This window comes from Anticarsia gemmatalis, chromosome 8 (genome assembly GCF_050436995.1).
Source record: "Anticarsia gemmatalis isolate Benzon Research Colony breed Stoneville strain chromosome 8, ilAntGemm2 primary, whole genome shotgun sequence".
Classification (NCBI taxonomy): Eukaryota; Metazoa; Arthropoda; class Insecta; order Lepidoptera; family Erebidae; genus Anticarsia; species Anticarsia gemmatalis.
In genome coordinates this window covers 5,928,321-6,216,678 of record NC_134752.1, presented here as the reverse complement: position 1 = coordinate 6,216,678, position 288,358 = coordinate 5,928,321, and the positions used below count along the sequence as shown (strand labels likewise).

The 288,358-nt window shown below is 34.5% G+C and overlaps 13 protein-coding genes and 1 non-coding gene across 22 annotated transcripts; 5 read left to right on the top strand and 9 right to left on the bottom strand.

Moving 5' to 3' along the window:
• Positions 1-21,178: 21,178 nt before the first annotated feature.
• On the bottom strand, positions 21,179-21,250 carry TRNAM-CAU (transfer RNA methionine (anticodon CAU)). Its single transcript has one exon. It is a non-coding gene; the product is annotated as a tRNA-Met (tRNA).
• Positions 21,251-52,128: 30,878 nt separating this feature from the next.
• Positions 52,129-63,639, bottom strand: LOC142974547 (aldo-keto reductase AKR2E4-like). The gene is made up of 7 exons (XM_076116951.1): positions 63,537-63,639; positions 61,489-61,581; positions 59,120-59,299; positions 56,793-56,909; positions 53,742-53,909; positions 53,253-53,450; positions 52,129-52,439 (listed from the first exon to the last, which is right to left on the bottom strand). Exons 1-7 carry the CDS (start codon positions 63,582-63,584, stop codon positions 52,200-52,202), a joined length of 1,044 nt encoding a protein of 347 aa, XP_075973066.1. The 5' UTR covers positions 63,585-63,639; the 3' UTR covers positions 52,129-52,199.
• A 15,190-nt stretch (positions 63,640-78,829) lies between these two features.
• Positions 78,830-140,509, bottom strand: LOC142974800 (uncharacterized). Of its 2 annotated transcripts, none has more exons than XM_076117323.1 (8): positions 140,188-140,509; positions 128,716-128,819; positions 87,279-87,432; positions 85,256-85,441; positions 84,261-84,484; positions 83,692-83,908; positions 83,182-83,385; positions 78,830-82,983 (listed from the first exon to the last, which is right to left on the bottom strand). In XM_076117323.1, exons 1-8 carry the CDS (start codon positions 140,362-140,364, stop codon positions 82,846-82,848), a joined length of 1,404 nt encoding a protein of 467 aa, XP_075973438.1. In that variant the 5' UTR covers positions 140,365-140,509; the 3' UTR covers positions 78,830-82,845. The 2 variants fall into 2 exon arrangements, with proteins under 2 accessions (XP_075973438.1, XP_075973439.1); XM_076117324.1 differs by lacking the exon at positions 140,188-140,509 and adding an exon at positions 131,614-131,731.
• Positions 140,510-142,674: 2,165 nt separating this feature from the next.
• Positions 142,675-144,468, top strand: ND-PDSW (NADH dehydrogenase (ubiquinone) PDSW subunit). Its single transcript, XM_076117322.1, has 4 exons — positions 142,675-142,857; positions 142,935-143,070; positions 143,356-143,495; positions 144,282-144,468. Exons 1-4 carry the CDS (start codon positions 142,755-142,757, stop codon positions 144,386-144,388), a joined length of 486 nt encoding a protein of 161 aa, XP_075973437.1. The 5' UTR covers positions 142,675-142,754; the 3' UTR covers positions 144,389-144,468.
• Positions 144,469-144,871: 403 nt separating this feature from the next.
• On the bottom strand, positions 144,872-163,630 carry Marf1 (meiosis regulator and mRNA stability factor 1-like protein). 3 transcript variants are annotated; one of them, XM_076117319.1, is made up of 19 exons: positions 163,231-163,630; positions 161,428-161,585; positions 160,539-160,685; positions 159,895-160,055; positions 158,787-158,898; positions 157,054-157,244; positions 154,069-154,237; positions 152,565-152,727; positions 152,038-152,225; positions 150,644-151,227; positions 150,325-150,494; positions 149,845-149,980; positions 149,614-149,719; positions 149,216-149,530; positions 148,732-149,037; positions 148,254-148,659; positions 147,998-148,167; positions 147,624-147,723; positions 144,872-147,528 (listed from the first exon to the last, which is right to left on the bottom strand). In XM_076117319.1, exons 1-19 carry the CDS (start codon positions 163,424-163,426, stop codon positions 147,491-147,493), a joined length of 3,816 nt encoding a protein of 1,271 aa, XP_075973434.1. In that variant the 5' UTR covers positions 163,427-163,630; the 3' UTR covers positions 144,872-147,490. The 3 variants fall into 3 exon arrangements, with proteins under 3 accessions (XP_075973434.1, XP_075973435.1, XP_075973436.1); XM_076117320.1 differs by having other exon boundaries at positions 157,054-157,241; XM_076117321.1 differs by lacking the exon at positions 148,732-149,037.
• Positions 163,631-163,941: 311 nt separating this feature from the next.
• Positions 163,942-168,131, top strand: Rpn5 (regulatory particle non-ATPase 5). Its single transcript, XM_076117318.1, has 9 exons — positions 163,942-164,064; positions 164,143-164,212; positions 164,442-164,558; positions 164,841-164,953; positions 165,128-165,506; positions 165,848-166,071; positions 166,379-166,535; positions 166,898-167,061; positions 167,482-168,131. The coding sequence occupies exons 2-9, from the start codon at positions 164,153-164,155 to the stop codon at positions 167,618-167,620; spliced, it is 1,353 nt and encodes a 450-aa protein (XP_075973433.1). The 5' UTR covers positions 163,942-164,064; positions 164,143-164,152; the 3' UTR covers positions 167,621-168,131.
• Positions 168,132-169,375: 1,244 nt separating this feature from the next.
• On the top strand, positions 169,376-174,435 carry LOC142974794 (uncharacterized). Its single transcript, XM_076117316.1, has 9 exons — positions 169,376-169,592; positions 169,873-169,995; positions 170,591-170,698; positions 170,985-171,139; positions 171,351-171,512; positions 171,660-171,766; positions 172,000-172,111; positions 172,242-172,372; positions 172,663-174,435. Exons 1-9 carry the CDS (start codon positions 169,428-169,430, stop codon positions 172,827-172,829), a joined length of 1,230 nt encoding a protein of 409 aa, XP_075973431.1. The 5' UTR covers positions 169,376-169,427; the 3' UTR covers positions 172,830-174,435.
• Positions 174,429-183,442, bottom strand: INPP5E (Inositol-3-phosphate synthase). 2 transcript variants are annotated; one of them, XM_076117313.1, is made up of 10 exons: positions 182,702-183,442; positions 182,486-182,605; positions 182,217-182,345; positions 181,828-181,985; positions 180,718-180,990; positions 179,783-179,883; positions 179,346-179,471; positions 178,871-178,985; positions 178,443-178,581; positions 174,429-178,056 (listed from the first exon to the last, which is right to left on the bottom strand). In XM_076117313.1, the coding sequence occupies exons 1-10, from the start codon at positions 183,352-183,354 to the stop codon at positions 177,942-177,944; spliced, it is 1,929 nt and encodes a 642-aa protein (XP_075973428.1). In that variant the 5' UTR covers positions 183,355-183,442; the 3' UTR covers positions 174,429-177,941. The 2 variants fall into 2 exon arrangements, with proteins under 2 accessions (XP_075973428.1, XP_075973430.1); XM_076117315.1 differs by lacking the exon at positions 182,486-182,605.
• Positions 183,443-183,819: 377 nt separating this feature from the next.
• On the bottom strand, positions 183,820-185,749 carry LOC142974795 (uncharacterized). Its single transcript, XM_076117317.1, has 4 exons — positions 185,597-185,749; positions 185,079-185,209; positions 184,704-184,833; positions 183,820-184,318 (listed from the first exon to the last, which is right to left on the bottom strand). The coding sequence occupies exons 1-4, from the start codon at positions 185,649-185,651 to the stop codon at positions 184,161-184,163; spliced, it is 474 nt and encodes a 157-aa protein (XP_075973432.1). The 5' UTR covers positions 185,652-185,749; the 3' UTR covers positions 183,820-184,160.
• Positions 185,750-188,048: 2,299 nt separating this feature from the next.
• On the bottom strand, positions 188,049-197,748 carry LOC142974531 (uncharacterized). The gene is made up of 18 exons (XM_076116930.1): positions 197,616-197,748; positions 197,170-197,330; positions 196,388-196,553; positions 195,884-196,076; positions 194,915-195,087; positions 194,303-194,544; positions 193,759-193,858; positions 193,288-193,475; positions 193,100-193,207; positions 192,793-192,968; positions 190,832-191,008; positions 190,383-190,555; positions 189,811-190,052; positions 189,470-189,569; positions 189,199-189,386; positions 188,889-189,002; positions 188,640-188,806; positions 188,049-188,296 (listed from the first exon to the last, which is right to left on the bottom strand). Exons 1-18 carry the CDS (start codon positions 197,746-197,748, stop codon positions 188,059-188,061), a joined length of 3,039 nt encoding a protein of 1,012 aa, XP_075973045.1. The 3' UTR covers positions 188,049-188,058.
• Positions 197,749-224,313: 26,565 nt separating this feature from the next.
• Positions 224,314-250,869, top strand: LOC142974791 (putative inorganic phosphate cotransporter). The gene is made up of 8 exons (XM_076117311.1): positions 224,314-224,563; positions 241,569-241,753; positions 244,119-244,358; positions 244,598-244,807; positions 245,352-245,516; positions 248,160-248,376; positions 248,594-248,832; positions 249,196-250,869. Exons 1-8 carry the CDS (start codon positions 224,530-224,532, stop codon positions 249,385-249,387), a joined length of 1,482 nt encoding a protein of 493 aa, XP_075973426.1. The 5' UTR covers positions 224,314-224,529; the 3' UTR covers positions 249,388-250,869.
• A 136-nt stretch (positions 250,870-251,005) lies between these two features.
• Rint1 (RAD50 interactor 1) lies at positions 251,006-263,419 on the bottom strand. The gene is made up of 14 exons (XM_076117310.1): positions 263,170-263,419; positions 262,650-262,891; positions 262,109-262,264; positions 261,673-261,845; positions 261,141-261,355; positions 260,479-260,725; positions 259,836-260,013; positions 259,318-259,513; positions 258,684-258,825; positions 258,207-258,334; positions 257,543-257,727; positions 256,964-257,138; positions 256,529-256,656; positions 251,006-256,249 (listed from the first exon to the last, which is right to left on the bottom strand). Exons 1-14 carry the CDS (start codon positions 263,323-263,325, stop codon positions 256,039-256,041), a joined length of 2,532 nt encoding a protein of 843 aa, XP_075973425.1. The 5' UTR covers positions 263,326-263,419; the 3' UTR covers positions 251,006-256,038.
• A 2,023-nt stretch (positions 263,420-265,442) lies between these two features.
• On the top strand, positions 265,443-271,265 carry LOC142974788 (membrane-bound acylglycerophosphatidylinositol O-acyltransferase frj-like). The gene is made up of 7 exons (XM_076117303.1): positions 265,443-265,760; positions 266,188-266,495; positions 267,500-267,651; positions 267,944-268,155; positions 268,768-268,941; positions 269,169-269,307; positions 269,394-271,265. The coding sequence occupies exons 1-7, from the start codon at positions 265,531-265,533 to the stop codon at positions 269,682-269,684; spliced, it is 1,506 nt and encodes a 501-aa protein (XP_075973418.1). The 5' UTR covers positions 265,443-265,530; the 3' UTR covers positions 269,685-271,265.
• Mnr (Membrane-bound Notch regulator) lies at positions 269,724-287,766 on the bottom strand. 5 transcript variants are annotated; one of them, XM_076117307.1, is made up of 6 exons: positions 287,609-287,766; positions 278,877-279,002; positions 277,792-277,859; positions 273,457-273,591; positions 272,368-273,184; positions 269,724-271,510 (listed from the first exon to the last, which is right to left on the bottom strand). In XM_076117307.1, exons 3-6 carry the CDS (start codon positions 277,850-277,852, stop codon positions 271,465-271,467), a joined length of 1,059 nt encoding a protein of 352 aa, XP_075973422.1. In that variant the 5' UTR covers positions 277,853-277,859; positions 278,877-279,002; positions 287,609-287,766; the 3' UTR covers positions 269,724-271,464. The 5 variants fall into 5 exon arrangements, with proteins under 5 accessions (XP_075973422.1, XP_075973423.1, XP_075973424.1 ...); XM_076117308.1 differs by lacking the exon at positions 287,609-287,766 and adding an exon at positions 280,266-280,350; XM_076117309.1 differs by lacking the exons at positions 278,877-279,002; positions 287,609-287,766 and adding an exon at positions 280,266-280,350 and having other exon boundaries at positions 272,368-272,470; positions 272,573-273,184.
• Between the last annotated feature and the right edge of the window lie 592 nt (positions 287,767-288,358).

The following is a 288,358-nucleotide window of genomic DNA, read 5'->3' as shown; positions in this document are numbered from 1 at the left end:
CGCCACCAATTCAGCGCAAATGGCGATATTTTTTGCAAAGCTATTACGATCGTTATTAAAAACTTGTTCGCGATTCGTGATTTTAATTTTTCGACTAAACTTTCGCAATATTTCTTGTTGGAGGTCGCGGCAAAACGAAATTTGCATATTCAGCAGTAAAATTTACGTCACAAACAATGCCCTATTACGGTACAATGGAAATGTCTTTACATTGTTGCGGGGAGCGTGCGTCGCGCGGCGGCAGGCAGGCGCGGACGGCCGGACCGCGCGGCGCGGCGGTGCACGGTGGTCTCGCCCATAGGTCATAAATGTGAAAAGTCAGTTGCCACGTCACCACTATTTATGTACACGTCATCATACACCGATAAACAAACAATCGAAAACTATAAACAGACCGACTATTTTACTTAATTATCATTACTTTGTGATCTTCCGAAGTGAGCGCATCATTAACGCAACTCACACCCTTATCAGTGACTCACGCGCACGTGTTTGTGTAATTGTGATTTATCGGAATTGTTTTGTTGTTGAGTGGTGTTTATGGTATGGATTTCCAAGAACAAGGTATGTTTTTATTATTTTAATGTATTTTTTACCTGTATTTACTTATTATGTGTTTATTTTTAAATGCTACGCCACACAAGATTTTAGAGAAAAATTTACACTAGAGTAGATTTCATGTAGACTTTTAGTATATTTCGATATATTTCGAAAGATTGAGACTCACTTTAAAATAATTATCGAAATAGCTAATTTGAAAATATTTAGCTTTTATTTGCACAAATTTGCATCTCTCCGTACTACACCGCTTCTACGACTTTGCAGGCCCGCTCGTAGCCTCTCGTAGCACGATCTACGAAACATAAATCAATACTATTTTCTTTTTTTTCAGGTTCTTTGATTAAATGTACCTTTTCGAGGTTGCATTTATTTGAAGTTTGGTCATCTGTTAGTGGAAAAGTGGACTAAAATGTAAACACGTAATAGAAACAATACTACCTCCACTGTTGGATGAAGAAAATATTGACATTAAGTGTTTACAACAAAAGATATCAAACATATGTAGAAGTTTTGATATAAATTGGATATATGTGCATAGAAGTGAATTAAAATAGGAAATTGTTTATACAGAACCAATTTAGACTTAGAGTAGGTTTAATAATAGACAAACCGCGAAGTGGCAGAAGCGGGACATCGAACGATGGAAATACTGCTAGAGAGTTTTTTAATAACTCTGCAATCTCAGTTGAATTAACAGGTGGAAATAAATATTTAATTGATCGTTGCTCTATAATTTTGCATGCTATGTCATCAGGATTTCATATTAATTCAGAAAAATTTAGTGAATATACTTTGGAAACCGCGTGACTTCTAGTTCAAGAATATCCATGGTACAATCTCCCAGCTTCCGTCCACAAAGTCCTTATTCATGGTGGTGAAGTTGCACAGTATTGTCTAATATATATTGGGGAAAAAAAGTTATATGGCCTTTAGACGAGATCATACTCGCAAATGTCAAGAAAACTTACAAATACCGACTTATTAAATAGACTTTTACTTAGTTCAGATCCATTTATTACTGGTCTTCGGAAACTTCCCCGTAAGAAAATGGGCATTATGTTAAAGCAGGTTATAGATTTATTAAATATAAGTTTACTTTTGTTATAGTAAGTTGTTTTTTGTTATTATGGTGGTAAATATATTCATATATTGTGATTATGATTTTTATTTCAAATAAGGCTCATATATAGATACATATAATATGTATATATTTATGTATGTATAAAATCTCCACTATATAGTAGAGATTTTATTCAATTATTATTATATACACTTACATTATAACCCCATACTGAAAAGCTATGATTTTTTAGTCACAAGCATTTCTAACCAGGGAACATTTGATTTAAAATATTATTTTATTAATTTATTTCTGTTACAACTTTTATCGAATTGTTTTTTATTATAATTATGTGTAACTATATAGACTTAAAATCCATTTTTAATGGAAATAAACCTTAATTTAAGAAGTTACGGATTTATGACCGCCTTTGTTCAGCGGGGCGACCACCGTGCGGTGGCGGCGGCGGCGGCGGTGCAGGCACATACTCAAAGGGCGACCGTCGGAGCTGATTTACGGCGAGGACCTGTGGCTGCTCGTGTTTAAATGAAAATTATACACGGGACCGGCGCTATGGGGGCGCGACCTTTCCCTCGTAAAGTAACTAATTTATGAACTCGTGATACTTCAGCGGAGCCGCCCGCGCTCCGCTCTTGAAATTTTAAACACCGCCGCTGCTGTGCAACTGCTGAATTTTTGACGCTACGTTACACATCTTGACTTTTCACAAAATCAATGCTCCTACATATAACCGATATGATGTACTACATACATACCGGTGATTTCTTATGTGACTTGCTGAACGTCTTGGCTGCCTCCGTGGCGCAGTGGTTAAGGTCACCACACCGCTATCATTGCGTCGGGAGGTCGTGGGTTCGATTCCCACACGGAACAATTATTTGTGCGATCCCCAAATAATTGTTTCGGGTCTGTTTGTGCCTTGTGTCCGTTGTTTGTATATTTGTAAAACTCTTCGCGACACAAGAGCAAATCTTAGTGCGTGAGTTGTCCTAAAAAAAACTGAAAGTATAAATATTACCTATTTTATTTTTACCTAGTAAGAATGCTTTTTATTGTCCATAATCAATATATTCCAAACATAAACGCTCCGTTACTTTTTTGACTTAGCCAGATGACCACAAACCTCAGCCGTATACATACATTTCATTTTAAGTACACACTATACAGAGTGACATAAATCTAAGTAAAAATTATCCCAAACATAAATTACAAAGATTCGTGAAATGAATTCATATTTAAACCAATTATTGCAATTTCATTTATCCACCTCGAATTATAAATACAAAACTGTTAGCGAATGAAAATTATAACCACAATCGTTAATTACAACATCCATGTAAATGAGTAATACATTTGTTTTGAACATAATTTTCATGGAATCTAATTATCTACTATCGTTCGTTCATAATATTAGTTAAAACCACCGCCTAAACACTTGATCACGTTTCGGTTAATATAAACAGTTAGATTTTAAACACGTACAGTAATTATCTAACCATACACCTATTATCATTTTCTAGGCGGATTTTAGAGAGACAAATCAGTATAGATTTAGGCTACGTTTAATGAACATATGACTAACGAGCAGTTGTTTAATATTGGGAATATACACGATTTTAGGATGCTGCGGTATCTATATTAGAATTAAATTTAATTAATTTTGAATTAAAGTTCAATCTGAAAACAAAAGGATTTCAAAAAATAAAACAAATACGAGAAGAATAGAACCAAAATCGGGAGAACATTGTCAAAGCCCTCATGCGGTCCCGTTAAAATACATAATAAAATTGTCTGATTTAACAATAGCGAATGTAATTTATCGGTATTGGCAAACAATGCATTCGTCATCGTTACGCGGTTGTACGAGTTTCATGGTGCGGGAGGGGCAAACGTGTTGGACCATTGGACTGCAACCGCAATAACCGCACCGATTTTTGCCAAAATTGACTATCGCGCCACAATGAATATTGAGTTCTAGAAAATCCTTTTTTTACCCTTTTCATGCTATCTGAATCAATTCAAACGTATCGAAAGAATAAGCAGGAACATTCATCGAAGCGCTAAGAAAGGTATGTTTGAATTTGCAATTAGAAAAGGACACATTTGCAGATACTATTTCGAAAACCTAAATATTGTTGGAGAACACGGTTTTGTCGAATAAGCAGTAGATTGGATACATGTTCAATAGTAGCTTCGAAGCAGACGCTTCAGTTGAGACTAACACTTCTGCAGCCGACGCATAAATTGATACTCACATAATAATATTATGAACACAGGCTGTCGGCCTGACGTATTGAGAAACCAACCTCTTCAATAAATTGTTCCATGCGACAGGAATTCTATTTTGAAGTGTTAACAGTATTCGTGGAAAATACTCCTCTTTGCGTAGGAGTAAGTAAATTTTATTTAAGTCGATCCTAAATATACATTCGTTGGTTGAAGGCTAGCGTCCTAATTAATGTAAGTCGACATTTTAACACGTTATTGACATAAAGGTAAAATTATGAAAAGGTAGCGTTTTTCTTTCTGCCCCAGTATTCGTATCAGTAAAAATGTGTCTATGTTAAAGAATAATTCTTAAGGTAAGTAAAATAGAATCGTCAATTGAAAAACCTGTTCCAATGGTTTGGTCACGAACTCGATAAACGAATGGATTTCGACGCAGAGATTTACAGCGTACTCGTATCTGTAAATGAAAATGCCGAACGGATGTAGTAGAAAACTAATAGTACTGCCACGGACGCACATGAATGACTGAATTTGAGACTTGCAAAAGAATTGTGTTAAGTTTGTTGAGCTAGATCTTTTGACTACCTAATGGAAGTCAGGAATATTTTAGTTTCATATATATTTTTTAGAAGTTCTCATCTCTCGTCATTTTTCCTTTTTTGTTACTTAACTATAAACTTTGCTGTAAGGTAACACAGATAAATATAAGATTAAATTGTACTTAATTGGAACATAGTTGTAATTTCAATTGGAACATACCTAGCACTCACTGAACTCTCCAAAAACAACGATTTAAACGTTCAACGCGTTAAGTACTTTCCACAAACATGCATTACAGTTGTGACTTACATTAACCAAATCACGTTACATCTACATATTCAACACAATATTACCAAAAAGCACTAAATACAGCAGATTTGTATCGTAATTTGCATAGTAGAGAGCAACTTGCTGGAGGTAACACATACCGAAGTTGCGTCATAACTCCCAAACGATGTCGGCGAGCAAATAAGTAACTGGCAAGTTTCAGCCAAACGCTATTAACTGTTTAGTAGTTTAAGAAACGGTCTCAATTTACCCTTAGGATGCGTTGACGCTTATCAAACAGATTGTTGCTAACTTTTTGTCCAATGGGAACATGGAATATTAGTATTTCGAAACCATTACAAAACAATGAGTAATTTTAACGTATCAACAGTACGTACGTCGATGGTTATCAGTCAATGACTTACTCTGACTCTCTTCTTAATATGTTTTAAATACAGTTTTAATTGGCATCCAAAAGCAAACCTCACCGCAGTGTATATTACACGAATATTGCTGGTTGATTGTGCTGACGCTCTTTTGCCACTGAATTATTTTGATTCGGCTAGTAACTTAAATTACTTACATTAAAAAAAAATAGTCAGAGTTATTCGATATCGAGTTGAATCTTTCTCACATAAACAAGACCAATCCACGGCGCTCATAGTACGTATAGGCTAACACGCTCCTACATCCAACTACAAAATATTTGCTTAATGCAAACTCACCCCAAGTCTCATAATCTAGTTTGTGCTTAATCAAAATTCCGGGTCGCGCTCAATAAGGATACGGGTTAGAGTATAATGGCTTGTACCTAAGCATAAATTACTGCCTACTTATGTAACTTGTGTAGTTGTTACATTAATTAGCTCGGCAGACAACTAATTGAAACAATTTGTTCTGGCGGTTCGATGTGATAGTGAGAAGTGGCTTTACGGGTTTACATTTTGCTCCGTAATTGGTACTTAGAACGTTTAAAATACCTCGTACTTGCTAGTATATTTTTTGTCATAGGATTAACTTCCACAATGTAGCAAACCAAACCATTTATAAAACGCTACTGAAGTTTAGCCTTTGTATACATTGATCAAAGAACCCAGATCAGTGAAGTATATGAATACAGAAATGAGTGCGATGTGAAAAATTTTAACGTTTGATTCAAACCTATTCCGATTTATTAGCGTCAAAGAGAGCTATTCAGCTCAGTAGAAAAGCAATCAAATAGTAACATTTCATAAAATTTTACCGCTTCCCGGCCCTCTAGCTATGAAAATAGATGGGTGATACAATTACTACGAGTAATTTCCTTCTGTCATGAATGCAAATACCGGATCAAGTGCTTAAGTGGCTCAGTTTGAGCGTTTCCCGTCTTTGACAGCAATAATGGACATACCGCTAGATCTCTTCCTACAATCACGTTCAGAGCAGTTAAGTTCCAACACAGCTGGAATGCCGGGATTGAGCACAGCACGATAAATGGTGTCACTCGCGCGGAGTAATGCGATATATTTGTCATTGGTGAAGGATATAATGTGAACAACAAAATATTAGCTTTTTTATTGTTCCTTCTGTTTTGGTTCTTTAGGTCAGGTTTGATGTTTTGAACATACGTACCATCTCTGAAATAAATATATGTGTATCGTCTGTAAAAACTGATTTAACCTACTGTATTTGTAGTAGTGTCAGTATTTTTCAAACTTATTTCATTTTGTATAGGCTGAATATTCTATTGATACGATACCTATAAATTTTAATCTAAAGTGCGCGAACATATACACAGACATAATAATTTCTATGGCATAAACTTCCTTGATCACTCGTGTTCTAAGATCCGGGAACATACCAATCAAAGTAGTGAATTACGGAGGTACTTTCCTGGTTTCCTTTATAGAAATCAAACGATGTATTAAATCTGGATCTGTCCTAATTAAGAACCATTAAATCAATACCATAATAGACGTTTAAATTAGTTTTATCGATCACATTGCCTCAACAAACCCGATTGGTGCAAATCCCTTCAGTTTCTCTATTGACCGATAATCTCAAGTTAAGTAATTAAATATCTCAAAGCTAAGACTTAAAGCACCTTTGCAAATGTTCCGCAGTGGTACTTTGTCACTTGTAAAGCAATTGTAACGACTGACTCAAAACTCAATTACGTAAAAAGTTGCTCCAACGGAATTCGCAGAACAAAATTGAATTCCGCATTGATTGCCTATTTCGTAAATACGAAAATCACATATCTCCGGTTGTTGCCACTCTAACGTCGTTTGTACGGGCACTTTTGATCATGGCGGGCTATCAAAGAGACCAACTCGGTTAATCATAGATATATCCTACGCCTGAAACCACCGTGCCGTTTACAGACTGCTCTTAGATATATCGCTGTTCGGTACTCATGTTACCACTGGTTCATATAACTAGTAAGCCAAGTATGTATATACGCAAATGCTCGTCTATTTGTGTGAACATGAAATATCGTCGTTGTTAACTTTATCGCCAAGATTAAGCTATAAAATCCAGACTTCATTAAGCTACAGTCTCGGCGAGTCTAGTTCAGTGTAAATCAGCGCATCTATAAGGTGGTCGAGTGTCCGTAAACTGAATATTTATGGGGTGGCATCACGGCGCTCTCTACCTCCTAAACGCGCCACTGAGACTTGCGTCAAAATCATTTTGCATAATTTATGCACTAAAATATGCTGCAATTTATGAAAATAAGGTTGGTAAAGGACTGAGATATCAAAAGGTTGAAACGTATTTAAAACTTAATTAACGCGAAATGAATTCAAAACGCTTTTGTAGCTGGCGTTAAGGTAGGAATAATGGAAATTTTAACAGACTAAAACGAGGGACTTACCTTTGATGAGAATAGGTACAAGTATTGCGGGCGGAGTGTGTATAAGTATGGCATTAGTAGTATTAGTAAATCCAGCATCAGACGTTTTCATGATACGGTTGCAATTTGCAAAGCCGCTAAATCGTAACGGTGGTTATCCTCGGCGAGATGAGAATATCTCCAGTGGGCAGGCAACGCGCTCACCATTAAATCCTGACTGCCCCCTGCCGCTGGGCTCGCCCCGCGCTGCCCCACGCCGCCGCCTAAATCCCCACAAGCGGCGGTTCGAGCGCGCCCGCGCCCTCTCGCCACGCTCATGCAAATTATTCACAAAGTACGCGTGTAAAGCGCCCCGCACGCCTAACTGGCCACCAGAGTACCCTCCCATATATACTAAATGTTAAACAAATGAAATGAGCTTCACTAAAAACTGAACCGCTTTCCAACTAAATCACTTTATAGCGAAACTTTTATGAGCCCTCTAATATTATAACAAGCTCTCTTAGTAAGTTGATAGAAAAAATATCAATTTGTTCTGTGTAACTTTCTGATCTCTTTGCTTTATAGCGGTAAACAGTTTAAGCTTTAAAGATGCGGGTACCGGGAGTATCGAAGTTTTATCGTAATAATAAAACTAGTACGTTGGAGCTAAACTATGTTTGATGAGCTTTGCTATGTTAACGGGCTAAATATAGGGGTAGATAAATTTAATTATCGGGTGCTACGAAGAAAATAATTAGATTTGCTTCTTAGAAAATGAATGTTAGAGTAGCGTGTCTGGAAGTTTCACTAATGGGTACACGTGTACGTACACACTTCAATTATACGTACAATGTTAGCATTTATAAGCAAACTTGAGCAGCCCTCAAATTCACTCGCAAGCTTGTGATGTAGCCATTATACCAATGTGATTGGAGCGACAAAGTTAAGCTTGGCAGTTAAGACTTCATATTAACTGCTTAGGACGTTATGCAACAGTTTATATGTTTAACTCCTTTAATGTGCGTAAAAAGTAGAGTAGCTATATAAAATGATATGGTATTTTGCAGTTACTTATTTAGTTTATCACACAGAAAATAAAACATCCTCGAGTAAATCCCACAACATTGGATCAATGAAGCATATAATATATCGAAATCATAATTAATATGGCCTTTCCAAGGGCAAATTGCGATGTTGTCATTAACATTATGTGACATACGACGAAATATATGGATACGCTGGCTCTTCGTCAACATAACAGAACACGTGGAAACAATATACAAATATGCTCTGTAATTAATTGAATGAGCCTCTGCTCCGCGTAACAGAGTGAATGATGAGTTTTCTCCTCAATCAGAATTTTATATAACAATTATAATTATGCTTCTATTACACCAGTTTTAGAATACAATGTTTTTAATCGACTGACGAACGTCCGTGGCGGTTCGTGGACGTTGTAGGTCTGCTTATCACACGAATCAAAAGGTTGTGAGATCCATAATTTTTTGTTTCGAGCTTTGTTTTTTCTTTTTGCGATGTTATCTTCAAGCAAACTACAAATGTCCGAGCTTTCTTCGTCTGTTATATACATTTTGCAAGCCTGTATCATCAAATATATAACGGCTCAGGAAAACTAAGCATCGATTCTAAATAGACAAAATACATTTTCAATTTATCGAAAGTAGCTAGTAAAACAATATTGTATTCTGCTAAAACATCAAAGGGAAGCATATTACGTCAAACCCTTGAGATAAAGGCAAGGAAGATAATGATGATGACCGTTTGAAGAGCTTAATAATAAGCAAAAGTTTTGACACTAACATTATACCGACAAACTCATAGAATAATGGGTGTATAAGACAATCAAGTATTCAGTCTGACTACCAAAATGTGTCGGTTTCAATTGAATTCTATCAAGAAATGTCACTGCTAGACATGGGTTTACAAACTTTACTAAGTTTAGTCTAAGGAGATACTCGCATGAGACGACTAAAAAGACAGTATCGAACTGCAATGAGACTAGTTGCGTAACCACAAAAAAATCTGTGGTGGATTTAAACGTATGTATACATAATTAATTTTTTTATGTATATAGTTAAAATGTAATTTGTTGTTTTCATTCAAAATATTTATATTATAAATATCTCTCGTACAAAATAATTATACTTTGACTGAAAACAACAAATAACATTTCAACTACACACTCTACATAAACATGTAGAGGCTGTTTCCACCGAATCCCAAAATCCGATTATATTCCTGTCCATACCGCAGTACCTAAATATTAAACCAGCCGTTTAACTAGCAACACAATGCTCGCAATTCATAAAGAATATTTTTATGAAAATTTTAATACTCGCCCATATACGACCTACTCTCATAAATCAAGTACTTCCGGACGCCCTTTGAATTTCCGCGCGCCGATGATATACCGCGTCTGTGACAATGCCTGCCTTCACCATTTATACACCAATATTCCTTTTGACAGAGAACGACACTAATTGAACGGAGCTGTCCTACTTTATTTTTTATTTGCTTAGAAACAACGCAATATAGTTGAGCTTAGCCTGTACTGTGCTGCGTGAGCCGTCTTTGTTCCTCCTCCAAACAATGAGGCAGGTCAGCGTTTGAACTTAAATACTGCACGTCAATAGTTTGTATAATTCAAACTACGAGTTTGCCACAGATCACTATGCCCTAAATATATATTACTAGCTGACCCGCGCAACTTCGCTTGCGTCACCTAAGAGAATGGGTCAAAATTTTCCCCGTTTTTGTAACATCTTTCGTTGCTACTCCGCTCCTAATGACCGTAGCGTGATTTTATATAGCCTATAGCCTTCCTCAATAAATGGGCTATCTAACACTGAAAGAATTTTTCAAATCGGACCAGTAGTTCCAGAGATTAGCGCGTTCAAACAAACAAACAAACAAACAAACAATCAAACAAACAAACAAACTCTTCAGCTTTATTATATTAGTATAGATGTGTACATTTCTAATATCATAACTTTTAAACTCTCGCGTTGCATGTTTAATGTATAATAGAATACGGGAATTAACGCGAACACGCATTTTACCTTCAAATGCCGTGGTCCCAGGCAGACCTGCCTGGGACCACGGCGAGTGCAACCTGCGCCGAAACGTTAGGCATTTGAAGGTAAAATGCGTGTTCGCGTTAATTCCCGTATTCTATTATACATTATACATTTCTAATAGTAAAAATGTTTACTGCTGTAGCAATGCCGTAGCACTTACCTACGAGTGCTACGAACCTGTAGCCGTAGGCGGCAGTATACAAATAATGTTCTCGCAAACTTCATTGGTAGTTTTGTACTCTCTTAAATGGATATTAACATGAAATCAACGTAATACATTAGTGATGTTATTTGATTCTGTGTTAACATGAGGGTTATGGGATCATGAGTCCGATTCTCAGATTTTACAAATATTTGTTTGCCCTACAGATATTTATCCAGATGCCGAACGCGAATACAGGGTATGGAGGATGAATATAAAATACATAATATTAGATTACCGGTTCAATCCAAAATAAGGATACCTATAATTTGATAAACAGAGATTTTTCTTCAAGAATAAGGAAATATTTCGACAGTTAAGACGAACTATTATAGTTGACATCCAAAATTATCAAGTTTTGAAGCCCAGCAGGGATAAAGAAAAATTTCTCTCAAAAGTAGCCATTTTAGGTTGCGATGTGTCTCGATGCGGCTGATCACTATATTTACACGTAGACTGTGACCTCCGTAACCCAACTAGAGGAAATACGGGTGACCTAGTTTAGACCGGTTGTCAGGATTTTACAGGCTTCTGCCTCTTCGTAATCGCTGTCATAGATGTTCGAACGACATCCAAGATTGAATGCAAGCGCATTCATAAATCTGCCACTGTACACTAGTTTGACTTTGACCACTTTGTTATTTTCATAATAATATGCATTAAAATGTAATGTCTTCCTTTAAAAAAACGTCTCTACATTTAATCTGCTCCAAAAGTAAACAAAAATCCGGCTTAAAATTAGCAATGTCCAGTGGGCTAATATTTTAATACGAAAAAATATCAGTACACATTTTGCAGCACGTTTTTAAAAATCCACTTTGATATAGTTGGGCAGGCTGTACCGCAGTTAGTGGGATGCGCTCGCCGACCGCCCAGCGCTCGTACAGATATTCGTTCAGATCTCTCGGTTTTCCTACAGATGGGGAGTGCAGATATATATTTCTGGTAGGTCGCGGCCGACGTGCCGGCACCGGCCGATATTTCGTGCTCCCAGGGCGACAATAATTTGTTGGTCCGTCGTGCCACGGTTCGTGTATTGCCGACGATTTATCTCCTTCAAGCGTACACTCTAATCGTACTCGATATGAACGATCGTCACTGCTGTTTTGGGATTTTGCGGCATAATGGAAATTACTACCTCTCATCTTTTTCATTACAAACGGTGCACTTATAAATTTTACTAGAGGAGAAAAGGAGAAAGTCATGTTTTTTTAGGAGTTTTACGATACTGGGAGCAGACGCTTACAGACATTTTATTGACACAAACCGCCGGAGACTGAGGCTTATTGTCGGAGACGTTTGAAAATTTCTTTCCATGCAATATTTCATGAAGTGTCAGCCGCGGAAGACTTTACGACATGATACTTAAAATTTGCCTTCACTTCAGTTATGATCCATATTTCTAATGCAGTGCGAAGTAAATCTGTGTCGGTGTCCCTGAGACCACGTTCAACCAATATTTGAGTACGCTCATGTTCGTAAAGCTATTTGGTTTACGAGTATGGCTAGGTACATTCAAACACAACTCGGATTCCGTATTAAAGTAACGATTATTTTGAGTGTGTAATTTAATACTAGTTGTTTGTGTAGGATTGACTTATCGATATATTGGATATCGGGTCACAAAAGCGGTACTCGGAGACACTAAACTTGAGGGTTAGAGCTAAATCTCAAATCTACTCGTAAGTTTATTGACTCAGTAGGCTTGTTATAGGAGTAGGTATGAAATTTTAGTCAACTCATACGTAATTATTAGATGTAATGTATTACTATAAAAGTTTTTAGTAATTAATATACATATATTAGAGGAAATGCGTCTAATTCTCAATGAGAAATGTACTAATATTCTTAAGTTCCAAAGTATAAAGGTTAAAGCATCAAACATTAATCGAGTTTCTGGGCCACTGCTTATTATTAACATTTACCGGGTACAAAATAAATTGTTGTCTTATAGGTTAACGGTAAACGGTACACTTGTTTTTGGTTTTTCCGAACCAAAAACGGCGAAATTAATAGTGAGAGAGTCCATTATCCCGCATTAAGCACTCGGTGGCGCGAATGGAACATAATGGGGCGTCGCGCTGTAGGCCCTTTTACGTCGCCTAATAAAAACGTCACTACTGACCAATATACATTATCTACTTACTTTTTTATAACACTACGTCTGTTCTTGCAGCAAAAGATAGGCAAAGTACATTTCTAATCCAACAATGCGACTGTCTTTCTAGTAAAACATGCAACTGCTGAGCAGAGTATGAGTATGAACCCGGATCGTGGCACAAAATTCTGTATGCGTTTTTTGTTTAAATAAATTTCCATTCATTTCCTAGGGCAAGGAAAGCATGTAAAGTTATTAGTCCAGCTTTAAAACCGGTTAATGATCATCAGTAGTCAAATCCATAACCACAGAACCGGTAGAATCTCTATTATCTACTTAGCGTACAAATATTGCGGTTTGTTGCAGCACTCATTTGAATGACCACGATTGGAAGCCATTTAATGATGTGGGATTTTTGATACCATGATGTGTTATATTTTGGTATTGAAATTACATCGTTTTGGTAGGGTTTTTTCATACGTATTACCATGTTTCTGAGTGCCTTGCGATCGAGCATGATTGGTATATGGTCTGCACCATGCGGAAAAATGAACTGTCTTTGTGAATTTTATTCACATCTCTTCAGGAAAAGTTAGAAAACCGTAGCAGATTCTCACAAAACGCCAAAATTAAAAGATCATAAGATAAATATTTCTTACAAGATACTTGATTTTACACATAATTTTTCAATTCTACACTTCTCTATATTTCATAATTTAATATAAGTATCTCACCTTTATCAGTCTAAGGTTTGCTTAACTTCTTGCGTGGGAAGGTTGGCAGAAAATCCCTCACTTAATGAAATGTGGGTGTATTCATGTCTTAGGTAAAGGTGAAGAGAACGGGCGGGCCGTTATATAAAAATATGATACACTGCTGAGAAAGCTTAAAGTTTGTTATCTGCAATCTAAACATTGACATCTGTATTCAGCAAAAGTTCTTGGTACATTAAATTGTACAATACTTTGGCACTCTCTCGCCTATCTGACAGCCATAAATAAATGTAGATACGCATGTATATCACAGGGCGCGGCTGAGTGAGTTTGTGAGCCCTTTGAAGTGTAGATTAAGGTAGTGTGTCACTAAGCAGCCCCGTCGTGTAAACACACTGTATTAAGTGTTACTTGTTTTGTTTTATGTATGAAATATGCTTCACGACATTGTTACTTCTGACCTACAAACATTATGTCTCTACTTTGTGACGTCACTAGCCGGTAACACGATTCCGATGTTTTTGTTTCTTGCAAATATTGTTATTGTTATTGATACTAAGAAGTGTCATAAAGAAAATTTTGTTTTTCCGACGAGTCCCCAAAGGGAGTATCATACTTTTTTCCAATTTTATAAATTACACCATTTGAAAAGGGGGTCTGTCAATTTATATTTATAGACAGCGTTTTACGGGTCCCTTGTGTAATTTTAAAAGTTACTAAATAGAATATGTATAGTACACCATCACTTTAAGTAATATAAAAGTGTGTTTTCGTATTCCTAGTTTGTTTTTGTTCTATTTTGATGTTATTTATAATGATTACGCTGTTGTTTTCGATGATCGATGGCACAAAAGAAAGAAGATAAAGAAAACTTTGTCTCTGCAATAACAATTATAGCCGTCTGAGATCTAACTCGGAGAGGCGAAGTTCCCAAAGTAGTGAGCATGATATATTTCAAACTTTATTCAATCAATAGACTATAATGATATTGTTTTAGGTAAGAAATGATAATAACAATTCATCGCTACCTGTTAACTTTCGATTTTACAGCAATACTTTAGTTTGATGTCTACTGACTGGGGCGCTTGATATAATCATATCAGTCTCCGATGTTATAAACAGCATTCTTCAACAAACTTGTTTTGCTTCCTACCTTTCCGTCGGATCAGTGAATTATCCTTCTCCAAAAATAGTTGTATAACACATTACGTATTCAATTCCTCATGGAGCAAACAGAAAGTGAAGGAAAACGCCGCTAGGAAACCTTACCGTGAATAATTAATCCCAACAGTGTATAGTGCGCGAACAAGTTTCGCGATTTGTTGCGTCAGGTCCCAGCTAATGAAGGGCGGATAGATTGAGTGCCACGCATTCGCTACAATGACTTACTATCGATTAAACGGTACCGCTTACCTTTTTATGAGAGCCTAGTACTCCCGAGGGAGATTGACTTTTCTACTCGAACAGATGAATGTATTTGTAACTGTACCAATTACATATTGAAGGTTTAGTTTGTTAGTTAGACTCTAGACTGCTATTATAAATTATTTGTTTGAATTAGAAACAAAACAGGTCATCTTGCACCGATAAGCTAAAATAATTTAAAACTATTTCACGTTTAAATTTATTTGACTATGTATAAAACGTCCATAAAATGATTATTATTACATTTGAATCTGTACGAGCATTTGTTAATCTATACTAATATTATAAAGCTGAAGAGTTTGTTTGTTTGTTTGTTTGTTTGAACGCGCTAATCTCGGGAACTACTGGTCCGATTTGAAAAATTCTTTCAGTGTTAGATAGCCCATTTATCGAGGAAGGCTATAGGCTATATATCATCACGCTACGACTAATCGGAGCAGAGTACCAGTGAAAAATGTTACAAAAACGGGGAAAATTATGATTCTCTTATGTGACGCAAGCGAAGTTGCGCGGGTCAGCTAGTATTTGTATATTTTATAGGTATTTGTTTCACAAATGGTCAGTTAAAACATGATCCGTTAACATTATTCAATCCAAATATGAGATTGGCATTGTCCAATATTTTAGGTAATAAATCATTGCAAAACTGAACAACAAAAAATCCCCAGTTTATACCTAGTCGCATTTTGCGAACATTTTTGGTGTATTTTTATTTTTGTACCTGCTGTCGTTAAAACTTGAAACCAGATCACAGCATGGATTGGTGAGGTTTAGAATTTACAATAGTGGTCGTCGCACAATAGCTGGAATTTTTCTATGGAAATAAAAAATACAGGTATCAGTTACGGCTAAATCCTTTGTAATAGTTGAAACGGCGTAGAACTATCGTAAACTGACGACTGTCATGCTGTTTCGACTCCAAGTCTGGTGCAGTGTTCGGAATTTCTAACAGGATATTCTTAGTAAGAGCTCGATGCTTGGAATATTTCTCTTGGTAAAGCATTCCATACTCATATAGAATCGAGACCTATATACCAATACCAAGGAACGTGGTACAAAATATTGAAAATGTTTTTACTTCAATTTATAATAATATTGCGCAAATGATTAATTACCGCAATTATCATATGCAATTACACCGCGCAACATCATATAACGTAGATAGTTTAGATAAATTAAAATTTATTTAAAAGTGATTACGATCTATGTATTAGTAATTTATGAACAAATACAAAACATGAAGTATAGAAATAAAAACAACTTACTTAAACATAAACCAAGCATTTAAGAACTCGATAGTAATATTTTATTTCACTTGTTGTATTTCAAGAAGAACTAACAAAAATTCTATCACTTCAACAAAAGCTCTTAAAAGCAAAACTCTTCTGTACAAAATACCATAAATCATAGAGTACATCACCAGCGAGCTCGCTGGCTGGCTGCAAGTGTCAGTAATCCGTAGAGCAAACTAATCCATCAGCATGATATTCAAATCGCTTCGGCTCTGTGCTGGCCGGGGCGAGGCGAAATCGGTACACAATTGACGGAGCTTAGATAACCTGAAACTTTATAGGGATCGGGTCGAGTCCAACAGGTCATCATAATTCGGGACTTATGAATATTCTGTACCTACAACTAATAGTCGGCACGAGCGGACGCTCGATAACATTAATTTAATATTCTGAATGTTTTGAGTTGAAATATAGTGTTTATTCCTTTAGATATAATGAAGTGATAGATATCCACATATAAGTAAGATCACGTAAGTTTTATCGTTTACGGCATCCTCCATACTTTTGTTGAGCTCGACAAAAACACTCACCTGTCAAATAAATATTGGACTATTAAAGCCCCCTTTTGTTATTAAGAAAGTAATTGCGTGTAACAAAGGATTTTCCCTATTTTCAGTTACTACCTAAAAAGATCAAATGTATTGGCATAAAAATAAAACAATAATATCCCACGCAGTTCATTGGTAACGTCGTTCATAAATCGGCATTATATAAAAAGATGCCCCGAACCACAGAATATACGAACGTAGATCATTGTAGAAGAGCACAATCAGCCAAAAGTACGCATTGTTTCAGTCTGTATATTTACCCCACGGGTAAAAAGTTTAATATTAAATTCAAAACCTTTGAATAATGTATTTTAGTTGAAAATGTATTGTACAAAAGAACTAAGTAAAATGAAACAAGTCCACAAAAAGATTCGTGTTTTATATTTCATGAAGAGCCATTAGTTTACGTTTATCTATCTCCATAATGTTTATTTGATTTCATCTTTTTTGTTTGCGCGCGCTTTCTTGTCCCAGTCTCATCATTCCACGCTGTTCTATTTCATATCACGATTTTCTGAGACGTTTTCCTCATTGCCTTTCTTAGGACGTAATGATATAAATTTGCTGGAATTCTAGTACATATTTTTCTTTTTGTTAGAAGTATCCAGTGACATTCGCAGTTGTAAAATTGTTGCGACAACGTTCTGCGATTGTTATAAGTTTAGGACTCGAGGCGGAATTTATAATAGTCTCTGCATTGGAAACTTTTTAAAGATGGCGTTGGTGTATTGGTCGCAAAAAGTGAAGCTTAACGACGCTCGACCTGCTTGCAACGCAAAGTTTTTAAAGCAAGGATTCAGATAACAACTGGCCAAGTACGAGACGGAACGTAACGCAACTTTAATATTTTTCAACGCGCACTAATGATAATCTAATTGCTCTAGCAATATTTAAAAACGGAAAATATAGATTTAATTTAATATTACTATTTCTTCATACGTATCGTTTGTACTGAAACTCTTCAAATAAACGTGATGAAAAAAAATAAATGATCAACTCCTTTAAGATGTCTCCCCGTCAAACGGTTTCTTATTAAAATGGCCGTGACTGACAGCAGGAAAAGTATGTTTATTTAAGTAAATTCGGTATTTTTCTTTTAGGATTCGAAATGCTACGTTATAAACATTGCTCATATTGCATGTTCTTATGATAGCTATAGTTAATCATTTGTAAACGCTGTAAATCTATGCTGTTTATGTGTAATAATAACATTTTAACGCAATATAATTCTACATTAGCTCGCCACTTGTGAATGTGTAAAGGCCATTGACTCTCGTACTAAAACCTACAAACTATGACACCTGGCATTTCCCAATTAAGGGTGTAGAAAGTTATGGGCGCCGGAGCAATTAGTGCGAACAGATATAAAACTAGGCCAGACGAAGCGAAACTAAATTAGGCACGGACTAGGTCTTCATAAAATAAATAAACTTTCAGCCGTACATTTATTTACAGCGACACGATGAGTTCACAACTTTTCAAAGCTAATATTGCTTTAATGTGCAATTTTATTTAAAGACAACTTCTTTGTGTCATTAATACCCTGCAGTTTTTCTAGAAATAAAATAGTAGCATTGCTATTATGATTACAGTTGTGAAATTCAGTAACTATACAGCTTTTAAAGCTCGATTAATACAAATCGGCACAGTTCATCATTCTATCAGCACTGAATCCACAACGCAACATCCGCTTCATTCAAATGAATGACAGCACTTTATTTAGCAACACGAATAAACAGTTTTTAATCGATACTATAATTCATGTGTGATAACAAACGAGCGGGCAGCGCGGACGAGCGGACCCTCCCGTCCCCAAAGATAATTTTCATAATAAAACATCCCTTTTCTCAGGCACTTTGCTGTAAATCAAGTTTTCCGGCCACCCTTTCAATTTCCTGACCGCAACACAGTTCCGTTCAAACGAGATTTTCATTAGACGTTCAAACAACCTACTACGTTCGGCGCGAGATAATATTTTTACTGGACGATTAAGAATTCCCCATTCCGTTGCGCCCAATTTATACACTCGAGTAGATAATTCAATATTCCCAAATCTAATTCCTAAACTTAGATACAGCGCGGGCGCGGCGCAGCTCCGTAATGACGTATGAGTGTTTAGTTGTTAAACACCAACAGTACGTCTCACAAACAAGCGGCCACTGGGAATCGAACACTAAATTACCATAACTTGGTTTAAACATGAACAGACAAACTCATTACAAATGTTACCATTAATTTCACGCACATTTTCCGAGAGATTGCCATTAAACTGGCGCAGTCGTCCGTCTTGCAATTTGTTTGGCAAACGTAAATGAATAAATTGAGCTTATTTGTGTGTGAGCGGTTGTTAGGAAACATAATAATATTTTTAATTTTAAATGAGAGTTTTGTGGTTCAGATGGAGAATGAAATTTGTGAACGTCGGGCCTGGGCGTTATCAAAGGCTATGCAGGCCCGTGTGATCCCCGGGGATTCCATTATTCGAAATTAAGAGTTGTTTGTTTTTATTATTTTTTAAACAGCACTTTTATGCTAATGTCTCCGAGTATTTCCTAGTGATATTCAAAAGGTAAATAACAATCGTCGCGTTTTATTTACAAAGTAAACGTTGTTAAACCCTTTCGTCGTAGAATAACATTAAGTGGAAGCGAAAACCGTGCTTGGCTTCTTTCCTGAATTGGAAATTGAATTGAGAAAGTCAATGATTTCAATAATTTTGACAAACAGAGCCGAAGCGTTCAAATATTTCTGAATCTTGATGATGTACCTCCCTTGTTAGGGTGCGTAGGTGAACAATTCGCTCTCTGTTCTGCCTGTTCAGTATAACACATCTCAGCGTAACACAATGAACGTGAAAATTGTTGGAAATTCGTTAGTCAAACACGAACATTTTTCTCTATAATGGAAAGTAAATATGTCCCGCATTAATTTTAATGCCGGAATAATTTTGTGTTAACTTCTCAATTTTATTTTTATCGCTATATTATAATGAAAGAATAATATGACGTGTTACGAAAATAGATTCGTTTAGTCCTTTGTTTTTGTGTGTTGTCAATTACCAAGCTTTATGTTATTATGAAACCTTTAAATAATTTAGGCTTGTGTTTAAATCGGACATTTTTCCCATTTCATTTGTTTCATGTTCATTATTCCCGTGCGTTCTATTCACAATTAGTATACCAGGATAAAGATATAAAAATATCTCAATTAAACAAAGGAATGTTGATTAAAAAACAATAGAAATGATTCACAGTTGTGAAACTGTGTCAATTGCCGTCGATCGTTTGATATCGGCTCGCCTATGCATATTTATTATAACGCATGCGGGCCTGTAACGGATTTCGTGTGCATTTTACATTTTTAAATTCCTAGTAAACCTTCGACAAGTTTAAATGAAATTTGAAAAAGGTCGGACAAGTTTTAAACGAATCGAAAACTAGTTCCTCCTTGGCCTAGCTTTTATTTTTGAGTTGTCGAACTTTCAGTAAAACTATAAGTTGGATTTTGAAGGTGTAATTAGTCTGTAACTGAACTGAGAAGATCGAATTATGTCAGAGACGAAATAAGTACTACATATACATATACATATTACATATTTTACCGAAAATCGATACGGAAATCATAAGTTATCTTGTAAAAAAAAATGACATGTTGTGGTTAAGCTAAAAAATTGAAGATACAATTTTGAGGTTCAAATGTATAAATAACCGTAAATATACAATAATAATTTTATACATACTTTATATAATATATAATTTATAATAATGTTTTAATAAAGTCCATTGAATCAATAAAACGAGACACTTTAGTGGGAGACAAATATCTTACCTAACAATCAAATATGTCGAGTTACTTACATAATATTGTTCACGGTTATTTGATCACAATTAGCCGCACACAATTGATTATCATAATGCGCAATTCAACAAATTAATTACGTTTGGCTACTCGCTGATCGAGAGGAGAGAAGCTCGGCTAAACGATTATTGCTTTGATTGGACTAAGTGGGTAAACGACAGTGCATTCAGGAAATGATTTGATCGCTGAACAAGAAATAGCCCAGCACTTTTCTCGGAAAATCTTGTTGCCGTTTTATAGTTCGTCATTATTCTAAGAGCTTTTGAATTTTCGAACACTCATTTAATAGTTAAGAATAAAATATTATGACTTATATCGTTGCGCTGTTTTTTTAAGATAACATTAGTACAGTCTGGGAATTTACATCAAGAAATATCTAAAAGATTGTTTAAAAGTTATTCATTTACAATCGAAAATAATTAAAAAGCATATAACAAAAAGTTATATCTAGCAGAGCGTGGTTTCGATCCACGGACCTCTGGGTTATGGGCCCAGCACGCTTCCACTGCGCCACTCTGCTCATGTTTAGCGTGGTTGAAACACCCAATCAATTATAATGCTAATGTAATTACCTCTACTGTAAAGGAGACACATAATATTGTATAGGGATGGTCACTCATCATGCTGTAGCACCGCTAAAGCAGTAAAAAGGTTTAAACTACGAACGTTATAGAAATGAACACTTCAATGTCCTCTATCCGTCGCGGACCCAAAAAAATTGTAGCAAAGTAGCTTAAAAACTTAACTTAATTCAAATCTAAGCTGACAAGATAGCAAATCAGTAAATGGAATCCCAGTTTATTGGGCACATAACATATACTACTCAAGAATATTTTTTGTGCGTTCCAGATAAACTAAAAATTTTCTTCTTTTGTTACAGAAGTTAGAGAAAACCCAGGCCGACAGTTATAGTAAACCTTTAAATACGATAAAAAAGACTAAAAATCATCCCACAACATTTTACCCGAAAAACTTGAACACTGGAACAAAAAACGACGACAAAAAACAAATATACAAGGTCCAGGACAGGTGAAGTGACAGCTCATGTGTTCGTCTTAATATTACAGAACAGCTACATTGAGAGAAAAACAGTACGCCAGATGCGATCTCCCACGGCGGTTGTAAAAATTAATCGTCTGAGAAGGGTCACTTTAGTCCTTGCGAGGGTACTTACAACATATCATTGTATGCAATGCTGATAAATATTGTTTTTGCGCGTAATATAGAATAAGTTATGATGTGGCTGGTTTTTCGGACTGCTAACCGTTTGAAGAACATTACTCGAATGCCGTGAATTTCGATATCCCATGTTCACTAAACAGGTCTATTCAGAAGTAACTAATTTGTTGGTTAACTGCACGCACGTCACTGCGTTGTGGCCGACTGCACGTAAGTCTATGTGTGATTCGTAAACGTATCGCCGAGTGCCCAAGAATTGTACCAATTACTGTTCCATAACTAACTCTATAAATTTGGTATAATAATATGATAAAATGAAGTGATGTGGAATCGAAGGATTCTGTTATTACAATCCTCCCTTTTGTCAGTGGACTCACTGGCTTAAATGCTTTCCTAGAATACAACATACAAACAGAATTTTTCTTCTAGGAATATGACAAATATATCTACCGCACGCTGTTACAATTCTCAAAAAACCCCACAACAAAAACACACCTCGTACCTAATAGCATTACTTAGAGCTCTATTTACCCTTGTAAACGGAAAATTGTGGGCCACCGTACCCACTGATATAAGGTAAATAACATACACACACAGTGCCAAATATTGGCAACCCAAATGAAATGAAGACCCCATAAAAACTGGCACAAAACAATTGCTATTATTCTCCGTTATTACTGTTCAGGTGTGTTCGCGTGATATATCGGTCTATCGTAACGTTTTTGTGGCAACACCGCTTCGAGCGTTTAGATTTTTAGATATTCCCGCGCTAAACTATATACGAGCTTCAGTTCAATGGTTTTTCATTAAGGCCATTCTTTAATACCAGAGACAGGCGACTGGCATTAGCCCAAATAAAAGTTTTATTTTGTAGCCGTTTCAACATTAGCTTTGTGTATAGAAATTCTTTTCATAATAAACTCCGTATACTCGTTTCTATCTTACACATTTTTATGGGCGCACCTTTTCATAAAAATATGACTATATTTTCTTTCCGCGTAAAGGGATAAAGATGATCTTTTTCTATTAGCACTTGTAAATGTTCAAAGCAATATGTTGGTAGGCGTGAGAAGTTTTGGAGTCGCCGTAGGGCGGATTACACGTCGCTGAGACACCGGTTTTTACGACGTGTTGCTTATTGCCTTTCGAGTTACGAGAGGGACGTTTTTCACCTTCCTGTAGTGTTGATATAGAGTGTGGTCTCACGCACATTCCACGCAGCCGGCGCCGCGCCAATACAAACAATTTATTGTATTGTTATAGATCTGGGGTCCGTCTTCGGGAACATATTGGGCCCGGAACTGCCACGGCCAAGGGACAACGCTTACTCACTCGATTCCATCCACTTGTGTGAAGGCTGTTTTAAACATAACTCATACCACTTATGTGATTGTGCTGCAGTGGCAGATAATATCGAGTAAGAAAGTGTCTATTTTCTTCTTGGCTATTTGATTAAAATATTTTTGATTTTTGTATACACTCGTGTAATAGTAATATCATTATTTAGGCTTTTTTTTAACACACAAAATAATAATTTATAAAAACAATATTTAAACTTAGATTTTAATTTGAATGTTAGTTTTTACATTATTATTTGTGTAAAGGTACTATACACAGTGTGTTAACAGTGTGTTAGTTTAAAAAACAGCTCTTACTATCTAATTCAAAACATTTGCGTTTAATAGAATCATAATAATTTACACAAACACCATCCCTACATCGTTAAGTACACGCGTATTTATGTCAGTTTCCCATTAAAATATACACCAGTAAATGGTACAAACAACGATGCATAGTAATCGATGTGGAAGTACTATGAACTTACGGAACGAGCAAGAGCGCTTGCAGCGCTACGAAAAGCCTTCCGTCGGCCGGAAGGTTGTGATATATAGTGCTAAATCCGATTAATTTGCGAAACCTGTTAGTGGGACAATAACGTTTAAACACATTCCCGTGTCGGCACTGTCTCCTTGTCACCCTATACTGAGGAGCAATTAATTCTGCCGACGTGAGACCGACTCATAATTGAAAACAATGCGGAGGTTATAAGAACGTAACTATATTGGTAACGCGATTAACTTACGCTCTTCCAGTTTTGGTTTGTAGGTGAGTGAAGAGTGAATTTGTGCGTTGATTACTTCCTATAATATATGTAACGGTTGCTCAAAGCGTTGTTTCAACTTGCAAATACGTTTACTAAACAAAATTGATGGTATGAGATCAGCGATACAAATTTGTATGTGAGTAAATATTATTTTTAGTCATAGTTAGCAGCATCGTAGCATCTAAAAATTATATTTTTTTAAAAGAATCTTGATTCAACTGCGTAATAAAAACCAATGGTTGGTTAGGATTGTTCAAGCTCTAGGCAAGCTTCTAGAGTAAAATCACATTATTATAGCGCGGAGTATGTGGTTTTATGTAGCGTTAAAGTGGGCTACAATCTAGGTTAATAAAACCGTAAAGATAATCTAAGTAAACCTAAAAGTGGCTGAATGTTATAAAAAATGGAAATTACTCTACCGAGGTTTTGCTTAATGCTTACCTATTTATTTATTTGTTCACCTGAAAGTTATCGAGGCGATATACCCGCTCTTACTACTATTTACATTTTGAAAAGCAAATTATCTTAAGTTTCTTTGCGCTGAATAATTTATACCAACAAATGGGGGAAAATAAAACAACCACCTTTTGTTAGAGAACTAACTATACTTTTAACAAAGTTGAGCATTGTTCAGAGTTCACAAAATTATTTTATAAATTGTGATCACAAAAAGAATTACTAGGTTTATTATAAAGCAAAAATTTGTTATTTATCGTATCTTTATAAAAAAATGATTACTCTTTAGAACTATACGTTAATTAGCGACAAAATGGGCTACATAAAAGCAATATTATAACAAGAAATATGTACTAATGAATAACGTTTATAGCCACTTCAATCGGGGCAACATTTTACAAGTACTTCAGTATAATGTAAAAATGATGTACTCATCACCTCAACCATTTATACACCCCTTTATTATTCGCTTTTGTTAGTAATTTACATACAAAAAGTATTTACTCAGTACACAACGAGGTCAATTTCAACACGAATTAACCTTCACCAAAAATATCTGATTTATGTGAAATCCTTGTAATGTTTGTACCGAAATATTTTTTTCAGTTTACCCTAATCAGTGAGTTGTGAATGTGCGGAGGTTGTAAAGGCGATTGTTGAGCCGTGACGGGCGCGGCCCGACCAGCGCTGATTGCGCCGTCCGCGCCGTTTGCACCATTTGCGCCGTGATTACCGCATACACACCGTGACCACTGCTCGCTGCGGTTCCATACGCACAATAACTTTGAATTTGAGATGCTTCTGCTAATCACTGAGGCTAAATTAAAGCCAATTCAGGTAGCAGGATGCGGTTTCCAACTAAAATGAACTGAGAGATATTGTCCACAGAACTAAGTTGCCGCAATAGAGATACTATTGTTAGTTTAGTTCTGTGAGTAAACAAAACGTCTAAAGTAGATCTGTATAAACATCAACGTGAAAACTAGTACGAAACAAGTAAAACAACATCAAAGTTTGTTAGATCAGCTCTAAACAGCGAAAAGGGAAACTTTATTGTTTTGACCGTTTCAAAAAATCGTTGGAGTGTAAATTTCTACTCGAGGTTGAGAAGTGGTCGCTGGGGCGTGAGGACCGCGGCCGATGGCCTGATTGCTCCGTTTACGCAATGATTAAGTACTGCATACTACTGCAGATTTTTCTACGTAGGCAAGTAATTAAAAAGCTAAAGTAAAAAGTCTATTTCGAGGCAAAGTGGAAAGACGGTGAAAAGAAAAGTTGGATAATAATAAATAATCTTTTACTTCGAGTGTTATCTGTTAATAAAAGTAATTGAGAACATTCCAACATTTATAGGACGGAAACTAGGAAAAATGTTATACAGTGGTGTAAGTGTTTGACTGCCTCCGTGGCGCAGTGGTTTAGGTCGCCACGCCGATACCACGGCAACGGGAGGTCGTGGGTTCGATTCCCACACGGGACAATTATTTGTGCGATCCACAAATAATTGTTTCGGGTCTGGTTGTGCTTTGTGTCCGTTGTTTGTATGTTTGTAAAAGTCCCCGTTGGTAAATAGCTAAACTCTACATTATTGTAGGCTCAAGAACACTCACTACTACAGCCTCTTTTTGTTCTATTAAAATAACAAAATTTAATCACGAAATAGAATGTCAATCACCCTCACTGATGCAAGCTATTATTGTTCGAGATTGTTCTACGAAACCTAACGACTTACGTTCTATAAATTGATACTAAGAACTGCAAATAGAGAGATTATTGGGACTTCGTTGAATTTATGTTAATGAATTCCTGTAATAACAAGTCGTTTAGTGAGAAATAAATTGTAGACGAGAAATTTATATTTTAAGTACCTATGCGGAAAATTTAATAGGAAGTATCAGATTATTTTATTACTAGAGGGAAACATTTTTACTAGATACTAACGACTATCAAAAACAGGCAAGCTATCGAACTATTTTTTACGACAGGCTAATTAGCGCCTCTAGCAGACGCTTTAAAAACTATTTTTACAAGATATTGTAAATGTCAAACTCTCGATACTTGATTACACCGAGTGTACAAAATAGCCTGACTGTAGGGTATTGCTCATGTTAAATGGCATTTAACAAAGTTATGATTGACGTTTAAATAAGATGTGTTGAGTTTTTAATTAAAGTAAAACCGGTCGAATATGAACTGTATAAATCGGGATCCACCCACTGCGGCCACGTCGAGGTAGGTGGACCTCGATTTATTTCAGGTCAAACTATAGATGGAAACCAACCAGATATCCCACGTGCACGTAGGTATACACAAAAGAAAAATCTTACAAAGAAATATACATTTTATTTTCGCTGTAAAAACTAAAATCAATTCTGCGAGTGATGAAAGGGACCTTTTGTGTTTTTTGCACTATGGTATAAATCTATAGAAAAAATGTAACAGCTTTATGGAAATACTGTTTTTTGGGTTCAATATCATCCGCGTTGAAACATTTCCTGGGATAAAAATCATCCTTATTTGGTCATCCGTGTTATCAATAAACTATCCGCAACAAATTCATAGGTTCTCAACTAAGACGTTTCGATAGATGTTTGTTATACAATCACGACAATACTATTTAACAGATTTTGGTTAAACTTGGCAACTTGGTTTATTACGAGAAAAATGCATAAAATACTAACGCATAAAGGTCTATAGAAATACGTACTTTTGGTCCAGGACGTAACATATAGTATAGTATACTATAGTCCACGTGGACCGTGACACGAGCAAAAGCTAGTAAGAAATATATATCATCAAAAAATTAGTTTCTCACTGTGGGCTACAAAATATATCCTTGACAAATTTCTTTTAGTAGTCGTAATAGGATTTCTTACCGCGGAAGTAACGGTGTACATACAATTACAGAATGAGATGAGTGAGTGACTGTCTGTTCACAAACAAGCTGTTAGCACAGCTGTACAGTACAGGCTAACCTACTTACTACATGTGCCTGTAAGAAGCTTAAGTACCAAGGCAAACTCTGTGGAGTCAGAGGCAACTGAAGCCACATTCCCTGATATATAGCACAAGCTCTACTATGTATCTTAGTTGACTAAGGCGCAATATTTCACCATGGGCTTACGTTGCTCAAATTAATTTGGCTCTAAAAACTTTGTCTTGTGGGTACCAGTTACTCAGAAATATATACCTCCGGCATACTCTCTTATCATCTATTGTTTTATTTTAAAGATGTACAAAGCAAAAAAAGTTTATGGGGTTCGTAGCAAGGGGCGTCTCTGCGAACCCCCTATGAAATAGGCGTAATTTTAGGTAGGTGTAGGTATGTGCAATTTTATTCTCGGAAATCATTTCATTTATGAAGTATATCGGCTAAAGTTTAATCGATTCTAACAATAATTTTGGTGTGCCTTGTGTGCTCTGTACCTTTGTAATTTTCTTATAAGAGCTTTTCTAGTGCGAGCCTAGGTAGGAGTCAAGAAACGTTCAGTAAACTGTCCCGTGCACTTTTCTGATTGCATAAGAATACATTCAATGTCGGTAAAATATTGAAAATGTAAGTCCAACCAAAGTTTTCAAGTAATATTAGATAAACACGAAAAAAGTCTGACTGATGTCAAAATACATTTGATTTTGTTTAATCTAATACTTACCAAATTCTAAAACAAAACTAAAACTAACTTACCAACAATGTGGTAATTGAAATCCTATATTTAAAGAGCTTATCGGGCTTGTATCACGCTTCATTGCAGAAGTGAGAGAATGCCCGCCTAAAATGCATTTACTATAGTTCGGTGCACAGCCAAACAACAAAGCTGCACTGTACCCACCGACCGAAATGATTCGGACCAAAGTAAAATCGAACTGCTTTGTTCCAAATACGTGTATCGGAATGACTTACCTTTAATTGTTAAACCCGCAGCCCGAAACCTAAAATAGAACGTTGAATTTATAATTGCGACTCTACGGAAGTATCTGTTTTAAACTGTTGCCAATTCTTTTTTTTTGTCTTTTGTTGTTCACCCCTTTCAGGTAAAATTGTATTTTTTTCCTAAATCCAGTGGCGACAAAGCAACGGAGAATAATGGTTTTACTGTGGTTTGGGAATAATAAACACTGTGTTTGGCGCTTATTATCTCCGGCTGCTTTATAAGGTTTACTGAATATATTTAATTTTGATGAATAAGTTACCTGAGTGTTATTAACCGGGAAAAGTATTTTAAGCAGAAAATATAAATGTAATATAACGCTAAATTAGCTTTATCTTATAAATTAATGTTGTATATTTATCAGTGTAGTAGATTTCTATAGATTCATAGATCTTTTTTAATGATATGAGCGATGTAAAGGAATAAAAAGATAGTGCAAATTTCCAGTTTGTATAAATAATATAGTCAACACTAAGGAAAGGATCAACGCGAGTGTTTCAACCAAAACTATATATCGCGTTTCAAAATAAATCGCTCAGAGTTTGTTTATCCTCGGACGACACTAGGAAGGAACCGGGATATTTGTTTTATGTAATAAAATGTTACCTGCGTACAATAGTCCGGTCGGAAAAGTAAACAGAGATGATAGAGATCAAGTTGGCCGTTTCCTCAGAATATTGAAGGGAATAAAGGACGGGATTACACATATATTCGATCAAATATGGACAGATACAATGACCTCCATTTCCTTACTGATAATACTATATTTTTTCTTACGTACAATAGTAAATAAAATATATCAAGAGTATTACAGTTATTGATACAATATGATGTGTACTTTGTGTTTATTTCTATTCTTATCAGCGTTAGAAAAACATCTATCAAACAAAGATATCTCATCCCACACACTTTTACTTCGTTGAACAAGTTTGAATTGATGCCAAAGTTTCTTTTCACAGATAACTCAATTCGATTATTGATTTCTACATTTCACATATTATTCTAAACATTAAGAGTCTGTCAAATACTCTACAAGTCAAATTGTGCAGAGTAAGATATAACGCAGAAATCCAGCTTTATTCCACATAACAGAATTTAAAACGGTTCCGCAACTACATGTTCCCAGGGATACAAACGTATAGGTCGGTATAGTTAGTGGCATTAGCTAACACCTTCGGTGTGAAAAAACGAACGAGACCCAATAACAACGTACGTAACAACGTGAGTGCTGTTGTTTGCACAGTTTTATTCGCCTGTCTGACTTTTAGAGCACTCTGTTTTACCTGTGTTATCCACAGGCTTAATATTAGGGTCTAGTTTACGCAACGACAGTTGTACTGTTACCTATTACACGACATGTTCCAAATAATGTGACCTATCTGTCTCCGACCCCACAGTGTGTGCTAATATGAAACGTGATTATATTACTCTTCACTCAGACACTTATTAAAATTGAACCACTGAAATCCTTGGATATATTATTTCGGGACAAGATTGTTGAACACATTTGCATTTGACATAGTTGAACTCAAGATAGTCAGGTGTTGATGAGCGCAAATGAATTGTTAATTTATTCCAATCCGATTGAACTGCTGTGAATCTATTTCTAGTTCAAACATATTTAGCTCAACAAACAGACATCCAACGTGTAGAGAGGTTCTTTGCTGTATACTGATTTAAAATTGAAACATCATAAAGCAAGCTCATCTCAACTCAAACATGAATTTTGCTCTAGGAAACTTGTGTGCCATAGTCTTTAAAATACGACGAGGGCACAACTTTATTATATTATTTTTTAAATATAAAAAGCTGAAGAATTTTCTTGTAGTTTCACCCACGTGGAATTCAGTCTTCCGAGAGCAAAAATATATTCTACAATATTCTTTAACTCAAAGGGTAAGTCGTACAAGAATATGTGTTGAAGATGAAAATAGATGTGCAGATTTGTAAAAGCAAGCATAACGGAGAAAGAAGGAATCTGGTTTCTATCATCGGGGCAAGTTAATGTAAGTATTTGCGTTTTTGCTGGTAGTTTAGTGAAATAAAACATGTTCAATAATATGATAATTATTTTGTCGTATGTTTATTTTTTGCAGACAATACTGGCGTGAGACTTCCCGACTTAAAGCAACTCTATCTGCAAACAAAATTATTTTTAGCGTATGTACCGAGGGGGAGGTTTATCAACACTGGGTAGAAATGGGCTCTATAGATTAATACATTTATTTATTATATTTTTTATAATAACGTTCCCTTTTTTCAGAAAGAGTAAGCAGAGCATCGTTAGCATAATTATAAAGCTACACAAAGCCACGTTTGACATAACTTTAAAGTTAATAAAACGATCAAAACATTAGTGATAGATAGATTTTTTTGAGAAAGAATCGACACACGCACATAGTGTCATTCAACCACAATGCCACAGACATCGTAAAATATGTTGATCCAACCTTTAAGTAAACAGCACGAATATAAAACAAATTAACCCCCGTATAAGTGTATTCAATTTGCAGGAAACTAAAGATGAATATTGACAGGTAAACATTGATGCACGTCGAACGCCAACTTTAATAATAATGGGTGTACTACTATCAATCATTTGCCAAAGGTGGTTCAGCTAATTACTCTCCGTGCTACGTTAAAAGCGGTTGTGTCTATACAAGCTCGTTGTGCGAGACGAACGGCTGAACATCAATCAATGTTAGTAACATATTACCTACACAAACCTTTATTGTCACCTTGTGACGGATAAGCGTGTCGATTTTGTTGACATTACTTACGATTATTTTAATTTTATAGTGTCTTTATGTGTGTAAAGTTAAACTGTCAGAAATAGAACTACTTGAATATTTGTTTCTTGTAAATAATATATAAGAAGAAGTATTTCTGTACCGGGAGATTTCATATTATTTATATTTTGTTAATGAAAATTGGAAAATGCAATGTGCATTTTATTTGGTTAATGATGGAATAGTTGTGGCAAGTTTATTACTTAAATATTATTTACTATGTATCAAAACAAAGAGAAACCTTAAAAATGTTTGAACATAATTAATAATTTAACGAAAACATCTGTTTACAAAATACCTTAAATATTTGGGAAGTTTGTTGAGGAAAACCAATAAATGTTTTCGTATTTTAACCAAAAATATTTGAAAACATTTTCATAAATTACGGACAAATTGTTGCCGAGTATCACAAATAACCTCCACACAATTTAAAGCGTCTCAATAGAATTGTTACACGCGTTGCACAGAATATCGAATATTTTTAACAATACGCTTAATGGTTCGACAAACAAGCGTATTCCGAGTACAGAAACAGGCTTTGCTGATTGCGAATTGTGCTTACTGTCGAATACAAATTGTAAGCGTATTTCCTCCAGGTTAATTTACCAAAGACGAATTGACCTTAAGTAGACAATTTTTCTCACAAATTTTAAGCTCTTTTTTATTAAAATATTCAGATATTTAAGCAAAAACCTTATGCTAGGAACGTGGGGGTAAATAACTGTTTCGACGCGGTGCGACACTTTTATATCGCGCTATTCTCGCACAAAATTGCAAATATGCCGTTAACCTTTAATAAAATATTATATTGAAGTCTTAAAATAGACGTTTGAATATCCGGAAATAATGTAATCAATGTTCCTGGAAAAAGTTTGGCTTTTGTGTTAAAAATATATTCTCTAGGCGTTTTCAAAGTGAATAAGTTTACCAATTTACATTTGTTTATTAAGTTTTCGTAGGTAATGACTGTATTCAAGAGCACAGAAGTAGAAATAAGAGTGTTGATTTCTAAGAACCATATTCGTCAGAGAGATTTATCGAATATCGATATTAAAATTTAATTTCATGTACAAAGAAATTAACATTTGTGTTGGAGATAACTGATACAATTATTATTACATAAACATATTATGTACATGCAAAACAATTGATTTTATGATGAAATATAGACCTGTATAAAAAAACGTGGGTTATGCCATTAGTTTTGTTAAGCTCGGCTGAAGTATGTGTAACAAAATGTATACATAATATATGAAGAGCTTTCAAAAAGATCGGAATAATCTTCAAAAACCTCTTCTAAACTTCGAATTCAAAGTGTCTGCTCCAACCAAAAAATACCCCTCTGAAAAGTCTGAATGATTCGCAACAAAGCATTTTGTTTCTAAAATCTTACGCAAGTCCAATCCAGATGCTGAACATTAAACACAACACCGTATTATTTAACTCTCTATAATGAGGGCTCTCGAGTAACGAGGCCATTATTCAATGAATCCACAAAAAAGAACCAACTCCCGCCAAATTCTTTTGTGACTCCTTTGAGACGCAGAAGCTAAGGTGAAAGACGTATAAATTACTGACAATATAATTGTTTTATCTTACTCGATGCAGCGAAAGCTGTGCGAGACAAACTCTGTTTATTTTACTTGAATTTAACAGCCAGACATATTTAACACGAAAAAATAAAAATGTTATTGCTCTATTCGTGCTATGCATAGTTATATGTTCAAGTATTCTGAGTAGTGTTTATTTTTTGCTTTCTTTATAAGAGAGACATAAATGCTAGAGAGCTATGTTATTAGAAATTATGAATACTTAGAAAGAATATGCTTTCATAAAATCTGAACATGGCTGAAAATAAAAGTAAAAATTTCCCAAAGAAAATCTTTTGTCAGTATCGTACTACTATTAACGCAACAATTACATCAAAACGATACAGTCTCATCTCATTTTTCATGTAAAGAAAAACCAGTACAACCATCAGAGCTTCCTAGAATTATACCTACTCTCGCGGGAACAAAGCAAAACCTACTATTATCGAAAGCTTCATTCTCTTTTCTTTTTAATAGCGCACACTGCATCCAATTCTGAAAATTGATGGTTTCACTGAATAGGTTTTTGCTCGAGCACAACACAATATGAACCGGTCATTTAATAGGAATGAAGGGCCGAGGGATCGGATCCCAATTGACGCCCCGATATGATCAAATTGGGCATAAAATTAGTTATGAATATTTTATCAATTTATTATTCGCTCGTATGGACCTACTGATTTTAATCAAAATTTTAATTTTGATTTGTTCGTGGTGAATTTTATAAGGTCTTTCGAATGGATTCGGATTTCGCTAATGGATTTTAATGTGCTGGCAAGATTTATACTCTCACACAGACACTTTTCCTTATTTTATATTCATAAGTATATTATGAATAATAATTATTTTAAAAGTAGCTAGATCAGTCGTACAGGGAACGTAATATATCGGGTATCGTCTAACATGAAGAGAAAATTTGTTGCCAGGTAAAGCATGTAATTGCATTAATTATTAACTTTTTATTCGATATTTTTTATCGTGTAATTACATTCATATCAGCAGACTCAGTCGATAAACTATCAACATATTCGGGCAGTGTTTCGGCCATCTGACTATGTACTCCGGTTACTTATTAACACTCATAACGAATGGTAATACAATGGATTGCAGACACGAATTGCATATCATAATAATAATAATTAATGAATCGTTAATTGTCATTAATAATTTTTGGATTTACAACGTGAGGTTGCATTAAAATGTTCGTTGCCGATGGATGTTTAATTAAATTTTAATGTTTTTATCGTCAAAATCAGTTGAAAAAATATTGACATTTATAATTGTCAGCATAAATTTTAATAACGAAATGGTACTAAGTACTTACAGTTTACAGTTTTCAGCTATAGAGAGAGATAATTGTCATTTTAATACTTAACTCACGACCAAAGGTTTTAATATGTAGGTACCTAGTCAGTAGTAAGCGTTGAGTTACAAAGTAAATGATATTATGTATATTGACCGCACTTTACTTGGGAATGAAGCCTTAATTCTAGGTATCCATATGTACAGACTATATCATTTCTCATTTAATATCCCGGCATAATAGTATTTGCGACTCAAAGCGAAGTAATACGTGTCAAATGTCAAACACATACATTATATTTTCTTTCCTTTGAAGCTTGTCCACAGAGATATAAACATATCTTTGAGTATTTTTCTTTATAACTGAAAGATTTATTTATTTTACGCATATTATGTACAACACGAGTATAACGACATAATTTTATTCAGATTTTCCCGAATTCTTTTTGAAGATTGTTTGAAGGTATTTTTTATACAAATGAGTGTGGAGTATATTTATATGGCTTTTGTACCTTCGGGCTTTAAATGGGAACCCACTTCTATGATACTTATTCATTATTGTGTGGGAGGTTTAAACGTGTAGCTGAGTTCGAGGGCTGAATGCAAACAGGACAACTTGAACAAAAGAAACTCGAACGAAAGATCGACACGCGTTAGGGAAAACAATGTATAATTTCTTAAAACCAAAACAAGTAACTGATGATAAAAACATATTTATCTTTATTTTATTTCATAAGTTGTTTTTGAACAACAATATTTTCATCGGCTTATTGTGCCCACATGTTAACAAATTATATTTTGCAATACGATTAAAATACGTGAAAAATATATACCGAGAGGCCAACAAAATAACTTACTAATTAATTACAAGACGCAAAGTTTGCTTCTTTTTACCACACCTTCTAATACTTTCAAATGTATTTAGATAAATTTAAAAAGACAAATATTGTATTAAAAATGAACAACAAAAGCGTCAGCTCAACACAAAGAAACCTTTACAATCCACACGAGCCACGTACAGAATTGAATCCACATTATTATACGCAATACGACGCATAATATTCGGGACCACATTAAAATCGTATGGAAAATAATAACCAGCACGGTTACAAAGAAGGGTCAGACGGAAAGCAAAGTCCATTGATTTCAGTTTACAAATCGACTTTTTGTGGTAATAGTGTGGTGTTAATGTGGTGTGCACAGAGCGGAAAAGTGCGAGCTTGGAAGTCGAGCGGGACGTTCAATATTCATGAGGCAACTTAAACGATTAGGCCACCAAGTAAGCGGTTGTGGAGGACTCTTTTTTGTTAACCGTCCGTTGAAGTATTAGCTCCGGGAGAATATTAAAAAGAATGAGTTGAAAACTTTACATTTTTATACAAAATTAAGATACAAAATTACTGGTATATTAAAAGTTTTGGCCTTTACGCACGTTTTTAATAAACCAGGCTTGTTGAAAAATTGTCTGTCGTAATTAATGTCCTTTAAATTTTATGAATATTTAAGGTTTGGTCAACAAGAACTACGAAGACGATGTTTTTACTTCACTTAGTATTTTGTGGTAAGATTTAAGTACTTGCCTAGAACATGATCCCCAAGGTCAATTATTCTAAAACCATTATTATTTTATATAAACCCGCTTCCAAGAATCCCAACTAAACAAAACTTGAAATCCTATACCTAGTATAACGCCACTACAGTACCGAAGTAGTGAATTTCGTCAAACGAGGTTACAACATAGGGTGATTTCGGTTATGAATACACCGTCCTTCAGTTTTGTGAGGGTTGTACTTATAAGAAACGATTATAGCCATGGGTATACAACATTTGCACCTGTGCACTTCTGATAGCAGCCATCTTAGTTACGATCGTTAACACGCCTACAGGAAATAAGAAAAATCTATAACATTATAAAAAGGTAAACTCTTTGAAATACCAAAGCAATTTTCTTAATTCTTTCATCAATAAAAAACAGATTTATCCTTAGTAAAATGGGATAATTATTACAGGAAATAATTAAAAGATCACTTGGCTACGTTGAAGGTGAAAAGGATATAAAAAAAGTGATTGATTAAAAAAAATAGTTATAAAAAAACCAGACCAAAAATCATACACGTTTTGTGCCGAACTTTGGCACACGGCTGTTTTGTAAATTGCAATAGAGTCACCCTCTATTGCATGGGATAAACATTATATGTATACGACGAAGGCTTGTTCACCTCAGACTATCTACTCTACCTCTAACCTCCGGTTTTGAGGTACGAGTAAATTTAGCGGCAGTTTATCTATTCAATAGCCTTAAAACTCATACAAAAAAAACGCTATTAAATAGATAAACGACCGCTAAATGTACTCAGAAACCGGAGGTTATTGTAACAAAATGCTACAATCAAGTACGGAACTTCGTGATCGCTGCCTCGATGGCCTAAAGTTAACAGCTACGTTCGAACCATTGAACTAGGCGATTAAAATAACCATTGGTGTAATAGCGTCTGTATTTGCTTACTGCATTGCACTTATAATTGAATACGACTAAGCTACCCTTTTCCGCGTCGTTGAGACGGAGCACACGTAAGAGCATTAAGAGGAGAAGGCTCTGTTCACAATAAAAGGGGCTTAGTGGGGATTTGAAAGTCATAACAGATATTTTTATTGTCTGTCGCAGCTTTATATTTTAGCAACAGTATATCTTCTGACATAAGTGAAGGAGTTCAAAGACTGATAGACAGCTGACTTAAACAGAATCACTGCTATCGTGTAGCTACAGACTTGAAATTTTGACAGTATACGCTTTGTAAAGTCCTCTATGGAAATATTTCTGGAAAATAAACCCATATGTGGATGAAATATGAGGTTAAAGATTTTTTATTAAAAAGGCTTTGCGCGAACAAAACCACGAGATATATGGGGAATTTTATTGCGCGGAAAAAGTTAAACTGTAGTGAAACATTGACTTAACTTTATTTTAGTTAACTAAAAGAAAAACACATTGTAAAATATATCAACATTTCTCGGAATCACAAACTAGCGAATCGTAAGTCCTTCTAAACAAACTTGGATTCGAGTTTAAAATTCTAATGATCGTGTCGATCGGAACGGAGATAATCGGCGAGATAAGAAAACAGATTTGTATTGAAACTTGAAACTGCCGCAATAAAAATCAGGTTGGTTTGAATTAATGGCGTGCTATTAGCCTTTACTGCATACTGTTTGAAAACAATGTGTACACTGATAGCGATCAATGCTCATAACAAATTGATTTATGTGCATTTGTACCACCATAATGATTATAGATTTTATATCTAACCTGCTGAGTCATTTACACTTAAAAAAAATACAATTTATATGAGACTTTTCTACAATTACAAGCATTACTAACTTCAGAAAACAGTGTCGCCTACTAAGCCAAGTGAAATATCATAACAATTCACTGTCATTATTCACTGTGCTACTTACTCTAGTGCTTTAAATATCTAAGCATCTACTCCGACGAACACGTTTGCAAATGCCAGACCAATGACAAGTATGTGGAAATTGATAAAAGCCATGAAGAACTTTGCTATTGATTTGCTTGTTTGTGCCCTCTGTAAATCCTATTATACTTTTCTTGATAAAATCTTTGTATAACTTTCAAATCTCACCATCGGTAAGATAAAAAGATTTAAAATCCGGAAATCAAAACCGTCAATTAGAGATTTGGATAAGCCTCTTAGTTAAAAAGACCCTCATCTCCCGCCGCAGCCATTACCAAATCACTAAATTCGATTTACAATCTCAATTCTTGAACTTTGCCGACTGATCAGCTGTCAATCCCCTACTGACAGATTTCGACAACTTTCAAATATTAAATGACAATTTACAAAGGGATTCCTCGAATTATCCAAAGTGAGGATTCTCATTCTTTGAAGTTCTAAAGGCTTCATAAGATTAGATGAAGGTAAGGCTTCTCGTGGAAGATCTAATAACTACGCTTTTCTCAATCTAATTTTAGAATAGAAGGTTACATTTACTTATATTCATTATAACCAACGAAAATAATATTTATTGATAGATATTATTTCGTAAGCGGCCAAATACGTACTTTTGTTATAACTGAACTGTTTTTAAAATAATGACCTCCTGTTATTATGTTAATGTACGTTAAATAAATGAGGCTGTAAGTTTATCGATCAGTAATATTATAATTGATTGACAACAATCTTATATGGCTAGGTGCATAGCCAACACATATTGCATATGCTTTAGCTGCATACCAGGCGCGCCGAAGTCGAGAGCGGAAGCTAGTATTTTATAAAGCAAAAGCTCTACTATGCTAAAATATTACATATTTACATCGCTACCTGTATATAGGTGAACGAGTAACTTGACCCACTTTTCCGCTATAAATCGTGTCATAATGATGTGCTCGACATGCATTTTTCATTATTTTTAGGTTTCGCATACTGATGGACTGGATACAACTTTATTTTTGTTTTGAAACTTTAGTAAAATACTGCACTCCCGTAGGCCAGTAAAACATGATTGTTATGAAGTCATTATTTTCAACAAAGCTATTTCTGCTTTGTATTTAAAAATAGTTAGTAGTATGCGGCTGTAAAATTCCGAGAATTTCATTGAACTACTATTCGCAAACCCAGCTTTGCGATGCAAAATCCAGGAATAGAAAAGCAATACTCTGAACTTCACGTTTATTTTAGTATCCATATCCATCTACGTCGATGAAATTGAGAGAAAAAAAGGCTATTTGTAGAATACAATGCCGACTATATTCTTGGAATTGAGTCACTCCATAAAAGTAATGAATATCGTACATTCATGCATTCCCCTTTTTAAAACCTACCGGACTGACCAAACGAATAGACTACTAATGTTCAGTTGGTCATTACAGCGAACACAAGAAGAGAATAAGAAAAAGACTATCAAAGCAATTTTTGAATTGTACGCTCGACTGTCTTGCTACGAGATGTTTCTAACAAAATATATCGCTAGTACAGATTTGTTCATGCTCAGTTATGCTCTATTAAATAAAACGGTACATCATCATAAACAGAGTCGATCGAGTTATTAATTGGTTATCTATTTAATCGAACAACGGTATTGGATGTTGCGATTATTAATAATTTTCCCCATAGATTGGGTTCAAATTGTATTTAATGATGCTAAATATTTGTTTTAGTAGGGCTCAGTAGTTTTAGTATTGATAGGCGATGTTAATCGATTGGTTAATCATATCTTCTAGCTAGTTATAAGCCTAAATACATACTTAAGCAATATCTTATCTGAACTGCCATCCTTGTAAAAATACTATATATATAAAAGTGAGTTTCTTTTTTAAAAGTACATTGTGATATTCGAAATACAAGTAAAAATCCAATGTAAATAAAAACTACAATAGCAATTTATATTATTAACAACTTACGTATTCTAAACGGTCGAAAGTTAAAAAAATACCAGTTTTATCTGGAAATGTCTTGAAAACGTCCACATTGAACTTCAAATTAGTTCCATTCCGATGTACAAATTGAATAAAAAGTAGACTGTAACAACTTATTAATATTCTGATCAAATTGTCAGAGTCCACTGAAGGTCTTTCTTTGACAATTGTTAGACAAACTACGTAGGTACGTGTAGTACTAGTATTACAGCGTAAATTACTAGCGGAATTGTACATTTAAATATTTAAGGACTAGGAATTTGTTTCCTTCCAGACCTTCCTTATTGATTTTGCCAAAGAAATTTTATTATTGACCTCATTTTGTCACTGACTTGAGCCAAGAAAAATTTTAAGCACAAGTGAAATATGTGCGTGTACAACGATTACTGATATTGTATTCTACAAACAATTATCATAAAAAGATGTCTCATAAAACACTAGCGAACAAAACGCGTACAAGTAAATCTTGTAATTAGACACTCAATCAACTTGCAAAACAATTACTTGAACAGTAATCACATTTCCATAATTAATGTGTGCCCATAATGTGCCTATCCTTTAACGTTGAGGCACATTGCTCATTACACCTACACCATATGTTCCTTATTGAGTGCCATGAACGTATCATTCATCCACTTGACAAATGACACAGGTTTACTACAACACTGCGAGTGAAAGAGACGGAACGAGTATCGAATTCTGAAGAAAAGCTTCGCCACCAAAGTTCGACGCGAAGTGACATGGCGGAAATTCAAGCTATAATAGCGAACGGTTGAGTCTTGACTGGCGATTAAAGAGGAGAAATATTGTGGGGAGCTTACTTTTACATTTTGATCAAAAACGGACTCGACCAAATATTAGACGATTACTCTTGCGTTTTACCTTTGATACGCTGTGTTTTGAGTTTTTAACTATTTATTTGGAACACTTGTATTGGCTTCCGATATTATTATACTTAGTTGTGATATAGGAGGGATCTAGGTGGTATTATTACCTTACCTAATGTTCCCCTTGTAGGAAAACATACAAACAATTGTAATTCTCATTACTTATTAACTGAATTCTTAAAAAAGTTTAACGCCAGAAAATAAATGGCTTGAAGAAAATCATACTATCATAATGTTAGTGTGTATTATAATCTTCTTTTTTTACAGATTAAAGATAGAAACTAGGTTCGTGAAGCATCGTTGTGAACACGAATATGAGCGGTTGCCGAGTGAGTAATTACGGACGACGCCAATTGCTTGAAACGCGACCACGCGATTTAACAATGATCTATAGCGAAACTTGTACATTGTCTGACTAGTTTGCTAATTGACTAACAAAATGAACCCTAAGCGATACGGGATAGGATTAAAATTAGCTTAATGTGAGTATTTTTGTGTTTAAAAACAACAACTTATTTTTGTTTTAAAGTAACTACTTTTCCGCTTTACTAATCAGTGGTGTGGTGAACACATTTTTCTATTTAACGCCAACGTTTTGAACGAAATCTGAAGTCATTTATTTTCTTTAAACTGTAACAAAAACGACTTAAATTCAATTTTATATATAGTATTCATCTGATTTACTCACGGCAAATATATAATTATACTAAAACATATTAATTCCACACAAACACAAATTTAAACAACCAAATACATTCCGCATGACGCTCACAAAGTGTAGAGTCCAACAGATACAACACATCAATACATTCAGGAGTCACAAACGGTTAAAACAACAACTTTATTCATGCATAGATTGCTCAGACAAGACCCAGACATAGTTCGCTGTTTGTTCGGCGCGATTCTATTACGGAATCGAATATAAGTTAGGGCAACAATGTCCCGATGCGTCCCGTCCCTTGGGCCCGAGTTGCATGGTACAAGCTCTTGTTACATACGATTGCCAACGGTAGCGACACAACTTAGACGTATAGTAACTATATTTGTTTTATTGTCAACATATTTGTCCTGCTTTACTAATTATTACACAAAAAAGAGGTGTGATTTATTTTATTAATTGTGAAAATAACAATATTACTGTTTAGCTATAAAGTTGAAAAGTTAAGTGCGTAATCCCAATAACGAGCTGAATCCGATAAAAACGAACAATAAAAAAAGACATCGTAAGTTAAGCAATAACTTTTTAAGAAAGTATTTATCTTTAAGCTTGAGTTTTTGCGGCTTAACGTATTATTTTTATAAGTCACAGGCTATGAATCGTACACGTAATAAAAGTGTGAGAATCGTGGAAAAATAATCGCTTTTTTTTTTGGATCAACAAACTTAAATATGATATCGAATAAAATCCTTTAAAAATAGTAGAATCCTCATAAAAATATTTACATAAGCGGCTAGGGCGACAATGATACAGTATTTTCTCTTTTACACGATGATAATACGCCTTTTATAATTAAACCGGCTGTTATACCGACGAAAAGAAGATTAACTATTGCGGGCTTAGAGCCGTCGACTATTCAATATTCATGATCCGACGAGGTGGCCGCTAAGCTCTCGCCAAAATTCCTACTATGAGTACTTAATTGTATTTCAGTGGTAGCGCCTCTCTCAACATACTGTCGGCATTCTGCATGAACCGTAACTCTACGATATTTACTCACTTGTATTTTCGGGGTTAAAATAAGCTTTACATGTTATGAGACTTTTTGTGTTGTATTTGTTATTACATTAGCAAGTAACTTTACTTGATATGTATTTCTGTTATAAATTACTAATAGTATTTACAACTAAATCCTACTTTGTATAATGTGTTTATACACTTATTTTATAGTTGAAATACTCAAGTCGTTTCAGAAACGATAGATGCAATAAAAAAGCCAAATATTCAATATCGGTTCAATGCAGCTTGCAGAAGACGATGACAACGAAAATAGAGCAGGCACAATGTCGAAATGAAATATTTAACATTTTTATAATAAAAACTGAATAATAAATGTAGCGCAAACGATTTGAAGCCAGTCTTTTTACTGAATTTATTATTTTTATCCGTTTACCGATGTGTACGTGCACGGTAGTGATGTGATAAATTTTGCACTTTTTTGCTTTTTATATAAAATTCACGGTTACTGCGTAGCCGTGGTTAAAAAAATAGTTGTAGAGGTAAACCAATGGGCATACGGTGGCTAACACTGACGCACTGCCCCAGGTTTATGACTTCACAATCTAAATAAATGTATTACGTTTTTGAAATACCTAAAACTACAATAAAAAACCTGGTAGGTCCTGTATGGAGAACTAACCAAAAAAAATCTCATCGTCATTCACTTGCCCATTCGATATGTTAAAAATGAATATAATCATCTCAAAATAAAACCATTAGACTTAACAGCTATCCCAGGTATTTAAAACTAAACTCCTGCAGGAATTTAAATAACTCTCTATTTAATACATTTCTCTGAAAGCGTGGTTAGAATGTTGTTACGGAAAAAGCCAAAAATACTATCTCACAATGAATTGCAATAGTTCTGTCAGAATTAATTTATTTCACTTTTTAAACCTATGACTGTTCCAATGCTGGGCAAGGCTCCTCCGGAATAGGGGAGGGTGTGTCGAGGACTTTCTAGAAATGTATAAAAGGACTTACACTTTTAGTACTAGCGGGAATTTTATAAGAAATCAAACTGCACTGAATATTATTAATATAATATTTATGTCAGGATATTACCACAACCTTCACTTGGCAAGGGATTGGAGATGTTATCGCGTAAAAGGATGGGCAGCAGGAAATAGAAAGCTACTTGACACACGGAGTATTACTACAATCCGAACAATTTTATTACATACATAATATCACGCCTATCATATATGACCGCGGAACAGAGGCAGTCAACAGTTTTATTATGATGATATTTATTATGATTTGTTATATATGATGATATTATTTGGACTGCCTCAGAGGCGCAGTTGGTACTGCTTTCGAATGTCGATCATGAGGCCTCAGGTTCGTTTTGTGGATCGGGCAAAATATTATTGGTCCTCTTTTATTTATATTAAAATATTTGTCAATGGTTTTATTTGCCCAGGAGATTGGTAACGTGCAAGGTAAAGGCAACAGTCCCGCCACACGTTACATGGGACTAACATAGCTAATGGCGAAACGTGAGTGTATTTCAGTCAGCCTATGCCTTCAGATATACTCGTAGCAAGCTAATATTATTTATGCATGTAATATGATTTATAATTCTCGTTTATGAGAGTAGTTCATGTATCGTACACATGTTCAAACAATGTGCTATGAATAATAAACATTAATAACGTTCTAGGTATCAGGTATTTTATTGTTATGACCCGCGGACAATCAGCAATTTTCTATATCGTTTTACGTCCATGCCAGACTGTGTTTAATTTAGCAGATTAAATTACGTGCAATGGACTAGCTTTTACAATTTAATATTTTAAATACACTTTCTAATTAATACTGTTATAAAACTAACAAGTTTTAAATATCAAAGTGTTAGTTTCGCTAACTACCAAAGTTGCGTTGGCGATACTAAGTTTATTAAACAAAAAAATAAAATATTACATTTTAATGTTGGCAAATGTTAGGATAAACTTTTTATCGGTAAACATTGTCTATAGGCGGTTTGGTGGCGGCTAGGTCCGGCGTGGGCGTCGCTCGGAGCGAGTAAGCAAGCCTCATCGTCCTCGTGGACCCCTCCCCTCCCCTCCTCCCCCTCACTCACTCGCCCGCAGCTCTCCGCGTAATTAATGTTTGCTTCAATTATAATGGGACGGGAACATATAAAATTTTCCACATTTTTTCCAACTTCGGCCGTTAAACGGAAGCTGTGGTGCAGTTAATAATACCCGAAGATTCCTTAGGGAAAATAAAATCGTCGAGGTAATGTGTCCGTCAAAGAATTAAAGTTTCCCGCGGCGGCAGATGCTACGAGAATCGATAGAAATTTTGCACCGACAAAAACGTACCGCTTGCAAAAACGCCTGCAACGGCAGAGTTCGTTATTCTTGTGGGCTTTTCACTTTGAAACTTTACAACAAAATCTTGAACGCTATCCTAAGTAAAAAGTTGAGGTTCCTATATTTTAAATAAAAAAATGTAATAAGTTGGTATCAGCAGGGGCGAGCAGGCGCCCTCGGTTAACACTTCGCGTGAATGCTATTAATAAACTTTTAACAATGCATTTTCAATTAAGTACTTGACTGTTAAAGCTGTCTTAAGTTGGATATTGTTTAAAAAGTGAGTATGAAGTGGAAGTTAAGCGGTTATTATTAGGTCACGTTTTAAAACGCAAAGTTTATACTACCCAGTTTTCAATAAAAATACTGTACTTAACTGATACAAAATGTACAACATTAAACGTAAAACAGACCACGTTGTACACTTATTAAACGCCGACGAATTTAGAACAGCCCAAGCTAAAACTAAGCTAGTTAGTTGGGAACCGCTTTATTTTGCGTCGCACGCGACAGAGCAAAAACAGTAGATAGATAAGTGAACTAACTGGCCGGATAAACGACCTCCATCAGTGTTTCCGTGGAGTAGCAATTAATGGTGTACGTATACAGCCTTACAGAGGGTAATTACTGTTACAGCCGTGACCCGCGCCCTACACAATTACCTACCAGCTACTTTTGACACGTCGTCAACGATTCTAATTCTAAAAGTTTTCAACCAAAATGCGGTTTCAAGGTTTGTTATTTGTGTGGAAGTTTTTCATTAACGTGTGTTTGTTATCAAAATGTTTAAGGATTATTCAACATTTTCTTTATTGTACAGGAATGAGTATGAAGTACATTTTCAAATAAGGATTATTTATTTCGCAGTACGTGACTTTATTCTAAGCAGGAATACCGTTTTAAAAATAAAACTATGTTTTTCAGTGAATACATTTTTTTTCTAAGATGTCTGGGTGGCTACACGTTTGTGTAAACCACCTGCGTAAAAAACACATTTCCTGTTGTATTATCTCACCACCCTCGTTGAGGTAAACCGTACTTAGTATACCTACGAAACACCATGGTGCATTGAAACACGTCCATCCTTTTTAAAAGCTTATTCTTCACGACTTGTTTTGAAAGTAACGAATACTCCGCTTTAATTTACTTGATATTGTTTAATCACCTCTATTAAAGCTGTAGTGTTAATAGCCAATTACATATTTTATTCAATAGTTTGGTTACTTTGTATTCAAAATGGGATTAGGTATAATGAAAATGACTCACTCAACAACACGTAAATAGACAGTATTACTATTTAAATACAATACGTAAAGCTGTGTTAATTGGCATGAAATCCAAATAAAACGGATTTAGTCACTACATTGGACAAACAACAAAAAGCTTTTCAATTTTACTGAAGCGTTACAAACGTGTATTACTGAACGAGTATGCAAAACTCATAAACAAGGGACTTTTCGACAAGATCGGAACGTTCGAGTTGGTCAACCGTGAAGAATACATGCACCGTTCGGAATTCGAGCACAATGCTCGACTTCGACGGAACTTTGTTGCACGAAGCAACCGGCCTTCAATAAAACGGTATAGCCGCTGCCATATTTCGAAACGGACCGACTTCACTTACATTTTACACGTATAAATAAATTTCGACGCTGCAAGTTAAATTGGAAACTATTGAAGTACTTGAGACTGTGGACTACCGAACTTCTAACTTTGTAATGTTTGTACTGAAAATTTTCGGTAATTTGTATCTTCCTGGAAGACCAGTGCTCATTTAAGATTACATGTAAGATTTTGGCAAACTAAATCAACATGCAATCATAACTGTTATTTAATTTGGTAGAGTCTATCCAACGAGCCTTTAAAATAAATTCAGAGACATTATTACATAAAAATATATTTATACCTATTTTCTATATATAAACTTTACACAGGTATAACACATTCAGAATCAAAATGCGTGACAAGACAATTCCGACTTGATACAAGATTTGCGTGCACACGTTAACAGCATACGTTGGAATCGAGTTGTCGACGTCTTTGTCACGTGAGTGCAGCCAGTGCGATGTAGTGTGGTGTCCCAGGGGACTGAGGCCAGGCGCATTTCCCGTTCGCTACGTCGACAGTGAATCGACGCAACTGTACCCAACAGTCCACACTGATTATTTTATGTTTTTTTTCTTTATTTCCATGCATAAAAACGGTCAACACACCGTTATACTCTGGTTGGAATAAATGTGTGGCTCAATAAAGACTTGTTTTGTGTTTTAAAAAATCAAGATCAATAAGTTACAATGATTTCGTCACAATTTGTAAGAATACTTTAAGAGTGATTTAAATAATAAGGTATTTACCTAAAGTACATAAGTTAGAGCTCGTTCCCAATCTTTATCAACCTTTTAAAGGTCTCGAGAGAGTCAGACTTTGACTTTATTGCCTAAAATCAAGGTTTTGTAGGTATACTATAAACATAATTCAGTCGGTCTCAAGACACTAATCACTCTTAATTTCAGGAAGAAATGTAGGTTATTTCATTTTACAATATCTAATACACTCACTGATGAATTAGGTCTCACTAGTTTTCAGATAATTTGTCAAAAACATTAACAAAATCAACATAACTTCTCTTAAAAACAAAAGCTATAAAAATCGTTAGCAGTCTGTCTCAGTGGTTTCAGATTCCAGTGAAAGTGGTTCTCACACAAGTAGCAGTAGTTTTGATCCAGATAAGGGTTTTACTGCAATTTTCGGTCTTGAAGTTATCAAAGTTTTGGTTAGTTAATACATATATTTATACTAGCTGACCCGCGCAATTTCACTTGCGTCACATAAGAGAGAATGGGTCAAAATTTCTCCGTTTTGCAACATTTTTTATTGCTACTCTGCTCCTATTGGTCATAGCGTGATGATATATAGCCTACCTCGATAAATTGACTATCTAACACTGAAAGAATTTTTCAAATCGGAACAGTAGTTCCTGAGAATAGCGCGTTCAAACAAACAAACAAACTCTTAATATCTTTATAATATTAGTAAGTATAGATTTGTTGTTGTAAGCTATCGAAAAAACATCTTGATATAAATTCAACTAGAATCTAACAAGTTTTCTTTCCTTCCATTGTTTTATCTGTATTTAAATAAAACGACAGAGGACTATAAATCGAGAGTTGTAAAATGAATTAATTTGCGGTTCAATAATATTAAAAAAGTTGGGAGTATTCTTTCTGGATATTGTACCACGCAATGTCGCAGCAGATTGACGGAGTTCCTCGCTTCACTAGGTGCGCGACTGTATTTACACAACAAGATTCAACTCGTCCCAAAGCGTGCTCTCGATTCTCTTATTTTCAAGCCAAACGGTTCACAGCCATAGTCAGGTTTTGTGTCGTTTGTAGCCAATAGAATTTGAGGGGCATTAAGGGAACGCTCAGAGTTACATTCGAGGTTAACAGGCCATATGCAACATGCAGAACTCACCGTATTTAAAAAAATATTTAGAAAAATAATCGTTGGCGTGTAATTTTACCATGCCAATTGCTCGTCGTAAAATTAGTGGCCAATAGGTTTTATTAAAATATGGTAAATATATTATAAACAAAATAAATTTGATACGAATATTATGATAATTAACGTATAGCGCATTTGAGTTAATATTTAATCATGAAATCCTAATACGATAATTAAATCTGCTGCTGAAATTACAAAATTTATTTAACTCACGTATTTTATTATTATAACTTAAAAGGTTGTAGTTTTAAATAGTCTTATTTAATTTTAAACCGAAAATGTTTCATTTTAATTATTTGTACAACCTTTAATTTGAGTGCTGGATTTCATAAAAGAAATCTAATTTAACGCTCTTTACTGGTTGTATTATGTCTCTCCTCTACGAAGCATTTGAACCGGAGTTTAAAGGCAATTAAAGCCCCTTAAAAATGACAAGTAAGGGAGGGTTGTACCGACACCGAGTGACAGACAGACATTGGAAACTGTCCTACAGTTTAATCCCCGACCAAATTGAATGTCTCTACACTACATTGTATATGTATATAATATATGTAGATAGTGTAGTAGCTATTCACGTAGTTCTCAGGAATACCACTCATTAGTCATTTCAACCTGATATTATTAAAGCCTATTGAGGCGTTAAATGGTTATTGTGAATAAAGGAAAGTTTATTTATCGATCTATGGTAATTAAATGGAACAAATTTTAATGAATAACCATAAGATATGCTACAATTATTAATTTAATTGATAATTTTGACGTGGTTCTATAGAATATAGTCATTATTAATACCATCCTTCGAAATCTATTCAAATATTATGAAGGTTTATACCCTACCGAACATCGTCAGTATCGATATGCTATGGAATTAATTATAAAGTCAAAGTTCCGATTCGTTTGTCTTTCTATTATGTGCCCTCGTCGTGTGTTCGATTGGCAAACATTTGTCGAACGTGATTCAACTTAAAAGGATGGATTTATGTTACAATTGTGGCTTTTGGACTCGCGAGAACCAACTTTATTTACAAGTATCTTTGAAAACAAATAAGATGGATGTTACAAATTCATGAAGTTGCATGAGATAGCTTGATGCCGAGTCTCTAGACAACCTAGTCAGCGGTAGATATGAATACAAATATTCTCAAGTTTTGTACGCTGCTAGACAACCGGCATTAGATACTCTACCTACATTTCAGTTTTATTGGAATTTTAAACATCACTTGTTTAACTTCAAAACCAGATGTTGTAGAAACTTTTACATTGGTTCTACATTATTTTATAAGCGCACTGATACAAGTGTTTTCTTAGCATTATATGTTTTAATAATCTTAACGATGGCTTCACATCACGTACAATCCGTACCTACTTGAGCTCAATTATGCTAATAATATATCAATGCCTGAACATGACCATTAATCTTGGCGTTTCAACAAAGATTTGAACATTTTTTGTACGCAAAATGAGATTTTAAATCGAGTAATCGGTTAGGGATGACAACGGCCTTAGAATAATCGATAGATTGATATCACGGTTGACTGTTTAACATTGAAGATTGTATTTAAAGCATGCGAACACGTTGTCGATAGCAAGATAGGGTATTTGATGCGTACTGAGACATTATCGGTATCGGCATTCAAAAGATCAGTATTGACATCGTCGGGCAGTCGCCGTCCTCGGCAGGCGCCTCCACCGACGCGGCGGCGGCACTCTGGACGCTTAAAGGATCGCCAGGAGACACCGGCCGACGTCTCGTCCCTTGTTAATATTCCAACTGACATCACTGGGATCTACTGTCTTGCGAATCTTGAATAGAAGCCTCCACAACAACAAAAGGCTTCCTGAATTTTGAGTAGTTGACGTAAAGACAACGGCGAACGGGAAACAACCCCTCAGTATAATAAAAGTAACTCTATCTCTTTTGTGATTAAAACAACGGACTCCAGCGTCTCGCGACGTAACGACTTTGGAAAGTAATTTTGTTTTCGTCGCCCTTTGATTGATGCGACTTTTTTCGACTGTATTTGATTCAGCGTGTAATTAGTGGTACATAATATCTGTTTAGAGTTGCGGCGCGCGGCGGTCTCGCTGAGCTCGCACATTTATACACGCCGCCCACCATTAGTCCGGCTCACCATTGCTTACGTTCATTTATTTAGTCGAGAAATGCCGATAACGCCGACCACCGACGATTAGCCCCACAAGAAACTCCTAATTGACCGGCATAAAGAAGTCAACAGCGCTTTATGTTTCAATAACGGCAAAATTACGGGGGCATTCATAGGATTATGCGGTGGTTTATTCGAGAAGTTGACTAATGCCGACCTAATCATACGCTTTTGTAAGTTAAGCACGATAAATGAGTGTACCTTTGTTTAATTAAGCGTCGGCGATAGAGGAAGAAAAGCAAAATCTTCGGTGAAATAGGCGGCGGCGGACGGTGGCTTGACGCGCTGCCGACCGCCGCGCCGCGCCGGCCATCGGCGCGCATAATGACGTCAATTAGTCCGTGTCACCGCACTTAATTTATGTTAGGACCGACCAAACCTCACCCTAACTTTTCTCATAAATAAGCCACCCGCAAAAAACAGCAGCATGCAGTGATAAAGCACCGAATTGATATGAACACTAACATCGCATGATCATTAAGTTATAGAGCCACATTCATGTGCAGTCCCGAGCAATAACGCCAACATAATTATTTGTACTGTGCCAAATTTCACCTAAAACCGATGATAATTATGCAATAGATAACAACAATACGGGCAGAGCATCCGATGTTATCTCTGGTCATGTGCTGAAATAAAATACTTCATGTTAAATTCGCATGTTCTGTATATACCTAAGTGAGAGTATCTACGACTAGGTACGTGCGTATACGTGCTGCCAGAGTGGAAATAGCCTCTACAGAATGGCTCCTTGCACTAAGTGCCCATAATTTTAGGACATTTTCATTTAATGGCACTTAGAGCTACCAGTCTTCGTACCGTAATGATTTCTAATGACGTGCCGTAGCGTCGCTTAGCGCTTACTTTAGGAAATACCAAGAGCTTATAATGGGTCAAATTACTAACAAACCATTGACACAGAAAAACAATGAAAATACATTTCTTGGTAATGACTTCAAGTTTCTTTTGTTTTTATTGTAATTTTCGTAATGGGTAGTTCTTTCAAAATTACGTTAAAATAAAATTAGGAAAATTGCTCAGAGAATATTATAAAAACTATACTTACCTACTGAATTTATAGAGTCACGTAAATCACTAGAAATACACGGTGAGTATATGAATTAGTTTCAAAGCATTGAATACATCTAGTACTAACGGATATAATGGCAATGTCGAGTTATTTAATTACACTTCGGTAATGGCATAACAAACTATTGCTTACGCGGTGCGGCGGGGGCGGGGCGCAACAAATTAGTTTATTGGATTTATATTATTACACAAATAGCAACAAAGGCCGCTCACAAATCAATTAAGTGATCCGAAAGCCCGAGTTTCAGATAAAAGCGACGGTATTTCCTTTATACTCGCGGTTAAAAGAATTCAATTACATAATACTAAGGAGATTAAAAAGGCTAACACAACTCCTTTGAGATGAGATAAGGTGGGTAGCTATTTAATTATTGGAAACGTTTTCCGCTCCGCAACGCTCACTCGGTTAATTTCAAGTTTGAAGCTTAACCGATTCGACGACGCAGAATTAATTTCACTTCATAAATTCTTTGATCACTAAATCTCTGATAGATGTGCTTGCAAACGGTATATTTAAAGAATTTAACAAACTAATCAAGGAGTTTCTATTATAAATACCGGGATTTAGCAATGAAAAGCTTAATCTCACTCAGTCAAAGTAAACATTAAGAATAGGTCATAAAAAGCTGACAAAGTTTCAATTTGAAATGAATCAAATTAGATTATTATTGGACAACTTTTCCGCGGAAGTGGTTTTCCTGATAAAAAGGGCGAGTAATAAATTTTATGGCAGTTAAATAAAGGACTTTATAAAACAGAAATCATTGTTATACGTATTTTAGTACAAAAGATAACGATTTAAGAAATTTCCCATAAATCATTTGCGTTGCTTTTGTATTCATGTATATTTTACTTTCATGATAATAATTTATGGTGTCCAGCAAATAAAACAGTTTTTCATTTATATTGGATGTCGTGAAAAAAAGGCAGGTAGACCAGGTAGTATTTACTTTGTTTTATTGAAACACATAAATGGCAGCAATCAGGTAGTTTTTCAATCAACATCAGTCTTCTTTGCTATGTTCGATGATATATTGAATTTGTTCTTCAGTGAGGTTTTTCTTCTCAAAAGGAAAGTGTGGGTGGTTATACCATTTAGCCGGTGTCCTGAGCCTGTAGTTGCTATTAAAGGCTGACAATTTTTCGACCTCGTCGGACGTTAAGCTGAAGTCTAAAATGTCAATGTTCTGCTGAATACGCTCCTTGTTCATAGAACGTGGGATGGGCACCACTTTTCGATCCAACTAAAAATAAATGGTGGTTTGTTAAAATTAAAAATATAATGTGTTGAATTTCTTCTCATATTAACCTTAAATCATGTCATAGTCATTTGTTTATATAAAAATATTTTTCACAAAATGTAAGCACAAATTAATGTTTTAGGATTGAAATAAACTGCGATGAAACTGAATATACGTTATTTGCGTTGGTATGACGAAATTATCAGAAATATTGTGCTTGTATAATTAAAGTTTCCACGAATTTTAAATTAACATTTTCGACCTCGTGTAAATATTTTATCACAAATCAAATTGACATAACGTGTTGGCGTATCGTATTCCCTCGATTCTTCCCTAATCTGGGAGGAAAAATCCTTTTGGCCCATTTACTGACTATCCCTTACCTTTGACGAGGTGACAGGCCCAAATACGTGTCAACATCACTTTAAACTTGTGTAATTTAAACCCTAAAGTTGGATACATGGTCCCAATTCGCTTTGATTGCGTTCCTAAGTGGAAAATCGCTTATATTTATTCAAACGATTTGGATAAAGGGCGTGAAAGTTACGTATGTTTGTGTAAACGTGTTCGGAAAGTTTATTGTGTGGAAATAATACACTTATTTGTGAAATATATTCTCTCAGAATAAATTAATATGTCAAAATATATATGTGTTATGAGAATAACTTTGATTGTACAATTTCTAATTATAGAGTAGCCCTTGAAATATGTAAATCGAATGAAAAAAATACAGTATTTTTCTTTTACGTTTCTTTAAGGACTTTCAATACATTCAGTTCAACTCATATTTATAAAATGTCATTGTATTATACTAACCAAGTATCGGAGCAGTATTTGAGGTACAGTCTTGCCGTACTTCTGTGCAAGTTCCAGCAAGTAAGGGTCGTTAGCTTTCGGAGGCGGGGCGTCTTTCGCGCGTCCAAGGATCGCTCCGAATGGACTGTATGCCATCACTATAACACCGTGATCTTTGCACCAGTTGATCAACTCGTTTTGTGTTATAGATGGGTTCACCTGTTTAAAATACATGTTTTTCCTTTAAAAAATACTTGCATGATAATTTCCTAGTTTATATACTTAACCTTTTAAGTACGAATTTGCAAATGTATTATTATTCTGTAGCGCGAGTTTCTACAATATCTATTAAGTATCGAGTTTAAGTATCGTATTAGTTCCCGCGGCTCCCGTTAGTTTTTCATACAGAATCTGTTCTTAGTTAGCCGGTTGTCGATAGTAGTAGGAAGTCCCCCCTTGAGATCTTTTATTATTAAAAATTACGTTTACCATAACAATATAATAACTTACCTCAATTTGCAATACAGCTGGTTTAATGATGGAGTTATCCCAAAGCCTCTGCATTTGCGTGAGGTTAAAATTGGATACTCCGATGGATTTGGTTAAGTTCATCGTCTTAGCGTCCTCCATACCCTTCCACGTTGTTAAGTAATCTGTGTTGCTGATGCTGCCGTCTTTCTGTATACATATAAAAAATGTGAAACCAATTAAATATACCAGATAAAGATATTTCAAATAGCATTTCAATAACTTATTGTTAAATGTTTTATTATATAAATCTGTAATTTATACATTCTTAGGAATATTTAACGAAGTAAAAATATTTGTTCAATAAAATAGATTGTTGGGAAACATCTCCCATGATTGCGGAGAACTATAAGCACCACAGACGGACACAGAGTACAATTAAACTTGCAACAATTAACGAGGCATCATACAAACAAAAACATTATTTTCCATTGCTATGACAACTAACTACATACTAAAATCTACTACAATATTAATACTCGTATACAATGTATTTGGCTCGTGACTTGCCTTATCAACAAATACGACTTGAGTGACTTTTTGCTTTCAGTGCTTAATAAGACACTGACACCAATACCAGTCTTACTGTTACTTAAAGACAATATTGTTCAATAAAATAAGTTAAAAGTAAAGAGGTGTATTTGTTTTCAAAGGAGAAAATGACTGTTAAAACTTTCAAGCACTTTCAGGTTTCTTACCATCAACTAAAGGGATAGTTGAAAGCTAAATTTAACTAGACTATTGTAGTGTTCTGGGAAAGTTCCACAGGGTCGACTTTCTTAGTAACGATATTGTGTTAATTTCATTTCAAATGAAAATAAGCAAATTTTAAAAATCTGATTCTAGTTTAGGTTGAAGTTTTTACATATTCTAAGTAAAATGTTAACGTTATTGTTAGGAAACCTTGTTCTTGGAATTTGTTTTTAAAGAAACCAACTGGAAAATAGTAATTTTTTTGTGTTATTACTTTTAAAGCGCTATTAACAATAGTACTTATTTTGAAGCATACATTGTAAAACATCACTTTTACGAAGTGCTAAATAGAAAATTTTATAATGAGTTTCTTATTGTTGCTCAAATTTTCTTTTATATTTCTCTCCCCGATTATTTATTTTCTAAAAACTTCAATGATACTGCATTCCGATACTACGATTATATTGCACTCATATTAAAACAAAACAATAAAGTATATTGCATGAAGCGTGCTTAATAATACAAGTGCAGGCGGTCTTAAAACTAGTTCCAAGAGAAAGATTGTTGTACGGCGAAAGAGTTCTCCAACATTTTAAAACGAAAATATAACTACAAAGTTGGAAAAACTTCAAGTCCTGTGAACTTAGCTTAAATGCTCAAACGTTTCGAACAGAAATCACTTTATTTAAGTAATTCTTAAGACTTGGATTAACCGTTTCTGTTAAAAGATATTTGAGACACGAGTGCCGCCTCTGCCTACAGTCCGTTGGATTAAAGCGATGGTTTTGTGAATGGGAATTTTGTAAGCAAGTAAATAATATTATGCTGCTTAAATACGGTTGAAAATATTTCAGCAAAGTTAATATAATACTTTATATTAATAAGTTTCGGTATTTTTTGTTTGTTGCGCCGTTTTACGGTGATCTAGCACTTTTGAGCCTTAAGTTTCGGTAATGTAAAGGAGTGTTTCTAAAACAAAAAACTGCGATTTTTTTTCAAAAGAACATGATGTAGAAATCTATTTTTTAGGATTATAATATATCCAGTGGCGTTCTTTGGTGACGACGCCTATGGGAAAAAGGTGTGATTTTTAACGTACCTGTACCTACTATCAATAAGTAATTAAATCAGCTCAAATTACGTAGAGCATAATATCCGCGTTCTGTGAGTGAATAATAAAGACAAAAGCGATACCTCGATGCCAAAGAAATGAGAAGGTAGCTAACTAATTCCTAAGGATGCCCTTTCATTTATCCCACATTATGGTAATGGCGAAAATAGCTGTAATTTAGTTAAGCGTTTAAGTAAGTTGATGGCAATTATTGCAATTTGATGGCATGCCAAGTAGAGCACCGTGTTTAATATTGAGAGACAATGCTTCTCACTTTATTCAAATGAAGGGTGTTAGCGAGGAAATTAATAATGTTTAAAATTATATTAAAGATTTAAATGCTAATTTAAGGACTTTTTGAGTAAGTCGTGCGAAAAATGAAATAGTTCGTACTGATAATATTATTTAATGCTTAAGTATTTTCCTTACATAGAGAAACTAATAAGCTTGTTTAATTATGTCTTTAAATATCGAATCTTTTTCGATAATTAAACTAGCTGGTTTAACGGGAACAAAATTTAATTATTTAACTTAACTGCTTCATATAAAAATTAATAACTGTTGCAATCGTTTCTCGGGCTTTAATTATTGCAGAAATAAAAATGGGTATAAGCTTATGAGTGTAAATAATATCAATAAAGTATGCTTTTATAAATCCAATTATAAATAAAATTACCATAGTACGTACGATAACATTCATTCAAAATGTTTCTGGATTGCAGAATTTTTCCATTTCTGGGTATTTGAGCGGCTGCTTTGTGAACGTAACGGCTGCTACATTGAGCCGCAACAATGCGATTGAGCTCTTTATACCGTTATATTATTTTATTATTCACGATTATTGTTTTATTGATACCGAAAATTTGCGATCATTTTTTACCGTTTTTCTTTTTGTATTTTATATTTACACTAAAATCTTTTGTTGAATTTGCTACAGAAGATTAATTTTGAGTTGCTGAACAAAATTTTATAATAATGTTTAGGTTTAAGGGCAAAATCTAAAGCAAAATTTACGTCCACTGCATGAAACTTCATCCATCAAACTCAAACACTCAGTAGGTACATTATTATTAAAATGATTTTGTATAACTATACACAGAGGAGCGTGTGTTTGAACGTACTCAAATGGAGTCTTGTAAAGTTTAATGCGTTCCAGGGGATTGTTTACGTTGCGAAGCTGTGCAAACACGAAATTAGTTTTCCGGTTATATGAACAAGGTATTGCTCACCTTATATGCCATAGGGAAGTGTACTAAATATAAGTCCACGTAGTCCATCCGCAGCTCGGCCAGGGATTTCTTCAAAGCAGGAACAACTTCGTCCCGTTCGTGCGCGTCGTTCCACAACTTTCAACAAAGCAATTAATTTTATACACAAATAACTAAGCGAAAGGATTTCGTGAATTATGAATATCAAAGTTCGCCCCTTCAAGTTTCTAAATTCTCTTGCGGGGTCCGTTTTATTATTATAGTTCATTTGTATAAAAATAAGCAGTACTCAGGGAATTGTATAAATGTTAGGACATTATGGAAATTGGGTATCATAAATATTTAGTTTGCGGTAAATGTCGACTTGCTTTAATTAGTAAAGTTTCCAACAATTGTGTAGTAACTTTGTGACAAATAATATAACTGCCAATTTACTCTTGATAATGAAATTGAGAAACAACGGGGATATAATAATTATTGCTTAGCGACCAAATTGAGAATATTATGATTACGTTTCATTTTATAGTATAAAGTATTGTATAAAGTGTATTATTATAATTATGCAAATTGTATATAAATCTCGATTGACATATTGCACGCACGAATAACATTCTGGAGTTTTAATACAATTCTGCCAAACATAATCTCTTCAAATGCAAAATATATTAGTGTCATCACAAAAGCTATTTATTAAACAAAATATGTACAGTTCAGAAGTTAAAATAATACATCTTAAAACATTTCACCACCTCTAACTTCTTAATAAAGTCTGTGCAATATGTTCGCATAAAGTTTTCGTCTCATAAATAAAGGTTGTCAAAACTGTGTATGCGAGTACGTGTGTCGGCACGGCGGTGTCGTATAGTTTACGTACAATGCACTTCAGTCGCTAATGCATTTTGTACTGAAAATCATTACTGAAAGCCAACCTATTAAAGCACTTTGTTAAATTGCTGCAGTGACGTGATGAAATTTGGATTTTTTATTGAAATTCGTAATTGTGTTGATAAGTTCGTTTATGTCATAACAAAAGGATTATATGTAGGTAACGATAATGAGTATCGATGCATCAATGTAACACTTTTATCTTTAAATAAAATATAAATATTAAAGCATTTTTAATATGTGAAATCCATAAATGATTTCTATCTCATGTTGCTTAGAGTTGTCTAGTTTCAATAGTCTGTACATTTCTAAAAGCTTGAAAAAATTACAACATCGTAACGAATTCCTTCGAGCTGTGATGTTTGTTTTAGGTACCTCAATAATTAATTAATATGCTATTCTGAATTTTAATAATAAGCCTGATTTTATCACAACACTGCAGCATATTCACACAACACGAACTACCAATTACAATCTCATGTTTAAAATAAATAACATAATATATAAGTACGCCCTTTCTGTCATTGTCTTTTAGAAAATATCAAACTGAATTATTATTTGGAACTTATCGCCCCCAGGCATGTCTTTAAAGAGAAAGCTATAATAATATAATAATGTTGTATTAATATTTCTTTGTCTGAGTTACAAATTATGTGAGTATTTGAAACACAAAAATTGTTTGAACAATATTCGTAACCATTAATCGCAATGTAATAATTTACATTATAGTACTCTTGGGTATAATAAAATAGTGTACATAATTTGTTATTTCTTCAAATAAAAGTAAAATATTGAATACATGTGAACCAGTGGTTTAAATTATTTCACGATAATTGAAGGCGATAAAATAAACTATGCATAATAATTATATTCAATGAATTCTCTGATAACACTGATTGCAATTAAATAATTTGAAAGCTACTATTACTTTGCTCGTGAAACTAGAATACTCCATTAGAAATAACAATTAATTCTGGAGCCCACATAACAGATATATAGATTAATTACTAAAAAAATACTGCATGTCCCTACTTTCCGAACTGGTGGTAATTCAAATTAATTAACTATTTACGGTCAGTTACTAATCTAGTTACTGTATATTTTCTTGAAAAACTAAAAGTCCAGTTTACCAATAATGGTCAGACTACTCAATGCAAATGATAGCAAATGCGTGAAAAGAATTTCAAAAATTCTATGTTGTCCTCAAATCAGTCAATATAATTTTAGGTCGGGGAAAAAGTCTTTTCGCATTAAAGTATGTATGAACTTGTAATAAAATCTCTTTGGCTTCAAGAATTACAAATGAGTAAGTACACGGTTCATTAGGTTTCTTTCAGTGAGCTCGTGAGGTACCTAAATGTCGAGCTTTTTTGTGTAGAGAAAATATTTGATTACAAGTTCATACATACTATAATGCGAAAAGACTTTTTCCCCGACCTAATATATGCATGGCAGAGATTTACCTTAGTAGTAATATAAACACGTTGTCTATCCCCACCAGCGTTGAGGAAGTTGCTCACTCCGAGGCCGACTTCATCCTCCACCCGATAGAGGGGAGCTGTGTCGACATGTTGGTAGCCGGCTTCCAGCGCCCATTGTACAGCCGCCGCCAAAGAGTGATTCACTGGAAGCACTCGTGTTCCCTACAACATGAGCCATGTATGGAGTGGTGTTAGTACAGTTACTACATGTCCGACCTGTTATACAACACGTGAGATGGGCTACAATATTGTGCCAGTGTTTTAGGTGAAATATTCTCCGTCGCTTTTCTAACTCTAGCAGTCACTCAAAAGCGTATATGAATAAGCAAGAAAAGACTTGATTTCTTATTTTTCTATGTCGATTCTCTAGGCAGTTTTTAGTTATCTTGTGCGAAAAAAATAAAATCTACGGTAAAAAATGTAAATGAAAAAAAAATGGTTAAAGAAACTAAACTCGCCGATAATTATATTATTGTCTTAGAAAATGAATTACTGTAAAAAACTACTAAGAGAAAAAAAGGCACGGGTATGTTACCAAGATTTTATATTATTATATTTTAATTTCATAAAAATATTAAATTGCTGATATACATTTTTAACAAGGTTCAGCTAAGAAAGATAATTTAAAGGTTATAAAAATTATATGCGTTAAATGTTCACGTCTTATTAAGATTCTATTGTTTTTAAAATATGAAACGTATTTCTTTAATTATAACTGGTAGAAGAAAAATGTTTAAATCTCTTTTATTAATGTGCATAATACATTTTCGAATAATACATGTATAACATTATTTTCTCGTAAAAAATACATATTAAGCTTTAATTTACTTTATTTTACAAATAATATTAGTAATAGTAGATAGCAAGACGTAATACTGTATTTATACATAAATTTGAAGACGCATTTGACTAACGGCTTGGGTGGATAGGACAAAGCGCCATCTTAATCAGCTTTTCCAAATCCTGTTCTGAGTGCTCGCCTCCTACAACGCTATTAAATGTGTCTTTGTACCCTATCGCCTTACACTACAGCTATACATACTTATACAATACACGTGGTAGATTGGTAGCCGGATAGAAACGCTTAGAATATACATTACTAGCTGACCCGCGCAACTTCGTTTGCGTGTATCCCGCTACTTCGACAAATACAGTCAACGCACCAACACATATAATTGGATACTAATTTTCAATTCACAATAACTTCTCTTTCCCTTAACCGCGTTTAAAATATTAAAATGTTTTTTGGTTTCTGTGACTCTTCTTTGATCGCCCCCCCTATCAGTTTTTGGAAAAAATATTTAAGTAATGTACAGATTTTTTTTTGTCTTATATGTATAGATCAAAGTCGTAGTACCTACTTTTTAATATAATTTTTTTTTATGTACCGTTTTTTTATATTCTTTGTTTTTTTTTATTACCTACTTTTGTTATATACATCTAACTATTATTTTCTTGTTTACTTTTTAAATTATTTATAGGGACGCTGCCCCCGCCGCCGCGGCCGGCCCGTACCGTGCCGCAATACTAATATCGTGATATCTCCTAAACTATATGTCTAAATAACACACTGTAAACTGCAAAAATAATCTAAATTAAATGCTCGTGATGATGAACTTACTTATTTTGATAAGGATGTATGTATTATTGGTTATATCACCAGTTAAACATCACCCAAGGAATTAAATGTTTTTTTAATACAGAAAAGTAGTTTTTGTGACTTAAATAAAAAAGCTGGATATATGTCATCGCGGACTTTTTTGTAGAACTAATAAAGACCAATGTTTTTGCTATACATTGTTCTTACTTGTATCCAACGGTATAAGCGGCGCACGCACAAATGCAATCTTCAATTAGATTTTTTTTCTGACTTCTTGGACATAAATCGCTATAACTCAGCTAATATAGTTTCAATGTATTTCAATTATATATAAAAACCTGTCGGAGAAAATACTCTTTCTATTAGTGAAAACCGCATCAAAATCCGTTGCGTAGTTTTAAAGTTTTATGCATACGAAGGGACTACAGACAAAATGGGCGACTTTGTTTTATACTATGTAGTGATATACATAATACTACTATAAAACTTAATCAGTCGGTACCGTGTTGATTCTACAAAGTAATCTAAATTAAAGTTAACACGTTTGGACAGTTGCTTAAAATAAAAATAGCGTCTTTAATGACTTTCAAAATTAGGCACTAATTTATTTAACTCCTCTTAAATAGAAAGTCTCATTTTAGTACATTAAAAATAGAATACAATGGCCCCTTAACAGAAAAGCCTCCAAAACTCAATTATCACGAGTTTATGAACCAAAGGGTAAATTAAAACAAAAGTATGAATAACTTACTTCAGATGAATGCCCCAAGCTGGTCCCGAGCGCCACCGCAGGTATCTCGTTCCCATCGTTGAGTTTGTAAGACAACCCGCCCGACGAATCAACCTGTTGACAGTCCGCAACCAATCAACTATAAAGATTACATTCAAAGGAAACGAAAGAGAATGACTAAAAATAGACACCAACAAAACGTGTCAAATCTATTTAACGATCTACAATGGAGGACGGAATTCCACTTCAAGTAATAATGTTTGTATTGTACATAATAACAACATTCCGTACAATATGTTTAGAAGTTAAATTAGCGTTCGCGTGCGTGGGAACGTCAAACGTATACACGAGAACGTATCTCCGGTTCCATCCTACCCGTTTTCATGTAATCTTTCGTAATTACACCCTTCGTATTATCGTGTTCTTAAGCAATGGAAGCTTCGTCAAAATACATTCAGAATCTTTTGCGTGGCCGAAAATAAACGTGAAAACATTAAAGAAAGGGTTTTTTGGTTCGAATTCCGGGTACTATATGTAGACACTTAGACTAAAAGGGTGCCAGTGAGTTCAACGTCAGCCGACGGAAGTATCTGTGAACATGTCAAATGACGTCACGTAGCTGCCCTCTCATTCATTAGAGACAGAGATTCAGAGGGCGCGAGGATGAAATATGAGTAAGAGCAAGCGTGCGAGCGTGGTTAGAAAAATAACTACTCCGTTAGGCAATAATAGAATGGGATTTAATCTTCATCTGGATTTTATAACAATTCTCACACATCCATATAGTTAGGTACTGTATTGGAATAAATTTCAGGCGAAACGTTAGTCAAACTTGGCTAGTCGAAAAATATTGCACGAAAACAATTTTTGGCTCTTTATAATAACGATTCAACGGTCTGCGTCGAATTAATAGTTCTCTTTAATAGCTTTGGAAAGTACAAATATTTAAATAATATCTTAACTATTTAATATAGCTGTTATTCATTAAGGATTTGCGTAACAATGGGTATTAGTCAATTCAAACGCAAATCCGCATAATAGATCGTTATGTGCACTAGTATATAACAATGCCACCGATCCTGTATTATGTACGTTTAGAACATAATAAATACACGCCAAATTTAGCTAAATGTGCTTTATTTGTGGATCTGACATGTTAAAATAACCTGCAGCAATTTATATTTATGATATTATGATAACAACATTTGGTAAGCTCTAGGCCATGTCAGTTAAGTGCTAACTTTTAGCCAGCACACTGCCAAATGCAATTTGATTTTGTGTTGCTATTGATAATGGTTACTAAAATATGGTATTTTTGTATATTCCGATAGACTTACTTAAACACGAGTAACCGTTGTGTGAAAACCCACAACTTAAAGTCCCCCATCGTAAAGAAATTCACTTGATCAAACCATCACATCGAGTAAAACTCACTTGAAAGACCAATCATTAAGTATAATTGTACTTGAATCATAAAACGAAAGATTAATTGACAAAATATCGTTCAAAAGGAATATCGGCCGTAATAACCTAAGATACGATTACTAGATGTAGGGATAATATATTAATCCTAAGACTTAAATGAAGGCCACTAATAGTGAAGGGAACCTGTCCGTACAATTACCTAGATATCGGTGTCATTGACCTAAGATTCGTTTGATCTCATAAGTAGAACATTTTACATCAATACTTAATACATTACAAAAACAAAACGCAGTACAATGAAAACTTTGAATAATTTATGAGATGATAAGAATTAAAGCGGTTTAGTAAGAATGCAAGATACTTTAAACGAGTTCTATAATTTGTACGTCAACTAGCCGTGTGCGCATACCAAGGAATTCTATTTTGTTTCTTCTAGAATATTTAGCTCATAGGTGTAAACGAATCACGTCATTAAGGCATATTAAAACACTGCACAAAATATCATCATCGCCTGTACTACTAAACAATAAAAAAAACCATTGCAACAAGTTACAACCGTCACTGGCATAAACAAAGCACAGAAAAAAATATGCAGCAATATAATAACTATTCGAATAAAAAATAGAATGCGTTTAAATTCTCACCGTTGTACAGATGATAGCAAAAAACAGTAAAATTATACGCGCGTCCATTGTGTTAGATACTTCACCAAGCACTGAGACAGCTCTCAATGTTCAATGAATCGCGATACTTTACCGTAATTTATTATCTAACACACATGTTTATTGATGATCGTAGGTGCACAGGGGTCAAATGACAATAATTATCTTATCTTAATTGTTCCGTGTCAAACTAAAATTGTTTATGTACAATTTTACTAATTACATTAATTTAGGATTTAGTGTTTGCCCATCCATGCAATATTATGAGATTAGAACGGCCGTGACAATTCATGATATAGAAATTCCTTTGTAGATTTAATTAAGCTTATGACTGTGATTAGACTCGGAAAAAAGAAGTCTAAATAATAAAAGTAAACATTCATTATCTCGCAATGATGAGGTTCATAATAAATACGTTTAAGGTACACAAGGAAGTCCTAAATAATGTCTTTAAATAACTAAGTAATATAATCATACATTTTTTCGCGTGATGTAGCGAATGGAGCAAGGTATTATTTCCCATGGGCGCCGTATATTATGAAGACGGACAACGGCCCTACCTGTGTATTACATAATCTTACTGCGAACACTAATCCGTACGACAGTGTGGAGATTACATCTGTGACGGTAGGGCCCAGTGCTTTGATAACAAAGGAATTATTGAAGATCTAGAACTAATTACGGAAGATTATCGTCGGACGTGTTGCTTATCAAATTAAATCTAGCACTTATTGCTGAAATATCACCATTTATTAACACTCACGTGACTGGTTGCTTGTGTTATAAACTATCCGTTATTTAGCATGATCGCAACCCCACACTAAACAAGTATACGAACCCCTCAGATTAGATATTAGTTCCGGGTGTGTGTTGGTGTTTGTGATTTGCAAGTTTGTTAAGTCTCCAATGCAGAGACTACTAAGTGCGGAATTCCCATTCATCCCGTGAACTCCCTCAAGAGTATCGGGGACTGCTAATAGGTATTGAAACGCTCTAACCATAAAAGACGTTCCGTATAACCGTTCGTACCATTTCATTCACCGGTATTGAGTAATACAGCATCATACATCATCTCAAATTCAATCTACCTTTCTTAAGATCCCACTGTACAGAAACTATTAATTTTAAAAGAGAATCCCTATAAATAAAAGATGGAACAGCCGAACAGATAGTAGCGTCTCCGTTTAAAAAGTCCGTCTTTGTTGTCCGGAGATAAACTGTGGCCTCCCCTGGGATTCGTTCCGGCCGGGCCACGTGAACCTAAAGACATCTTTAATAAGAAAATACAAAGACTTACGAATTTTCAGAATAGACTTCAATGTGCCTCCAGACGCCTGTCGTAGTTATTACACGCTCAAACTTTGTTTTTCAATCTGTTGTTTTAAGAAGTTCGTAATTATTATTGCGTATTTCATAAACGTTGTACATGCTTAAAGCACTTAACTAAAGGTCGAAACAAAGACAAAGAATTTATGAAAGTCTCGTAATAAGTTAACGTTGACATCGAAAACAATAAGCATTTGTAATTTGTGGAAAATAGTTTTAGAACGAAATGAATGTACTGCTTCGGTATTCGCATTGTATGATTGGACGAGTGCTTTATACTATAATCCTATAAAGCGAAGCACAAAAATGCTACATTCGCATATTATTCGCTGCATTAGAAAACAGTTTCTCAAAGAATAGAACCTACAATATTATTCTTGTAGCAATTTCGCTATAAACGCATTTACTTGCGAATAGAAAACGCAAAATTGAATAGTTTTAAAATACTATACTAACTGAATAGTTTCATTTATTTTCAATAACGGTATTCTGTTGTGTTTACATACGACGTGATTCTACATATTTATTGAATTGATTTGTCTACAAAAGCCATTCAACCGATATTTTCTCAGGGACCTATACCTATACTTCACCAAAAACTTTTTATACAAAGATAACAAAGGCCGGAAGGTTATAAAGCAACAAATAATAAGATTTATCTTGACAAGAAAAGACCATATTCCAGCAATAGAATAATAACTTTTTGGTATCACAGTCGAGTTCATGGGACAGCAAAAAGTCGAAAGGTTAAGCAAATTCTAGTGCGAACAGTCAATAGATGGTAAGCCACTTAGTAGCAATGGAGCAAAGCGACTACTCTTATTAACTTAAAACTCACCCGCTCTAGTTGTCAATTAAGATAGCTGTTGTTGAGACATGACGAAGTATTCGGGCGATTCTAACAATTTAGTACTAGCTGGCTACTAGCCATTCGAAGAAAAAGTTATGACAAAATAGTTCATCTTATATGTAATTAATTTTAAAAGCTTTAGGCCGTACAAAATGTCACATATCCATGTATGAAAGTACCGTACAACGCATCGACGCAATCGCCGTGCACCCATAAATAACGCTACGCTGGCAATATTTTGTCATTTTTATCGCTCATCAGTCAACAGAACGCAGGAGTGACAACCTAATTCCTTTAAATACATTAAAATAAAACATGTATCCATGAAAGTAAGCAGAAATCATTTAATTCCATTTCATTCAATAAGAAATTCGAACAAAAGTTTTGTTTTATCACAAGGGATATTTTTCCCATTTTATTTTACGTCGTTTCCATTTATTTGTTCTTGATTTTTCCGCATCACGGTTGAGTTATCGACATGTGTAAGAACCGTAACAGGATAAAGAGATATCAAATTATGTAAAATTGGAAAGTTCAATAAATTGAGAACCAGTTTTTACTCATTACGAATAAGTAAAAATATATATACCTGATTGCTACTAGTGTAAATAACAAACGTATATGTATGTAAGATATTTAATATCAGGATACAGTTGATCAGCTCCAAAATTTAATCTAATCCAGGATAAATTTAGTTTCCGCCAAATACGAGTATCACATTCACCATCCTGCTGACAATGCTGACACAGAACGCAACACGCAAACATTTAAAATCAATATATCAGTGGAATAATCGTTCACAATATTAGTATTCTGTATAATTATGACGACTCATCAATAAACGCAGAGGCCATTCCGTGTATATCACAGCATGCACACCAACACCGCGTCTGAGCTTGCATTGAATACCGAATGATTTATGAACAGGCCATAACTCAAAAATTCACCCACTGGAATTATTATAATACGATTATTTTTATCTTTACACTCGTTAAACTGACTGAGCCCGATATTAAAATGAAGCATGATTTAGAACTACACTTTAGAAATTAATTGATACTTGAAATACGAGCGCTCTTCAAATATTAATGGAACATTTTCATGTTTTCCGTGGGTGTCGTATAACAATTTTAAACATTGAGAGATTGAGGACGAAATTTACCTATTTTGTTTTCTTATCTTGGCTACCAATAAATCAAGCTTTAATTCGGAATGATCTTGAACGTCGTTAGTGTCATCTTGAAAATTATATTATCTCCAGCCGCATTTTGATGTGATATTTGATTATGTAGAATCATATTTAGGATTTTATAAGTTATTCGGGTGGGATTATGGCCTAATAATTACTGTACTTTAGAAAATTGGTTTTTGTTGACGCATTTTGTATGAAAAAGCATGTTGTGTTTTTAAAAACGAAAGGTTTTTCCGGGACGTATTGTGGCAGATACGGATAATTTGTGAAGAAGGAAAAACATACGCCCAGAAACGTAGCCGCAAGTTAAATCAATAACTTACATAATTTCCTACATTAATGTTGGTTTTTCGAGTCGACCGTCGCATTTCGAGAATTGTGACTGAATAAATATTAGGGTTGTTATAATAATACTTAAAGGGCGCAGGTCACTTCCACTTAACCCGAATACAATACAGCAGGAGAAATGAAAGAAAACATGGTCGACCCCTCCTTATCGGCGAAGGAAGTTGTACGCGTCAAGACGAGGAAACGGCTTGCTTAATTATGCTTGTACGCGTTAGCCTGCGACGACTAAATATAGTAATGTTTACGTATTCGACCTGTCGTGATCCCGATGTTAGTTATATAAATACATTCGGTAGCGGTTTGTTTAGGTTTCCTCGTCGAAATACACTGGAACTATTTTCAATTTGTTTTAATTATTCTGTTTCACGTTTTTGCACGAAAACAACACTTCGTTGGCTCAACTGTTTTACCCTTTGTATTCGAGTTGTGTTTAGAAATAAACGGAATATTCATTTTTAATGTTAACCTTTCTAAATTTAGAAAAACCTACCTATTGTCTGCTGCTCCACCCATGTGAGATTTTTTCGAAATATCACTTAACAAAATTTCATCTATCAAATCTTGAAAAAGAGTATTAAAAATAGACTCACAGACTGATTGTCATTTTTGATATGGATAGCGTTTACTTTTTATCATTGTAAATACGGAATTGCCTCCAATATTATCCCTGATAGGCCATCGGTCCGGTTCATTGCGGAGGTCCAGTCAGTTGGTCAGCGCTGGACAGCTACGGGTAGCTGTGATTGATTTATTGGCTACATCTCTACCGACCCCTATGAGCTCCCCCTTCCACGGATTATTGATGCCATGGTTATTTATATGGTCACCAGTGCATCGACGATATTCGCGTTTTCAGCTATAAAATGTATTTATTTTACTGTTTTGTTTTATTATTCTTTAATCTTGTTTTGCCTCTAGGTCCAAAATAAACGTTAAAATCGGATCTGAAATATTACTATTATTACTGCCGGCAAAGTACGCAGCATTCGAAGGAACTGTCTTTACACGTATCTCCTGAAGCACGGAGACCCTTAACTTAGATACGTCTAAAAAGCTGAGATGACTTTAGAAGCTGTATGATATGTCTGCAAAAGAGCTCAGTTTCTTCGTGTCTCATTATACGAAATTGTTAATTAATATTCTTGTTTTTATGTACTAGTTCTAAAAATTGGCTTTGACATTATTCTCTTTTGTACATTATAATTTAGATTCTGATAGTATTCATACTAAATCTATTTAAAGATAAAAGATAATGAAGCTGATATTAATGCTGAGAACTTTAAATTCGTGTTTTCAACAGATAAAGGTTATCTGAAAAGTTTTTGCGTAGGTACGAGCCATGCATAGCATTAGTTAATCCGTGTGCTTGCTATTTTGGAACAATATGAAAATTCAACGGCAACAGAATTTAATGAGAAAAGTTCAATATTAGTTAAAGTAAAAATAGCAGAGAATGTATGATATTACTTGATAAGGATTTAATTTACGTATCTCATCACGAAAAATTTCATGGATAGACGGCAAATATTTAAAACACAGAGATTATACTAATTTTAGGTCTCCTAATTTTTACTTTAAATTAATCTGACCCTCGGTTTCTGAGGCTACATCTCTACGGACGATACGATTGGTGAAAGTTTATCTATTCAATAGAGTTTAATGTAAACATAACACTTTGAATAGGTAAAATACCCTGTGCCTCAGAAACCGGGCATTAGTCAAGAAGATTTTAATGTATAAAATAATGTAAGCAACGGACGAAGAACGGCCAGCTCCCATACAAATTTTCATGGCACATAAAAGTATTTGTTCAGTTGGGGAATCGAAGCCACGCACGATATGATAGGTAACAGCGTTACATTGTGTTGGTATCCAAAACAGAATCAGTTTTCATTTAGTATTTATTAACTTATTTTGTTATCTTAATCACCACCACGGATTTCGTCATAATTTAGCGAACGTAAAACTTTTGTATTATATTTTTTAGAATAAAACCGTACCTTTGTTGTTTGGTGTCGACTCAGTATATTTCTACATAACTGAGCTGTTAGCCGTTTATTACGAACATTAAGGCATTTAGATACTATCCCTCCTACATTTACAAGTACCTAGAACATAATATAAGATTTAATAAAAACAAATACCATTACTTGAACTGTTAAGGTCAATTTGGGTAACTTTGAATCATTTGGGTAATATTGACAGTGGAAATTTGAACTAGTTTCGATTATTTTTTCATATGAAACCAACACAATTGATATTAGTTTGCCAAACTCAAATAAACCTTTATCAATAATCAATAATATCTAAAATAAACCAACACATGGTTTCATATGAAAAAATAATCGAAACTAATTCAAATTCCCACTGTCAATGTTACCCAAATTTCCAAAATTCAAAGTTACCCAGGTTGACTGTACCATTAATCTTTCTTCTAGTATTACCAAAGTATGAACATAAACAATATAAATACCATTTTGTCTTTACTGCAGCAACACTGGTATTCCGAAGATCCTTTACTGCACTTAGTGGAAAACGTAGTTTGTGCCTTTACGGAGGAGCAGTGTACCGCGACGCTACACAAGATCTTGCCTCGTTTCAAAGCACACCTGTTTAATAAACAATGAAGTTCATGCACAGCCTACTTGTACGAACAGTTCACTACACGGCGACGAGAAAATAACTAACTCTACAGGGTATACACCTCACATGTTGATAAATACTGCTGAATAAACGTGATAGTATCTTATCTAAGCACGGAAGATAGTCATTCACAAAGAATATTTGTTTACAGGTTAACTGTCAGGTATTTCGCCATTTTACAAAATATTGCCATAAATTAATTGTCGTACATACCTAACTTTTTACTTTCTTTAAAAAGTAAAACAATCTTACTGATTAACGAATTCAATAACGATAAACAGTATGCAGACAAATAACTCGTAATGTCTCGTAATATCGCCATACACCAGAGACGCTTTAACAGGGTTTTTACCAAACAAATAGAACGAAGCAACCGTTATTAATACAGCAAATATAGCATAAATACTGTTGTTTCAAGCCCAAAGTAACACATCCATATGAAACAAGCAGGTAATAAATTATTACACAAAGACCCTTCGCGTGGTTAAGCTTCGAAGCTCCGAGGTATCGGACGTTAATGTATCGGCAACAGGCGGTAGAGGGCGCTGTTATCTGGTTTGCTCAACTAAAGTACTGACCTCACCCACGGACAGAATAGTTCGCTTGTTCTCTAGAGAAATATATTATTCTATACGCTTCATACAAAATTAGGAACGTTGTAAATGACTTGTTCATAAGCTCTGTGGAAACCGCTGTACGTACTCGTGGGTATCTATATTGTATGTCCATATCTCGTGTATTATGTTTTCAGCATATATAACCACTAGTAACCTTACTCAATACTTCACTTTATTTATAAACTCAAATCATTTACAGGATATTAATGAGCTGTTCACCCAAAACCGATTAACGGATTTTTTTTTTCGCGTAATTAGTAGCGATAATTGAGAACTCAATCTGTTGAATAAACATAAAATCATTAGCTATTCATTAGCAACATCGATTAACTAAAGCGTAACAACTTTAATTGAATTGGTTGAAAAAATCTTTACAGCATTACAGAGTAAATTGCTTAAGAATTCTTCTCTCAGACTCAATATGATAGAAAATAAAGGAGGTGAAACAAACGACCGGCAACTAGGTAGATAACAAGATCAGGCTCCTGCTACAGTTTTAATTTACAGAAATGTCTAGAGTTTTTCCGCGTAGTGAATTTTCCACTGGCTCCATTCATCAGGCGACTGTCACTGTCCCCCGCCGAGCAATTACTGATGTCGCACTCGACTGCACCGGCGCAATTACTACCACCTACCGCTCTACTTCTGTTCCAATACGAGTATACTTACCGCACCGATCTACGGCGATGCCTTTTTTGTCCTCTCAAACTGAAATACCTGTCCCGTACTATACCACTATACCGGTATACAAGTCTGTTAACTAACAAAACAACCCGTTCGCAGAACACATTCTAAACAACAGATATTATCCTTAAGACACTGAGTAATTTTACACAAATTCTCCACCAAGTGTTTCCAGGAGATAGAAAAAAACTGTGTTTATTAGAAAATGCCTTTCCTTTCACGTCTCACGTAAGGAATTTTTCTCGTAGACGGAAATTTACCCTTACGCACCTGCTTCTTTTATATACACCGACAAAGCGGTGCCTCGCATTCATATATATTGTACAGAAACCCTACCTCCCCACTGATCCCAATCAAATTAACGATATTTAAATTAACCACGACATTCATACGAGAAGAAAGGCGGATAGAATCAAAGGCGCACAAATAAATAATTCCGCGGCGTCCCTTTTGTTACTTTCACAAACCTCGACCCCCATTGAGCGTTCATAACGAGCGTCGGTATAACAAAATATTTTTTTTCAACAAAAATTCACTTCGATAAATACGTCATTCAATTTTTGGAGGAATAAAAATGAGTCAACGCAGAGAGTCAACAATGCGGAACAAGTGAAACGCTCCAATAATAAAAAAAGGTAAAACGTATCGCCTGCCCCGATTTTCAATATCGTTTTGCAGGTAAACGAGGGTGTTATTCATATGTGTAAAGAGGGGTTTCCTATGCGTGTAGATGGCTATCTACATTTATTCCATAGAGACCTTTCTCCTTTTAACAGTCTGTCATTTATTACTTTGCAATTGTTACATTCTCTCTCCGGTGACAATGACTGAAGGGTGGAAGTTAAATAGATTTTTTTGTAAATAATTGAACGATGCTGACTGACATGTGCCGCTTGGCAACAGCTCGAATTATTGATGTTGTATCTTCGCATATTGGGTACAAACGTCGCAAACTGTAGGAGTGGCTATTCTCATGGCACCGACGTCCGCAGCGGCTGATGGACCCGTGTATCCACACAGATTCCGACATCTGCAACTGTTCAAACTGGATTAGTTTCCGAGGGCCTTTGCAAATCGAACCGAATAACCCGGATGCTTCATCCTATCAAGGTTTCGTCTTCGACCAGTCATACAGTATTGTAAATTCCCCATTGAAATCTACCTGAACGTTTACGCTTGCTAAGTGCGTAATTTTAATTTAGTTTGCCAATACTCGTTACAATAATATTATTCTTTCTTCAAGGCTCTCCTTGAAACTTTCTCTCTTATTTGTATTCAAAGAGGTTTCTTGTAATATTTTACTAAAGCTAGAACATTTATATTATTTATTTCATGGAACTAAATCAGTTAACGTTGAAATGATAGCTTTTAGTTCAGTATAAAAATTCTTAGTAGCCCAGAGTACTTAATTTTAATAATGAATTATTGTTACTTTAGTACGGTTTATAAATATGAGTTTTTTGTATTCATTATTACACCTACAGTCAACAATAGGCTATATCGGCCTCATTAAATATAAATGTTTCTTTTTCTAGTAGCCTGTAACATGTAGATAGAACAGTTTGAATTACCACCAATAGTAGAATAAACATTTGTTTATTTTAATGACATTAATCAGAAACGACTCAATGTGGAGAGGGACAAATATGTATTATGAGAGGGCTCTAATTGTTAGAGGCATCGAATATCAAGTTATATTCATTAAGATATTCTACTTTCCACGAACTGATACTGAGGCAAATCTACAAACTAGCGGAATGAATAGTGGTTTGTCAATTAATTCAACGCTCCAGTAACTAATTTACATAGATGAATGCCACGTATTAATAACTACGGTGCAGTCCAAGTCGAGTGCGGCCGACAGTTATCTGCCTCTGAAGGGGGCCATTCGGCTGCCAATGAAACGGTTATTGGCGAACACGAGAGATGTGCACACACCACAGCTTCATATATTCAATTATCTACAGCATTCACCGATGCAGATTCGCTCAGGCAAGGACAGAAACGATTGCACAAAAAAACATCAAAATCATTTACTACTGCAATCTACGGTTATGAGAGGTGATCGAAGCTATCTCTCAACGCCGCACTACTTCGACAACGTCATTGAAATACCAGCAAATAAAACCGCATTGAACTGGAACCGCAACCGCAATAAAACGAAACCCAAATTGCGTACTCCTGCGTTCCTGGTAGACTCCGTAGTGGCAGGTTTTTATAATTTTTTTAGAATTTAAATAGTTTTTGAGATCACAGTATTTTTGTTGGCTAGTTTAATGATTTATTTGTAGGCTCGGATGGAAATACAATTTAAAAAATGAGTGCAAGTTATCATACAGATTATATGATTTCAGAAATATTTCCAATTTGACTAGCGTTTAGCAGCCCGTCTGTTTCGACATAAACTTTCACTAGACATTGTGTTTGATTCGTAGCTGAAGAAACATGCGATTGACAGACGAAATGACTATGTATCCGACAGGTCCCCCTAAAATTTGCCCCCTCTACCTGCCGACTGCCGTGAGATATTGAAAACCGAGCCCGGGGCTATCCGTTTGACCTTTTTTATTGGCAACATTTCACTCGTTCCGCATTGTGGAGCGTTTGACTGAAACGGGTTGCGTTGTCAAATTGCTCTGATATTTTAGGCGGTGCCTGTATAACCTTCATTTACATGCCGCGCTGCTTTCCTACGTCATAATAGGGGTCTTATTTGCAGTGTGTTGTTACAAAGAGTGTTTGCAGAATGTCGACACTATATTATGCGGTAACGACGTCGATGTCATGCTCTATATGTATATTTATGTAAGTGTATGTGTGTCGCCTACATTTTTTGTTGTAGGTCACACCGCAGCTGATATTCATACGGGAAGTGTATCTTGATAGAAGTCTAATGTATGCAAACTTTATGTTGGAAATGACAAACCCAGTGTTCTAAGAATTTACATTTAAAGCAAACAAATGCGAAAAAATTGCAGCATTATATCTATATTTGTCTTTAGTTTTAAAGAAACATATTTCACTTTGCTCGTGTTATACCAAAAAACATCGCGCTCAAACTTCACACATATCCAAAAGACTTGAGTCTTTGTCGACTTAGAACTCGCATGTAAACTGTTGTTCTTTGTTGAAGGTTACTTATATGTAAAAATCCTTTATCCCGCTCCCAGCGGCGGTGAGAGTTGCTAAACTGCACAGAGGCACCTCGTAGACGTGTGTAGCACCTCGTAGCGCGATGGTTGCGAGCGCACTCACTATTTAAAGTAACATTACAAAATGGATTGTTCGTGTCACCCGACATTGAGCAAACAGTTGGCAAGTTATATGGTACACATTACCGGGGCTGCAACTTGGCTCGGATATTACTTTAATCGCAGAAGGCCTCCGTTATGGTCAAAGTTTCAAAGCGTTGCTGCTTTGCCATCGCCACAACTCCGCCGCTTATTGCGAGCTCACTTGTTATCGCTCTTTTCACAATTTTATTATTCATTTCAGAAACGTACTGCACTATTGTTCTTAAACTGCATTTTTAATAGCAACGATTTAGTTCTAAACAAGCGTATTTTACCGCGGTTAGTGTAAAAGCATTTATAAGAGTTCTTAAAATAATTTTCATAAGAAGTACTATTTTATCGGTGTACCGTTATGTTGTGTCTGGTAAGTTCTGTAAAAACAACATATTATATTAATGAAAGTTTAACCGAGTATTACGTTTACCAAAGTAACATTTAAATGAGTAATTCTTAAGCATTCAGCTCAAAGCAAGAATAATTACAAAACTCAACGTAAACGTCTTTATACGTAAGAGTTAAGTCAGAGGCTGTATTTATTATAGCCACTTGAGCGCGCGGAAGTAAGCTCTTCGGCGGCATGAAGTAGTTTTAAACGGCTTTCTGTACCAGTGTTATTTACAGTGCCACCGAGACGAAATATACGCTGCACCCAACTTTCAATGCTGCTATATACTTCAAAAATATATTGACGCAGCCGAACGGTTAATGTTTCGAGGTTTGTACCCGTTCACAACATTATGCCTACTTACACTTTATTATATGGAGTACCCCGGATTATAAATTAAGTCAATGGTTTTCACAACAGCTTAAAGGATCAACAAAACGACCCTTACAAAGCAAACATGTGCCAAAACCTACAACGTTCAATACTTTTAGACAATGACCAAATTTTCTTATACACTTTTATACGCAGCCGTTATTACCGGGTTAACCGCAAAAAACGCGAGGCTACACACAAAGAGTGCCTCCTAAAATATTTAGACGACTGTTTTCAAGAATATTACCCGAATAAAACAGACGAAACTATTATAGTGCGAAATGCAAATGTATTCACGACGAAAACTTATATTTCATGCATCACGTATATTATGATATATGCATGCGCCGTACACAGTACACTGTTGCTCATTTTTGAAATGTGTCTGCATTGCATGCAAATTCGGTATTGTCAACAGAGCTCGCTTAACTTTAGGTAAAGTTCACAAAGAATTAATTGTTATTGACATTGCTTACAGATTGTATCTTTGCTTGATTAAACTGGGCCGGGTCCACAAATTAAACTCTCCGGACTTGGCGAGTAGCGACTAAATAAATATAGTATTAATGTCGAAATTGCCCGGACAATACAGGCGGTGTCCCAGGGGCTTATACAATGAAAATCTAAAACAAAGACAACAAAATAGTTATATAATTTCTTGTTCAATTCGCAATTCACACTAATTAACTTTATTTTGTCAGATGTAAGCCGGGGGACGTTGTTTGGAATTTGCTTTGTTTTATTTTTTCTAATTCAAACCTAGACGGATACTTGGCACTGGCAGTATGAGTTTAGTGAAAAAACAATCTCATTCGTTTATCAATTTATTTGTTGACGGTATTATATCTCGATTACTCGTCTGCAATGCTGTTATCTCACGTGTTTTAGTGGGACAACATATTCTCACATATCTTGCCCAATATTTAAACCAATTATGAAATATGCTGAATATTTCATAATTGACATAAATATTGGGTAAGAGATAAAGTTATTCTATTTATAAACTGAGGAGATAGCCCTAAAAGCATTTTAGTTTGTTTTTTTTCTAGTTCGAAACAGCCAGGCGAGTGCGACATGTGTCACGTGACAACGATGTTTTGAACAGCTTTTTAGACCAAAAATTGCTAAGCCAAATGTGTACTGTCGCCTGCCACATGCAATATCCAATAGGAAAATGTTTCGCGGCTTTAATAATATTCCTCTTAGAGAGTATCTACATGTGAGGTCAGAAACATGAAAAGATCTCAAAATACGCTGTTTTTAGGAAAAAACGTAAGTTTATTAACATAATACTGATTTATTCATTATATAATCATTATAATGACTTAAAAACACATCATTAGAAACTTTATATATACAGTGAAAAAGTAACAAAAGTTCCATAATTTCTTGCATACAAGCAAAAATGGGAACAAACCACGAAACAACTAGTAGAGAGCATTATTTGAATCGCTTAACCCTCGCAGTGTTGGTCAGCAAACATTTGTGTATAATCCAAAGAGGTGAAAAAGCAAACAGTTTGTTCGCGGGTAGCGACCTCGGGTCCTCCTCCAGTTAATTGGGCACATTAGTCATATGTCGGGTGGCTGCACAACGACCACCTTATCTCAAGTGATTTGTGACGCCGTTGAAATATAAATTATAGACGCAACGTAGTAACGTATAGATATATTAAGTATTGTCCTGCTATCATAAACTGATAAGTGTTATAATTCTTATTAACTGGTTACTATACTTTTTCTAGCAGGTTTGTTCGTATGTTTTTTTTTTGTTTCTGCTTAGCCGAGTCCGTGTATTTATCCGAAATATCATTTGATCATTCGTTTACTATTATCAATAAAGGGGGCCATATAATAATATGCTCACATGACATTACGGTACCAGTAATAATTTTCATTGACGACAAATAGAATTTACGAAAAAAATCACGAATTCCATAAGTGCCTACTTAAAAAGTATTTTTTCATCTAGTTTTGATAAATGTAAGACGATGTGTTGAACAAACATAAGTTTGTTTTCGTCACAGGTTTCTCTTAACACAATGCAATGATGCGAAACCACGGTTGATTGATAAGGGTGAGTCCGAAGGGATGTGTTGGGACCGGAGTACCTGGTATTTTGTAGTTTTCTAAGATATGCAGACAGAAGGCTGTTTTTACATTGAAATTGTGATTGGAATACAAAAAAAAAGTACACTAATTTTATCATTTAAATATAAAAAGTCAAAGTCTTTCGCCGATTTTCCCAGTAACTGTTAAAATAGATGCTAGCACTGCATTCTGTAACAATAAATATTAATATTAACAGACTATTCTGGTGCCATTTGTGGCATAATATATTAGGACTAGGGACACAAATGTTAGCTTATTTTTAAGTATACATTGATATTTCTTGCAGTAATAGTGGAAGACATCGCCATCTACATAGAAATGCTAAAACCGGCAGGACTTCCTAAAGGGTGTGTCTGTGCAACTTTTCCTTATTTCCCAAACGCTCGTTGTGTTACAACATTTTAATGCCACTGTCGCCAGGTGGCGCTAGGAGTCCAATATGTTAGATTTAATTTAAATAAATGAATATTATAATACTTAAGTTAATATTAAGATGTTTGAAAAATTGCCTTTGGAGTGACAAGATCTATTCTTTTTAGTATCTTCTATTAAAATATACTTAATGCATTGTAGCCAATTGTAGGTGCCGCCAAACCACTTATACAATTTCGTAGGGTCTGCTATTTGTTCATATAAAAAATAAAGTTATAATTTGGATCGTCTCGGTGTGAGATGACAAATACATCTTAAAAAACGATTTTCAGGTCCACTTGGCGTTTGGAGATAATTGGTGGGCGCAACGAGGTTAGTTGTGCTTTCATTGTCTAATTTTTTTTTTGTTTTTTTGTTTTAAAAGACAACTCCCGCACTAAGAATTGCTCTTGTGTCGCGGGGACTTTTACAAACATACAAACAACGGACACAAAGCACAACCAGACCCGAAACAATTATTTGTGGATCGCACAAATAATTGTCCCGTGTGGGAATCGAACCCACGACCTCCCGTTGCAGTGGTATCGGCGTGGCGACCTAAACCACTGCGCCACGGAGGAGTAATTAGAAGAACTATCAACCGAGTGTCCCCTGCACCTACTGGAACTACGTCCAGTTTGCTTTCCAAAATGCAAACTTATGTTCAAGTTGTGTGGCGATACCTATACCATATTACAGTTCGGGTTATTCAACCCCGTTTGCTGTTTTGTTGCTAAGCAACAGTAAGACGGGTTATATTCATTGTCCAATAGCTCGATTCCCTACTACTATCGACTACAAACAACCGGCCTGTCATCGAAAAAAATTGTATGAAAATCGGGCGTCGTAGGAATTATTTTGGCAGTACATTCTAAATGTCAAACTTGAGCGGGCTCAGTTGCTTTAGGAATAAGTCAGGTACATTTTTCCAAGATTCTTGACTGACTCGTTAGATGTACTTATTTATTAAATACAAGTAAATCTTTCTTGCTCCAGTCAAAATAACCATTCGGATGCGTTAAAGGGTAAAACAAAACAACAAATCAAAGTCAATATTCTTTTATTTTAATAAAAAAGACCATTTCAACATTCGACTAACAAATCACTTTCTCCTTTGAACCAACTCCTCACCTCTAAAATAGACATCACAGATAAAATATAGACACAAAATATCCTTTTTGCCACTAAAATTGTTACCAACTTGTCTATCAAACGCTGTTTAGCTTTTTTTGATTGAAAAAAATGTTTTTTTTGTCGGAGTACAGGAGTTATAATTTAAAATTACCTATCTAATAACTACTTAACTTATGCTGTTTCCTATACAGCCTTTTTCATATGTACCTGATTTATCTACCTAACGTTAACTGATAGATAGGTACCTATACAATTAGGTACTTATGTATGAGGCAGGCAAAAACCTATTAATGTTATTTATAAATGCCTTTAACATGATAAACATTATCAACTAACATTTTATTCTTTATTCACAAATTTTGAAATTATATTTATATTTTTATATCAAAAGGTTTTCTTAACATTTCAGGATAAGGTACGTATGAAAATACCCAACTTTGGTTATAAATGTGTTATAATTTAGTTTTCAGAATGCACAAGCAGGAAAATCCTTTTCAAACTGCGATTTTAATAATAATACATAAATATCGAGAACAAGTTCACGCCTTAAGACAAAATTATTGTTATAATTTTTATTAAATTACACGATTCATAATATATTGTCATGTAGAGTGTAATAATAATTTTAATACAAGTTAATAATTAAATTGTTCTTGTAACCTATGTTGTCCTTTGATCATCGGTTAGTGATGTTCATTTCAAAATATCGATATCAATAAATCAAAAAATCTTAATTTGTCTCATTTTTATTGTTCCTTATTTTAGTTACCAAACGACTTAAGACAAAAAACATCGACTTAACAAAAAGCGCAGTTCGTTTTGTATATTATTATAACAACTTTGATATGTTTCGAATGGAATATGAAGTTATAGAAAGTTATTCATACTTATTGCTTTGGACTTATTTTGAAGTTTGTATAGCATATATTTCGAACCACTGCATTTGCTTTTTAATATATCCTGACGTAGCAAAAGCAGCAAACAAAATTGTAACATTTATTAGACAAATACATACTTAGTTTTCATATTTAACGGATAATAGGTAAAAGTCAAACGGTGACTTTTTACAACAATCGTTCACAAACAGTATTTTGTAAGCGACAAGATCGCAAGGAGCAAACGTTTCGCGATAGCTAAACAACATTTCATAGTACAAAATAATCACCTAACATAGACGTGTGCATTATTTTATGGTTAAGTACAATATTTACATTATTGCGATTACACATATTATTATGTACATTTACTTGAGTTAATTTACTAAACCTTATTCCTTCGATTGCTCTGTCTCTTCATATTTCACGACATAAATGTAGAATGTGTTTGTCGCTTAAACGAAAAAGAGTCAATCACGTTCGCCCATTTTCTTTCCTAAACATAGGTACAGCTAAGATCGCCAGTAATTATTGTATAATATTAATAATTTAAATGGATTACTCGTGCTTTTCCTTGGGTTCTTGTAGAAAAATATTGCATTCTTCTAAATTACGGAATAGTGCTGTTGTGGCAAAATATTTTGTTTTAGTCGCAGACCGCGCTACTTAAGGAATGCTATTTACAATACAAACTAGGCAAGAAATGCATTATATTATTCATGTTTGTTTATTTTGATCATTCTTTACGCGTTACCTAACATACGTTTCATGTCTTTTTGTAATCTAGCAAATGCTTTTTTTCAGTTGTTCGTGTATCTTATTTACCAATATTTTAACTCAATGAAAAATAACGTCATTCTTACCGAGCGAATGGACTCAAACAAAACTTAATATAAACAGTCAGTGACAGAAGTCTTCTGAAAATATAATATCCTTGAAATAGTGAGCGTATGATATATCTTTAATACTGATAATGTAATCCGATCATTGAGCAATTCATCGATAAATATCGATACATCACCTGAATGGCACATCTCTAACATTACAATTATTACATTATTATAAGCATTTAATAGAGTAACATTATTTAATTGTACTTTTTTATATAAATTAATAGAATAAATATAACTTAATAGAAGTGGTCCATCGTAATTATTATGGTAATGATATTTATTTTATTGCATAATACTTGGGGCATTATAGAATACTATGAGGCCGTATGAAATAGTTATAATATCTGAATTATTGTACAGCGTGAGTACAGAGTCAGGTGGAGCAAATGCAATATGAAGATAAATGTAATTCCTTCGATTTAAAATTGCTGTCAATGTATCTTAGGGTATAATTGTAGGACAATAAGTACCAAGCGCGTATAGGAGCGCGTCTGCACGGTTTTCAACTAAAATCACCAGTTTTGAGTGCAGTTGAAGTTATGGTTTGACATTTACTTAGACGATACATTTACCCCACCTCACTCTTATTGTATTTAATGTCTATATTACTTCAGTTTTGCATAGTTAATGATTTAGATGTACCGTGGCTCAGTTTCATGCACTAGTTTCTACATTTGACTTGTAAAATGTATTTGTAGTGTAGATAAACAATTAACAAGTAGTTGGACATAACTAAAGTACGACTCTAAAAAGATGACGCAGGTTTGATTTGATCGTTCGTGGCCGGTGCTAATATCTCTAGATGGGAATAGACCTTACTCAAGTAAAATTACCGGATGTTGCGTTGTTCTAATAAAAAAAAATACTAGCTGACCGCAGGTCTCCGCGAACTTGTAATTTTTTATATATGATCACATTAAGCGATTCATTTTTATTTATAAAAACGAGTATTGGTGTCACCAAACCACTTTAACACTAAGTGTTTGGCGAGTTTAGTAGAGTCAGTTAGCTTTTTCAAGCGAAACGCAATAGCTATCGTTGTCGAACCCCGCAATTCTTTTCAAGTGGACTCGCTCTGTAATACCTTTTTATATAATCAGGCGATAACTATTAAAATGTGTGATTTTCTTTTATCTGCGTCATCTTTTCATGTCGCATTAACAATCTCTAGTCATTTCAGATCTTAACTCATAGACTTCGGTAATCATTATTTCACTATAATGTCATATTAATTCATAAAGTTATCAGCTAAAGTATGCCATACTATTATTATATGTATGCAGATACATAGTACCTATAAAATTAATCTAACAATAAATGCAAATTGGAACATAACTTTAAATAAACTACATTATATTTGGTTCAAAATAGAACTAACATTTTATGCGACGAATTTTGATTTTGAAAAAAAAGGTAATAAACTAATTACACTTAACCCAATTAAATTAAGACGAAATAAATACTGACGAAATCTAGAAAAAGTCGAACCAAATGTTTGAATTTGTAGATTAAAATGCTATCTTTGTTTCATATGCTAATGCTGTAGACTACTTCATGTAGTGTTTCACAGCAGTTATCTATAGGTACAGATCACATAAGGTCCTTTTTAATGTGATATAAGCACATAATCAACTTTGTTCTTGTCAGATTCATATGTCCCTCAAAAAGTTCACATCACATATATTATTATTTTTCAGCTATTTACCAGCCTGACCATGGCATGAAGACAAAATATTTAACAATCTTTCTCACAAACGATAAGAAAGTAATTAATCTTATTATATAAAAGTCAAACTAATTCATAACGTATATTTGGTATCAATAAGACGCCAAAAAACGCGTTGAACTGAAGTTTAACTTTTTACAATGAGATGTATTCTAAGTTGTGTTTTAAGCTGATTTCACAGCTGCCCGGGTTATTCGGACGTTTATTCGACTCTCCCGGACAGCTGTAAAACCAGCCTAATAAAAACTCCAAAATGTCAACTATCAAATCAACCCATCCATTGTAGAGGGCGCCACATGTTGTGTCTGCCACAAAAACATTTTAATATCAGCAGACGGAAACCCAATATGGCCGATACGTCATTTGTTTCCGTGGTAAAGACCATTGTTTATGATTAAATTGGCTTCTTGTCATATATGGTACTGTAGTATTTACGCGGGGCAGGTGGTGGTGAGCCGCTTGGTCTCGGCGTCGATACGCTGTCTGAGCTCGTCGGCCCAACGGTGGGCGGTGCGGTCGATCGTCGACGGTACTGTTAGGCAGTTCATGCCGCCGTATTCGCACGCGATCTGCAAATAGAAGATGATGTTTAAAGAATACATGTATATAATTATAATATTATTATATTTTACAACTTTACTATCATCCCGGCAAAAAGAGTACCAGGGTTACTTAAAATCAGTCTCAGATTTTCTGACTGAAATACATGATTTTGATATACCATTTTCTATGAAAGAATTCGGAAAAGATAATGTTTATAAACTTACCCGGTAATGATGAAGTAACGCCCTGTCAGTAGGTACTCCGACGGAGAATGCTCCGGGCGCGAGTTCCCATACAAAATGGTTGCCGAGTTCGACGGCGTCGCGCGGCCGTAGCGCGTACTTGCTACGGTTCTTGAGCGCGTGCGGCGTCGCCCAGCGACGGGTCTTGCGGGACGTTACTAGGGAGTGGACTCCTTCTGGGTCATCCTGGGATAAGAGAAATTGATAGTTCAGTTTTAGTTACGGAATATACTTTAAGAGTTAGTTAGAAAGAATTAGAGTTAGAAAGCTAAGAAAAAGAAAAGAGAGGATATTCAAAACATTCTTCGGAACTTATTAGCTTTAGTCTACTTTAGTTTGTTAAGGGATTCATGGGAGCGATTAAGCGAGATGATAACCTCCATATATAGATAAACAACCGCAGTGAGTGTTGTAACTTAGCACAATTTCTAATTGAGTAAATTATGCCATTTAAACTTTAATACGTAAATAAAAAGGAGTCGCGTTACATACCTCCCATCTAAGATAAAAGAATGCATTTCTAAATAGAAATGCAGACGGCGCCTTCGAAGGCGGGTCATACGAGGCTCGCAACGCCGTCAGCAGCGCTGGTAATGTTCGTTCTCGACGCGGGAGTATGATCTCATCCACGTCGATGACGAGTAGCCAACCTGCTGACGACATCGATCTGTATAGACAGTCGTTGAACGCTGCAAACTGACCCTCCGTCCTGAAATCACAGAAATGAATATTTGAAAGATACTGAAATATTAATATACCTATGAATAGTGTAGTACAGGTACTGTTTAAGCATCTTGAAAATAATCTGAAGTTTGATTTTATCCGTGTGTGTAGGTGTCCTCCAAACCTTTTTACCGTTATTCCATTAACTGATCAATCGTAGAATGCATTAGATATTAATCGATTTAGATCGATAGTCAACAGGTATAGGTTAATTATAATATAATTTATCAAAATCGATTAACGGCATCGACAGACATGAACTTAATATAACTACTTAGTCCTCATAGAACACATGGCTTTCAACTCCAGCAGTTAAAAAATCTGAGTGATATTCTTACCTGATTTCAACTTTTGAGACAATGGGCAGTTTCCAAGACAACAATGTAACAAGTCCTTGTTTCCGATAGTCTTCGAGGAGACAAGCGACGGGCGCACTGAGCGACTCGTTGTACATGTAGAAATGACTTGCGCCCAACAACCGGTTCAGCTCGAACCATTCCACTAGCCACTCGTGACGAGAATATGAGTAATGGAAGGGTTTCACGCAGACGTGCAGTTGTTCCTGGAAGAAGAGATGAGATTAATTTTATGGCAATTCGAAAACTGTTTTCCACAATTAAATAAAACAATAATGATTTATTCCAAGTAGTTGTCACGAGCCTTACTGCTAAATGTATTATTGAAGTTATTATAATCAAAAGATGCAATATGCATTATTTACAAAGACGTGTCTTTATAAAAGTCCATCACTTTGTTCACAACTTCAGTAAGTTGCTAAAGTGGGCAAAAGCGATATTTGATGTAACAAGTCGGCCAGGTATTCCCCATAATGGCCGGGTCACGCGGGTTTAATTCCCGCATGAAACAGATATTTGTGTTGCCCATAGATTGATTTGGGTCTGAGTGTACTTCGTTACAATGACACGGGGTTTTTCAAATCTCCGGGTAAAAGGTGATAAAATACTTTAAAAAAGTGATTTATGTAATAAAATTTATAATGGTCTTTAAAGTAAACTCAAATGAAACAGACGAGGCCAATATTTGTATTATAGAAGTGGCAAAAGCATTCCTACATTACCTATCAGGTATGTATTAAGTTCAAGCTATTTGAAATTTTCACTTCTAGTTATATAAGTAAAAAAAAAAGCGTGAAAAATGTTACTATCACGAGTTTGTTTTAAACAGTTCAACAGGAATGCAAGATGTCCGACCCGCCCTCAGTGGGCGAAGTGGCCCAAATACTTAACCCTCTCTTTCATTACGGAAGGAGACCCGTGTCCAACAGTTGGACAGTAGCGGGTAGTTTAATTACTTTACTATGGTTTTTAGTTACCTCAATTCCACTTTTGGGTTCAGTGTCGAGCACGGTGAGTAGGTTCGTAGGCGGTCGGTTGGGCGCATAGCTGGATAGTACAGACACAGAAGCCCCCACTGTTTCTTGAGGCTTCACACCCGATTCGCGTAATAAACATAGAACGTATGTTGCACTGTATTTTAGATTCCAGTTCTCGCGGATAGCCTGAAATGAAATAAAATTAAAATGTATTCAAACGTAAGCTTTCTGTTAAAGTAGCTAGTGTGGATATTACTTTTCATTTAAGGTTCTATTATCTTAATACATCAAAACTTTTATGTAAGCTGCAGCTGTGAATTAAGTTTTAACTATTACCAGTAGCTACGTTACTGACGTGCAGGGTAGATATTACGCGAAGTGCATTGGGATAGGATAACATAACTCTGTATGGCTCGTTAAATTTTAACACTCCACCGAATAGCACTGCTATAAAGCTATTCATAACTTTTACTGGATTGTAGCTGCAGCAGATCAATTCTAAGTATGATTGCGCAATAACCATTGACTATAAATTGCGGGAGGCATATCAAATGAATCCAATAAATGATGACAATGATAAAAACCTTTTTAGATGACCTCGTGAACAATTTTATTTCCTACCGGGTTTGCTCAAATGTCCACACGTGTGACTTTGGGAAGTAAAAAACGAACCTTTTTTATCGACTGAAAATTTATTCGGATTGTCAAATTACATGGAGATATTGCGGAGCGGGCACATGGGCTGAATTCGAGGGGGTTGTGGATAAATGGCCATTGAAAACGATCAAACGATCTACATGCGTGGCTCAGCGTGAAAAAATCAAGTCGGCACGGACAATTTGTGGATGGATGGCAGTCATTTGCGTAGCGCGGATCCTGCGTACCTCTGGGAACACCTTAAATCAACGAGATACGTGAACCTCCCTTCGCATATTTATAAGCAAGCACAATTTATTTATAAACTAGAAAGTTTTTACAAACTAGCAAGCTTCAATCTATTCTCCTATTTGTATAACAGCTATTTGACTTTTCCTTTTCGCAGTAACTGGTGTTTGAATTTGAACAATGAAAGAACAAATTAAATAAAATAAACACTTAAACGATCAAAAAGCAAATTGAAGGACTATCATTGTATTTATATTTCGTAGTCGCTCGCTTTCTCGTTGGCAAATAATGGTTCAGAACTGTTGTAAACAATTAAAATATACAACTGTCCTAAACAATTAACAGTTTCGTGGATCTTGTGACACACTTTTACGTTGTTTATAATAATAAATAATAAATAAATAAATTTAACCCATTAATGTCCCACTGCTGGGCAAGGGTCTCCTCCCGTAATGAGGGAGGGGTTAGGCCTTGAGTCCACCACGCTGGCCAAGTGCGGGTTGGGGACTTTGCATGCCCTCAATAAATGTATTAAATAAATTTTAGGCATGCAAGGTTTCCTCACGATGTTTTCCTTCACCGTTGGAGCATGTGATAATTATTTCTAATTCACACATAACTTCGAAAAGTCATTGGTGTGTTGCCTCGGATTCGAACCTGCGACCACTGGCGTGGCAGGTGTCAACTTATACCACTCGGCTATTATTTCATTATTATTAGCATTATTATTTCGGTATTGTATTCTTAATTTTGTGCAAAATGCTTAAATTTGTAGCGAAAGAAGATGGATTGAAAGAGATAAATAAGTATATTCGTGCATTCGTTACATACTTTCCATACCATTTCAATGGTATAATACATTATAATAGTTGATAATATGTATTATGTTATGTAAAGAAATTACAGATCAAGAAAGTACGTTTTAATTATGAGTCACGTACTGCAAGACCTTTAACGCACTGCTGATATTCTGTGCTACTCAACTTCTTCAAATAACAAGTACAAACCTGGAATTCTTGCAACTACAAATCCAGGTATTTATTCAAACGTATTACTGTCTCTACCGACTAGTTGTTCGACGAGTCCGGCGACTAGTCGACAATGTGTAATGGGTTTAAAAGGGTTCGTGAAATCTTACCTTGACCCTTGCTTTGAGCGTGAGCGTGCGGTTATCGGGCAGCCACATGCGACAAAAGACCGAGTCGGAGCCGCGCGTCTTTGTCGCTGCGATTATACGCACGGCTGCCACTGTACGCCGCTCCACATACGCTGAGTACACGTAGAATCTGAACCTGTGAGAGGACAAACGAGTTCCTTATTATTTAATACTATAATTTATAATTGTTGACCTAAAGTTAGTCAGGGTTCATCTCGTACTGGGAATAGAATATTATCTATGTAAGCAGCTGGAATTTCCTTACTCCCTTATTCATTTGTGATTAGGATTTTTTACTTATTTGTCATCTCTTTACATAGTCTAGATAAATATCATATAAGTAGCCATCGAATGTCAGTAACAATTTTATAAGTCGCTGCAAATAAACTAAACAATGGCTTCCTGTCCGTTTTAATTTCTAGTTGTTAGAAAAGTTTCAAATTGCATACAATTCGTGTAACTGGACACATACAAATATAACTTTTGCATCGACAACAGCCAACTCGCTGATACTGTCGGTTAGAATAGGGCAGTCACACAGTTTTATTATAATTGTTTGTTGGAAAAACTAGTGGCGACAGGTCTGGCCAGTTACAAAACATTTTCACTAACAATACTGGCCTGTGGCGGACAGTATCTGTGCACACGTTTTGTCCATATAGGTTTATATTTCAATATGTTTACACCACTGTGCAATGGAACATTTTCATGGTACTAATATTGGAAGAGTTATGTCGCTATCTTTTTTTTAAGTCTTTTTATTGTTACTATTCTGTCTATACCTATTATAAACTTTTTTATGTAACGCGCGTCTGTACTGAGCTGTTGTTACGCTAATAATAATTACTAAAACAAAAAGTGATAATTGTTTTCCATACGGATAATACTAGACCGAGGAAAATGTTCATATGGTTATTAGTATAAATACGCTATTATAAGAATTTAAAAATATATCTAACACGTATTTTTTTTACAGTCTGTGTAAAACTGGCAAAAAACCGTACGGGGTCACAGATGCCGATTAAAGTTAAGAGAAAATACGAACATGCTTTCACTTTTCCTATCAAAGTGGAAAAATATAGCAAAAAAACACGACTCAATTCGTAATTCAGGAACCACACCCACCGCAATCTAAAAATATAACTTGTTTACGATACCTTTGAACTAAAAATATGATATTGTTGGTAACACTCTATTTCCGTACTATTATGTTAAAAGCCATAAACTCTGCGAGTTCAGTAAACGAGGAAACCCGAGAATGTTGTCGATTGAAGTTGAAAATAACCTTTGTTCACAGAAAATATCGCAAATCTTTATAACAGGTTCTAAACCACCTGTAGTAGTTTTCAAAAACAATTTTGCTGTAGAAGACGACAAATAAAATAAGGATTAACATTAACATTCAAGCATAATATCACACCTGTTATACCCGAAGGTAGGCAGAGGTGTATGAAATGCACCCACGTTTCGTCATCAACAATGTTAGTAGTATATGTGTATAATAGGCTGCGAGCATATTGCCATCTATCAGGCACGTAACCAAACTCCGAGCAACTACAAAACTAAGAATTATTCGGATATAAATTAGAGACGATCAATAGCTCTTTACCCAGCCCGAGAAGCAAATTCCAGGCCTCTTGAACAGCAGTCGATTACACTACATACCGCGCCGCTGAGGCAGTTATTTAAGATAATATAAAATAATACGTTAATTTATTTATAGTGTAAAGAAATATTTAATAGCACCTTTAACTCCAAATTCTCAAAAAGCTCAGTTAGCACGTTTCTAAAACAAAACACTATTCAGTTCACAACAAATCTTTACGTTTGTTGAAAAATAATAATTGTCGTTAGAACAACAACAACAAGTTGTTAGCGCCATGCATGCAGCTGTTGACGTAATTGCAGTTTGATTGTCGGAGCAACAGCGAGCTCAATAGTCTTGCTGACAATTACAGGCTGTGTAGTGTGTACCTTGTTCCGAGGTGTATTCAGCGCCTCTAAATCTGGAACACGTATGTTTTGGTACAACAGGCCTTTTGTTTGTAGGATAAGAGAATGCAGAGTATCTTTTATTAACTAGAACTTATATTCTGAAAACTTTGTAGAAAGTCTTGCTAAGCACAATTTAACACGACTATAATTTACGATTCAGTTTTTTTTTATAAAATAAAGTAGCTATATCAAAAACCCTGTCGTAAATTATTAATAAGTTGTAATACTACTTATACTTAACCATTAAATAGTTTTTGTGAACCACATAACTTAATAAAAAGCCCCTGTATTAGATTTCCTATTGCTATAATAATATTACACTGAACAGAGTTATTGCTAGTCACAAAAAGTAATATTTAAATGGGCCCTGGTACCAAACCGCGGCTATAAAGCTATGAAGAAGAATAATGTGTCTAGTCTTACTAATGTTATTGCGACGGAATTTGTTTTTGAGATATATTTTATTATAGCGATACATTTACTTACACTGCATACATTACTATGGAAACTTCATCACAATCCGAAGCAATATCTAAGCTACATGACACACAATTTTTTTATGTGAGTATAAGTCATATCATCATCATTGCTATTACCAACAACCAAAAGACGTTTACTACTGAATGTAGGTTTCCCTTATAGCCACACCAATTACCTTAGCTTTTCTTACAACTATGATGGAGTCGACTTGAAGTCACACCGGATGCAGCTGAGCACGATACCCCTCGGTAAGACTGGTTTTCAGACTTTCAAGCTTTTGACTACTGGTAACGAATGACTGTCAAAGATATCTGAATCCTGGCTGTCATTTTCTCGGAAGGTACGTTAAATCGTGGTATTTTATGTGCCTTCCGAAACACGGAGCCCTCATAGCCATACCGCTCGATCATATTTCGGAAAGTGTGTGTAAGCGAAAATAATTTAAGAAGTTTTCATTAATTAGAACATAGATTAGTTCATGTTTAGGTTTCTCGGTAAGGCAGAACGTAGCTCCGATTAATACAATGCACACAATTGTACGTGACTATCTACAGTGCACATACGCTGACATTACATACGTTTATAATATGAACATACTGTATACGTGCCGAGTCTCTGTCGCATTTACGCAAAGGAATCTCTCTAAACTCAGGGCTGTCTAACAAATAAATTTTATATTCCACGAAAAAGTCCCATAAAGTACTTTATTTTAACGCGTAATGGAAAATTGTTTCAGAGATAATTTTAACAAATGACTCTTTACGTCAATTACATCATATTTACATAATTTCTTAACAAAATTAATGTCTTGAAAATGTGAATTCATTTTCGTAAAAAAATACGCTTTATATTCAAAACACGGAGTATTTCTACTTTGTAGGTTGAACTACTGAAGTCATAAACCAAAATAGGTAAAACTCGAAAAGCAAAGCTTGAGTATTAAATATTCATTACGGACGCGAGCGGCGTAATTGTTAATTCAACCAAAATCGTTTGGCCCGGTTAGTGCGATGATTGATTGAACGATGAACGTAAAATAATTTTATACAAAATATTTATGTAAATAATTATCATCGTCGTTAATTTCAGTCATAAAATATTTATACTGCTGATACTATCATTACTGGAATAAATGATTATAGTCATAACAAAAGTTACGAAATCGTTAATTAACGTGGCCTTTGCACACGACATCTTAGGAACAACACCATTTTGTGAATACGAACGATTGATATGATCGACATTGGAACTTAAAAAATATAATTTCTATCTAATCTCATCAAACACACAAAGAACATAACTTAAGTTATACAATTTGTAATATCGATATCTATTGTTAGATCAATGAACAATTAAAGCAGAAAATTGTTATCACACTCTAGATTTAGCTTGGCTATATTTCACGCGCCGCTGGCTAGACACCTAAACTGCTTTAGGCAAATCGGGAATCGTTAAATTTGTCTCCCTGTCTGTACTGACGTATTTGGAATTACTACCAATTTAACATTGCTAATGCAAAATTGAATGTTACAGTTAAATCGTTATAATTTCGTGTAATATGACCTATAATACGTATTTTATTTATTTTGTACATTAATTATGATAGAGGACCGTTATACATTGAGTATCTATTGCCAGATTATAGCGCGATACTATTCAGTCGGTAATAAACTACCGAGAATTTGACACTTAAAATGCACTGAAAAAGTTGATCGTTACGCGCCCGCTAGGGGCGCTAATCAGGTTTTCGTAGACATTTTGTCAGTAGCTAGCCGGTTATCGATAGTTGATAGTGGTAGAGAATCGTGTTGGAGTTACAGCTCAATATAAACAAACAAAATACTGTTGCAAAAACAAAATTGCAAGCTAAATAAGTTTGACAGCCCTGTTTCAAACATATGGTGTGACTAACCGGCGAATGCAGGAGCGTACGCGCGGGAATATCCGGCCGGAAGGGATCGCTAGTTTTGTTTGTAATTAACAATGCATGAGGGGAGCTGACACGGTACACCTATTTACTTTCAGCCGGCCATCAGTCGCTACCAGACTTCACAATTGATGTTAATTCTCGTCGTAGATACCGGATACTGTTAACCTCTCGAGCGCCCCACGTCAAAATTCAAATATACCGTTAAGCGTCCAGGCCAAAAATGGCGCGCGAAATTGAATTGGCGGTTGGCGTTTAAGCGCCGATTCCGTCATATTTTGATACTAACACCCTAGTCATACCTTATATATTTGAAATCTACATAAAATTTGCTATATATTAAAAAAATAAACCACAAATAATATTTGATAGTGGTGGTACAATAGTCGGTTTAATCTGAATATTGTGTGCTTTAGGCATGTGTTTGAAGAAAGTCTAAAAAATATTTTTAGGCATAAAAAATAATATGACGGAAGGTCTTATCGTGTAGTTAATGAATAATGACATTAAAATCCAACTGTAAAATATACTCAAATCTTTAAAATTAGTTAAAAAAAGTATTTACAATATTGGTCATAAAGGAACATGTCGTTGGGTCAGATGTTGTTTAAGGTGCTCTCTGGCCTATATCAACCACTTATTCAAGTGTGTGCATTAGATCGTCGTCTCGTTTCATCAGCTTCAATGTCAAATATGTTTGAAAGGGATAAACATAGTTTTAGCATTTAATTTCTACGTTTTTTTAATGTAAGATCGTTTTGCCGTACCACGGTGGCGGGACGCTTGACGGGGGTAGCACATTCAACCGTGACACGGTGGCCGGGCGCTTGAGAGGTTAACTGTGTTGAATGAAACTGGTTCTCATAATTTGTAGTAGTTATTAGCCCTCGTCATACCGCATCTGTCTGTTAGGCTTCAGCCTTTGATCTCCTGTAATCCTTGTACCCAGTTTCTACTATTATTTAGGTACTCTAATAAAGGATGGGTAATTAATATCATTTACTCCACATATGTATAAGGAATATTATTTTCTAGGTCAAGAACCTTCTACAGAATTAGTTAAAAACCGTACTATTATATTATCACTCACTTAACCTAAAAAAAAACAAGTTTGCTCGTCCTTCCTCCAAGACAATCTTTCACTCAGTTAGTTTTTTTTAAATTAACCAGTAATTCAATCGTAAATTTATCCCATGATTTGGGACATCTTTCAAATAATGAATACATCCTCACTAGACGGGTCAAACAGTGACCTCTCTATAACCACAGGCAGTAACCGTATTACACGAGAATGGAAACCAACCCTCATATAATTGGGAAAAGGCTTGGTTGACGATGACAATATAGTCCTATTTATATCCAGGCTTATTCGTGAATGAAAATAGGACGAATAAAAAGCCAGTTATGAATAAAAGAAGTAGGGGACGTGGGAGGCAGACTGCAATATTTATGTGCGGATAGTGGAACTACAGAGACGTAAAAATGTATTCGTGTCATTGATTGTAATGTTCTGTACGTTTTTACTTGGTTTCGGAACGTTCGAAATGATTTAGTGAATGAATGAGTTTATTTCCGGATTGTATGCAAGTTTACCCATTACCTATAATATAAATGGTCCAAAGAAATCAAATGCTAGTAAGTAAGTAGTTGAAAGTAAAAAAAGCAGTAACACTTAATTAGTTTTTAAAGTTTAAAATGCGCTGAAAAGAATCTTGAAGTAGAAACTTACATTCGTGCTACGCCAAGCCATTCAACCGCAGCTTGACCCAACCACCGCTAGCAAGTTTCTTAGATACTCATTATTCATTACAGTTAGTATACTATTTAACGTTTTTTCATAATTTGTTAATGATCTAACACGACACGACAGCTCGTAAAGATTTAATTGTCTTTCGAATTTAATTCCTTGCAATAAAGCAAATTCACTAGTCAGCTATCGTAAACGGGATCTCGGCCTTCATAATAAACAATGCCTATCGAAATGCAAATATTTGTCATCGACCTCGAGTCTGATGCGAAATTTGTGGCAGTGGCGCTTCCAATTGTTTATTTAATACCAGCCATCGCCGCCATACTTGAACTATATTGATCTGTCTGTTGTCAAGTTGGGAAATCATTTTCCACGAGTTGATTGAAAATAATAAACATATTTTATTCCGTGAGTGAAGAAAGAGATTATTAGATATATGTAGTACTATTTCGGAAACTATAAAAGCTCATTCTGAACGTATTATTTACGCACATTTCTATAATATAACAAGTTATAAAGCAATACTAACTTCTAGATAAACTAAAAGTGAAAAAGTAATTTATCTTTTAACTACCATTCACATGCGTGCGTATAAGTAAGAACAAAGAAAGACGTATTTTAGTCATTTTCACTTTGAATACAAACGTAGCCTAAATTTTCTTTGTCTAACTTAAATAACACGTTCATATTAATAATTTCGTTCATACTTCGTAGGCAGATGTAGGCATCGGCCACTTATCATCTCAACTGAGTTGTTCAAGTTAAATGAGTTAAGTTGAGGCAAATAGATCATTGCAATATTACCAACAGTTTTGTAAGTAATTTATTCAAGCAATCTGCCGCTCTCAAGCAATATTGCAGTCTCTAAACTAGATAGATACGTTATTACTCTGCGCACATGTGACGTTATTAAATACAAAATGTATTAGAGTGAAACCGAATAAGCTCTGGTAGTGCAAAGCGCATAAATCCTTATACCGTTTCGCTTTCCAGAATGCTGTCTAAATTAAAAATAGAAAGGATTCAGCCTCCGTCATTATATTTGTTATGATCTTCCATAGGAAAAAGTTATATCTAGTGAGTTAATAAAATAAGAAATATGTATAGAATGGAATTCTAAGAATTCGCTTTAATTCCTAAGAAAACGTCCTGATAGACATAGCTTACTATTTTTTATATCAGTTTAATTTTGTGATCAAGAGTAAATCAAATAATTAGTTTATTTTTCTCTTATTCTTGTTAGTGAACAAGCAAATAGCATTCAGTCCAATCACTATCAAAATAAGCCTTAAACCGAAACACTTTCAATAAAAAACGATTTAGGATTTGATTGGTCTAGTCCGAAAATTGTTTTGACTCGTCAAGCCGCTTTACTGTTGTGTTTGCAATTTGATTGGTAACTACAGACAAAAATATAAAACAATAACAACATTTTCATAACCAGTGTTTCAGAAAAACTACTGTTCTGCCTTTATACGTAACTTACTATTGCTGCCCATGACAGTTTGTCAGATTCATGTCAAAAAGAAAAATAAAATTCAATTTCACTTTGAAAATATACTTCAAGAGGAAATGTTTGTTTATCGAATTACGTCGTACTAAGTAGTGCGTAATTGTTTTACTGGATATTTTAATAAGATAATCAGATAGATCAAAACGAAAACTATTCACTTAATAAAGATGCTTGAAGCTCAAGAAAACAGGCACATAGAAGTAAAATTAAGTTTTGTAACATTTTAAGTAATTATTTCGAATTATAATTAATGCTAATTTTGTCCATATAAACATAGACTTTAAAAATTGTGTTATTATATTAAAGTGTATACATTAGTATGTAGTATTTTAACATCGTTTTAAAAACCGTGTCCCAAACATCTTAGTCCGTAGCAGTTTTTGGAAGATTAAGAAACAAGTATACAAACATGCACATTTCACACTTATAATAATTGGAGTAAGATTATTCAGCGACATAATTATATTATCCCAAACGTAGTAAGGTACATGATTACTTTGCTCATGCAGGCGATCAATCTGCAATCAAGACTTGGTAATTTCACGAGTGATGCAGATCCAGGGGGCCTAGTAAAATTTTACGAAAACGAGACATCGCACAAAATTTTCTTAGATTTTATACATGTTTAACATCTAAACCTACAAGTGACTAAAGTACCAAACAAAAAATCGATTATACGCATGATAGTTAACGAACATCGAAATTATAACGAAAAATTGTGAAGCAGAAACGTAGTAGGCCTTCAGGACAGAATACGGAGGCGCGGGTGTCGCACACAACCGACGAATGTGACGATACAATCCAGGAAATGGAAAAAGCACTTCATTTTCAACGACGAAGAATGAGGGGAAATTGTTCGTGCGATGAATACGACGACTCTTCAACTCTACTTATGTACATTTGAGTTTATTCCTTAGATTCTTTGTTTATGATTTGATCATGATTCTAATGGGATCGGACATTAGTCAATTTCAGAGAAACTACTAATCAATGCGATAAGTGAAACCTAGTTATTGATAATTTTGAATAAAGTACTCACAGGATAGTGTCTCCAGGGATATATTACGGAACCGTTGCCGCCGTCAAATGTTTTTGTTTTGCTGCAATACTTAGTGTCAGGGATAGTATGGGGATCCGAACGGAATAACTCGTAAAACATACCCTTGACTTTCTCATTATTTATTACAATTTGGACTAATCTGATGATTAGTCCAAGGCATTGAATGCATTGTCCTAAGACTATCAAGTCTTAGGACAATGCCGACTTAAGGACCAAATATTTTCTTAAGAAACTATTTCTTACAGACAGCTCAGCAAAACAGTAATAATTTAATTTAGTTTCCGCAGATATAACCGATATTATCTCAGCTACAAACATCAGAAAACAATTTAACTTTTCTGTTACCTACTATTTCTGTACGCACAACAGGGAAAAAGAATAAAGGGGAAATCGGATATTTAATCCGCCTCCACAACTAAATATACTGAACAAAACCAAAGGTACAAGAAAAAGGAAGAGATATACACTGATGGGCTTCTTTGGAAACTTAGTTTATAGATAAATCTTAGTTAAGAACAGGGGGACGCGCACATAATACCCTATCAATTTTAAGACAGATATACGGTCTAGTGTCAAAGGGTTCATCGGACCACTGTCATTTAACAAGACCGATTTCCACCACAAAATTAAGTGATTAATTGCTAGATGTTACGGGTAGGTTTTGTTGCACTTATGTTCATGATATAATTTTGTCCGAGATCGTCTGTGAATATAATACCTAAATATCTGCCAATGAGCAAGAACAACGCATATCATAAGTATGCTGAAAGAAACTTTTTTTTTTTTTTTACGACAACTCCCGCACTAAGAATTGCTCTTGTGTCGCGGGGTCTTTTACAAACATACAAATAACGGACACAAAGTACAACCAGACCCGAAACAATTATTTGTGGATCGCACAAATAATTGTCCCGTGTGGGAATCGAGCCCACGACCTCCCGACGCAATGGTAGCGGCGTGGTGACCTAAACCACTGCGCCACGGAGGCAGTCAAAACTTTATAGCTGTCATTGAATAACCAACTAGAAATATTTAAATTATAAAATCAAACTAAAGATATTTCTTGAGTAAATTGAAGTTAAAACACAAACGTTGGAACAAATAGAGAAAGACCTCGCATTAAATAGATGGAATGGAAATTGCTAAACCGACAAGTGCCCAAGCACTTAAATTATGGATGGACTGGAATGAACGTTTCTCCACCGATTTATATTATTATGTATATTGGTACAGTCGGCGTCAAAAATATGTATACACTATCACATTTTCAATCGTAGTATTTTATATAAAAATATCAGTTTATCTACTCGTATACGTCAACAAACAATGCGAACACAAACGCAGTGGCTGTAAAATTACTTTGAAGTTAATATACAGTCATAATTTAGCTATTTTTTAGACATAAATTCTTTTGAAAATGTGACAGTGCATACATATTTTTGACACTGACTGTACCTAACTATTGTATAGGGTATTTAAAAGAGCCACACCTGGACTGTTTTATAGTCGGTATTCGTGATGTAATCATTTTGAATCGAGCACCTGAATCCACTCGTTACGCTGTAATGAACCGATACTGTTAATTAATTCATGAGTAAACACGTGTTTATGCGTGGCTTATATTGACTGATATAGAAACTAAACATCTGTTGAACAATTATGAGCTATTGTTCACATATCTCTTTAAACAACGAGAGGAGTTTTAGAGGGTATTCTATATTATATATCTGTATTGGAGAGAGTCACATCTCTACTCTCTAATTTTACTTCTAACAATTTCCTAAAAAAATGCTTGTTACGTCTATCTAAGCTAGAAACATCTAATTTAGTTTATGTATGTTTGTTTTTCAGTTTCTTTAAGTGATATTGATGAGATTAAGAACACACGCATTTTATAAACTGGATCAACACAGAGGACTCTTTTCATCCCGAGAATTACTCGTATTTATCCGGGGACGAAGTAGCTAGCAGAAGCTAGTAATAAATAACGCAAAAAAATATGCATATTAATAAATCACTGCAACGTTTTTTCACAAAGCTGTGCCGTTACAAGTATTTACTATGTTATGTTATACTAGCTGACCCGCGCAACTTCGCTTGCGTCACATAAGAGAATGTGTAACATTTTTCCCCGTTTTTGTAACATTTTTTACTGGTACTCTGCTCCTATTGGTCGTAGCATGATGATATATAGCCTTTCTCAATAAATGGGCTATCTAACAGTGAAATAATTTTTCAAATCGAACCAGTAGTTCCTGAAATTAGCACGTTCAAACAAACAAACAAACTCTTTAGCTTTATAATATTAGTATAGATATAGCGGTCAAGGCGAAGGTTTATTAATCACGTATAAAGCCCCCACGGTACACGTGGTGGCGTGTACCGCCTTACATTTAGTGCTGTGGTTTCATGACTAATTAACGACGTGAGACCTATGCATATTAATATTAATGTGTACTGTTATACACACTATATACAAGATACGTTTGACCCAGATTAGAGGTCTATAGGTAACTGTTATTGTACCTATTACTACTGCACTATTACGTATGGTTTACCATTATTAGGTTTATGACTGTATTAGGTACTACATATAATAAAATTTAATTTCACCTTTGCGTCTACGATAAAATCAAGATTCGTTTCATATCAATCGACTTATTATAATGTATAGTGGAGTCGGAGTCTTGGCGCAGTGTTTGGTTTCAAGTTTACATTTGAGCGGAAGAATGTTTTTGGAACCGGTAATAATTAATAATGTTATAGATACTTTGTACCGCAAAATTAATATTAATAACTAGCATTGCTTACTACTTCTTCAATAAAATTATATTTACGTTTAGAATCCAAGCTGGAAATCACCCTTACAAAACCCGACGCTAAGTTTTCAAATCTACCAGCTTGCTGCTTCGAAATGACATCCATTTATATTCGCTACCGTTTCCTTGCGATCGTTTCGATGATATTCAATGACGATTTTATGAAAATTTCGCTACGCAGTGGAAAGACTTATAAAACTTGAACAATTTCACAACCCCCGCCACTTTTGGCCAACATCCAGATTATCGTGATCGTATTTTATGCAACTGACGTAACCGCGTTAATTTCACTAATTTGTTTCGTGGGGGAACTGACAATTAATTATTTTAATCCTCGTTTATCATAGTTCTAATACGCGAAAAAACTTCCTACATTCAGAAGAAGAAGACGATAGGAAGAGAATGGCTGTTAATAATTTTATTGTTTGAAATATACAGATCGCTAACTGTTGGTAATGTTTTATGCACAAAACTTTTTACTTCAAACAAAGGAATTTCAAAATTTGCGTACCTGAAAAAACATGCAATAAATCAGCTCTTTATAAAATTCATTACAAAAACATTGTTGAGGTAAATTGTTTCGAAAACAATTAAAAGCATATTCATAGGTACAATAGAGCAGATAGCGGCGGAAATGCCTTTGAAACAACATTATAAAATAGCAACTAAATACGATACGTGTTTTGTTTGACGTTAACTGCACATAGATATCGTTTGCAATACATTTGACAATTTAACGATGGAATGAGACGATTAACATGTATAACGGTAAACTGTTCGCTTTATTTGTAAGTTTCATTAGTGGAAACTGTATCGAACGTGTTTATAGTATGCTTTTAACAAAGTATACAATGCAATCTAATGAAAATGTAATATGTTACAGCGATAAAAGGGCGAATACTATGAAAAATTCTACACCAAACAGCTCGAAGCTGAAAACAAATTTGAATTGACGTTATGTGCTAGACGGTAGAGACACTTGTTACGTAACAGCATACTGAAACACGTTTTAAGCTAAGCGAATCTGTAACGTTGCATGAAAATCAAGTTTCATATTTAATATTATAATATCACCGACATGAAAATGCAAAATATGTAGCCATTTTAAGCTTCAACGCTATTACGAAACGCTTCATCGGTTATTTTCTCTACAAACTTTATATTATATAAATATTTTTATACAGGTAAACTCAGTTTTAAAACATGGTTATTAAAGCACAAAATTCGATTCTCATTTTCTCTATTTTGTTAAACAACTTTGTAATAAACAAAATTACCTAAAATATTTTTCGAACCCGTCCAACCGTTTCAAGAGTAGCACGTTCTCTAAATCGATATAAAATCTTTTCAACTTTCTACTATAGATCGTCAGAAGTTCACAGCAATACTCCTGAGTGAAATCGCGAGCAGTTACAAGTTAGTAGTGTACAATTTGCTGAACACCCGTATTGGCAAATGCACACGTCGTGTTTACGTAAGCGACAGCGACCCAAACCGACCACTAATTGTACTAACACAATTATAGAGCGGCAGTATTCTAAGTCTCGTGTTTAGGGCTCGTGTAAACTACCCATATAATTATAGTCTATACTTAAACCTGATTATGTGAATGTTTTATGGAATAAGAGGATCTTGTTATCTTACGTATACGAAATGAAGAAAAGAATCTGTGACACGGCAATTTAGGTATATTATATTCTTTTCTCAAGAAAATTCTATATATCACGCATTTATGCAGACATTATCACCTCATTATAGAAACGACAAGGCCTGCCTGATAAAATTGGCATTTTTAATTTACGTTCAACAACTTAACTTGTGTATGTCGCGAAACATAGCAGTATCGATAAGAAATGAATATGACGATAATTGTTTCTTTTCGATAATTGAAAATGTCAAGTCTCTCATTAGAAAATTATCGGACAAAACTAGAAAAAGCAATTAATATTCAACAATTTCTAACAAATAAGATCGACACACGGACCATTTTGAAAAACACACTGCATTTTCCGGACAAATACGGAGATCCCAACAGACTTTCTTCGTCATCCTGACCACGATACTCCATTTTCATTACTTCGATAGTTCACTAGCGTAAATAGGTTAATGCGTCATTACTCATGCATTTTTAACTAGAACTAGGAAGAGCTGCTAACACGTTTTCCTTTCAGGAGGCGGGTGGCAACAGTGTTGCGGTTAACCCGTATGTCGGTCATAAAACTAGTGATAACGGTAATGGATCTTGTGTATACTGCTCGTTTGAGACGGAATAAAAACGTGTCCATTGTATTTTGCATCTCATTTATACGATACATCTATGCGTACTGCCACACTAAAAGAAAACATCGAAAAGTTATTTCGCTGTTTTGTTTATTTAAACGCATGAATCTCTGGATAAAATCGTCCGATTTAAAATTTCTTTACAATATTTCTACACTATCGAGAAAATTATTGAGTATATACTATACTTAATCAAATGATTGAGATGTACATTTTCTTATTGTTTATAAAAACAAATAGCGACGTCTTGGTTTATTTAATTTGAGAAACAAATGTGTAATTACTATAATGAGTTGTAAATAGGTACAATTTAATTGCAGCTGTTCTTGGTAGAAAGTAATTGAGACATAAGCGCGGTTCCACACCGTGTGGTATTTTTATAACCCTCACCCTTCTCTATAACACTTAACGGGTGTTGCCATGGGAATATAAGAAACGAGTGAGTTAGACAAATGCCCCGTGCACCCCCATACCGGATTGGAATAAAACGAATTTGACAGAAAGAAAACAACACCTTTTAGGATACTCAAAACTAAGAGAAGTTCGTACATAGTACATACGGTATATATGGTAGTTCGATTGTGTAATCTGCTTATATACCTACACATTTTTTTAAATATAATTATATAAACTTAAAATTTCATCCAGATACTCATATTCATGACATAAAGAATAACATTGTACTAAGAAGAACTTACCCAGCACCGCGAGCCGACAATAAAAAAGTAACTACTTTAACCGACCGCGCTAAACGTGCAGTCAATATTAGTAAAACAAACTATAGGTTAATAACCACTCTACGTAATTAGTTTTCAGTTAGTTTACTTGTCTACTGATTTTCATAGCAACGTTAATGACTTTACAAAGTATACAATACAAACATAAATCACTGTTTCGATCACATTTGACATGTGACACATATAGACAGAACTTAAAAAATGGTCGACAAACGTTTAATATTATTAAATGTTAACTCTGTGATAAAATATTCACATATAAATATTAACTTTCGTATTTTCCTATTTAAACGAGCTTTGTATTTGATTTTCTTTCGTTTTTACTAAACAATATTGATTTAAGAACAAGAAACTTGATTACAAAATAACTATTTGTACTCATATTTTTGCTTTTACTATATCATACTGTTTTCTTAACTACTAGAATTCTAAAAGCACAGACATTATGATATACATACTCATGACATACGTAAAAAAATATCTGTTCCGATTAAAGGCTAAAGCGGTTGAACCGATTTCAATTAATTCGTCACTAGATATCTAGAAAAAAGGTTTAATAACTGCACAAAAATAGTAAGTCGAGCAATAGGTACACTCATTTTTTAATAAAAATTAAAAGAAATGACAACGTCTATAAAACACCAAACAAATAATCTTAAACACATGTCTGCCCTTCACTGTCATTAGGTCACTTTGAAACATACGACTAAAATTCATATGTACACAAAAGCATTAAGTGAATGCTAGTCGGAATGTAAATGGAAAATATGACATCGTCTGAAATATAAACGGAATGAATACAGTAGAGCCTGTTTCAGCCATTTTATGTTTGTATATGAATAAAATTCTTGGCAGTAACTGACGTCGGAGAGAAATTGCCATGTAGTGAAAGTGAAGGACAAAGGGAATAAAACTAATCAATCTCAATCAGATGGCGCACTCCGGAGGGGAAGGGAACAGTCTCCTCGTATGACAGGAACTACGTTAATGGTAGAAATAAGAGGTTATATTATTATAGTTCGGGGAGGTTATTGCTAAGTACCTATACAGTTACTACCACTAGGGAGCCGACCCGACACATTAATAGAGGTATATATAAATATCTTGCGGGTTGAAAGTGTTAATTCCCTAAACATTAAGACACTACATTTGTTGAAAAATTACAAAATAATGGATGGAATACGTACATGTATTTCGTAAGCGCAGCGCAGAAGCGGGTTTGTAGTTAATTCAGAAACATTTTTCACTAAAATTGTTGTAGCCCGTAATTTAATTTAGCCAAATATTTTAGCTGGCTGTTTTTACCCGAGCTACTTCACAACCACCACAAAGAATTTTTATCTCATTAAATTTGAGTTTCAACAAAACTCTGAAACGAAAATATACATAGATATATTCTTCCTTTTAAGAAAAGATTAAAGCAGCTTATTTCATGTGACAGCTTTCAGTTTCCTGTAAAGAGCTTACTTCTCTAAAATAAAATCCAGCTCCTTTGAAAAATAATAAAATAGTTTATGCTCTTGACTTAATTCACGTTTTTTACTTTTAAAAGGAAGCAACATGAAACATTCTTGAGCTCCTTCATTTTCCTTATGTTTTACCTCTTCTCATTTTAAATATTTTCAACATTATGAAAACAGTATTTGCTATATCAGGTTTTAATCTTTTTTCTCTCAAACTACAACAATTTCTGAGAAATGCGCTACCCGTTCTATATATTTTTGTGAGATTCATGGAATTCGTAATGTAACGAACCTAATTTGATTTGTTTAGTCTCGGCAAACATAACTGGTGAAGCAACGTCTAAAATTGTCCCAGACGATTGAGTATAAATCAATAATTCATTCTGAAACCGTCTGGTATAAATCTTTTAACTATTCAATCCAAACCGAAGATGAAACCCGTATTACTTATATTAAAATTACCAATATAGTACTTTTACATTACGTGAAATATTAAATAACACTAAAATAGAATGCTATTAGTTTCCTTTTATTTAATTAGTATAATACTGGAAAAGCTCTTGAAATTCTTGAGACCGTGACGCAAGAAAAATGTTGTGTAAGAAAAAGCATTCGTTCTTATGTGTACTCTACAAAATTTGTTCCCTCGACCGGCGAGATGTCGTCTTGCTTCAGAAAGGTAGATGCATGCATGTAAGTCGTTAGAGGTCGAAAAGATGCTAGAGTGCTTCTATTTAAAGGTGAAAGCCGAGTAGCGAGACACTACTATTCTCATATAAGAGTACGACTGAACATCTAAGAATAACACAATAAGTTTCCGTGGAATAACCCTTAAGATGCTCTTTCGAGTGAACACAACAACAGAAAAGAGCCACGATCGCTGTGCCATTTATGAGTTCGTAGAAATCCCTAAGGAATTCAATTTCGTGTATCGTACCAACATTACATATCCATTTTACTTTCCTGATAAATCCAGTTATGAATATTTGATATCAACAATAGGATCATTAAACCAGGTCTAAATCCAACTGCCAAACAAGCCCCCGACTCTATCACATTAATCTGATTGCGCATACAATTCTATTCAGTTCACTTCTGTGTATTTAATAGTTAAATTATCGACAAAGGCATCAAAAGCGTTATGCGCTGAATGCAAATACGTCAAGTTAATCGAAATATGCAGCGGCACGTACGTCAGTATTTGGTTCAACAATAATTTGTCCCTCGAAATATGAGATGCAAAACGAATTTTAGATCAGACAAGAGACAATAATGAACATGTTTTGAAATGCATGCACAATTTTGGGCCGAGAGGAGTGAACGTACACTATGGTGATAACAATTTGTGCCACGAAATTAAAATATTGTGATTAAATTTATGACCTGTCCATTTTGGTGCAAATCGACGATGAAACTTTTCGAAGAATTGCGTTGATAACATGCCGAAGGTAAGAAGTAGCAGTAAATTGAAGCAACATTGAACTCTAGAATCGATACGGCAAATCACAAATACATACAAATTTAAATTGGTATCGGCCTAATATGCAAATTGGTACAAAACCGTATCGATACAGCCTGCTTAGCTGTATCTAACCTCAACAAATACATTCATTACCTAGGTTTGGTTTCTAATGTAAATGGCTGTGTGTTTGGCTTTTGCGTAGGCCAAAACACCAAGTACATTATTACTAACTTAAATTGTATATTTTAGGCTAATTTCAATTGAAGATAAACTGTCTACAGAATAATAACGGCTGTTCTGTACTACCTACGATGATATCCGTAGCTTGATTCTCTACTACTATCGACTACCGACGCCTATAATCGAGAAATTTCGTATAAAAATCTGATCAGCGCCTCTGCGGGTGTCGTATGAAATATTTTGGCTGTACATTCTAAAGCCCTTCTCCCATTACGATACGCCTGCGCGACTCTAGTCTCTGAGACTAGTCGCCACGAAGTATCTCACATACATTTGTATGGAGACTACCAGTATCGTAATGTGAGGGGAGAAGGGCTTTAATGTCAAAATTCCGATACTCGAAAGTACCGACTACTACCGACTATACAGAATCGCGCTACTGTACAGTTATTTTTTTTGATACAAGAAATCATAACAAAGAATATGAATGTTAGAGCCTTGCTATTGTCATTTCCAAATATCGTCACTTGGTACGTAATCTACGGAAAAGGCAAATGCGTGTGAAACCGTCCGTAAATTTGTCGTCACATTGCATGTGGCAGTTCCAAATGAGTTTCACGCCACATGCCGCCTGCCACTTGTGCCCAATGCAGTTGTATGAAACGAACCTTATTGTGCGATATACAATCCGTAATTTACAATAGGAATAAAGCACACCCCGCTTTCATTGCGCTGAGGAATGTCAATCAAAAATAGAACAATAAAAGCCCTTGTGCACCGTCGACTGCCACCGGCCAACTCAGTATTTCAAAGACTTGAACAGCAGCGCAAATACGAACTTTTAATAGTATCGTGCAGTCTTCGTATCGAACATTTAATTTTGCTGTATAAATTACCTAAGTGAATTGTTTAGTAAGCACGTTGTCCGAATTGAGAATTTCTCAGTTTAGTTCGATAGCTCCAGAGCAATTCTCTACAATCGGCATAGTCGAGTATCGAGACTTTGACATTTAAAATGTACTGCACAAATAGTTCTTGTTGAGCCTGGGAGACTCGCTAAACAGATTTTAGTGTTAAATTTCTCAATAGCTGGCCAGAAACACGATAAATTACTTTAGAATTTCAAACGTCTTCTTATCTTAGGTGATTTTAAATGTCACTCACATTTAAAATCACCTGTGAAAAAAGCGCAAAGGCCTGGAAGGTTTAATACATTCGTAATGTAGGTTTGTCTTAGTAGATTTTAGTCTGCAAAAATACGAGCATAACCGCATTCTCGACGCGTATCTATCAGCAACAAAGGATAGAAACTTCTAGCCAGTTAGTAGCTCGGCCACTAACAGTCAGTGCGTTATAACCCTAACATCGAATTCTTTTTCCCTACATAAAAGTTTTACAAAGTTAATTTCCGGATCGATGTACAATAGTATACAAGTAGTGAAACAGCTGGCTACTTTCTTGCACATGTTGTGGGACAGAAAAAGATTTCCTCGAACGAAGTTTACGGCCAAGAAATACTAAAACTAGCTTTGTTGTTAGCACCAGTGTAATTGTATGTTGCATTTTATCCTATTACTTTGTGCAGTAATGTGATTTTAGCAGTCTAGGATCGTACTTTCCTCCCCTAGACTTTAAAAAAATTTACTTGTAAAAATTTTAAACTGAAAGAAACGAATCCATTTCTTATTTAAGGTTTACTTGAAAAAGTCTAGTATCTTATAGTCTAGTCGGATACCAGACGATGTAGAGAGCAATAAAAACATTATCAATCAGATCGGCCAACTACTCTATCAATCGGTCTTTATCAGCGATTGTTTGTACAAACGATTGATTGAATTTATTTACTCTGCCTTACTCTGGCCATGCAGGCGATGTTAAAACATCTGTGTACAAACTGTTACAGTTTTAAAGGATTCAGATTCTGATGTATTTAATAAAAGCAAATGTATAAAAAGTCGTAATAATACCACCTGATAATAACAATAACAAAGGCCTCGCAAAACTAACATTTGAATATAAGCACACCAAATTAGACCAATTTGAAATCCATTTCAACAGACTAAACAAACCCTACGAATAAAACAGCCGACCTAATTTCGTAGTTATTACATCGATTTTAGCAAAACCTTTTTTAAAGCTACTCTTAACGAAGCAATCTAGTAGATTACACACATTTTGAACGAAATTAAAAAAACAAATACTGGTATTTACATCGTAAGCCTTGGCCCAAATTTTATTCTATAGAATATAATTGGACTGCTTGACCCAACGAGTGCTTTCCTTAGAAGCAGGTTAAATGATCAGCCGAAAACGGCACCTTATCTCAATTTCATTAAGATCCTTCTCCCCGGTATTAAGATAAAAATAAATGAAGTGCTTAAGTAAAGGAAACATTATTGAAAAATATTGGTTTTACAATGACTGCGAAATATTAGCTTAATAAAGACAATTAACGTCAAAGTAATTTTAAATAAATGCTCCTTGGAAATTGACTAAACTTGGAAATTGATTAGAGGACAACGTAGATATCGGCGTACTTGTTCAGTAAGTTATTGATTCACCTATTAACATTATGAATGTTCAACTAATCGCAAATTAGTGTAGTGTAAAATATATGCGTCGGGCTCAGTGATTAACATGTTACTTACTCGTAATTACACACTTTAAATACGCTTTTAATAGATTTAGCTTTTTGATCAAACAAAGAATATTTCATCACCATGATAAAAATTTAAAGGGCTGGTGGATCTTTTCACTCCACCGGCTAATTCGGTCTAATCATATTAGCGAGAGGGGTGGGCCGTGACAGGCAAGATTTTACACTAAATTAGAGTTCTTTACGCCAAAAATAGCTCGGCCGGAGATTATAAAAGTGTATTATATTTTGTTATAAACTACACAAAGGGTGGAAAATGACAAAGTGACTAAGTAAGAAAAGTTAGAAAGATAAAACAGCTCAGAATAAGATTAAGCGACAAAATAAGGACTTTCTGTAATTAATCAGATGAGCCGCAAAAATGCTGCGAAGTGAGAACTCAAAAGAGTTCGTAAATTCAAGACTTTAAAGCTAAATTTGATTTACTACACGTCTTGAGTACATAAATATGATGAAATTTAAAAAAAACATTAATCGCGAGAACAGGCAACTTAACTCCACAAAACAACCTACCTAAAGAATAACTGCATAGAAAATAGCTTCATTTCATCGATATACCAATCAACAAATGCCATCGCATTTAATCCCCCATAGATATATTCTATTAGAATTCCACCACAGCACATACGTATGCACATGTACAGCGATAGCAAAGTGTTCGTGTTTGAGAAATACCTCGTGTTCAATGCATGCTGTTACCGCAGAGCGCGGTGGCATGCAGTACAAGCTATGGACGTGACTGAATGCTCTCGTAAAGGCTTGCATTTCATTCAACATCCCACCTAACGTTGCTTGTAACTTTTTTGCCGTGTGGAAAATAGTTCGAGCTTTTCAAAGTAAGTGATGACTCTACTTGTCGGTTAAACTAAACATTTAAAGGTGCAATATTAGTGTATATTGGATAAATAAATAAGTTTATTAAATAACTAAGGTGTTTAGGTGTGTAAAAACGTTTACAGTTAATAAGTAGCACTTGTATTTAGTACAAGTATTTCATGACTATTGTCGATAATTACACAGACATTATATAGTATCGCGATCACGACCGCCAACGTCATTAAAAAAACGATAAAAAAAATCGCGTTAATTTTGTTGAAAACATTAAGAGCAAACCTAAAAAACCTTTGAGCTTTTAATCAGTTGACTTGTTCAATGTAATCCGGTAGATTATGTGTATACCAAAGTGGCCACAAAGAGAAGTAGAATAAGCAGCCAGAAGTGCCTATTTACGTGTTCTTCAAAGCATGGAGACGCTTAGCTCTAGCACCACTTGGTACCGCGCTATCATTCCTTCATAGACTGGCCGTGCCAAAGAATGCTATAACCCTACAACCTAGTAGAGCTTTTTATGCAAGGTTCACAGGTGACGAAAGATATTTAAAAGATTGTATCTTGAAGTTCTGTGACCTGTAGGCTTATGCAGTTGAATTTGGCTGTTTGATGTCCTACTGTATTTGAGACATTGTAATTATAAAATGAATAAATTGAACTTGTCACTGCCCCACTACTGGGCAAGGGTCTCCCTTCCGTAATGATGGAGGGGTTATGCCTTGAGTCCACCACGTTGGTCAATTATGGGTTGGGGACTTCTGTCTTTTGTTCATTATAATCTAGAAATCGTACATGCCGAGACTCTCTACTAATTAAACCTTTTCCACTATCGCGGTTTGTAGACATAATACTAAACTGCTAAATAGATCTTAAAGTACGTTGTCTGACTATAGCTTAGTAAATCATAATAATATACGAATGAATGCAGCTAAGTTGAAGCGCCACCTTCGGACCATAGCTTAATTGATATTTTACTAATGAATGCAACTAAGCTTAAGCGCCACTTCTTTAATATTGTAATTTACTTCGACAAAAGGTTCAAAATAAAGGCACACAGTCGGTCTTTAGATAGACTAGACTAATAAAATACAACAGTATTCCACTCGCGTAGATTTGTTATTGTTTCGCAACCGACATTATTACGTGTGCATAATGCTTATGCAGATTACATAAAGAATTGTATGCGAACTGAATTTTAATTAGTTCATTGATATATTGTAACGTTTTAGATGATAGGACCGTGTATTTCTTGGAATATAATTTATCTCTATATATTTCTGTGGCGTTATTGGTAGAGTATGTCTCGCTTTTGACTCCTGAGGCAGGCGAAGTATTTTATTTCATCGTATGGTTAGTGGTCAACTGGTCAACCTATTGACAAAGTTGTCCAAGCCGCCCGACAGGCCTATAACATGGCTTAACGACTGTTGTCTTAGAATCGACTTTAAACGTGCTCTCCGAAGCACGAAGATGCTCAGTTCAAATACCACTATACGGTCACCTATCTATAGAATGACCGCACCAAGGGTTGCTTAACCTACTGATCGTTTACCAACCGGTGAACATAGCTGACTAGGCTATGATATATTATTGGTCTTGGCTAATTAATTTTAGTTTATATTATCAATATTAGCCCGTAGTTTGTTAACGCTCTCATATTATGGCAATAGGCAAGCTCCTTATTACATGAAACATCAGTGAAAATAGCGAAAGGTGATTGTATTAAACCTCTGCTTAAAATTTCGAGTATAACAGCAGTAATGTTTTGTCTGTATAACTTATCTTTTGAACATTTAATTTACATTAAGCTCATATATCAGTGGGTAAATCTCTACTGCACTACGCGTACGAGGTCGGAATCTGAATATATCCACCTCGCTGATCGCTGTATGATGCTTTATACGTACTCTGCATTAATAGCCACTTCTGTCAATAATTCAACTGAACTTTAACGCAAATGTACGCAAATTCTGTTACGCAATAATGGAATAAAAAAATACCGTTTAATTTAATTCTGTCAATATTTGTAAAATCTTTATGGACTTTGATATTTGCACACTTGAAGCTTAGAAGTGCGTGCAAGATTGTCACGTGTTTCCGTGCAAGTGTGCTTCAAAACATATTTAGCCAGCGAAGTTATCTAGTTTCTGTTTCGTTCGCCGAAAGTGAATTTTAGTGAACCAGTAGCACCAATTGTTACCTTAAGCTCAAAAAACCTTTAGCCCTATTTATGACTTGTAAGCAAATTAAAAAATAAGGATAAAAAATAAAGCAATACAAGAAAAAATGTAAAGAGCTAATTACAATATTTTATCATATTATGTAAGTAGGTGAGCGAAACAGCCACAATACTGTATTTAAGGTAAACAATACGAAGTATTTAAATTCGAGGCTGCTTGATGATAATAAATGGAGCGTCGTATATGGAATATCGATATTTAATTTATATTCCATTCCATTCAATACAACGAACCGTTTTTTCGACAACAGAGAATCTCTTTTAATGCACGTTTTATCCTCACACAAGCTATTTTTGTTTGCGACAACTGTGCCTCTATAAAAGCACGAAATAGTAATGTAAAATATTTTGTTAGTTACTTTACTAACGTTTTGTCCACTTTATATACGTTATAACTGAAAAGGCCTTTTTTGAAACATTAATAAAGTAAAATTATTCAAATGAGTACAAAAGTGTCGTATACAGAACGTAGCGATAAAATTTTTTCACCCCAAAGCAATAAATTATTAAACATTTTTCGTGTAAATTATGTACTACTTATTCGACCCTCGTATTTGGTCAATCAAGCAACATGTCGGTAGAGAAGGGGAGAACTACAGTCACGGACCGATTCACTGCTAGATACTAAGTAGAAAACCATGTCGCCGCTATGAAATTACGAGAGAAACAAGATGGAAATACTGGGTTTAAATATACTGCAGAAAGTCTGTCCCACACAGAATGGTTTATGACGAAATATGGCTGGATTTGCGGTTTATAAAGCCCGCGTGCGTCGTACGATGGATGGTGTGTACTTCACCAGATAAGAAGTTCTGTACCACAGGCAAGCAATGGATTATAGAGTTTCAATCCAACCCTAATCTTGTATAGGCTTTAGCATGTACATAGGTAAATAACTTTACTATGATACATAATTTTTTGTTTTCATACTAACAGTAACAATAAGCCCATCATCGGGAAGCTACGTTGCGGATACGATCCAAAACGAAATTACGTAGATCAGGCAATCATTAAAATTTGTTTAGCTTTAAAAATACCTACTTCTCCTGGACACATTGCATTGAATATGGCATCGATTGTTCTGCGACGACGGCAGTACGATTGAATCAATTGCATTGCACGTGCCGTCAATCTATGTGTAATTTACGCATAGATGACAACTAAAAACGGCTTAGTAAGTGGCCCTAACAACGCAAATAAAAAATTATTAGAAATCTTATCTAAAAAAAAACAGTGTAACACACAAGTGCTTGTATTTGCTAATGATTATATTAGGTTGGTGAAATAGTCTATTCGCATTATAGTATGTATGAACTTGTAATAAACTCTCTTCGGCTTCAAGAATCACAAATGAGTACACGGTTCCAGGTACCCAAATATCGAGCTTTTTTGTGTAGAGAAAAGATTTTATTACAAGTTCATACATACTACAATGCGAAAATACTTTTCCCCGACATAATATAATCATTTTATCAGGGATACATTTGCTAAGCATTGGGGTAAATCCTGCATAGATTGTTCGTTGTAGCGGCTCTACCGAGGGGCTCGATGATCGGAATTACAAGCTATTACAAATGATTGCGAGTCTGTTATACGTAAGGGTGGTCAACAAGTTGATTAGTCATTGATTGGACACGAAACCTGATTGCCCCATTTCAATATTTTGATTCGAACTTAGTGCTCAATCGTAATTTTGACATTGAAAGTAATTTTCAGTGACTATGAACCCAAATATGCACACAAAATACGTTTTTATACATTTTCTTTCTAATAAACACTCAATTAAAATTACCTTTTTAACGTTTCTTATCACTAGAAAAATTCGAATGCAAATAATTAATGCTTAATTTGTAATTCATTAAATTTTTTTTTAATGTTTTTCAAAAAACATTTTGTAATTTAACCACGAATTGGTATTAATTATAAAGTGTTAAACGCAATTATTGTCAAACATTATGCATTCAATTAATAATTTTCAATTTACTTACTAATTGATTACGTGGTTTTATAAATATTATTGATTAGTTTTTTCCTACAAATTAACTTCATAACACGGTAATATAACATAATCCATATGTCTTGATTCTGAAGGAAGGAAGTACAAATACTGCGAAGACTATTGTTATTAAATATAAAATTAAATTTACCTTGAGGACAGGATATAAATAGTATGAGTGAACAAGTCTTGCGACAAAATCATTTCCTGTATAATTTATTTACTGTTTATTTATGTCACCAATATTTTCTTGTTCCGATTCTCAACTTCACTATATTTCTAACTAATACTTCAACTAAATCTAAGCTCAAAAACATATTCTATTTAGACTGTATGTTTAATATAAAATTATCATGAAAAAATATCTTACGTTTCAAAATAAGTAAATAACGAAAGGTATCAAACGGATTCGGAATTATCGTCAAACAACCGATCTTTACATGCCCTTTTCGTAAAATTATACAAAGTTTTTTTTAAGACATGGTTTATTTAAAAACACCCTTTCTGCATCAAAACATCCCATTTAAATTACCGCAAATTGTCGTATTTATTATTGTTACAGATATCAAATTAAAGCGAGCTCTAAGTCCTTTCATTCAATGTCCATTGTGTTGAACTAAACCTACGTACAGGCTAAACAATGGCCGGCTAGTAATTAATGATGAGTGACAGCTTGATACCCGGCGGTTAGCAATCTGTCAAGAGCCGCAACGCGACCACCATTTATCTCAAACAGCTCTGATAGAAGGGATGTACTTTAAACGGAATTAAATTGAAAATATGGTACTATTTATTTTATTAACTAAGTGAAATTGAAAATAACACAAATGAATGCTATTTTTAAAACGTTTTATGTAAGGTTTTTGATTTTCAAATTCATAATTATTCTGCTTTAGTGAGATTTCATTTCGTTTAATTTATTGAGGGACATTGCCTTCTTTATTTCCAAGAATTCCCGGCAGTAATCAAAATATTCAGTTATCATGACTGTCTATTAATTATGTTAGATTCTTTTTAACGTTACGACACAATGAAATGGATCCACCGGAAACGTTAATGATCTCTGTTACACAATTGAAACAACATGCAAATTACAATTATACCTATTGTCATGTATTGTTGTTAGAACACAAAATTACAGTTATCGTAGTATAGATGACCGTTTCTTTTCCTGAATGAGAATGTTTAACTGCCACCATTATAATGAAAATAACAATTTATTTTCTATTCATTACGCAGACATGCATTCCAATAAGCGGTGAACGCGAGCTACACAATGTGGGTAGCGGAATCAATACCGCGCCTGCGGCTTTTTATTAAAATTCATATCGTCATATATGAAACTGTAGGGTCATCAATCCGCAAACGTGACGAGACGGGTTTACAAAATGAAATAGCTCGCTCGAGAAAGTTTGCTCAGCAACGTTAATTCCGCACAAGCGGGATACAGGCACCGAGTACCTAAAGCAATTTCTTGACATCTCGCCTAACATAATCGAGGCCGCCTTCATCATGAAGTTTAATTCACATTCCGAGACACTAATTAAATTCCTTCAAACTGTCGAGTGAATCTTTTCAATTTAAAACTACTAGACTGAAAGTTCTCACAAGTAGCGTCGAGGATGCGTGTTAACTGTTTTAAACGTTTAAAACTCGCTCGCCTCTCCATTACTTTTTATGTCTATCTGGCTAATTCACACTTTTTTATTGTGAGCAAGTAGAACAAAGAGATGAAGTAATGACAAAGGGGATTTTCAGCACAGAATTCAAGCTAGTAAAGTTAAATTGTATTCGCTTTGACTACAAATATTTCCAGTGTGAATAACTTAAAAGTTTTCAAGGAAGTTGAGTTTGAAAAATACGAGTATATATACAATACCATCAAAGGAATTAAGTGCACTTTATTGTTTACAAATTGCAGTGGAACATGGTCTAGTGAAGCGAATGCTAACATTATGTTTGTAAATACGAGCCCTTTCTACGTAACAAAGATTACAAAGTACCGTTGGAATAATTATGGATGATGCCCACCATTCATAGCGGTAGGACTTGCGCATAATATTTTAAAGTTTTATTTTCATAGGCTTAATTTAAATCTACGACGGAAATCACATTTTAAAGTTTTTAATATGGTAAAATGTATACGGAAGAACGTTATAGTCAAACGAAAGAAATGTCCCCATGTTAATTATAATAGAGATTGTTATCCCCAAATCGATCACTGCTGGTTCAATAACAGAGGAACCAAAATGGAACATTCACACATATTTTTCAGATATATTTTCCTCAACTTAATATGCGTGCTCTAGAAATGTCTATTACGACAGTATAACAAATTCAGCAGAGAATCACATATTTTCGTTCCATTTCATCAGGAAAACGATCCGTATCGTAAGAAAAAATATGTCGAATACGTGCGCTTATAGGATATTAAATTTAAACAAATGGTTATGAGCTTGCGGTAAGAGAAAAATCGTGACGATGAATATGAACATTTTATCACTTTCTTATCTTTGTGTATAATGATACTTCCAAACTCTGCCTGTTTATATTTGAATTGTCTCTAAAACGGAATTCCGTTGTCTCTGAAGTATTTAAAGTTTTTGCATTATTTATATCTACTAAATACCCGTCACGAAAACATTACGAAATTTTTAATTTTCACTTCAAAATAAACTTGGTATTTGTCTAAGAACTATTTGTTAAGATTTCTTCGTCCCCAAGTTAGGGGGAAGCAATTGAGATCTCCCTATTAGAAAGAAACCTCAATTTATTGCCCAAAGTTATGTTCGGCAAAAGGCGATAGGATCCCCTACTTATCATGCTGGGGTCCAAAAGCCGTCAATTACGAATTTTGGGTAAAGGGTATAACGGACGCCTTAATACTTATGACGTATCGGCTTTCCTTAAAGTTTCTTTAAGAAAGTTTATTTATATAACGATTCAGAAATCGTTCCCGAAATTAAAAGTAATTTTGCATAGATGACACGATTTTCATTGAACAAAGCAACGAGTTTTAAATTAACATTTTATTTCGTGTTTTTTGGCTCGTTGACTATTTGACCAACTACATGTAGAGTATTGCAGAGACTTGAAGGTATACGCAAGGTAAGGCTAATGCCGCCCCTAAACGGACTATTAATATAGTACAATATGGCGTATTGCACAATATTATCGACATTTTAAGGTTCATATCTTGCGATAGTTATTATAATATTTTTGACAATTCAAATACATATAAAGTGACCTTTACTCCGATTCTGCAATATACAGGGTACTAAGAAAAACCCTGTAGAGATGCAGGACATAGTAGGTATACCTATCGGTTGCATAATATAATAGAAGTATTACTAAATGTACATTGAGTCGTGAGAACTTAAATCTTTAAATAGTTTTGATAAGGTGACGAACGTTTCACTTCATGGTTTAATACAGTTACACACTTACACCGTGACTGATACTTCATTAATCAGTCTCGGGGAAGTTCGATACGCCTTGTATTAAACCGCTAAAGAAAAATGCAATAATATGCATGCACAAAACATACATCATAGAACTCGATAAACATAGTATTTACTTAATAGAAAAAAATGTTTAAACCACGATGGTTCTGACTAGACCTCCAAAAGGAAGAATTGTGGAAATGCACTAAACATACATTGTATTCAATGTTAAAAGAAAATCCTTGCTCAGCAGTGGGACAATGATGGCTTTGTGTTCCGTGGCGCAGTGGTGTTGGTCGCCACGCCGATACCACTGCGTCGGGAGGTCGTGGGTTCGATTCCCGCACGGAACAATTATTTATACGATCCACAAATAAATTGTTTAAATTGTCCGCGACACAAGAGCAATTGTAAGGGCGGGAGTTGTCTTTAAAAAAATAATCCAGGAAAAGGTTAAATAATTATGTATCTCTGCAGATCTAAGCTCTCCTTTAACTACATACAACACACATACTTTATATCAAGCCTGTTACACCCGACGGGGTAGACCCGCGATTCGCTATTGAAAAGATTAGTCCCATGTAATAGGGGGTGAGCCTATTGATATTTACCAGGCACGAATAATCTTATACAAATTGCAAAAAGACAAATAGCACTTTCTCAGAATAGCACCTAGGGATCCAACTGGGATTCCTGGGAAACCAGGATCTCGTGGTTAGCAGTCCAATTCACTACCGACCGCTCCACAGAGACAGCTGTAGCATCTCCTTTAACTCATTCAGTTTAAAAAAGTCACAACAAAATGTTCCCAAGTCAATCGATAGTATCGACAAGACACTCAATGTCAGTGTAGTGTTTGATCGCATCCGATAACGTCCATGTCTTGTCGGCATGAATCAACTTGTACTCGTATTATGTGAAAAAACGTACAATACACTGTTCATTCACAAATATCAATGACTTGCAGTTTTTATTCGGAACTGTAGTACACATTTGTACTGTATCGATTGATAAGCAAATTTCAGTAAAGGAGGTGATATAAAATGTGGTTTTTGTAGCGCGATTCTTTACTACTATAGAGCATCGACAACCGGCAAGTTATCGAAAAAAATTGTACGAAAATCCCATCAGCGCCTCTAGAGAGCGCTGTAGGAACCATTTTTGCCGTACACTATAAATGTCAAACTTTCGATACTCGTAGGTTGTTTACTGTAGTGAATCGCGCTTCAGTTGCCAAATATATTATTTTACACAAATAAAACCAAGTGTTACTAGTGACTGTAATGCACGTAAAAACATTAGCAAATATTTTATATGGTTACAGGTATCCAATGAAAGTTTTTCATAATATAATTTTAACGTGACATAAGTTAAACTCATGACGCATTCACATATTGCAGTTACGGCAGCTAAAACTATGAAATAAATGAAAAACAGATTGAAATTCCACAATTTTAACTCGCAAACTCATCCGATGGAGGATTTAGTGCACTTAACTCAGATTCACGATATGAAAAGCCTAAATAGATCGCAATAAAATACGGATAAAAAATTCAAAGCGAAGTATTTACGAGAAACTTTATATTTGAAATATACACGCTTTTACGATGACGAAGAATTTAAATATTGCATGAGTCCCGTATGCCTAAGGGATATTAAAGAAAGTTTTTTATGGGGTGCGAAATGTAATAAGATTACAGTAATCCTTATAACTGCCTCTGTGGTGGTAGTGAATCCGGTTGTTGATCACGAGGTCTCGGTTGCAATTCCCGGGTCTCCGAAAATACTATAGATCGTTTTGAATTTATATTTGAATATTTCTCAATAGTAGCCCGGGGTTTGGTAACGTGCTCAGAATATGGCACTCGATTCTCCCTCTATTACTCGGGACTAACTTTGTTAATGACAAAACATGGGTATTTTATAGACCTCTGTCTACACCTCCAAACATGAGAGACGTGATATTATATATGTGTATAATTTCTCCTTGTGTAAGCTAGTCACCAAATAAAAACAAAAAGCATCACCATATTTCATTGTGGCGTCTTTTGATCAATTGTAGACAGATAATAGGATCTATTTGTACTATTATCACCGTTATAAGGAAGATATATTAATTATCCTATTAGGTAACTAATTTCTAGCGATTCATTTGACTTATGACAGCGATTAACCATTCCGTCTTGAGGTAATTGCTTTTATTAGTTAAGCATTATTGAAGAACATAGTGACCTGCCTTAATAGCCGCTTTAGGAGCTATGTATGTATGTTAATAAAATGAAAAGTAACAGATATTTATCTTAAAATGATGATGAAGATGGTTTTTAGCGCTTTATACCAAATAACTAAGACAAAGGAACAAAACCATTAATTATTATAATGTCACTGTCTGCCCAAGTCAACAATACCACTTCAGTACCTACCAAAATATTGTACCAATTAATCTAATGCTTCCGGAGCAATTACGATTAATACATTTGTTAGTTCCACAGTAATTAATATTTATTAAAATTTATTATAACAAACATTTTAATCGAACGACTATCGAAGTAACGACTAAGTTTATTAAATAAACTGATTAACTTTTAAATTGCTCTTACCTAACCAAAACACTGCTTACTGATTAACCTTTAAAACGAACAAAAAGATCGCTCGGTAAATTTCAAAACGCTTCCCCCAATCGAACTTTTGAACTGCAGAAGCAAAAGTTTTGTGGAAAATATTTAAAAATTCATATAAAACTGAGCAGAAGCTGGCGGCCGGGGCGTAGCCTCCGAGGGTTCTTAGCGCTCCCGATGACACTCATCGAACCCCTCGACTCAACTCGTGCTGCAATTGCTTCCGTTGAACTCATCTAGAAAAACACTTCACTTTTTTTCTTCTAACCTTTTCCGATATTTTCTTTGTGAATTATGCCGATGTATTTATCGTTTTCTTTTGTGCATTTGCTTATAAAACGACGAAGCATTATAAAATAATATGGTTAGGGTTTTATATTCCCACTAATTTATTTCAAACAAATCGTTGGTAAGTGACGATATTTTCAATCATAAAACGCTATAGACGTAAAAACAAATCGTAACATTTTATGTCGACATGATTGAGGATTCAAATCAAATGATTGGAGCTTAAACCCAAAATACCCAGAAGGGTTAAATAAAACTGAAATACAAAGAGCATATTATTATTATTTGAAACGTTTGAGTCTGAAGTAGGCCAGTTAATGTAAGTACTGCTTTGAATTTTAATGGGTAGTCATAAAAGAATCGGAAGTCCCGGGTGTTACAGATTATGAGCCCTGAAATGTTAAAGGTGGAAACGCTCCTTAAATTCAACAAGTACTTTGACCCAAATTGGTCGAATATATTATTATCTTTAAGGCTCACTTTGACGTCATCCTTAAGAAACATTAGACACCAAGAAGCCTACTAAAGCATCGCTAATTATCTCGTAATCTCATTAAAATGCCCTCCAAGTTTGTATTTATCTACATCGTAATCAAAACACGACTAACTTCTCAAAGCACATCTACACAAACGAAACTCCAACACCCTTTGTTCTGAACTATATTAAAATAAAACAAAAATATACGTACTTCTTTTCTTTCAGCGCTCAACCCATTTCCTACTAGGTTGAGTGAGAAAACATATTCTGAAAAACATTTCGAGCCACGTGTTCATAATACAGGGGCGCACAATACGCGCCTACATACCTATGGGCTAACAAACGGCAGTAAGGGCTGTTTCATACGACGTGTATTTAGGACACGTAATCTCATCTAATGTATGGGGTAAACAAACGCGTGTTCAGCACCAATACCCGAATATAATATGTACCTAGAGCCTTCTGTACATTTTTACTGTGGTCATAAATTCGCGCATCAATTGCAGGTTGCCCGCGAAAATACGGAAACCCAGCCGATGTGAATACAGCCTTTACTGGATTTGGGAAATGAAATGTGGAATCACGAATGAAAAGCGCTCAAGAGAAGGTATTTCTATTTCCGTCGCGGTATTTAATGTGTCACAACGACTCTTTATTTCGCTTAACATTTTATTACGTGACCGAGTTTTGTTTCGAACAAAAAGTTGCTGGGTTTTGAATCTAGTTTAAATAGGCGGTTTTCATATACACCATTTGCGGTTCCCGCTATCACAATTTATTTTGTATACAGAAAGTAGGTTACATCATTACGTGAAGATATTAAATTATGAATAAAAGCTAGGATAAACTTATTCATTTCAAGTTACGGTAACTATTTATATAAGTCAGAGTATTTATCTATATAAGTCAGCAGATCAATTAAGCATCTGCAATATAGTTTCACACAAATAAAGAAATTGTCCGAAATCTAAAAAAAAATCACTGTAACAACATAATCCTTTTATGAACTGATGATAAAGTTTATAGAATAAAACAAATGAAAGAAATAAAATAAATTAACACTATCGATGCGAGCGTGACTGCAAGCAAAAGTACTATAAATAGCAAATACATGAATACCTCCATCCATAAAAGCCAACAAAAGCCGGTTTCATTATTGATTCTAATAAAGGCGCTATTTTCCACACAATTACATAACAAATGATTTATTACTTGTGAATAGTAACGGAACGGTTGTAGGTATGCCAACGGAAAGTGCGTGGGAAAGTAGTTACTCTACTATGTAGTTTAATTGAGTTATCATAGTTTTTGTTTTAATTTATATTTATTATGTTAGTATTAAAGCTCTATTTCTTTTTTGTTGTTCGAATACGAATATTTATTTTCTAATAATCTTTTTTGTGTACGATATTTCGTGAGGAAAACGTAATAATAGTGGTTTTCTTACATCACGGTGCTGAGTAGTAAATAATTATATGTTATCTAAACTTAACATTAACTTAAAAGATACTATTAACATTTTATATTACAGGCATCCTTATTGGTTTATAAAAAACATGCAGCTACCAGATGATCCTATGCAGTATTCCCAATTGAAATCAAGTTGCAGCTCGATATATTTTTAAACCAATATTTAGATAAATAATGTTGAAAAATAAAACGGCCAATGTTGGTAGAGTTTGCTTTTGGCACTTGTCCAAAACTGTCCCATATGGGACGGGGAGGTTTTATTCGTGATATTTTAAGCCCTTCTCTTTACGTTCCGTCTCGAGTTGTTTTAGCAACATGATTTTCGTAAACAATATATGGAGATGAAAGACAAACGGCCACTTATACTCTCGAATGTCTCGTAAAAAGAATTCTGCGAATCAAGGACGTTTGAAATATAAAGGGTACTTTTATATGCAAGTGTAGTTGGCAACGAATGGCTCATTTAGCGATTGCTGAAAACTTGTTTGTTAAAGGGATTGTTTGTTAAAGCAATGTTATTTTAAGGTTAAAATAGTTCTGCTCATTTGAAGACAAGGATAAACCACTTCTTTATTGGCAAGAATTATTTATTGATCTTCCTACGAAATTAACATTTTTTTTAGTATTTTTTACATCGTTAATATATCTAACGTAGGTACGTATCTTAATCAAATTACGTAAAAAAGTATAACTTCGACTTTACCAGAGGTAAGTGATATTAGATTTCACTGCCGAAATTAATGAAACATGTTCAAAATTTATCAGTATCATATATCACTTTCGCGATTTATCTTCTGATAACTTTATCGCATAATTGACAATTAATCCTATGAACAAAATGACTTTGTCATTTGAATCTTGCACAGTCATTCAATGCTTTTTGCAAGTTTGTTCCAAAAAGCATTGAATGAATAATTATTATTAGAATAAATTAAAATCAAATCATTTATTCACTTCGGTCAAATATTGACACTTACGATAGTCGTTACAATTACTGAATCTACCACTAGCTTGGAAAGGGGGAGGAGCAAGAAACTCACGGCCACTCTTTTCAATCGCCAAAAGATTTAAAATGTGGTTGATGTAATAATTGATAATCAAAATCAAAATCAAAATCAAATCATTTATTCATTTAGGTCAAATATTGACACTTATGATAGTCGTTACAATTACTGAATCTACCACTAGCTCGGAAAGGGGGTAGAGCCTTATGAGAAGAGCTAGCGAGAAACTCACGGCCACTCTTTTTAATCGCCAAAAAGTTTTACAATGTGGTTGATACAATAATTGATCATGCGAGGAGCTGCCAACAATCAGCGATATAGACTAAACGTCAATTAAGTTAAATGAACATAGCTAGGTTATTTATTAGTCTCTGATCATACCGTATGTTGGGAGCACCTACTAGCATGTGATAATAAGAATATGGGCAGCAAGTGAGCACACTGGTTGTGAACATTATAAAAGAAAAAAGTGACAGTTTTATGAATAACATCAAATTGTACGTAACATCACCTATTTGCATCATTAATTGCCCATATTTTACAATATTTAGACCTACTGCTACTGAGTTTATACAATTTATAGCAAAGTTCCCTAATTTCAAAGAATCCTAATCAAGCGAGCGACTAATCCCAAGAGCTATTGTCGTTTAGATACTCATCAATTCTGTAATAAGCTTTCCTAACGAGATGTTCCTTAACAGCAACTTTGAATTTTGGCAGGGGTAAATCCATGATGTGCTTTGGAAGCTTGTTGAAGAAACGAATGCCGAGACCTACAAACGAATTGTGCACCTTGTGTAAACGATGATGGGGACCTACTAATTTGTGTCTGTTTCTAGTGTTGTAATTGTGTCTATCGCTATTTGTTGCGAAAGTCCCTAAATTTTGTTTTATATACAACAAGTTTGCAAGCACATACTGTGATGACACCGTCAGTATCCCTATCTGCCCAAAAAGCTCTCTCAAGGAGTCTCGCGCTCCTAAACTATAAATTGCACGGATAGCTCTTTTTTGAAGGACAAAAATAACATCTATATCAGCAGCCTTACCCCACAGTAATATACCGTAAGACATGACGCTGTGAAAATAACTAAAGTAAACCAGTCTTGCCGCATCCACACCAGCAAACTGTCTTACTTTTCTGATTGCGTACGCGGCGGAGCTGAGTCTCCCCGAGAGATGCGCTATTTGAGTGCCCCATTGGAGCTTGCTATCCAGACTGATACCTAAAAAAGTTGCCGAATCTACCAAATCGATAGTTTGCCCATTTACGACTGTGTTAGTACCTAAATTCCTCGCGTTGGGCATAGTGAACCTAATGCACTTAGTTTTGTTAGAATTTAATAACAGATTATTACAAGTGAACCAGTTGTGGACCTGTTCAAGAATACTATTGATATCAATAAAACAAGACTTCGAACGATCTACTTTAAAATTGAGTGAAGTGTCATCTGCAAATAATATAATATCACATAACTCCTGCACCTGAAAGGGGAGATCGTTTATATATACGAGAAAAAGAAACGGACCGAGTATCGAACCCTGAGGCACGCCGAGAGAAACAGCTGAACCTGAAGACCTTACACCATTGATATCTACTCGTTGAATCCTATTACTCAAATATGACGCAAGTAAATCGAGCGATGCGAGGAGTTCCCAACAATCAGCGATATAGTCTAACTTAATTGTGTGTTATTTATAGTAATAATAAGATCATAAATTGTGTGGTAAAGCTGACATAATAATTATTGTCCAATTATTTCAATTTGAATTATCCTGTTTGTTCAAAATATATTTGAATTACACTTCTTAACCTAGTTTCTTGTGAGTCATAGGTTAAACCATAATATACAGAGCTCCTTTGACTCCCTCTACGGACATAACAACGTGAGCCATCAAACAATCGAATAGAACGCAACACACAACCAGACAACTAAGTTCAATAGTCCCACCTACAGACTTACCGACTGACGTCATGTCTGAAAGCCCAGTACACTAGTTATCTATATACACACTTTTACGCAATTTCGTTCGACGTCCAGTGCCCTTTAATCAACCTAACTATATTACAAGTGATTCATGCCCTTCATATAAAATTGCACGAAATTGTCGCCACCGTGACTACCGGGCGTCAACTTTCTATATTCGATTTCTTCCAGGAAAAGTGTTAATGGAGTTTTCCATTAGTTTGTAACTTGTCCACGATAAACGGCAATAAGCCTACCCCTATCACATGAGACCAAACAACTTAACTGAATGAATAATAATACAACAACGTTATCTAGCCCGCAGGGTACAATGCGTGACATTTCTATTTCAGTGATAGTTACCAAAATAGAACAGTAATAAACAGTTATTTGCGCATATTTTCATTTGATTAATGTACACGTAATATTTTCATATTCAACACTTTTTCAAGCGTGCATGGTAATGAATTGCCGTCAAGTCCTTTGGTACGTAATGTGTTATCAACCCCCACGTGCTACGTGGCACTTTGATATAATTAGTTAATGGCCTAGCAGGCATAAAACGGGTTTACCCCCGCTATATTTTTGCTTGACGACTTCTGACTTGTGCCCTCAGAGCTTTGATAGAACTAGTCTCATTACTTATGTAACGTATTCATTAAAAGCGAAAAGATAAGGTAAGATAAATACAGATCACAAAGGACTACTAATTCCTCTTCTTAGAACTAATAAAATAATTCATTAATTAGTAGTAATGTGTATGTGTAATATAACTTTCAAAGTCGTAACAAAAAATTATACCACGATTTATAACGTATCAAACAAAAACTAAATCAAAAAGGATATATAATTAGAAAGTTATATTAACAAAGAAAACACAGCCTAGCTCTATGTAATTTCGTAGTTGTTATTATAGTTATTACAGCCTACATTGTAGTGTCCCTGGGGGAGGTCTCCCTTCCCTCCTATTTGTCTCAGTCTAATGCAATCACGAGCTAATCCTTTATGTAGGAGGCTCTCACTATCCGGAGATAGCCTGGCTGCGTTGTTTACTCCGAGCACTATCTATCAGGGAATACTGAATCGTTGTTTTGTTCTCAGCTTTTCCAATATGCAATAGATGAAAATGGAGTATTTTGAAATAGAAATGGATTTTTGTTACAAAATATTCACTAAAGGAACGAAGCCTTAGAATATCTAAACAATAATCACAAAGCAATTCATTGAAATACGTTTTGTGAGGGAAATGAAGGGTTTCTATAAAAGCATGAGAAGGGCTAAAGAAAGCATAAATATAATGCTGACACGAAATACCTTGGGAGCAGAGTAGAGAGATGTTATATAACATTTTAATCTAAATAAATATGTAGGAAACTACAAACATGTGATGATATATTGTATTGAAAAGTACAATGTTTCCGAGGGATATAGAATACGCAAATGCAGGCTGTCTTAACTTGGCGGTTGCTCCGGTATTTAGCTTACGACCCGCCTTGGGATTTAGGTATAAATTATGATATAGCAATTGAAGCCAAAGCCTTATTAATATTATGCTCTACGTGCCCCCGTTATATCGCGTTAGTGTCATAGTGTTGTAATTATTCATAATTGATATACAATACAGGGATGTAGCTAGAACAGGTGCAGAAAACTGTTATAAAAAGAAGACATTAACTGCCAGTAGTGAATGGTGGTCAGAAGCAAATTAATTGGTATGAAAATGTGTTAAGTAAAAGGAAATAACCAAATTGATAAAAAATTTTGAATATCAAATATCTGGAGAAAGTTACAGTTCTGCGACTTTGATGAAATGAAAATTTTATTTATAATATAGAAAATAGTTCTACAGCGTAGGTACCTACTCCAAAAGTACTAAGAAAGTGATTTCCAGTGCAAGTCAAACTCGCATAAAACATTATCATGGTGGAGACTGTAAGCTAAAGTGATACATGGCATCAAATGTTAGTAGATATATGCTACCTTCATCTATACCAACATCGGCAGCGTGTGTAAGTCACAAGGAGCGACAAAAACAACCCGTTGTCAAACATCAGTTCTCCCCTAGTTTAGCATAATTAGCGGCTTGGGAAGGATATCGGTATAATTGTCAAGATTAGGCCCCTTTTTAAAGCGCCCACGGGAGCAGATAGAGTAATTTATTTCAGACAGTTCCCGCCCGTAAAAGTAGGTATACCTTTTACTCTATTCAGTTATAGAAACATACAGTCCCTGTAGGACTGTAGCGCTAATTTGACAATTGCTTCTAAATAATGTATTAAATTAGTACGTGGATTTGAAATATGATCAACGTAGAAACTCTGTTTTATTTTGATACTAAAATAAAGATTTATTTTCTAGTAATTCGTAACAATAAATTGAAATGTAAGATTATAAATTCGCTCTAATCTATTTCTCAAATGACAGCAATTGTTTATATGTGTTTTCTATACAACATACTAATGTAACACCTATGTACACACTAACAAATGGTTTAAAAGGTAATATAATGTATTCCCGACAGCTTCTGGAGGCTTAACAGGAAATCGTAGTTAATCGTTTTTATGAGATTAACGGCCCGGTTGAACTACCTTCCGATAAGTTAGTTAAACGAGTGGGATATTGAAGAGATATAAGGTTTTCATAAACTTGACTTCACTATAGTAACAACTATAGTAAGTATAGTATAATCGATAAACAGATATTGTCAATATTACTACCATCAAACTATTTATAGATAAGTGCTGGTTTATCTGACAGATAAAACAATAATGAACAAATCAAACAAAATATTTTATGTTAATAAATAAATACTAATATGAAAGTGCTGACACCAATCGTAAGCCTAATGTCCTTTTAGTATGCAAACTTTTTAATCCTCTAATCCACAATAACAATTTATGTAGAAACATTTTCCCTCAAAAACAGAACAATGCAAGTTAAATCGCCAAACTCATTAGTAACACGAGGCTGTAAGTGCTTTTTACTACAATAATAGTATTTTAATAGCTAGGAAAAGTAAAACGATGAAGGACAACGATACGTGACAAAACCTCTAATTATACAGAAAGGCATTTACATCCTGGCTGTTTATTACGTTTCATAATAATTATGTCGTATTAATGAATATTTTAATGCCTACAATTAATGGTTTTAGTGAATGCTTTACAAGGGATAAAGTTTTCTGTGGATTGATGCCATCATATATAGTCGATTTTTTTTAAATTTTTGCTGAGAATACAAAAAATACGATATAATTAGGTGGAAATAGGACAAAATAGACTAGTTTATCTTATTTTTAATCCGTCAGAATGAGTACCTAAATTATTTTCAATAACATTTTAACACACAACGCAGTTATTGATATATTTTTAAGAACGGTAATGAGCCGAAACTGTTTTTAAATTAATATACCTATTTTTATTTTTTAAAGGTAACATATTTTAAAATATGTTGTCGTATACACGAGAGGACAAAGGAATTCCGCACATACGGGCGCAACAAACAACACCCACGCACTAACATTTCCAAAGCATTTTTGAATTATTTAACACTGACCAATATTTGTCAGCATTTTCAGGAATGGCACTTATTTCATCAAATATACAATCAAATTCTTTGACAGAATTTATTTCCAATTTATTGAAATATATTTTGGCTGGCAATTCGAAACATCAGAGTATCATCACAGAATAAGTAATAGTACTACCGTACAGAAGGTCCACTTCTGAACAAAAGTGAAGTTTAGGCATAAAAAATTACCTACACTAACGACTGCCACACGAAATTGAAACTTATCGCGCTGCGCGAGCGTTCATACTCCATTGAGTGTCGCCGCGCGTCTCCGGTTTCACCGCCGGAACACAGGGTTATCACTAGTCGATATAAATATTAAAATAAATCAATAAAGAGAACAGTGTGTACCTATGCAAATACAATACTTCAAAACATGTTAATCTGTTCCTAATAGTTTCTGAAAAACCCATTAACCATTATAAAATAAAATTATAATTATTGTATTGCTGTCTGGCAATTAAATAAATATAGGTATCTACATAACTTTACTATAGGTAAAATCGAAGAAGCGAATAGAACAAACGATTGGCCGCCGCCACTTTTTTAATAGGTATTCCGTGGATTGCGCCGACGACATTAAAAAATGATATTTATATATTTATTATATTATTATGATATTTTCGATTCCGTATTGTCTTTGTTCATGCGCCCATAAACACTACAGTATCTTTTAGCTTTTTTGCGGGATTTTTGTTGTTTAGTTGCCATTTTTTTCTATTTAAACAGAAAACAGATTAAGAAAATAGATAAGTGTAGCTAGCACTAAATCGCGCGACGCGGCCAGCGAGCGCGCCGAGTGGCAACCTACTGAGATAGGCCGCACATGCGGCCCGGCGGCCGATCATACCTACTCTGCGGAGTGGAACCCCCCTGGTATCATGTAAAATATTTATATTGCTTAATAAAAAATATTGGATCCGATGTTATTTTAAACATCGAAATTAGTTTCGGAATAAGTCGCAATCAATCACAATTTATGATATTTTTTGTTCATAATGAATCTTGTATCATTACATATCGCGGTAGGTAGAGACCAAAGAACGCTACTTGCTATGGTCTTTACAAACTTAACTTGTTTTAGCCACATCCATACATCTTGACATACAAGATCTTCTTCTTCAAGATTATATAATTTCTTGTATTGTATCTTATCCAGGATATATTTTAAGTGACTTGTAACAAGAACTTACCTAGTGCCTGAGACTGGCTGCCACACAGCGTCGAGCGGCGCATGGGCTGGCGGTGGTGGTTCCCCGTTCTCCCCGCCACCGTTTTCCGTCCGCCCTTCCCATCCCTGTGGACAAAACATGATTTTAATAAGAACATCCTGTCTCTCTACCAGTCAATAGGAGTATATTTTATATTTTTGACGAATTAAATGCTGTGACTCATCCCACCTGAGTGCAAGGAACTGTAGACCTCCAGTTCCCTCAGTTGCTTGTTTTGTACTACATATAACTAACAAGAGAATATGATTTACTTCCTACGCCAGATAAAAGTATACTGAGTCCAACGTACTGCTGTTTAACTTGCGATCAGTTGCGTAGTGTAGTAATGATTGAGTACTTACTCAAAGTCTCAGCACCTGTCGTAAACTAACGATACCTACTAAGTTTCTAAGATGTCCCAAGTACAGGAACACTTAAACCTACAAAGAGGCAACCGTCACTAACGAAACAAAATCTGCACAAGGCAAAGTTACTACAATAAGCGTTGGTTAATGTATTCAAATTATAACGCATAATCTAGGGACTTATGTAACAATATTGTAATTTATGCCAGACTCTAGGTACCTACTAAGTATCGATTTTAGACATTTGATACCTTTTCTTGTTGAAGACAATCTTTGAAATTAAATGGATGAATTTATGATAAATACAGTTCAAGAGACGAAATTGAAGAGACGCATACGTCATGTCTTTAGTATAGAATAATAGAGAAATAATATAGAAATAGAGTAGAGTATAGAAATAATTTATTTAAAGATAAAGATATAAAGATAAAAATATTTATTTAAACTATATATCGATTCTTTATAGGCCTAGAACACGCGTTGAAAAATTATAGACATTAAAAATGTACATTTTCGAATAGGAATTTGGAAAGATCAACTATACCTAAGTTTTTCTCTATAATTCATATTCTAGATACGCGCACAATATAATAATAACCAACTTTCCGATAGTTTTGACAGTGCCATACCTCTGACACGAGCAAACTTTCTGAGCCACAACTCATGAAAATCCTACATTCTAGTTAGTTGCTTTTGTCGGGTTTCGATAATAATAACATAATCAAAGCTAATCGCGGTTGAACGGCCGTGAAGCCAAATGACAGTCTCTTACACACATGTACACATAAACGTAGATGGGCATGATATCGACAACGAAAATGGTCTAATTAACAAATCGATATACCCGTTCGTGACCCCAACATAGAACAAATGTAAAAGCATTAAATACTAATTTTACGATACATCGATCGCAAACTATGATTGCTCATTTAATTACAGAATACTTTGTATGTTTTAAAATCTATATCTACAAGATTATAGCATTTACATTCAATTTCGTTGACACGAAGGGTAGTTTATATAATTATATATTACGCTCCAATGTCGACATCGATTTTAGTTATAGCGTGACATATGCATTAGATATTGTTTCCTTGACTGTAAACGTTGTTTATCACTGACGAATGTATATCTACATGCCAATTATACAAAACATAATTAGTCAGTACCGAAATGTATTACTAAGAAAACATTCGACACATATTAATCAACAACAAAATAAACGTATTTACAAACGGTAGAAATGTATCTGTATTATTATCACTAATGATGTCATTTGATATTGCGTTAACGAAACAACAAACATTTTCGATGGGTCATATTAATTAATGGAAACGATTTCGGCAGGAGAATTGATATACTTGTATATTGTTGGCCTATTTTTAAACGACACACAAAATTTACACCTACTTCCGAACAATTTATAAGCGGAAAATTTACATATTTATACAAAGTGTAATCGTATTGCAAGCACGCGAGCGTGGGATGTGGCGTCCGAGCGTTTTGCCTAATAGAAACTGAGGCTAGTTTCATCCTTTTTGATAGAAAGGTTGGGCGCTTGGATTCTCGAGGAATTTTTATTCGTCGCTGAAACTTATCGAGTATGACGTTGGCATCCCGGCGGGTTTTCACGCGGCACCAACCCGGCTTACGGATGATATCCGAATTTTATCTTGCGACCTAACCGTATTCACTATTTACATTCCATAAACATTTCATTCTTAAAACCTCTAAATGAGAAAAGAAACCTTTTTAGAACGTTTCGCCGGTGTTTTTCATTATTATTTTATAAAATCTTGTAATAAGTACCTAATTTTCATTTTATACAACAATAGTACTAATGATCTCATGTATAATCATCTAAAATGAAAGAAAATGTTTTTCCTTTATTCATGTCCTTGTAATAACCAACACGTTTTATGTAGGCGTATATAAAATTACTTTATAAAAAGTTCAATAACCTCAATCGTGAAAAGATAACTGGAGAAAATATCATAATTGTATATGTAAATCTGTATAACCGTCTAACATAAGAATAATTTCACATTTACATGTAAATTCGAAACGTACACGTTGCGTATTTTATTTGTGACTAGCTGTCGCCCGCGACGCTACTCGCATGCCCGTTATCTTTTCCGTTTTCTTTACTACCATAGGACGTTTAACAAAAATATTTTCTACCCGGTTGAAGGAACTAAATATTCTTAGTTACACTTACACATAAAAGAATTATTGTCAGTTTCGTCTATCAGGAATCTGATCTACCATAATTATTACAGTAGGTAATATGTAAAATTAAAACGAAATGCATATTATTTTATCATTTATCTCAATAAAATAAGGAAAAGAAGACCTAGGTTAACCGAATAATAATAGAATTTCAAATGCAACCTTAATACATCAAGTAAGTTCTAAGAAGTCTGAAACCCGGTCAAAGAAAGATCTTAGCCCTATGGATAAGAACATTGTTCTTGAATGTAACCAAATATCTTCGTATAAAGCAGTTCCAACTCACCATATCTCCTTTACAATAAGACGAAGAAATATAAATAAAACAAGTAACACTGACTAAATACGCAACAATACGTCCAGTCCATCCACTTAGGTTCTGACCCATCACTGACCGCAACCACGGACACAACTTGTGACAATAATACTCTATAACAACAACACTTAACGGCATTGACTTATTTTTCCTTAATATTAAGTAAAATAATAATATAATGGTATTTTATTTACGCTTGTAATAACGTCTTTGACAGATTTGGATATATTATTTTTAAAAGAATACTCTGAAGAGACTGTGATTAAAGAGTTTTAATACGCTGTCGTTGATGTCTTCTTTTTCATTATTGTCTCGCACTGAATACCTTGAGAGCATAGATAAATAAAAAAAACCTAGAGCACTGGATGTTAAGCGTATACAAAAAGTATTCTGCGACTAGACGGACGGGCCTTGTGGTGTAAAAGGTCGCGACGTCCTAATATTTTATTTTATATTTTCCTACAAACGACAATTCACACGTCGACAGTACAGAATAACTGCGGCGAACTGAATCTATTCCAGCTATACGTTGTATGTCTAATTACGCAAATATAGAGTTTCCTCTCTTTGACGGCGCATACGCCTCCTGCTTCCATGACGTCGTACGACCAAGATAATTATTATAAACCAAATTTTACTTATTACTTACAATTTAAGACTACACCCATTTTGCTTCCTATATTATGTATTTGCAACTGTAGAGACGAAATAGATTAATTTTCACACGAAATAGATAATTTTTTTTTTAAATTAAACTATAACAAAAGAGTAGCCATTAAAATGATACAAACAGTAATTTGTTATGATAAATACAATCCTTTTGGATTCCGCGCTTCTTATTATGACATCATTTTTTATCCGGAAGAATTTCATTAGCGTCCTTGCAAGATGTTGCCGAGTCGCAGATGAAAGATATCGGTCGCTTTGTTATCACCAACTTTATTTTATACAGACCTTATTAATAAAGCTATACTAACAACTTTTCGCTGAGGACTTATCCTTGAGGAAAAACAAGTTTTTAACAAGACTAAAATTATAAACGACTGAGAATTCGAGATTATATTAATAAATAAATAAATAAATTACAGGTAGACACCATGAAAAAAATATTTCAATTAAATAATTATAATACATGTAAAAATATTTCAATTAAATAATTAGAATATATTAGTCAGAACTATAAGGTAGTATCTAAAGCATACTTTAAACATAAATCTTCACACAACATGTGGGTTGGTAAATGTTTGAAGGGAGCTTCATATTACTTTCTTGTGATCTCAGTAAGCGCGATCTTCCGCCTAAAACCACACAATCTTCTTACGTAAACCTGCCTTTATGTTCAAGATTGGTTGCAGAATAGAAAAGTACATATTTAAAATTGATTGCACTCCAGATTGTAGTTTTACGAGTGAGCTTAGTACGCCTTACCTAACAAATAAAATTAATGAACGGTGGAGCATCCGACCGCGGACGACGGTGGCCGGAGCAACACGAGCTCTCGGAATTTTCATCAAGCGAAAAATACTTTATTTTGGTCAAGACTTTCGTTCCGCATACTTTTTATAGGCGTTCCAGCTTTGTAAAACGTTTCGCCGAGGTCCGCGTATTTAAATATTGAATAATCAAAGCTGAATCTTTGATTTGTTTTATCTTCAAGTAAAATTCACGCAAGACTGACTCTCAAGGACGGAATGAACCTTAGGAAAATTACTTACTTACTAAGAAATCTTACTAAGGATATTTTTGCAAATTGTCCCATATTTGATAAGTACATTATAAATGTAGCAAAAGTACTAATTTAAATAAATAAACAGAACCTAACAAAACAAATCATCCCACTTAGCAAACAAGCTGTTAGATCCATAGACTTTATGAGCCTTTTCAGAGCAGTCTAATGCAGGCGCACTAAACGAGGCATAAATCCATTGAAGGCGCATTTACGGTTCTTATTACCCCAAGTAATAGGACAGCTAAGCACCCGCCACTACCTAATCTTATATTAACAAAAGGCCGTTGTTTTAATAAGAGCTTTCCATAATAATATTTTAAACGCAAAAACGTCCAGCTTTCACTTTTCTTCTATCCCTATATCCAAGTAACTGTTCTGTATCCGAGTCATTGGTATTCACAACGGCCGAAGCCAACCCTAACTTCTTAATTAACTTGAACTAAATTGGTTAAAATAGAAATCGGGTTGACCTTATACCTGTCTAAATTTATACAAAATATTTCCGTTTGGAATGTTCATTATTGTATGAAGGAATTTCAATAAAATTATACTCTCTATTTATTAAATACCGAGATAAAATATCAATAGGTTATTGGTTCCCGATTTTTGCTGTTTTATACATTTTTTTGTACCATAATTCCCTTCGTAGAATGAAGTATAGCTGTCACGAGTTATTGAAGTCCTTACCTGCAAATTCTCCTTTTGAACGAATTATTATTACAAAATAAGCTAATAACCCTCAAAACTTTAATGATAATAAAAAACCTTCACTTAATGTGACAGCATTCTTAAATCTACGCTGCTAATATCTAGTCCAGTTACAAATTCACGTTCAAATAAAGAAAGAAAAAGTCTTCATTTTCATTGTATTAGTATGGACAATGCGGCATCAAAAGCCGTTCCGCACTTCCAATACCTTCGAACCTCGTTTATTAGTTAAAAACTATTGCATAATTTATGTTAGGTCGAACTTCACGTATGCCAAAATCGGTAGAGATTCCTTGACTTGTTGCCGAGTTATTAGTTGGCAAACAAACTTTCGCATTAGTTGCGGAGCGGCAAGATTAATATGCCGAACATTGTTCACTAGCGCCATTTTGACGGTAACATTATTCCCGTTATTTCGCTGTGCTTATAATGAGGATCCTCTAATTTAGCTAATAAATTATGGCTGAATACTGTAATTTTGTTCCTACTCGTTGTGTTTATAGCGCTATTGGTTCGTGAAATTTTGGACCATAGCTATTTAGTAAAGAATTTCGACATTTTGACAAGCTATATTTTACATCAATGTGCAAGATATAGCTTAGATGTACATAGATGTCAGCTATCAGTTGTGTAGATGCATTCAATAGACATCCGTACCTTCCCGTTATTTGTACAATAAGATGATTCGTCTATTTGCTATCTCAGGATAAGAGTGCACTATTGTACTGTAGACGTAGAGTACCTAGTCTGGATTGTATTCTGACATTGAAGTATTGTTACGCAACTTAACAATGTTATCCAAAACGTTGATATTTTTTTCTTTTTTGTCCTAAAATATATATAGGTAAAAAGAGTAGTGCGTAGCACTCGAAGTCCGTAGTCGTGTATGGCAAGATGTATGTATGAATGTAAATGAAAATATTTTTGTGGTGTTCGTAGCAAGTGGCGTTCTTTAGTTTCTGCCTACTCATGATAAAAAAAAAGTATTTATTTGTATGTTTAAAAAGAGAGAGGTTATGAAGCACAGTTACCTACCTATATTTCTACTTCTAATACTGTGTTAGAAGGATACGTGTTTTCTTAAAGTTCTAGAAGTTCCAAAGAAAGTTTCCTTTTGACAAACTTTACGTCGACTTCAATCCAACCTGATAGGGGCAGGTTCGTCTGACCTGCAAACCCCAGTTGCAAACAATACCACTGCCGATAAACTTTGGTATGAGCAATACAATATTATAGAAACTTGTACTATATAAACAAGGGTACCTCTTTTGATGCGTGGATAGTTCAAGAGAGTGAGTGTATTATTTTTTTAATATGCCTTAATATCGACAATCGATACGCGCTTTATGTATGTACCTAAGCATACGTATTACTGATTATTGTGGCAAGACCTAGATCTTCAATTACACATACTTCTACCTTTTCGTTTAAGATTGGAAGATCAAAACTCTATCGTAACTCTTCTTTGATTTGATCTTAAATTTTTTATCGAAACATCTTCTTTATAAGACCTCGCACATTTTAAGTAGCACCTCACCTCATATTAGCGTCACCCGACTCGTAATGTCCCACGAGAATATCGCTCTAATAACTATGCCGGCAGATTGATGATCGCAGCGATATTAGTTAATACTCGCGAGCTGTAACGATGCCTACCCTCCAATACAATGGCGTCGTAACTTTCATCATAACTCTATTGGGAAGTGACTAAACTATTCCGTGTCGTGCTGTAATGCTTTGACCTAATTTCGTGTTTAATCGCTTGTTTAACATTTGACTACTTTTTAGCCGTTCTCGTAAGTACTTCGGAAAATAAGCCTACCAAATACATATGAAAACTACATAATACCTGTTTTTATTTAGACTTGTTCCCATAGGAGTAGGAATACCTGCAACGTTCTCTATATGCTTCTAAATAAATATTATTATGATTTTATTACATCGAACTGAATATTTCAATACCGCAATCCCGCGGTGAAACAATTTCCAATATAACCAGATTTATCTGTTCCATATTGCATTTTGTCGTTACATGGGAAATTGTGTTCGGGAAAATCGAACGGTCGAGCGTGGACATCGAAAATTCGATCAACGTAGAAAATTCACTTTAGTATCCTCCCGCCACGCACCGCGCCTAGACTGAACGGCAACAGGTACAGGACAAACTTGATACTTGATATCATGTCAATCTGGACATCGTCACAACAACTTTGAATAGACTATTTTCGAAGCATAAATATTGGCCTATCCACCCAAAGTATTCGAACAAAGACACGCTGACAGGTTCGGAGTTTCTTGGGAAAATAATAAAGCAGCGAGGCAATTCTCACACAAAGGTAATATTTGTACGTATAGGTAATCCAAGTACAAACTGAAAACTTTCGGCCTTAACCGAGACACAGTTTCTAACGAATGAACTCGCCGTATGTAAACGAATTCCTTGCGGACGAAATCTCGAACAAGCACTAGTAGTAAGTAATATAAGAGAGTATACAAGAACAATACAAACTGTAAGTATCTACTTTTATTTTCTTATAACAGTTCCAAGTTGCAAAGCGCTTATACCCCCTCGAGAGTATACAAACAATCTTAATCTAACGTCAGTCAGTCTTGGCAAATACTTAAAGTCGCTTCTCTGTTCTGTCGGTAATTTCGCGATAAGTGATGCTACTCGAAAGCGTTTATTATCTTAACGCGAAATATTAGCATAAAATGTAAGTATTTATTAAGGCTTTCTTGAACAAACGCTGTAATGGTACAAATTGTAATGTATACGCCTGCAGTGACTCGCTATAAACGTCCGCCACAACCACTACTTTACCGCCATTACGTCTGTTCGAGAGAATTTAATTTCTCGTAAACGACAATCATCGGACCTTGAAAATTGGATGAAAGGATACAGAGGCCCGACAGCGTCAATATAAACTCAATTATGGACAATTTGACGGAGCGATAAGTGTTGGGATGATACAATTTGCGCGATGACATTATCCAATTGATCATTTCTCTGGAGGGTGAATTTATATAAGAAATTGATTGGCATACACGTACTACGTGACACCTTTTTGGTTAAGAAAGAGACGTGTTAATGTTGACGATAATGAGAGGAGATTGATTTACTCTAGGCAGGTATAAGTATAGGTCTGAAATAATGATATGATGTTAACTAAACCATACACTACAGCGATTACGATCAACTTTTGATATGAGAGATTATTGACTATTCTGGTGTAAGGTAAATTAGTCATCAATTTCTCAGGAAACTACAGCCGCTCATGGTAGGTATGGGAAAAATGAGAAAATCATTACGGCGATCTATAACTACTGATAAGGAAGTTATAAGGTAGATAAGAGTTATAGAAAGAGTTCGGAACAACTCTTATGAGAAACTAGAAAAATAAAAGAAAGAGCTTTTAAAAGTTTCGTCTGGAGATTGACAATGGCGGGTCAAGGCCTAGCTTCATTCACAACAGAATATTGTTATAAATATTGTAAAGCCAAAAAGCATAACATGTTATTTTGTTTGCTAAAATTTACGGTTACAGTACCTAATAACCGTAAGATGAAGAAATTTTGATTGAAGTCCTTAGCGATAGATTTTTTTATATACGATAAAAAAGATAAATAAAATATCATTGGTACCAATGGCATTTCCAAAAAACCTAACAAAATATCAAACAGTGGTGTGAAAACAGATTTTCAGAAACAGAAATATTTAATGAATACCAATAAATTATTTCAAAGCCATCTAAAAGCTTCCAAAGAAATCAAATTCTATAGAGCAATATCAATGCCAACGAATTAAAGAAATATTTAATTAGTATTTTCACCTGAATCCTCATGAATGCGGGACGTTCAACGGCTTTCTTTTCAACAAACGTTTACAGTAAAAAGGCAATTTGAAACACGTTCAAAGACGCTTTTAATCAAATTAAACGTTCCAAAGGGATTTGCACCAGGTAATTAGTTTCTCTAACTAATGACTATTGAGAAAAAGACTGTTGGAACTATTCAAATGTCTTTTACTCCGAATGAAACTGTAATGAATAAACATTTTCCTACAAATCCGTAATGTACGAGAAGTAAGTAGTGTCGCGGGGTTTGAAAAGGTCGCAAATTGTAAAGAAAATGTTTGTTACATATTACGTTCTAACATAGGCCGTAATTAATTAAAAGAGCCTGTACCTTTTACCTTAATAGCCGTTGAATATGCTTCATTATAGCAAATAGGAAACGTTAACTTCATTAATGTTCTCGATACATAAATTGAATTGTCTAATTTGACTCTATTAAATAGAATTAAAAGCAATAAAAGTGCCAATTTCGAGAAACCATTAATAAATATAATAAACCAGTTGACAGGTAATTTAGAGGAACTTCTTGTCTGCACACTGTAACATATTTAGAATAATTGCACTTTATAACATGACGATTACACCAACAACATGATTACACCCTCTATCTACTAGCAAGATCAACCTGAGACAAGTTTGTGTTAATAAACTGAGATTCAGCAGAATCGGTCAAACACGTAGTTCTGTATAAGTAGTAGGTAATTATTTGTCAATAACTACACTCGTGATTATCAAAAAAAATATATTTAATAACAATAAGTAATAGAGTCGCGGACGGTAGAGCTAGTAAGAAAGACTCTTTGTGTAAGTACTCACAATAATTATTTTATTACAGCGTACTCAAAATACACCCAATATTTATTTAAATGTGGTAAATAAACAGACGATTAGATTACATGTGTGATAAAATAAACTCATGAATTATATCAGGAAGTGTAGATTAAGTAGATTTATAACTTAACTTACATTTTAGTATTTATCAAAAGCATTTATCGAATGTTTAGAGCTGATAACATTTTAGCTTTTTCATCAGCCAATACACTTACATGATTGTATATTCTCCCGGAAGCATAGCAACGCGAAATTAATAAAATATTAGATGAATACATCATATTCTTAAGAAATGTTGAATTGAACGCAAATCGTGTATTAATAAAAAGAAAATTATAATGATAACATTATCTGCGGTGAAATTAATTATTTGTATGTTATTTGCGTTAGTCATTGCCCTTATGGTGCGTTGAGAATAAGTTCTAAATGGCAGATATTTTATAAAAAATGACGTTTCCCCTCGTACCTTAGAGATCATCATTCATATAATATCGTGTATACCTTAGGGAGGTGGCTTAGTAGAAAAATGATAAAGAAAAAAATCCTGTTTACCAGCTCCTATAAATTTTCTTCAGATTACAATTATGTACGTGGAAATCAGATAAATATACAAATTTTAACAAAATTTAATAACACGCAGGTATTAGGAATTATATCATTTCCTTGTTCAATTCGTTTAGCTTAGTAAAAAAACTTAATAAAAAATTGTAGAGCCTACTTGGGACTCGCTATTTTAATAAATATCAATTCATATTTTGCTTACAAATCACATATTTCGTATATAATGTTTATTAGTAAGTAGTAACAAAGTATAAAATCTAAATAAAAAATAGCTTAGATGAAGGAGGGGCTTAAAAAACCTTATGTAAATATTAGGTGCGAACTCCCGACCAAAACAAAAGCGCACCACGTAACAAACGTAATACGTAACAAAGCTTTCAGCTTACTGTGATCAGAGTGATCCCACTACAAATAAACGGTCTAATAAGCTTCATTCATAAAGGAGCCGGTTCGCATAGAACAATGCCCCCTCGCTAATTGTACTTACAGGTGTTGACCTCCTAATGTTGATATTTTAAGTAAACGCCTGACAATTTAAGCTGCTCTATTCTTAGACATCATGAACCGTTATTTCTTTGAAGAAACTTACCTTTCTAGCATCTATCTCGTGTTTTTTGTCAAACGTGCATCGTTCCAATAAGATTCTCACCGTAAGAATTGTTTATTACCGTGTAGACTACGTTTTCTGTTACAAAACATTGCTCTATTGTTCCCCAATATTTCAGGTATACAAGAAGTAAAAGTGTATATTTATTTATGAATACAAAATTTGCGGGTGTTTATATTTTACTTTTTAAATTTATACATTTTCACTGAAACAATAGGAACGGTATTATGAGAAACAGATAATCAGTTCCTGACCTGCAGATTTTCACTGTAGCGAGATCTCGCAGAGCCCGGCACATTCGGCCGCTCTAGGAGCAGGAGTTCTGTGAGGACTATGACTCCAAACACCGCAAAGAACATGATGAAGATGAAGAAGCTGATATTGGCGCGCTCTTTGGCGCGGGAAGGAGCCGCGCGCGCGCGCCACTTCATCGTGCCGGCACTGCACTCGCATGAGCACTCGAGAACAGTGGCCGCCTTCACGCGCGCCACACAACTGATTCACCACGGCAAGAGCGCCATATCGCCGCGCGCTGTGCAACCGCGTGCCGCGTCAAAACACAACACGACGCCTTCCCACACTAACGCAATACGCAGTGGTGGATGACAGGACACCGCTCTAACTTTGGGTTGCAAGGACGGGACCCCCAAATCTGTACCCCTAAGAAGTTGGAAACTAAATTTGGCGCAAAAGCTACCAATACTACCACAAAACTGAGCTATTGAAGACGGAGTAAGGGGGTTGAAAGAAGTGGCAAGGTCATTATTGGTGCTTGCACCTTACAATCGATTAGTGAAAAATTCATACGAAATTTACTCAGTAATCTGTCAACATTGTAAACTGACCTTCGAAACATTAAGTCGCTTTAATAATTTAATATTTTCCACCATGGGTGCATTTGGTGTCGTAAATAGCAACCCAAACAAATTGGTAGGTCCGAGTTACGCATGCGCGCCCCCGCCCTTCGTTCAATGACTTGACGCTCAATGTAAAGTCTATCCATACAACAAGATTTTTTATTAGGCCTATCAGCTGTCGAATGCACCCTTACATCAGATGCGATGCGTGTAGGAATTTCCGGTCTACAATAATAAACTGTATAACAAAGCAATTTCCCGCTCTAATACTCTTAAATTGTTTTACTCGATCAGATAGTGGGAAAGCTCGACGTACAGCGTTTTCTTCGTGGAAAACACTTTACTGTGTTGACCACGCAAAGTGAAAAAAATATTAAAATAGGATGAAAATCAATAGCGTAAATATTAAAAATAGGTTACTGGAACTAAATATGACCCAGGTTCAATGCCGACCTGCATAATTATTAGACATGTAAGTTACACTGAAAGCCTTTATTATTCATATCGTGTGAATCAAAGCTTTCACACGAAAACAATAATTATTAACTAAGCGGTCCGATCTATCGCTTTCGTAGAAGTCAAACTAGTTAAGGAAGGTAGATTCAAAGAGTTAATTTTCAAACAATTCTGTAAATTGGTACATTTACTAGTGCTTTTATAAATTAAGTAGGTAAGTAGGTTGGTTTACCTTCTTACTCCAAAGTTTTATATCGCTGTCATCTATAAATACTTAGATGTAATGAAAATTTATTTCCTCATTTACAACTTTTTAATTGCAGAACGCGAGGAGGGTTCCGCTCAAATACTACTGAGCGGTCGCCCATCCGCGGAATGGCCGCGAAATGAGACGCTTAACCGACAGTTCATTCACTGATCGGTGTGTGGGCTGTGTGGCAATGAGCGCCTTACTAGCTGCTTCATTGTCAAAGTTTATCAAAACCTTTCAGTATTTCTTGTTAGGAATAATAAATAATAAAATATTGAAAACATGAAAGGATCATACGATATAAGGAAGGCATTTAACTAAAATACTCTTTCTGAAAAATTAATGAAACTTGACTATTATATCAAAATAATAACATAATATCGTGTAAATAGTCTCCTTTAATAAGGTAAGTACAAATGATCATCATCGGTACCTTCAATAATTGCGTCGAAAAAAGGCAGATAACCATTTGCCTAACAGGCAAACAGTTATCTCGCTTTCCTTAGAACATTATAAGTTCATACTTTTTGGAATGATAAGCCATATGCACTAAAAACTTTGAATAAGAAAATAAAAATAGCTGATGTAGTCCGCCCGGTCTAGTACAAAATTACGCAATTTTAAGACTTAAGATTGCGAAAACTATTATATCTTCGAAACAGTGGATCCTAACTAAATTAAATGGTACGAGGGTCTTGACCAGATGCTTACATTGTTTGAACAACCATTTGCCTAACACCTTGTAAAGATCACAACTAGAGCCATTAAACATTTATGTTACGCTGGGTGATGACAGGCTGGTGAAAAATATGCTAGTTCTTGTTTGCATTATAATTGTATGAGTAAGTATAGTAATCGGATTAAACTGATGCAAAAAAATCCGTAACGCCTGACAATAAAGATAATAAATTATACGTAGTAACTTAACTACGCATAAAACAACAAGAAAAGTTTGCCAGGCGCTTCGTTGATACATCATAATTAATTTATCTTTAAGTTATGGTATGGCAGTAACAGTTTAATAATAATTAGGGTAGCAATTTTACGAAAAAGAGGTAAATAAATCAGTCTATATTATTATAAAAATATTTTACTCAACTAAGATTTTCTTTTATACAATGTTATAAAGACTGGTAACATTATTTTTAAATGTCAATAGCAAATTGACAAATCTGTCAAAAGCTGCATTTGGCACAACTGTCAAAACTGGTACATACATTTTCATTTTCTGGGGCTGAAGTTTTGGTAAATTTCAACGATGGGTAAAGACAATAACCCGAGAGTCGACGACGACAACACATTTAGAGCTTTTGTTAATGCACTTTACAATACAATCGATGCGCCTGTAACATATTTCCGAGGTAATAATGTGATAAGTTTTCAAAGGTTTATTTTGTTATGTAAGTACATCTGATTGATTCGATTTGTTGTGCTACAGAAAAGATTGTTGAGCCCAACCAGAAGAAATACCCGTGGTACCACCAGAAGTATCGCCGCGTGCCTACCATCGATCAATGCTACGATGACGATGTTGTGTGCGACTTCGAAGCGAATCAGCAGTTCAAACGTGATAGGTTAGTTTTTACTGATATCTAAATAAGACACAAAAACATTATAGTATTAAACCTTTATTAGCAGTTGTCACATGTTGTATATATTTCTGTAATTAACCAATACCTACATGTTTTGGTAATGTTACATTTTAACAACCAGGAATATCAGAAATTGTTTTGATGTCTTAGAAACGTAATTCAATTGCATTGCTTTTATCCTCATTTTGACATACAAACTCAGTACAACTTATATTTTTTGGCATTCTCTCTAGTCTGTAACATTGACACACATTGAACATATTCCAGGGCTGTGGACTCTGAGATCTTGGGCATCCTGCGCCAACGTTATGAGGACTGTATGATTTATGAACACCCTGACCATGCCACCGCATGTGTTCCTCTGTGGAAAAAATACAAGGAGTCTGAGGAAGCTTGGTTTATTAAATGTAAGCATACAACTTACCAATAAATATTTAATAGTACCTTTATTAATAGTTAATACTATAAATGAGATTGTAGAAGATACATTGCATTACCTCTACACTGCTATATTGGCAAGGCCCAAGCATTTTAGTCCCCAAATAAGAAAAATTCAGTGATAGAGTTGTCATAAAACTTTTTATTGACATAACTATAATATGTTGATTTAGAGCATAGGTTCTCAAGGTGGACAATACCAACCCCTTGTTTGGCATTTGTGAGTCCAAAGACAAATAATAAATAACAGAAATACACATACAATTTAAATAAATACTAGCTGACCCGCTCACACACTTTTTTTCTCCTTATAAAAACCTTTTCTGTCTCAAATACAATTTTACTGAAACAATTTTTAGTCATTGGTCGAGCCATTCTTGGGCCTAATTCTAATCGGCAAAAAGATCCAGTTACCAGGAGATCAAAGCTACTTGGTGTTGTTGTTTCCATGCTCTCTTCTTCTACCAGAAACAAACATGGTCGAGCGGAATAAAAAGACCTATGTCTGTCTCCGGGATCTTAGCTATCCCTCCACCAATTTTCAACTCAATCTGTTCAGCTGTTCTTGAGTTGTTAATGGTGTAACTAACACTACTTTCTTTTATATAATATAGAAGTTTGATTGAGTAAAAGGTGGTGCTGAACTGCTGAATTTATTTTCTAGAAAAAGACGCTAATGCATAAAGATTTGGGAACCCGAATTTTGATAATAACATAATACCTACCACAACTATAATACCTTCCTTTTCCCACAGATGGTGACCTCGGAGCCTACGGTGACGCCCGTAAAGCGTACATGAAGCAGAAACATCGCATGATTTGGGAGAGGCGCCACGGAAGCCTGTCTTCCCTCACCGGTTAAGATCAAACAGAAGCTGCCAGAACTTCACATCCTAATATCTAAGTAGATGATACTTGTTGCAATACATAAATTATAGTTCATACATGTTTTATTTAGTCTAATTTTAGAACAATCTATCTCCAGATGCATGTTATTCAAAGGTCTGTATCGCTATGGATGGCGAGCTTATTGACCTTTTTCTTGTGGTATAGTCACATTTTGTTGTTACTTGCGAAATGCAGTCAAGCAGTGGCAGCAATGGCAACTGCTGGACTCTGGGAGATTTTCCGACACATTCATCATACATGCAAATACTGAAATGACTATAATTTCAATACATCAATCCACTAGTTATACTATAACAAAAATCACAGAATTACGAAGATGTAGAAAAATAATAATATAATCACTTACATCCTCCGACAATGACTCCAAGTGGGTACTTAATTCTATCTTACTGTTACAAAATACACAAGTTTATTGGTCAGAAAATAAAACAACAGCTTATTAAAGTACTTAAACGTATCTTCACTACAGTCTTAGAGAACTTGATAATAATTATTATTTTTTAAATCTTAAGTAACATTTATTTAACCATGGACAGTATTCTGGCCATGCTGAATGCCTTAGAAGAGTACCATACAACACACTTGCACAACATCGTCTAAACTGTAAATGAGAGAAATTTCAAACATTTCATGTTCATAGATCGAATGGCCAATACTGATTAAATGCGGACTGGCAGTGAAATAAATGTAACATTAATTGCATTGAAAAAATATACTTTAATATGCAAGATCCTGCTTACATAAAATATATAAAATTATCTGTAAATTATTTTAACTATTAAATATCGTAGTTCCACATTTACTGAATGTATATAATATTTTTATTTTTCATTTTAAATTTTCATACTTTGTACCAATTTTACAATCAAAATTAAATATTATGTACATTATATACATAGCTACGTAAATTGTAGTCGCACTTATGATTACAAGACCTCTCACATACTATAAAATATTTGTGATTACACATATTGAGTTGGAACCAAATTATGGCATTTAATGGTACAGAAGTATCACAGTGGTCATGCCTTACACCCTTATTTATAAACGTTTAAAGACTCACTTATAGCTATTTACTATTTCGTCTCCGGGTTAATTTCAATGAGGCAAGAGACGAAAGTTTAATAACTAACTTAATGGACTAACCACCTATAAACAAGGGTGTGATTGTATAGACTAAAATCACATGATTATTTACATTTACAACAATAGCTCATTGTCTCTAATATTTATTTATAATTAAATAAATCTGATAATACTATTCATTAATTAATTCAAATTATATTAACTAAATAAAATATTACTACCCACTAATCATGAGTTGGCTGTCATTTAAAACATATGTCAGACGTGCCAAAACTCATTAGATTTTCGATTTACAAAAATAAAACAAAGATACTAATAAATAAATCAATGTTACATCTGATTGGTATGTTAGAAAGACGAGAGGATGTAACTTCCATTTACAAAAAGTAATGTTCAATAATTCATCGCAAATATTGGTGCTTTGCGACACATACGATTTAGTACATTCAATAAAAATATAAATAGTTAAATGCGTGTCATGTAAGTGGAAATTAGGCCTGAGTCTTTCCACGGCGCGTATGTGGAACTATGAGATTTAATTTGTGGAAAGAAAATGACTGTCAATAATAGCATCATTGCACTTTAGGCACGAGCATATTCTGTCAAAGCAATATCACCTACACCTACATTCATTCAATACTCTTATAAAACATTTTGAACGTTTGTTTCTAATTGACATCAGTCATTTAAGGCCAGTTCGCAAATGTGAGATTCATTAAATAACTGGCGTATTCAATTACGTAATTCATATTAAGATTTTAAATTGAATGTAAATGTTATCTAAAATTACATAAATTCGAATGTGATACAGCTACGAACGAGAAATTATATTCGTCTGCACAATAACATTAGACAACATTTAAAATAATAAACAGGCAAATTACATGCAAATAGATTCGTGGCCGAAATATATTAAAAGATAAAACTCTACAAGAATCAACATATTGTATGATCATTGTACTTTATGTGGGCATCCGGAAAATGTTACAAGTGCACGAGGTGTTCGTTAAAACTTAGCAACTATTCTTAACATATTTTGAGCCTCAAATCATTGATATGTACACTTTAGTGCTTTCATGTTTTAAGAACGATCGTATAAGCGGCAGTGTCATTATCTACTAGTCGCGTAGATAACTACACTGCTAGTTAACATCTTTCAAACTTATAAGTACCTTAAGAGTATAAATTTGAAGCTTGTTTCAGTCCTTTGTTACATGAAGAGCCGAGAAATATAAACCTAAAAAAAAGTATTGAATAAATGTCAAAAGGTAAAACAAAGATAAAATTGATTAGATTTTTAAAGTTTTTGAAACATTACGTTCTAACCAATTTTATGACTAGTTCGACAAGTAACGACAAAGACTAAAACAGCACATCTCCAACACACTACATACTTAGTTGAGTTAGGATTGAATCTAACTAATCTGCCTATACCGCTATCGGGAATGTGTGTATTTTTTGCTTCTTACCAAGTAATGTTCGCGACTGCGTACTTGATCGCGTTGACATAACTTCTAGCCAACTATATAAGAAAACAAGATACACAACGTCCACAAACAACGTACGGTCAAAATTAAGTTAATCCATAAATGTAAAAATATAGAGATAGTCAATAAAATAAACATTAAAAGGAATCATATCTAAAAAATAATAAAGAAGTTTTTGGTCAAGATGATTCTTAAGACTTACTTATTGTACATAGAAACTTGGGACATACGTTTTATCGGCACTTTAAACATTTAACGAATGCACCATAAGATTTTCTTAATCTAAATAAACACATAAAAATATAAACATCTAAAATATTATTGTTACAGACATCACAATGTATTGGACACTTACAAAGTCTATAATAGTTAAAATTCGTTGCGACCCTGGGTATCACTGCTCGGTGGCGGGTCGCCCTCGGAACACGGACATATAATAACCTACCTCTTAAAGGAATGCATCTTTGTATGACGCGGTGGGATTACGAACCATCGAAATGTGCCGCCAGACGAATACGACCTGTCAACATCAAAAATACATTATTATTAACGCACAATGTACATTATAATTGATCACTATAAAAGAGTTGAGTCAGGTACACTTATAGCACTTACGGCGGTTCTCTTGGGTGAGCAAAGCTGTCGGAGCCGGCAAAGCACTGGCTGGTGGAGAACACCAAATATTATTCTTTGGTGATTCGAAGACGCGAGAGCCCTGAAATAAAAATATATATTTAGTACTAGCTGACTCGCGCCACTTAGCTTGCGTGTGATTTTTTAAACTTCCCGTGTTGTCTCACCTGTCAAACCTTCCTTCGATTTCTACAAATATTTCAAAACCAAAATTAGCCAAATCCGTTCAGCTTTTCTAGGTTGTTACTGAGACTAACATTTTATTTATATAAAAAGCTTAAATAGATCATTTTATTTTTCATATGTTATATTCTAGTAGAGGTTGCCTAAAAGTTGATAAGGCTAGTTAGTCGTACCTTCTGGCCAGGAGGAGTGTCGTGTACAGAATAATCTTCATGGGCCGGCCCCGGCAGAAGCTCACGGCAGCGCGGCACGATCACGCCGGCGCACAACGTCCAGCGCGCGTTCTCCAACTCCGTGAATATCTCCGAGTATTGCCGAAGGAACTCGGTCACGCCCTCTGTACCTTCATGAACGAAAACAACGTTAAAATAATGCAAAGCTATACGTCTAGGCACTTATGCAAAACAATATCAATCTGTGGAAACCGACCTGATTCACCTCCGGGGAAAACGGGCTCATATCGCCTAGCGTACTCGACGAAGACGTCCTCGGTGGTCATGGGAGCCTTGTCGGCCAGGATCTGCGCCAGGCGCCACACGGTGCGCCACGTGTTGGCGAGCTGCAGGCGCGCGTCCTGCACCACGGCCAGCACGCCGGCCGCGGCCAGGCGGCGCAGGTCGGGCTCGCAGCTGCGCAGGCGCCGGAAGGCGGCGCTGAAGTACTCGTGCGTGGAGCCGCGCGCCACGCTGCGGTCGCCGCTCAGCGCCGCGCACGCCGCCAGCAGCGCGCACGACCACGCCGGGGACGTGCCCGGGGCCATCACCGCGCCGTTCTCGACGCAGCCGCCGGCGGCGTACACGAGCCCTTCCACCGACTCGGCGTCCAGCATGGCGGGCTGTAAAGGCGGCTGCGGTTAAATAACGCACATTAAAAATAAAACGATTATTCCGGCAGGAGGTAGACTGACCATAGGCAAGGCGCCATAAAGCGTGGCGTAATGCGCGGGCAAATCGCGCAGTGGCAAGGGCGGCAGAGCCCGCAGGCGCTGCGCCACTACACTGCGCGCCGCACCGCCGCACAGGCGCACGCTGCGCTCGCCGTTGAGCTCGGCGGTGACGGCCACGCACTCGGGGATCAGCTCGAACAGCTCCACGAGCTTCACGCAGCCGTAATGCGCCACGCGCAGCTGCCGACCGAAGTGTGCGTGGTACGCGGGCACGAAGCGCGAGAACTCCATGCGGAGGTTGGGAGTGTGACGGAGTAGTTCCACGGCCTAAGAACAAAGTCGTCGATAAACATAACGACCCGGACAGGAGCGCCATAGTCGTAATCGGCAGTCATGTCAACGAAGCAAAAGAAGGAATATAGTACCAAATGGCGTTTTTTGATCTCTGTCTACCCCAAGGAATAATGCGTAATATGTAGGTGTACTGAAATCTATTTTTACTTACTTGCATAGCGAACTGCCTGGTACGCGCCTTTTCCTCGGAGGTGGGGATGCGGCGGGGCAGAGAGATTGTACCGTCGGGCGCCACGGTCACAGACTGTGGTCCGATACGTTGCATGAGTTCGGCAGTAGTACACACTCCATAGTCGACCGGGGAGAACGCACGGCCGAAAGTAGACTGGTACAGTTGAGGAATATCCTGGACCACCACTGAACGTCCGGGTTGAGCTTTGAGCAGCTTCACGAGATCTGACGTCCAGCGGCGGCTTTGAGCGGTAGCTGAGATCGTAATGATGCGTGATGATCCTGAGCCGAGCACCTATATGAAGTAAGATTATGACATGAGCGAAGTTGTTAAACACTCTTCTATTGTGAACGAAAAAGTTATTACAATTTACTTACGACAATAGCATTGCTGAGAGCGGCAAGCAAATCCGGCAGCTTGGTAAAGCCATAGTCAGCAACGCGACATTGTCGCCCGAAGTGGTGGTGGAAGGCTGGTATCAGTCTACAAATAAAATGAATTTACAATAATTTTGCAATAAATAACGTTTGATATTAGTTAACATGTAGGTATAATAATAAACTTTGCGGAACATATGCCACATGTAATAATAATACGATGGTACTCACTTGCTAAACGGTATGGAGCATCTGGGTGCGGTGCGCAATAAGTCGATGAGTTCACGCTCGAACAACGCTAGCATCGGTTCCAGAGCAGGCGCGGTGCGAGGACGTTCACGGTCGGCGCTCGAGCGGGAACTCTCGCCTAAAAAAAACAAATCATTTGAAACTTAAGATGACAACGGGAATTCCAAGGTCTTGGTGATACTATGGATGTCGCGGCTTCGATTGCACTTTAATCAAATAAGGACTTCAAACATATAAGTTCTTTCAGGTTTAATGGACCTTGTGACCGTGATAGCCTAAAAAACTTTTACTCAATGACTGTACACAAACTGTTGCCACAGTACACTAGTTTGTGTAGGAAAACATTTTATAGATGAATCTCCAAGATACGATTGTAGTATTTTTGCTTTTCGTTATCCCCAGCTGAAATGATTTAATAAAATGGATACAAGTCACAGATCTTCTATTTATATTAGTACTTACTAGTAGCGATGGTGTCAGGCAGCGTGTCAGTCTGTCGCCAGGCGAGGTGTCGGGACGGTGCGTCACGCACCTCCACGCCAGGCACGCTGCGTAGCAACAGTTCCAGTGCTACGCCGTGCCGGGTCTCGCATACCAGCGCTTCGAAATGTGCTTCGTAGCACTCCACGAAGCTACACAATAACACAATAAAAAACTACAGAACACAAACTACAATTGTCAAAAGCCAAGTCAATAACCCCTAGACATTTCAGTCCAAAGAGTAATCTAATTCATTAAAGCTTAACTCAAACTATCAAAACATGCTATTACGTGGCAATACCTTAACAATGGCAAGATTCCACCGTGGTTCTCCAGTAAGATATGAACATTGTTGGTGAGCACTGAAAGTTCCATATAGACCGGTTGCAAGATGCGGCTGCCGTCCTCCTGTCCAGTATTCATGGATGCATGAATGTGGCACTTCCACGGAGCCTCTTCCATTTCAGAATTAGAGACTGGGGTTAAATCTACGAGTTGTACCATTCTGCCGAATCCTTCGTGTATAATAACGGTATCTTTAAGCTTTGCTATATCGGACGTGGTTAAAGCACAGCAATGACGACTGGCATATGCATCTCTAAGACGTAAGAGGGGCAACGTGAAATTCTTTTGGTCGAGAAGTATGGCCCTAATGCGCGCTCTTAGGACGTCTAGGTTAGGCGCGGGCGAGGGTTTTCCCAAAGACAGTTCTAGCCTACGGCCATTCCATTGGTTATCTAGGCGGCGTTTGTGAATACGTGCAATTGCAAGCCTCGCATCCCATTCTGAGCGAAGTACAATAGTTGCCAAAGGTCCTTCTCCAGCTGCCCACACGGATACTCTCACAACGTTCACGTACTGGTTGAATAATTGAATCAGCATTTCCTGTACACAAAATATCTTACGATAGAACCTTCAAGAGATGAAGTATGATCGAAAACATCAAAACAACTAAACAGGCAAAATAGTCTAAAAGCGAAAATCAATTATAAAAAACAAACAGGCAACAAAAATATGAAAATGGCGGGTCACTTACGAAAAATGAAAATATATATACCGATTGAAAGACCTTTGAACAAATTTATAGACTGCATGTCAAGTACTGTTTCTATAACATGTTAATATATAGCTTTATTTTATACTTTTTTAATTTTAAAAGATTACTGTCGACAAATAACTGAATGCAACATTTTTTGACAAACATTCAGTGGCTGTCATTGATTATTTTGAAATCCCTTATTACGAGTGTAATTTCCAAGTTAAATACTTTTGAATTTAAAAAAATGCAGTGTTAGCGTAAGAATAATGAAGAACCAATTTTCAATACGAAACAAATTATAGCGAAACCAATTAAACCCAAATAAATTTGCCAATAAAAAATAAACTTAAGTAATACAATAATCATCAATAGGACGTTTTTTTTCATTTGATTACCATTCGACGACAACAAGTCATGTCAATGAAAACTTTGAATTATAATAAATCTTATAGTTATGTTAAATGGTTAACGAAAACAAGACTGGGGACTAGCAATAATGGATCATTTAACAGGTAAAAGTGAACAATAACATCACAATTTGAAGTGACGTAATTTGTACACATGACAACTGAAAACAGGTCTTAAATACGGTGAAAATTCATTCATATTTAGGACCAATTTTAGTAGCATTATGACGTCACGTTAGAGTAATTTACCTGCAACACAGTTGGCTCGTAAGGCGGTAGGTTGGACACGGTGAGTTCGGCGGAGGTCTCCTCTCCCTCGCTGTGCTCACTGAAGCTAGCGGAAGAGTTCCATGGAGACACGGCGCGGCTGCCGCTCTCACGACGTCCCTCATTGCTGTTGCTTGACGAGCAACCCGAGCGGTCTAAATTCACCGTACCTGTGATGAAACACGTTGAAACAAAATCTTATAACTAAACATCTAATAAAATAGGTTTGAAAGAAGTAGGTACTTATAAAATATTTACAAAATGTATATTTCGGAAAGTAAAAACTGCGGATATTTTTGGCACCAGTTGATTGACATATATTAGCGTTAAACAGAAACATGAGTGTCTAAGAGAAAATATACATTTCTATGTCCCTATGAGCTCTTGAACTTCAATAAGGAAAATGTTCCAATTATTATACAATGGTTGTTAAAATATTAACTGCTTATCGACATTTCAAATTTTATCAGCGTTTTATGACTATATGAGTTATAAAAATGTTAACTGACCATGGGTGCCCCTAATCTTGCGTGGTTTAGGCGCTGGTGGAGGACAAAAGTCGTGCGGCGGTGGAGTCGGCGCCGGCAGTTGTTGCAACGCGAGCGCCCATTCATTGCCCACTGATGACCTTGGAGTGCCATACGAACTCGCCTCCCGGGGCGATGAACACACCTAGGAACATAGATCCCTTTAAGTATAGAAATAAAAAGGTAGCTACAGACTGCCGCTGTGGCACGGTCGGTAGTGTTTCCGATTACTAATCATATGGTCTCCAGTTCGGATCACTGGTCGGGAAAAGTGCTTCTAATTTAAGTATATTAGAATAATTCTCAATAGCAGTCTGGAGTTTGGAAAAGTTCCCGATAAACAGGCTCTCCCCTTTTACGTGGACTAACAATGTAAATGGCGAAATGTAGGTGGTTCAAACACCCTTGCCTACATATTCGGATGTAAAAGGTCATGTATGTATGTTAAAGGCCAACATGACAACTGATCGATCGGTCTATGGATCCGTTGAATGCATTAACCAATAAGCAAGTAAAACTGGCATCGGGTCATATCACAGAATAACTAATGTTATGTACCTACACGATAACAGATTCCGATATGTAAAAATTGTATGCCTATTAGTTTATAAATAGTACAGTAGGTACAAGGAAAGTCCAGTGACCTATTGGTAGAATAAGCTTATCGTTTCCGTATCACAAGCATACATAATCATACAATACCTACACGTCAATCGTAAATTTTATTCTGAAGTTAGTGACGTTTTTAATTTGTGTTGAAATCCGTAATGCAGTTTTACTATTTAGAAACTTATGTAACTTTATAACCATAGCACTTTTATAAAATTCAGTTGTGCAAATAACTCTATCTTACACGTTATGAATATCTATTACGTAGGAATCGTTCGTAGCGGTTCTTATGACGCAGGTATATGAAAGGCTTTCGTCAGAGTATATTTGCTAAGTAAGTCTGACTTTTATCAACTACTGCGTCAGGTGGGACAAATAATCGCAACTATTTACTTGCTGTTACTACTTGGCTTAATCTTATGGCCGGTTTAACCCCGATTTCGCTCATTTGCTTTAAATTATTTTATCAGCTAGGTAATCAGAGGTTTATCCATAAGCTGCAAAACTGGCTTCAAAATTTACAGGCAAATCAAATTCAGACTACTTTCAAATACGACAAAATGAAAAAGACAATTTATTCCGGAAACAGGTTAAAGTGAAACGTAAAACTGGCTCCTTTTATAGTCAATGATCTCCCATATCGTATGTTAATCTCATTGGCATGTTGCACATAATATGTCACTACACAGCTACCTATAAAACTAGAAAAGAAGGACACAAAAGTAAAATACCTATAATCCTTTGAAGTGGCTACGGCCGAACCAATTCATAAAAAATTCAAAGAAATTCTACGTGCCTAACTTTCTTTGCAAACTCTACACTACTTACGCGCCAACCTAAGAATTTACATTAAAATAATTTAATATTGATCACTGACCTGTGGCGGTGGCATATATGAAGTGGAAGGTCCAGGATAAGAGGAAGCTGCCGCAGTGCTGTATCCTTCATCGCTGGAGTAGGTCGGCGGGACGCTAGTGCGGGAGTGATGCAAGCGAGTGCTGATCGTACGACCGTACACATCCTCACCGTCCATACGCATCAGAGCCCTGCAAACGGAATATAATTTTCTAGACAACTCCAAAGACTTGCCCTAAATATCGGTGTGGTGTGTGGATCGGTGCGATTAAATACATCTGCTTATATGCATTTGTATAATATGGGCGACCAACTAAATATAAAACCGATAATGTGTATGTGCTTCACATTTAGAAATCGAACCCATGTTTGCACAAAATAAAGACTCATTTCTCTTGAATGCGAATACCTACAACGAGTCTTTATGAGATAATCATCTAAACATAAATCCATAGAAAGGAAGTAAATTAATAATTCAGGAAACTAAAAAGAGGTAACCGCTTTCCAAAAAAAGTCTTCGAAGGCACATGTTTCGAAATTATTTTTTGTTTTTTAACCAATCATAGGTACGCTACATTCCTCAAAAAGGTTAAATACTATTTTTAATAGTATCTTAATCTTAATAGTTTATAAGATTCCTAAAAGTAACATGCAAAACCGTTGGAATTTTTTGAAACAGCTGATCGTAGAAAATGGCGGACCTGTGTACCCTCCTTCAATATTTTTTTCTTTTTTTGATATTCATGACACTATTCCGTTAAAATGCAGCAAATAATAATTATCTTACGTAAAATAATATAGATTTCTAAACGGAGTTTATAAGATTTATCGTTGCAGAAAGTTAATCGCCCTGACATGTGTCTGATAAAGTCATATTCAGTCTATTTCGTCGCCGTAAGCCTATTTCATGTATTTTTATACAGCACGCAGAACTATATAGCTTGCTTAAGTTCATTGATTCGTTTAATTTAGGTCGAAAGGTCAAAAGTACACGACGTCACAAACTAACGTCAAAGTTGGTTAATTTTACAAAAAAATAAAGATGGCTGCGATCAGCTGATTTATGTAGAATCAGCTGACCGTTACGGAGAAATAAAAAACAAGTTTCGTGATTCTATAAATGTCATCATTAGCAGTGTAAAATATCGTTAATAAGATAGGATTGCAACAGAATTAAGATTTTTAAATAATTTTGTAATGGGTTTTTCTCGAATTATTAACATCCGTGGAAATAAGTTATATCATGCGACGTAAATTAAACGATATCTTTGGCTTCAAATCGCTTAACAAAGATCTCAATGATGTTCAGAACACGATTATGGCATTATGAAAAAAGTACATAAAAATAGGGTCGTATTTCACAGAAATCACATTAAAATATAAGTAATCTTACCCAGATAAAAGCATTGTGATAATATTTAACGATCGCGGTTCTAATCATTAATTTGTACGATTATGTTAAAGCTACTATTTAAAAAAAAACGTTACACTTTAAAATTGGGAAGTACTAAATCACTGTGTTCTTTTGCTCGTGCCAGCCGATGCAATGACCCATGAAGTCCTTGCACCGGTGAACTAACATAAATCATAATTTGAGGGTAATTGGATATAAAAATTCGCCATTCATCGTTCCCATATGGTTCTGACCGCTTTTGTATTTAAAATCGACTTTTAACGACAATTTTCTAGAATAACTGACCAAAAACAATTATTTCGTAAAAAAAAGAATTTGCAAATGATAAAATTGTTTTTTATTTACAAACGATATTGCGGTCTAGTTATAAAATATCTGCTATCGTTCTTCAGAGTTGCAAGATAAAATACGTAGTCAACAAATAAATGTTATCTATATGCAACAATAATATATCATTTGTACGAAATGAACTTTATCAACCAAGTTATTTTGTCATCATTTATTGCAACACGGTTTGAGAACTTTCGAATGAAAATAAAGCTATAGAATTATAGTTTTTCTATTTACTGTCAAGTCATGATACATTGTTGTGTATTATCGAATTGCCCGTTCAGAAAAGAATAACGTTCACATAATCACACTGACGTGAGATTAAATACAACATTGTTTAGCGATGATTTTATAAAGATGAACAAATATGATACAATATTTTTGAACTGTTTACTTTCTGCTGAGTTAGTATTACTTGTCGTTTCTAAGAAATATTGCAACGTATGCTTTATTCAACGTGAGCAAAAATAGTTCACAACTAAATCGAGTTGCGTAATGCAATATGAATTAATTATAGTGAATTTTACGACTGATATCAACGGCACTTTTCAAGTATTTATTTGCCTACAAACACTTGACTAAACGAACAACGGTAAACCGCAACCATACGTAAATGATTTCTATTGACTCACTAGTACACAATTGTGGTTTAATTTGTCTATCTACTAGGTACTGTATTTTCATTTAAATTATTATTTAATGCCACGTATAGTAAAAGTATCAAGTAAAATTAGGGGACTTATATTTCATAGGTTTCAAATATAACTGTGTAGTTTATAATACTGTTTTGTTACTATGGAGCTGACTTAGGCTCATAGAGTTAAAAATCCTTACTAAATAAATAAAAAATAAATTGTTCAAATAGTTTTATTTCTTAAAGTTGCGCAATTCAGATATTTGTGGCTTCAATAATCTAATCTCTAGGGGCTACTAGTAATCACTTCAACTTGCAACTTTGCGACTTTTTTCATCATGGATATTTATATCATCGTTATTTGTATGAAAATGTTAATAAAGTATTTTTGTCGAAAGCTAGACCTTTATTGTTATTTTAGTGGCCAATGGACATTTGGATGACTCGAACTGTTGCTGTTGCTATAGAATTTTGGTATCGCCTTATTGAGTTAATTATTGAGCTTCAATATAAAGAAGAAAAATATACATGTACCTATATATATACACAGACACAAGAAAATGATCACAACCTCATAGCAACTTATAGCAACGATATTGTTATAATAATGTTTTTATAATACAACTTACCTCGAAGCATGTTCTCCCGACGTGAACCTTATTAGAGCGTTAGGAGCGTTAATGTGGACCACTCTGCCGCCGCACTTCTTGGCCAAGTAACGAAGTCTCGAAGACACCAGCTCCGTTGGCTGGTAGATGGGCAGGTTCCTCACCTCCACCTCGTTACACATGTCGCCTCGTGTGTCGTGCGGAGGTAACTGCTATGGTACGAGGAATATACGTTTGTTTAGTTAATAACGTTGTAATAAAATAAAAAAGTTATGAGGTAACAAACAGGCGACTTGAGACCCTCCTCCTTTTTTGAAGTCGGTTAAAAATACATATAAATACCGGCCTTTAGCCAAGTAACAATCGATGTTTGGTATAAAAACAAATAGGTGTAAATTGACATAATATTCCTCAATGTATGGACCCAATACCAGAGGGCATTCTTTTCCGGTTTGGGTGATACAGAGATAAAAAGAGGTAGGTGCATGACAATGGGTATAAATCTATACTAATATTATAAAGCTGAAGAGTTTGTTTGTTTGATTGTTTGTTTGTTTGTTTGTTTGTTTGTTTGTTTGAACGCGCTAATCTCAGGAACGACTGATCCGATTTGAAAAATTCTTTTAGTGTTAGATAGCCCATTTATCGAGGAAGGCTATAGGCTATATAACATCAGGCTACGGTCATTAGGAGCGGAGTAGCAACAAAAAATGTTACAAAAACGGGGAAAATTTTGACCCATTCTCTTAGGTGACGCAAGCGAAGTTGCGCGGGTCAGCTAGTAATATAATAAAAAAAAATAATATGCTCCAATAATTGGTCGAAAGTCGAAACTCAAGCGTAACGTGCACATTAATTCCATGTAGAAATGTACGTTACCATATTATAAAAAATGCATTTTGTTATGTCTTTAATACTTTGTAAATACATTACGAAAGACGTGTAAAAGGTCATAGGACGATAAAATTTATAAAACAAAGAGATAAGTCGTTGTCGTCACAAGATAACTGAAAATGAAACGGTGTGTCAGCGTGTGACGTAAGGTTTAAGATCGATTACAACATAAATATGATATAATCAACTCATTGGAAATAATTATTTCTAGGTATAATTTTAGTAAAGTCCCCGATATAAAGAATTGTTATTGAAAAACACAAGAGTACTCAGTTCTATGTAGATACTTAAAAGAGTTTATTCTCGTCTCGTATTTTTCCATATATTAATGAAGTCTAGAACATTCGCCTATCAGTTAAACGATTACATCCTGTTGACTTCTCATGGATTTTTATTCGCATGCATAATTCAACGTACTTTGATAACTTGCCAAACAAACAGAAAATAGAATGCATTTTTATTTTTTCAGTACAACTACACAGTGATCTGAATTTATTGCAATTAGAGCAACCGCGTTGTAAAATAAACGATTACTGCACAGAAATAAACTGTTGCATTTTTTCAGTTGTTGTTTTAAAGTTTATCAAACGTTTATTTCTTTATAACCCGATTGTTAAACTAGTTGCAATCACACAATCGGAATCATCAATTTGAAACTAGAACACAAAGAAAAATTTTATAGGTCGTTTTTACTTCGAGTACCTACAAATGAAATGGGCCTATTTTTTGGAAAAAAAAATTCTAATAAACCGTGCATTGTACTATTTACTCAATTCTTATCCTCGAAAACCCGAGTAACTAAATTATCATTGAAATAAAGAAATAACAAGATTAAATATCTTTAGTATAGAAGTATTTACCTTTCTGGGCAATGAGGAGGCCAGTTCGTCGAAACAGTAATGGGAAGAGGCAGTTGCGATTAAAGCTGTAGAAGTATTCATTTTATGTACCAATATCACCTCCATATTTTTCCTATAAACAAAAACATTGCATTAAAAAACACCATATAGATAATACAGAAAGATTATTTTTTCGTTTTAAATAATCATCGCCTAAGGATAACTGCAAAAAGGTTTATATAATGCAGAAAAATAACTGAAGATTAAGAACTTTCAATAATTATGTCTATTTTCCTAAAGTATATTTCTCGTGATAGCCATATTTATAAAAGTTTATGAATTCTGCAATATCAGTAGAATATAATGGCACATTGCTTAGCAGTAGTCATTTAGACAATATTCCGAGTATGAAAATATGCAACATTAGAAATTATAAAAAAAAAGAATATACATATAGAAGGTTAAGGAAAAACCATGAGTAAACATGACTCGTTTTTCGACTTAAATGTAATTTAGTATTTGATTCAAAATAAACTGTTTTATACTAAAAGTCGTACTTATTGCTCTTGGAGGTAACATTGCCTACAAGTGGTAATATTTCCTTCAATAGTACAATTAAAGTAAATATTATTTCAATGCTAGTCCTTCAGTGTAAAGATTCGATAATTGCTAAACAGTCATAAATTTTATTAAACTTAACCTGACTTGGCACCTGAATATTTTCATCATCGCTTTGTGATTCATATTTTAAGTATTTAACTGAGTGATGATGACAAGTAAGTGGCTCTTTGAGGTAAGTAGTTTTCGAAGAGAGTGGCATAAGGAACAGTATAACAAGTACTTCCATCACAGTCAGTTTGCGGACTTAGATTTCTCAAGACTTGCAGGCAATATCGAATATATAAAATTCTCGCGTCACCGTTTTCGTTACCATACTCCTCCGAAACGGCTTGACCTATTCTCATGAAATTTTGTGAGCATATTGAGTAAGTCTGAGAATCGGCCAACATCTATTTTTCATACCCCTAGGTGACATTTTTTATTTAGGTATATGGCATAATAACGTTTCCCGGGTCAGCTAGTAGGACTATAGATTAGTCATATAGTCCTCTGATTAATAATAACATACCTATATCGAAAGTCTGACAAATCAGCTGCAAAGTCAATATCTCCTGAGATCAATAGTATAGCGGCGGGTGGGGCGTGTAGATCACCGAACCTCCTCATGCATTGTCTTAGCTTGTCATCTGCTGCGTTCTTCTGTGTCCTACACACGTGTATAAGGCTCACCTGTACAAAAAAATGTTCTTCATTAGTCACAAAACTGATACTTTAGATATGTTTCATCAAAGTTATGAATGCTGATTCACTTTAAATGAGCCAATAATATAGTACTTGTTATTATATTATATTATCTCTGATACAGATTTTTGCTCAATCATTCTTGAACTATACATTTTAAAGTCATAAGTATTCGAAATTTTAATATGAAAGATGACTGGAACATTTTGTTAGAGGTCAATAACTAACATGTTAATTATGCTGTAATTTTTGGAAAACCTAATACCTACCTAAAGTGGAGAAACAAAATAATTTACGAAACAAACACTAATTAGATATAAGGATGTGACATACATTTTCAACATAGCTGCATATAACACAAGACATTTATGTTACGCAAACAAAATGATGAATAGTCAACACTTAAATTAATCATAACTTGCTGTATAGATAACATATCAGTGAATAAAACAATCAACACATTATACTTACTTGAGCATCGTTAAGTTCTGAGAGCCTCTGGCTGGATTCCCTGCGTACATCGCAGACGACCACAAAGTCGGCCTCCCTCCTGCCATCTCTCACGAACTTAGACCTAATTGCAGCTACCACGTCCACGGCTGAGCAACCACGCGGTATCTACGACAACATAATTATATACTTTAATGTAAGAAAGGGAAGGAATGTGTTAAGCCCAGTTTCCAGGCTTACATATAAGGGTTAGATAGCCCATCTACTAGATAAAATTACAGCAAGTACGAAAATAACTGACAAAATACCATCTGGTAACCAATAGAAGTAGTTAAACAGGTCTTGAAGGAGAGTTTTATGCCAGTCATACAATATTTGTTGAGGGTAATCTCTGGAATCACTGTAAGTATTATCAAAGGTCCAGTAGAGTACATTATGCCAGATGTACATTTGCATTGTGAAAATTTGAACATAACCAAAGCTTTAGTACATGAATCGTTTCTTTTTTACTGCACAGAAGGCATGCTAAGCTGAATGTAGCATTGATAAGCTAATGCACAGTTATTCAGCATTTGTAGATAAACAAATTGTTGGTAGTAAATAAACAACCACATCTGATGAGAATTATACAGTAGCCCATATAAGCTGCTGGCATGTTGCATAGAAAGTTATGTAAACTAGAATGATTGCACAATGGGGTTGTATAATCAATCATTCTAAAATTACAATGGAACATTTGTAATGCTACAGAAAACTCAAGTTTCTAAAATATACTACAAAGTGTGATATAACACACAAAACGTTTTTTCTTTTCCTACCTACTTTATTTATTAGCACATTGCAAATGCTTTTAAAAACATTCTTTTTTTTACTTAGAATCTGTGGTATTAAAAATGTATGTCATGCTTACCTGGCAATTTTCAATATCCCAAAATATCCCAATAGGGACAAGTGTCTGTCTTTGCTTGTGGTGTCTGTACCGGGACCTCAGCCTGGTTCGCTCCATGGCAACCACACCGTCTTCTCTTACTGTACCGTCTATCTCATCTGATGAATCATCTTCGGCATCTATTGCAAAGAATATATTATACTTTTTAACTACCATAAATTGTACTGCATGTATTGTGATTGTATAAGGCAAGCTTATAAACATTGGTACATGATATATATATTTTGTTCATGTGGTTAGGCAGATTCAATCCATGAAACAGATTTGGCTCATAATAAGTACCAAAGTCACATTTGCACTCAAGGCAAGGAAATAAATAAATGTCACAGACAACCTTCAAATTTATACACAGATGTGAATTCAAGGGACTGCAGAATCAACTTTGAATGCCATCTAGAAAATAATATAACAGAATTTCTTTTTATAGCCAGTTTTAAATGCAGACTATTTTTACTTCTTTTTTAAAATTTGCATTAATTATTAGCTCATAAGGAATGGCTTAAACTAGTCTTAACTATTGAATAGCTATTTTTATAATTATAACAGTGTGAATGATAAGTGCACAGCAACATTTAATTAAGAGTTTATGGATAAACCTATAAAAACACTAGTCAAATTCTTACTCTTAAAAAATGAAACTTTCCACTAACTCCAGCCAACACTTGGACAGTGGCCAGATTTATGTGCAACTTTAGAGTGTAATTTGTTTGATACACTACAGTTTACTTTCAAGTTCAGTTCAAGACTAGAACAATAACAAACAGCAATTGTTTTTTATGCTAATCCAAAGATTGATATATTTTATAAGGACTGTGGACCGGAAACAGTCAATCTCAATATACATCAATTGATTCTGATCACACTGTAATCTTGCAAGCTTAGAGATAGTATGCCATATACACTTTAAAAATAAAGTTAATATTTATGTGTGCCAATATTTGCATATTCTCTAACAATAATTTCATATTTGGGCAATTAAGACTATTACACAACTAATGTCAATACTAAAAAATACCACAACTAATGACTCACACAGGGAATTTCGCATATAAATTAATGTTCTTTTCAGTAAAATTAAACTATTTTTCCTTGTAAAATTTTGTAGCATGTCAAATTATTGTAAAAGAGAACCAATGTGTCAGCTTTCAAGATCTGAATTTCAAAATACAATGTTGAATAATGGATAAGTTAAACTGAAGATAATATAAACATATAAATATGTAGTAAGTAACAGCAAATCCTTTGAATATCTTATGGTGATTTTTGTTGATAAGTCTGTTACCATCTGTTATGTGATGAGAATCATCTGACACATCAAATGTTGAAAATATATATTCCCAAATAAGGTCAACACACCACCATTATGGATCGTAGTAAACATCGACCTAACTTAGAATCAATCGCGATAACTTAGCTAGTACAAATAAGTAGGTATACGATAAGTACGCATAAGCAAAAACAAACATGGTAGCCTAACAAAATATTTACATTTTCTTCTCTACCAAATGAAATGGAAAGGATGAAAATGATACCGAAACTATGTTAGAACGAAAAGAGAAACGTTTTCATATCATCTTCGAGATCTAGATCTAGTAATAGCACATCAACTTTCACATATAAATAACTCTAACGAACCACCATTATCTGGCTGTAAACAGTTTTATCTTTCCTTATATAAGTAATCTTTATGTGGCACACGTTCTGGGAAGTATTGGCAACGGGGACATACTATATCGTGGTAGTATTTCTTCAAGATTAACTTACCTGTAATCCACGGACGGGGAGGTAACGGTATCTTCATTGCAGGACTAGACACGGAACTCGCCAGACCTTGAGCCGAATGACTTCTGGTCCCCTTGCATCGATTCGAAGTACTATCACTATTCGTATTTGAAATCATCGTGCGCGTAAACACCAACTCGTTACGCTCAATTTGCAATGAACAAAAGTAGTCCAACATATGTTGGGCACATAAAAAACAAAGAAATGTTGATATCACCTAGCGATCACGATGATCATTACACGTAACTTAATATTAACTTAGTAAATTAAATGCTCAAATCTCGCGTGAGATTAGCGTCATCAATGAATATTATTACATGTAAAATGTAAAAATAAATCAATGGACTCCTACAACGCCATAAGTAGCTACCACCTTATCATTATCAATAGAGTATTGAATGAATGAACTAAACAGAGAAGTTGAATGACTGATCATGATGCATAGACAAATAAGCATGTGAGACACAGACTAAATAATGTATTATTAATATTCGACTAGAGTTTTTAGTAGCAATAGATTGGTTTCATTTTGATAAATTATAAATTTAAACATCATCGAAAAAAGTCAATTTAAATAAAATAGGTACTGTGTTTATTAAAATTTTACTAATTCATAATTTTTGCTATAGACACTGCGACCATAGTCCATTTAATAACCATAGTCGAGTTTTCATTGACACATCAATAACCTCTAAAGAACTGTCAAGTCAACAAGTCAAGTCATTCTGTCATATTCGTGAGTTTGCATTACCGTGCACTTTAGAATTCGTAGCTTGTTCTTGTTTATTATATTGAAGTAATCGTTCAATTTAGAAAGTAACTATCTGAAATTACATTTGAGAAGTACTACTTAGAATACTCCTATTTGTTATAACGATTTAATTCTTGTTTCAGTATAATAACAATGTCGACGAACGGTGATATCGGTAGTCTTGATGCCAGCGGCAAAATTATAAAAATGGAAGTAAGTGATACAAATATTCTATAAAATAGCTGAATTTGATACTCCATAGCGTAATGGGACTACTGTTTGTGGTATTATATACATTTCTAATGTGTGGAAGTGAGCCATTTATTCTAAACGACCTATTCTTTGTATGACAAAACATGACGTTATCAACTCTTCATTAAAAAGCTCCATAATGCTATTTGTAAAAAGAACTTACTATACTCGACTGTCTTGTTCATTTCAGGTGGACTACAGTGCCACATGTGATGAAAAGATACCACTGTGGAAGTCATGGGCTTCTAAAGGCAGAGTTCAGGAGGCCATCGACCAACTGTTGGCTCTAGAGAAACAAACCAGAACTGTAAGTAAACACATTAATCTTCTATACCATTAAACAAAGAAATACCAGATTTCCTCATATCATACCGGTATTAAAGACAAATATGATGCATTTTGGTGAGCTGAGCTTAATCATAAAAGTTTAAAGAGGTTTTATTCTTTACTTTTTGATTTCTGGACCCAGGTCCCCTTCTTAGAAAGAACTATATACTATTCTATTTGTGTATAAGTATATCTAATAATTATTTATGGGAGAGGGTGTTAATAACAAGAGTAATATTAAAATTGTATCTGATTTCCACAGGGAGCTGATATGGCTTCTACAGCAAGAATCTTAGTGGCAATTGTCCAAATATGTTATGAAGCCAAAAACTGGTCTGCACTCAATGATCAGGTCACTCTCCTGTCCAAGAGAAGGTAACTGCTCTATCATAAAAATAATATAAAAAATTGTTTAACCAATTAGGATATTTAACAATTCAAGTTTTGGTTTTAGTTTGCATAGCCTTAATGGTATCAAGGCTTATGTGAGAGAGAACACACAAACAAATATTATTTAATGCATATTAAATCTATAATCCTTTCTTTCAGGTCTCAGCTAAAACAAGCTGTAGTGAAAATGGTCCAAGAATGCTGCACTTATGTTGACAAAACACCAGATAAGGAAACAAAAATTAAACTAATTGAGACCCTAAGATCTATCACGGAAGGTAAAATTTACGTTGAAGTTGAGAGGGCAAGGCTGACACACATTCTAGCCAAGATACGGGAAGAAGAAGGCAATGCTGCGGAAGCTGCAAAGATCATTCAAGAGTTGCAAGTAGAGACATACGGTTCAATGGACAAACGTGAAAAGGTTGAGCTGATTCTGGAACAGATGAGACTGTGCCTTGCGATCAAGGATTATATCCGCACACAAATTATCTCAAAGAAGATCAATACTAAGTTCTTTGATGAGGAAGATACTAAGGTAGTTATTATTTCACACATTATTTCCTTGGTTCAATCTAACAAAATAATCTATGAAAAATTAGATTAATAGGCAGTAGCTACAAGCTAAATACTGAGATGGTTTAAAGTAACTATCAAATTGAACATCATCCTTTTTACTTTGCCATATTATTTAAGTCTGACTAACACTTCAGCATTTCTTTTACTGAAGTCACATTTGGGTATTATTCTGCTTTAGTTTGGTCATTGATTCACAAACACTATAAATCTTCATATGGTATAAATCCATGTAGTTGAGGTTTTAATCTTCAGAAGGTGTTAAAATTTGCTCATAGTTTCCTATATTTATTTTGTTTTCAGGAACTCAAAGAAAAATTCTACCGCCTCATGATAGCAGTAGACCAACACAACGGTTCTTATTTGTCTGTATGCCGCCACTTCCGTGCTCTCGGACAGCTGGCTGGTTCAGACGCGCTGATTGGCAGTGTGGTGTTTTTAATACTGGCACCTTATGACAATGAGCAAGCAGATTTGACGCATAGGGTCAATGAGGACAAGGATTTGGACAAACTGCCTGACTACAAGTAAATATATTTATATCTTCTTAAATGTACTTAAATAACTGTAACTATACACAGCTTTTCTGAGTTAATATTTTTCATGTAATTCAGTGTGTTGCCTGTACAGAGTATTTTTTATCTTAATTCCATTTAGATTCTAAAGTTTTATTCTGTGTTTTAGTATTTACTTTTATTTGGAAAGTTGTGATATTTCATGTCTGTGACACATTGATTATGACTTCCCTCCTCCTCCTTTTTGACTTACTTCGTAAATAGCTAAGTCTCTGAAATTTCATATTACCTCATATTTATCTTTTTTTTTGTTGTACAGACAACTATTAGGCCTGTTCATCAACCCAGAGATCATCAGGTGGAACACTCTTTGCTCGACGTACGAGAAGATGCTCCGAGGCACGCCGTACTTCGACTCGAGCGACGAGAAAGGACAGGAACGCTGGAACGATCTTAAGAACAGGGTTGTGGAGCATGTGAGTTATGGATACTTTTATATGAATTATACTTGAGATGGATCTGAAGATTTGGTCCAGGTAAAGTATTAAAAAATATCTGTACAGGTGGCAATAATCAGCTACCAGAACACTCATGTCAGACTAGCCTTTCTTCAAACTATGCTGGAATCGGCTTCCAGTCTCACTGGATGCAGCTAGATACCAGTATTTTACATGGAATTAATGTCAAGATGGTTACCATTCTACATAATAACCTCAGCAAGCAACGTAACTTAAACTCTTTAAAAAGGCTGGAATTTTCCGGGTCAACCTAAATGGCACGAAATCTTATTACTTAAGTATGTACATAATAAAACTTATTTTTTTATCTTTGTTTACAGAATATCCGCATAATGTCGATGTACTACACTCGCATCACAGTGAAGCGAATGAGCGAGTTACTTGGACTGAGTGAGACTGAGACGGAAGAGGCGCTCAGTCAGCTAGTCGTGAGCGGCGTCGTTCGCGCCAAGATCGACCGCCCCGCTGGTGTTGTACATTTCAGGTAAGATACTGCCACTAGTACTTTAGATTAGTTTAGACATGAATGTGCTATGCATAAGCTTTACGATTGGTCTTTACCTGTACTGTGATACCTCCTAATAAGTATTGGATAGCTTATCGGGTGGAATTTCAACAGATGTTTTCATACAATTCCTTTCAGCCAGCAAGGATGGCTATTAGACACTTGAAAAACCGTGAACAAGCCATGAAACTGACGCTTTGTAAATAAATATTGAATTATTAGCGTTTCGCATGACGACACGTAAACAGCAATTGTGTGTTGCTGTTTTTTGTGGTGTCTACGTCCATAAAACTAATACGTCAAAATACATCATACGCTTTGGAAGCATAATATGGTCTATGTAGTATTAACTGGGATGTTATAAACCAGCAACGACTAATATTCTCAATTCACTTTCAGTTTGAACATGGACGCGTCAGATCGCCTCAACGAATGGTCGAACAACCTCAACACACTGATGCAGCTCGTGAACAAGACGACACATCTCATCAACAAGGAGGAATGCGTGCACAAACATCTGTTAGCGACCGCTGAATAAATAAATAGTATATTTTGTAGCACGACTGTAGCATGATTGATTTTGCATTATTATATGGTTTAGTAATACTCTGTGTTCTTTGTTTGTATGTTTTTGTAATCCTGATTATAAGTTTATGAAGGGGATAGAAACATTTGCTCCATGTATTTGTTGAATGAAAGCAAAATAATCCTCAGTTTGATGTAAAAGTATTACTGTAAGGCATTTCATCGGTGTGTCCTTAGGTCTCTGCACAGAGAAAAAAAAAACATTCTTATTTCAAATATGCTTGAATCAATCATTCTATAGTTGAGCTTTCGTCAACGTATTTTTTTCCTCTTTTCTTATAAAAGGCTATAAGTTCTATTAAGATAATTTCACTGTGTGAAATTAGAATAGTAGTTTAATGTTTCCTTAAACTTTTCTTTAAAGAGTTCGTTGACGAAAAATATTGATTTTAATTTAATATTGTGCATTTTATTGTAAAAGCTGTTTATATAAGATTGGAATAAATGCTAAAATACTTACGAAATTGTATTTTTAAATCAAATCATACATTTATAATAAGCAGTGCTTAACAGGCAATAAAACTTAAATTATAGTGTAATACAAAGTCATATGCTATAAAATAACTCGTGACTCATCCAAACAGTTTATCTAAATATGTAATTTTTAGCTTCAAATAATATTAAGACTACGTATGCGTTAACAGGTGGCTTGCTTATCACTTTGAGCAGAATATTTAAGTACTATTCTCCTAACGCATAGTGAGTCACCTTACGAGTGGTGTTATATATAAAACGAACGTTAAAAAAATCTTGGCAAACTGGCTTGGTTGAGCTTGGTGTCTTTGCATAGGCCACCTGTCAGTGTCTACAAAGCATCATCGTTAAACGGACATGCAATTTTTGTGACAACGTACTCTGACGGTACGTTACTTTTATTATTTCGTGCTTCCACATTATCTGTTGAGCTCAGGTAGGATATCAGTAGATATAATTGACATTGAACTTTGGCGCTAAAACATAAAAGAGTATGATAAACAACAGGATCTCCTTCTTTATGAACTTAATTACCTACTGGTAGGCTTGATAATATCGTCATTGTGATTTTGGCAACGATAGCTATAAATAAAAATTATAAGGTGCAGTTGCAGTGTGGACATATTGTTATTATCTACATCAAATTGCAGCTGTTTTCATAATTTCAGCTGTAAACTAAAAGTTGCAAAGATTTGTTTAGGACTAGGTAGTGTTAATTTTTATCTTATTAGGTAACTTAATACCGTTTACCATTTACTTATACCAACATTAGCTATGCTTCCTTTTACCTTAGGTATGTCTATCTAGTTACAAATAACCGAAGAAGTTTAATAATTAATGCAAAGGATAAAATTACTATTAGTTGGTAACGACAGCGTCTTTCAGTAGATATCTTACTGCTCAATAAAATAAAAGTGACCAATCGTTAATAATAATTTTAATATGTAGTCTATAGGCTAAATTGAACAGACAGGACTTCGACTTTCTAAAACTTGAAAGATAAAGTTCGGCTATCATGTATGCAACACGAGCATTTACAAATATAACACGTTACTAATCACAGAGATATCATTAAAGTCATTGATTAAAACTCGATTGGTAACCCATGAATAATCTTTACGAATCAGCTAATCTAAGTCCGCCTGGTTTATTTACACGAATGATTTATACAATATCAAAATGTATTTAATTATTTATCAGTACAAGATAAGATAGTTTACTAGACACCAATATTATAAAATACTATTTAGTCTCGAAAAGTCACTCTGTCCGGTTAAGTTTCAAAAATGTTGTCCCTTATAATTTCTTCAATAATACCAATAGGTCTCGTCCTGTTATTTAGGACGCTAAATAAACAAATGAAACCGGCAATTTTTGGAGTATACCAACAAAAGAATAAAAGTTATTGGTTTAAATTCATTTTTATGTACACAGTGTTAAAATTTAGGCAGGTATGTATGCAACATTTTATTTAACTTAAGTCTTATTTAAACCTAGCTTTGTAGTTATGTAATCATTTTGCTTGCACTCCCGGCGTCCCACATCGCAGTACCTATGTAAGGACTTCACAGTATTTTTAAAAGGCACCTATGCTGCTCTTTAGATGTTTCTCCGATGCTTGTGGTTATTGATTTAAATAATTTCTCAAGTCCATCCTAGGACGGGGAATCTGGGTCTTAGTGACTATTAAGTATTGATGTATTAACTAATATTTTTCTCTTTATTACTTAGTTAATAAATCACCTCAAGCGGTCGTATGCAGTGGAAGTGGGTAAAAGTTGTGACGGAACAGTTCAGGTTCACGTCCACGATGCGGCTCTGGAAAACAAATATTATCTTGGAGATCACCCGCAGGTGAGGAATGAGTCATAACTTTTACTTATCGAATTAACTTTTAAGCTTCCGTTGCATGATTATTATCTATAACTTACTGTAGGGGATTAAAGCCTTTATGCATTTTTTTACATTGGTATCTACTGACTTGAAATTTCGGCCGGTTTTCACGAGGCATAGCAACAAGCATATATTCTATACTATATAATATTATAAAGCTGAAGAGTTTGTTTGTTTGTTTGTTTGAACGCGCTAATCTCAGGAACTACTGGTTCGATTTGAAAAATTCTTTCACTGTTAGATAGCTCATTAATCAAGGAAGGCTATAGGCTATATATCATTACGCTACTACCAATGGGAGCAGAGTACGAGTAAAAAGTGTTACAAAAACGGGGAAATTTTTTATCCATTCTCTCTTATGTGACGCAAGCGAAGTTGCGCGGGTCAGCTAGTTATAGATAAAAATGCATTTGCAAACATAAATTCATCAAAAAAAAATACTGAGTATTCCTCTGATTAAAGACACCTGATACAATGTAATATAGTAAAAGTAAAAAAGAAAAAAATAAATTAGGCAATTACTTAACTTACCTGTATTGACTTGATATATTTTCAGGCCATCGACGCTGTATATTTCAATGGCGCATCAAAGGAAGGAGAAGCTGTTATTTGCGGGATTGCAAGGAGACCTAAAAATATTGTCGACGCTTTCTTATATCTGAAGGTTGGTATCACAGTCTATATCGTAGTAACAAAATTATCTGTAAATCAGGGCCTTTCTAAAATGTCGATTGATTATGATTGATGTATGGACTTACATCAGTAAATTAGGCCAAAATCACGTAATTATTCTAGTAAATATTTAGCTATGTCATGTATAAAAGAAACATGATTAGGTTGATAATATAATTAAGTATTAGGCAATGCCATCTGGCGAAAATTCACATGAGGTACTTACTCAGTCATCTATCAAGGTACTTATTGAAATGTTTATTCAATTTCTTTTGCAGTTAGACAAAGAAGAACTCCTTCTGTCTCCTCTTCTTCCCGACACACACCAAGAACAAGACCTTATTGAACAAGGGAACTATAAAATCAAAGGCTTAGAAGTAGTCAACTTTATACCGATGCGTACCTGGAAGGTGCTTTATAAAGGTGACATGAAGTGAGTAAATTTTTGACTTATATTTTAACTAGACAATAAAGCAAATCTTGCTTACCCACATTGAAAAAATAACAACTCATCAAGTTACTACGCATGGTCCGAATCGAATCCCAATCAAGGCAGAACTAAAGTACTTATAATATTTTCTGTAAAGTTCATGTTTTTTAAATATTTAATTGAATACTTATTAACACATTTTGTTTGTTTACAGACCTAGAAACAATCCAGAAAAGATCGTAAAAGTAGAGATGGAATTGACTTGGAGTGCAAATTTCGCTCCGTTTAACTACGACACGCAGATGGCGCCAAAGAGCGTTGCCAGAGACATGGCGAGGGAAAAGTGGTCTAAGCAATACTTCAAGCTACTTAAAAAGTAAGTACCTACGTGATATTTTTTTGTTACATACATAAAATCAATTTAATTAAAAAATAAATCCTGTGTTGCTATTAACTTTCCTTATGCCTTTCTTAGCCTTTCAAAATTTTATTTGAAATGTTAAAATTATTCTTTGTGACGCAGGATACACCAAACTCACTACGAGCAGATGGGTTTCATCAAAGGAAATGTCACTGTAGATGGAAAGGAGCATGAAGTAAATATGCCGTGCGTCAGGGATCACAGTTTCGGTAATCATTAATTTCTTGTAACTATTACATATAGGTACAATACAACTTGGGTCTTTCCATTTTTCTGCACAAGATTTCTGTACGTTGCATTTATTAGCGAAAGCTAAAGAATTGCGTTCCTCTTCGCGTTCGTGATCAATTAAGTGGTATTTTGGTCTTTCTATTGTCTTCTGCTTGAAGTTAAGCAATAAATATTGGTAGAACTCGGTAGTCATTTGTTTCTTTGTTCACAGGCCCCTTCCGTGATTGGCATACGTTCCATCGTTACGTATACCACTTCATATTCCTTGAGAATGGAGACAGTATGGCTGTCGGTAGTGTGTGCCAGCCTTCTGTTTTGTCACAGTGAGTTACTTTTCCATAGCAAGTGGAATCCTATAACACAACAGCAATAAATAAGAGTTGTAACTAAGACAAGTACAGCTATAGGCCGGTCTGATATGCTTAAGATTCTAATTATGTTTTTCACTTTCAGTCTAACTATCGGCTACCTATGCCGCCAATCAGATCAAACTGTCTTCCCTGTGGAAAGTTGTGACTTCAAACTGTATCAACATGGAGAAAATCAAATAATGCCTAAGGATTATGGATTCGTTTTCTCAGCGGGTGAGTAGAAATTATAAAAATAAAATTCAAAGTATTTTTGGAAAAAGATTTGGAACTATTCTACAAAAAATCTGTACCTACTTCAGCCAAGTATGTTTCCAATGTAGTCGCTTACATACATACTTTTTTTTTAACACGAACTTTTTTTAAACGGCTCAGATTATGCGACTAACAAGATGTATTGCCTAAAACCAGAGTAAATAAAAATGTCTACTGCTAGGTGGTTATAAAGCACAAATATCAATATTTAATAGTAAATAATAATATTTAATATTTGCTTCTATTTACAGGTAAAGAGACATACGGGGTTCGCATACAAGTGAACGATGAGGAATCTTTCTATATTGGCAAGTCTAGGGAAGCAAAGTTCTACGAGAGATGGTGTACAGTTGACGTCAACGGTGTAAAAGGATGGGCCTGCGTTGAGTGGCAATATAATAACGTACAAAATAGATAGTAAAACTAATTGCTTTTGAACGTACATATTTACGCAATGCTACATGCATTTACGTTTGAACAACTGTAATGTATCATGAAATATAACAAAATTACTATAGTTTATACGCTCAATGCGTGAGAACCGTAAGTATACACTGCGTTTTAAGTAATTTGCGAAGTAAAATCTTGTCAATAGTTTTTCAAACGGGCGCAAGTTTTTGGTTAATGCTCAATTTAATGCATGTTACATTGCGTGAGTTTGTACTTGGTATTAGTTATATATTTAAAAACAATCATTGATTGTTTTAGAAACAATCAATTTCTACCTTATTTATTTAAGATAAGGTTGCTAATTGTATAGTTCCAAAATAAAACAAAAATATAGCGAGGAAAAGTTAACTATATTTAGCGTAACATTTGTTGACTTATATAAGTTACAACTTAATATTATCTATAAAATATGGACTAGCAATATAATTCACATAATGACAATACAATTATTCTTTTAATGGAAATCATAGCAGCTTGAAAGGTGACTTACGACATTATAGAATTGTGTTCAAACTTTTAACCTTTGGCGTTTATAGGCCAGTTTCACAGCTTTATGAATGTGTCAGACAACTATTGATAAAATGACAGTTATTGTATGAAAACAACTGTCAAAATCTCATCTGATAACCTATCTGATAGAAATTCAGAAGACGTGAAACTGGGCCTAAACGTAGTAGGTACTAGCCGATTCGCTATTAGCTGCATTATATCGAATCAGTACTCCAAGATCTAAAATATCAATGAACATAATATGTACCTACTGATTTGGCTATAATATAAAATAATTTTATAATTAATTTTAAATATGTCGCAGTCACCTTTTAAAATGTAAATGTAACATCAACATTAAAACTAATTCCAGCGTTATAATTATTGACTAATTATTTTGTATAAAATAAATAACGTCAGCAATATTAACTCCTATTGTTTGTACTTTGTACACATTTGATAGACATTCGTTGGTTAAGCACTTACTAAACATACAGACATCACAATAGTTTTTGTTGTGCACGACTTGTTCAATTAACATCGTACTTGTAGTAGGTAAAACTGAAAAATTAAACTGTGAACTGTAGTTTATTATCGACCACTCCCTAGTTATTGATATTTTCTTGTCAATCAGCGCCTCCATTGTCGTATGAACTAATTTTAAATACATTTTGAACGTCAAACTCTCGATACTTGACAGTACTAACGAAAATTGTGCTACGACATAAACCCCAGAGCGCTGAGTACCAACCACACGTATATTGTTTCGGGTACAAATCAGCCTGCGCAGGCAAAACTATGGTGATGCTTAAACATCTAGTAGACGCTTCTATAAGTATAGTTGAAATTCAGAACTTTTGTAGTGCTATAATGGGTATTACAAGAAAAGAGAAGGAGAATCATTCCCTTTCTGTCTTCTAGTCAGATAGTTCTCCATTGATGTGTATCAAATGTGTACATTCAGAACATTATGTATTTCATAGATATAAAATCCTTATAAAACATTGTACTTCAGTTACCGGACAGCGAGATACTAAACTACATTCGTGTAAATATTGATAAATAAATAGAAGTGGGAACGAAAATGTGCTTAATTTTCCTTTGTGCAACAATTTTGTTCTACCGCTTATAAGCTAAAATAAGTGTTTAAATTTAGCAAAAAGCAGGTACTAAATAGTAAACGAAATAAGAGACATTCAATAAAGTTTACACGTTGAATGTTACACAAGATAATGGGAGTACAGTCACAAACGCAAGTGTATTACGACGATAATCTCTTCATAGAAGGTACAGTTTGATTATTGTGTTTGTGACTGTACTTAGGAATGTATAGTACAATGAAATTGATTGTGTTCATCGATAATATTGTAAGTTAGGTCTTAACGCGGAAGGAATCGTTTAAAGACTTCAATTTCTTTGCTCTAAACTTCTTCATTTTGGTATGTTCTGCCAACTTTTCACATAGTTTTGCAATCCACAAAGGAGAGACAAAGAAAGTAAAGTAATTTACACGTCACAAAAAATTGAGAGATATTTCAATATTCGATCTTTAACAAATATTTGCGAAGTGTTCGAAAATTGCCGAAACACTCATAATAAATTTCGTTGTACCATACAATTCTTAGTATTAAGTACAATGAAGCTAGTTTTCAGGGTACTTTCCCGAATTAAACATTAATATATGGAAGACAGACTGATTTAATATAATTTCTGAGAAGAATATGGAATTTAGATTTTGTCTAATGAGATAATAATTGATTTTGGATACCGCATGAAAGGTTATAGTAAGTCATTATTATTTTTATATGGACTTCTGAGTCCGATATTATTAGGCAGATGCACACCTCTACAAGAAAAAATATGACAACGGTTGAACCCAACTCTATTTATTATTATACATATTATTATGTATTAGGCTAAATATAATACTTTGTACTAATTAATTATGTCGTATTCATCAGTCAAATTTACAGAGTTCCATCTACCTGTACAAACCAAATTATAAATGTATTCTTGCAAAGGTGTGCTCCTGCCTTGCTACACGATATTTTGTTACCAAATTGTATCAATGTAGTACTTGGCTATATCAATATCATAGAGCTATCGTCACCTAGACAGTCAGACAATTGACAATACAAATTCTAACTCTAGGCCAACTACACAGTCAAATTTATTAATCATCTTCAACTATCAGACTAACTGTCGAAAAGTTATGAAAAAATATTTTTAAACACCCAACTTTTTTACTTTATTTTTTTTAATCTCACATATAACATCAAGTCTGCTACAACACCCTAACTTATTTTTTTTTTCGCCAACGATCTAAGATCGGGACATTTTTTTATAACCAGCTTTCTTTGAAAATACGATTATTAAGATTGGTCAGTGAGAATTTTGTCTTTATACGAAATATTTGGATACTAGGCTTGGCAGTATCTTACATCCAAAAGACTAGTCAATAAGTCACACATATCGAATTTAATTAAGTACATGATTACAATAACTGATTCTCTAAAACAATCATTATTGATATAACACCAAACTAATTTATATACTCATAATAATATGCTTCATAATTTTATATTAAGTACATACATGACTGGTAATATAAACTTCAATGAAAATGTATCATAATACCGTTCAGTCACAAACTAGCAGCAGCAATAAATTAAACAATATAATTTGTTAATAAAACTTCGTTTTTACAAAATGAAGGACGAATTGTTGGACGTCGTCTTGTTTTGTGCGATGCATAGCTTTATTTTAACGTCAAGACAATGATTTCTATACAACTCGTGAAGATATGAGCAGACGTTTCGTCAGCATAGGCAATCAGGTAGAGACTGATCGGGTCTATCCCACTAGTCCTATTGAGTTCCTTTTGTAACACAACAACTCAATGGAACTAGTGGTATTGATCCTTCCGTCTGTCCCATTGGTCCCATGATTCTCTGCAACGGGACTATTGCGACCAAAACAGAGGCACTTGTCCCGCCACGGGACAACTGGGACAAAATAGTGCCAGTTGTCCCGTCACGGGACAATTCAACGGGACTAGTGGGATAGACCCGACTGATCACAGATAGTAGTGACAAGTGACGTCATTATGCAGATCTGCAGATATTTTAACGAGTTATGTTTTGTAGTAAGATTTCCGAACACACTATAGTTCTTGTAATTCAGTAATGCGTACTTCTAATAGTATTATCGAAAGCAACATTTTTTTGGAGGCAAGGGATAATATGGATAGATCTCGCAAAAGATTGACTTTTATTCAACAGTAGGCGTTAAATAGAGCATTATTGAATTACAGGAAATATACTAAACACATCAAACATTGTTCTAAAGGTAACTGGAATGGACATCAAACTAGACTACCTAATCACAGCACCTAATTAACATAGATATTATTATTCTTGTCGAAATGTTAAACATCTCATAAGACGGTATAACACAGTGATATAAGGCAGGAAATATTTTAATTAAGTACTGTTTTAGAACTTCACGACACACAATCTATGATTATCATAATAATATTATAATAAAAGCTCATCTTTCTAAACAGGATTTAGAAGTTACAAATAATATTTGATACAGACTTCCATCGCTAAGCTACAGCCAAAGTATACATTACTTTTGAAGCACAACAATAATATTGAAGGAGAATACACGCTAATCATCGAGCTAATTGTAAAATATTATAATTATACACAAAGAATATTATAATAGTAAATTATTTTAGAATAATTTATATCCACATAATAATATAATAATATTATCGCAAGGAATACTGATGGAATTTCTCTATACTGACTAGAACTGTCTTTTTTAGTTACCGACTGAGCATTTTTATAAATTAATTTAATTTAAGCAAGTTAAATAATACGACTCGTCTTTTGTAACATTGCACTCCTGTCCTCTTACACTAACTTAGGAATTAATAAAAAAATAAATAATTAATAAAATAAAAACATTTTGAAAACATGTAAAACAATAGTATAACAACAAAAATATAAACCTCTTTGGTAAACTCAATACTTTTTGATGCTGGCATAAAACGCCATTTGGTCACAGAAAAAGTTGATCAAAAATAAATACTATCGCAACTTCGACTTTTCTTCATACTATTTTCTAGTATCTAGACGACATCACACGTCGGAAATATCTTTGAACTGTCTAGGAATTCAAATCACCAGTAACATTTTAAAGCTATGTTCCTGTCCTGACTGACTAGATGTGAGGAACAATGGGGCAATTTTCTTCTTAGAAACTTTACTATAGACACGCGCAAGGAAGTCACTTTCTGGTAGATATACTAATCAGTATATTTCAGAGCAATGACCCTTTTAACCGTTCGCATATGTGATAGTTGATAACCGTTATCGACTGTCACCTATAAGTGCCTGATACATCGAGAAATAAGATTTCTTAATCCTTCTAAACTCGATCGACACAGAACTATGACGTCACACTCCAAAGATATTCCCTACGCGTCATGATACTATATATTTCTAACAGGGGAAGGTACTAAGGGTCGAGACGATTACGAGAATTTTCCATTAGTACGAACATTGAAGTTCGTAAGTTAATGTTATTGAACGTTGCATACCGCGGACGTGCCGGGCGCGTGGTCGAGGAGAGCGCGCCGGCGCTTGATGCCTTCGAGGTACACTTCTCGGTTGAATAAACCTGCTGCTAGCGGGACTCTGGAAGAATTTGATAATAAAATGTGAGTAGCATGAAATTGACAGTTATCCATCGGCTGCGTTTGGTAGCTTATTGGTAATGTATACTAATGTTTCTGGGACTTAATTAAATGCTAGATAACGAAAGTCGATCTAGTTGTCGTTGCAGTTGTTGCTTTACTTTTGATTTCTCGGTTTGTAAATCGTGAAGCTATGAATGACTATGATTTACGAGAGTGTTATATCGTATTACAATACAAAAAATAAATTGTAGAAATACAAGATGGAAAAGTTTGATTTCCATTGTTCCATTAATCATTTATAAGGTAGAAGAAGATTTTATACTTAATATTATGTATATATAATGAATATTGAATTCGAATGAAAAGGTGTATATTACAACTCACACATCAGTGCCAGGTCTCAACATGGTGGAGAAGAGCGCCCACACCGGCTTGTGATCGCTCGTACACACGGACTGCACCGAGTTGTACGCCAAACACTTGATCGCCGCTGATATTGGCACCGTGCTCACGCGCCGAAGACCTGCAATATTTTGATAGTTCATTTCTTTCGTAGGCTATTGGTACAAGAGATGAATGACGTGGGATATTACACATTTAGTCTGTGTGATAGTATTGTTAAGAACTTCAAGAAAGACGGAGGTTATACTTTAAAAAAATAAGTTAAACTTTTTAATTTGCGTATTAGTACCATCAAACCCACATTTCATAGGTTTTTCAACAATAATTAACGACAAAAAGTAAAGGCATGCTGAAAAAACCTTCCTCTCGCAAAAATAAACATATAAGAATTGACCTATTTATGTATTTACCAGAGAAAGCAGACATATTCCCGGTCATGGCACGTGCTTTGTACAATATTCTATCAGTGTAAGCCGGGGCACGCTGTTTGCTGGACGTGTCGAATTGTTGGCTGCCTGGGTCGTACTGGAAATAAATAATTCAATAAGTTTTGGGCTCCCATCAGAAATCCATCTAAAATCTAGCGACACACCTACTCAACCTCCGCCAAGTTCAATTGAATATGCTCGCTGTGATACACACCTGCGTAACGTAGCCCAAATTAACGTGTCGCTTACGTTGCACCAAACTTTCCACCGTCGAAATTGGAGCACCAAAGGTTCAGCAAGTGAATCGCAATGCTAAGAATCCGGAGATCAAAATCTTTCCTGGTCAACTATAGCCGCAGTAACTGTTGTCCTTGTGGGACGGTCCTCAATGGCTAGTATACTGCTAAATAGTCAATTATTGCTATCTAAGCTAGGCGTAAAATAAATTGAACCTTACCTTATAAGTAGGAGGGAAGGTAATGGGAGCTTCTCTAAAATCTCTGAAGGCGGCACCGTCTTCTAACACCGCAGTCAATTGATCTGCGTGCAGCAACCCGTGGGGCAAGTGATGGGGCAGCGGAAACTATAAAAAAAAAACAAGATACTTGTTTAACTGAAAATTCATTTTCGTCGTCGAGAACTAACTTCGTCTGAATCGCTTTTTCGGTAGGACATAAGAACAAAATATTTTACAGGAAAATAATGAAATGTTAATTAAACCCTTTATTTTGCATAACATAACCCATTAACAATTTAACATTTTAATTTCTTTATCGTTATTTAAATATGCGGGGTATGCGGTGTTGTGACACCAATTTCACATAGCCCGCATGATTTCTTTTCAACAGTCAATGCCCACGACTCATACCAAAGTAATTAGTTAAAAGTGCTTACCTCTGTCTGTTCGATCCATCTTAAAACAGCAGCTCTAGGTTCACCTAGTCTGAAGTTAAGATCACCACACCAGAAGACATAGTCGAAGTTATTTGTCACATCTGGAAATTAAGAAAAGGTTTAAAGATACTCAATTACACATACCCAAAGTAGGAGTTTTATATAGTTCAAAACCAAGGCTACGGAACATTACTAACTAAAATAACTAGTTTTCTAAGGAACAAGGTATGACTTTGTGTAACTGTCGTAGACATTTCTACTAGTTGGCTAAGCTGTGTTTAGCTTTATTGTTGAACGCTGTCTTCACCCACTAGGCTAAGATTAAGACGTTAGTGACGCAATTTTTTGAAAGTGCTGGTTGTTAATACTAATAGCAAACGACCACTTTAAAGGTTGGCTGCGAAATATTCATGCTCATACAACAATTTATTTAAAATGCTTCAGAAATTACATATTCTTTATTTACATAGTAGATTTCACCTTCAAGTTATCAACCTACGTGTAATATAACTGACGTTGACACATTTATCAGATGATTTATGCACTATCTATCAAAACAATTATTGCCGTGTTTCGCGGTACAATCGTTTTATCTTTTCACTAAACCCATAGGTTTTATGATAATATATTTGTATAATGTATATGAATATCTGAGTTTTAATATACGACACTTGATGTCTGAGCGGTACCGAAAGCGACTCTCGATGACGAGGTCTCGGGTTCGATACCCAGGAGTGAAAGCTATGTTGTTATGGTTCGAACTGGTACAATAACACCGAACACATAAAAAAGGAACTGAATTCGAGACCTAGTGGTCGACAGTCGGAAGCACTATCACCACACCTACCAACCTACTACTACTATATTGTATTCATGATTGTTGATTCATTGATTGTGACAATTCTATTCTTTAAAAGTGTCAAGAGTCTACAAACCTTTACTTTTATGTCTGCACGGCAAATTCTTTGGCAAGTCAATGGATCTAATAATTCTTTTAATGTCCGACACTCTCTCCTTCACTTTTTCTTGATGGGCAGTCAAATGTGCTGTGACGAATAAATACGTGGAACCGAACAACGCGAAAGATATCGCCACGGCGCCTTTGGTACGAAATGCTGTTCCCGGTCTCACAGATAAACTTGCATCTTCAGGCAGGGAACAAAACCATATCAAGTCTCTTCTTATGAATATCATTAAATGGATTGTACCTGCAAAATATGGTAAAGTTAGTTGTTTTCCTTTAAATATCTAGAAGGGTCATACAAAACATTATCATGTCGAAAGTTGTATGTAAATGTTTTCACAATAAGATATACCATAACCCTTCAAAGAACATATATAATTTAATTTTGCTCACTTTTTATAGAAAACAATATACCACATCAAAGTAATTTGCATGTACTTAATTTTTACTTATATATATGCATTTGGAGTTGGGAGTTTGGGGGAGACCTTTGCCCAACAAGTTTGGGGCAGTAAAGGTAAAAAAAATAATATATATTTAATTATAACAAAGTCAGGTAGCTAATCACTATTTATACAACCAATAAGAGAGAATTTCGTAAAACAGTGCATGATACAATCAGAAATTGTATCATGGTACAAATATTTTATCTAGTCCTGCACTTATTTGCACTACATATTAATGTTCATAGATTTATTGTTTGATTTGTCTGATAAAGTTTTAATTAACATAACACAGACTATTTGCATAGTCATAAAGCAATTCCTATTTCATTGTCAAGTTTAGGTAATGCAATTTTTATACAATTTAGTTTTGCCCTAATTTAGAGTGTTTTAAATTTAAAACTACATGCATTAACTTGTCAAATGGGTAGGAAAGATGTTGCTGAATCAGTGCAGTATTTAAAGTATAACTTTAATAACCATAGCAAGAATCTTACTGAACATCACCTGCCCAAAGTACACTTTTCCTCACCTTTTGCTTATGTATGCAAGGATTATCCTTGGATCACATCACGCATATAATGTATGTATAAGATATTAAAATACATATAGTTTTAACTATAGAATAAAATACATACCTAAATAATATGAGTGTAACAACAAATGTGATGGTCCCAACACCTCTTGTATAGTTATCTCCCATTCTGTCCGCTCAGAGTATGACTCCTGAGTGCCTATAGCAAATATATCTGGCACATGCTTCACTTGGTTTGGAAATATGAAATCTGCTAGCTCTCTGTAAAATACAAACAAAAGAATTAGTTTTTATGCCTCTTTATTTTAATGATATGACTTTTTAATCAGAGTGCATAATAAGAGTAAAGTATAAAAATAATTTTGCAATAAATGAGTGAAACTTTTTATTCAGTTCATTTGATAAACTCATTTAACTTATAATTGACAATTACAATTGGCTGGATAAGTTTTATTTGAGTTTTTATTTTACTAATGAATAAAAGAAACTTACTTTGGTGGTCCCTGTCCATTCATGTTCCATGTGCCAACGAAAATTTTTACTTCCCTATCTGGGAATACATGTTCTAATTCTGCAGCTCCAAGCAGAGAATGGGATGCTAACCGCCCATACAGATAGTTCCTGAAATAAAATACTGATTGTAAAATTTACATCAACATAAAAATATTTCCAGTAAGAAGAGAAAGAGTTCCAAAGCAGAAACAATAAACACAAAGAGACATCACATGATAGATAAAACATAAGTAACAGTATGAATGAACCTCTCTCTGGCTTCCTGTGTAGGAATGAGACGGAGCACCTGTGCAGCAAGTAGCGAGTTACGAGCCAAACTATCAGTGCTGCCAGCGCGCGAAGCTGACCTGGTGATAGTTGACTTGGTCCTAGTGCAGACAATGACAAATGAAAACAGATATCAGCACAAGGAAGAATACAAACTTAAGAGCAGATTTAATTTTTTTAAGTATTTAAATCCTTACCTTCTTTTACGATCCAGGGAACTACTCCTGTCGCTCTCTGGAGATGATGCGCGATACAAAGGCCTTGATTCATTTGATATCAAATGATCAGCTGACAATCTCTTAACAAACAATTTACTCTTTGGTTTAATGCCTTCAAAAGACCCAGAATGCTCGAAACATTTCTTAATATCGTCATTTTTAGGAAACTTAACAGTTGCTTTAGGTATTTCTTCAGATTTTGTTTGGGAACAGATGGTTTGATCACTTACACTGTTTGAATTGTTTACAGGACTTACTGGGCCCGACTGTGTCTCGCCTTTATGGGGATGGTTATCAACTAGGCTCTTGGGACGAGACCTTCTGAAGAAGGTTTTACAACACCTTGGGTTGCTTTCATCATCGTTATGCACATATTCCGCACTATGACTCACATTATTGTATAGAGGTTCAGCTGAAGTGTTTTGGTGATTCGGGGCTTCTATACTCGTATTAGCACTGTTCGCACTGTGAGCTAGGAAAGGGTCAGCGGGAGATATAGGGCGAGATGTAGACTGTGAAAATTCATCGTTCGAATCTGCATCGACGAAGCACCCAACTTTCGGCGATTTCTTGACAAACAGACGTTTTCGCAATGACAGTTTTTGTTTAGTTTTGGTAGGTGAAGTGGTCATGTTTGGTTTTAAACCAACGGAACTATTAATTTATGTTACTAATTACATTTTTACTAAATATAGACAACATAACCTATTACGTCTCTAAATTGACATTTTGCGTTATGGAAACTGTCAAATTTTACAGGCTCGTTCAAAATCCGTTCATAATTCCGTTCCAAACACTGTATCAGAAATAAAAATACGTCCAATAATATTTTTTCACATAAAATAAGAACATGCTAAAAGTATTAATCAAAACCATTGTTTACGCTCCAATGGCGTTGTCACGGTAACTATAGCTATTACAAACCCATGATAAACAATAAAAAAAAAGTGACACTAATCAAGTGAGTCGGATTCACCTAGAGGGTGTTCCGTAGATAGGTACAAGTTATATGTTTTAGGGACAATAAATAGTATTGTACCTAAAACATATCAATGTAGAAATTAGGGGTAGTTCTGGTTAAAATTAAACAAAATCAATTGATCCTTAATATGTTTTATGAAACATACATGGTTTCTGCTATAAAAAGAAAAACGGAATTTATCTCAATGCATCAATGTTAAATAATAATACGTTTAGCTGGGATTTAATAGGATTGAGTGATGGTGTACGGAACTCCAAAAAAGACAAATAATAATTTATGTGCATACTTCACCCTCTGACAAAAGCATAGTTAGTGGACTATTACATTTTGGGGAGTACTTAATATTGATTTTAATATCAATTAAAGAATCGATATAAATACACTAGAGCTGTTCACTTATTTTGGAAAATTAATATGAGCTCATTATAATAAAACGTAAAAATCATTGTCGCGCAATTACACGAATTTTTGTACAAGAAAACTTATGAACATGATCAATAGACTATTTTTTATGGTTATTGCACTGCTGCGAGTTCCTGGGACAAGAAGGTTCCCTCCTGTGTACTGGGGCTGTGGAGACAAATTTCCTCCGACTATCGACTCGATACCATTTCCTGGAATATAAAACATTGTTTTTTGATGAACAGGTTACTTGGTGTTCCCTGGATAAATTAAAAGAACTCGCGTAACTTATTTTGACATTAGGGAACGCATCTGCTCGCATAATACTATCAGATATAGGTACCTTTTCACATATTCTGGAGTAACATGATAGGTAGATAGGTACCTACTAAGACCGCATTCGGTTCTTGTCGTTTACTTTTGCGGCAACTTAGTTCTTTGCTCATAGCATACGTACATAATAATATTACCTCCACATGCATAAATAAAAGGGCAAATAATACTTTGTTTGAAGATGTTATCAAGGTATTGTCTACAAATACTTGGAAAGTCGCTGTAAAAAAATTGCTAATTTCAGGATGCACCATAAAAACTTACCTATATTGCAAAGATCACTTGTACAAGCTCTGTAATAAGTTTTGAAACTAGAATCGATCACTTCATGGTTGAGGAAATCTGGTTGTTGTTCACAACCTCGCGTAAAACTGGCCACTACTCCGCCTGGATCCTAGAAAATAATAAAAAAAAGAAACGGTTGTTAAGTAGGTATAAATTAGTTTTTTAAAGGCAACTTCCGTACTATGAGCGCTATTCTTTGATGTCCCGAGGGAATACTTCAAGAGTATAAAAACGAATACGAAGAATAAACTTTTTCTTAGTAAGTTTACTTCTTGTAATAATTAACGTAGTTCAAATTTAACAATTACACTAATAACATTGTAAATAAGTATCCAAGATGCTGCTGAAACTTACTACAAAATCCTGTCTCAATATTGTGCAATATTGAAATCTACAGTCCACAGTGCGTGTATCATTTGTTATTGTCATACATGATTGATCCGAATCTACGGACGAGAAACCGCAAGCGTAGCATCTCAACTGCCCTGGAAATCACATAGTAAAATAAGAAAACCATACTACATAAAATCCTCCAATTTCGGTCTTCTATAATATTATTCGCAGGCGTTTGTTTACATTCGCCTGCAAAAACGCATTAGTGATCATTTTACGATCGTCGTGGTTTATGGTAAAGTAACCTATTAGCGAACTATAGAAATAATATTATGCCTACACCATATTTTACATTCCGAGGTACGTTTACAACCTCATCAAGGTGTAAGGCGTTTAAATTAAAAAAAAGAGAATACCGGAAACTAGCTCTTGCTACTTTTTTCAAATAGTAGGTACTTAATTATGTTAAAAGTAAGTAGCAGTCTTTGTACCCAGTTGACACTTAAAAAGCAGTCTTTAATCAAAAGAAGAATACATACCAACAGTAATTCCAATAACACAAGAAAACACCACTAACACTATTTTAAGAAACATTTTTACTTGCAAACAATAATTTCTTCGAAGTTCTTTGTATGAATCAAACAAATGAATGTTTGTTCATGTGGGTGATTTTTTGATATCTTTATTATCATTATCGCTGATTGATACTTAGTTAATTCCATATCTTATCACAGTAGTTATAATTCGAATGAAATCAGTACCGATCATTATCCAAGAATTTATTTTATTGTTCGCGGTGTATTTAAATAGAGTATGAAGTCATGCTGGCTTATTACGACAAAAAAAGGCCTTAAGTACATCGAAGAGTAGATGAAAGAAAGAACTTAGTGACAGTATTTAATATTATGAACTAATTCGTTTACTCAGTTGTTTTTTGGTGCTTATTGCGATTAAATTAATTAGAAACAGACCAGTTTAAAATTTTGCAGTCCTCTGCCCTAAATCTAAGCTGTCAGTTAGGCTGTGTCCTTAGATCAAGAATGTTATATTTCTATTGTTTCTCGGAAACAGCAAAGTTATAGTGTCTTGATATTGTACAAGTACATGAACTCAATGTAAAAAATATTCTTGAGCAACAAGACTTACGAATAGAAGTCTATTGATAATCAGAATAATAGCTAAATCTCTCTTTCTTGCCCTGGCCTTAGTTTAGTAAATAGGCGACACACAAGTGATAAGAGTACCTACTTATAACCTACCTTAGGGCTTCAACTCCTCTAAAGCCAGTTAAGCTTTTCGAAAAGCGATGCAATCTCCATTCCTCTCCGGATAAAGGTTTACAAATTACCCCAGTTGTCAAAGAAATTGACGTGTAAAATAATTCACCTTCACGACTGGCATCCTAGTTCCTCGACACAGATGCTCGGGGTAATGGCCTGTGTTTATCTTAATTGCTATTTCACTGCTTATACATCATGCTCGAAGGCTGGAGTCCAGCCGTGATCGATTTGAACGTAACAACTAGTTTCACAGATAACGGTCACAGTTATGTGGGTGAGGCAGACTGCCTGTCTACCTGTCTACGATAGATAAAGTTTGATTTAGAATTAGTTTTAATATTGAAATGTCTTAAACGCAGTTTGAATTTGTAACAAAACTACTAGTAGTAGGGAGGTTTTAAAACCTCAAGCCTAGGAAGAAGGTATTCATTTACAATTATTGCGAAAGGGTCATGAGGGTTAATTAGTAATTAAGAAATAGTACGATTTCTCATAGATTTCAGTTACCATTATCTTAGTCAGATATTAATGCAATTTTATCTACTGAATTAAAGCAATTATATAAATTATTATATAGTAAATGATCTTTCTAAAATACTTGCTAAATATTTGAGAGGTAATTACTCATTTTCGCCAAATACCTCTATATGTATTTTAATTGATAAAAAATATGATGAAATGACTAATTACAGCTATCTAGGTATTTTAATAAATTCATAAGTAACATATATGATTTTTATTAACTTTCCTCAAAAATCTTGTAACACTATTGATTTTCTCTTAAGTATATTATTTGACTTCTTCTATGGTCTGTCCGGTAGTGTATAAGGCTGCTGATCACTGGGTATTATAAAGCGTTATAGATTATTTCCAATATATTATACGTGTTTTTTTTTATACCGGCCCGGAGTTTGTTAACGTGCCAGTTACCTATATGACAATAGGCTCGCTCCCTGAAATGACTCATGAATGAGTGAATGAATGACTAACACTGTAAACCGTGTAACGTGAGTACATCTAAATCTTCAGGTATAAAAGGTATGATGTCACAATAAAATAAAAACATATTGTTTGCTTTGTATCCTGCTATATCTTACATAAGAAAGTCATTAGTACTTATTACTTAACAACGATAACACCTGAACATCTATTAACTAACATTAGATCTCTGCATATTATGTTGGCTATTATATTTAGTGTTGGGTATTGTTTTGTCTATTTATTTCATCTAATGAGTCGAAGGTACCTATAATTTATTGATATTATGCTAGAATTTATGGCTTCTGTTATTACCCTTTTAATTTTTAAATTTATGTGCTTTTGTACCGTAGAAAAGTGTTAGAAATTAAAATGAAAACAACACTAAGTATCTACTAATTGAACATTTTCATGACTTTTCAATTTTTCTGTTTACAACTAAGCAATTCTGTAGATGATCCAAGCATGATCGTTGAAAAAAGTATTGGCTAAAAATGCATCGTGAAACTATTTTAATTTCTGAACAGACTGTAAGATTTTCTTTTAACTGAAAAGTTTCGAACGTCGAAAAATAAAAGGCAATTCGTCTTTAGAATTATTCTATCTACTTATCCATTTTGTGACAGGTGATATAACAATAAAGCTTTAAAAATATTATAAGAAACTCATGCTTTTGAGCCTCACGGCCATATTTTAAACACGCTTAACTACAGAAGCTACTACATATCTAAAACTAAGAATCTTTAAATTTCTGTCATAACCAGACGACTTTTCATCTTCTGTCTACGATTGACTAATATTTCGAGTATTAGCAAGGCGACAGCCAGCATCATTCCGTACAGAAGCACGAGTAAAACCGGGTAGAAGTCCAACATGTTGACTGAACCGAAGTTTCCACTGGTAACCGTGCATAATGGCTTCTTGTCGAAGATTTTACGGTTGTTTCGGTCACTCAAACCATGTTCCTCCACTCGAAACAGCCTGTAAACAAATGTTATACCTAATACTTCTCTGAGATAGCAGCTATACACGCTACGGTTCACCGAAAAAGTCGTGATGTGCAACCTGCACAAAGAAAGTGTGTGTGGGAATAGACTTAAGCAATTTTTCAAAAAAATGCTTAAAACTGTCACCTTGCCTTGCGCAGGCAAACCTGGCAAAGTATGGACATAATATCGTTTCCTATAGACTGGAACGTGTAGGGCTAGCATAAAATTTATAATATTTTTACCAACTCAAATTATCTGTCAACCAATGATTTCTCCTATAATTCATTAATGAAAATGTGTAATTAAGTATCGAATTTGGTTTATCTAACATTTACCCGACTTTAAACATTTCTGTGAAAGGAGAGTTCTTCTTGCTACAAAGCCACGGCTTGCTCGCTTGAATGTAATCAATTTCTCGAAGGCCGCATTTTTCGTGTTCTTGAAAGTATTCCGAAATCTTTCTGTATCCAAGGCCTAAATTCATATTGAAAGCAAAAGGTTTCTGTGAAAATAAGTAGTTATTATCATAAACAAGTCAAGTATTTATAGGGCATGCACAACACAACAAAATTTAATAATCATACGGTCTGTAGTCTTTTAACTCCTTCTTCAAGACTCAAGTAGTTAGGTTTTGATCCCCTTGGTGCTATTTTTGCGTTGTAGAATGCTTTGCGAACTGGATCGCTTGCGTAACTTTCCTAAAATTATAAAAAAAGGAGTTTAATTACCTAGTACCTATTTCTTTTTTAAGTGCATCAGCTGCGATCACCTTATAGTTGACTGATAGAAAGTAATTACTTGTTAAGCCGAACGAGGTTGATAAACTTTTGTTCCAGTAAGATGCATTAGATCTATATTTAACGTTTAAGAATCTTTAGGTAATTGAATACATACCGAAAAGTAAAATTTATTGTAAACAGTATCCTCAATGCCGAGTTCGAGCTTAGAGTTCATTAAATCAGTAACAGTTCTTATTGAATCAGATGTAGCTTGTAACAGCACGACGATGCTCGCAGAATACGACGTGTAAAAAAATACGAAGGATAGAAACACTAGGAACATTACTAGACGTCCCAGAGTCCCTGAAAAGGTTAAATTATCTCTAAAATAAGTATAACTAATTGTATATTTATTTTATTAGCTTTTTTTTAAAGACGTCCTTTACCTTTCAGTTCGTTTGAGCTGCCTTGTTGTGAAATTGCACTCAGAACAAATATTATAACATCGCTCCAAGTGGGAGTCAAGCATGTCTGATCAGCTATTTTCTGAAATAAGATTTCATTCATAGATTTCATAGCACCGTAGAATCAATTTTCTAAAAGGTATATTCCGAGACTAGAGAGTGAAGCTTTTATGTTCTAAAGCTTAATTTAATGCCCATTAGATTTTGGTGCCATATAGATCCAAAAAGACAAATGTATGCAATTATAATTGTTATTAATTTAGACAGAATAAAGAAGCCATTCAAGAAAATCTGATTCTTAATAAAAGATACTTTTGATTTACCTCCTCAATGTCTTCATGTTTCTTGATATCCCATTTTGCATTTATATACAGTAGAATTGTAATTATAAAAACAAATCCGCCGAGGCAGTACCACACGTTTGTTGTAAATGGCAGTACGAACAAATTGTGCTGATATGATAGAGGGGGTTGCCTGAACACGATCTTGATCTTAGTAATGGAAGCCGGTACTATAATGTATTCCAATATGTGCAGCCGTTCTTTATTAATGAACGTGAATGAACCTGTATAAAATAAAGTGTATCAAGGAGCTGATATATAAGAAATGACATCTTAATAATTATATATCGGTGTGCTTAATATAAAAATATATTGAATTAAACAAATAATCTGATACATCGTGAAAAAAAATAAGAATAAGATCAAATCCACCTTGGAATCCAGCATAACCGAAATGTATCCACACAAATCTTCGAGTTTAGATAGTAGAGGTAATAAAAGTACAAGCAATATGTAGCAAATAGTAGTTCCAATCAGGTTTCCAGTAATTACCAGGATAGTTTTAAAGTCAAGTCAGCAATAGTAAGTAATTATAAAAACGATTTCAAGTCTACCACATAAATCAGCTTTTCCGTTATAGATATCTCCAATGATACCAGACCAGCTTCCATTGACCGGGTAGCCCCATGTATCACTGAAGATGGCCACTCTCGTAGCATTCAGAAACTCGTACAAATTATTGATTGTACAGTAAGTACTTTTTGTTACTGGGTCTATATCGATATTGCTGAAAAGTTAAGTGACTGATTTAAAATTTGTAGTTAATAATGTACCATTATCTTCCAAAAATATGCGTTATTCCAAATCAGATCAGAATATAAAAATATAAGCTTTGAAACCAACCAAAATGGGAAACATCACGATGAAACCTTGCATGCCTAAGAGTTCGTCAATACAGTACTTAAAAGAACGCAAAGGTCCCCAATCCGCTGTTGACCAACGTAGTGCACTCATTTCCTAACCTAACAGCAGTAATGGGTTAAAAGAAAATACATTAACGTACCTTAAATCATGATAATCATATCTAGTTTTGTTATCACTTATTACCAGAGACGCTGTAAAAGGGTTCCCTTTTAAATCTTTTCTTCTCATAGCATTAGAAATGGATCTATCTTCCGATTTATTGAGACCGTAACTGGCATTCCAACGTCCATAATGTTCCACTATCCATTCACGGTTGGTATTTATTTTGTATACTATAAAAATAAAGAAGATCAGATCCATGATATCTTAAAAAGCTCAGGTGCTTAGTATTCGTTACCAGCGTTGCGTATGAAGTATGGATGGACTAAAGCAATAGATATTTGTAAGGAATAGTAGGGGTCGGAGTTAAACTGGTATACAGCTGCATTTGGTGAAACTGGAGGCCAACGCCAACATAGTTCGAAGAAGAGCTAAGTAGATTGATTAAGTAAGTGGTGTTCTGACAAACAGGGACTGTCCTACAAATAAATACAGTTAAATTCTAAGGACCCAACTATAAAGTTGTTTGGGCATGTGACACAAATGTACAGTCAAGGAGCTTACCTGCTTGCAAAATGTAACCTTCATTCTTTACTTCTTCGGCGATTATAAATTCAGAATCAACCAAAATATCCAAATTTTCAAATTCGTTCACAAACACATCTGTTTTACCAAGAACCAGCCATCTGTATGTCTTGCTAAACATCTTATTTGCGTCAGCCTTGAAAAACATAACACTTGTTAACAGTTTAAAAAGATTAACTACAGCATCAAAATACATTACGTCCCAACTATAAATAATAATAAAGTTTAGAAAATAATAAAGAAGAATACCTGATGTAACAAATACTTAATAGACGGACAATTCATGTCCATTACAAATACTAGATGATTCGAAAATATCAAAGCTTTTGCATCCACTATTGTATTAGTTTCATGTAAGTATCGAACATTCATAGATCTTTCCTTTGCCAGCATAGCCAGTTGAAATTTTAAAACTGAAAAATAGTTAAATGTAGGGTTTAAGCATAATTTTATAACTTTTATAAGTAGATACTTATATAACACGGTAGTGTTATTATATTACACGATATCTTTTTCTAGATTTTTAAATGTAATTCTTACTTACGAGGTTTCCAACAAACATTTGCGACAACTGCTGATGGCTTATCATAAGACGTTATAACGTCCACTATCATTTGGACTTCATTATTCGGGTTTGAAATACAAAGACAACATTTTAAGCAAATTATATTAAGAAGAACGATTACAAGCTTCATTTTAACACAAATGCCAGCGAAGGCGTAGAATTAACTAAACTACTCGCTACTGAAAACTAAAACGCATTGTTTCCTCTACACGTTTACGGTAACTATAATTCCCTTCAGTATAATTATTGGTTGTGACCACTAATTGATAGGTGCAACTAATAGTTTCCTAGTTAATGACAAGGGAGGTATCATTTGATTTAATTAAATATGTAAGCTACGATTAAAGGCAACAGATTTCAAGAAACGGTGTACGTATTTCGTTGTGAACAAATATATTGCAAATTGTAATAATTTTATTTAATAGTGATTTTCTAATATGTTTAAGCTTTTTCATTGTTCTTGAAGATATTGTTTTTCAAAGTATTTAAATCTCTTCTTTTATGCAACTCAATCTCTGTATGATAGCCTGTCTCTTGTGCACTAATATTTCAAATCCGAGTAGGAACAAGGACAGCACGCTTCCATAGGATAATATAAGTAAAGCCGGGTAACAATCCACCATGCTGACTGATACGAAGTTAGATCCGCCTCCTACACATTTCGGTCGTTTCTCGTACATCAGATGGTTTTCACGATATTGTAAGCCGTGCTCTTGAATGCGTTTAGTTCTGAAAAAATGCCAGCAAAGAATTCTTCTTTTAATTTTCTAAATGGCAATTTGCTTCTGTAAAAAAAAACTCTTGAACAACAATCGGCCAATTTTGTCCTAAAGATATAAATTTGGTAAAATTTAACGTACCCAATTTTAAACATCTCTCTATAAGGAGAGTTCTTTCTAACAGCAAGCCATGGGTCTATCACCTGCAAATACTGTATTTCCCGAAGACCACACTTTTCTCCTTCATTGAAGTATTTACCAACGAATTTGTATCCGACTCCTGTTTCCATATGAAATGCGAAAAGACCCTGCAATTATAACTCATTTTAATGTTTGACATGCATTGGTTCTTTCACTGTAGACTTTTGCTCGGCAGATGGAATAAGCAAATCCTTTTATTTTTTATTTAACTTCTAGCGACTTCTCTAATCTATCTTACCTTTCGCATTTGGATGACCCCTTCGTCCATTGTCATGAAATTTGGCGTAGTTCCTGGTGGAGCGACTTTCTTTTCATAAATCGCTTTACGAGTAGGCTCAGTAGCTGTCTGAAAATAATAAAAAAAAACATCTCGAAAATACTAGATTCTTTATTGTTATAAAGAAAAAGAGGTCAAATCAATTTTACCGAAAAATAATATCGATTGAAGACAGTATCATGAACTCCAAATTTGATCCTGGAATGGAGTAAATCATCCAAGGTTTTGATGTGAGATGAACTGGATTGTAGGAGAGCTACTATATTGGCGGAGTACGAAGTGTAGAGAAACATCAGTGCTAGAAACAGCACTAGCATGACTACTCTACCTAGAGACCCTGTAAAACAGATAGGTAATATAAAATGTCGATACAGTCTGGTGTAGTTTTAGAAGTAGATGGATATGACTAGCATCATTTTAATTTTGTCACGCATTAGTCAAGCCCTGTCCCAAGGATACAGGTGTCTCAACCGGGAGTACAATTTTATTGATCTACGACAGCTGTACTGCTGGAATTTATGAGTACGATAAAGTGTGGCGTGCTTCCGTGTAATATAATATTATAATAAAATTAAATATTTAAAATAATAAACTAAGAATTATAGTTTTATGGTGTTCACCTTTCAGTTCACAAGGACTTCCTTGTTGACATGCGGCTCCAAACATCAGCACAACGACATCAATGACATTGGCTCTAAGAATACCCGCGTCTTTTTCCCTCTGAAAAAAATATGTATTATTCCTACAAATAAACTGTGTTGCCCTGAATGGCATTTAAAATAGTTGTAACAACACGATAATATTGTTTAAATAAGTAGATTAGAGAAATTGTTTTAATTACTGAACCTTTACATCGTTAATTTTGTTTATGGCTTGTCGTATGGTTTGTGGTCAATCTAGTGTCAAAGTTATTCAAGCCGCCCGAGAGGCCTTTGACTTGGCTTAACGACTGTTATCTTAGTAGACAACAGCCGGGACCGACTTATTACGTGACTTCCGAAGCTCGAATAGGGCGCGGTCGCCCATCTGAGGAATGACCGCGCCAAGGGTTGATTAACCCACAGATCGTTTACCGACCGGTGAACTGGCTATGGGCGCCTCCATCGTTAAGTATAATCACAGGATTTGTTGACACAACATATCTAACTTTGAAAAACTACTCACTGTTTCAATATCATCGCTCGTTTTTTTCCACTCCCATTTCGTGACGAGAAACAGTACTAAATAGATAAGAAAGACCAGTACCACTGTGCTGTACCATACAGTAGTGTTAAATGGTAACAAGAACAAATTGTTTTCGTAAGATAATTTAGGCTGTTGGAATACGAATTTTGAACGGGTCGGTGTGGGACTTGCGATGTAGTCTACGATTGATATGCGTTCGAGTGTGAAGAACATCGGGGATCCTGTGAAAATATATACGAATTTAAAAAGCTACATAAATAGAACATGGTCTTTTGTAAAATGATGAATATTTGAGGATTGAAAAAACAATGGATTTTTCACAAATCAATAGCGCGATTCTCTACATTCGGTTTTCTAATATCGTTTATCAAGAGTTTGAACTCTGATATTTTAAATAGACTGTAAAACTAGTTCTTACGACGCCCGCTAGTGGCGTTGATCAGATTTTAATAATATACAAAATTTCTCGATAGCAAGCCAGTTGTCGATAGTGATAGAAAATCGCGGTAATCGTAGTAAAAGTTGCTGAGTAAACTAACTTATTATTGAAGAAATGTAAAGCATTTTAATACCAAAATAAAAAATACCTACCTCCAACTTCAACTTCACCCCTGACTAAATAACCAGTCATACCATTCCATGTACCATTGACACGATAACCCCAAGTGTCGGCAAACACATACTTCCTTCTAGCATTAAGGAAATCTAACAAATGATTAGTTGTGGGGAAATTCACCTTTGTGATGGTATCTACGTGGTCATCTCTGTAACAATGATGCAATTTTAAGACTTGGAAATAGCAGAATGCTATCCATACTAATATTATAAATGCGAAAGTAACTCTGTCTGTCTGTCTGTCTGTCTGTCTGTCTGTCTGCTACTCAATCACGCCTAAACTACCGAACCAATTTGCATGAAATTTGGTATGGACATATTTTGATACCCGAGAAAGGACATAGGCTACTTTTTACCCCGGGAAAATGACGCATTTCCCGGGAAAATTCAGTTCATAATGACATTAAATTAACAAAATTCCGTTGTCATGGCAACTGTTTTAATGGCGGATATGCCTTAGCGCGACTTCGTTATATTAGGAGATATTTAAATAATTTTGATATATTTTTCGTGAAAAAAAGGCATATTTTATATCATCACGCTAGGACCAATAGGAGCAGAGTAACAGTAAAAAGTGTTATAAAACGTGGAAAATTCTGACCCATTCTCTCTTATGCGACGCAAGCGAAGTTGCGCGGGTCAGCTAGTTTAAGATATAAGGTAAAAGGGTATTATCGCGAACAATACCGCTTCAAACTGTATTTTTTCCAATATATTATATTGAATAAGACAACCTTAATCAGCCATACATACTAAACCAAGTAGTCTTGCGATAGAAGTGCTAGTGATAATAAACAAATCTCTACTGAGAGCCGTGTTGTGATTTCGACTTTGTTTTGTTTTTCGTAATTCAGCAAAAATTCAAGCTGCTGTTGATACCAGCGTCTCAGAACAGTCTTGATCTATATTTTATGGTTTTATAAAAAAATACTTTTAGGCACTTACTTATTGTCATCCAAATGATTGATGCTCTCATTATTCGTCAAGACATAACAAATGCTTATTTCGTACTCTTTTAGATCGAGTCGTCTTAACGATGTTGTTTCATAAAAGTCTTCTGATTTCTGAAATCTGTTTGTTTCATCCCAAGATCCGTAGTATTCGGTTAACCAGGTATTATTTGCACTTATTTTGTAAACTGTGAACAGAAAAACAGAGTTTTAACTTATTTTTTTTGGTCTACGATTTATGATTCTAGTTTGGTAATTAAGTTAATCTTTATGACTTTATGTTCTTGGTCAAAATTGGAATCATACTTGCTAGAAGGCTATGACATCGACAATTATGACAATTAAGAAAAGTGACAGTTAACAATCTTAAGTGGACTCATAAAGCTGAAATATGTTCTATTTTTATTGAAGCTGTCCGATAATAAACATTTTTATTTTATTTCTTAAGGTAGAATAATTAGGGTGGTACAAGCAAAATCATCATAAATATTGAACTTACTGAAGTGCATTTTATACGCATTGTTGTTCTCCCATATAACAATAACTTGAGAATCTGGTAACATATCAATGCTGTCAACAATATCAGGAACGACAGCATTTCCATCATCAGAGTTTCCGAGGAGAATCCAACGAAACGGCGCTTGGAAGAAATTTCTGGCTATGTTCTAGGTTGAGCAAAGGTAAGAAATTAGGCGAAAATTTTACTCAAATATAATATATATAGTCTTAGTCTTTTATTAAGTCAAAGGTATAATTTTATAATAAGGGTGTAATAAGGTAAGGTATTCACGTAGTTTACTTTAAAGTTAAAAGGTGAAAATGTTAAAAGGTTAATAAACTGGGCAATCTTTGTGTTTAATTTACATCTGTTTTCCGAGAAGGAAATTAATAATTAACTTACAAAACATCAAGATTTTCCTCATAAATTTTAGATATCTTATCAAGCAGTCAAGGTAATGAGGCGAGGCGGGGTTAAACTGAATATTCGAGGGTTGTACCACTAATTTTAAATTAAGTATTTGCTTATTGCGTACTTTATCATAAATTATATTAATCAGTTAAGTATCTCTTACAAAGACAATACGAAAGGTAAGAGCTATAGCTAGTATTTTGTTAATCATCGTTTCAGGGTTTTGGGAATTAAAATATTAGGTACAAAGGAATTCATAAAAATTTATTGCTCTACCTTTTTTGCCTACCGCTTTTGGTACCGCTGTTTTATTAAATATCTATATATTATATCATTTTTGTCTTCATATTACTCATAGTGAAAGAACAGACCTTTTCAAAGTAACTTCCAATATCCTGGCAATTAAGATCAGCTAGAAATATAACGTGTTCCTCAATATCAAAGAACTGTTTGTCGCTCTCATTGATTACATCTGCGGTACTTATCTGAATGTTTTCCTCAGAAAGGGTTTTGTACAGTTCAATTATCTGATCTGAAACGAATGTTTTATGGTTAAGGTAATTACTGGAATTAATAACCGTTAGGGGTTCATGAGAACGCATTTAAAAGACGATTTGAAATTATTGTGCAGTTGTTAATGCTTAAGGATATTTTCATATCATTTAAATAAAAAACAACGTTAAATATTTTAATTACTGTTAAGCTGAACAACTGTAATAAGGTTGTAGGAAGAACCGTTAGTTAATATAGTCTGCCTCTAACGAACAAGGCGTGATAGTACCTAGTGTCAAAATTATTGTCAATATTAATAACTTACGAGGCGACCAGCAAAGTTTTGCTATAATTGTTGAAGGAAAGTTATAGGCTTGAATGACATTAGCTATCATAGCTGGCTGCAAAGACTCCCCATAGCTTTGAGAAATAAATATTAAAATCAGGATTATGTTCATTTTTAGTTTAAAACAGTACTACTCAAGTAAAGGACAGAGAAAATGTGCTAGAAGAATGGCAATGTGGAATTCAGAATTGGTTCATGTTGACAGTACAATTTCCAATCGTACAAGTTTGCAAAATTTAAAATATGCAAAGCTAAAGGTTTCGCAAAATTGCAAATTATACTTGCGCATCAATTTTTGTACTATTGACATTTAGTATTCGGTATAGTAGGTACTTAGGGATTTCCTATATTTTAAAGTAGAAACATTTTCCTTATTATGTTAAAACCCAGAAAAAGAAGATAACTTACTTTAAAAATACGTGTATTTATCTACTAGTTACTCTAAACACCTAATTTAATAAAAGTAAATAAATACTACCGTCTGCTAATCCCATCTAATTACGTGTAATCATAATCTTGATAATTGAAAAGGATGAATAAGTAAAAAAGAAAAATAATAAAAATGACATAGGAAAGAAACAATAGGACATAACCTCACAGAGTTCATTGTCTGAACTTTTGAACTCATTCTAGAATAATCGCAGGACATTACGGTGGCCACAAATTGTTGTATATTTGTTAAAGATAACGCTAATCACTGGTATCTCATTATTGTATCGGTGTCAAGTTTATCCACACTATTTGTTTACAAGCGATACGGGGTAAGTATTTTTCCGTACAACTGTAAACATAAGTTGCCAATGTTTTTGGGCTATTCTCTGTTCAAGAAATTCTAATATTTATTATAAAAAATTGTGATGTATGTTTCTTTCTTTCTCTTTATTGCAATATATAACTACTGACTTGATTTTGATGAGCTCTCAGGTAGTTTAAAACCTGGATTAATATAGGGACGGCACAGTTTAAACTCGGAAAATCTTTCCACGGATATGGAATCGCGGGCAAAAATGAGTAAAACCTATCATTTATATCATTGTATGAGGATTATTGTGATTTTTATTAGAGGAAATTTTGTCTCTCTGTGTCTATGGGAAGTAGGAAAATGGTTTTAGGAAAACATTTTGTTTAATATTACGTCTTTTTTATTTACATCCTCATTGCGTATCGTAAAAATACGATTTCACATTTTTTCTGGCGTATTATCACAAGTTTTTATTTTTTATTATTAGGTACAACTAAAAAGTCGCTGAGGTCATTGTTTAATTATCTGATTTAAGTAAATATACTGTCAATTTACAATATTGGAATAAGTGGCGTATGCTATTTGTCTATTTCTGTTTTATCATACAATATTTGATTTAAAATGTGCACCGAAACTACTCACAATGCCGTAGAGCAATGTTCTTGAACATAATATTTTTATACAATAATTCTGCAGACATTACATCAATTACGTAATAACATATATTCTCATCATAAAGACTACTTCTACTCAGGAGTTCTTTTTTATAAATATTTACATAATTTCTTCATTTATTTCAAATCAATTAATACGTGGGAATACCTGAATGGAACAATATAAATATAATTTGATTTAAAGAAGTACCATCCCCAAAGAGCGATCGCCATTACTTTTCTACTTAATTAACTTAATACTTCCTCAGAAAATATGAAAACAAATTACACTACCATTTAACAAATGATTTATTTGTGTTGTGAGAATAGCCCTTATCGTTCACTAAGTACTTCTCCCTTATCAATGAATACAGTAATTTCAATTATTTAATTGCATAATTTTGCTGGACACTGTCAGTGAAGCACGCGACCTCTTCAGGAGCGTACCAATGTGACTTTGAAATTAAACCCTTTAGAATATAACAGGACTATTTACACTAAATAATATCTAAAGTGTGTTCGTGTGAGTTCTAGTTTAAGATGCTAAATTTTAATTTGTTTTCTAAAGTACTTTTGACGAGATGTACATTAGATTCAGTGTCATTGGGTAAGCAGGGCGAATCTGCATCCGAATGGACACCTTTGTTGAGAAAATCTACGAATGTGCCGCTTTCTACGAGAGGTGGGTACTCGCTTTGTTTTATTTACTTTTAAAACATTCCGAACATTATGTGTGACCATCGTCAGCGTGACGAGCACTTGCGTTATAATATTGTTTTAGTTTGTGGCTCACACTTTTGCGGTTTCCCCAAATTGGATTATGCAGCCAAAACTCTGTCGCAACTAATAGCCAATCAAAAATTTGCGTAATATTCGTGTGCAGAGGTTTTTGTGGTTTGTCCTATTATAATATTGCGAGCACGAAAACTTTCCGATAGACATTGTAAGATAAAATAATTGTGACGTTCTAATTAATATTCATGTGCATAAATTGTGTATAAAATTATCGACGTGCGAACACGACGCAGCAAACATTTTACTGTTAAATAGTTTAGTATAAATTTTACTGATAGCATTACAATTTATTGGCCGAGAGTCGTGTCCTCCGGCTTCAATAGTGAATCAATTATTATAAATATTTGTGTATTTTTGATACCAATGAGAATCGAACCCTGATCACAACAAGTGCAATTGTAATACCGAGGCGAACATCTCAGTAAAACGCGTATACAACTTTCAATTTGTCATCAAAAATAAAGTAATAAAATTATATCATTAAATAATCATATACGAGTATAAATATTAAATTATTGCTTTTTAATTGTCTTTAAGAACTATTATCATTTAACCTTGTTTACATAATAAACCGAACGGAATTAAACCAGTGAGTAATTCTCCACATATGATTAAGGCTTGAATATTAAACTATTTGCGATTATTATGAAAGAATTCGCATTACTCCGACGTAAGTCTCAACCGGTCCTTAATCCGCTGCCAGGCATTTTCCGTTCACTGGCATCATAAATAAATAATTTGTGGAAATAAAACGTGTCATAATCTTAAGAATAAGAACAAACCTATGCCACAATTAAAAATATCATATCTTTTATAATTATTGTATAACTCTTTTGCGATTATTGGAATGAGTAACCCTTTCATTATTTTCATCAATAACATTAGTCACTTTAGATGTACAAAATACTTTTGCTCATATAGTGCTACAACTGTCGAGTGTTTTATTAACCCTCATTTAATAGTCAGTTAACAAAACAAAACTAAGTTTTAGTAATGTATACTTTTAAGTAACTACAAAACTCCTTTCATGACGAGTGATGACAAAAGTTTGGGGAGTCACCTCGAAACTTTGTTGCAGAAATCTTCCATAAACGTTCCACGTAGGATGTACACAATATAATCAGCTTAAATTTTAAGTTTTACCCAATCGTCTTTTAGTTTTCGTAAGCGAACGTAAAAACGAAACTGCATGTAGTGTCAACCTGCTTAGCCGTGAGTGTTGTGTGCATACCAGTTCACTTATATGGATGTAAAGCGTCCGATCGATGGAAGTGGGCCACGCGAAAAGTTCCACGCTGTTAAGTGGTCGTACCACATAGAGTATGACATTAGATAATGGATGAACGAGCAATGCAGAAAATCCATTTAATTTTAAGTTATGTTTAGTAGGGTTTCAGAAGCACGATTCTGTACAATCGGAACCATCGAGTTTTGAGAGTTTGACATTTATTATGTACTGCCAAAATAGTTCCTATGACGCCTACTAGACTCGCTGAACCGAATGTCGTACATTTATTTCGATAGCTAGCCGGTTGTCGTTAGTCGACATTTGTAGAGAATTGCGTACTGTTGCTACGATATACGTCAAAGTGATGAAGGCAGTCATACAGACAAGACTTATTTAGGAGCTACATAATGTTGTGAGACGTTTCTGCTTTCAGCCTTAAGTGGCGTAATCACGAGACACTCATCATAACTCTTTACTAATCTTAAATCGATTTGTCTCATAGGTCACTCTCATCGGCCTGATCTTTTATAGACGCTAAATTGGTATAAGATCGATATCATCTCTGTAATGTTGTATATTATTTACGGAATTAACTAGAATTTTATTTTATAAAACTAAACAAGCAGTCTAATTGATACTTCCTCAACATTAGCTAATGATGACAGAAGCTAATCCTCTTAAACCTATTTAACATTTCTTCATCGTGTCAAAGTGTAGTCATTACGAACAAGTTTTGAATAAACATTGTAAATGAGTGTTAGCTTGGCCTTAACTAGCAGATAAAAACGACTAGCGATAAGTTAATGTTAATGCACTTTCATCACGCGTCGTTAGCAACTTTACAACTTGTAGCCAAAGAATGTATACTTATTATATCTTTGAATACTTAACACGGTAGAGTATTAAAGGTTGAAAGATTAACCAAGTTTAGTGAGGCTAAGGAGCACAGAATTAGGTACTGAAAATTTGGGTTGTGATTGAGTTTGTTTGGTTGTAGAGTAGTAAGCCTATTATATATACCCGAGCCGAGAGCTCTACAGCTAATGTATTAAACATGGCAAGAAACAAAAAAGTAGTCTTAGCACCTTTGAAGATAGAGTTTTTTATCATACACATTCACAATATAAATACTTACCAATTCAAATTACGATTTTCCGAAGATTCTTCTACATTATTGTTAAACTTTTGTCAATTGCAGAAGTGCATATATTCCGCGCAAGTGCTTCACAACTGATCTAATCTATATTTACTTCCGCATATTATTTATCGTTATTGTTTTCCTATACGGTGTACACTAGATAATAAAACAACACGTGCTAAAGTAATAATCAACTCATTTACAACTGATGAAGTCTCGTTTAGAAATAAAACGTGATGATGAGTACCAAACGACAATTTTTTTCTACATAAGTTTGCTAGCAGTGGCGTATGGCTAAGATATGGAAGTATGTGCCCTACTTTTACGCGGTACCCAAAATACTTGACCCACTAGGGTTAACTTGTAAATTCTAGAAGTTGGTAGTGTTCAGATGAGCAATGGTTGAGATTTATGAAGATTATTATGCAAATATGCCCGCAAGAAATTGATTTACGTACGAGTATATATACATACATCCACATACATACATAAAACCATCCCTTCTTCCCATGAGGGTAGGCAGAGACCAGAGAAAACCATTTGATACGATTCTTACAAACTTCCTTTACATCATTTGTCATACAGGACCATAAATATAATGCGGGAAAAGTTGAATTCGCTTCTTTAAGGGATCTCACATTCCTAATATGCATATTTAAAGTGTGTACATACTAGATATGAAGGCGAACCAGTGCTTAGTAAGTGTACTACTAAATCAGACTAGTAGTTCTTCAGAAACCCATTGACACACATATTTATGCACCAAAAAGAATCCTATGATAGGAATGCGTCGTAGTACACCTTATATAGCACTGGGCAAGTACATAACTTACTAAGTTACTACTTGAAAAGTCACCGTTTAATTGATTAACAGTAACCAACTGTACATAGATACTTAACTGATTTATTTAGTGGTAATTCTTCATATTAATTGTGTTAATGGTCTCAAATTTATTATTAAAGAAATACATAGTAATAATTATGGTTTAAAAGGGTAGTAGAGAGCTCAGGTGTAGGGTCTCTACTTGTAAACTTAAGTGATATTTCAGAATATAAGTAGTTTTCAGCTAAATAGCTGAAAATATTATACTATTCCAGATGTTAATTTTTGTTATCGTTAGCATTTTCACGATTTTTCTGTATGTGTTAATTTGTGCGTATTTACTTGCTCCAATTGTGATGAAATAAATCGTGAATCATGAATTATCATGAGATTAGAGCGATAAGCATTACGCTAGTCGTATTTAAATATGAATGAATACAAACCAGATAGTGCAACAAAACAACACATTTAATACCAAAACTTACTATGAATGTAATAATAAGCATTAAACGCTGGGTTAATAACAAAATCTATGCTAATATTATAAAGCTGAAGAGTTTGCTTGTTTGTTTGTTTGTTTGTTTGTTTGTTTGTTTGTTTGTTTGAACGCGCTAATCTCAGGAACCACTGGTCCGATTTGAAAAATTCTTTCACTGTTAGGTAGCCTATTTATCGAGGAAGACTATAGGCTATATATCATCACGCTACGACCATTAGGAGCGGAGTAGTGACGAAAAATGTTACAAAAACGGGGAAAATGATGACTCATTCTCTCTTACGTGACGCAAGCGAAGTTGCGCGGGTCAGCTAGTGAGGAATAAAAGGGGTTATAGCCAAAGCAAACAAGCTCGAATTAGATCGAAGATTACATACAAAAAGTCAGTGTAACCGAATTAAATCGGACAAGAAGGTTAACGACACCGGAACTGATATTTCCGTTTTTCACTACACAAAGTGCATTGTAAATAAAATAAAACTCCTACAATTTAGAACTAAATAATTTAGAGGTAAAACTCCATGAAATGCTTGAAAACCTTCGTTGGATAATAAAATTGGCGCAAGACTTGAATATTTTAAGAGTTGTTAGGCAAATAGTCGGTGGCACGGTTAATAGAACCGATTTGTTGTGGATTGCGGCCCCGTTGCGAGACCTCTGTCTTTTCTTTATCTGTGCTTACATGGTATTCATATTACGTAGGACATTCACATTAATGATAAGATCGGGGATATACCTACTTACTTTACCACACAGGAAAACGGATTATATCTGTGATGTTATGGACCACACTACGGCGGGCATTTGCAAAAGCAAGCAATTATTAACAAAAAGATATTGAAATCGTGTTAATGCAACAGGTATTAGAATTTGGTCGTACTAACTTTATTTAATTTAAAAAAATATTTCAGCTTAGTAAAAATCAATAAGAATAAGCGTGATTTACTGATAGTGGAAAAAATGTCTAGCGTCACGGATCAGCCTGTAAGCGAATGGTTGAGAAGTAATTTAGTTCTTTAAAATCACTGGTACGAAGCCAAAGTGATCTAAAAAATGCATTAATTCAATTAGGTAGTGTATTTTTTCATTTATCTACTACAGCGTGGCGAGGGACGACATCGCAAGTTATAATTTTAGAATGAGGAAATATACTTTTTATGGTATCGTTGTAAATGCCATGAAAATCGTGCGTTTTATTATGGTACTGGCTGAAAACAAAATATAGCAATATCGTACCAGCCCATTTCTCTTTTAATAGACTTGAAAAAGAGAAGGGCCGTCTTTTCTTGTATTCAGATCTTTTTTCCTTACCTATAACGTATTAGCGTATCGTCGTTATAATGGAAGAAGACGTGATTTTGTACATGTACATATGTATGTATATCTAGTATCTTTATCAAGAAAAGCGACAAAGTATTAAAGAGATAGAGTATACAAAAGATACATAGATAGTCTTAGGTCAAGAAAACAATATTCATGTTATAATTAATTAATATATATTAATGTGTTCGATAAAATCAATGCCAACTATGTTAATTATGAAGATCGTTTAGATACAGATTGTTACTATGTAGAAACCATAAAAAGATACTTAATTCCGTTTTGTATCTAGGAGGAAATATCTAGTTATATTAGTATTTTCTGAATAATTTACCTTTGTCACTGCCACAGTCAGTAGAGGAACGTAATTAAAAGGAAATCAAAATCTTCCGGCGGCATTAAAGCCTAATAAAACTGAATTGAGGTCATTGACCGAATGAAATAAAGAAAGACACATGTGAAAAGGAAAACATACGAAAATTAAACAGTAGCGGAAATTAAACCAAACGAAAAACCGAATCAATTCATTAATTGAATCTTTAAAAGTATAAATAATAATTGTTGTTGTAAAGAAAGATGTCCACGATATGTTGTTACTTGTACCGCAATTATGTGTGTTAAACCGTTCACCGATTAACCGATACAACTGTATTTGATTACCGTTTAAAATTAGAGGGTACTGTTGAATGCCAGTAGTACAATATGTATCACAAAAAAGTTTGTGACATTAAAAACGGATACGCAGATTAGATCTAGGGTTGTGCAATCTAATTGCCTTTTTTATTCATTAGCTCTTGCCCCTGACTCCGGCCGCTGGTCTAAAATTATGTAGCTTATTACTCCCATAGTTCTCGTTGACTTTAGATTTCTAGGAAAAAACTATAATGTATCCTTTCATGGATCTCAGACTATCTTTATAAAAAATCATTCAAATCGGTTCAGTGGTATAGACATGACGAGGAAACAGACTAGTTGTTAGCGCATTCAAAATATGAATTAATGGCGATTGCGTTATATGTCTTGATTCTTGACAGATTGCAGCGAGCTTTCGTAATTGTAAAGTCCAAACTGTTACTGGGAATGCCCCGACAAAAACCGTAGAACATTTCAACCCAAACATAATTAGCGTTTAATCAAAGATCTTTAAGGAAAAGTAAATTATATACCGAGTGATCCTAATTGTTGCATTTTAGGTAAGGAAAAACATTGTTTCCTTTTAATTTGAAGTAATATTCGGAAGTGAGACTTTCCGTCAATTATCTCGCGGGTGTAGACCCTATTGTTTCGGGTTCAATGACATTGTAATATTAAAGATGAACCTGTCTGGCGATGACTTTCTTGACAATAACAATTTAAGAGATCGATTGTTAAAAAAAGGTTGGTAGTCAATGACTAATAAACAATATGTAAAAAAATTTATGTAACTGTTACAGAACACAATAAGATACTTTCTATTGACATAATTCGTTCTCCAAAGGGCAAAGAATCTATTTATTTTATGAACATGAGCTGTCCCATTGTTCAGCAAAGGTCTGCCTCAAGACTTTTACTTCTTCCTGGCATTGGCTGTTTCACGCTAATATTCTAGATATGTGTCTAAGTCATAACATCGTTTTCGTAGCCTACCTCATCGTCGTAAAAAAGAAAATGAAATTGATATAATTGCTAAAAATCATAGCACTCTTTAGCTTCGCAAATTGTTTGATATCGGATCAAAGATTCTCGAGGCCTTTATTATTGCTTAATTTATTTAAATCAATTCAGAGTCTATTTCTAACACTTAAAAAAAAAATGTTTATATGTTTTTGGGATAGCCCATAAAAACTTTGCACGAGCTATCATCGTGGCCACTAGACAGTTTTTGTCGTTATTTTTTTACATACACGTATTCTTTGAGTCAACAACTTTTAGGCTATAAATACATTTAATTATTCATGCTGAGCTAACATTACATAGCGATTTGTAAAGGTCAAAATATACTATCTCCGGTTTGGAAACTTGTATTGTCAATAAATTTCGTTTGCTTCCTTTGAGAGTATGTTTTGAAAAATATTATGATTATAACATATACTTATTTTACCAGTTAGTTATTCGCGTTTTGTGATTAAGTATTTGAGGACAGTCAGACGGGTTTTTTTTATAATTAACAAACGTGTTGTTTAATTAGTCTTTTTACAAATAGAATATTTAAGAAGTAGTACTACGTAGTATTGAAGAAAATATCTTATTATAAAGAGATTTCTTCCACCCAAACACCGATTTCCAAGACCTTCCTATAAAACTTTAAAACTTCGGCAAGTATAGTATGCAAGAGAGTAGATAGGTAAGTACGGTAATATAGGTAGGGCTGGTAATATAGCTCTTAGATATTCGATAAAAAATTACCTCGAATCAAAAGCACAGAGAGAGCATAAAACAAGAGACTGTTACAACTTTTTTGATAATACACAATTACAACAATGAGTAAGTTATAACAATTATTAAAACATAATAATACGAATTCAAGAATGATTCACAAGTATAGTATAGTAATAGTATAGACCTACTATGTATATCAAAGATTTTAATGTAATACAATACATTATACAAATACGTCAAATACCAAGGTATTGCCAAATAGTGAATGCGGGAAAACCCAAAATGCAGTAACTAACGTCATTTATTTTGTAACCCTATTGCTTCATTGATATTGATTAATGCATTTTTGACTCTCTGATTATTATTAATTGGAATTCATAGGAATATTTCACGACCCACGGATAAGTATATTATTATGTTAGTTAATCACGCAGATTTAGACTGTTTATTTTGACAGCACTTATCACCTTATCTAGCGGATAGACTGTTCTGATCTTGCCTATAAGTTGAAGAAAACCAACATGTATAATTATTTTATTACTTAAGTAGGTTCTAATAAAATAAACTTCGTTTTCCTCAATTGTCTGCCAACTGGTTTCTACATAGTGGCCACTTTTTGGCTTTTCTAACTTCAAAAATACCCAAAATACTGGTCCAAGCTTCGTTTGTGGATTCCCTTTTTTTTAAATTAATATTTTATACCTATTACCTAATACTTTAAGGAAAATCTATCATAATTAAAACGCTGCCGCGCTGTATACAAGATGTTGTTTAATTATTTTCTTCAACGACCACCAAAGGACGTACTAAGTCTACATTCTTTATCCTACAGCCACATTTCTACGCTTAAACTAGGAAAAACCGGCCAACAGGTTTGAAACTGCAGTTCTAACAGAAATTATCTAGTTGGTATAGTTATACTATATGTATGCAGTAGCCAGGCAGTCTGCCGCGCCTCTCGTGATTACTAGTAGTCGGTAGCTAAAGGCGAGCCCTCCAATTACCGGCCTACAACATCAATTACTCGAATACCTTACTGAAGTTGATGTCACAGTAAAATATTTTGACTGTTTGTTAGTTTTTTTTTTGATAAGTCGGTTTCTGTGTCCCACTGCTAAGCAAGAGCCTCTCCTCTTCGTTAGATTCAGTTGTACCTACTATTATCAATATATAAAAAACTCTTCCGTTACTCAGTGGCTGATTGACTGATGGAAAACGCACAGCCAAAACAAAAATAAATTAAAAAGGGAAGGCTTTTGAAAATTCGCCCCGAATGGGATTAAATTTCATGCAAGCAAACCCTGCAGGCGGAAACCTAATAATCTCAACAAATGTCGTGACGGTGTTAAATATATCGACGGAAAATGTATGAAGACAACTGCCAAATTTCCATCTAGCTATCTGATATTATATCCTTTAGCTGTTTCCACGAATTACTTAAACTTTTTATTCATTAGGCAAGTATTTTGTTTGCAACCTAACAAAAAACCTATATTGAGTTGTTTGCTTTTCTCATTAACATGTTTACACTAATTATGGTCTAAAAATAAACTAAGCAAAAACTTTACTAATCATTTGGTATTCGCGTCTCTCCAAAAGTAGGATTAATGACGTACTTCTTATGCAGAAAATATTTGTTCTATCTATTTGAATCTTTATATTACAGGAGTAAAGACCTATAAAGGTAAAAGGAGGGGTCCATTTAAGAGGCGGCTTGCGTCAATCTGCCTGTTTTAGCTATTGTCGTTTAAGTTTCATGACGTAAAATTGAAAGATTCGGTATGATGACGTGCATAGAAACATCTAATCAAAATTTTAAGTATAGGAAATTTAATGAACTATTTATCTCTTCAAAAAGATAGCCACGTCATTTCATATAACCAGAAAATATTTTCATGAAGATTTAATGTACTTATTCGAAAATAGTAAGAACGAAATCGAAAAAAGATATTTTACTACTATTTAGAGTCAAACATATTTTTTTGGTTCATTGAAAAGTTGCTCACGTTACATACATTACATTTTACCGTTAGTGTCATTTACCAGTGATTGTATCCTATATCTATTTCATTATTATAAAATATAATAAAATATTTTTGTTTTTTTTTTTTGATTATTCCGAATATTTCCAAACGGTGACAGTAACCAGAGTATTCGTTCATTTAACTTAGCGGGCGGCATTGCAACTGCAGTGTAGCGGTGAAGCGAGTGAAAGCACTCAAAGCTATAAGTTGAGCACATGGATTGCTTCTCGGGAACATCCAGACTGAGAGACAGTGTAATGATATTATATGTAGAACTAGGTTCAGTTTAAATTAATATCTTGAAAGATAAGCTCATTATTCATTGAGATTATTTCAAAGTCACGCCTCTATTGACTATAAGGATATGTAGAGACGTATATAAAACCCACATTTTACCAAACGACGTATATATTTTTTTGTAATCCGTGGTCTACTTAATCAAAGTACCCAACCTTAGGCAGACAAACAGTTTCAACGGGAGTTGATTTTGGAGAATCCTATTGAACCCAATTACGGTACTAGCGTTAAGACCATCGACGATCTCGTCACGAGATAATAAATAATAATATATTTAAACCATTATTGTCCCTCTGCTGGGTAAGGATCTCCTCCTATAATGATAAAAGAGTTAGGCCTAGTCAGTCCACCACGCTGACCAAATGCAGGTTGGGGACTAATCGATCATCATTAGACAAATAATATAAATCGGTTGTTGAACCAATCTTTTAGACGAATTTTACCGAGTATGTTTACAGCAAACATAATAAATACCATTGGATATTTGTCGGCGACAATTCTACGAACAGTTAACGGATCTCAATCAGTGAAATAAAGTCGTATGTAAACATGTTTTCTGGTATATTATTTACCTTTGGTACCTATACGGTGAAATACGGTCACACTTAAAAAGTCAGGTGCGTAACTACGTATATTTCGTGAAAAACAACAACACCATGTCTGATAAGATTTGCCTTGGTTGTTTATAAACAAACATCTAAATACTTACATATTTATATCTTACATTTATTTATACATACACAATATATACATAAATACACCTACGTTTCGCAACTAACAATTTCAGACCCGTTTCATAGGGTGTTAGCTTATTGCTATTTACCGGGCACGTTACCAAACTCCGGAATACTATTGAAAAATACTCTAAAATATAAGTATAAGAAAAGACCAATAATTCTTTGCTCGGTTATTGAACGAAAAGTTTTTTTGCCAGACATCGAAACTGAATCCCGAAAAAAATCTGCAGTCTGTTATACTACCGACTGCGTCATAGAGACAGTATATCTCATATCTATCTATAAATAAATCCGGTACTCTATCGATACTCTACCTTAGCCAAATAAGATATCATAAGGTTCGAAAAGAAGTCGGTTCAAACCAGTGTACATCTTTTATCATGTAGAAAATTAAGATACAAAACTAGAAAAGTTTCAATGACTATTCTATCATCACATTTAAAGTACATACAAACGTAAATTATTCTACGGGTATAAGAAATATACACGTTTTTATACCTATTTCAGATTTATAACATGCCATAAACTTGTACCAATAAATCAATAAAAATAGCACATTAAAATACTGACAAAATGAATATTTTCCTGTTAGCTAACTAGTATAAAAATCTGGAAAACCATGTACTTAATGTTATGATGGGACATCCCAAACTAGTGTTAACTTAAAACATTTAATAACACACAATGGCACGTTTTCCTCGAACTTTTATTTTTTAGATTATTATAGGTACTTATATATGGTTTCAAGACAATTTAGTGTCTTAGTTGTTTGAGATGCCCGAAGGCCTCTGACATAGCTAAGCGACTGTTATCTTAATTGAAAATAACCGGTACCGATTTTTTACGTGTCCTCCAAAGCACGGAGACACTCAGTTCGAATATCACTTAGCGGCCACCCATCTTTAGAATGATTACCCAAAGGGTTGCTTAACCCAGAAAATATTAATCACAGATCGGTGAGCGCAACTGTAACAGCTTACAAGCGCCTCTAAAACATCTATTTAAAACAAAACGGCTTTATTTACACACCATTAAAAATACTTTATTCTATTTGTAGAGTTCTCTGAACCTTATACATATACATAGCTTGATTTGCGTGAACGTTAATAGAAAAATATTTCTAAGAATAATGAAACGCTAATATTTATGTAAAGTAGTTAAACATCTCTTAATAGGATTGATACGGTTATAAAACAGTCCTGTGTCACCATAAAAGTTACTTTCTTACTAATAAAAACTATCAAAGATCCGATTAAAGGGTGTGAGTGTTTCCATTGGTATTGTTTCCAAGTTTCTAACAACAACACCATGGTTTATTACTCTTAAAAAATGAGATTTAGCGTGTGTCTATACCTCTATTTTTAGTTTCCGAAAGCGTTTTCTTAACATTCGAGTGCAGCGCCTCTAGTGGACATTGTAGGTACTAATTGTACAATACATTTGAAATGTCAAACTGTTGCTGCTCGATAGAACCGATTGTACAGAATCGAGCGACAGGTTTATTGGCAGGAATAGAAGCGGAGACCAAACTGTTGACACAAATACATTATTTTCAGGAATCACAAAATCAATTGTCACGACCATTTATCGTGATCTCCAGTCGTGATATACATTGAACGTGTTGAATGCGTCGCTAATTGATCTGTGTATAGTAGAGATTCTATGAATTTCATTCAAAAAATTCCACCCAATGGTGTTTGATTTACTTACTTGAAGAACATACACATCAGAAAGTGTGGATAATAAACTCGATTAGGAAGATACCGAATTGTCAAAATTAAAAGATGATATTCTAATAACCGAATTTTGAGTTCTGAATCACATTCATTTCCGTACCTAAGTTTGTAGAGATCGTACCAAGTGGCATGTATGGGAAAAATTAATGAATAATGATTTTATGTATTTGTACCTGAGTACACATTGGCTTTTAAACAGTGTAATTCTTGTTTATTTCTATATTTGATAAAATAAAATAAATTATAGTATAATACGTCATTGGTGGAGCGTGTCGTAATAAATATGACTAACCTACATACATTTATAATAATCATTATTTATAAACATTTAGTTGATGATCGCGAAAATGACGTGTATAGGGTTATCTGCATATAATTTGCACTTAACTATAAATAAATTATAATAAATAAATACGATAGTATTCATTATTACTGTATCTAAGCTAGAAGATATCTTATCTTTATTATAAATACACTCCAAGTTTTATACGGATACAAGCCCTAACTCTATCCTAATATAACTAAACAAACTAGTTTTTTTTTGTTTTTCTTGTTAAACTTACGAAAATCTGCGAAAAGGGGATACACATTAGACGAATCTACATAAAATCTCGCGCTTTTCTCATAGGGGTAGGCAGAGGCTAAAGAACGCCACTTGCTACAATCCCTACAAAGTTATTTTACTTTATTCACATCATTTTGTCATTCAGGACCGCCGGTTACGAGTTCTTTGCATAGTTTGCATCTTAACTAGGGGAATGATTAATCTAAGCTTCTGAAATACAATTCTCTTTACTGAATTAATACGGCACGGTTGTAGGTTGTACTGTGTTACTATTTCTTTGATTCAAAAGTATTCCTTTCCTTTCATCCGTAGCTACATGCATATAATTACATACTAAGCAGCAAAGCTCATTAGTCATATATTCTAAAATAAAAGTGTTACACCTCAAAACCTCAGGCATAATTAATAAGCTGACCTTGTTCAAGATTAAACTTACGTTACGTAAACGCATTATAAGTTTTCTTAGAAACTGCACTTCTAAGAACTTCTCGATACTTGAAATAATATGCCACGGTTAAAATACTAGGTCATGACTTAACTTTCCTGTTTTTTTGTTATATAAATATCTTTATTATGTAGTTTTATGATGACCTCGAATTCCCAAAATACTACATTGATTATGTTTATCTGTTAACATTTTCTTCTCTTTGGCTGGTCAAGTGTCAAATTTTTAGCCTTTGACCTAACCTGATGCTATCTTATTTAACAGACTGACTTATAAGGTGCTCTCCGGCAGAAGATGTCTTACCCCCGGCTTCTGAGGTACATTTAGCGGTAGTTTATCTATTCAATAGCGTTTTTTTGTATGCGTTTAAACGCAATTGAATAGATAAACTACCGCTAAATGTACCTCAGAAACCGAGGGTTAGTCCATCCTTATCATGTCTTCGTTAAGGTATCTTATGTATATGTTAAGGACTAAAGACGTGTTCCAAATAAAAGAAAAACAAAATTCTTACTGAATACTGTTAGACATTCTGTGCTCTCTTTAAAAATCATTTAGCTAATTATCTTTGCAATTGAATGTATAACAATTTATGCCAAATTTGTTTTCAATAAGCCACTATCGTGTGAACCAGAACCATACAAACTTTTTGCACAATGGCTGTAATGCAATTTCCCGTTCGAAATAATGGATAACTGGCGCCTATAATGTAGTATTACTAAAGGCAACAATGCGTAATATTGGTATTAAAGGCAAGGCTTGTAAAAACAAGATACACTCATTCCCATGGCGCGGGCAAAAACCATAATTTGTACTTAAAAGTGGAGAATAATACGTATGACGCAGTGTACGTACGTATAGAGATATTTTATTGAAGGACATCAGGACATAAGATCTTCTTGGGCATCCCCTATTAAATCTCCATATTCATCGCAGAGTAAATGCTTTCCACACGCTCACCTTGAGAAATCTCTTCCTTTAATTATGACGTAATCATGAAAAGAATGCGTTGTTGCTAGCCACATCTTTAAAACTATTTTGTTATCAGTTTAAACAACGCCACATTTCTTGAATACTGATTGTACTTTCCATGGTTCACAATGAGGTTTAGCAAATGTATTAATTTAGCGACAATGGCTGTCCTTGGCTATATAGTGCCATATGTCTTTGACGGGTCTTTATGTTGGCTCTACAAAGAAAAGTACACATGCTTGTACTTAAGTATTTTATCATCAAGTTGAAGTTATGGGTACACCCCGTAATTACAGGAAAGAGAATCAATTGTTTACTTGTTGTACTTTATTTGTACTGATTTCGAAGCCAGTCCTAAATAAGTAGATATCTCGCCGATATCACTTGTGAACCACTCCACTAAAACAGGTTATATTCCACTTGACACAGATTAAATAACTTTTCAATTGTTATAATATTTGATAAACGACTACAAAGAGAATGATTTGGTCAATTTATTTTTTTCCACAAAATTGTGATTGTATTTGTAACGATTATAAGAATTTTGCAACTCGTGTCACAACGATTGTTACTGGAATGACTGATTGTCTCTCGATTTCCTTTCAGTTGCAAGGTCACCCTGTGACCCTGAGTTATAATACTAGATGTTTTGCTAAATAGGGAAAAAATTGTGCATATGCTAAATATTTTTTTTAAACAAAGAATAGGCTCATCCGGTAGTACTTATGCCTAAGATCCTAGTTCCGGATACGTGGCTAGTTTAAATGAAGACGTTATTGAGTTGTCAAATAAAACGGATATCTCGTTTAAGATCGGAATAATCTTAGTTTCGTACTTTAGATATTTTAGTATTGTCGCTACGCGTTTATTTGTGGTAAACCGATCTGGATGTGACGCGTTTGTCTGGTTCATTAGTAGTCGAAACGTAATGTACGAGTCGGATTCTTAATAATCCGTTTGGGAAATAACGTTGTTTAGAAATCCCGCTCCTCATGTTGTTTTATTGTTGTGTTGATATATCGCTCCTTGAATACAAAAGGGCCACAAATCGAAATCTATAAATTTTACAGGAGAGCCAAAACAAATTTTTGAAACTGTTTTTTTATAACATTTCATATATTTATTTATTAAATATAAGATGTTAATATATCATTAGATGCGTATTTTTTAGCTCTATCTTTCTACAAAATAAACTTTGTAATAGCTGTTACCTATTAAGAGAAAAAAGCATATAAGTCCCTTTTGCATTCAAAATTTGAACCAATATTATGAGAAATATGTCAAAAATTAAACACAGTTTTACAAATAAAAATGGTTAATTGTACTTTTTTGGTAAAAAAACCGTATCAGAAAGTTTAATAATAATTACTAAGTAAAACCATAACTGAATAGATCAGGAAAACATTGTATTAAACAATCTAAATGAAAAAATCTTAACTTTTTATTAAGTAAGTAAAATTATTGAGATCAACTTTGTGCGTAACTTTCATTATTTAGTAACATTAAACATCAATCATCATCATCAATCAATGGGTAACGTGACGAGTAGACTGAGTGCAGCAGGAGTATTAAAGAAATAAGATAATAGAATAGGTTTTTGAGTTTTATAAGCCTTTATATTTAGCATTCGTGGAAAGCATACCAAAGCTTTTGACAGCATTACTCATTCCCCCATAGAATCATCACTCCATCTAAGTCCTACTTAAAGATACTATGTAGAATCGAACCTTCATACATCAAACTCATCAAAGCAATAGACAACAATATCATTCCAAATCCAAAGAAGCGTGAAACAGGGAGACCCGCTATCTCCCAAATTATTTACCAGCACCCTCAGAGAAATTTTCAGGAGCCTGGCGGTGTTATGGCAATCAAAAGCATAGTTGTAAGTGGTAAACAGTTAACAAACCATTGTTTTGTAGATGACATAGTCCTCTTCTCTTTTTCGGCATCGGAACTCGAATCAATGCTCAAAGATCTGAGCACGGCAAACCTTCAGATTGGACTGGGTAAGAACCGTACAAAAACCCAGGTTATGACCAACAACACAAAACGTAGGGTCGAGGTAGACGGGCACGTCATAGACTATGTCGACGAATACACTTGCTAGGGCCAGATAACCTCTTTTAACAACCGACGGGACAAAGAGTTGGACAAACGTGTCACAAGTGCCTGAAAGAGATCCTGGTCCAGGAAAGAGCTAATGAAGGGTAACCTACCACTGTCACTGAAGTGAAAGCTCGTCGACATGTTTATACCTACTACCCGTCCTTACCTACGCTGCCCAAACATGGTCCCTTACGGAAAACCAGAAAGAGCCAGAGAGCGAAGCAGCGAGCGGAGCATAGTATATTATGCATCAAAAGAACAAATCACGTCCGAAATTCTATACTGCGCTCCCAAACTCGCATAGCCGATGTAAGGGAGAAGACCGCCTGGCTGAAATGGATCTGAGCATTCGGAAAGGTGGACCCGCATATCTACCAACTGGATGCCAGAAGATGGTCATAGCAGACGCGGGAGACTTAAATGGAGATGGCGGGATGACCTAGACGCATTTGAAAAGGACTGGTCGGATCTTGCCCCTGAAAGAGGAATTTGAAAGGAAAGGGTGCCTCTCTACTTTGCCTGCATCAAAATGTATTATTTTATTTTTAAAATTGTAACGAAAACTATAATTATTATCATACCAAACGTTCATATTTCTGGCCTTCCCATTCTAGCACGCTAAAAATGATTATTTATTCCACAATAATTTAATGCAAAAGGGACGTATTTCAAAATATGCTACTGTTATATTACAAAATATAATAACAAATACTAGTGTTTGAATGCAAAACGGTCGTTTTCAGAAATATGGCACTTTTGTATTACAAAATATGGTAACAAATATTATAGTTAGAATGCAAAAAGGACGTTTTCCAAAATATGGCAGTTTTGTATTGTAAAATATAATCACATTAACCTGAAATTTTGCTCCAAACACAGACATATTTTGGATTGTGGCACTTTTTCATGCAACTGACGAGTATTTGCGTTGAATCTCCGGGCGCAACTCAAAGAGTGGCTGTTTTGCACTGACATTACCTGTCAAAGTGAGCTAATGCAAAAAGGGCAGTAAGTCAGTGCAGCCATAATATAAGCAAAAATGGTGGGGGTTTTTTTTTTACTATAAAATATAGTCGGTTCAGGTGTCATTTTTGCAATAAAACGATTTTCATTTTTTTTGAGTTGTGGCCCTTTTGCATTGAAGGAGCGATATAGGCTCGCTTAAATCTTTATATTCTTTGTTTCATTTCATGTCTTTTGTTTTAGTTGCCTTCTAACTTTTTGCAAGTATCTAAAATGGTTGATCCATCCGTTTGTATATCCTGCATTCCTACAAAGTTATTAGTAGTTCGCAACCACTTGTCAATATGTATTTTGCGGTATCGGTTATTATGAAGTGTGCTAATTACTCATGTCCACCTACACGTCTTCCGATCCGATCTTCGAAATCGGATAAGCATAACGACCGTAACGCAATTACGAACTATTAATACTATCCTTTTACTTTCAATTCATATTATTATGACACTTGCAGATAATAGTTAGGTCATGAAAATTTGTCACATTTCGACATAATAGGTACATTAAGTCGTAAATAGAGTCGCAAGTGACTAGCGTACTATCGATTCATGAAACTATAGTTTGCTTGTCTAACAAGATTGGTTCGACCAAACCCGTCACGTGTTGCGCTGTATAGTATGAACACACATTGTGTTTTATTGAATTTGTAGAAAATCCCAGATCTCCATAAATCTGCGAGTTACAAGCTTTCTCATTGAAAAGACAAATAAATCAATGCATTTATGACAAAAAACAAACATATTTTAAGTATTACTCAATACCACGAAATATAATAAATGGCTATAAATAAAAGGCGCTGCCAACACTACAATGAGCTATAAGTACTAACAAAATGAATAACAACAAAAACAATGGTAAATAAATAACTATAAAAATATAGTAAACGATTGATTTAATATTGTAAACAACTGCACACTTTGCGGGATGTACATTTTGCGGTGAAATTCAAATATAATCACATCAAATATTTGTTCTACCAATGTACGATGCATTAAGAGGGATTCACACGTGTCGAATTCGCCGTGCGGCTAATCACTTCACAAAACGCTTCACTTCTCTTCATTTGCTAGCGAGTTGCCATATAACTGACTGCCATTTAGACTGCGTATGTTTGCCGCGCGGCATAAGTCCTGCGGCTTCAGTCGCCCGTGTAAACTCCACTCTAGCTTTGAATTTGTTCCCAGAATTTTAGACAAAAAATTATATTATATTTGTTTTGGGTTTTTAGTTTGTCTCATCGTAAATATACGAACGCTTGTTTTTAGGTGGCGTGTAATAAAATGTATTGATGATCATTTTAACGCGCAAAAGTGTTAATCTAAAACCAATTCGAAAACAAAGCTAAATATAGCATTTAGATTTTCAGACACTTTTAGGTATAGATGATGAGGCATTACTTCAAGGTCGACTGAAAGAGAATGCCCGAGGAAGTGTGCCTTTAACAGCAAACTTAAATTGCAGTGTCGTAGGAAATAAAACAGGTCATAGCACCGAAGAATTTTAGCTGGAATCGCATAAAAAAAATAGTGAGTGTATCTATACGTACTATTTTTTTATACAATTTTTTTTAATACGTTCGGTGGAATACATGAAATCAGACTTACTATAGCATTACTTGTCTATCCTTCCGATTATTTAAAGGAATATTTTTTCGTTGTCTATCGAATTTGCAATTTTTTCCCCAGAATATAATTAACTGGAGATGGAAACAACAGCTTTATAGTAAACAAATCCCATCATAACTAAGATAGAAGCGGATGTAAATATCTAAGTAAACTAGGTATATCCTCCGATAGAGATTTACTCGTGCATAACGCTGGTTTAATTTTAGACTGCAGCTCGACAATACTGTCAAATGGTACTCAATGCTTCCATTGTGATTAAATTAAAACGTGATATTTGCTTCTGAATGGTAAATAAAGATCACGTATTTCACGAAGGCTTTGACGATCAGCTTTGGCCCGGATACTTAATCAACGAACTTGTAAGCAACGTTTGCGAAACTTCGCTTGGAGTTTTAGAGACTTGACATTATAAAATATTAGCTTTCTGCCTGCAACTTCGTCTACGAGATAATATTTCCAGGGGTTAAAAGTATTTGTTAATCCAGGTTATAAGCTATCAGTGCATCAAAATTTATTGAAACCTGACAAGTAATTTACCAGCTCTACATTTGCTGCATTGATAAAATGTATTCATCTTTTTTAGCCCGGTTTCACCACTTCCGGATAATTATCAGATAGTTTATTATATGAAATCTTAACAGTGGTTTTATACATTTGATGTCTATTAATCTAGCAGATAGGTTATCTCACACTTATTTATAAACTGGAACTAAATATAATAAAATATAAATCTGACACAGCTTAAGTTTAACTCATGATAGTGATTAGTGACCATATTTTGTGGTAACAATATAGGGCACATACTAAAGAATTAGTCCCTAATGTGCATACTTTAACGCATACCGCGGAAGTATTAAGTAATACTCGTATTACAACACTGTCACATCGGTAAAACGAGTTCAATTTCCAACCATTTAGTCATAGTTCATTTACGTAAGAAAACATTAGTGAAAGATTGACTAAACACGTAATGAGAGTGTGCCTGTTAATTGTAATGTGGACCGGTAACTGCGTCGTAACTTTGCTTGATTGAACTACTTTATTTATAGTTTATTCCTCTATACATTTGCAAGGCTACATGTGCATCTTATTGGCAAAGTATATTCATGAAACGGATCCATGGAGAAGAGTCTATAACGCAGATTGTAGGAGAAAAATCAATTTTAAAACCTGGGAACCACCCAGTTGGAAATGTTGTTAGCTCATTGTAAAACTATACCAAGGTAATGATAGCAAATATGAAAGAAATATAGAAAAAAAAACAACTTGATACACTTCGTGATATATTTCAGAGACATGATAGTTTAAGTCTTAAACGGATTTGCATTCTAATCATAGAAATTTAGGCCTAAATAACTGTAAATCAATGATACTATTTCATTCTGACGATTAATAACTAGAGTACAGAAACAAATATCTCGATGATCATGGGAATAACAAAGCATACGATGCTGATAATATAATTACAAAATATTGCCTCGGCTCGGTATTGTGAGTGAAAGAATGGTTATAAACACAGCGTGGAAGATTCCTTCGCTCGCGTGCGTTTGGTTCGTGCCCTTCTATCGTAAATGTCCACTCAACACTCGTTAAGACGATCAACAGAATAGTTATAGAATTCCTATGTACGTATAACAAACTATAAATTATGAGAAAAATGACAATATTTAGTTCTACTAAGCCGTTATATCTAAACAAGTATTCTTGGCTTCAGCCTCTTTTCATGATGAATGAAAGTCAATGGTAACACGAACCCAAAACCAAACAGTTTAATTAAATTTATTTATTTTAAAAATGTAAACTATGTCATTAGATTGTAATTTGTAGACTGCCGAAGAGCCTAAATGAAAAAAAAAACAAAGAATCAATAAAATATTTTTTTTAGGCGCAATACATATTCAATTGCTATTTTACTCATCAATCATTGTTACAATTCTTGATAGGGCCATGTGCACCAATTGACAGCTAAGGCAGTTTTCACACCACGTCCAGTTACAGAACGATTCTGTTGTAATATACTCTACATGGTTGTTAAAAAAACAAAGCTTTAGGATTTCGCAGTAGTTTTGGTAATGAATGAATGACATTGACATTATGACAAATTTTCTCCGCGATTGTGAAGTGACTTCAGTTACGCAGTGTGCGGAATCGCATAATCCTTTTAACTTTTGCCAACGTAAGTGGAGCAAAATTTTGTGTTGGTCTGATAGTACAAGTTTTAAAATCATGTTTATTAATATGATTGACAATAATATGCCTATATAGGACAGTATTTGTTTTAAAATCAAAACGTGCTAGTCCCCAACCAGCACTTGGCCAGCGTGGTGGACTCAGGCCTGAGAGAGAAGGCTTTCATTACGGGAGTGGACCCTAGCCCAAGCAGAGACATTAGTGGGATAAATTGATAATAATATAACGTGTAATGTCGATAATCCGACTTTTTCAATTCTAATCGTATTTATTGTAACGCATTTAATTTAATCAGTTTTCGTCTTCCGCAACGACTTGTTGACGCAGTCGCACGTGTTCTATATACTATGCCTTATATATCTTTGATTATGTCTATTGAATGTTGCAGATTGGCCTCTGAATTGATTTGATTGAAAGACACACCCCCTCATGCGACTATAAATAATATTTTTTGCGAATTGACGTAATCAATCGATAAATTTATTGAGTTAATGATCTTGTTTGCTCTCATATCAATTGAAATGCGACCCATCTACAAGCTTACGTATTTTATACGTCATTGCATGGTAACAAATGCGTATTTAGAGTCTGATGCGATGTACTGAGCGTACTTAAACAATGTTTATTTTATTAGGTGTTCTGTCATCACTATTTGTTCAAAATGTTTCCTTGGTCTTCAATCAGTCTAATCAAAAGATTGATGCTTAAGGATATTTTATAATTATAACTTATTTATAACGAGATTAAATCAGCGATTCTGTAGTTAATTACGTATAAAAAACACAATAAAATAAAAATATTGTGCAGTAATCAAGACAGACAGGATTGTCTCGTTTTTCTTAATTTAATAAAACATGCAATCTTTCTCCTTTAACCATAGTAAGGACTAAGATCGGTAATAGTAAGGACGCCAGTTTTTACCGAAGGCGTTTGTCAATATTGATTGGTCGAGTAAGGGCTTGCCATTTCACTGGACATGGGAACTCCCTAACGGAAATACCCGATTACATTGTCTGACGCGAGACACCTTACCGATTAGTATACTGAACCTGAGTTCTTACCATCGTCTACTTTACTTTTTGTAGCTATGAAACTTAACCTGATTACTGTTAAACATTATTCTGTTTTTATGGGCTACCTCTGGGCAAAAAAAGATTTGTGTATGTATGTTTGTACATTATACCCTTAGTACTTTGGATTTTTTTTATTATACTTATTTTTTTTTCACTAAAAGACTAGAGAAGTCAAATTCTACCTGACTGTAACTACTTTCCAATTTACAAAAGAGTTGTCTGTTCAATATTTTCGAACACAATAATGAACAATTTCGTCATAGTCAGGAATACTTTTGATTAGACCACGAGGAATCAGGAACTCATCTATTAATAAGTCAATTTGCATATTAATAGATAGGTACTCTAGTATATCAACTACTATATTAATTGCACAGATTCAATACCTATCAGTGCAATGTTTCATAAAGCGTTTATGCAATTTATCTGTTGTATTCTAATCAGATTGCTTAACAAGAATGAGTACAACATAGTATGGATTATTGCTTATTGCCAATAGTATTTATTATAAGTAACTATGCACATTTTCTGCACGTGATTCTGTTTACTTTGTGTGGCGGCAAATAAATAGAGAGTAAAAACTTTGAGTGTTTTAGGATTGTCTTAGCCGAAATCAAGGAGTAGGGTTCCTTGACATCTAGTAAAAGTATAAAAAAAAGTTAAATGTAACTAATTCATGTTTTTTTTTCAATCGATGATGACGTCCTTGTGTGATTACTTTAAAGAGAATGAGGTTTCTACGCTATCGGGTTTGTTTGATCTTCCTGGATTTGAAAGGAACATAGTCATCTATACTATCGTAAATATACTAGAAGCCTCTTGGTACAATATTGTGTAATTATGTTAAGAGAGCAATGAATGTAAAAGTACAATTATAATGCGTATGATCGATGCGTAGTAAGGACTTAGGACGAAGGTATTACTCAATGATCGCGCAATTTATAATGTTTTATTTATTTGTTACGTATAACATGACATATTTGCATGTTAATAAGAAAGCTTGATGAACGAGAGCATGAAATAGGAAACAAACATTTAATTTTATATCTAATTCACAATAAAAGAAACCGTTATGCGAAAAAAATCTTTAGTAACGATTGCTGTTGACAACCAGTATTTCTTATTCGTAATTAGTTTTTTTACTATTTGCTTAAAATATTTTTGAAAAATCTACAAACTTTTTGTCACTGTATCGGAAAGGCAAGCTGGCACTTTTATCACGCTATATTTTCGCTATAACAGGCTCCTCAAGAATTCCTTCTTAATCTTCTCCTCTCTATTATACCTTGATTTAATGTACCAGCAATTTTGCAGAAACAAATACTAACCAGACAGACAGAAAACCTACTTTCAAAAACACGAGTTAAACTAGACATAACAATTTGTATTTGGGCACACGATAGCTGCGTGTTACTGAACTTGACCGACTACTGTTATATAAATGAACTGGTTCACTAATTCTCAGGTAACACGCATTTTATACATTTGAAATGAATTATTTAACCGAATAAATTGAATAAATAAATAATTATCTCGTCAAGGTAGCCTTAGGAAACGGGACGGAAAACTAGGACAGCTTTTGGGAGATAAACTGACGGAATAAGGATGGGAGGAACTATTCGAATGCCACAGATTTAGAAAAGAGTAAAATGGAACCCGCGCATAGTCATATGGACGTACTTATGTATTTGATTGTTCCCCTTCCTGTATTTTTCCTATCTCAGTAATGAAATAAATTAAACTAAAAGGTTGTCTACAATTGAATTTAAAACACGCATTTTGAAGTAACAATAAACTGTAGCAAGTTCAGTCATAAAATGAATGAGTACCCTACAAAATACTGAACGGCCTTAAAACGAATTTATTTTTTAATTACACGACTTAATTGGATAAGATGTTAAGGATTACTTGCAAAATTACGTAGATTGAATAGGTAGATAGCTAATACTTTATGTGCACACAATTTACTAAAGAATCCAAACAGAAATGTACTGCACGATTTAAGTAACAGATAAGGTAATTTTAAATAGATTCTAGGAGGTAAATAATAAAATGCATTCATTGTCAAAATCTATCTCTACCAAATTGGAGCCTTTGAGTCTGAAGTGCCAAACAATAGCTAAAGAAAAGAAAAAATAAACAATAATATTTATTGTCGGTAGACATAATCATGAATAATTTTGGGCTCAGCCAAACAAATGATTTCCTCAATAGTGCATAGAAAAACCAAATTAGATTTCGTATGAACAGGATAATTGATAATGGCAAACAATAGGTGAGTTTTCTACGTTTAGTGGTGATCGCAGGGAGTATATAGAGTGATGGCGAATGCGCGGCCGCGTAATTGTAGGCTGTGTTGTGCGCGAGACGGTTCAGTGCAACCTGCGCGACTCGTGCGCATCGAATATCGCGATAGCTTACGAACACTTAAGACTTTCAAACATTATTCCACTTGTGATATATGGTTCCTAATATTTGACATCCAGTGAATTTTTTTCTTGAACTAAGTGATTTTTTTTGGTGGTGTTCCTTTTTTAATTTTTAAAAATGTTGACCGGTTGGCAGCTGATTTTATCTAAACGTAAGTTTAATATTTATTTGTATTTTTTTCTGCGTCTTTTTTAATTTGTTTAGCTACTTGATTACTTAAAAAATAATCTTGGATTTTTTTGTAACAATTACTCGAACTTTTGCTAATAAAAAATATTTACAACTTGCTTGTTTATTAATCACAGTTTAATTCATAACATTTGCATTAAAGATGTTAAAAAATAATATTATTTACCTCATATTAATTAGCATTAACATTTTTTAAGTAAATTTTAATTGTTTTACTTAAAAATATCAATTGAAAATATTATTTGTATCCAAAAAAATGTCAAGAAATGGAGTTGAACCTATAGTGTCGTTAGAACACTTTTCAGGCTTTATAGTGATAAATAGTCGTAATTTATTTCTTCGACCATATCAAATTAGGATAATAATTATAATTGACATAAACAATAAGTAATCTTAATTTATTAGTACGAAAAGCAAGACATTTTCTTTCATAGTTTTAAATCCATTCATCTTATTGAAGATGTTAAGCAGTGAGTGAACTGATGTTATCTAATACATACATTTTTGTGCGACAGATAGTAAGCCCAAAACTTTTTCCTCATAAGATGTGTACGTACAGGGTTTCCCCTTGCTTTTCTTAGATAAATCTTGACATTCGTAAAGTAAGAAAAGAAATAACATTCATGTCCAGCTTCTCCACCTTTGAATAAGCATCATATAGCTTAACATGTGAAATATTTACTTACATTTGATACATCTGCTGTAATTTTATCTATTAAAGAGGTTATCCGACGACGATTACCTATGAGTTCTAAGTCCTGATAAAGTTGGCCCTTAAAGTTCAGAAACCTTAATTAATAGGAAATTCTTTAAATAAAGAAGAGAGTTCTGTAGTATGTTTTAAAATTAAGAGAGTAATACATAAATAAGTACTTACTTAACATCACGCCTTTTTCCATAGAACCAAAGAACGCCATTTGCAGCAATCCTTCCTTTTAAGAGTAATAATATTTTATTTAATAAAGATTTTTTATTGACCATGATTAGTCCGTATAAGTATGCCAGATAATTAAAACATAATATAATGCTAATAAATACTGCGTGTTTAATATCACGATATATTCGAAGCGTACATAAAAGTTAATCTACATTATGTGAGCCACAATGAAAATAAGAATGCATAACTATTAGGTAATCGACAAACAGTCGATTTAATACTTTTAATTCATGATAACAGTGTTCCGTCTTCAAAATATAAAAAAAGAACTGAGATATGTATTAAAAAGTAAGGAATATTTTTTATGGATTTATTGCATTATTAAAATAAAATAGTTTATGATCTTTGTACATAATATTATTTACGGAATTTGCACGTGTCTCTTTTAATTAATGAAATATTTTTTCCATTGCTGTTAATTATATTGGAATCAGGTAGAGAATGTGTAATGCGTTTAAATTAATATCAATCAGAATTCTACAGAGCAATATCTACAATCCATACTAATATTATAAATGCGAAAGTAACTCTGTCTGTCTGTCTGTCTGTCTGTCTGTCTGTCTGTCTGTCTGTCTGTCTGTCTGTCTGTCTGCTACTCAATCACGTCTAAACTACTGAACCAATTTGCATGAAATTTGGTATGGAGATATTTTGATACCCGAGAAAGGACATAGGCTACTTTTTACCCCGGGAAAATGACGCATTTCCCGGGAAAATTCAGAAAATTCAACGAAGTCGCGAAAAATCAATATTATAATGACACTGAATTAACAAAATTCCGTTGTCATGGCAACTGTTTTAATGGCGGATATGTCTTAGCGCGACTTCGTTATACTAAGAGATATAAATAATTTTGAGAATATTTTTCGTGAAAAAAAAGCATATTTTATATCATCACGCTACGACCAATAGGAGCAGAGTAGGTAACAGTAAAAAGTGTTACAAAAACATGGAAAATTCTGACCCATTCTCTCTTATGTGACGCAAGTGAAGTTGCGCGGGTCAGCTAGTAAATTAAATGAGAAACTATGATAGAGAAATATTAGACTAAAGCCCGACTCCATCACTTGTGAATAAGTATCAAGTAGCTGAACAGATAGAATTTTGACAGTCATTTTCATACGCTTGCTGTCAATTTATATAATTAACTGCACGTTTGGTGCAGTGGTTTAAGTGGTCACCTCGCCGCAATAACCGAAGCGCCGCGTATGGTGTGTTCGAATCCCACTCGGGACAAATCTTTGTGTGATGAGCACGAATATTTGTCCTGAGCCTGGATGTCAATGTATCTATATAAGTATGTATTTAGAAGTATAGTACAAGCTCTGCTTAGTTTGGAATAAAATGACCGTGTGTGAGTTGTCCAATGATGTTAATTTATTTATTTGCCTAGCAGATAGCTTGTCTGACACTTATTCATACTTTACACTGTGAAACTGGCTCTAAAACGATCCACAAACCTGCTCATCGGAATTTGAGGGTAGGAACTGTACGGATTTGTTTCTTTCTATTCATTTTTATGGTACACCGGATCGCCCTTTCGGTGACATAGAAATTAATACAAATTGACTGAGTCTTACGGCCCGTATGCCCTGATTCCAATGCTGAGGATGCGCAGCTTATAAGTCTTACGCCTATTAATTAAGATCTCAGTCTTTTAACGTCACATATTTATGCAACAATATCCTTGACACTGGAAATACTTATAAACCGTTTATCAACGAGTTTTTATAATAATTTTCGAATACAGGAAGAGATGTGATCGATTAAATTGAAAGGAAGGCCGACGTGCGAAAGTTGTTTAGTGATGAACTGATTTGGACAACTGTTGTTGCATTCAGCTGTAGTGTTACTTCCTATAATAAGTGCTGAATCATAGATAAATGTTCGATAGATCGGATATTGATCAGCTTTGCAAACGTATAGAAAGAAATTCACATTTGATTTCTGTCTGAAATACTGTTTGTGTTTGCGAAATAAAATTACATCAAACATTTATGCGTAACGAAAAAACACGCGCATTTAACACTGTTGAGGTCATGCACCTCTGATCACGTAAGAATGATAAGGATGCACAACCAAAAAATTGGATAACATCTCTTTTATTATTCAAACTCGTCAAAAATCTGTGACGTAAAATATATGAAAACTTCACATCCGTATTTAAAACCGCGCAATAGTATGATACAGCAAACGGCAAATAAATCGCAATAGTTTACGAAATAAATACAAAACTGCAATTCATATCAACAGCTTCATAATAGAAAGTCGTTGTTTATTTGCAGAACAAATTATAAGGTTCTTGGCCGCCAATGCTGAGTGGCCTTCACAAATGGCAAAAAATATGTAGCACTACAATACATTGTTCTTTTGCAAAACGTTTAGTCACAGATGGTAATAGTTTTTCTTATGAAATAACTCTATTAGCATTCTGAATAATGCAAATACAATTAGACAAACGGCCTTTCCGTTTCACTATTTCATAGGCTTAAGTTTTGTAGACTTTTCTTCAAACATTTTAAGTAAAAATATAAGTTTAAAAATAGTTCATTTTTGGTTATCTTACGTCAATGTTTCTAACAAAAATAAATGTTGTATGTACTCAACAATGGTTTAACTGAAAATATTCAACACATTTCCAGTAAATATTTGGATTAAATACGTGTAACCTGCATCATAATTCGGCGTGTCAATAATCAATTGATTCGCAATCGATTCGCAAACGTTCACTGCTCGATGACGTCAAATGCAGTGAATGTGCGTAATGGCGCTACAAAATCAATTATATTGAATACTTCAGTAGCGTGATTTTCTACGGTCCGTACTATCAACCAACGTCATTTCGAAAAACTTAAGAAAAATAGTTCTTGTGATAGCCGCTCAACAGTTTTCCAAAATTTGTCGACAGCCGTCTGTACCGCGATTCTCTACCACTATCCACTACCGACGACCGGCTAGCTATCGAATTATTTTCTTGGCATGAAAATCTGATCAGCGCCTCTAGCGGGTAGACACGGGAACAATTTTTTTGAAGCGCATTTTAAATGTCAAATTGTCTCGACTCGATTGTACCGACTGTTCAGCTTCTGTGTTCCATACAAAATATATCAATAGCCACCTGGTTATCGATAGTACCGACTTTAGAAAATCGTGCTACTGATACAACAAGACAACACTACAAGAAATTGCGTAAAGAGATTGACTTAAGAAAATATTGTAATTTTCTTAGCAAATAGACAGTCGTGGTATAGACATGATGTAACTTTTAACTCGTTCAGTAAACTTGCACAAAGGATTACAAGGAAGCTTGCAGCCATCAGCCTTGTCGGCACTGTTATTGCTGTTATTATAATTTATAATAAGTGGCGTTACGGCGTATCTCTTACATTCTTTCGTGATCATTACCTCTTAATTTATAACTAGTCGGTCAACTAGTGATTTATTCGAAATGCAGATATTTCCTGCTGGCGACATCTTTGTTGGGAATAATAGCGAAGTATGACATTTATTTTATATACTATTTACAATATAGCTTTGAATAAAGTTAGAATTATCTTTATTAATTCGTATTTTAATCTTCTTCAATAAGTAACTTAAGGCCTAAATTAAATTGTCTATTGCCGCTAGTGCCATAGCTAGCTATGAGTGTATGGACAACTTATAACTTATTCATATTTCTTTCTGCTTATGTAGTGTCTGGCACGCATTTGTAAAGTTTTGCACTAACATTTACTTCAATTAACGTATAATTGTCAAATTCATTCTTTGTTTCATTCAATTAGTGAATTTAGTCTAGATTTGTATTTGTGTACCGTAATTGCTCTATTCTTTTATTATAATGTGATGTAAATAGTACTAAATATGACTACAATAATCCAGTGTGAAACTAAAACTACCGAAAGCGTTGTACACTTTTATCCTATGTTTTTGGTTTTAATAATAAAGATTTAGTTTATTCTCATTATAATTCTGAAAAGGTAAATAGCTGGTCATCTCTTGATGTCACCAAACCACACAGAATTGCGTAATGAATTATTTAAAGCCTTATTGCGTAGGGGGTTCTTACTTTATACAAACCAATTTATCTCAATTATTTATTTAGGTATACTTTATTTACATTTAACTTCAAAAAAGCTTTAGAAAAATCAAGTGGCTCTCAATTTTGTGCAATATTTTTTTGTCGATTGTGTCGCGCAAATGAGGAAAATGTTTAGGGTGAACATTGAACGATAATACTGTCTTTTAACTTAAAATTAACCAATCTTTCAAGTTTTCACTATCATAACTTTCCGTATTAGCGAGAAATTACCCAAAAATGCATTCTAAATCTGTCCATAGCCAACCGGTTATCGATAGTCCTTAGCCCTTTTTGTTGGTTCTGTGACAAAAATCTATCTTAATCTTATACTATAAAGATCTTATATCATTTCTCTAATAATGAGATATTGAATATTTACTCTATAACTATTGTGAAATACTGTACCGCATTGTGCGGGCATTGTGAACGGTGTCAGAGAGTTTTGACGGCTGTTTCAAGTGTACACAGCTGCGTAGAACAAAGACTAGGATATCATAATACATCAGGAGTGACGCCGGACTGCTTGTTTAAATATGTTTTGACTTTATTCCGTTTATCATACGAAGAATTATATCTATCTTTCGGATGTACGCAAGTTTATTCGAGGTTCTGGTTATATATAACACCCGTATAGTACTCAGATTAATCTAGATTAATTATAAAGCTGAAGAGTTTGTTTGTTTGAACGCGCTAATCTCAGGAACTACTGGTCCGATTTGAAAAAAATCAGTGTTAGATAGCCCATTTATCGAGGAAGGTTATAGGCTATATATCATCACGGTACAACCAATAGGAGCAGAGTACCAGTAAAAAATGTTACAAAAATGGGGAAAATTTTGACTCATTCTCTCTTATGACGCAAGCGAAGTTGCGCGGGTCAGCTAGTCTTATATAAATACTAAGTTTGAATGTTTGGGTGAAAGATTGTTACTCTGTTTCGCCAAATCTATATACATGGGTTTTAATGGGTAAATTTCGGTGAAAATTTCCACTTGCTAATACTTCGATGCTGTTTTAATTTTTTTTATTTCATATCAATGAAAAGTTTTATCTATATCTATGATATCTATTTTTTATTTATTACTTATTTAAAATTCGCAAACTTATTATTACCCAGACTGCCTGAATAACAAAATCGTTCTTTATCACGTTTTTAAAGTCCCAAAACGTGACAAAACGAAATCGGTTTTTAAACTTCCTTTTTATTTTTATAGCGATTTTATTACCTCTAGAATACTCTTCATTGAATATAAATAAAGTCCATCAAAGTAAAGAGATAATTTTATTTCTGCAAATATAATGGACTTCTCTCATTTAATATTTATTTCATTAATTTAAATAACAAGATATGTTAATTATAATAATGTAAACACTCGTTTTGCCGCATAACTGGTTGTAATATTGCCGATTCATTTTGTAAAAGGTTTTATTATTAAAAGCAAAAGTAATCAACCGTGTTATTATAATCATAAACGTTATTATGTAGTTCTATATATAAATACAAATCAAAACAAATATTTTTTATATCGGACTTACATTTACATTTCTTCAGCATTTTCTAAGCGAAAATTCTACAGCCTTTTTTTAATTTTTAATACTACATTATATATTTATTTCTATATTTCACGTATATGCTTAAAAACATTCAGTTAATCTGTGACTTCAAATTCAACTAGGTATATAATTATTTGCTAAAATTGTAGTAAGTAATTGGAAGTGCAACACAATTTACTTCGCTAAGCAATTATAATGCACAATAGATGACAATTGTTAATCACAATTTTTTGTTCAATTGAAATACTTAGATACTTATTATTGTATCTTTCCACATACATTCCATCAACATATTTACCGTAAAATGTCGTTCAATGCAGTTCATTCACGGCACGTCATTGGGATATAGATTGCAGATTGTCACTATACAACTATACAATTATCTTGTAAGATCGCGTATTAATTGCCATCACGTTCGCTTTATTGAGTGGCGGTACACGTGACTGTGTGCCGTATACTGAACCACTGAAGTGGATAATTTAGTATCTAGATGCATTATTGTTGAACTTATTAATCAATTTATCCGGATAATATAAAGGTAAAGATTTGTGATACATTTAGGTATTAAACCTGCGTTTATCGATAGAGAGAGTCATGCAAGAAAAATATTAGCTTATTAAGTTAACTAATGATGTCCTAAAATAAGATCCACAATGTCCTTTAAAAAAAACATTCGATCGGCGTATGAAAATTGAAAGTTAGAGCCAGAGACAGTTCTTAAGAAGTTAGAAGTGTAACTAATAATCTATGAAAAGTCACTTTTTATTGTACATTTATGCCTACATCGAGTAAATTTTCGGCACTTTCGAGAAAAAACGTTGCTATCGAAACTTCACATAACTCTGTAATCAAACTGAACATCTCACAAATAACATTTACGCTTACAGTCCACGGAACAACGGAGTTTGAAACACGTTTTGATTTACATACACCTGGCCCATTAACAAATGTACATACATAATTATACCTATTAATATACACACATATTTTCCATACAAATAAGACATAATGTTCCAAAGCTTTTCTAATGCAAATGATTGGTACTTGACAATGAAATTGCTTAGCAACAGAGGAATGTACTGTGTTATTGTTGTACAAGAACTTGGATTGTATTGATAACCGGTATTCTCATAGTAGAAACGAGATTTCTGTGTTTGTGACTCTACTCATATGTTTATAAATATCATATTTGTGAGGTATTTTATGTCTAACTAAGGGAGTAGTACTAGTTTCTTCAGTTATGTGTCCTTTAGAAATAATCGAAGTAATTATAAATAATAGAAGATCAAAACTGACAGTTCAAGGACATAACAAATATTCGAAATATTTATTGTTAGATCATCAAAATTAGACGAAAAGGTGTTATTATCGTTAAATATTGCATTGCACGATAATAACAATTATAAATACGTTTTAACTATCCTCAACGCGAGAATCTTTTACAAAACTTGTGACTACTAAAGTCACACTAATTAAGTAAAATTTAAAATGCTAAAATCAATTCTATTTTACGTTGGACTATTAAGTTACCTTCAGTACTATTTATTTTAACTTACTAAGATCCTTGAAGCATAAAAGAAGGTATTTTTCTAAGTTATCCGATGTGTAACTTTGACGTCATTTTACGCAAGAGTAACCACGCATGTTTGCTAGAATACGTATTTTGTAACAAAACAATTATACATTATTTTTAATTTATAATAGATTTTATAAATAACAAACACGTTCGTATTTTGATAAACACTTTGTATTTCGCAAAAATAGTTTGTACATTGCCTTCGCGTTATATTAAAGAAAAATGGCGTCATATATTTGAACCTAAAATCACTCGTTGGTGTATAACTAAAGCTATATTGAATTATACGTCTGAAATTGACAATGCATTATGTAGATTTGTTATTATAGTACGGACATAATATTACATCTTTTTAATTTAACAGATTATACTAAGGAATCTATTAAGTTCGTACATGCAGTTGCAAGATTACAACATTCCAACGAACCATAACTCCTCTCGTTGGATTCGACTTGGACTAACAAATTAGGGATGGTTCGCAACTCCGCACTAAAATTGATCAGGTGTTTTTTACATAATATAAAGTAATCTAAAAATACATTAGTAATTAATTCACTGGAAAATCTTTTGATACCGTAAAATTAGTTTTTCAGTTGCGTTGAATTTTAATTTGTTCATCGTTAAGCAAGTCAAGTGGATTTTCTACTTCAACCTTTTTAGTAAAATAATGACTCTGATTTGCAACACTTGGTAATTAGCAAATGGATAATCTTGACTTTACAACTAGTTAATGATGATGATTTTTCAAAATACGTAATAGATGATACGGGTTTCAACTTTGGTTTTAATAGAAACAAATTACCAATTAACGTTTGTGCACTGGAAAATGGATCATGACGAATAAAAAATCTTGTAGAGGAAAAAAAGGTGTCATGGTATTCGTAAACACCCATTGATTAGACATGGTGGAGATTCCTATAAATGCCATAGCGTCAGTGACTTACCCACTGCGTAACAGTACCTACCTACGATAACATTCCTACGAGCTATAGAAAAATAGAGTCTTTTAAACTGTGTTCTTTGTAATTGTAAAAGAGAATACCTACTCTTTTATTGCATTGAAAACGAATTAATCTTCGATTTCACAAAGTATCAGAGGTTGGACAGCTTTTGGAAAATCTATTATCCCGCCCACTCGGCGAGTACGATGTTGGTTGATTTACAGCACCAGGTGAAAGGGACTCGCGACTAGTCTGACGACTCTCTTGCGACTAATAAATAGCAATCAGACAGAACCTTGGTTCCTATCGTTTCCGTGCGACATTAAAATATAATTAGTCCTGTAATAGCTTCAAATTTGTTTTATTGTGTGGGAATGCAGGATCAGCAGGGAATCTATGAATAATTTATTAATTAAACAGGTGCTATAATTTCAATAAGCCTTCTGATAAACATCAATTTATCTAAAGAGTTTATCCTAAGATATTCGTGTGTATTCACTATTTATCATATTATTTTTGTTTAGCATTAACAGCTCACTTATTTTCCCATTAGACCGTGTCATTTAATATAGGGTTATTGTTCGACGAGTAGGTGCCATATACCATTACAATACAGATTCTAGGAAACCTACAGTGACGTGTACGTAATGTGTAATCAGTAAATGAGTGAATAAAAAAATATTTTCCACACAAAAGAGGTGTAATTTACGACTTCATCGTTGCCGTACATATCTGTAAAATGCTTTATTAAAGACGGTAATGGCTAATAGATGTGTAATAAAACGCGCCTCATCTTACGACTTTTCTTGGAAAGCTGCGATTTTATGCGTTTAAATTACAATGTGCCCTAAGAAATCACCGCCAGCCTGTCTGCCAGTGCGGACTGGTTGCGCAGCCATTGGCCGCCACAACTCGGAATGCTCCGTTCGTCCACTTCAATAGAAACTTTTTCGCGGATCGATGTAAAAACTACCACTTCTAACGAGTTTCTCGATACCAATGCCAAATTGGGAAACTACATCGACGAGAACGTGCGTTTCAGTTCCATATCGGATTGATTTTAATGATGCACAGCGAGTGGACGGTATTGCGTACGTCACATACGTCACTGCATTTCGGTGTTAGGCCGTCAACGGGAATGTTAACGGCTGCGTTTGATCTGTATTCAGTAGTTGTGACCGGTGGAAGAACGGAAATAATAAAACCGTTTTTGTCAACGATGTGACTTCATTTCGATCGTACATTTTAAATGGTCTATTGTTCTGGAACAAAAGTAGCCTTTTTAAAAATATAAACACATGACTCTCTTCTTTTACTGTAATAACCGTTGATTGCTTGATGAGTAATGATCAATTGTTTAAATAATTTATCAGTGACAGGAAGTATTATGTAACAATCAATTAGTCTAGTAGATGTGATGAATTGAAATCAATAACTAGCACCTATCGGTCGCGCAAAATAAAAACTTTTGAGATATTCAAAAGTTATCTGTTCTTGTCGCTCTATATAAGTAGGTCTTGTGTAGATGCAGATTGAAGTACCAGATCATCACCTACATTTACCGGATACTACACTATATCTATTTTACATACAAATTAATTCATACGATGACATTATATCTTTTCTTAGAAGACAATGGTCTCTAATTTGCAATCGCGTGGAAAGCGCATGTGTTGCCTTTATTCCGAGCAGGCTTCCGAGGTGCGACTTAACGCATAGTTTAACCGTCATTAACAATTAGTGTGTCAATAGATGCACTTGGTTAACGCAAACGGATAATTAAACGCCGATTAAGAAGAAGCGGAAGCGTTGTTGCACATTTTTATTTTGTAGTGCATTTTGAAGTTGCAATATCAAGGTAATTTGCATTTTCGTACAGAATTTTTGTAACAGAAATTACTTTGAAGCGTAAAATTTTGAAATTATGTTTTGTTGTTGTCCTTAAGCTTAATGTAGCGATGGAGTGTGCCGATATTAAACTAAAATGATGTAAATTTAAATATATTAGTGTAAATTATGCTAAAGGCGCTTGTCGTAATTTACGATTCCGAGTAAATTACCACAGCGAGATTTTTAATGTCAAAACACGTAACAGGAAATTTCTTTGACGTTACAATCGCTGATTGCAGAAATTGATTGCTTGACAAGTCGTGTTACTTTTGAAAATCAAAAAGCAAATTTTAGCAATTGGCAAACGTTATATAGGTAAGCTTTACTGAAGGACATCATACACCAAAATCATTGACCTACTAGTTGAAGTTTACGTTGATTCACAATTCCTACGCTCCCAGGTCGGTCGCGGACCGCTGCGCATGCGACGATGACAAACGTACAGAATCACTACTTATTATCAACAATTTATACTTCATTTGATGTCGGATCCTATTGTCCGGAATATAATCTGCTATTATGTACCATAATACTGTTAGAAAAGTATAAAGCTAGAATGATTCTTTAATTCTTTCCTGTTATTTTTCTTTGTTGATTTGTTTTGACATCTAAAGTCCGTTATATTATATTATCCTTTTGTTCATTGTTATTTATATTGCTTTTTCTATTTATAATCCGATTGATTTTGTATAGTTCCGTTGATGAGATAATTAATAGAACCTTTTGAAGTATCGTGTCTAAATCAGGATCTTAACAACAATAAACATTGTTTATAGGACGGTGAAAGAGATATACCTAATAAACTACATCACAATGTTTACTGACAGTCATACATTTTTTTAAGTTTGTCTTCATTATACATTGAAGTCAGTATTATCACTTACGTTATGGCTAGTTCTCTGAAAACGTTAAAAGTGATTTAAATTCTACAAGCCTGTATCACTTTCGTATTTCGAAATAGTCAAATTGATCGGAAATGTTTCGACATACGACCAGTTGACCAACAAGGAAAAAGATTTAATAAACCAAATTCCACTTGCACCTACTTATTCGAAGAACCTGTAGAAAGATAACAGACGTTGTTGCATTTTAAAGTAAATCAAATAATCAACCGCAACTGAATACCGAAATTTGAGCACTTATGAGCTTTTTCAATTTTAGTTAGTCGAATGGTTTTTAAGATTTCACTTCCCAGTTAATATAAGCCTATATAATACGGAGCGTATTGATTGACTGCTCTCGCCTTCTGTCCGTTATTTTATTTACTTGGTTCTCTTCATTTTCTAGCTTTTCCTAAGCATTTTGAAAGATTAATCAGGACATCCGATTCGTGAGTAATATGAACATATTCTATAAAGTTTACGGTCGATAAACGCGGTCAGGTGGGTGGGGTTGCTAATCAAATGTGAGCTGAAGCGAGCATTGTGTCGGTTTGACGTCAACCATTCAACCTGCGAACTGCGGTGTACGACTGCCTACAATTTCATTCTCTAATGAGATTGCGCTCGTCTGAACCGCGACATTGACTTGCTTGGACATCCGTTCTGTTTTCATATGTAGGTTATTATTGTTTAGTGCTGCTGAAAGTAAACCTAAGTTTGTTTTGTTTCGATGTTGATAGATTTTGGTTTAGACGGAGAAGGTAGGGCACTGCATATGCCAACTTTATAAAGAGCGGTTTATAAGTAGGTATTTCCGGTATCCATAATCACATTGTCTTACAGATAGGTATTTACTTCATTAAATAACATACCTCTGAGGATGTATAAGACATTTCTTAAATCTTTTAATGGCTACATTACAACACTCAGCTGTCACAGGTGACAAACAAACTCGAAATCTAATCCCATAATAAAAGCTACTAAGATAGTATGCTTCCTAAACGGTTAATTCCTCTTAATTTATCAACAGACAGTAGTTCTGCTAAACCTTCAGACTGTAAGACAATTAAATAATTATAATCTACATTCCATGAAAAGTTAAAAACAAACAGATTAATCTTTACAACAATACGTTAGACTTTCTAGGCATACTCACTCAGGTTAAAACATTACTGATGCATTTTCTGATCATCATAAACACGGACTTCCTATATTTTTCGTTAATCTAATAAAAAAATAATACGTTTTATAACTGTAACAACAAGCAAATAATGGGTAAGTAATACAAATTTCTATCAACTTAAGAGTTATGAAGGAAGCGACAGTTGGTTAATCTACGGTTATAAACACCACTGTTACCGAGATTGTATGGATTAAAACAATAACCACAATAATTATCATAATCATGTGAATGAGCTGTTTTCGACAATGACTTACAAACAGTTAGTTATCTATTAAAACATACTTTTTGACTAAAGTATGTCAAGGTCGGATTTTCGTGCTCTCGGAAATGACAGAACAAATAGTCTAGTTTTATTAGACGTTGTTATAAGATACCGGTGATTCGGTGGTTAGGTTTAAAGATTAACTATAGTGTTACTTATTAAGGTAAATAAGCCAGTAGCCTATTAATAGTAGAGTAAGAGCAATCACGTATTCGATAGTTAAATCATTAGAAGTTCGTTGTAAACAGTCAATACAGTAAGGAAAATGTAAAGATCTGTACACATATTTTCCCGTGACTGTGCTTGTCTAAAAATACTAGAAAGAATCATGTGCTGATGAAACGTGACTGTACTCTATGTCACATGCCATAACAAAAAGAAAACAAAAAGATCGACTCTTTAAAGAACACGACACGATTAATTAAAATCATGATCCGAATAAAAATGCTGCAGTAACAGCGTACACAGTGACTTTAAGTACCAATTAACATAATCGATCATGCAACGTCAGCAACGGTAGACAATAATATTTTTATAGCCGGATACCATCATGTGATGAGACAGTTGATAATAACAGATTAAAGACGTTTACAAACGCACCACGTGTTATTACACGAACACTTTACAAACACCATGAAAGCATCGTAGAAACAGTCCGACAACGCAGTAGAGATCCTTTACATGCAATAACTACCTAGATTACTATTAAAATTTATGTGTTTTTTTTAAATAAAGTAGCTGGATTAAACAGGCCACCGTCTGCATGTAACTGTGGGTCACTGATGTACGTGTATTGATGTATTCTGAATCTTGTATACCTTTGCCAGCCGCGAGCCTTGCATGCAAGGCTCTCTACTAAGTTGTTGGATTATAATTATGGGTATAAAGTGACAGCTTAGTAATAGCCGTGTTATGAAGAAAAGATGCTGGAAAAAACCGTTTGATATGATAAATGGCTTGAGTGTGAGAGTATTCTATGTTGATTGTTTTAAGTGTTATGCTCTCATTAAACACGTAATTACAAGATACGTAACAGTTTAAATGAATAATATTAGGATTATCGTTCATCTGTTATGCAGTTCTATTGCAATATTTGTTCAATGATCTAGGAATTTTTATACTATCTCTCATCTGTTTTAACGGGCGCATGAACATATGAGAATATGAGAAAATGTCGATTGCTCGCTAGATTACTCGGAATTACTCCTAAGAAAAATATACTACGTAAAACGCTCTTATTTACCTATGAAACAAAATATGCTTCAAATACCGTACGGTTAGGTAGTGGTCAATCTACTGCCTAAGTTGTTCAAGCCGCCTGAAAGCCTTTGACATGGCTTAACGACTGTTATCTCTTTTTCCAACAACCGCGACCGACTTTTCAACGTGCTTTCCGAGGCACGGAGACGCTCAGTTCATCTATCTATATAATGACTGCGCCAAGGGTTACTTAACAAGAATCGTTTACCGACCTGTGAGCACACTCTAAAAATACATCATCAAATGTATAGCCACAATAACTTCATAATTGCAGCTCTAGATAGACAACACAATAGAATCTTAATTGCAACTAGAAATGCAATCGCTTCCGAACTCGATTGCTAAATGTACACGTAACAGGATAAACGGCGATCTTAGATCGAGTTTACAAATCGAGCTCGTTACAATTATGTAGACGTTAATATGATTGCATAACCTAACGATGTAGTCAAGACAAAATGAAATGTATAGTAACGTGTATTAATATCAGTAGGATATACAACTTTTCAATATGTTACTGTAAAAGCCCGAACTGTGGTAAATCCTAAGATTTCCGGTAAAACTTAAGATTTACCAACTCTCTATGTTAAAAGTCCAAACAATTATTTTATTTCGAACTTTTACCACTATTCACTTGGTAAATCTTAGGATTGACCTCAAGGGCATGTAAATGTAAATAAATGGGATAGTAGTTTCGAACTAATGTTTGTGTAATCAGACTTATATCTGGTTGCACATTGTGTATAATGTTGTAAAAGTCTTCCTAGATGATTTCATCACAAAGAACGGTTATTACAAGTATGTTAAATCTGGGACTTTAATCTGAAGCATGAATAGTACGCATCAAATTTGTGACAATGTGTGAACATATTTATGCTCATGACTGTATTTAAAAAAGGACATCTACTTTCTAACCATTAGTCAGTCTCAAAAAGTTATTTTTAAAACTAAAGACCTACATTAAATTATCGAGGTGTTATTAAAATAAGTGCATGAATAATAAATTATTATTAAGCTGTAGGATCTTTGCACAATCAGAATTTTTTGTTTGTTGTTTTGTACGCAAGCCTTCCTTCCTTTCACTTTTCGGAGTTTATTACCAACAACTGTCCTATCAGAAATAGTTCAGATCATCCTGTCATTCATACTTTTGTTGTTTTGTTGGTTACATCCACATGAACTTGACAATTTGTTTGCAAGTATTAATCAACTTATCTTCTTTCGAGTATAAAGTCTAATAACACTTTTTCATAGCTGTAAAAGAATGAAAAATTGTAATTTAACCTGTTTGTTAGACAAAATGACAGCAAATGTATTTGTTAATGGCTGGTAGACACTTAGAAGTAGGCAATGAAACTGGCCTTTGTCTTTCTTAAGATTTCAAACTCTCCGCCAGTGGTTTATTTTTTAGTACTTATTTTTAAAGGTACATTTTTTTTAAATGTCTGCGATTTGTTTAATTTAACAATGGATTTTCTATACGTTTTTATAATTACTAGTTGTAATTGCTTAACAAAAAAAACTAGTAAAAGATATTTAAAAATATAATACACGTTTAACAATGAATAATTACTCCGACATATTTATGGAAATCGTAGGTTGCTTTTCCACAAAGCAATATCTTAGGTACACATTAAAATAATAGTTTCCTATTTATAACTTACTGTATGAAAAGTATGTATAACAAATCGGTAACAATAATACTTTTGACAACCGTAGCAAATGGAAAAGAAAAGGCTATTTTTATACCCAATTGTAATTAAGTCGGTACCTAAAATGCCGACTGCTTTAATCAGCTGTAGGTAGCGAATGGAATAAGTTCTTTAAACACGCTATATGCCATTGTAAATTCTTTTATATGCCTATAAAACATGAACCAGAACGTTTATTAAATGTTAAAAACTTTATTGGCACATAAATATTAATGTTGTTGTTGATAAGAGATACAAGGACTAATGTAATCACGGAAAATATAACGCGGTTAGGAAATTTGACATGAGTCTAGCTTCCTATTTTACCAACCAGGAACTTAACGTTGCAAGCCCTTTGAGCCAGGTTTTCAGTCTTTTGTCATTCTTCAAAACGGTCGTAGACGAATAAATTTGTGCACTCGACATTTAATCAAATACCGACATAATATTCGATTTACATTTAATAACGCTATAATTCGGTTGTATGCAGTACCTGTCTCCGCTTGTAAAGAAATTCAAAAGAAAATTACTTTACAGACCCGAAATAGTACAGGACTTTTGACTTTATAGCATTGTTCTATTTTTTAATTCCAATCAAGAATTGAAGATATCAAGAAATGTGGACGTGTGACAAAATCTCTATCAATCCGAGTTTTATAAATTCTATGAAAATTGAAGGTAAAAAAAGACTAACAATATTTTTTTTCTTTCCAGTATTCCTAATACCTCAACGATGGGTGATGGCGATCATGGGTTTCCTGGCGGTTGCCAACGCGTACACGATGCGGGTTTGCCTAAACATAGCTATCACGCAGATGGTACACAGGCGAGCGCATTCCATGGGCAACGACGGGTCCTGCCCAGCTGAAGATGTTGAGGAAATTGCTACTGATCCTACTGTAAGTATAGTTTTCGTTTATCGACACTAATCGACAGTAACAGAACAACGAATATTATAATCTTAGTTATAGTAACATGAGAGGTTAACAATACCTAAGTAAATGCATGATAGTACCTACTGGCTATTACTTCTTCCTCTTCCACTATCGACTACCGGCAATCGGCAAGCTGTCGAGAAATATCGTATGAAAATCTGATCAGCGCCTCTGACGGGCGTCATAGGAACTATTTTGGCAGTACATTTTAAAAGTCAAACTTTCGATACCGACTGTAGAGAATCGCACTACTGCTCCGTTATACCTGTGCCAGAGTGTGCAAGCACCTTGTTAGCCAATATTAGATTTTCAACTAGACTTTCGGACCCAAACGAACGCATTCTACAATTCATCGTCAATTTATAAAATTGGTTAACAATTCAATAGCACTCACTGTATATACAGTTGACTCGATCCCACTTCTAACGCATGCATTTAGATTAATTGAAAGATCAACTAGGCTGCTAGTTGAATGCAATCGACCATGCAACGTGCATCGTAAGTACTTAAAAAATAGCGTCGCTATAAAACAATACATCATGCGTTACGTAAATATTTCGAGTTTAACCAAACAAAAGACTTTTAATTTTATCTTGTAGAAAAGACAAACGGTAACTTAATAAATCAACAAGTTATAATTATATTTTATTATTTTAACACCTAATAAAATAAATTAAATCTTTATTAATAATAAGGATAATGATTATACTTGTACTTATTAATTTGAAGGATGAGATCGAACTAGACCAAAAAAATTTTTGAACCATCGTAGTTAGACGGACATTATATTCCGGTTAAAATTATGATAAGAAACAAACGAAATTTCAACGATTATTCGTTTTTGTTGGCCCCTGATCGATGATAAAAGTAATTTATATTTTTACTTTCTGTTTTGGCATTTTTTCCCTTAGATTAACGGATATTCAACTCTCGTTTCAATGCAGTGTGAACACGTGCCTATATACAAACACATGTGTATCATGCGATTTGTAATGCAAATTGAAATATGGTAGGTATTACAATAATTTATGAAGACTGCAACTTATTTGAATAGGAATTGACATGTACAAATTCTTAATGGTTCTAATGACTTGGTGATATGTTGCTTGAGATGAATCGTTTATGGGTAGGTATGAATTAAGTACCTATATAATAACTTGATATATCACCTTGATAATTTTATTGCATTGTTGACTACTACGATGTCTACTGCCTAATTTTATGACGAATATAATGCTCAAATTTTCTAAATATTTTACTCAATTGCTAATAACAGACGCGAAACAAAATAGATCCAGAAAAATAACCCGTTCAACTTACTACATACCTATGTACCTACATAAATTTTATATGAACGACGACTTTAACCTAGCGACAACCAGTACCTATGTAATATACAACCTATATTATGTTTATGCGAGTGGCGAATTGACCACAAATATTTTTTCGTTTTAATTCCAAAGATAAAACGACCGGCGGATGACCGGCGGCGGCTTGTCTATGACATAATATTGACATACAATTAAACGTTTCTAATTAAGCTAATTACGCTGTTAAAACCTCATTTGCTTGATTTATGTTATGAAACAAGATTATAAATTAATGTAGGGCGTTTGAGGTGATGAGTTGACATAATTTCATTATAACTGTCCAGATTATTCTGACGTTCGAAAACTTATGAAAATACTGAAATAAAGGACGTATGTTACTCATGAAAACAATACAAAAATGTAATGTTCATCTAAGATTTGAAGAGTATTCGTAAACAGCCGAAAACATTATAGGTACCCACATCTTATATATTTAGAACATAACAGGTAGAGTACTACGTGTGTGTATATTGTACCTACACAATGCAACCGTAATCTTAGTAGTTAATCCTAATTAGATACAATTACGTCTAATTATCAACCATAGACGGTTAGTGACTAATAGCAAAGAAATACTTCATTTGTTACACTTTCGTTAAACTAAAAGAATTTTTGTAACCAACGGAAAATCTCCATTTTAACTGCGTTTGGTTACGTATGTGCATGCCTATTAGTGAAGCACGTGTGATATATAAATAACGCTACGTTTAAACATATAGGATCTAAAATACTGACACTATAATTATAATGAATTAGTCTAAGCCTTAGGTTTTTAGAGTACTTAATATCGACAAGAACACATCAAGTTCTACCAAACGCAAGCTGCATTCATGCATACTTTCTTTAATACATTAACGGCTAAAAACACTGCTGTTTTTAGGACACCTTGTTTTATGCAAAGCACATAGCTTTCTATGTATGACAAGTGTAAAAATATTGACCTATCTCTTTTTTTTCAGGAGGTGACAGGCTTCGACTGGGATGAAGCGACGCAGGGCATGATCCTCAGTGCCTTCTACTACGGGTACATCGTGACGCATCTCCCTGGTGGGATGTTAGCGGAACGATTTGGTGGAAAATACTCGCTTGGCTTTGGAGTGCTCAGTACTGCGGTGTTTACACTCCTCACACCATGGGCCGTGTCTGCCGGAGGAGCAACTGGACTTATTATATTGAGAGTGTTGGAAGGACTAGGAGAGGTTTGTATTCTTAATGGCTATTTTTATAAGCTGTTCTTATAGTTTCATGAGTTAAAGTGAAAGACCAAAGTTCTGGTTAACTTATAAGCGCTCTGATAATAATCTTTTGCTGAAAAGGTCCCTTTCTCTTTGTAAGCGTGTCGACACAACGAAAACTGACCATCATGGTTTAACACAGGACTTCATAATACGCCTCACCGATGAAAAATCATCAGATGCTAATGCTAAATTTATTTCAGGGTACCACATTCCCCGCATTGAACGCGATGTTAGCAAGATGGGCCCCAGTTTCGGAAAGAGGACGCATGGGATCTTTGGTCTTCGGCGGTGCACAGATCGGCAACATCGCAGGCACCTACCTCTCAGGCTTGGTCATCAAAGAAACAGGCGAATGGCAATCGGTGTTCTACTTATTCGGAGCCGTGGGAATTCTATGGTTCATACTTTGGGTAAGAAACTTGTGACATTAGATCTCATTTATGTTTCCGTCCTCATTCTCAAATAACTACTTATTATAGAACGTTTTGCGGATTTTGCGCAACTTTATCTCATGTGTTAATTGTATAATCGAAATGTTAAAGCCTGTCACTTAGTCTAGGTATCGATATCCGTTTACAAAACGAGAACTGCTTTCAAATTGCTGCTGGTTTAGATTAGATGGATAAAGTTTGATTAGCCTGCAATTAGGCAGCACTAAATCTCGCGAAAATCTTGTTACTGCAAACCTGTTTAGACACTTCGTTTATTTCCGTTACAGTAGGTTTAAAAAATAAGTATTTTTAGTTCGAATTTAAGCCATGCTAAAGGCAAGAGCTTAAAACTAATTTATAAGTTTTTAGTCAGTCTACTTATTTATTCACTTACTTTTTATTATATGACACAGCTACCGTCAGTATAAATTATTAAAAAAATACAAAAGATGTGCTTCAAATACAAACGTAAAACCAAATAAATTCTAATCGTTTTTTTAACAATAATTTATTAACATTTTAGGCGCTGCTTTGTTACAACGACCCCGAATCGCATCCGTTCATTTCTGACAAAGAGAAAAAGTATTTGGAAGAGGCACTGGGCAGCCACCGCAACAGCCAGCCTTCCGCCATACCTTGGAAGGCCATCTTCATGTCTGTTCCACTTTGGGCCTTAGTTTGCGCACAGGTAAGCTAACAAATAAAAAAGTTTTGTATTAAAGTGTATATAAAAAATTCTCAGAAAAGACAGAAGCTAGAGCCAAAACGAAGAATTGGTCACCTGAGAATTGCTCGAATTCGAAGTAGTTTTAAAAACTTTTATACGATCAAATTTATGCAATTAAGTTTTATTTTATCAATTATGGAGTCCAAGACCCCAAGTAATATGTCTATGTTGCTCAACAACTGCTGAAATAATATTGTTTTACAACAAACTTGTTAGGTACAACACTACCGCCGACTTTCAATGTTAAACATTTACAAAGTGAATAAGTATTTACTTTATAATAATATAATTGGCTTCCGGCGTACAAAAAGATAGATTACCAGCTGTATCGATTACTGAAATTAATAGTCTCTACAGTATTTTGTCGCCTTGTTTAAAATACTAGACTTTATTATTAGCTTACAGGTTCAATTTTATATAACGAGTCATTTCCGACTAATTTATTACAGGTTACTTACAAATGCTAATCTTTAACCTTGGTCCTAGAATAAATCTTAGTACATTCTAAGGTAGCATGATCGTCTATTTCCTAAATCTTACACAAAGAGTGCAGGAACTCTGCAGTCAGCATTAGTATTAGTGACGTGCGTTCAAAACCTATCAGTATTCTGTTGAAGTAACCACTTACCAAATCTAGAGGCCGACGTGAAAAAAATGACAAAAATAAATTCCAGAGCAGTTGCTAGGAAAACAAAAGCATTTACCGTAAGTTGTGCTCGGAAGCGTGGTCAGAAACGTGAGCTTGGCATGTAGAGATAGTTTCCCATAGCCCTATGTTCACAGTACGTATTAGTTTACGATGGTAGATCGTTTAAAAAGAGAACAGAATACTGCCGAGGTTCTTGGCCTGAGATAAATTTCGGAAGGAGAGCAAGTCATAGTGCCTAATAAGTAAATATGTATGGAGCATCTAAAATTAGGAACATAGAAAGTATCTGCAAAGTTTTGACGGGTTTACTGGCCCAATTATGTTATGAGTAATTCTTTACGATGTAAATGTGTGCGAATGAAGTAGTATATTTATAGCATCCTCTCCAAACTAAAAATACTATTGATTAGCGTTAAATAAAAGCAAATATTTGTTCGACCAAATGAATCAGTCACCTCCAGCATATTATCACTTTTATGGAAAAATATTCAACAACGAAACATTGCATAACAGTTCATTGACAAGTCCATTCAGTAGGTAAATAATCTAAACAAAATTCAGGTCAGGTTATGTTTCACACCGCGGTCATAATTAACGTTTATTTAATTTATTGTTTGACTTCTGAGATGTTGAGGTCGTTTCGGAGATAAATAAGTACCAATTCATTTATTTACTTTTGTCTGCACGTGAAGTGCACTTAAGAAAGGCTCTTCTCGCCTGAGTTTCAAATAAATTTATGGACTGCTTTGTTTATCTTGATTGTTAACTTTCGTGTGATAGAGAAATTACCTATTTCTTTAACCCTTATGCGCCTGCGCATAGTTTTCAATAGTTATTTAATACTAAAACTAGTGATTTTAGCTTACAGCCTAACTCAAACGCAAAAAAATCTAATGTTGTTGCTAATTGAACTGCATTTTCAGTTGCAGTTCCGTGAATGATTCAATACTATATATAGATACAGACTGGAGCTATTTATAACCGTTTTAGAATAATGAGGACCACATCGTGTTTGGCTCAGTCGTTTTTAGTCTCACTAATGTTAGCGTATAGCACAGCGAAATGCGGATGTAAGCACCTTTGACTAACAGTAAGACATGATACTCGTATAATATTTAGATCTTGTTTCTATTGTTATTAAGGTTCATATTTAACAACTACCCGATAGACATTTAATGAACGCCTAAGATACTGACTGACAAAGAGAATGTAGCCTGTCTACGTCACTAAGCTCATTAGCATAATTGCTTATTGTGTGTTAAGTATAAACACACCTAAATTAGTTTAGTAAAGCTCATTGTTACCCTTTTAAGTTGAAACATCTTAGTACCCTTACGAATTCGAAGAATGATTCTCATCTAAGAAATATGATCCCGAATAATTCGGCTACTTGCATCTCTCCTTCGGAAGTTGTTCTAAATGTTACCTAATTCTAAATGTTAATTCTGTCTTGACTTTGAAAATGTTTGTAGAGATTACGGAATGACTCGTAAAGAAACTGAAACTGTTTACATATTTTATTCACAAGTTGTAAGTACGTTGCATAACAGATTCCTCGATTAGTTAGCGGTTACTTCTGAAATGCAATAATAAATTTTGTGTGAACTTCGTATAATCTAGAGTCAAGGTTTCTTTTTGGACGAATACTGTAGTACTATACTGAATTATAATAAAGCTACAAATATCTAAGTACATACAACATTATGTAAAGTATGGTCTTATAAGTTAGGACAAACCCTATATTTAAAGTATACCTTATGTATAACTCCTTTAGGTAACACAAGGGCAAACTTAAAACTTTAACGGACAAAATCACGGAAAAAATGTGATACAAATATAGTTCTGAGAAAGTTAAAGTACAACCGTACGAATCGATTCACCCGAAAAAGTGTATCAAACCACAAAACCAATTAAATTTTTCGTGTTATTCTAAAAAAAATATTGTTTGTCCACAGATCGGTCACGACTACGGTTACTTCACGATGGTGACGGACCTACCAAAGTACATGACGGGAGTCCTCAAGTTCGACATCCACAGGACAGGCACGCTCGCGGCCCTCCCATACGCAGTCATGTGGTTTAGCTCCATCGCATTCGGATGGATTTGCGACAAGATGGTCAAGAGAAACTGGCTGACTGTCACTAACGCTAGGAAGACTTTCACTACCATAGGTTTGTACATGCAGATGCTAATTGTGTTCGAGTACTCAAGTGTTTCTGTTATTTAATTACGTAAATGTATTTGCTTATGACGATGTTTCGTTTAGCATTCAGTATTTGAACTATACAATTTATTACAACCGACAATATACGAATGACTAATTACAAAACGGGAAATAAATGAACGAGGATATGTTCAAAACTAACTGATCACTAATTTCTTTAACAGCTTCCGTCGGCCCTGGTATCTGCATGATCCTGGCGTCATACTCCGGCTGCGACACCAACGCTGTCGTCATTCTTTTCACCGCTTCCATGGGTCTTATGGGAGCCTTCTACCCCGGCATGAAGGTCAACGCTCTCGACTTGAGCTGCAACTACGCAGGAACTATAATGGCCATCGTGAACGGCATCGGAGCTATTACGGGCATCATCGCACCATACCTAGTCGGCTTGCTAACACCTGATGTAAGTACCGGAACTAATCGCGTATTGTGTTACAAGGCTGCTGTGCTTTTGGCAGATCCTTGATGTTTTCTATGACAGTCTTGACAAAAATGGTAACGAATAATCCACATGCTGACCAATTCGGAGAACTTTATAGCTTTTTGTATATAATAGACGGTGGTTTGTTAGGAAGTTACATAGAAATAAGTAGCCAACTTTTTTGGAGGGTAGTCACAAGGAAATGTCTTTGCAACTTTAAGTATGATTAATGTGTTATGCTGCTAGAATTTATGAGCATGACTTACATTATATACTGCAGTAATTGAAATCGTTTAACATACCATGTAGGATCACTATTCAATATTACTCATTTGTCGTTTACAGAGCACGTTAGTGCAATGGAGATTGGTGTTCTGGATAGCTCTGGCCGTGTTCATTGTAACGAACTTAGTGTTCGTGGCGTGGGCGTCAGGTGAAGAACAATGGTGGAACAACAGCTCTGCGCAAGACCCGAGGAAGCAACGTGAGGCGGAGGCCGGAACCAACCACTCTGTCAATGCCGAGGTCAAATTGTAGAACATAATCCAACACATTTTGGTTCAATTCAAGAAAATGAGGAAAATATTCGACTAGGATTGCGGCTTAGTACGTTTTCCTGTCGTAAATGTTCCGGAATAAAAATGTAAATAGACACTATTAATATTTAATTAGACGACGCAGCGCCCATGGAAACTGCCGAGCCTATACTAGGTCCGGTTTATTTATGTTTAAGGTAAATAATAAAAAAGTACTTAGAGTCACTTTATCCGTTATTTGAAGATTTAGGTTGTGTTGTGTTGACTCGGGACTATTTTCTAGAGAACATTGTTAGCGTAGACGTGTGCTAAAATAATTTATAGTACAAACTGCAAGCGTTTAATGGAATGTTTAAATCATAATAAAAGGCGATTCATTGAATCCACAGCCAGTGCTATGTGATAGTAATAATAATTAAAAATCCCGTTCTAGATTATGTTATTAGGAAATGTATACTGAACGAGTTAGTAATCGAGGAATTAGTTTTAAGTCAGTTATTTTAAATCAATATTTATTGCAAGTATTACTGTTTCTGATGACTGTACTTTTAGTTTTAGATTTTAAGTAGTCATAAAAAAGTATTACAAATTGTATATTTGTGAAGGATGCGTGTTTGTAAATATTATGGAAATATTTATTTGAAAAATGCAGGGAAAAAGAAATGTTCACATATTTTTTGTGTGTTAGAGGAACAAGAAAGGCTGTGAACAACAACCAGGTTTCAAAATATTGTATGAAATTATTTGTTTTGTTGATACGTTTTGTTACTGTTACAACCTAATTATTGTTTGACGTAGTTAAATTATAATTTATGAACCGTAGAAACTGATAATGCAATGGAATTCGAAACTAATTTCGTGTTATGCACACATTTCTCCTATTGTGAGGTAGAAATAGTAGTCTATATAAGCGTACCTATTATTCATGATATTGTTTTACTATTTATACAAACACCCAATTACTGTATACCTTTCACGCGCTCGTGCAAAATATTGCATTTAATTTAGAATTCAAACGTCTTCGAGCTTTAAAATTTTATTTAAATAGGATGGCAAGGATTTTTTAGACAGATGTTGCTATATCAAAATTACTTTGTTACCAATCCAATAGGTATTAGTCAAGATTTGGTTTTAAATATTTTAGCGTCGTAGAACTAGAATTGTTATGATACAAGTTTGATTCAATTTAGAGGCTTGAACCACCAAAATTTTGTTCTCGACGCAAGTTACAACATTAATTATCTAAACTGCTAGGAACCTTCTTATATTTTCTATGCATTTGATACGATTGGGTGCATTCGGTGCCATTTGAGAGATCTGTATGTACTTGGCTTTATCTTAGCGTTAAATATTTAGTAAAAATGACACGATACTATGTATGGAGATTCATTTACGTTTAACTATCTGAGATAGTAGCTAGTAAGTTATTTTGTACAATATTCTTGTATTTTGTTAGAATAAAAACATTTTAAATTTGAATATATTAATTATTTTATTTCTAGAGTATTACAATTCATTTTTATCACATAAAAAAGTGATTATTAAAATTGATTACCGAAAAGCTATTTATTTTAGCTCGCGAAGATTGGAACACAGCTGACGATGTCAGAATTCAACACCGTTACCTTTTGTTTGTGCCAGTATTTCCAGAAACAATTTTTATTTTCACGCGAGCTAAAATAACCTGCTTTTATATTATACCTACGATTATACACAACATAAATTGTCTAAACATGTGTTTTACACAACCAATTAAATTATACAAAAATATACATCTATTACGATTACATTCAAGTGATTACGTGGAATACAATTTTTAAAACATTAACAACATTGTCTATTTGAATTTGACTGAACACTACCGATATTGTGATTATTTATAGACACACCAATAAAACTACTGAACATAAGAACTACTATGCACTGTTGAGTCTACAACTGTGATTTCTATAGTAAAGAATAACTATTTACGGATGGACTACCTCCATAAATATTTATTTATTATGCCCATATAGTTGCTTGAACATTTTAATATAGTCGGATTACAAACGAACTAAAAATAATGCGTTAAACTGTAACGTCCAGTTTACAATTTAGTTCAGCTTCGAAAGATTACAATCCCGCGAGACAGATGAGAAGTAACGTGTTCATAATCTTACGGTAACACATGTTTTATTCTTATATCTCAACAGCATTACGAAGCAAACTCCCGGCGGAGTTTCGCTAAATGTAATATTTAGTTTACCGACATCAAGGAAACCTTTTTTAAGTTAGCAATAGTCAACAGTACATTGAAATTCTTATTCATAATATGTATAGGCAAACATTTAACATTTATAGTGTAGCAGTGACAAAATTCTATTAACCAATCCTAGGTGACCAAGGTTTTAATAAATTTAAGAAAATAGCTCCTTCTTTTCTAGCCAGTCAAATCTATAAGCACTTGAATATGATATATAAGGCCCTTCTTACACAAGGGTACACAAATCTTCGATCGATCTTAGTCTTCAAGCGACTACCACTATAAAAATCCAATCGCGGGACGATTTCGGCGACAAGCCTTGAGTACGAATCTCAATGGATTTGTATGGCAGTAGTCGCTTCAAGACAAAATTTGAGTATCGGAGATTTGTGTAGCCTTGTATACGAACGGCTTAACTCAATATTTCGTTTTGGTATTTCTTTAGTCCGTAGAATTGATTGAAAACTTAACTAGATATCTAGGCAATAAATACTATTGATTGGCAAGGTCTAACAAACATACACTAAAATACCTTCAAGACTAGAGAAAGACACAGAATATTATTAGTATACTTTCTTGTCCGTTAATAAAATATTTAAAATTGTTATTAAATTATATACATTTCAGATTTCAACTATAAAACGGGAATTTTAGAAAAAATAATATTAAATACACGATATTGAGTGTGAGTCTCATAAAAGAAAATTAAATCTATATAGTTCAATTATAAAGAGAAGATTTCCATCTCCTAGGAATAAAAAAAAACACTTTGTCGTAAGAATATAAACTATTAATTTGTAAACACAATACTGCCCCGTCCGGGATTTTAACCCGGTATACCCACACTTAACGCTTAACCACTTTTCGACATGCACCACAAGTGCAGTCATATACTTTATAAACATTCTGATTATATACTTATTATTACAATAAGTCTGTGCGCTTTTCGTCCCGCGTGTAAATCCCTGCTTCCTATATAAATGCAAACCCTTTATATTTCCCTATCTAAAAGGCATATCAGTCACCGCTGTCAAGAACGCAACAATCTTTACATGTCTTTTTTTATTAAATTCCTTACCGTTCCACTACTAGGGACGAGTCCCTTCCATTTGCAGAATGATAGGCCAAAGTTGTTATCCGAAGACACTATTAATTTTTACACATAGCTTCGAAATAATCATTCCATTCTATTTTCACGAAACTCAATTTTTGTTTGTTTCCACTTCTTATTACTGCTTCTGTATCTTCCCATTTACATACATATAATCCTTATCCCAATTAAATATACACTATACAGAATATCTAGAATCTATATTACTACATAATGTATTAACATAGTTGCTATAAATAAGAAAAATATAAAAAATAATATAAATTATTCAGAAACTATAACTTCGTGTCTATTTAAATACCATTAAACTATAAAGCTATCTTGTTATGAACAAAAAACTTTACAGGTTAATAGACTTTAAAATAAAATAAATATAACGTTTATTTATAAATTACACTAATCCCTTTATTCATAAACAATCATAAACTTTTCTATGATATCTTTGTTCCTCTCTTTCTTTTTTCTTTAAACACAAGATGGATAGAAACAAAAAATATCTAATGTGAACATGCTACAATAGTTTTATGAATAAAGGGGTTATATTGCACATCAATTACTGAATCCACACTGCAGTTACTGCTAGATATCCAATAAGCTAGCATTTGCCTAACCTTTGGGATTACCTCTCAGTGTATTTTGTATAGTACATCGCATATTCATATACTGCCTTTACCAACACAGCCGTAGTATATTATACTTCCAATGTTCTATTTAATTTCGCTTTCAGATGTTGCTTACTCACAAACAGTGCTTTACCTACAGTAACTGTGGTGTGGATGCACTATAATGTATCAGAAAATAGAAAAACATTATGATGACAATTACCTATCTACAAAACAATGACGTCATCATTCACATGACGTCATTATCTACAAACTATATCTACATTATTAGCTATTTATTACCTTAAGTTTCAAAGGAGGAGGCCTAATCTCGCTAAAACAACTTCACCGCTAACTAATGCCGTTGAATCAATGAGTATATTACTCTATGATCGAATGTTAAAAGAGTTGAACAAGCATGGTATGATATATTATCTAAAATACTACATAACTAGGGAGTCAAGTTGTTGGCTTTTACAAGAAAAATAAGACCCATTTACAAAATACCTACGCACTTGCGACGTGACTTTAACCCTTTGACTTCGATAAAAATATAGCGTCGTGAGCACGTTCTGATTTGTCTAGTATAGCCGACCCTGGCGGTCAAAGGGGTAAATACGTATTGTGCAAATCCTTATCTAGACTTTTGCAAGTGTAATCTCCCCTCCTATAAGGGGCCGGTCTAGCGGTCACAGTTCAGACGTATACGTTCCGCGTACGCTGTAGTGTACGCATTGTTTTAGTCTTTTAGAACGCAGATCGCCAGGACGTGTTCGGCGTCGTACCGATGTTATTGTCATTAATTTGAAAACTTGCATAACGTAATAGGAGTTAATTGGCCTAATATAGAATAACTTTGTAATTTCTACATTTAATTCTGATTGGACAATAATAAGACAGCTTTGTTATTGCATATCTGTCCAAAAGGAAGGCTTTGGAATAAATACGCATGTACTTATCAAAAATTCACAAGGATTTGTTACACTAAGTACTTAACGTCAAGTTTGGCAAGTTTTATTGATGTTCGATACGTGATATGGTTCGGTATTGCGAATTTTATGAACCACACGTGCGAATGAATTTATTATTCTTTGATGATAGTATACCTACATACTTATATCACCTGTTTTGAGTTCTGTACAGTAAATTAAATTATTATTTATTGTTATGGTAAAAATATACCGAACAAGATTAAATCAAAACGAGCCCTTTATACTTTTGAAAGGACTATAGTTGATGATAAAAAATAAATTAATTGATATTATGGCTTTCTAGTTCCAAAAAAAATATGCTTAAATGAATTCATGTCTTAGGAACAATTACCAAACAACTTGACCACCTAGTTACTTAAATATAACCAAAAATACTAATTGCCTCGGTTCTCAAACATTTTCGAGAATAACTTCCGAGGAGCACATGACGCGGAAACGTTTGTCGTTGTTCCGAATATTAAGCAACTGTGACCTTATCATAGGTAATGATTGGCATTCTAGATGAATGTTCTAATAAAAACAAATTTATTAAGCTAATACGCCTAGCATAGGGTACGTGACAAGACAAGAGATATGGCGCGCTATAAAAGAGTTAGCCCAAAGTTGATATAAGGCCTAAACCTGTTGCTTTTATTTGTTGATGTTATATGTTTCACATCACCCAAGGGTGTAAGGAAAGGTGTATGAAAACCGCGTTTTGCCATTTACGATTTTAGCACGTAACAGGTTGATCCTGTTACGTGCTAAAAATGTGCGTGCAATGCGTGTTGCCATATAGCTGGGAATGATACCAAACTTCGGGTCACTATTTAATATAGTCGAATACAGATTAGAAAAGCCCAAAAACACTTTGTTCGATCCAGGAATTAAGCTTCTGAGCTCCTGATCAGTAGTCCGTAACACCTCCGCGTAGACCACGAATTACATATTGCGATATGTTTCCGATTTTCAATTAAAATTTTACTTCGCAATCGAATATGATCCCTTACTTTTTCGTATTATCAGTCTTGTCACTATACCCTTCGCTATGACTTTAGGTCACAGTATATTTATATTATGCCTTTAGAGCTGGCAGAAGAAAACGACGCGAATGCAAAACAACAATAGAATATACGACTATTAAAATATACGCAAATTAATAATTTAATAAGATTTTGAAAAATGTTGTCGTGTAACTTTGAATGCCAAATGGATTGGAACACGAATGAGTAGTATGAGAAATAGTACTGATTTCTACAGCTTGGTTATTAAACGTAAAGCTACTAAAGCCTGAAGATTTTTTATCGAAATTTTTGTTTATAGGTTCAAATCTATTGCCTTTTGAAGTTCACCTAGAGATGGCTATGTAATTTTTGTTTCACTAGTAAATGCTTTTAAAATAAACTACCAATTTGTGTTCCATCCAAATTACCAACGTTTGCGTGTTCCGCTTAAATTTCTACAGAACAGCGCTAGTGTATTCACAATGTCCTTAGTGATACATTTAAATTCAAATGTAGACTCTTTAGTTCGATATCCATACCCATAGCCTCACTAGCGCCATCTGTGTTTGTGATTTGATGTTTAAATCACAAACACATTTGATGTTTACAGATTTGATGTTTAAAATATTAATCTTCTTCAAAGTTACACGTTAACATAACCGGCCATTCTCTCAGTCCATGCATTTCTTTCAAACCATTTAGACGCCTCCTCCTTCGAAACTTCAGAATAATTCCATCACTGATGACGGACTGCTAGCATCGGATAAATCAGTTCTATGGTTTAATATCTGTAGTGCCTGTTGTGGCTCTATTGTAGTTACTTTGTAGTTTGTTAGACATTCGGCTCCCGCTGCTGGTTGTTTTAGAAGTAGGGCCCGAAGCCGGCGAGCGTCGTCGTAATCCATGTTGAGGAGTTTGCACGAATCTAGCAACCTGTTTGGACAATATCTTTTTATTTAGCTCCGATAAATAATGTGTCTTGTAGACATCGACGGTGAAAAAAATTTGCGTTTACTGTGTAAGCTTATTTTATACGTATGAACGATTTAATTCAACCATATAAACTTCTGTACACTCTTAAAAACTGATAGGTAATTTAACGTATACAGCAACGTGCTAACGTTCGCAAGATTCGAACGTATAAAAAAGTACGAATTAAAATGCTTATTCAATATATTATTATATAGTTGTGGGTAGAAAATGTGTACTCACCTCGGCAGTTGGTTAACTTCCGACGCCAGCTTGCCAGGCGGCGCGAACGCAGGCACGAGATTCCGCTTCACATCGTGTGTGAACTGCATAGTACCGCCCGTGTTGAACCAACACTCAAGTACGATCTCCTGTGAATTAAACAAATTCATTAGAAAAGTGACTGAACATTTTCGCGTCATAAAATATAGATCATAAATGCGATGAAAAGTCGATACGAAATTGAGTTCTGTGTACTTTTAGCGCGATGGTACAGTCGATACGCTCGACTTGTGAGGTTTTGAAATTACTAATAGAAAATAGCTCTTGTGAAATGCGCTAGAGGCTTTGATCGTCGCTGACGCAACTAATTTGGCGATATCTACCCGGTTGTCGATAGTAGCAGGAATTTTTTCTCTCAATCAATCGAAGGTAAAATGCATCATTAACTAAACTTACCTCAAAGATGAACATATCCACGATATCAGCGAGGTGTGCTCGCAGGCGCGTGGTGAGCGTGGGCGCGAGGCGCTGCGCCGCCACACTGAGGCGCGCCATGAGAGCCGACAGCGGCCCGCACAGGCTCGACGACACGCACAGCGCTAGTTCCTCTACTATCAGTAGACCGTGCCATCTGAAAACATATTGCTTAGTAAATATATTGTTTTAGAATTAAATTCTGTTTTAAGACAGTAGTGTAAAGTAATATATTGGACACGTTTTTTTTGTATGGTGTCGTACTAAGTATAGTTATTAAGTCTCTAGCCTATCTCTTATCTAGCCTGATTCTACCCCTATGTGAAACAGCCGTGGTTTTATGTATGCATTTTCTTTACGTCATCAAAAATACGTCAGTTGACATATTTGCATGCATGGTTCGTCATAATTTGCTTTCATCACTTTACTTAAATAATTTTTGGCGAAGTCGAAAAGACACATCAAATATTTCTTTAAACACTGACTAGCTGCCTACTTTCAACATATTTTTTGTTTTCTACATTAATATTCTATCAACCAACAAAATAAAGAAATACTCACTTCTGTCGTTTATAGTCCTTAAGCGAGGCTTTAAACTCCAGTAGTATATGATCTGCTAACGCCGCTAGACCTTGATCCCTCAACCTCGCAAGTAACCCGGGCGCTTCAGTAAATACGCCAGCCTCTTCCGTGTCTTCTTCGCCTTGTAATGGCTCTGTTACTGCTAAGTTAACTATTGGACATGTCTGTAAGAGAATGAAGAAAAGTACATAAAACTTTAAAAGTAATTGAGTGTTTGTTTTATATACAAGTTTATTATTTTCCACCTACACACAACTTTAATAACCATTTTGTGTTTTTATTCTGAAAAAAAAAACAATACGGCAAACATTTTATAATATCTTTTCGTGTAAATTTTTGCTTATAATTAAACAGAACTTTAATTCCATAACGAAATATCATCTAGATTAGTCATGAAAGTGTTACAAATACATTTATTCTTGTTGCTAGTTGAAGTTTCATCATAAATTCAACATCATTTGTCCAAAAACGTTTTTGGTCACTTTTTTTCTCATATCTTTTCGTAAAGACCCGGTTTTCTTTTGTCTACTGTCATTTTAGAAGTCTTTTTCGTTTTTTTTAATATCAGGAATAATATTATGTATGAGCAAAAAGATAAAACTCATAGCAAAATTTTCTGAAGGTTAAAGTAATAAGAACTTACGGGGTCAAACTGATTCATATCAATCACTATGGAATCTCTTCGAGTCAATTCATTGAGCGCCAGCTTCTTTGCTTGCATTTCCACTTCACGTAGAGAAATCGCTTCTTGGAACTCGGCTTCAGTTAGTACTATAATAATAAAAAAAAAACTTCAAATTGTATTTTATTTCGAGCAGCGTGGTACTGGGGTCCGATACTAATATAAAACAACAGCTTTATTCGCAGTTCGAAAGAGAAATCGTACATAAGACTTATGGCTGTTTTAAGCTTTCCAATGTCAACTCGGAAAATAACATATTATATCATTCACTCTTTGATATAGTAAAAGGGAATAGTATACTTTACTAACAATAAAAGTCAAACATGCTATTTTTGACACCATTGATGACCATTGAAAAGTAAAGACTGTTTGGGACATTTCTATAAAAATCTATTGAAAACATTATTGTTTTCGTAAAGTTAATTAATGAATACTAACCATTTCGTTTCACGTGTTCCGGTGTTTCTTCAGAATCAGAATCAGACGAGGAACTGGAGGACGAGCTGGACTCCTCGTCGTGATGCTGCTGCTGTGTGAAGTGTTGGAACTGACGCCGGTAGAAGTGCAGCTGGAGGTAATGCTAAAAAACGAACTAGGTGTTAAGAAGCATGACAAAACCTACAAAACTGTTATTTAAAACATTCGAAAATACTTTGTTTGTATGGTTATGACTTCTTTTGATATAAAACTATGAAATCTATATATATATAAAAATGAAACCCGTTTTCCTTGGTCACGGCATCACGCGTGAATGGCTGGACCGATTTTACTAATTCTTTTTTTGTTGTATTTGTTATATAAAATCCCTCGAAAATATTAAAAAATAGACATTTTATTTTGTATATTTAAAAAAACGCGCGTTTTCAGCGTCACGCATTAACAGCCATAGACTACATTCAAAGAGCATCGTTTGTTCGGAAACGTGGTTACTTAATTAAATAAACCTTAAATGAACCTGTGACATCACACCCATAAGGCTAAGGCGGTACGAAGTTCGCCGTGTCAGCTAGTACCATAATAAAAATAGAGGAAAACTACAATAAAGTTATGAATAGAATCGTAATATCGTTACCAGAGAGTGTGCCCACTGCAGCAGTACAGTGCGTGTGTGATGCGCCGCGTTGATGACGGCGGTGAGAGGGTGGGAAGACGAGCCCGCTGATAAGAACGAATCCACGTGCAAAGATTCTATGGCGGCACTCATTAACTGCGTGAGACGGATACGCCATTCTTCCACTAGTTCCAGTTGGAGCTCCAGGAATTGTAATCTGTAGGAAAGGTACCAAGATTGTAGGTTCTATTACAAACATACGAGTATCTCAAAAAAGGGGGAAATATGCGATATACATGTCATGGTTATCCTGAATGAAAATTAATAAGTAAAAATGTTATCTTGATAAACCTGACTAGTAGGTCAGTAATTGTCTAGCTATAGAGAAATTTTGTTCGAAGATTTGATCAGCGCTTCTAGCGGGCATCGTGAGATTTATTTTTGCAGTATATTTTAAATGTCAAACTTTCGAAACTTCATGGTACCGATTGTAGACAATGGAGCTACTGAACATTTTATATTTATCTCTTAGTACATACCGATGGCCAGGTTGCGGCAACAACGCGTATCTGTCCTCAATAGTCCGAAGCAAAGTGACGAACCAATCTGCCGCTCGAGGTACCCACAGCGCGGCGCCGGTCACAGCTGCCGTACCGGCTCCCACACCCTCACACCATTGTGAAGATTCTAGACTTTCATCCATTTTTGCTAGGGCATCTGTGTAATAAAAATGGAGTTAAATAACATACATCTTTAATCTTAAAAGGAATGAGAATTCATTCAATTTGGATGGATTCAATTCTTGTAGTGTAATTAAAAGAATGTTTTAAGAAACAAATTCGATGAGAAAAGCGAAGCGCAACCATTATGAGGCACACCTAATAAGGCGCACCGTAATTATTTCTCGGAGAGCACCTTTTAGTTGTGCTTCCGATAACATTATAAATATTTAAATTAATACCACTTTTTTTTGCTACAGGTTTTGTCTTACTTAGACAAATGTGTAATGTCCGAGCATGCATGAGTATGCTTCGACTTAAATGATTCGACATGACACAAGTGGTCAACAATATCACACGAGTGGTCTACATAATATAGATGCGTATATCATTGAATCGATACAAAGCATCGACATTTAAAAGCAACAGATTCTAAATCCCATTAACAAAATTAAACACTTACATTTCTTCTCAACTGCCAGCCACCTCACAAAGGTCTCAGCTTTAGTCAGTACAGATAGAACACTGTTCATATCCTTCCCAGTAATAGTAACCAGTTCTCTATGAAAGCCGAGTGTTTCGTCCACTGCGTGCGCGAACGCTGCATCGACGTCGACTATTTCGCCTTTAGTTCCGTGTGTGTGGTACAATGCTAGCACGCTATGAAGCCGCTCGGCCGCTAATGCGATTAGCCCAGCATTGAATTCGTCCTAAACATAAATAATTCATAATTATTTGTGTATTGCATACGCTGATTAAGATGAAAACTCTCAAATGACGATAGGCTCACGGCTCACTCTTTTTTACATGAGACTATGATTGATAATGGCGAAACATGAGTGTATCTAAAACACCTCTGCCTCCACTTTCAGGCATTACAATCGTGGCATAAACTTTGTATTTTACTATGCAAATAATACTATGTCATTCCATTTCTTACTACATACATACTACTACTACTTTGTACAATCATAAGTTTTTACTTTTTTCAGTTAATTCAATAGTTGGATTGGTCCAATATGTGGGCAAACTCATTTAATTACCATTTCTGCTTTTATCAGTACCATAAAGAATTAATATTAGTTTCAAATAAGAATGATATGTATCCTAGCAGTTATTACTTACCACAGCTCTTACATTCCTCAGTTCAAGCTTATCAGCAATTGGCTGTACATTCTGTTTGACGAAAGTCTGATGATCCTTTATCCAAGTGAGTGTTTGTGTAAGGAACCACTCTGGGCGGTCGATACGCGCGGTCTGACGTGAGCCAGTGAAATGGAACTGGAAGCGTTTCTTCAGTGGTTTTAGCAGTACTTTTACAGGTAGGCAAGGACCTTTACCTGTAATTAGTTGGGAAATGAACAAATTAGAAAAATACAAAATATATTTACTAACAGAACTTAGAACACTATTTGTTGTTGGTTTTAAAGGTTTAGAATAGTTTAGTCTATTATAACATGACGTGTAGGTATTTGGTATAGTTTAGAGAAGTGACTGCCTATTTCATGTTATGGCAATTCCAGAAACAATACCTAATGAAAATTCAGTAACCACTGCATCTGAGTCTATATTGAACTTGAAGTCAATAAGCTATGTCAGTAAAATTTATCACCACAAAATATTTTATGCTAGGAGATAGGGTAAAAAATATTCGTACCTTCGCCAAATTCTTCAGAAACATTATTGTTGACCAGTTCTTCAGGCTCTTCAATAAGGAACAGGTATTTAGTCAAACTGTTAAACTTGATCATTACTTCTTTGGGTGCTGGAGAGTGATCTGGACCATTTGTGAATGGCCATTTCAGTAGCTTTAGAACATCTTCATAATGCCTATATAAAAATGAGAACATTTTACAGAAAGGTAAACAACTATTAGTCATGTATGTACTCAAAGACAAACTAAGTGATGATTTTGTAATTGTTCAAGAGGTTAAAAATGTTACAGAAGCTTTACAGGCTACTTACAGTGTCCCATGGTTCATAAGGCCCTATCTTTTCTATAGCTTACTTTACATACCAATAGATATCATATTATATTAATGCTGCTATGCTGTGTTGTTACATGTATACTTTGAAATAATTTTTATACTTACTTAGTAAGTTTATCTTTGAGTACATTATGCCAGTAATGTGTGTAGTCCTTCACATAAGCAGCTCTGTGTCCTTTAGAGTATTGAGAACACATCTTCCTGAGCTCTCCATACAGTAATACCATTTGTTCATCATCGCTGGTCTGTTTCATTTGTCGGCTGGAAGAGAGAATTATTAGTAAAGCCATTGAAGAGTGTAATATCATTATTAATTGTATTTTTTATATTTAGCATGTATAAAACAATGTCAGTGGTGTTTTTTGAAGAGTTCTTATTTTTTAAAGAATATTGGAATCTATAACTGTTTTTGTTAACAATTAGAGTAGGTATGTAACAGCTACAGTTATAATAGCATAGAATTAAATTCAGCTTTTATAGAAACTCTCTGTAAGGTAAAACACATCATTTAGGGGAAAAACTGCAAATATTATGCTCTAGGTAAATATCAGTTAAAAAGCCTCTTATCTAGTATGAAACATCTTTCTTCTTCATCATTTAAAAAAAAGGTAAAATAAAATCTGAAAAAAGTTTAATTTATACAAACCTCAAATCATCAATCTGTTCAAAAGACTTCAAATAAACTAAAACTTGTTCCAACTTGTTGATAGCTGCAAATCTTTTATCAACCTCATTTCTAAGGGGCTCAGTTTTCTTCAGAAATGCTTCCACCTTAGCCTTGATTTCCACTCCCCGAGTTTTAAGATCTTCTATTTGATTGGAATTTAGGACTGCTTTCCCCAAAGCTGATGTTAGCTTGGTCGGGACTTCTGTGTTGGCAATAGCAATCTGAAGAAAAATAAACATTATGAAGATGTAAACGGAAACATTCTTCATTTTAAATATTGAGGAATATTATGTCATTGCTTTATAGTTTAGGGTTTTTAGGGTCGTCATAGTAGTTTGCATAGGTACTCGTACTGGTAAAACTTTTCCTACAGGAATGGAAAAAAGGAAGAGAATGAGATGAGAGACAATGTATACTACTGTTTATAATTTATAATTTAAGATAATAATGAAAGCTTGAAGAGCTAAATCACGGTTATTTTATAAGAATATACACTTACGCTACTTTGAAGCCGGTCCCTTTTGTTAACCAATTCATTTTCGATGTCATATGCGCTGCCTAGGTCGTTGATATCACCTCCTATCCTCAAATTGAGGCTTTGGATGATTAGTTTTTTATCTTCTTCATTCATCCTTGACGGACAAATGGACCACATATGCTATGGAGTCAGAAACATAGGTAATATCTTTAGTTCAAGATTGTTTTGAATTTTAGATCCATCCACGAAGCTGGATAGGAGCGATCAATACAATTTCTGACACGGCGAAAATGACGTGAAAATAACTCAGATTTGTGACATTTAGACAACACGTTCATAAATTCTAAAATACGATTACGAAACGAAAATAATTAAAACAAGATCAGATTTTTTTTGTTTACAATTTTGTTATTAATAAAATAACTTTTAATTAATTTAATTCTAATCATCGGTAAATAAACAATTTAAGCACATACTATAATGTTTTGTGATTATTTATTACCTATCCGCTTTTAAAGTAAAGGCGGCCTCCTGCTGGCAATTTCAACTTTGTGGTAATGAAAATCAACCCGACTATATTATTATTTGTTATATTTTCGTAACACACAATATTTGCATAATTTCTGGTCGTCTTAAAATTCAACTTTCAAGGTAGGTAGGTACCTAAAAATATAACGAAATGGAGAATGTTACTAGGTATGCCAAATCGCTTGAAATTTTGACACAGTATAGCCTGTATGTATACATATAAACTAGTTTTTGTTTTAGTCAAAAATACCAAATAGTTTTGATTTTACAAGCATTTAAAGTTTCGAAAAATATCGAGTTCCGCTAACAGCCGCGTGAGCGGCTGTGACGTCATACTATACTACCGCGCCGCGCGGGCCGCGTCCCGCTTAGTATTAAGTCGCCAATCGTTGTTGTAGGTGTAATAGCTTGCGTAGTATTTTGTTGTGTTTTCGTCCGCTTATGTATAAAATAACTTATAGTAATAATAAATACTATTCGATTAATAAAATGGATAAAGTATTTGAAAAGGGGCAATCGGATATTCTACCTAATATAAATGGAATAATGGTTGCGAATTATTTGTGAAACAAATAGAGGTTTTGTTGCTTCCGAAATCCTACTTAATATTATAAATTTGAAAGTTTGTGAGAATGTAAATATGTACATACATAAGTACATAAGTAATACATACAATGACATACATATGTCATTGTATGTATGTATGTATGTACCTATGTGTGTACGCACGTACATATGTATGTATGTATGTATGTACGTATGTTTGTATATGTATATATGTAGGTATGTACGTATGTATGTATGTAAGTATGTAGGTATGTAAGTATGTATAGATGTTTGTTACTCTTTCACGCAAATTTGACTGAACCGATTACGATGAAATTTGATATATAGCTGAAGACCCAGAATAACACATAGACTACTTTTTATCCTCGAGTTCCCGAAGGATTATTTACGCAGGAAGGGTTTCCATGCGGACGAAGTCGTGGGCGGCTTCTAGTATATTATGCATAGGTATAATAAGTAATAATGTTAGATATTTACGATCACTGCATATTATAATTAAACAATTTTTAACCGAAATAATCGCATACTTATCGATTTTACATTTTTCCTGCCACAGTAAAATCAATAAACTCGCGATCAATCGCTTAGAAATTGTTTCATTATAAGATGAAGTTATTTATTATTACTTATGTACTTACCTACATAATATTAAATTACATTTAGGCACAACATATGATTTCCTAGTATTTGAATTGAACATTTTTAAAAGTATTTAGGAATAATTTCAATGCACCGAGCGCGCGACCGCAAGCGGACTGTGTGAGCCAGACTGAGCAAGTGTAGAGTGACGTCACACCGTCACCGAGAGCTAGCGTCGTGCGGTTACAACTTGTTTTACTTATAAATCGAAAACTAATTGACGTATCGAAGTAATTCTTTCACCAGTATTTTTTATTTTTAAACGACAATATGGAGTGCTAAAAATCAAAATTAGGTAACATTCTCCATTATAAAGGTGTAACATTTATTCAAGAAACCAATCTACCCCGACTGCGTGTTCCGATGAGGAATGTACCAACTTTTTGCGATAGATATATAATGCTTTGATGATGGGATATTACCAAAATTTAAAGAAACTGAAAAAGTTGTCTCATTATTAACTCACGTGAAGGACAGATTTGCAAAAAAAACCGGAACAGATCACTTCCCTAACCTTTTGACATTTCGTCTAAATGTCATCCGACAGCCGACAATTTGTCAATATTGTCAGTCTAACAAAAAAAGCAACGTCTTGAGAAGTTGCGGCTATTTGATCTAAATAAATATTTGGTTTTTTCCGAAGTAAATATGTGGGGCTTCCTCGCAAAGAATAAAAACGATATAATATACTTATCGCTGCTTCTGTTTAGTGTTGTGATCGGGCCATATTACAGGAAATTGAATAATGTGGAAACCAAGAAATGGGCTGGCAGTATTCTCGGCATTTTACTCATAATTATAGTATCTGGATATAGTGCCGCACATCCAATATTGTCAGCTTTATTTGGAATAACGATCATAAAGGTTGCTACGGAAAAGTAAGTTATTTTCTGATTCACCCAGTTATAAATCTAATTACCTACTTACCTATGTTGATAACCTTTGTGCAGTAAAAGAAGTGGGGACAGATTTTGTAATACTGTAATAGGTACTCAATTATTTAGATGGCCGAAGTTCCGACATCGATTTAATTCGAATACAAGTATGCTGTTAATGTTACAATAAGTATTAAAACAGATAGATACATAATAATTTTTAATTATGGACCAAGTTAATTATATTGTTTTGTTCTAACATACAAGTACCTACCTATTCCTAGCTTTACTGACTACAGTATAAATATTATAGCTATTTCTATTCAGTTTAGTAAACAATTTTACAATAATTATAAAAACATTACTTTAGAATGTAAAAATCTTTTTAAGAGCTTCATTAAAATCATACAATCTTATTTGACTATTTCAGACGATGCCATGTTATGACATTCTTCTTTATGTTTGGATACCTGTTTGTCTTTCGGCTGGCAGACAAATTTGGTCTACCACCGTCTTCTGGCCAGACAAACCTGATTGAAATGATAATAGTCTTGAGAGTGGTTGGAGTGGCATTTGAAATAAACGGCTCTTGGCTGGCTTATGAACAATCAAAGAAATCTGATGGCAAAACAGAACAGAAGCACCCAAAAGGAATAGATCCCGATTTTGTTGAACTAATCAACCCAGAGTTTATTGATCTTTTTCATTATGCATTCAACTACTGTGGACTACTTACAGGTAATTGTAATAGCTTTGTACTGTAGGTAGATGTTTAGTCTAAAAATAAGTTGAGCTGATTTGCTGAAGTAGGCCAGTAGAAAACATATTTAAAATAGATTTTTTGTAGTAAACACAATTGACATTTGTTACAATAATAGAAAAGTTATATCTGTCTATGTTAATACAATTATTGTTTATGTAGATTTAAACATAAAAATTATCTGTACAAATAAATCAAAAAACATATTTAAAATAGATTTTTTGTAGTAAACTCAATTGACCTTTGTTACAATAATAAATAAATTTAACCCATTAATGTCCCACTGCTGGGCAAGGGTCTCCTCCCGTAATGAGGGAGGGGTTAGGCCTTGAGTCCAACACGCTGGCCAAGTGCGGGTTGGGGACTTTGCATGCCCACAATAAATGTATTAAACAAATTTTAGGCATGCAAGGTTTCCTCACGATGATTTCCTTCACCGTTGGAGAGAGTTGGAGTTGTGATAATTATTTCTAATACACACATAACTTCGAAAAGTCATTGGTGTGTTGCCTCGGGTTCGAACCTGCGACCACTTGCGTAGGAGGTGCCAACTTATACCACTCGGCTATCACCACTCACAATACAATCACAATTACAATAATAGAAAAGTTATATCTGTCTATGTTAATACTATTATTGTTTATGTAGATTTAAACATAAAAATTATCTGTACAAATATCATTGGATATCGTTATCGAAATAAATCAAACAACCAGTTGTATGCAACATTCGTAGATGGTGGAGATAATTTATAAAATAACTCAGATTTAAATCACTGTGACTCGCAGGTTTATGCAGTTGTTGATGGTCTGTCGGATATAAATAATTAGTTAGGATATTTCCTCTTTATTATTACCTATAATGAAGATGAATTGTACACGCCAAGGCTTGCTACTAAATCAGTCAGATATAGTTTTAATTTGAATATATTATTAATTTACTTATGCTCATATATTGAACATCCTATGCTATTGTGTTTCAGGTCCATATTACAGATACAGGACTTTCAATGACTACTTCCGTCTACCATACAGCAAGTATGTTGACTGCTTTGGATTCACCATCAATACATTGAAAACTGTTCCTCTGTACATCTCATTGTACTTGGCTTTCTCTAATATTTGGCCTTTGGAGGTAAGACTACAATATGATTATAGAGATGTCATGAATACATATTTTATAAGAATTAATTATGTTTACTCTTCAGAGTACAGTAAAATAGGATACTGTTGAAATGAGTACCTATATTATTACCTCTTTTACCTCCATAACCAAATTTCTACAGATTATCTTGACTGCTAATTTTAAAATATATTTATTTTACTGGCTTACACCATTGTAATTATTATCAATATATTTAATTTGACTCCAACTGCAGCATCATAGCTTTGAGATCACCTATCTCATATTCTGCCTTTATTTACAGTATGTATTAACAGAAGAGCATAACAACAGAAACTTCCTATACCGCATGATGTATCCCTGGGCGTTATTTGCGGCATTCAGGCAGCGCATCTACGCGGGCATGACTTTAGCCGAGAGCGTATGTACTTCGGCAGGACTCGGCGCGTACCCGGTGCAAGGAAAAAATATGTCGGGCCATGGACCATCAGTGGGATACTTGAAGATGATAGAAATGTAAGTCTTAAGTGGTTCTTTGTTAACCAATTTAAAATGATAGCATTTTATTTGACTAGAATAGCAGATATAAAAGGTAGAATCATAGTTCTTTATTATAGTACTATATCTATTATGTACTACACAATTGCTTGCTGTAAAGTACTGATGAAATATTCTTGCCTTTGAGATCTACCTAGTAATGATTGCTCAAAAATCTCTTATCAATAATAATATAGTCACTGATAAAATTATGTTCTGAGATAATGTCTTTGGTTGATAATGTGACCTTATGTATTACTACTTGATGTAGATCATGCAATACATGAATGCATAGGTCATTATTAAGGTAATTTACTATAACTTGCTGCACAATGATTACTTTACCATTTCAATATGATGCAAATACTATTATAAATGAGAATGTTCTTATCATTGTACCTACACATGAATATAAAATGCCAATCATATTTTTTACTAAACATAACTAAATTCTAAATTTTCTTTATAACTTTTTTCTAAATATTCTTTATAACTTTTCTTTTAACAGGGATTTCAAATTGTTATCAAGTTATAACTCTTCTTTGTTTTTTGGAAAACTTGGTTACTTTATACATTTTCTTCCACATTCAGGCCAGAAGAGGAAGCAAAGAAAGCTGAATATGATTTCAATACAGTGGAATCTATGGATGTGTGGGGATGTGAAACTGTGGTCACGTTACGAGACTCCATGAAGGTTTGGAACAAAGCTGTGCAATACTGGGTGGCTATGGTTGTCTATAAACGGTTCCCTGTTAAGCCTCTGAAGTAAGTACATCCATTTTGAAATAATGTTCTATTTACCTGTTACTTTGTCACTTAATATAAAATGAAACATAAAACATTTGACTGTGAGAAATAAGTACAATAATTTATTGCTATAAAAAACTAAATGACTATTGTTGTCTTTATGAATGCCAAATATTTTTGGATTGAAGAATTATTGTTATGTTTCTATGTTTTCTACTTTTTAACGATTTATTCTGTTGTCTCAGGATCCATGCAGCTCTGTTTGTGTCAGTAATCTGGCACGGATTCCACGCCGGCTATTTCTTCTGCATTTACGCTTGTCCATTCTATTTGATGGCCGAGGATGTTTACTCAAAACTATACTATAGAAACGCTACTGGCAAGGTAAGACAACAACTATTTGGGTACCTTCTTTTTGAGTAGTATTTTCTTTGTGCACTTTATTTATACAATTTTAACTTTAATTTCAGACAAAGAAAATTATCGGTTTCATAATGTGGTTCTTGCGATCTCACTCAGAATCTTACCAAGCGGCCGCTTTCCTTCTGCTTACATTCGACCGTATTTGGATCTACTATTCCTCTGTCTACCATTATTGGTATGGAGTCTGGCTAGTCTTCTATCTAGTAGGCCTTATTTTGAAGGCAATAGATAAAGAAGATCGTAAATATGGACCAAAACCACAGGCAAAATCTGGAGAGTTGGAAACGTCTCAAGGAAATCAAAATCAAACAGACTCAGCATCACAACGGACCGAGTAGTCAAAATTGTAAGGAAAAGGTGACAATGAAAAAGTTACAAGCAGGTAACATAATATATTGGTAATATTGTAACAAGTAGCTCAATTAGTAATTGTCTATTTTAGATTAAGGACAAGGTACATATGTAATCGAATTATAAATGTACCTATTGGTTAGACTACATGAATCCTGATTGTTGGTATTTAAGAACTTTGAATGTCTGAAGCTCGTACGGCATTTAACGTAGTTAAGGCAAAATTTTACTTCAAACTTAGCGAGGTTTACATCTCATTCTCACTAGTAATGTTGAGAAGGCTTTTACTGCGCTGACGTCGGTCGAGCGGACACTGCACAGCGACGCTAACGTGCGCGACAGATTTCGCTATGTAATACGCAACAACGCGCTCGACCAAATCAGTGTAACAGAAAGGGAAGTCTACATTACAAGGGCACATTGCAAGTTCTTGAATGTTTATAACTGGGTTCTTCTCAAAAACTGTCGACGCGGCGACGTAGTTTACTCTCTTCTTATACAATTTTTTCATGTAAGTGGGGTAGCCTCAACTATAAAGTTACCTACATTTTAATATATACGTATTAAATAAGCACTAAGCAGACACAAAAGCTTTTAAAACAAAATTAGTTGTCGTTAATTTACACTGGGATGTTTGTAAACATATTTTAGTACACTACTCGAATTAGACTTTTTACTTAAAGGACGGCTTTAATAGTACTTTAATTAGTTAAAAGTCACGCAGGCAGGTTAACCTATTATAATATTAAGACAACTGGGACTTGTGGAATATTTTCTTAACAATATTTAATTATTTTTTGGTGGGACTTAAATCATGGATTTCTAAGAATTTATACTAAAAAATGTTTTATTTTTATTATATTAATGCATTTATACAATTATTACAAATTGTCAATTGGACTAAGAAATCTTTATATAATTTATTACAACCCACTTACTTACAAAAATAGTTAATCAGCTGATTATGCCATGATGGTATTTTCTATCTTATTTCAATGATTAAAAGAGAGAAAGAGACAATACTATTTTTCTAAGTTTGAGGGTGCATTTGTTTTATTATCTGAAGGTCGGTTGAAACTGGGTGTAGGTTATTCGGTAGGGTTAAGTAAGATAGGAGTATTTATAGAAAACATGACATTCCTTGACTAAGGGCGGGCTGGTATAGTATATCACGCAATTTTTATGCCATATTTGTACGAAGAAATAGTTCTGTAAGCTTATATACCTACCATTTATAAGGTAAGCACAGAGCGAGGTGTGGGGAATACAACCTTTTATACTTTTACAAAAAAACATTTTATTGGGACTTTGTAGATCGATTTTGACGCGAGGGGAAAAAAGATTTTATTTATTTAGAGATTTTTACTTTATATTAAAAATGTATGAAGTTTTATTTACATTTAGACACGACGCTCTGTGAATACTCTCCCTAGGCAGTAGGTGTGGTCACAATATTGATATAATAAACTTTTGCAAATTGTAGTACATACCCTGTATTTTGTAGCAAACACTATATATTTCTAGTCTGTTTATCTCAATTGACTGAATAAAAGTGATTTTATAACGTATTTTTAGTTTTATTTAATAATATCTATGTTAATAACAATATCACATATACACATCAATATGTTTTATGCAAAAAGTAAAAAAGGCATCAAATATCACTTTGAAACTTAACAGCGATTATAGATAGGAATAAGTTTTTTTTATTCATTTGTTATTTTTCTTATAATTAAATAAATATAAAATAATAATCTCCAAATTAAATTACTGCATATATTGGCGTATCAGGTACATCAAGACCATTGTCACACTGAAATGAGAAATATAATATAACAGTATTAGAAATAGCATCTTTTTGAGTATTTTGTACAAAAGTAATGTTTTATACAAATCATAGAGCAAGTGCATTACTAATAAACAATATAAAAGCAAGCCTCATAGATTGCGATACAGTCATACCTCTTAGAACATACTCCTGTAAATGCATGCATGTTAAACATTGTTAACCGAGATTCTTCACCTCATCGTCTGTTGATTATACAAAAGTATAGCATTCATCTTATATTAACATAAATTATAATGCATTAAAATGATGGTATTACATGTCAATATTATGAACATTGTGATTTCAATTGTGAAAATGATTTCAGTGTTATGATTGCGACCAAAAATCACTACTGGAAAGGATATATTTCATGTAATATTATAACTACTGCTAATACAACTAACATTCATTGAGACAGAATAAGCATAGTGAGTAATGTTGCAATAATTTCTATTGTGACTAGAAAAAACTGGTACGTACAAAAAACACCGACAATTATGTGTTTTTCTATGCATTGAATGATTCTATACTATCCAACAGTGATTGTTGATCGCAGTGTTATACTTAATTATAAATAAAAATCTAGTAGCTCTACTAAACCTTAACCAAGGCATTACAAATTAGTCGGTCATTGTTCAGATCTACCAAAAAATTAAGTACTGGAATATTCGTTCTAAGCGAATTTTAAACAGTACTTCGAGATATTAATCATTGCTGTCTTGTTAGCCAAGCCAAAGCTGGGAAAATAAAAAGTGCTAGTAAGGGAAAAGCTTGTGCTAAGTAAAGAAGTGGAAGAATAGAGTGCCAAACCCATTACTACAGTGAGTGGTAAAGGAATTTACCTAAGGTAATAGGTGGGTCTGCGAGTGGCTGCCCCACTATAATGCGCATTACTTTGCCCGTAATTCTTGTTTTGGGCTGGCGGTTGACTATTCAGCTGATATCCTGATGGATAAGATTGGTGATTAGAGCTCCTCGAATTAGAGCCATAAGAGGAGTAATTCGGATTCTCCATAATAGGTCTAGTATTAAAGAAATTGCTTAAACCTCCGTTTTTGCCGATACTGCCAGCAATGTTGCTGATGAGACCAGAGAGAGGGTTGCTTTGACCGTTGGCACCAGTAGCACCGCCGCCACCATTGGCGTATTTGTTCAGAGTGTTGAGAATACTGTCGATAGCACCGCCGCCGAATCCAGATCCGGTGTTGGAGCTGGAGCCACCGTAGTTAGAGCTGCCTCCGTAAGGGCTGTGACCTCCACTGGAAGATCCACCGTAGGGAGAGCTTCCGCCATAAGGATTAGAACCACCATGAGTATTACTGCTTCCACCGTAGGGTGAATTACCACCGTAGGGGGAGTTACCACCGTAGGGAGAATTGCCTCCGTAGGGAGAACTACCTCCGTAGGGATTAGAGCCACCATTAGTATTACTGCTACCACCGTAGGGTGAACTGCCTCCATATGGTGAGTTGCCACCATAGGGTGAGTTTCCTCCGTAAGGTGAGTTACCACCAGTGTGTGAGTTGCCACCGTAAGGTAAGTTGCCTCCGGGTGGAGGAGCGGGTGGGTTGTAGTTAGGGGGACTGTCGAAATCTCTAGTTGGTGTTTGTGGAGGTTTTGGAGCTGGTTTGTCAGGTTCCGCATGAGTAGCACCACCTCCTGAAAACATAAATGGATTTATGAAACAAAGTATAGAAGACTGCCGAGGTATACAGGTACGCGCCATTCAACTTTGTGACGGCGGCGTCTTATTGCTCAGTTATTTGCACTCCTTGTCTACGTCTGTTGTATGTCTTTTTCTGCGCCTTGTTCACTTGCGTTAACTTAAATGGCGCAATCTAGTAATATATCCAGCAATATAAAACATTTCAGCCAAATCTTACGCCAATACAGTTACTTAATAAAAAAATTAAGTGGAGTTTGTTTATTACCTTCAACGAGAGACTTCTTCTTGCAGGTAGGGTATGTGCCGCAGTTTGTTGCGTGTCCGAATGAACACGGATCTTCGGCGAGCACACACACCTCGCTGTTCAGACAGCCTATGTCTTTGCATGTTCGCCCGTATTCTGTAAATTAGTAAAACACGTATATTTTAAATCTGTCTGATTCATGATCGTGTGGCTTGTTTTATGTGTTATTTATTATTAATTAGACCCTATTGCATAAAAGTAGGCGTAAAATTAATCATCATGAAATGTCGTGGTACTGCACACTGTTCCATTGTAATAGAATCATGAAACCGGAAAATTATACCTAGTCGTTTTAGGTGTACGTAAAATACTGCAGTAATTTTCAGAAGTGTTGATGAATCACACTAATCCTAAAACTACAATTGCGTTATTCAACGTTAGCCCAATATTTAGTTTGCTATAAATATAGGTGGGAGCTATAGTTAATTTATCACGAACTACCGTGCGTTGTCGGGATTCCAACGTAGTTTTTATTGACTCATAGCCAAAACAGTAACTGTGATGTTATTTGCGGATTATTACTGAATAACAGGTTTTTTCAAGAATTCCGTTTTCGTAAAAAGCAAAAGCTTATGGGAACTATAGGTATTAAACCAGCAATACCATATTGTATACGTATTAGACATGATAGACAACACGTGCTTCGCGTAGAACTATGACAAGCCATCCGGCGATCTCCCCGAACCGTTTTAGCTTTATTTTTAGTTCAAAGGGAACATCTAAATCAATAACATTGACTTGATAAATCAATATTATAAGTAGTAATAAGTACCTACCTATAACAAGAAGCGTATCGCTTACAAATTATGTTTTGATGTTCTATTTACGTGTAACTTTGTAAGACTCATTGTCTATCGAATACAATGTCTGGGGGTTATCAGATTTCAATGAAAAAAGTAATAATGAATAGGCAATACAATACACAGTTGATACATTTCTGGCAAAGTTTGCCCTACATACAGCCAAAACAATTTATTGTTTGCCGAAAAGCTATTTCGCCGTAAAGTGTAATAGTATCACGCCTAAAATTTTACAGATCGGTCGACATAAAAAACAATAATATCTATAGGTCTTACCAAATCGTCAAATATAGGTAGTATCACGTTAAGGGAAAAGAAATCGACTAAACAAAATCCTACCAAACCCTCACATACATAAAACTGCTATCTATGAAAATACATGGATAAAGGGCAGCATAAATATCCATCATATTTTCCTTCAGTACGAATCCACTTATTCCGAATTATCTTTACATTGTACACACAACCAAAACGGTCGTCCATTTTCTTGTAATGTAATTCTTGATGCGGAAATAGATATTGCATTTTTTCCACAACATAAATCACATTCAGATACTTAGAGGCATTATCTACAGTACACGGAATGTTACATTCGTTTCATGTCCATTTACTGGAACAATAAAAGGGGTTTGGATAGGTAAAACGTGTTTGAAAATGGAAAAAATACTCCATATAAATATCGTATGAATATATTTTATTCCGCTGTGTCTACGAGAATTTCGCCCTTTTTATAACCCAAAGGGCGTGACCGGGTAAAGAATTCGGTTGTAAGGGAATAGGGATCATTTGCATATACAAGATTATATACTTAGATTGGACTCGCCGTCGTCTTCGAGAGTCAATATCACACGTAATAAAAGCCTACCGAACCGAAAAACTTCGCCATCGAATTGTTTTCCACTACGTAGGTTTTATGTGCTTTATCATAATACGTTTTTGTAATACAGGTACTTTGTCTAACACTGCGGAAGTGGGCGAAAATTTTTGCACTTTCCATTTTGGTAAAACATTTTTGCAAAGTGCTCTTGTGTGCCCCGTGGAGCGTGTAAACTAGGTTAGGCTAACATGTGGACATGTCATTCACGATGTATTTTCTATCAGGATTACTAGAACGGTAGCTAAACGAGGTTTGTTAGTGTTTCTACTATTTAAGTTTAATTTAAAACCCAGGTGATCAAGCGGGTTACCGCGCGGAGGTTAAGTTGAGACTGATCTTTAAATTGGGCTGGTTTTATGAGAGCTTCTTGCTAAGAGATTTTTAGAAACTATTCAAAAAGTATTAGTCAAGACTAAGTAATGGCAATCGGTAGAATAGAAATCTGTTACACGAGTCCAACATTATGTGGGTAGGTCTGGTAATCCACACTCTGCATAAAATTTCTTATACATACACATGAGCGATGATGTGTTAGGAATCAATCACTTCCATTTCCCTACTATTACGAAGTACTTACTACGCATCGCCCCTTCGTCATCCGCAAACATGTCGAAGCATACTATAAATCACTGTAATACTACATTATCTACTGTGTAATACAATGACGTGAGCAATTGTGTCATTGGTTAGCAATTTAACCTCTCATAGCAATGTAGCATGCAGTAAAATAGCAATATTTAGAAGAGGGAACAGTGTCACTCCTTGTATTACAAAGTTTCTATTTCAATTCAGAAAATATTACTCCAGGAAGTAGTAATACACTTTGGCTCTGACATCGACAGCATACAAATTTACACAACACCTAGAAGAGAACATTCTATACAAAAGTTTTATACGACACCTAACAATCTGCTAACGTTTTTCCAACTCCGATCGACTAACATACCACTACAAAGTAGTTTTAACTTTCCAAACACAAAGTCCAAGTTAAATTCCCAGACGGGACTTTAATCACTTGAAAACGGGACAACTGCAGTGGTATTAAAGCGGATTGTGAAGCGCTATTCGTAGATCCATATCATATTCCTTGTGAAATGTAAACCGGCGGCTCATATATTAGTTGATAGTAATAAGAATAACCTGTGCAGAAGACTAGAAGCTTACAAAATTTTAATATGTGCCTTATTTTAACTATCGTATACTTATATCTCTCATACATACAAAACGTCACGTCTGTCATACCAGAAGGAGTACCACGTTTCATCCTTAAGAAACTTAGTCCCAAGTTACAGATTATTAAATATTTTTAATTTTCATCCACAATAATAATAATCAGTTTGTCTTTGAGACTTTTCAAAGACCTTTATGTAACCTTATAATAATGGTTAAGCGGTCCAACGAAAATGTCAAATATTTGACGGATACTGGGACTTGGAAGGCACGGGTTATTTGTCGTTAAACGCGCCAATGATTTAAATTACTTAGCTTTGAATGAGAAGTAAAGTATGTTTTAAAAAACTTAGTATATTTAAAACCGAACCGAAGTTGGTACTGAGGAAAAGTTGGACAGTAGTTGGTAATAGACTAAGAGCTCTCCACTTTAAGTCTTAATATTTCACGATGACACTTATTGAAATAGTTTGAGTACCAATTTGTTGAAACGATCTTTGAAACAAATTGTCACAATCTTTGCTTACATCGGTCTATAGAAAAGCTTTATTTAAATATTTGTTCTTTTATCTTTACTATTAAATGTAGAAGTAGAGTATTGAAGATGTTATTAGTTGAACGTTATTCAAGATAATATTTATATCCGTCGTAACTATTTTAATTGACCTCTTAAACTAGGCGATAGTACGTTAGATACGTTTGCTATCAAAAGTAATTAATGATAGACGTAGTACTACTTAGCTTTATATTTATATCTGCAGGGAAATCCACGTTTTACTGTACACAGTCCATATTATTCGAGTAAAAATACTTCAACTTAATAGAGCAACAAAATATTCTGCGTAATAAAATTTGCGAGTGGTAAGTAAGACTCTAGAGGCAGTATAAACAAATAAAACAGCATCATCGGGAGGGATCATAACTCATTGTTTTGTTACTGTGAGAGGCGGATGCTCGGTTTACGCGAACATTAGGTAATGGAATCGAGCCATATCTGGGCAATTGGAGGGTTGCGTACGTGCCTTCACAAAACGCCTGTCAAACTTTACAAGATGTTGAACAGGGTTCGTTTAAAATAAGATATCATATCAAGTGACGTAAGCGTGAAGGTCGATTGTGTGTACTGCGCACGTATATGTAACGACGGGAAACATATCATTATATAAATATGAAAAATTAGCTCCTAGAACGGCATTGCACGTGAGGTCTAAAAGACCTTTACTAGATAATTTTATTATTTCAAAATGCTAGTATAGTGCTATAAAGGATTTTATAAGACCAAAGTTCCAGGTGCAATCCTACTTTTCGGATCTACGTCAACGGAACTTAGTCAGTCAGCCATTCAGTATTAATGCTGCTTATGTTTATCACAGTAGTTCCATAGCTTGCTTGTTAGCTAATTGCCTAAAGAGTGCCGTGAAAGACATGTGATTTGTAAGCAATACTTACTTGAGTATCCATCAGTGAAATACACCAAGGCGAAGGTACATAGGACTGTGCGCCAATCCATGATTGACCTGTAGCAAACAAAACATTCATCAAACATCTCATGAACATAAGTCATAGTATTTTGAGGAGAGATGTTAATAAGCAGAAACTGATGCAAATTTATGGAATGGACAAAGCGTTGAGAGCATATTCTTCATTAGTCGAACGTTTAGTAGATAACAGTATGAGTGGTCTAACAAAGTTGAAGTGTAAGCAAGATGAAATAGCTTGCCGACACGTGTATTTCAACGCTGCACACGTCTGTCCGACAGCTTTGCTGAAACTTTATGACACCTAGCTACATTCCCCGAGCAATTTCGTCCGAAACTGTTTCGTATAACCTCGTTACCAACTACTGCTCCCACTATGTAAGTAAACGTTTTGCGGATATGACACAAGTTGTTTCTCTTTATTGAAAACAGGAGACGCGACGGATCTAGTTAGTGGAAGCGACGATGTTTGTGTACTTTGTACATCGACTCGGAACATGTAATTCCTTTCGTGTTCCGTAGTTCACGTTTAGTGTTGCTCTTTCCAAAATTGAATTCTTGTTACTTGCAACAAAATATTTGCCAGCGTTATTTTAAAATATTGTAAGGAAACAATAAGGTTATTTTCACGGAACGGTTTTCTGTGTGCTTTTCTAAACACCGTACAATTTAGAATTGTACACAGAAAAACTAGAAAATTTTCAGGCCAACGATTTCACGGGAACAAATAAAACCGAACACTGGTACAAAAATACTACAATGAAATGACTTGATTGACCTATTCTAGTTAGCAGCAGTCATTTTGAACATGATGACGTCAGGTATTCATGTGTATGTATACCGTCTGGATATTGTGTACCTACATTTGTCTTTCAGGGCCGAAAGATCTATAGTACATGCTGTCTAATAATCCATCTGTCCACGTTCATACATAAAACAGTGTAATAACTAACGGCAAAGATGTCTCTTACTAACCTTCTGACAATGTATATTAACATGTTTATCAAAACGGAAAAATAACACACGCAAATGATTTCCTCGTACTAAAATACTTACTAAAAGAACGGTCGACATAAATCCGTAGGTGAAGTGATAGGGATGGAGTCGTAGGGTGTGCCTCAATGTCGCAGGTCAATGAAGGTCGGGGGTCGGGCCAGTCACGCAACTTAAAGTTCAGTTTATCTACGGGAAAGTACAGGTTGAATAAACTATACGGAAAAATCAATTTGGGGCCGCTTCCCCGTTTAGTTTACTTTACCGATCGCATAGGAATGCTGCGAATTTATCTACCTGCATGAGTAATGGTAAACATACATAGGTGGTAGAGAACATTTTGTTTTGATTTAAAAAAATCGTTGTATTTACGGAGAGTTATGACTCCTAAAGTGCCTACTAATACAGCGTGTAATGGAGGAAAATCCTTAAGGGATCTTTTAAGGCCTACTAAAACGAGGTTAGAATGAATGGTGCTGATTAAAAAGGAGTTTCAAATTAAAAGGATCCCTAGAGGGATATTACATGCCATAGAGCAGAAATTGGATAGCGATACGAGAGATATATTGCCCGACATAAAGCCGTGCTCCGTAACTTTCTGCCCATTTCCGGCAGCCCACTTGTGAATCGTATTTCGGAATCCTTTTTATCTTTTTGCCAGTGCGAAGCGGCGGTGGAACGCGAAGTGACAGCGGCACCAAGCCACTTCGCAGCTCATATATCACTTGAGCCTGTAACGGCCATGTTAACGGCCCGCCTGTCACCTCCGCGCTTCAACCGTCCACTCGTGTTCCTCTTACTGACTATTGTCTATTTAATGGCTTTCTAATCCTTCATGTCACGCACAGATCATAACGACGTAGAAATTATATTTCCATTTCGAGAAAAATATTTCTGAGAAAGAAAATAAATCGTTTTCTTTAGTTTACGATGCAACATGAGAATTACATAATTATATAAATAAGGAAAGCAATCGAATTAGAGTTCAAGAAAGAAGACAAGGGGAACGTGACGTGGCTACAGCTGAGTCCGATCTTGTGAATACATAGACAGGAGTACGTGACGCTTCCCGGACAGAGTTCGATGTTGTTGGTTGCAAGATTTGGCGCGTTCAAATTCCAGACGCGATGCACCGCCGGCGGCTTCCACTCCACAAATTCACGGATTGCACTGAGGACGCGACGGGTGTAAAGTAAGGGTGTCGCGTACCGGGATTTATATCGGCGGAAATCTCCGGTGTGTTCACACTTCATGCTTGCGGTAAGACGACGCCAGATAAAAATGCTCCGGAGGTGGAATCGCGTGCGGCTTGAACAGATTTTCGTTCTCGCCGAACTAAGCTTATACACGACACATCGATTTATATTCGTAGCGAGATTTTAAAGCTTCCAGGAGAGCTTTGTTGGTATATAAGATTAAATGTCACAATATATTAAATTCCGAGAGACTTACATGTTTGAACTAAGTTGAGAACTTACAATGCACTAAGCGTGGTCCACTTATAATAAAGGCTAAGCCACAACTGAGAAGATGTTTACTCATTACTGCGTACATTGCATGATAAGAACAGGGTAATTCGTAAATGACATCATAATTGTGTATATTTATAATTTATTACTGATAATTCATAGTAGGTAATTACAAAGCAAACTTTCTTGGAGTAGCGCGGTGACTAATTCTAAGAGGAAACTAAAATATAAAAACAATATTATTCAAGTATCAGAAAGTTAAGGTTAGTGTACGTAAAAATCAATAATGTCCTAAATACACCTAAAACCCAGATTAGGAAGATACACTTTTAATATGCTAAGTTCTAGGCCAAACGAGGAAAATCGGGTGCGCCGGAAAGCTGTAATGGGTCCGTTTTTCTTCGGGTGAATCTCCGAATATGCTTAACTACATTATATCGTAGGCAATCTTTTGTACTTAAAATATCCATTATTCATATTATTACTCCCGGAATTACGGCAATTATAGCCAAACTTTGGCCATTTACTTATGTAACAAGGAATAATTCGATATACCGTGTGGAGTTATTGATCGTGGTGAAGTTATCAGAACGGCCAGAGGGTGGAACAACCCCACATAAATCAGAAACAAGGCGAGAGAAATGTCCAAACAAAGGTATTTAGAAAAGTGTGAAAATCGTGAATTACTGGATTTTCTTCCAAATGGATGAGCTATTTTATATTGGTTGGAATAGAGCCAAATGTGGATGCGGGTATTGAGCGACAAGCATACTTATCACGCATAAGTGTTCCATTTTTATGCGTGTCTGGTCCATTAGTTATTAGAGAACTTTTATGTTCAATCAAGGAATAATGATTAGATTAACGGCTCAACTGTCAAGTAACACTAGCATCGTATAGAATACACGTTTTATTATGTCTTTTTAGGGAAATAGAATACATTAGCATGATATTTCCCTTCTGTAGACATTTAACTTGAAAATCCTGAAACCGTTTTACTCAGTTGTATTGTCCAGAATACATTTCGACTTAAACTATGCAATATCATGCTATCCTTATGATTTTTGAATATGAGAATAGTGCGATTTTTTGGTAAAGTTTTATAAAAATATCATTAGCTATATATATGTTTCTCATAAACATGGTTCATCTATGGTGTATTTTTTCTTCAGTAATTAAATCAAGTTTTCCGTAAACGTGAGAAAACAAACCGGTTAGTTCTCAGTCGTGTGTATCCTACGTAGAGATGTGATGATGCAAATATCCTTGAGACGGGTCATTTTGTGGGACGGCGCGATTGTTCTATATTAGACCCATTAGTTTCCGTCTGTACTATCTGATTTCGTTTTACTAACATACACGTACATCAGTGCCGTGGAATGTTGGCAGTAGAGGTTTTATAGTAGAGTTTTATAGATTTTACCGCATCTAATACATATATAATAATATACCTATTTACGTATTTTATTTCTGACTAGCTGACCCGCGCAACTTCGCTTGCGTCACCTAAGAGAATGGGGTCAAAATTTTCCCCGTTTTTGTAACATTTTTCGTTGCTACTCCGCTCCTAATGACCGTAGCGTGATGTTATATAGCCTATAGCCTTCCTCGTTAAATAGGCTATCTAACACTGAAAGAATTTTTCAAATCGGACCAGTAGTTCCTGAGATTAGCGCGTTCAAACAAACAAACAAACAAACTCTTCAGCTTTATTATATTAGTATAGATATGAACAGTTGGTAAACTGCATTGATAGTTATTTATATATTGTTTGTATGGTGTAAATTATAACGAAGGTTATTACAATTTGAGGTTGCGGTTGGCAATTTTTTTGCCAACTACTTTTTATTAATTTTGTAGTGTTTTGCAACATATAAGTACGTTTTTTAATTACATTAAAAATACGTTTGACCTGGTTAGAAGCATTAATGGCAAAATATTGTTGAAATAGAAAAAATCAAGGCATATTGTTGCTTTTCTCAGTAATCTTCCCTGGAATTTCCATTGCACATAATATGGTTACGATTTGATTACGACGCGGTAACTTACACACGTCTGGCCTCAACTGTGGAGATTACGATAACCTAGGGTTAAATCGTCACAATTTTTATATCTTTGCCCAAGAACAAATTTGTATAAAGAGTAAAATGAACTAAAACGTGCCCTCAATCGAAGGGTAACATGAATCAACGATGAAAGTGTAAGCACAACATGACATGACATAACCATTCAGATAATCGGGTGATGATCTTTTATCACTGTTTACTATTAAATAAATATACAATAACACGTATGTTTCATGTGCTCATTCTCCAGAACAAATTCCGTCTTATAGCAGAACAAAAACAATCTCGATAAGAGTTCATATGAAGGTCAGTTTAGTTGAAATATGTAATTTTATTCGGGGTAAAGTAGACGGTCGTTGACATTTAGCGAAATGAGGACATCCCAGTAAGAATAATCTGGTTCACCCTGCCGTTTAGTAGTCTTGTCCTGTCTAATATGACCTCCGTGAATTGTACAAATTGCATTTATGAATGAGTTTAATATTATTTACAAACAAAGGACATAGTTATTCATTTTAGGAGAACATTAATGAACTAGCTTTTGGAGTGTCCATTTCGGGATCAGTCTATAAAAGTAGCTTGTTAGTACTTAAATCTCGTTATCGTAAGGCTCTTCTACGAAATTTGCATCTTACTGTAAGGCATAATTATGGTTGATATATTTATGTAAGCACCTATAGCATGAAATATTCCTTACGTGAAGTAGGTGACAGTTTATCGGTTCATAACATTAGTATCTTTATTAAGATAAACTACTTATGTCAAACGCAACTGAAATAAATGAGTTCCTAGATAATTTGTAGCCTCGTGTTTTAATGCATGAACAGATAAAATAACAACCAATGTGGCTATTTAAAATTCTTGTTATTTCAGCTTGAAGTCGCTATTTCTTCAAGCGCCGTCAAAGGATTGAGCATAGCAAATGTTTGTTTCAACTGACTTGGATGAATAGCTGCAGTCGTTTTATTTATAAGCTTGTGCAATCCATGCTTCTGTGTCTTTATTCTAAGATGCTAAACTTTTTCGTTTAATAACTAAAAACGGCTAGAGGAATAATTTACTTTGATCTCTACTTCTATCATTTCTGTAGAATAGATTTATAAAAGAAGATTAGCTTTGGCTGGAACTACTTTCAAATGTTACATTACAAGATTTCTGGTTTGATTTTGACGTTTTTTTATTAAAGTAGGAATATTATGTCTAAGTTTTAAGATATGCTGCCGATATTTAGATGAGAAGTTGTTAATCCTGCTCGAGTTTTCTACATTCGTCCTTTGCTATCTACCGGCAGCTTTCTCGAATATAATTTTCTTTATTTAAAAGTGTAGCACCAATCAATTTAAATGCGGCTAAGTACAAGTATCTTTTAAGGATTAATGAGTAATACTGAGTCACTCTTATTATTTCCTTAACATAGCTTTTGCGGTGATGTTTAAGCTACACAGTGGAAAATTCCAGACTAGTTTAATTAAATAATATAATGAGCTTTAGAGCAATTAATTAAACATATCCTTCTAGTTGCGGTTAAGATGTCTAATTAAGGGATTGGAAATTAGGTCAATAATCTTCAGTGTATTAATCACCAAATATGTAAATACTTATAACTTAAATTATACTATGGTTACACATTTTGCAGCTACTGTAAGAGTAGTTCTAGTTAGTTATAAATTGACGAAAATGAAATCTAGGATATGATACCGCAGACCGCAGCAATTGTGTCGTTTCTTGACTTCCGCCATCAACTTTACTTCAAATATTTTCAATATCTGCTTATTAACAACATTCATTTGTAAAAAAAACAAGTTCAAAATAAATATGCCTTATTAACGGAGGCGAAAAACCCTCAGGTAAAAATATTGTGAAATACACCTGCACCTACTCTGAATTTTAGGAGAGTAACAAGACACATTATTCAATATCGTAGAAATATTGAACCTTTATTAGGTTTCTTTCTACGCGCTATTGGAATAACTTGAATTCTAAGGATTCCTTTTATGTACATTGTACAGTGTCGCATATGAACATTCCTAACCGATTCTAACGCAGTAGCGTCGTCGCTATAAAGTATAAACTTCCTCAATTGTCCCACAGATATCGTTTGCACTCCAATTGTAGAATATTGCGGTGGATTTTGAACATTTTGGTAAAACGTGACTTATATCCATTCGACTCTGCGCTGATATTAGCAAGCTGACGTTGGCATAAAGCCATAATTGTACCGTCGAGCCTGTACTCTCTCGCCCTAGTATACCATAGAGGAAACGTTTTCTCACACAAACTAGACGTTTTTATGACCACCAATGCATCATGCGAGAAATACATACATTTCGAAATCATTGTAGTTATTTAATTGAAACTGAATTATATCCAAATGTCTATTGCAGGCTGTAACAATTGCGTGATGAAAACGATTAGGCTTTATATTTCATCCATTAACGTAATTTGATTGACTAAAACGAACTGCGAAGAAGAGTGTGTTGGATTGCGATAATATAATTAAATAATAAATCTCTTTTATGTTTTGCCAAATGGGCGGAATCTCCTTTAGAGGCTCGTCAAAGGTTACTTGGGCTACTGGCCAAAATATATTCCTAGATAAGGTAGATACGTGGGTAACTGCGCCTCTATAAGCTTTAGAACAATTACATTGGTTAAGTAAGTGACGCCTCGTCTTTCAGACAAAAAAACTTTATATAGCTATAATATATTTAACATCAACATCTGTCATAATCAGTTCATTAACACAAGATCAATAAATAAAAAAGAAAACAAAAAACTTTAACTCCATGAAAACTTTTCATTCATTTTAAGTTTAATTACACACTCCAATGGCTTGCAGCAGGTTACTTGACCATTGTGGTGGACTCAAGTCCCAATCCTCAGTTCGGAAAGAGACCCTTGCCCAGCAGCGGGACAGTAATGGGTTATCAAAAAATACACAGTAGCAGACAGATATAATTTAAAGTAAATAAAAATAATCTGACCACAATTGAGCATGATAACCTTTTCCTTATGCATATGAAGAAACTATCAGGTTGATGAAGGTAAATAGGTACTCAGGCAGCTGTTTTATTAAACAGTTTATCAATACCTATTGTTTTACAACACTTTAATGATTTAATATAGTAATTGTTTATTGTGTAGGAAACAGGAATATGATATAATAATTATGATTTAATATGAATTGCTGCATATTAATTAAGCCTATTTAGTTAATTCATGACCAATAACAAATTAATAATCAAAGCAATAATTTATCCATACTAATATTATGAAGCTGAAGAGTTTGTTTGTTTGTTTGATTGTTTGTTTGTTTGAACGCGCTAATCTCGGGAACTACTGGTCCGATTTGAAAAATTCTTTCAGTGTTAGACAGCCCATTTATCGAAGAAGGCTATAGGCTATTATATATCATGACGCTACGACCAATAGGAGCAGAGTAACAGTGAAAAATGTTACAAAAACGGGAAAAATTATGATTATCTTAAGTGACGCAAGCGAAGTTGCGCGGGTCAGCTAGTGTGTCATAAAAATTACAATGAATTGCAGTGAATTACTAGGAAAATATTACAAAGTTGCACATTAATATTACAGTTATTGGTCATAATATTTTCATGCCATTTTTAACCTATTTTTCTTTAAATTTTGTAGTTTCTAGTTCTAAAGGTTATTTCAAAAGACCTTTTTGAAATAACCTTTAGAATATAATAATATGATAGGTGCATCTGCCATGAGTCAGGAGGTACTTGCATAACTATCCCTATAGTTTAAATAAAGAAAAAAAATATAAGATTTTTTTATTACTTAATAAATATTCTGCCATCAAATTAAAAAGTTGGAGCTTGTTGGACAAGTAAAATTGATTTACAACACTGAATCATACAATCAAATAATAAAAATATTTATATACATTGAGCGCATGTATTGTATCAATGTGCATGCAATTGGCTCATGCATTTATAATGAAAACTTTCCTTTAATGCATTGACATATTATGGGAAGTATACACAGTTATCCGCTTGTGGTTTAATGTTACTAATAAATATAGTGTTAATTACTTATTATTACTAATTTATTTGACTCATTTGTACTTGGAACCAAACAACTGAATTAGGAGTTCTTTGGACTTTACACAACAAATTCAAATGTGGTTTGTAGATATCCTAATTAGGAAGGACTTTTTAAACAATAAAAACATCATTTTATAATGAGGATACTTTTTTTTGTTTTTAAACTTGTAGCTTTTAATGATTTTGCTATTATTAGCAAAATTATGAAACACATACATTTACTACTATAAGTAGGTAAAGGCAGGAAGGAGGCTGGCTGTTTACAGATTTTAAGAACCATCTTTAAATAAAAAGAAAATAGACCTTATACTAACTACTACTAAATATTATACAAGCAAAGATCTTTCTAGAATCAATTTTCTAAGCATTCAATTGTGTTGAGATTATTTATAGCAAATAACTACAGGATGTTTCAATTTGAATTGGAGTTAAGAGTAGCTCTACGGGTTTCCTTGTTACACTATAATGATAATAGTATTACTTGCCTTATACATATGACATTCATACAGTGAGGTCAAGTCACCTGACCTTAACTTATTAACATGCACCAAAACAAAACATCATAAATGAAAAAATAAACATGATTGGAACAATTTTTTTTCACTATGTGGCTTAGGCTATAGTCTTTTTATAATATTGTACTAAAGTTATGTGCGGTTTTGCACATCTTAAAAAAACCTGTTTCTACATAACTTAGTGTGGGACTTCCCAAATGATTTCTAATAAAAGTGAATAATGGACATTAAAAGGTCCTATAACTCAGATAATGTGTTTACATAATGCTTTAGAACTTAGATGTGATGTCAGATAACTTATTTAGACAAATTTGTTATCTATTCAAAACAAACAGTTTATGAAAACATGTAGATAATGTTCAAATCTTTTAACAACAGCATGTGTACTGTGGCTTCTGATAGTTAATTAAATATTTATAAGAATGAGGAGTCGACTCTTTAGCGTGATTAGTAAGCAATGGAGTCATTTACCTGTGCAACGACAAGGTAACAGGCTGTAAGGTCAGACCAATTTTGTGAAGCTAAATAATTACAATACAATAACGCTGATGCTAGTACAAATGCGTCATCAACTCCGAGAAATTACAACTTTTAGCTACATCCGTGTTATAACAAAATAAAAACAACATTAAATAAAAATAGAACATAAAATGGTAATTATATTTTTTAACTTACCTTATTACTGGATAGAGTATTCTTTTACACTTGTATATTTTCAGAACAATATAACTAAGTATTATTAATTTTTATAACTAGAAACCAGTCCGTATATTTCGCGAACAAGGTCAATAATAATTCTCTGCTTGACGTAAATCGACATTCGCGTGAATCAAAAAACAACATACAGCTTTGACAGTTGACAAGCTTTTCATAAATGTTCTAGCATTGTCAATGTCTGAGAGAGAAAAGACGAAGCTAAATCGTTTGAAACAAAAAGAGACAGAATCTATGCCGTGCTTTAATATTCATATTTTCTGTTGCGTGATATGGAACGCGAGATAAATGTCAAAAGTGACATTTCGTTTCTTATGAAGATGTTAGGAACATCTTAGCAACTAAGATTTTTCTATGCGGATACAGTACTTTAACGATTGATATGAGACAAAATAAAAGTTTTTTAACTTGTAAAAATGTTAATTCAAGGAAATGTTTTAAAAGTTATTACTTTTCTTAGATATCTTGTCCTTAACTACGAAATTGAACATATAAAAAAAATGCTATGAGTTTCAGAACGTACCCTAGAGTCTCCGAGCTTCGTAGAGCTCGACGTAGAGTAAAGCAAGTTAAAATACTTAATACGTTTATTAATTTCATTTCAACCTCGTTGGCCGAATTACTTAATACCAATTATTGAATTTGGGTGTGTTCTGTCTCATTTCCATTTAAAGCATTTACTGAGTTACAAATTCACAAAAGCAAACTGTA

Bases quoted from the DNA above. Each gene is read 5' to 3' on its own strand.
- LOC142974547 (XM_076116951.1), bottom strand. From the start codon at position 63,584: ATGGACGCGCGTATAATTTTACTGTTTTTTGCTATCATCTGTACAACG. The intron at 53,451-53,741 runs GTAAGTTATTAT...TATTTTAAACAG, and splicing joins CAGCTGTATTGCAAATTGAG to GTGAACCCATCTATAACACA. The intron at 52,440-53,252 runs GTTAGTATAATA...ATTTATTTTTAG, and splicing joins AAATACTGCTCCGATACTTG to TTGGATCGAAAAGTGGTGCC.
- LOC142974800 (XM_076117323.1), bottom strand. From the start codon at position 140,364: ATGAAGTGGCGCGCGCGCGCGGCTCCTTCCCGCGCCAAAGAGCGCGCC. The intron at 87,433-128,715 runs GTAAGTTCTTGT...GTCCTCTCACAG, and splicing joins CAGCCAGTCTCAGGCACTAG to GTTCAGATTCTACGTGTACT. The intron at 85,442-87,278 runs GTAAGATTTCAC...ATTTCATTTCAG, and splicing joins CGCTCAAAGCAAGGGTCAAG to GCTATCCGCGAGAACTGGAA.
- ND-PDSW (XM_076117322.1), top strand. From the start codon at position 142,755: ATGGGTAAAGACAATAACCCGAGAGTCGACGACGACAACACATTTAGA. The intron at 143,071-143,355 runs GTTAGTTTTTAC...AACATATTCCAG, and splicing joins CAGCAGTTCAAACGTGATAG to GGCTGTGGACTCTGAGATCT. The intron at 143,496-144,281 runs GTAAGCATACAA...CTTTTCCCACAG, and splicing joins GGAAGCTTGGTTTATTAAAT to ATGGTGACCTCGGAGCCTAC.
- Marf1 (XM_076117319.1), bottom strand. From the start codon at position 163,426: ATGTTGGACTACTTTTGTTCATTGCAAATTGAGCGTAACGAGTTGGTG. The intron at 154,238-157,053 runs GTAAGTTGTATT...TTCCGTTTGCAG, and splicing joins TCGGGAGAACATGCTTCGAG to GGCTCTGATGCGTATGGACG. The intron at 149,038-149,215 runs GTAAGTAAAAAT...CTTTGTTCTTAG, and splicing joins CCAGGCAGTTCGCTATGCAA to GCCGTGGAACTACTCCGTCA.
- Rpn5 (XM_076117318.1), top strand. From the start codon at position 164,153: ATGTCGACGAACGGTGATATCGGTAGTCTTGATGCCAGCGGCAAAATT. The intron at 165,507-165,847 runs GTAGTTATTATT...TTTTGTTTTCAG, and splicing joins TTGATGAGGAAGATACTAAG to GAACTCAAAGAAAAATTCTA. The intron at 166,536-166,897 runs GTGAGTTATGGA...CTTTGTTTACAG, and splicing joins AGAACAGGGTTGTGGAGCAT to AATATCCGCATAATGTCGAT.
- LOC142974794 (XM_076117316.1), top strand. From the start codon at position 169,428: ATGTTGTCCCTTATAATTTCTTCAATAATACCAATAGGTCTCGTCCTG. The intron at 169,996-170,590 runs GTGAGGAATGAG...ATATATTTTCAG, and splicing joins ATCTTGGAGATCACCCGCAG to GCCATCGACGCTGTATATTT. The intron at 172,373-172,662 runs GTGAGTAGAAAT...TTCTATTTACAG, and splicing joins TGGATTCGTTTTCTCAGCGG to GTAAAGAGACATACGGGGTT.
- INPP5E (XM_076117313.1), bottom strand. From the start codon at position 183,354: ATGACCACTTCACCTACCAAAACTAAACAAAAACTGTCATTGCGAAAA. The intron at 180,991-181,827 runs GTATGTATTTTA...CATATTTTGCAG, and splicing joins GTTACACTCATATTATTTAG to GTACAATCCATTTAATGATA. The intron at 178,986-179,345 runs GTAAGGTTCAAT...ATTTATTTCCAG, and splicing joins CCTTCCCTCCTACTTATAAG to TACGACCCAGGCAGCCAACA.
- LOC142974795 (XM_076117317.1), bottom strand. From the start codon at position 185,651: ATGTTTCTTAAAATAGTGTTAGTGGTGTTTTCTTGTGTTATTGGAATT. The intron at 185,210-185,596 runs GTATGTATTCTT...TGTGATTTCCAG, and splicing joins TGTTATTGGAATTACTGTTG to GGCAGTTGAGATGCTACGCT. The intron at 184,319-184,703 runs GTAAGTTTTTAT...TTTATATTCCAG, and splicing joins AAGTGATCTTTGCAATATAG to GAAATGGTATCGAGTCGATA.
- LOC142974531 (XM_076116930.1), bottom strand. From the start codon at position 197,748: ATGAACATAATCCTGATTTTAATATTTATTTCTCAAAGCTATGGGGAG. The intron at 197,331-197,615 runs GTAAGTTATTAA...CATTCGTTTCAG, and splicing joins AAAACTTTGCTGGTCGCCTC to ATCAGATAATTGAACTGTAC. The intron at 193,859-194,302 runs GTGAGTAGTTTT...TATTTTTTTCAG, and splicing joins CGAGCGATGATATTGAAACA to AGGGAAAAAGACGCGGGTAT.
- LOC142974791 (XM_076117311.1), top strand. From the start codon at position 224,530: ATGTTGACCGGTTGGCAGCTGATTTTATCTAAAC. The intron at 248,377-248,593 runs GTTTGTACATGC...TTTCTTTAACAG, and splicing joins GAAGACTTTCACTACCATAG to CTTCCGTCGGCCCTGGTATC. The intron at 248,833-249,195 runs GTAAGTACCGGA...TGTCGTTTACAG, and splicing joins TCGGCTTGCTAACACCTGAT to AGCACGTTAGTGCAATGGAG.
- Rint1 (XM_076117310.1), bottom strand. From the start codon at position 263,325: ATGTGGTCCATTTGTCCGTCAAGGATGAATGAAGAAGATAAAAAACTA. The intron at 260,726-261,140 runs GTAAGTAATAAC...ATTTATGTTTAG, and splicing joins TGAGGAATGTAAGAGCTGTG to GACGAATTCAATGCTGGGCT. The intron at 256,657-256,963 runs GTAAGTTTAGTT...TTTAATTCACAG, and splicing joins TGGATATGTTCATCTTTGAG to GAGATCGTACTTGAGTGTTG.
- LOC142974788 (XM_076117303.1), top strand. From the start codon at position 265,531: ATGTGGGGCTTCCTCGCAAAGAATAAAAACGATATAATATACTTATCG. The intron at 265,761-266,187 runs GTAAGTTATTTT...TGACTATTTCAG, and splicing joins ATAAAGGTTGCTACGGAAAA to ACGATGCCATGTTATGACAT. The intron at 269,308-269,393 runs GTAAGACAACAA...CTTTAATTTCAG, and splicing joins ATAGAAACGCTACTGGCAAG to ACAAAGAAAATTATCGGTTT.
- Mnr (XM_076117304.1), bottom strand. The intron at 273,592-277,791 runs GTAAGTATTGCT...ACTAATTTACAG, and splicing joins TTTCACTGATGGATACTCAA to AATACGGGCGAACATGCAAA. The intron at 273,185-273,456 runs GTAATAAACAAA...TTATGTTTTCAG, and splicing joins GAAGAAGTCTCTCGTTGAAG to GAGGTGGTGCTACTCATGCG.